Here is a 288358-nt window from a genome sequence, read left to right as displayed (position 1 = left end):
CGTCTATGACCAATTGATTTTTGACAAGATGTTAAAATAATTCATTGGGGGAAAGAATGGTCTTTTCAGTGAATGGTGAAACAGCTGGATAGCCACGTGCAAAAGAATGAACTTGCTGAGATACCATACAAAAAATTAATTCAAAAATGGAATATAGACCCAAATGTAAAAGATAACACTATACAATTTTTTAGAAGAAAACTAAGCGGGGGCACCTGAGTAGTACAGTCAGTTAAGTGTCCAACTCTTAGTTTTGGCTCAGGTCATGATCTCAGTGTCCTGGAATGGAGTCCTATGTCAGGCTCCATGCTCAGCATGGAGTCTGCTTGAGATTCTCTCTCCCTCTGCCCCTCTCGCTCTTACTCTCTCTCTCAAATAATAAATAAATCTTTTTTTTTTTTTAAAGAAGAAAAGTTAAGGATAAATCTTCATGGATTCAGATTAGGCAAAGCCTTCTGAGATGTAACACCAACCACCTGCAACAAAAGAAAAAAAAACAGTTTCCATTGGGCTAAATTGGATTTCATCCAGATTAATAGATTTTGTGCTGAAAATGATATCATCAAGAAAGTGAAAAGACAACCCACAGAATGAGGGAAAAATACTTGCAAATCATATATTTGATAAGGAACTTGTATCAAGAATGGATAAAGAACTCTTATAATTCAAATATTAGAAGGCAAATGACCCTATTGAAAACATGGACAAAGGACTCAGATAGGCACGTCTCTAAAGAAGATGTACAAATGGTGAGCACATGAAAAGGTGCTAAACATCGTTAGCCTTTGGGGGAGGATCTGATGAAAGTGGAGGCAAATCCACATAGGAGAGTTTACAGTGAATGAGGCAAAGTTTTGAGAGAAAGAAGGATTTTATTTTATTTTATTTATTTATTTTATTTTATTTTTTTAATGACAGGACCCTGGGATCATGACCTGAGCTGAAGGCAGCGGCTTAACCCACTGAGCCACCCAGGCGCCCCGAAAGAAGGATTTTAAACCAAGGACATGAATGGAGGATTTGCTTTGGGGAAGCAGGCAGGATATTTCTTTAAGACAATAGGAAAAGGAAATCCAGTATGCAAACATGTTTGTAGGTGATACAAGAAAACCTGATGGATTCCTTTTCCCATGGTTCCTACCTTCACAATAAGTCATGAAGCAAGGTGATCCAAAAGAAGTAAAAAATTGAATATTTCATTTACCTCTGAATAATGAAGATTTTTTAATGAGATCAAAGTTTTAGTGGAGTATATAGAATTCGTTTTTTTCACCTTCTAATTAAAAAGTTATATAGCCCCTTTATAGAAAATCTGAAGGCAATTAAAGAAGAAAAAAATACTTGTGGTCTTATGACCTTAATATAACCACCATTAGCATTTTGATTAATTTTCTTCTGGTCATTGTAATGCATTAAAAAGAAATCTCAAGTGCTTGAAGTATAAAGTAATTAGTATCTTGAAGTTTTGGTTTTAGGTTTTTCTTCTCTCATGAGTTCCCCACCCATTCCTTCTGCCCTGCCACCCCATATGGCATCTAGCCTTAATATAGCAGCCCTTTGGGGGAGCTGCATAAACTTGATAAATAAACTTATTATAATTAAACAGTAGGTTCCCACCAACTGAACTTCATTACAATTTTCCAGCATTATAGTAACTCGAGAAAAAATATTTTTATACCTAGAATGGATTATTTCTTGAGAATAAATTAACAAATAGAATTGTTTGGTTAGTAACTATAAATAATTTTATACCTTATGATAAACAATGTTGATTTAAATACATACGTGAGAAACCGTTTCAGCTCAGCAATAATTAAAATGAAAACAAGGTATCATTTTTGGCCTACCATCAGTTTGGCCTACCACATTGGCTCCCAAAACTAATAAATGAAAACATTTACATTAGTAAGTTGTTACAAAGTTTTTCATAAAGTAATTTGACAGAGAATATCAATGATCATAAACATTTTTACACCCTGATTGTAACATGTTTTAAGGACATTGCCAAATTAGAGCATCTTCTGCAGAGGTATTCAAGATTTCTTTTTTTTTTTTGCTTAAAGATTTTATTTATTTATTTGACAGACAGATCACAGGTAGGCAGAGAGAGAGGAAGGGAAGCAGGCTCCCTGCTGAGCAGAGAGCCCCATGTGGGGCTCGATCCCAGGACCCTGGGATCACGACCCGAGCCGAAGGCAGAGGCTTTAACCCACTGAGCCACCCAGACGCCCCGGTATTCAAGATTTCTAATTTTAGAAAGAGGTGGTCTGCTCAAAATTTCGAAAGTCAAAAAAAAAAATAAATAAGTAGCCTTCAGTTGGTTATGACCATCATATAAATTTAGCAAACAGGATATTACATTACAAATTCTATTTTAATTACACATCAGAAACAATTAAAATGAGCAAGAAACATTCTCATCAAATATACAACTTGAACAAATAGATGAAATTTCTGCAACTTCAACTTTTGTAACAAATGGAGATTTTAACTATTGATTAAAAAAATGAAAATATAGGTAGATTCCATTTGTACTCTTGCCCTAGTCTCTGCAGATGTCAGGGATGGGCCTGTGAGTGCAGAGAAGGTGTGTTGAAAGGAAGACATTAACCAGCAGGTCAGCATTTCAGTGGTGGAGGGTCTGGTTTTTTTAATTTACTAAGCTCTACTTTTGCATTTTTCATTTCTAAATCAAATATAACAATATTCAATGAGCACAAACTTTAAATATATTTACAAAAATATAAATTAATAAAAATTTTAAAATAAAACATATTTTTTGTATTTTATACAAATTTATTTATTTTATGTATAAAAATAACGGTTTGTCTTAATGTGTCAGCTTAGCTAGGTTATACTACTCAGTTATTCAATCTCACTAATCTAGGTGGGACTCTGGATGTATTTTGCAAATGTAAGTAACCCTTATCATCAGTTGACTTTGAATAGAGATTACCATTGAAAGCTTTCAGAGCAAAAACTAGGGTTTCCCCAACAAGAAAAATTTCTGCCTCAAGAACACATCAATTCCTGCCCATGAACTTCCAGCCTTGCTGGTCTGTCCAGTAGATTTCACTTACCAGCCTCAACAATCACCCAATCCATTTCATTGAAGTTAAGTCTCTCTCTCTCTCTCTCTTTCTCCCTAATCCTAACTAATACATTATGTTTGAAAAGTAAGATATTGGGGCGCCCGGGTGGCTCAGTGGATTAAGCCACTGCCTTCGGCTCAGGTCATGATCTCAAGGTCCTGGGATCGAGTCCCACATCGGGCTCTCTGCTCAGCAGGGAGCCTGCTTCCTCCTCTCTCTCTGCCTGCCTCTCTGCCTACTTGTGATCTCTTTGTCAAATAAATAAATAAAATCTTAAAAAAAAAAAAGTAAGATATTTTTCCTTCTAAAATATTCAAGATTGTTTATTAAAATTAAAATGTCCAATATACATCATAACTCATTAACATAAAAATTAAAACTCAAAGTATTTAAATAAATTGTACTTCAGTTTTTGAAAGTTTATTTAAATTCCAGCACTCGATGTCCATTCAATTGCCTTGTAAAGAATTGTTATGCTTCATTCCAATCTATTGTGTTGGTTAGGGTCAGTTAGGAAAAGAGAAACCACACCAATTGAATTTAACAGCAAATATTTAAGGAATTGGTCAAACCGGTATCAGAGAACTAAAACACTGAAAGAGGTCAGAGAGGTAACATTGAAGATAGTATTGGTAGAAGACACCATCCCCAGGGCGGGGAGAAGGAAGAAGAATCTAAAAGTTTAGAGGAGGGCAGTACAGAACTGGGGTGGAAACTTCTGGACAGGGAGAGCTTCCTGGCTAGTGGATGTTGTATTCTGGTTCTGGGGCCACCACAAAAAGCTGGACACAAACCAGGTATCACTGCTGAGCTGACAGGGACACCCAGCAAACAGGAAGGAAGAGCAAATCCCCCATCTCCAGCCTTACAGCTGCACCCCTCTCCCCATAGTGTTCCCTATTGGCAGAAAATAGAAATGTAGTTTGCAGGAATTTAGTAACTGCCTCAGAGCAAAATACAGAAGGTGGTTTAGTATCTGAGAGACAATACAAATTTAAGAGTACAACAATTTGTGTGATGTTATAAATGTTCCTTTGCTACCATATGCAACTGTTGTGAATACAACATCAATTTGTCACTTCCTCCGGAGCCACGAATTGGAACACAAAAACAAGCAAAAATGCTTGGCACTACTGGGAAATACTTCACTGTGAAAGAATCTGTTGCCTTCCTGCTTTCTGAGAAGAATTTGACAAGTTAACAAATTTGTCTTTTTCTAACCTAAGCACTTCTGCTTTTCAAATCTGCCCTCAACTCCAATAGGGTGTTGGCCTCCAGTATTGGCGGCAGAACAACCCACAAATTTTCATGGCGTTTTGACACAGTTGCCTTTTGTTTTGAGGATATAGGGCAAGCCATGTGAAGAAGGATTCCCCTGGGGTCCGAACAGGAGCAGATGTTTAGGGTTACAGGTTGTACTATGCCGGGGCTGATGGTAGGATCCCAAGTGGCAGACACGCTCTCTAATATTAGGGTGTGTGTGTGTGCGTGTGTGCGTGTGTGCGTGTGCGTGTGTGTGTGTCATGCAGGGTTTGTGTTGTGCAGGGCAAGTCGAAAGCCTCAAGTCCAAGGCAGAAGTTCTTCTTTTCTGGATTTAAGAATAGTACTCCTCAAGGAAATGCTGGCAGTGTGGGGGAACTAATGCCTCACAGGGAGAAATTTTGACCAATGAAAGATGGGAACCTATGGATAAATCCTTCCCTTTCCTCCCCCTGCCTTTCCCAAGATGATGCTGAGATGACATTTATGTGGTTTCTCAGGGGCACAATCTCATGGTTTTGAGTGATCAGTTATTGGTGGCCAGCTTGCTAGATCTTCTTCATTTTGGTTCTTTCTCTTTCTCTGCCTCGCTGTCTTTGAGGCTCACTCCTGCTCCCTGGGACTGAATTCCCTGGTAAAATGCCCACAAATAAATCTGTGGCCTCAGGCTCTTTTTTCTGGGAACCTTGACTAGGACACTGTTAGCCCTCTGTGCATGTAAGCCATAATTGGAGAATATTTGGGTTCTGGTAAAGAAGAGTGAGACGAGTTCTGTCAAGGAGAGCTGGGTCTAGGGTGAGGCATTCACTTCCAGGGGACACCCAGGTGGGCTGGCCTCAACAAGAAGTGTCTCATCTTTGTGTCCCAGGAGATTCTCTTCCTCATATCCACCTGGCCTTGCTGGTGGAGGTTAGAGCAGAGACATCTGTCACTCCTGCATTAGGAGTCCCAGTCAGTTGGATGTAGCTAAAGAAACAGCAGAAGCTTTCCTAGCAGCTGGCCAGTGTCCAGAAACTCCAAAATATAGAGGTTTGAGCAAATTGTGGTGGAGTATGTGGAACTTGCACTGTTACTGACGTTTTTCTCAATTCTTTTGTATAAGTAGATGAACAAGTTCACCATTGTTTTCTAGCCAAAATGATTTTCCTATGATTAGATTTCAAATGCAGAGAACCAAGTTAATTATTCTCCATGTGCGGCTCACTGTCACTGTTGGTTCTGGGACTCTTTTAGGCATTGATGCTTAACTTTCTTTTAAATGGCATTTTATTTTATTATTATGTTCCTTTTCAAGTTTTCATGTAAATTCTACTCAGTTAACATATAGTGTAATATTGGTTCCAGGAGTAGAATTTAGTGAGTTATCACTTCCATACAACACCCAGGGCTTATCACAAGTGCCCTCCTTAATGCCCATCCCCCATCTAGCCCATCCCCAGCCCACCTTCCCTCCAACAACCCTCAGTTTGTTCTCTATAGTCAAGAGTCCTCTTAAATGTCATTTTAAGGGGCTCCTGAGCCCTTCAGCTCAGGGCATGATCCCAGGATCCTAGAATTGAGCCCCGTGTTGGGCTCGATGCTCAGCAGGAGGCCTGCTTCTCCCTCTTATACTCCCCTTGCTCGTGTTCCCTCCCTCAATGTCTCTCTCTCTATCAAATAAATAAATAAATAAGATCTTTTTAAAAATGTCATTTTCAAAACACTTTTTCATTTACCAGTTAATTTCTTTTAGGGGCACCTGGGTGGCTCAGTGAGTTAGGCATTGGATTTATGATTTCAGCTCAGGTTGTGAGACTGAGCCCCACATGGGGCTCTGTGCTTAGTGGGAATCTGCTGGAGATTCTCTCCCCTCTGCCCCTCCCCCAGCTCACTCTTTCTCTAAAAACAAAAAGTAATTTTGTTTAATTATAGAAAATTTAGGAATTTTAGTAAAATAGAAAAATATCCAGGATGCTGGTTGGCTCAGTTGGTTAAGCATCTGCCTTCAGCTCAGGTCATGATCCCAGGGTCTTGGGATAGAATCCCACACCAATCTCCTTACTCAGTGAGGAGCCTGCTTCTCCCTCTGCCTGCTGCTCCCCCTGCTTGTGCTCTCTCGCTCTCTCTCTGACAAGTAAATAAATAAAATCTTTAAAAAAAAAAAAGGAAAAATATCCATAACTGTACACCTAAGTGGTACCATTGTTAACATTTTGATAAATGTTCTAGACCTTTCTCTATGCATTTTACGTTTTAGGATACATTGTGAGTATACTTTTAAATTTTCTATCATGCTTTTTTACTCAAGGTTATACCATGATCAGTTTGCAGTGCCATTAAAAACTTTTTTTAAGGGACGCCTGGGTGGCTCAGTTGGTTGGGCGGCTGCCTTAGGCTCAGGTCATGATCCCGGTGTACTGGGATCGAGTCCCACATCGGGCTCCTTGCTCGGCGGGGAACCTGCTTCTGCCTGCCTCTCTGTCTGCCTGTGCTCGCTCGCTCTCTCTCCCTCTGTCCCTGACAAATGAATAAATAAAATCTTTAAAAAAAAAAACTTTTTGTAAAATGGTAATCTGGGAATAATAAATAATAAACTATATCGGCATCCAATGCTATGTTCATTTTAATATTATGATATATCGATACCATAATTTATTTCAGTAATTCCCTAGTGGTGAACACTTATTTTCTTTCTTTTTTTTTTTTTTTAAAGATTTTATTTATTTATTTGACAAAGAGAGATCACAAGCAGGCAGAGAGGCAGGCAGAGAGAGAGGAGGAAGCAGGCTCCCCGCTGAGCAGAGAGCCCGATGCGGGGCTCGATCCCAGGACCCTGAGATCATGACCCGAGCCGAAGGTAGCAGCTTAACCCACTGAGCCACCCAGGCGCCCCGAACACTTATTTTCTACTATGAAAAAGCCCTTGGGACACTTGGGTGGCTCAGTCAGTTAAGCATCTGCCTTCAGTTCAGGTCATGGCTTCAGGGTCCTGGGATGGAGCCCCTATCAGGCTCCCTGCTCAGCAGGGAGTTTTCTCCTCTTCCCTCATGCTCTCTCTCTCTTCTCTCAAATAAATAAAATATTTTTTTAAAAAAGCCCTCAGTAACATCTTATAGTTGTATTTTTGCAAATTTGTGCTACTATTTCCTTTGATTACGTTTTTAGAATTATTATTATTATTATTATTATTTTAGAAGATTTTGTTTTTAAGAAATCTCTATACCCAACACAGGGCTCAAACTCATAACTCTGAGATCAAGAGTCACATACTCTATGGACTGAGCCAGCCAGGTGCCCCTGGAATTACTGGGGTCAGAAGCCATGTATATTTTTAAGGATATTAACATGTTGCTAAACTGCCCTCTGGAAAGTGGACACCGCGTTGCAGATTCTGTTCTTTATTGTCTCCATTATGGATTTCAGTTCTGCCATTTCAGAGTTGTTTCACCCCTCCTTTTCCTTTTCATTCCATTGTTTCTCCATCTTAATCCATCCTATGCTTTTCTGAATCTGTTTCAAAGAGGTCAGTTACTTTGCATTCTTTTAAGGAGGTAAAACTTCCCAAACTGTTTTGTTTTCTTCTCTGATTCCTGTGGATTATCTTCATCTGAAATGATACCCCTTCTTTTGTTTGGATATTTTTCCATGGGCTTAATTTTATTATTTGTTGATTATTCTCAATATCCTCTGGGGAATAAGATTCACCCAGAGATCTCACTTGGTGTGTCTTTTGCCCTCATGCTCCTCTCTCTTCACCTAGGGCATGGTAAGGTACGTGAGTCAGACCTACAGCGAATGGCTGGTTGGATGCATGCTGCTCTGGCCAGTTCAAGGAGTCTTCCACCAAATGTGTCTGCTAGAAGGTGGCAGGATCTTCCATTTGTTGGCCATCACACCCTCTGAACAGATGTGGTTCCTCAAAGATTATCATCTCAAGCATGCAGTTCTCAAAGGCTCCTGCTCTCTCTCTGCCCTCACCTTAGAACTCTCCTTGAGAGGCAGTCACATCACAGCTTAGCTGAGCTTTATGTCAAATGGATGTCTAATTAGATCATATAAAGACATTTGCATTTTATTGCCTGGGTGGCTCAGTCAGCTAAGTGTTGGACTCTTGGTTCCAGCTAGGGTCATGATCTTAGGGTCCTGAGATCCAGCCCCACGTTGGGCTCTGTGCTGGGCATGGAACCTGTTTGGGATTCTCCCTCCCCCCTCCCTGTGCCCCCGCTCACCCTCTCCCCCCACCCACATGCACACACACTCTCAAAAATGAAGTGAAATAAAATGAAATGAAATAAAATAAAGACATCTGGATTAAAAAGTGATGGAAACGATGCCCCTCTGTCTCTCTAGGGCTCAGTGTCTGTTGGGACTTGACAACCCATTTGTGCTTGCTCTCTAGCATCACTCCCCATTCTAAGCACTTGGCCAGCATTTTGTACTGTCCTCCAAAAAAACTTTACAAGGCAGCTAGGAGTCAGATTTTCCTGTCCCTGAACTTCATGGGGAAACAGAGGCATGGAGGGACATGGCGATTCATCTGCCTAGTTGATGAGCATCTATGGTTCCCTTACTTCTCCTCCAGTGCTTTCCGCCATAGCGTTATGCTGCCAGTTTGCCCATCCCTTGAGGTTAGTTGGGCTGCTGTGGAAGGTCAGTTTAGATGAGTCAAATATTCAAATATTTGAATTGCCTTGCTGCTGCTTAGAAAGTGCCTGGAATGTAGGCTTCCCTGCTGAGCATTTGAGGTGTGGTGCAGAATAAAACTGTGTACACCTAGCCCATCCCCCGAAGCTCTGAGTCATGTGTTTACCATTCAGGCTCCATCAGTCTTAATCCACTCCATCCTCAGTGACAGCTTAGTCAGTATGAAGTGCTTCTAATAATAGCAGTGGAGGAACATACACAATACCTGTAATCTTGAAGGTGCTTTAGAAAACTATGCGCTGCCGTTTCTGTGTCTGGTCATAATGTTAGCATTACATCTGGAACCTTCTTCGCATGGTGACATAGACAGACATATTTAGTAACTGGGAAGTCATGGGGTTATACTTGAGAGGTCTAGCCGAGAGTTTAATCAGCCCCAGCTAACCACCTTGGACACCTCACCTGTCACGAACTTGCACTTCTAGGAGAATGGAAACCAGCATTTACTAAGCATGTTTTAAGAATCTTTTGGTTTCCATGGAATTTAGAACTATAATGGTCCAGCAGGTGTAGAGGGGAGCCAGCTGTGAAAGGGTTAATAGGTCAGGTGACCTAAGGGCTAATATTAGAAACTCTGAAGGTGATCATCTGTTGGACTTACAGAAATAGAAGCTGGTAGGAAAAAGAAAGAAGGAAAGAATGAGAGGCAGCGAGACAGAGAGAAAAATATCTCCTTGACATGTTTCAGGAAAGGGGCCATTTAAAGTATTGATTGAAGAGATCCTGAGGCTGGTGGGTTCCCAGGAGGTGAGGAGAGTAAATAAGACAATTTGCTGGCAAAAGAAAATGCAGCTACACTGTTGTGGGATACAGAAGGACTGGGAAGCTAGCTTTAGCCCTTTGCCTCATTCTGCTATTGAGATGTGGTCCTTTGCCCAGAGCTACCTTTCAAGTATGAAAGGCTGAGACAGACACAGTGGGGTTTGGAGAAGGAGGATGATGACAGGGAGAGAGGAAGAAAGAATCTGAGATGGGCTAATTTCTTCAAGTTCCTGAAACAGAAGTACACATAAACATATACATTTAAACATCTGTGACCCTTCCAGGAGAAAATTCCAATTCCATGATTTCACTCCATGAATAAATCCACTTTGTCATTTATTTTGATGAATAAAATGTTATTCATGGACTCAAGTCTATTTAGAAACCTTTTACTATTTTACAATCTCATGGATTTGAAGACAACATAAAATCTGTTCTCTGTAGAAGCTTCTCATTTTGATCTCCACATTATGACAGTTCAGTTGCTAGTCAATCATGCAAAGAGGGAAAATCTTTTGAGAATGTGCCTAAACCATCGTAACGTTTAGTGTACTGGTCATACTTCTGCAGGGGAATATACTCAGCATCAAAAGAATTGCAGAGGGTAGGGCACTTTTGGGTTTTACTTCCATTTTCCTCAGCCATAATTTTTGAGGAGTGCCATGCTAAGTCATAAAATCAGAATTACACACTAAATTGTACTCACAGACTTGGATATGATTACAGAGGTTTCTGGAGTGACTAAATATTTTCATTAAGTGGCTAAATTGTGTATTTCTTTTTTTTCCTTCACATTTATATTATAAAAATTTGCAAACATCAGAAAAGGTGAAGGACTCCTCCAATAAACACTCATATATCTGCTTTTTAGATTCAGTAATAGTTAATATTTTGCTTTATTTGCTTTTTCTTTCTCTGGACATTATATATATTTATAACCTTTGAAATTAAGTAGTAGTTATCATGATATTTTGCTCCTAAATACTTCACCAAGCTTGACACTTTGTCATGCCATTAGAGAATGAGACTTTTTGAAGGTAAAGCCAAGTTTTGTTTAGAAAAGGTGGGCAAGAGGAATTGTCAGCATAACTTCTGGTAACGGAGGCTTCTAGCACTTAGCTAATTCTCACATTGATTTTTCTCATACATGGTGCCATTTTATGAACCATGCATAATAAATTCCATCTTGGTAGTTCTGGTTTCGATAATTTCAAGAGACAAAGCAAATCCACTTTAATTCTGTACCTTTATGTCCATTTTCTTCATTGTTTCCTTCAAAAACATATCTCGGTTACAATGTTCTCTTGCACACACTAGAAGACAGAACTTGCTTTTTTCCTCCCAATATAGGACGCACTAGAATTATTTTGTAATATGTATTTGGGTGTGCTAAGGAGAAAGTTAGAGAGCTCTTTAACAGAGTTAAGATCTCCTTTAAGACTTTTCCTTATTTTGCCTGGGACTCGAATCACCTTGCAAGGTAGAGGATGTTAAACATCACGTTAATACTTGCTGGTGATTATGAGACATTAATGTATACGCTACTTCACAATAATGGTTACCTTCTGCAGAAAAATAATTATATTCCTTTAATGTACTCATAATATCTCTGCAATTTTTTTAAAAATTATTCATTTATTTATTTCACAGAGAGAGAGATTACAAGCAGGCAGAGAGGCAGGCAGAGAGAGAGGGGGAGGCAGGCCCCCTGCTGAGCAGAGAGCCCGATGTGGGACTCGATCCCAGGACCCTGAGATCATGACCTGAGCTGAAGGCAGAGGCTTAACCCACTGAGCCACCCAGGCGCCCCAACCCTGCAATTTTTTTTTTTTTTTAATTTATTTGACAGAGAGAGATCACAGTAGACAGAGAGGCAGGCAGAGAGAGAGAGAGAGGGAAGCAGGCTCCCCGTTGAGCAGAGAGCCCGATGCGGGACTCGATCCTTGGACCCCGAGATCATGACCTGAGCCGAAGGCAGCGGCTTAACCCACTGAGCCACCCAGGCGCCCCATCATCCCTGCAATTTTTAACTGCTGTTTTGTTCCCAGCCCATCTTGTACACAAGTGCAAATCTTCATACCAGTTAATCAGTGGCTAGATTATAGATTATAGAAATTATTCATTAGAAAGCTATAGATGTCCTGCATTTGTTTCAGGACAAACCAGAGAATTTAATTCAAAGTTCTAAAAAAAAATATTTATAAAAAATTTTTGACAGATGGGACACCTGGATGGCTCAGTCGTGGGCGTCTGCCTTTGGCTCAGGTCATAATCCTGGGGTCCTTGGATCAAGCCCCACATCAGGCTCCCTGCTTGGTGGGAGGCCTGCTTTCCCTCTCCTGGTTCCCCTGCTCGTGTTCCTACTATCGCTGTGTCTCTCTTTGTCAAATAAATAAATAAAATCTTTAAAAAAAATAAAAAAAATTTAGACAGATAGATGGGATATGAATGAAATGAACTGGCTATAAACGACACTCTTGAATATGTCAAAGTACTCTCTGGCACTTTTCCTTCTTTTTATCAGCCTCGTCTCCTTCACAACAGGTCAATGTGTGGCACCCATGACAAAGCCTCAACAATATTGGTCTAAAATTGGACAAAAGCTATTGTAATTGGATAATAATGATCTATAAAACAGTGAGAGCTCGTTGTTTTAGGTAAAAAATAGTTAAACTATGTGTCAAGTCCCCGGGAACCTGTGTGTCCTGCGGCAATTCACGTAGGCAGACGTTCTAGTCCAGTGGTTCTCAAAGCTTAGGGTGCCCAAGGATGACAGTGTGCCTGCAAACATGTTTATTTCTTGATCCTGATCTTAGAGGCTCTGATTTGGCAGATCAGGTGTGGAGCCCAGGAACCTACATTCTGTTCAGTTCCCCTTGTGATTCTGATGCAGGCCGTGATGGAACATGCTTTGACTTATATTGTTACTGGCACCTAAGATGCCAAGAGGATGGGTCACAGCTAAGCCCGATCCATTGTATGTAAGCTGACTTAATACTTGTCTTCGCTGGTTGACCAGGGCTAATGGTCCTCATTGCATCCCAGATCAGTCACTGTTCAGAAGGAACAAAGGACTGGTATGCTGTAAATAACAGTCATTGTGTGGGCTGACTCTGAAAAGGAGACTTTGTTCCCCTGTCAGCTCTGAAACAAACTTACATGAGAGGACACCTGGGCAGTAGTGTTTAAACAAAACTCTGTGTGTGTGTGTGTGTGTGTGTGTGTATGCACACGTGCATGGGCATAGCTATTAGACCCAAGGTTAGTATTTCAAGGGACTACCCCACACTTCTGATAAAGTTCAGCTACAACGTGACATATGCACTCACAAAAATCATCATGCTATGCACAACAGTGCAAGAAAAACCAGGGTTTATGGGAAAAGATGGGATCAGAAAGACAATACTCCAAAACTTTAACAGTGACACATTAAAGAAAAAGGTATAGGAACCTAATAAAAATTCTAGCACAGTTTTATACGTGTTAAATGGTCAAGAAATTCATAAGTAGCCTCATAACTTGAGAAATTCATAAGCAAACAGAAAAAAGGGTATAGAACTGGAGAAAAAGAAGGTTCCCACTGTGCCAGAAATCAAGACAAAGAAAAGGAATATTGCAGAGCTGAAGATCAAGCACCTGAGAAATTTGCCCAAAAGATGCCTCAAAATGCAAGAGGAAGCTTATCTGTGAAAAAGCTAAGCACCATAATAGGGAAAATTGGAGCATGCACAGAAGAAAGATTTGAATTGTGAGGATGGCAAGAAAAGTGAGCAGCATCTTTTTTTTTTTTTTTTTAAAGATTCTATTTATGGGGTGGCTGGGTGGCTCATTTGGTTAAGTGTCTGCCTTCAGCTCTAGTTATGATCTCGGGGTCCTGGGGTCAAACCCCAGTGTTCAGCAGGGAGCCTGTTTCTCCCTCTGCCACTCCCCCTGTTTGCACTTTCTCTCAAGGAGAAAGAGAGAGAGAGTGAGCAGGGGGCAGGCAGAGGGAGAGGGAGAAGCAGACTCCCCACTGAGCAGGGAGCCAAGATTATGACCTGAGCCGAGGGCAGATGCTTAACCGACTGAGCCACCCAGGTGCCCTGTAAAGTGAGCAACTTCTGTGTAACTGTGGGACCCGAATGGGCATCTGTTTTCAGGATCAGAGGTATCAATGGTGTGAGCCCAAAGATCCAAAAGGTCTTCACCTGCGTCAGCTCTTCAGGGGCACCTCTGTGAAGCTCAGTAATGCTTCTGTTAACATGTTTAGGATGGTGGAGCCTTAATCTGCATGGGGTACCCAAGCCTGAAATCAGTAAATGAATTCCCTCCCAGTGTGGTCACAGCAAAATCAATGAAACAGTCAATTGTCCTGACAGATAACACTCTGATTGCTCCAGCTCTTGGTAAATAGGGCACCAGCTGCATGGAGGATCTTATTCATGACATCTGTACTGCTGGACAATGCTTAGAGAGAGAAGGAACTTTCTGTGGCTCTTCTAATTATCTTCTCCATGAGGTAGAATGAAGAGAAAGATTACAGATTTTGTAGAAGGTGGAGATGCTGCCAACAGGGAAGACCAGATCAATTGTCTTGTTAGAAGGTTGAGCTAAGGTGTCTGCCATGACTATAATCTGGTCAGTTAATAAACAGTGACCGATTCCACGTAAAAAAAAAAAAAAAAGGAAACTCACAAGTAACCCAATAAACATGGCCTTAAAAATACTTCAAATTTGAGGACATAGGTATTGAAAGGGTTGCAGCTTGTGATTCACTGTTAGTGGTGGGAAGGTAGATTATCTAAGCTCAGAGGAAAGAGTGTAAGAGCAGATGTGGATGGGCACGACGTAACACCTGCATGAACTGAGATACGTGGTAGGTACTTGGGGTGGTGTGTGTGCGTGCAAGTGCATTTTGGGTATCCCAGGCCACTTAGTTCAGCTGAGTGTAGTGTTCTGCTTTCATCCAGTTTCTCACTCATAAGAGCTCACCTCACACAACAAAGATAAATGTGCCTGGTACTCATATTGTTTCCTAATATATCAGTCACAACTGGGCCAAATTTGTATTTTTAATATAAGCATTACTGCAGAATGGACACTGCCTGTAAGGAGTTCACCTCAGAAGTAATAGTTTCAAGTTGCCTGACTCTGAGAGTAGCTAGGAGGACATTACTGGCCTATAAGGAATGGTGTCTGTCTAAGAAGGGTTAGGGACTGAAAATATGAGGGTAGAGGTTGTGCTGTTCCCTTCTACCTTCTCGGCTGTCCACATGACCATGAAAGATTCTCAGAGGTATTATCTCAGAGTCTCATAGCTGTTACGTTTCCCCATATTTTCTTAGACTAACCTGGATTAACAAATACCCAAGGGTTTAGGATATCTAGGTATAGAAAACAAAACAAAACAAAACAAAAAACACCATCATTAGGGTAGGCTTCAGAGGGCTCATATTTTATGCTTAGCTCTGCAAGCTATGTGACTTAACGCAAGGCCCTTTATTTCTCTTGGATTCATTTCCTCATCTGAAAAGTACAAAAACTTAACTGCATTTTCTTTCTCTAAGATCCTTCCTGGCTCCAATATCTTTTGACTTTGAGGCCTTCTATGTTGATTAAATGTAGAGAAAATGAACACTTTTTGACCTCTTCAAAACTTTCCACATTGCTCAGCAATATTTTTTTCCTCATCACACATTGTCTTCCTTGGTCATTTCCCAAAGTGAAAATTCCGAATTGTTATGCCTCTCAATCTCTGCCTCCACTAACAGATGGAATTCACTGAGGCAGATCAAGTCTGAGCTTACAAAACTCCTTTATTTATTTTGTTAGCAGCTTTATTGAAGTGAAATTGACATACAATAAGCTGTATATATTTAAAGTAGACAATTTGATAAGTTTTGACATATGCATACACCCATGAAACCATCCCACCAAGATAAGGAATATATCCAACACCCCCTGCTGTTTGCTCATGCCCCTTTATAATTAATTCCTTCCTCTCCTATTCCACCTTGTTCTTTCTTTCCATGCCCAGGCAACCACCAGTCTGCTTTCTGTCATTGTAGACTAGTTTGTAATTTCTAGTATGGTGTGTAAATGAAATCATACAATATGTACTATTGTTTTGTCTGCCTTCTTTCACTCGGTGTAATTATTTTGAGAGCTATCCATGTTCCTTTTGTTAATAAAAAGGAATAATAAAAGAAGGGAGGTAACAATCTATCACATGGATACACCACATTTGTTTATACGTTTACTTGTTGAGTTGTTTCCAGGGTTTTAGCCATTACAGAGAAAATTGCTATAAATATTTTTTATAGGTCTTTCTATGGTCATATGCTTTCATTTCTCTTGTGTAAATACTTAGAAGTTGAAAGGCTGGATCATATATGGTAAATGGATATTTCCCTTCTTTGGAAACTACCCAACTGTTTTCTGAAGCAGTTGTACTGTTTACGTTCCCATCAGCATTGTATGAATAATCCAAACTTTCCGTACCCTTGCCAGAAGTTAGTACGGTCAGCATTTTAAATTTTTGTCATCTAATAGGTATGTAGTGATCTCTCATTGTGGTTTCAATTAGAATTTCCCCAGTGACTAACAATGTTGAGCATCTTTTCATACATTTATTTTCCATCTGTATATCTCCTTTGGGGAATGTGCGTTCAAACATTTTGCCCAATTTAAAAAACTGTTTTTTCCTCTATTTATTGAGTTTGCTTAAAATTGTGATAAAATACATTTAATACAAATTTTACCATCTTAACCGCTTTTTTTGTTTAAAATTCAATGGCATTAAGTACCGTTGTATTACTCTCACCACTGTCCTTTTCCAGAACCCTTTCATCTTGATAAACTGGAACTCTGTATCTTTTAAACAATAACTGTTAATTTTCTCTCACCTCCAGCTATGGCAACTACCATTCTATATTCTGTCCCTATGAATTTGACTACACTCAGGTATCTCATTATCAGTGGAATCACATGGTATTAGTTTGTTTGTGACTGGCTTATTTCATTTAGCATCATTTACTCAAGATTCCACCAACCCGTAGTTTATGTCAGGATTTCTTTCCTTTTTAAGGCCATATATTTCATTGTGTGCACATAACACTTTTTTTTTAATCCATTCTTCCATAAATGGGTTGCTTTCACCTTTTAGTTTATTGTGAATAATGCTGTAATGAACAGGAGTGCATAAATATCCGAGTCCCTGCTTTCATTTTATTTATCTTTAGGACAGAAAGAGAGAGAGAGCATGAGCACAAGCAGGGGGAGGGATAGAGGGAGAAGCAGACTCCCCAATGAGCAGGGAGCCCAACGTGGAACTTGATCCCAGGACGCCGGGATCATAACCTGAGCTGAAGGCAGACATTTAACCAACTGAGCCACCCAGGTGTCCTTGAGTCCCTGATTTTACTTTATTTTATTTTATTTTTTTAAAGATTTTATTTATTTATTTGACAGAGATCACAAGTAGGCAGAGAGGCAGGCAGAGAGAGAGAGAGAGGAGGAAGCAGGCTCCCCGCTGAGCAGAGAGCCCAATGCAGGACTTGATCCCAGGACCCTGGGATCATAACCTGAGCCGAAGGCAGCGGCTTTAACCCACTGAGCCACCCAGGCGCCCCGAGTCCCTGATTTTAATCTCATTACTGGGTTCTGAGAGTTCTTTATAGTAATCAATATAAGACATTTATCAGGAATAGGATTCACAAACATTTTCTCCCAGTCTGTGGCTTTTCTTTCTTCTTCTTCTTTTTTTTTTTTTTTTAAGATTTTATTTTTAACTAATCTCCACAACCAATGTGGGAGTTGAACTCACAACCCTGAGATCAAGAGTTGTACGTTCCTTCAAATGAGCCAGCCAGGGGCCCCATCTGTGGCTTTCTATCTTCGTTTTCTGAAAAATGTCTTTTGGAGATCAGAAATTTTAAATTTTGGTTTAATACAATTTATCTATATTTTTCTTCTTGGCTTTATATCTAAGAAACTTTGCTTAACCTGAAGTCACAACAATTTGGGAATTTCTCCTATTAGCATATAAATTTTATAGTTTTAGGTTTTACAATTCTATCTATAATCCCTTTTGAGTTAATTTATTAATGACCCAAGATATTGATCAGAATTCATTTTGCTGTATATGAATATCCACTTGCACCAGCACTACTTGTGAAAAAAAGCTCTTTTCTCCACTATATTGGTTTTGCACCAAAAATTAAAAATCAACTGTTCATATATTTGTAGTTCCTTTCTGGACTTTGTAGTATGACTCCTCGATCTATTAGTCTCTTTCAATGCCACACTATCTTGATTATTGTAGTTTTACAAAAAGTCTTGACATGAGGTAGTGTAAGTCTTGCAATTTTGCTTTTCTTTTTTTCAAAGACATCTTGGCAACTTAAGTCTTTGCACTGCCATGTGAATTTTACTTTTTCTTTAAATTTTTTTGCCATATGAATTTTAGAGTTGACTTATCTATTTCTACAAAAAGTCCTGCTGGGTGTTTTATTGGGATTGTGTTGAAGCTGTAGATGAAGTTTGAGAGAACTGACCTCTTTACAACACTGAGTGTTCCATGAACACTTCATCTCTTCCATTTATTACAGTCTTCCTTGTTTTTTCTCAGCAATATTTTGTAGTTTTCAGTATATCTTGCATATCTTTTGTCAGATTTAATCCTATTTCATATATATATTTTAAAGATTTATTTATTTATTTTAGAGAAGGAGAGAGGGAGAAAGAGTGGGGGGAGGGGCAGAGGAAAAGGGAGAGAATCCCAAGCTGACTCTGAACTGAGCACGGAGCTTGAGGCAGGAATTGATTTCACAACCCTGAGATCACGACCTGAATCAAAAGCAAGAGTTGGACACTTAACTGACTGAGCCACCAAGGTGTCCCAGTATTTCAGATTTTTTGGATGCTATTTTAAATATCATTTTTTTTTAAAGACTTTATTTATTTATTTGACAGACAGAGATCACAAGTAGGCAGAGAGGCAGGCAGAGAGAGAGGAGGAAGCAGGCTCCCCGCCGAGCCGAGAGCCCGATGCGGGGCTCGATCCCAGGACCCTGGGATCATGACCTGAGCCAAAGGCAGAGGCTTTAACCCGTTGAGCCTCCCAGGTGCCCCTTAAATGTCATTTTAATTTCAATTGTTCATTCCTAGTGTATAGAAATACAATTGTTTTTTATGTATTTATCTTGAATCCTGCAACATTGCTAAACTCCTTTATTAATTCTAGTAGCTTTTAAGCATATTCCATCTCCTTTTCTGTATAGATAATCATGTCTTCTCTAAATAAAGACAGTTTTATTTCTTTCTTCCTAACCTGGCTTCTATCTATTATTTTAGCCTTATTGCACTGGTTAGGCCCTCCAATATAGTGTTGAATAGAAATGGAAAAGTGCCTGTTCTTATCTTATTCCTGAATTTATGGAGGATGAATATTTAATTTCCTCCATTAATATGATGATGTTAGCCATGGGTTTTTGTTTTTTTTGTTTGTTTGGGGTTTTTTTTTGTAGCTACACTAAGAAAGTTCCCTTCTATTCCCAGTTTTCTCAGTTTTTTGTTTGTTTGTTAATTTATTAGGGAACAATTTTTTTCTGGATGTATTTACATGTTTACACAGGGTTGTTGTTTTAATTTTTTAGCTAAAAAATAGTATGGTGAATGATGTTGATTGATATTGAATAGTAAACTAATGTATTCTCTGTATTCTTTAAGTCCCATTTTATGCAGAATACATGAGGATAAACACCATTAAATCATAATGTTTTATCATTTTTATGTATTGTTAGATACAGTTGATACTTACCATATTATCTGGAATATTTGCATGGGTGTTCATGATGGATATTGGTCTGTGGTTTTCTTTTCTGTCTGGTTTTGGTATTAGGGTTATGCTGGCCTCATAGAATGAATTGGGAAGTGTTCCATCTGCTTCAATTTACCAGAAGAGTTTGTACATAATTGGTATTATTTCTTCCTTAAATATTTGGAGGAATTTGGTAAAGCCACTGGTTCTGGAGTTTTCTTTGGAGAAGGGAGGTTAACTATAAATTCAATTTCTTTATTAGAGAGAACACTGTTCAAGCTATCTATTTCTTCTTGAATAAGTTTCATAATTTGCAGTATCTGTCCCCTTTCTCATCTAACTTCTTGAAATTATTAGCACAAATTATTCATAATACTTTCTTATTACTATGTTAACATTAGTTGTATTTGTAAGGATATCACTTCTCTCATTCCTGATATCGGTAATTTGTGTCTTCTTTTTTCTTTTTCTAATCAGTCTGGCTAGAGGTTTATCAGGTTTTCATGTTTTTAAAGAACCAGCCTTTAGTTTCACTATTTTTTGCTATTGTTTTTCTATTTTCTATTTCATTGCTTTCTGCCTTGATTTTTATCTTTGTTTTCTTCTGCCACTTTGAATTTGCTTCTTTTTTCCTAGTTTCATAAAGTGAAAGTTAGGCATTTATTCCTCTAAATTTCCTTCTAAGTTGTATTTTAAGGGCTGCGTGAGTCCTGTTGACTTTGTAACAAATTTCCCCAAATTTAATGACTTAAAACAATACAAAATTGTCCTTTTACAATTTTAAAGGTTAAAAGTTCAAACTCAAATTTATTGAGCTTAAAGTCCAAGTGTTAACAGGGCTGGTTCCTTCTGGAATCTTTGAGGAGAGACTATATTTCTTTGCCCTTTTCAGGTTTGTTTGTTTGTTTGTTTGTTTGTTTGTTTTAAGTAATCTTTACACCCAATGTGGGACTCAAACTCATAACTCCAAGGTCAAGAATCACATGCTCCATCCACTGAGCCAGCCAGGCACCTCTTTTCCAGCTTGTCCTCTCCTCAGATTCTGACCCCTCCTTGGTTCTCATATAAAGATTACTGTGATTGCGTTGGCCTACTCTGATAATGGAGGATAATCTCCCTGTCTCCGAGTTCTTAATTTATCACATCTGCAAAATCTCATTTGTGGTATAAGGTAACATTCACAGGTTCTAGAGACAGAGATGTAGACATTTGGAGAGCCATTTTTTAGTCTACTACTCAGGCATCCCGTACAGTTTGATATGTCATGTTTTCATTTGTACTCAGTTCAAAATATTTTAATTATTTTTCTTTGTCCCCTTTGTTGTTTAAAAGTGTTAGTTTCCAGTTATAGTTAAATGAATTGGAAACAATAGAAGTTTGAACTGAGCCGGTCCACTTTAACAAAGATTTTTAAAAAATAAATACAGAATAGTACTGTAAGTGTATTTTCTTTCTTGCAATTTCCTTAATAGCATTTTCTTTTTTCTTGCTTATTTTATTATGAGAATACGGTACATAATGCGTATAACATACAAAACATGTGTTAATTGGCTGTTTATGCTATCGGTAAGGTTTCCAGTCAACAATAGGTTTTGGGGGAGTCAAAAGTTATATGTGGATTTTTGACTGTGTGGTGGGTCCAAGGACCCACCCTACCATGTTATCCAACATCCCCACCATGTTATCCAAGGGCCAGTTATATATGGAGATTTCCCAAAGATCTTTCTATTATTGATTTTTAATTAAAATTTAAAAATTTTAGAGTTCAGAAAATATACTTTTATTACTTAAATCATTTAAAATTTATCAAGACTTGTTTTATGATTCAAAATATGATGTATTTTGGTATATTTTGTGTATGCATTTGAAAAAAGTACATTTTCTGCTATTTTGGTTGGAGTGTTCTATATACATTAGATCGTGTTGGTTGACAACATAACAACAACACTACAAGCCTTCTCTGTAGACTTACTGGCTTTTTCTTTATGTGTTCTATTAATTATTGAGAGACAGTTATTGAAATCTCTGACTATAATTATGGATTCATCTACTATTCCTTGCAATTCCATCAGTTTTTGCTTTATGTTTATTTTGAAGTTCTGTTACTGCATAAATGTTGAAGACTGTTGTGTCTTTTGGTAGGCTGATGATTGTTAATTGTTACAATTTTTCTTCCTCTACTGTGGCTTCCATAACAAAATGACATAGACTGGGTGGCTTAAATGACAGAAATTTATTTTTCACAGTTCTGAAAAGTGAGACATCCAAGACCAAGGACCCAGTCTATTCAGTCTCTGGTGAGGGTCCTCTTCCTGACTTGCAGATGTTGCCTTCTTGCTTTTTTGGGTGCAGTCACACACACACACACACACACACAGGGAGAGAGAAAGATAGTGACAGATATTATTTCCTCTTCCTCTCCTTATAAGGTCACAGTTCTATTGAACTAGAGTTTCACCCATATGACCTCATTTAACCTTAATTAGCTCTTAAGAACCTATCTCCAGATATAGTCACTCTGGATTAGCACTTTAACAAAGGAATTTGGGGGGGGGACAAAATTCAGTCCATAACACAACTGATGAGCCAAAATTGATACATTATCATCTCTGTCTTTTAATTAAGGTGTTTAACCCATTTACAATTATGATTATTGATATAGTTAGATTTAAATTTATCATCTTGCTACTTGTTTTGTATTTGTCTTGATGTCTTTTGTTTCCTCTTTACTCTTTTATCTGAATAATGTTGTGGGTTTTTTTGAGCCTAAAAGAATTTACTGGGTTTTGTCCTATTTTCAGTGACCAGCCTTGGGTCTGGAATATGACTCTCTAGCTCTAATCCATTCCTCATCTCAGTTACCCACTTTTCTCCCCCCAGCTCACACAGGTGATGGTTCAATATGTCCTGGCTTTAAAAGTGACAGAAATCTGACAAGGATAATGCAAGCATTTTGGAATGTCAATTTAAGGTTTTTCTTCATTTTGTTTTGTTTTAGAACATGGTTCTTTCTACTTATCAACCTTAATTTCCCATAGCCGCCTTCAGATACTCTCCCTATTTTATCTTCAACCTTACATGTAATGGTGCTCATATCCTAATTAGTTTATCTTCAGGCTTAGCTCCTCCTACCATACATTTGATCATGTCTCTTCCTTTAAATACAATTCTTGTCCTCTGTTCTTTGTATAATGAAATCTTACTGACCTTTAAAAACTCAGTTCATGTTTTGTTAGTTCCTTGTAAAGCCTGACCTGGACCCCGGCTCCACTCAAGAGGGAAAAGATACCCCCCACTGGGTGCTCAGAGTGCTTTATAGGTGTGTCTGTTACAACACCTTCCATGTTATATATAGTCAGGTCTCTATGTGAATGTTTTTCCTACCAGGTGCCAAAATCTTGAGGCTCTGGAGCCTATATATTATTTTAAAGTATCTTTCAGCTTCTTCCTTTAAAAAAAAAAAAAAATATATATATATATATATATATATATATTTTATTTTATTTTATTTTATTTTATTTTTTATAAACATATAATATATTTTTATCCCTAGGGGTACAGGTCTGTGAATCGCCAGGTTTACACACTTCACAGCACTCACCATAGCACATACCCTCCCCAGTGTCCATAACCCCACCCCCCCAACCCCCTTCCCCCTATCAACCCTCAGTTTGTTTTGTGAGATTAAGAGTCACTTGTGGTTTGTCTCCCTCCCAATCTCATCTTGTTTCATTCTTTTTTTTTTTTAAAGATATACATGTTTATTTTAGAGAGAGAGAGAGAGAGAGCTCATGCGCATGTGGGGAGAGGGGCAGAGGGAGAGAGAATATCAAGCAGACTTCCTGCTGAGCACAGAACCCCACGTGGGGCTTGATCCCATGATCCCAAGATCACTACCAGAGTGGAAACCCAGAGTCTGTCACTCAACCAACTGAGCCACCCACGTGCCCCTCTTTCAGACTGTTCTTATATACATCAGGGTTCTTGGTTGTAACCAACAGAAATGGATTCAGGTTTTGCTTGTTGGTTTGTTTGTTTTTACTTCCCCTCCCTCACCCTCAGCTTTATTGTGGTATAACTGACAAGCAAAATTTTAATGTATTTAAAGTGTACAATGTGATTCCTTTTAAAAAGATTTTATTTATTTATTTATTTGTCAGAGAGAGAGAGAGAACACAAACAGGGGGAGTGGCAGGCAGAGGGAGAAGCAGGCTCCTGGATGAGTAAGGAGCTGGATTTGGAACTTGATCCCAGGACGCTGGGATCATGACCTGACCAGAAGGCAGGCGCTTAACCAACCAAGCCACCCAGGCATCTGTGCAACATGGTGTTTGATATATGTGATCCTCACAATCAAATTATGTAACATATCCATCCCATCACATAATAGCTTTTTGGAGTGTAATGAGAATATTTAAGGTCTCTCTGGTTCTATACCTCATACTTAGATTTCGGAAGTGGTCCCACTATTATTGATAGTGATCAGAGTGGCTCTCTCTGCTTAAATTATATAATTTGGTTTATGATGAACACTTACTTTCCTTTTCCTTTCGAGAGTCTGGGATCTGTGTATTAGATAGGCAGAGGATACCTTCCTGACCAAGTGCCTAATTAATATCCTAGACTCCTAGTCTCTAATGAGCTTCCCTGGTACACAACATTTCACATGTTGTAACAAATCCTTTCTGGGGGAAGTAAGTGTGTTCTATGTGACTTTACTGGGAGCAGACTCTTGGGGAATTGTAACTAGTTTCCTGTGAATTTTCCCCATGTTATGCTTTGCCAGTTATGCTTTGTATCCTTTCAGGGTAATAAATCCTAGCCATGAACGTGAGTATATGCTAAGTCCTCTGTATCCTCCTAGGAAATCATTGAACCTGGGCACGGTGTTGGGGATTCTCAACATGGAAGAAATCTCTTCAAGATAGCTTTATGATGCCTCTTCTAGAGCCCTAAAAGTTTCATTGGTTCTGGAAAAGTTTCCAGATTAATCTTTTGGCTTGGTGTTCACACTTCCACAGGGTAGTCAGAATTTGTAGCCTCCCTCACTCATGACACATATTTGGGGTCCTGGTTTCTGATAGATGCCACTTTCTGTTAGTGGATTAATAGCTTCATTGACCCTTTCCTGGACAGCAGGCAATGTCCTTGCATTTCTTCATCACCAGCAGAGCAGCCTTGTGAGCCTGGTTTTTGTGAGAAGCCCAAATCCTCACTTCTCATCTCAGTGAAACCACGAATATTACCGTCCTTGAACTTTGAGGCTAGTATTGACTTATCAATATTTTCACAAGAGGTTTGGCTCTAATTCCTGTTTTGTGTCCCTACACCTGGGAATTTCCTTCACTTTCTTTCAAGTTTAGTTATGTATTAAAATTTCTTGTTAGACTTTTTTTTTTTTTTACCAGCACTATTGTTGTTTGAGGGTGATCTTTTTATTTCAGCTCAATTCAACCTATTGCCTAGAAATTGGAGCTACATCCTTTTCACATTGAGTTTTCTTTAGCATGCAACCCAGAAAAGTATGCAGAAGAGGTGAACAAATGTTGCATGTCTGAATAAATGGGTTGTAAAGAACTCTGGTGATCCCCTCATCCCAAGTTTTGCTTCTCCACAGACTGATGTCCACAATCATAACATCTTTGGTCATACCAGGTCTCCTTGTTCATGATCTAACAGGAAATGAGAAACTAATATAAAAATCAAGAACTTTCCCAGTTTGTGGGCATTGTCTTAGCTGGTCAAGATTAGAGATACTGATGAGTAAATATGCCTGAGCAGTACCAGTTCTTCCAACCCCCAAGAGACAGCAGACACAGAATCTGGCTGTGAGCATTTCACATGAAGTATCATCTCACAGAAGCTATCGTGACACACCCAAGAGAGGGCTCTTGGAGGGGTGAGCCATGGATTACTCTTACTTAATGTGGGCCTCTCACACTACATTGTGTGGAGAATGCAGATTCTGTTTTAGAATGATAGGAATCTGAAGAATCGTGTCTGGGATCACCCACGGTGATAATTTTTCTGATTAGCTCTGTCCAGACTAGGATACTATGCAGAAAATAAATGTTGGTTTTTCTAAATTTTGGATGCATAAAAGTGACACAAGTGCAATGATTGCCAGAACTCTGGAGAAGGGAGAGCTGAAATACATAAAACTGACATAATGAGTAAAAGGAAGAGCGAAGCAAGCTGGGGACTAACAGTAGAGGTATATATTGAAAGTCTGGAGGCCAATAGGTGAGTTGGGGTTGGGACTCCTGTTATACAATCTCAGACTACACTGTGTGCATCTCCTTTGTAGTGACTGTTTCTACCACAGCAGGGTAATCATCTGTACAACGATTTGTTACTTATTTCCTTTACTGAACAATGAATTCTATGAGGAGAACAACTATGTCTTACTTACCCCAAGACCTACAGTGCCTGACATGTAGTAACTACTTGTTGAATAAATGAATTAGTCATGCAATCATCCTATGTGGAGTGTTCTTTCACAATCCTTTCCTGAATCTGGATTGAATTCTGGATGGAATCTCCAAATACACTGATCACCTCACAATTCCACTAATAAAGGGCTTCCCCACACTTACTTCACCTCTGTGTTTATGTAGTTCTGATCTGCTGCCAAGTCAAAGTAAAGGAGTTAAGTTCTCTGTTTTATTTTTCTATTTTCATTTTGGTTTGACTTGATCTTATAACTTCCAAACAAAAGGGGCAGGAAACATTCAAGATACAGAGAAAAATGAAAGCAAACACTACTTTATTTATAATTTGACAACACTGGCTGTCTAACATAAGGTGACCACAGAAAATTCCAAAACTTAATCCTTCTTCCTTTTTTTTTTTTTTACTTTTTTAAAATTTAAATTCAATTAATTAACATATAATGTATTATTTGTTTCAGGGGTACAGGTCTGTGATTCAACAGTCTTACATAACACCCAGAGCTCACTGCAATGCATACCTTCCCCAATGTCCATCACTCAGCCACCCTATCCCCCCACCCCTTCTCTCCAGCAACCCTCAGTTTCTTTCCTAAGATTAAGAATCTTATGGTTTGTCTCCTGATCTGGTTTCATCTTGTTTCACTTTTTCTCCTCTCTTCCCTATGATCCTTTGCCTTGTTTCTTAAATTCTGCATGTCAGTGAGATCATATGATAATTGTCTTTCTCTGACTGAGTTATTTCACTAAGCATAACACTCTAGTTCCATCCATGTCACTGCAAATGGAAGATTTTATTTTTGATGGCTGAATAGTATTCCATTGTATGTATACCACATCATCTTTATCCATTCATCTGTCGATGGACATCTGGGCTCTTCCCATAGTTTTGCTATTGTGGACATTGCTGCTATAAACATTGGGCTACAGGTGCCCCTTTGGATCACTACATTTGTCTCCTTGGGGTAAACCCCTAGTTGTGAAATTGCTGGGTCGTAGGGTAGCTCTATTTTCAACTTCTTGAGGAACTTCCATTTCATTTGCTAGAGTGGCTACACAAGCTCATATTCCCTACTTTTTGACCACATAACATTGTGCCAATCAATCACTCCAGGCCTTCAGACTTTGACCTGAGAGGTAAAGGAACAACCCTTTCTTTGTGTTCAACCTGTTAAAAAATAGATACTTGGTTTTTGGAATTTTCTCTCTAAAATTTACTGCTGTGTATTTACAATACAGTATTTATCTCCTGGCTACCATCAACAGTATTGACCCTTATGTAATATTTGTTATAAGTTAATAGACATTCTTAATTTTAGCTTTTGAGGGCAGGGTGTTATCTATGTAAAACATAGTTTCATTGGTATTCAATTCATTGTTAAGGTAAGCAACATTTGTAGTTGAGGAGACTTAGTGTGGTCATCCATTCCTTTTAAAGATTCATGATCTATAAACCTGAAAAAGAGACTACTGTTTGGGATAACAGAATTTGTGGCAAGCTCTGCCCCTAGTTGGAAGCATTGTTCAGGGTTAATGTACTTTATAGATCTGGCTGGAAAAATTTCTTAGGTGGGTTTTGTTTATATATTTATTGAATATCTACTATGAATCAGGTACTATTCTCTACACAATAGATGATGCAAAGATTGTTATCTATTACTATAAATACCATATATGACAAAAATCTATATCAGAGTCCTAATATCGTGTGTCAAAAGAGAAATGTGTCAGAGAAAGCTGAGAAGTAATTAAGGAAAACTTGTGGTAGAGGTGACCTGAATAATGAAGAGTATTTCAGCAGATAAAGATGGGAGCAGAGCCAAGAGGCATATAAGCAGAGCCATGAAAAGATCAAGGCAGTTCAATGGGACTGCTGTGTTGGATACATAGAAGAGAAAGGAAGACATGTCTGGAAAAAATGGGATAGGGCCAGAGAACCTGCGGTACTGAATGCTAGTCTAAGGAAACTGAACTTAATTTTCCATAGGTAATAAATAGCCATTGAGTAATTTTGAGCAGGAAACAAACAGGAAAATTTTGAGCAAAGCATAACACAATTAATATTCCATATTTAAGTAATTGCTACCCAAATCAGGGGATCTTTAAAATCACCTTGGGGATTATATTATATTTTATTTATTTATTTTTTTTTTTAAAGATTTTATTTATTTATTTGACAGACGGAGGTCACAAGTAGGCAGAGAGGCAGGCAGAGAGAGAGGAGGAAGCAGGCTCCCCGCTGAGCAGAGAGCCCGATGTGGGGCTCGATCCCAGGACCCTGGGATCATGACCTGAGCCGAAGGCAGAGGCTTTAACCCACTGAGCCACCCAGGCGCCCCGGGGATTATATTTTAAAATACAGGTTTATAGGCTACACTTCTGGAGGTCCTGAATCATTAGGACCTTTCATTCTGATTCAGCCTGTTCTCAGGAGAGACAGCTTCTCTAGTGATGTGGACAGCAGTGACAACCCTCAGGGTTCAGTGGTAGCTGAGCCACTGGCAGAGTTCAGTTTATAGCAGTGGTAGCTGCAGGAGCAATGGCACCCAACCAGGTTGGCATGACCTTGGCAGTGGGCCTAGCTGCTTGGCCCACCATGGTTCACGTTCCTTTTCTGAGCTAGATTCTTCAAGTTTCCTGGTGATAAATTCCTATTATGCTTAATTACCCCAAATCTTCATCATGTAAAACCAAATCCTCTGGCCAGTACAAAAACCAAGGTTTTTTGGAATGTTCAGTCCCTGTACATACTTCATCACCTGCCTCTAACAGAGAGAAGAAGACATAGAGTTTATCTCATTGTCCCCTGGAAGAGAGACTAATGGCCTGATAGAAGAGTCTACACTTGGCCTTGAAATGTGTTGGAAAAGGTCTTTAAGTGCTAGGATGTAAAAGTATCTCCACTCCCCTTTCCCAAAGCCATTGCATTGCTCCCCTTTTTGTTTTTATTTATTTATTTATTTATTTATTTATTTATTTAAAGATTTTATTTATTTATTTGACAGAGATCACAAGTAGACGGAGAGGAAGGCAGAGAGAGAGAGAGGGAAGCAGGCTTCTCGCCGAGCAGAGAGCCCGATGTGGAACTCGATCCCAGGACCCTGAGATCATGACCCGAGCCGAAGGCAGCGGCTTAACCCACTGAGCCACCCAGGCGCCCTGTTTGTTTGTTTTTAAAAGATTTTACTTATTCATTTGAGAGAGAGAGAGAATGAGAGAGAGAGAGGAGAGAGGTCAGCGGAGGAAGCAGTCTCCCTGCTGAGCAGGGAGCCTGATGTGGAACTTGATCCCAGGACTCCAGGATCATGACCCGAGTCGAAGGTAGTTGCTTAACCAACTGAGCCACCCAGGTGCTTTGCTCCCCTGTCTTGACATAGATTTATTTAGTGTGAATTACTTGCCTAGTCAATCAAAATTCCTCTCGACTCTCTAATGCTTTGGTATTTTAAAGTCTTGACTCTTTAGCCCCCAACTTTCTCTCTGAATCTGATTCCTCAGATTTCAGAAAACTTGCAGCTGTGATCCTGCCAAGACATTTGGGAAGCAAGCAGTTGTCTAGTGCAGGTTTTAATTCTTTCTCTTTGATACCAGAGGTAACTTATGAGTCTTTTTAAAATCCCTGTTTGCCTTAAATAGATTTTTAGGAGGAAATGCTCTCCCTTCGCTTCGCTGTGAACCTTTACTCCAAGACAGGAATGTGTGATTACATGGAGTCCAGAGTTTTTGTTTTGACAGGGCACTTTCTTCTCATTCTTTACCATTTGCAGGAGACAGAACTGTAACAGTAAGAGTTTTATTTTAAAATCAGAACATCTGGGGCGCCTGGGTGGCTCAGTGGGTTAAAGCCGCTGCCTTCGGCTCAGGTCATGATCCCAGGTCCTGGGTTCGAGCCGCACATCGGGCTCTCTGCTCAGCAGGGAGCCTGCTTCCTCCTCTCTCTCTGCCTACTTGTGATTTCTCTCTGTCAAATAAATAAATAAAATCTTTAAAAAAAAATAAAATAAAATCAGAACATCTGTACTTTTCAAAAGACCTTCATTTTGACCCTAAGATTCTTAACACCGTGTTTTCCCTCCATATGAAACTGCATGGGTCACCGGGTACAGGCTGGAGAAGTGAGCAGAGATGAAGGTGTTAGGCACACAGGAAGCGGGAGGATATGTGTTCCAATAGGCAGGGTGTCCTATGAAATAGCAGGAGCCAGGCTTCATGGGAAGATGTTTGCCTAGAAAAGCTCAAGGACTTTTCTGTCCTACCACTGACACCGCATGGTCACTTAGAGGTGACCTTGGAATATTAATTTAGATTGATAGGGAAAGATACCAAATGTCACCTAAAGAAGTATTTTAGTGTGTATCAGAATTAGCTCATTGCTAGAAATATAGATTTCTAGGCACCACATGAGACCTGCAGAGGAGGAGTATTTAATATCTAGATAAATGTGTGAACACATATGTGTATATGTATGTGGGGTGAAGGTAGGGAGCTTGGTTATACTTTTAGCTCAGTAAAATGATTTTAATAAAGGCATAACAGGTAAATTCAAAGTAACTAACGGTCAATACTGGTAAATTTTTCCAGTATTGAACAATTGGTGAATTTTAACTAGTACTTTTCCATTATTAAATTAAACTTTTTATTTTGAGATTAGAGATCTACATACAGTTGTAAGAAATAACGCAGAAATCCCATAATCCTTTAACCCAATATTCCCTACTGGTAATATCTTATAAAACTATTACCACCAGGATATGGACATTGATACAGTCAAGATACAGGAAAAAAACATTTCCATCACCACAAAGATCTCTCATGTTGCTCTTGAGTAGCCAAACTGACCTCTTACCCTCTATCCTGTTCCTCGACTCCTGCCTACCACTATTCTTTGTTTCTCGAATTTGTCTTTCAAAAATGTTAGATAAATGGAAGCCATATTCTGGAACCTTTTGGATTGTTGTTTCCACTCAGCATAATTTCCTGGAAACTTATCCAAGTCGTATGCATCACTAGTTTGCTTCCTTTTGTTGTAGAGTGGTATTATATGATATGGAGGTACCACAGTTTGTTTAACGATTTACTCTTTGAAGGACATCTGAACTATTTCCAGTTTGGGGCTATTATGGATAAAACTACTGTAAACATTTGTGTACACATTTTATGTGAACATCATTTTTTCATTTCTCTGGTGTACATACCCAGGACTGCAACTGCTGGGTAGCAGGGTGGTTGCATCTTTTGTTTTTATTTTATTTCATTTTTTAAGATTGTTTGTTCTAGAGAAAGAGGGGCAGAGAAAGAGAGCTCACAAGTGCATGCATAAATGGAGGTAGGGGTGGTTGGAGGAGGAGGGAGGAGCAGAGGGAGAAGAACAAGCATACTCCATGCTGATGGTGGAGCGGAGGGGGGATTGAAATACCCCTGCCCCCTGAGATCAGGATCCAAGCTAAACCAACAGCTGGTCACCCAACTGACTGAGTGAGCCACTTTAAAAACGTTTCATTTTTAAAGAAACTGCCAGACTCTTTTCCAGAATGGTTATACCATTTTACATTTTCCACCAGTATTGTATGACCGATTGGGTTTCTCCATATCCTTGACAACATTTGGTATTGTCAATGTTTTGGATTTTAGCTGTGTGTTGTGATATTTCATTGTGGTTTTAATTTGCATTTCTCTAATGGTTAATGATGTTGAACATCTTTTCTTGTGCTTATTTTCCATCTGTGTATTTTTCTCAGGGAAATGTCTCTTTATGTCTTTTGCTCATTTTTTTTTTTAAACATTTTATTTATTTATTTGAGAGAAGAGAGAGACAGTGAGAGAGAGCATGAGCGAGGAGAAGGTCAGAGGGAGAAGCAGACTCCCCGTGGAGCTGGGAGCCCGATGCGGGACTCGATCCCGGGACTCCAGGATCATGACCTGAGCTGAAGGCAGTCGCCCAACCAACTGAGCCACCCAGGCGCCCCTTTTGCTCATTTTTTAATTGGATTGTTTGTTTTCACTGTTGAGTTTTGAGAGCTCCTTATATATCCTAGATATTATTCATTTGTAAAGCTTGCAAATATTTTATCCTACTCCACAGAACCTGGGGACTGTGGAAATAAGTCAGTCTACTGCTTTTCTAATTACATTAAGATCAAAAACTTGATCTGTGTAAAAGAGCCCATTTCTGTGACCTGTATCTGACCGCTTCAGTTCTGGTGGCTAGAGAGACCTGAGTGCCCCTAGAGGCCAGGCCTGGTAGTGCCAGCAGCTCTCAGGGCTGCCAAAGGTTTAAGTTCAGGTGACCCTAAGGAAGTTATGTTGGTGAGAAATTGCAGTGTTTGAATCAGGGACAGCTGCAATGGCTGGCTCATTCCTGCTTGGATATGTGTTTTTCAAGGACAGAGCAGAAGAATATTGGAAACCAGAATAGTCAACAGATTAGCTTGGCAGGTGATAATAGGATTAAGACAACTCTTACCACAGCTCCACACAGAGGAACCCAGATACAAAGTTAAAAAAACGTAAAATGAGAAAGAAGAAAGGCTGTTAAAGTAGGGCTCTGGTCATCCGGAAGCAGTAGAGAAAGCTCTTCAGAATCACTGCTTAAGAATTTAGAACATCGGGGCGCCTGGGTGTCTCAGTGGGTTAAGCCTCTGCCTTCAGCTCAGGTCATGATCTTAGGGTCCTGGGATCGAGCCCCACATCGGGCTCTCTGCTCAGCAGGGAGCCTGCTTCCCCCTCTCTCTACCGGCCTCTCTGCCCACTTGTGATCTCCCTCTCTGTCAAATAAGTAAATAAAATCTTATTTAAAAATAAGGAATTTAGAACAATCATATCAGCCATCATCTCTGACTTACAAGATAATAAGTACTGTATAAGTGCTTTTTTTGGTGCCAGGATTTGTGTCATGTATTATAAATACATTATTGCTAATCTTTGTGTAACAGTAAAATATCGTGAGCATATTGAACCAATGTATTTTTGTCCCAGGTAACGTATGCGGCTAACTCACTTTATGGACCCCATTTCCAGTCAGATGCTCAGTCAGTGGAGCATCTGATTCTTGATCTTAGCTCAGGTCTTGATTTCAGGGTTGTGGGTTCAAGCCCTACATGCTGGGCATGGAGCCTTCTTAAAAAAAAAAAGTAAATTTTTTTTTTAAAAGAGAGAGAAATAGTTTTTTTCTCTTTTCTCCTCAGGGCTGACATTTGGGATAGGGTTACAAACATCCAGTGAGTGTTAAAAATATCCAGTGATCCAAAGAATATCAGGCTTAGTGAGCTCCTTCCCCAGGCACTTTCTTGGGCTGGGATTCTTTCCTCACACCTGGGAAAGATTGTGGGATGAGAAGGGGTGATTGAAAGAAGCTGTGGCTCACTGGAAACAGAACCAGGGAGTAAGGTCACCCTCACTCTCCTATCTCCCTTCTCAGTGGCCAAATAACAACAAATAACACCTGGAAGCCAGTAAGCAAGGAAGCCATAAAAACAATCCATAGAAGTTAGCCTCTGGACAAAGAGCAGAGTGGAGGAGAGTATAAATAGGAGGGACAAATGGAAGACAGGTGGCACACCTGCTTACCTTTATCATCTCTCTCCATAGCCCTCCTATTTCCAACACACACACACACACACACACACACACACACACACACACACACACTACAACCCAGCAACTCTAACACTTTTCCACCTTGGATCATTGTCAACTGTGCTGTGGAGCTTTGCACACCCAGTACCTGTCTAAACATCCTTTCCTTCACCTACCATTATCCTTCCAGTATCAGTTCAGACATCATTTCCTCTAGGAAGTCCTTCTTGGTCCCCAAGGCTAGGCTGGATACCCCTCCTCTGGGTTCCACAATAATCATGGTTAACATATTTAAATTTATATAGTGGCAGACACTGTTCTAAGTAAGCCTTAACATGTGTTAACACATTTATTATTTGCAAACTTATCAGAAATGTACTATCATTAAACCCAAGTTACAGACTAGAAAACAGAGGAACACCACAGGTCACTGATCAAGGTCATATAAGTAATGAGTGGTGGGGCCTACATTTGAGTTCAGGTGGACAGGAGCTGGAGCCCATGCTCTTAACCACTGTGCTAAACTGCTTTCAGTTCCAAACTGTATTTATCCCTAGGCCATTCACAATGCCTGGTACATAGAAGGTACTCAGTAAATACTAGAGGATTTAGTTAGTTAGTTAGCTAATTAGTTATGTAGGATAGAAGTCCTAAGTCATTTTTTAATTTTTAAAGAATGTCTGGGTGAGAAGGATTTGTTACCTAGCTTTTGCTTTGTCCCTAGCAAAAGTTTACACAAGATTGTATTTTAATGCCCAAGATCTGGCTAAGAACTTCTGATACACCAGAATTTATTATCTTGTTTGCTCTTGGGGAGCTTTGTGTCTATATGATGGAGGATCTTACAGTATGATTTCTGCAAAAACCATTAATGGTATCCACTTCAGCAATTATATTTATCATTTCCCACCTGGGGATTCAAGCCCTAGCCTTCGCTCACATGGATGTGCAGTAACTTATGGATCTGCTGCTGTGTCTGACGCCACAGTTTCTGCAAAAACCATTAGTGGTGTCTGCCTCAGCAATGAGGTACAGGAATTGGCTCATGGAAGAAATCAAAGAAAAGAGGAAGGTAGCTATGTGGATGAGTTGTGGGAAGATGGTCTAATATGCAGGAAGGAAACAGCTCTAAGGGGGAAACAATGAAGATGGCATATCAGATTCAATTCGATGAAGTGTTAAGCAGACATCTGGCAAAAGTGAAGAGAATCAAAAAAAACCTGGAATTTTAGGCACTGTGTTTTAGATAATGATCCACTCGATATTTACAGCAATCCAGAGGGTGTTTTTTTTTTTTTTTTTTTCAGTTTACAAATGAGAAAACTGGAGGTTAAGTACTTGCCCAAGATTATCCAGAAATAGGCCTTGGTAAAATTCAAAGCCTGTACACTGTTCATAGGCTGTGAGGTACTTAGCTGAGAGCTCCAATGTGCTAAGTTCTGGGAATATTCCAGTGAAGAAGGCACATTCATACCTTGAAGGAGCACATTAATCTTTGTGAAACATGCAATGGTAGGATGTGATGGAATTGGTGGAAGTGGAGACATTGACCTTAAGGAAGGTGTACAAAGGAAGTAAATTCAAATGGTGTCTTGAGAGACTGGGGACTAACAAGGAAAGGAAGTAGGCAGTATATTCCAGGAAGAACTCAGAGCTGATACAAATGCCTAGAGATCTCCTAGAATTGCAAGTAGCTCAGCAGGAGGTCGGATGCTGACAACACTTAAGACAGGGGCTGATGAACAAGGGCCCAAATGTGTATGGCCTTTGTGTAATATCTAATGGATTCTGTACTTTATTTTGTGAGCTATGAGGAGACGATAGAGTGACATTGTACATGTTATGGAAGGATGTGTGTGTTATGGAAGGATCCATATGTGTGTTATGGAAGGATCACTCAGCTGTAATGTAAAGAATGAATTGGAGGGAACAAGAATGGGGGCAAGAATGATGGCTTGAAATAACAGAGTGACACTAGGGAAGAGAGAGATAGTCAAGAAGTATCAAGAGGACAGAATCAACAGGACTTGGTGCCTAAGAGGTGGTGAGGAGTAAGGGAAAAAGGAGTCAATCATGATGTGATGGCTTTTGGTTTGGGCCACTGAAAGGTGGAAGTAATTGGCATTCACTGACATAGGGAATGTAAGAAAAGAAACAGGCTTGGGGCAGATTATATTGACTTTAATTTGGGAGATCCAAATAGGAAGACCCAGTAGGCTGTTGATTATATGAATCTGGACCTCAAGGTGAAAACCTAAACTAAATAGAGCAATTCAAGCCATCAACTTGAAGATCTTTGTTTCCAGATTTGGCTAAGAATCAGAATTGCCTATGGAGCTTTTTGCAAAGAACATGTTTGACTTCGTCTAAGACTAACTTAATCAAAATTCTCAGAAGGCAAGATCTAGATACATTTGTGTTTAAAGAGCTCCATCAGGATTCTGGCAGGTGGCCTGCCAAGGTTGAAATTTACTGACATGGATAATGGCCATGCAAGTGCACTGCTCAGACCTCCCTCAAGAGATTGTGCTTTGAGAAGCCTACTTGACTGATAGCCCCAGTTGACTCCCCCCATTTAAATCTTATCTTGGGTTCATACCAAGGCCACACTCCCCAGCTAGCTACAGGACTACTTAATAGGCAACTTTGGTTCCAGGATTCCCCTGAATGAAGCTATCTTAGAACTCCATGGCAGTCTGAGACTCTTCCAACTCATCTTTCCTTCACCCACTTCTGTTGCAGGTGTCAAAATGACATCATGATCTAACTGCTTTTCCTAACCTACTACTGCTGTCTCCCCTTTATCCTTCACAGATGTTTCCCTCAATAAGTCTCTTACACATCTAATCACATCTTGATGGATGCTTCTTGGAAAACTCAAACTGACAGTGTTTGGATAATAACTGTAGGCTTAGAAATAGCAGAGGTCATCCAGAAGAGAAGAGAAGAGGACCCAAAGAGAGCTCTGAGGATCACCTATATTCACAGGCTGGGCAGAGGAAAAGATGCCTAGAGAAAGAGACTGATAACAAGTGGCCAAAGAAGCAGAATGGAAACCAAGAGACCATGGCCTCACAGAAAAGCAAGAAAGAGATCTTCAAAAGGATGACATGGTTAATATAGTCAAATGCTACAGAGCTCTAATACAGACTTGCAAGTGTCCACTGGATTTGCCAATATGGATTGGACATCTCAGTGAAAAGTCCAGTGAAAAGCCAAGATTGCAGCAGCTCAGGAGTAAATGACAGGTGAGGAAGAGGAGATATTGAGCAGACACCTTTTTAAAGAAACTTGTCTGTGGAAGGGAGAGCCTGGGTGGATGTAGAGTTGAAAATGGGTTTATTTTTTTAAGATGGAAAATACTAGGGCCCATTTAAATACTTTCAGGAAAGACGTAGTGTGAGGCCAAGAATGAAGATACAATATTGAGAGGTGCTAGAACCAAATGAGGTAGAGAAAATAGATTTAGATAAAAAGGCAGGCCATCTTTTCTAGTTTGGCAATGGGAAAAAGAAGATGGAGGTACAGACAAAAGTAAATTTGTGCATTGAGTAGAACAAAGGTGCTAGAACCAAATGAGGTAGAGAAAATAGATTTAGATAAAAAGGCAGGCCATCTTTTCTAGTTTGGCAATGGGAAAAAGAAGAAGGAGGTACAGACAAAAGTAAATTTGTGCATTGAGTAGAACAAAGGTGCTAGAACCAAATGAGGTAGAGAAAATAGATTTAGATAAAAAGGCAGGCCATCTTTTCTAGTTTGGCAATGGGAAAAAGAAGAAGGAGGTACAGACAAAAGTAAATTTGTGCATTGAGTAGAACAAAGTTGAGGGAGTGCCTAAGTGATGAATTCTACTTTTGTTGAGAAGAAGTCTCCTACAGAGAGTAAGAAGTAATGGGATATAGGCTGAGAAAAGGAGGGAGAAGTTTCAAATGATTTCTGTAGAGAGTAGGAGTAAAGAGCTACTCAGATAATAGAAGGATTACCATACAGCCCCTAAGGACCTGTTTGGAGAACATGTATTCATTGTGGCCTAACTAGATGAATTTGTATAGTTGGGGTCTTCTTTCGTTCTTTCTTTCTTTCTTCTTTCTTTTTTTTCCCATCATGCCCAACAGACAAGGTATGGGGCACAAAAGCAGGTGGTTGCATTCTCTAGACATGGAGATTTGCTGGGCATATGTGATGGAAGGATCAAAGAGAAAGGCAGTAGAGGAAACTGGATGGAGAACGGTAGAAGTGATGGGTTATGGGGTCTAGATTAGATACAAAAGGGAATACAGAGAGGATGAAGAAAGAAGAGTCAAGAACATACAGTGGGAATTCAAAATGAGAAAGCAAAGACAAAATAGTATGGGGAAAAGTCTAGGAGAGAAGGGATGACAAAACATTTGATATGGAAGTGAACCATGTTGTACTAAAAGTAGGGTATCTGGAAGACTTGGTCCCCACAGTGACTTTATGAATAGGAGGGACTTGGTTTTCTGTACCAAGTCAGGCATGACCCAGGTTGATTAGAGGGAACTCTAGTTTAGAGGACTCCATGAGCAGTAACAGTACCATAGTTACATTTTAAGACAATACAAATCATGAGAACAAGCAATGAATAACAGCTTTTAAGGGGGGGGGCATAAGGAAAGAATCTGTTAATCACATATCCTGATTTCAGGAAACGTTATAGTATAAAACATGCATGCCTTAGAGTTAAAAAAATATGAAAGCTGGTTCTGTATAACTTTGTCACGTTTCTGGTTGGTGGAGGTAGGAGACACAGGTTTCAAAAGAACATACTTTGCTTCTTATATTAAAAAATGAGGAAGTTGTTGAAAAATGGCCATTCAAAGAAAATAAGAGGAAAAGAGGTGAAAGTGAAGTCTGCATATTAGCCAGAATCTCCTGTCACTGAACATTCTAGTTTGGGCTGCTCTTTGTATTTACAGTACTGTTTTTAAACAAAAATTTGGTATCTCCTTCTAAGGGATTCTAAAACATGGATGGTTTTCAGTCCTTTGAAATGGGTATCCCAACTTAAGCCAAAATCTTGGTAGTCTCTCAAATTCTCTATCCAAGTTGACTGCTCTACATCACATTTCTTCTTTAATGCTTGTTTTTCTCTTCGCCCAGCCAGTTGGGGACCAGGACAAAGTTTTTTGTAAATAAGGTTTAATTTAGTATTTCTCTGAACCTTTCTTCTTTAAATCTTAAAGTAAGAAATTAACCTAAGAAATTTCCTGTTTTTCTCTGCTTTGATATTTACATATCAAAATGAGCATAATGCTAGAGTGACTTGTATGCTCTAAGAGGCAAAACCAAACCCCTACTTGGTGTAATTTACTCAAATGCCAGATTCTCCTGAGGAAACTGGGCTCTCTTTATAACTTGATTCAAATAACTACTCTGATTCTCAATAGCTTTTATGAAATTACCATGTAGAGCCTAAATTGGTGCAGCTGAATTAAATAAATATCAGAGCTTAAATTCTTAATCGCAAACCTTCAATTTAACCAACCGTTTATTATAATCAAAAAGCAATCAATATGTTGATTGTGGTGACATGCAAAATGGAGATAGAATTATTAGTAATTACCCTATATTTGTAGTTCAGTGTGATGGAGAAATCACTGGAAAGAAATTTTAAAGCACGCTACAGTTAAAGGACTGGTTGCTATGTTTTGGAGCAGCATGCTATACTGATTGTAGTCTTTAAATAAATTGAATAACATAGGTTGCTGTCAAACATGTGAATTATTCATGAAACAGAGTTTGGGAACACTAAAACAGATACTGTTTATGAATATTCAAATGTGTTAATGTATGAACGACTGACCCAGCATTCACCAATTCTTGCATAAAGATAAGGTCTCAAAAACAAAGTAGAAATCTGTTAGGCAAACTCACTGTCTTGGGTCACTCCCTTGAAACATAATCAGCCAGTGGGAGAGATGGGTAATGAAGCCTGAACCCCAAGTCAGAGAGGCATTGGGTCAAGGAGGGAGGCATTGGGGCCTTCCTTGATTGGGAACGCTTGGTGACATTAAATGTTTTGCATGTTCCAGGGACCTTGAGGTTTCTGTGATCACATTTCTGGTGTGACTCTTGGATTCCTTCCTATCCATTTTTGGACCTATGTAGCAACACATCTTTTTTTTTTTTTTTTTTAAGATTAGTTTTTCTTTCTTTTTTTTTTTTTTTTAAGATTTTATTTATTTATTTGTCAGAGAGAGGGAGAGCGAGAAAGCGAGCACAGGCAGGCAGAGGCAGAGGGAGAAGCAGGCTCCCTGCTGAGCAAGGAGCGCGATGTAGGACTCGATGCCAGGACACTGGGATCATGACCCGAGCCAAAGGCAGCTGCTTAACCAACTGAGCCACCCAGGCGTCCCTGTAGCAACACATCTTTGGTTTACTTTTTCAATCCTATTTATGAAAGGATGCAAGAAAGTTATAGAGCATTCCATCTCTGAAAATTCCTAAATGACGATTTCCTTCTTTCTGAGTAAGTCTCCACAGTGTCCCATAAGTTATATGTTTTAATATTTATGAAATCTCATTAGGAACAAAATCCTCATTTCCTACAAACTCTGGATATCACTGAATCTTGGGAAGATATATTTTAGTAAATGATAAAATAGAGAATTTGTCTGAGGTTATCAGACTACGCAGAGTCTCATAGGGAGGCAGTGGTTTGTGACCAATTAGGGTAACCAGCTGAAACAGTTTGCCTGGGACTTAGGGGATTCCCAAGAGGTGCGACCTTCGATCTTTTTTTTTTTTTTAAAGATTTTATTTATTTATTTATTTGACAGACAGAAATCACAAGTAGTCAGAGAGGCAGACAGGGGGAGGGGTGGGGAAGGGGAAGCAGGCTCCCTGCTGAGCAGAGAGCCCGATGTGGGGCTCCATCCCAGGACCCTGGGATCACAACAAGAGCCAAAGGCAGAGGCTTAACCCACTGAGCCACCCAAGCGCCCCTGGGACTTCCAGTCTTAAAACAGGGTGCATTCTCAGGCAAACCCGGATGAGCTGGTCACTCTACCAACTATACCAGTTTGACTGGAGGAACCTCCTGGGAAGTGGGACTTCCAGTGTTAATACCAGGAAAGCTTTTGGACTATTGGCCACCCTACAAAAACCACAAAGTGAAATGGACAGATTTGGAAGGATCTACTCATGTTGATCAAGTTTAATTTACAAAATTAAAAGCTAACCTTTTAATTTACAAAATAGTAGAAATTTTACTGTGAGTGGAATTTGATGCAAAGCATTGAGAATACCCTGTCCCATCATCAACATGGCTGAATTTTTAAATAGAACATTTCAAGTGTATGAATCAGTGCCAAGGGAGGGAAATTCTGGAATATGAATTTTGGAACATTACTGCATATCAGAAGCACCGTAGGAGATTTGTAAGAATATAGATCCTAAAACCCTACTCCTAGAGGTATTCTTTTGGTAAGGGTTGGGATAGTGTTTGGGAACTAGAGTTTTACAGGCTCACAGATAATACCAGCCATGTTTAGGAACAAGTGATTGGGGAAATACTTCATTCAGGTCAAGGTGGGACTTGATGAATTATTCCTGCCTTGCACCTCTCGAATAACCATGGTTTTCATGTCCCATGTGATGCAGCGAGGGGCTGGATCTCATCCCCTGTGATGCAGTGAGCTCACGGACTCTCAGCTTCTGATGTCAGAAACCATTGGTCACCTCTGACTCTGAGGCTTAGAAACTGAAAACTTAAAGCAGGTCATTTGCACTCCCTGACCATCTGTTTCCTCATGTCGGAAGGCTACAACAACAGAAGCTATTTCATAGAGTTGTTATGGAATTAAATGATACAATATGCCTGAAATATTTAGAAATATGAGAGCCACGGGGTTCAATGACTCTGATCTAACATCTCTTCCTGAATAGTGATGCAGAAACTGCCAAACTTTTCCTGTTTTCTAGCTCTCTCTTTTACTGAATTCTCTGAAGATCATTTCGTATGAACACACTCTTTCTTCAGATAGAGTGCTTCATCTTGTTAGGTTTTAGGTTAAAATGTTGGACTATATTACTGTTTGATGGTGTCACAATTTCAGGTGTGTTGGTTCAATCGTGTTTCTGAAGGGTGGACGAAAGTCAACCCCACTCGTTCTGGGTGTTATCAGATCGTCAGTCACCTGTATCTAGCCAATCAATTAGATCTCTGTCAGGGATCACACAAAACATTCCATTCTGGCATCGTGATCATGAGTTGGCAGTTGAAAAAAATAAGTCCTGGAATAAAGGGCATAGGTGGGAATGCCCGCCTATCTATCTATCTATCTATCTATCTATCTATCTATCTATCTATTTATCTATCATTTATTTATTTGACAGAGAGAGATCACAAGTAGGCAGAGAGGCAGGCAGAGAGAGAGGGAGGAAGCAGGCTCCCTGCTGAGCAGAGAGCCTGATGGGGGCTCGATTCCCAACCCCGAGATCATGACCTGAGCTGAAGGCAGAGGCTTTAACCCACTGAGCCACCCAGGTGCCCTGGAATGCCCTCCTTTTTAACATCCATTTCATTCACTTCTGTTCATTGCTCAAATAGGTGGGAATTTGATATATTTCATGAATTTGGGTTGGTGTCCGTAGGTTAATTTTCATTTCTTCATTTTCTACTTCTTGGAAGGATGCCTCACTCTCATCTCCATATACCGAGTAGGGTTACCATTTAGAAGTTGTGCTCATCTTGGTGATGGTAGTGTGGCTGCAACTGAAGGGTTGATTATCACATTATTTCCTTTTTTCTTCCAGTTACATAACTAGATTTTTCTCAGTCTTCCTCCCTGTTAGACATGGTAATATGACTGAGTTCTGGGCAATGGAATTATGTGTTATATCTGGGACTGGCTAGGAAAACCTCCTGTGCAACCCTACAAATTCTCTCTTCCCTCCCCTGTTGACTTAATGTAAAGGAATCGGTGAAGCCAACAGATTGAAAGAGACTCAGTTCCTGGATCACTGCTCAGAGAAGAATTGCTTAAAGGAGCTATCTAGGGACAGCTGTATTGAACCATTACATTTATAAAAACTAACCTCTCTTTGCATTTAGTCACTGAGTTGTGGGACTATCTGTTTCATCCTGCTAGGCCATCCTGACTTTTCACGTAGGAAGGAGGACTTGTGGGTGTCTAAAGCAAACATCTGGCAAATAGCACTTTTGGCCTCTGACATTGTTACTCTTTTCTATAAAATGGGTTTTTAAAAATAAATTTATGTAAGTCTTTGCATATTCTAGAAAACTTAGAAAGAAGGAAGAAAATTAACATAACCCATAATTATACCATATATTCTTCTGGACTATTTTCTCTGTATATAACTTTTTTTTTCTCAAAATAAGTTCATCCTTAGTATTTTAGTATTTTACAACTATTTCCATAATTCAATGTTTAATGTAAACATTGTTACATTTCAATTATTTTTTATTACAGATTTTTTTTTTTATTTGAGACAGAGAGAGAGAGAGCATGGAGGGGAGGCGCAGAGGGAGAGGGAGATGCAGACTCTCCGCTGAACAGAGAGCTGGACAAGGGGCTGGATCTCAGGACCCTAAGATCATGACTTGAGCTGAAGGTAGACATGTAACTGACTGAGTCACTGAGGTGCTCCTCAATCATCATTTTTTAGGCAGTATCATGGTCTAGTTAGTGACCTAATTTTGAGCATTAAAATTCGCCTCAAGTTTTTCCTTATAAGACAAATCCTGCCATGAATATCTTTGTATATTAATCTTTGCTTTTATCTTTATTTTCTTAACATAAATTCATTGAAGTGGAATTGCTAATTTTAAATTTCTTTCTTACAGCTAGTGCAAGGTTGCCTGATTTCATTGGCCTTGACCAAACCACAGCCATATTTTAATGTCATAGATTGTGTGACTAAGGGAGGGTGTGCCAGCTTTAACTATTATATCATGGGCTATAGAAGAAAATGTCTCATTACTTAGAATTACAATCTCTTGGGGCGCCTAGGTGGCTCAGTCAGTTAAAGCCTCTGCCTTCAGCTCGGGTCATGATCCCAGGGTCCTGGAATTGAGCCCCACACCAGGCTCTCTGGTCAGTGGGGAGCCTGCTTCCTCCTCTCTCTCTCTCTGCCTGCCTCTCTGCCTACTTATGATCCCTGTCTGTCAAGTTAATAAATAAAAAAAATCTTTAAAAAAAAAAGAATTACAATCTCTCACCACAAAATATTTTTAGAGAGAGTTTACTACAGTGGAAATTCCTTGGAAAATGAGATGTGAGCCTAGGACAAGCTTCTAGCCATTCTTCCACATATTCCTATGTCAAGGTCTGTGTGGAAGGATGCAGTTAAATACATATTAACCTAAGTCACATGGACCCATGTTAACCTAAGTGTTGCATTTAACATTCTGTGGAAATCATTCTGGTCAAGAAACTTTTTATTTTCAAGTTTGCTTAAGTACTTAAATGATTTTTTAAAAACTTCATTAAAATTTGATTATTTTAACTATTAACACCAGTGTCAGATGAAAATATGAGGGATGAGGGATGATTTTATCTTAAGATAAATTCATAGAATTTGTATATATTGCAAGTCTTGCCTTCTGAAGGTTTTTAAAATCTTAAAAACTGGTGGATTTCAAAATCAGTTCTCTCAGGGAAAACAAGGCAGTAGAATGCATTTTTTAATTTCAGAAAGGATCCGTGGTAGCTTCTCTGCTCTCAATGATACTGTGCAATGGGGCAAGGCCACACACGGTTACAAAGACTATTATCTTGTATCTGCAGATGACTTTGTGTGGCATTGTCAAATGATCCTCTTTGGAGGCTAAGTGACCTCGCTCTTAATGCCCTTTAACAGCTGGCTTCAAAGATGAAGAACAGTGCAAGTGGTTGAAGGCACAGATAACACAGGTTGTCGGTGCATTGTTGGCATATGTGAGAGATATTTTTGGAAATATACAGGTTAAGAGCATGCTGCCCTAAACATTTTTAATCAGGATCATGCACATATTTTTAAAATATTTTGTATGGCAATGCTTGATTTTGGCTTAAACCATTTGGACTGCATGAATAAAATCCAAAGACAGATGATGGAACTTGTTTTTGCAGTCCAGTTTCATTAAGTGCTCCTACTATCAAAGGACTGGGCCATTTGTTTGACACAGTTCTACTCCCTTTACATCACTGTTTCCTTCTGGTTCCTCAATCACCAAAGCACAGTCCAAGAAGATGATTGTGCCTCATCATTACCTTCTCTAGGTGGTGTCTTAGTGGACCCATGGAAAGTGTCGCTCTTGGTGGTGTTTTTGTTTAAAATAACATTCCGCTCTCTGACAACCTAAAGCCAAGTAGACTTATGTACAGATCCTTGGACTGTGAAGTATTGAAAAGAATTTAACTTGCAAGCAGAAGCTGTGGTTTTTATTTTGGCCTTTGCACAATGAAAGAAAATGTGGTTGTTTCAGTGTTGAGTGATTTCTTGGCTCATCACAGTAGACATAAGTAGCTTTTCCTCTGAAATCGATAGCCATGTTCTTAACACTTTGCTGTTCCTTCAGGAAAAGACATTTCAATGGTGCTGAGGATTTTCATAATAGAGATCATATGTCTTGAAATGGAATCTCATCTAAATCACTCCCAATTAATGAACATCTCTTTAAGACTCTTCTTTGAAGCACTGAATTGGCCCGTGACATTGGTTCCTTTTCTCTTGCTAAAGGAGATACTTCCCTGATAAACCATGCCCATCTGCCACACTTTGTAGGCTTAGAGTTGTAGGATAAGGCTTGGTTGGCAGAGGGCTTTTAAGACTGTGGAGGGGAAGAACCTAAAGATAGGACAGCTCCATGGCCCCTACAACCCACATTTGAGGTGTGATCCTAGTATGCTTTTTTTCCCTGTCAATCAGACCATCTGACTAGTTCTCTCAAACTAGTGCTTTGCCTTTTGCAGAAAACAGTTATGTTTGTCTTTTATACTAACTACTTGGAATACTCTTGTAATTTTTGCAGCCATGCTAAGTACTTAAATGTGTGATATTGGGCAAGTCAGTTCACCACTCTGGACCTTATTTCTGTCATTAAATAAGATATCTGGCTAAACTCTAAGGTCTCTCCAAACTCCAGATTCTGTGGTTATAAAAATAACTAAATTGATTTATCTATCCATTTATTCAGGAACTACATATTGAGCTGAGACTGAGTGGTAAGCATTCTATTGGACACAAACAACTTCAGATCTAGTTCCTTGCCCTCTATCTAGTAGCTGTTGTCTCAGGCAGGGAGTAACAGAGTCAGGGCTAGGACTCCTGGGGTGTGTGCAGTTTGACAAAGCTCCCCAGATGATGCTGGTACTCACCCCCTCTATCAGTTTAGAACTCCATATTCACTCTAAAAAGCCACAATAAGTCATTAGGACACATTATTCCTCTATGGATTTGCTAGGTAAAATCCAGCTGGAGGTCACCCCACTCTGTATAGCCTCAATTTCACCATCCATCATGTAGCACATGTGTAGAATATCAGTGTAGCCAATGGTAGGTAGCTGGTCTTTCAGAAGCACAGGATTTCTTTTGCATGAAAGCATTGTTTATATGCTGTGTGAGTGATTCTGTTTCTCTCGTATTGTCAGGGAGTTAATATTAGGGACTGTCAGAGGAAGGACTGGGTGAGCACTGAGTCCTTTGACTTGGGCCCCTCTGTTCCACACCCTATGGTTGGATGGGGGAAGGAGAGAGTTGAACATGACAGCTGCCAACTATGAGAGTGCACCTGCCACACATGTCTGTCACCATCCTAGGGGGTAAGGGTTTCCGAGGAACTTTGGGGCTTGTCAATCTCCTGTAATTTGTCACCAATTCCCCTGTCAGGGCCTGAGTAGCCCCTTCGTGTACTGATTACACCCATTAACTCTTGGATCTTTTCCCTCTGCATACACACACACACACACACACACACACACACACCTGTATAATGATGGTTGCTCATTGCCATTTTCCTATCATCATCATTAATTCATTCATCAGTTCATTGATTCTTTGATTCATTCACTGATTTATTCATTTTCCCATTCATTTATTTGTTTCTCTTTAGACGAGCATTGAAAAGATTTATGCATAGGGTGACTCAATCCTACCACAAAATGCTTTGGAGCACACCTGAATTCTCTTTATACTACTTCCTTTTTAGTGTTCTTCCATCTCAAACCTCACTTAGAGCTGGTCCTTTTCTCTTCCTCCTTCTGTTCATCTCACCCTCTCTCTATTTAGACATCTCTGATGGGCTTTGTTCAAGGAGATTGCTCACACATTTAGGAGGTCAGAGCTGGGTGTGTAGAAAGAGCTCCATGCATTGGTGCAGGTGCAAGGTGGCACAAGGGAATGGAAGAAATTGAATAATAATCAACTGCAAAAAATACTATAAATATTTAAAAATCTCAACTGAGAGAATTTCCCAAGTTTTCCTTTCTCTCTTTAATAATAGCTCTGTGGTATGACCTGTGAATCTGTTGCAGGGCAGCCTGTGGGAATGGAAGGTTCTGGAACACAGAGACTCCAGTGTACTTGCTACTGTGCTCACAGTGGGGCAACAGAAACCATTAGAGATCCCACAGCCTCCTGACAGTTGGTAACCCCCTGTCTCCTTTTGTCCAGTCTGAAGCCCGGTTTCTTCATTTCCCTCTCCCCACTGTGTAGTCTTTCTATTCCAGGTGAGCTATGACTGACCTACCTAGGGATCCTTCAGCAGCACCTACTTGGTTTCTGAATTCTCCATCTACTTTCAAAGGCTCCATTTCTTGGATGTGGGCTTCTGGATTTGAGCCCATTGTCAATAACCTGGTTGATGTCCCATCTCTTAGAACAGGAGCCTTCCTTGGCCATGCCAGTCCAGCTCCCAGGGATCAGAATCAAAGATATCCCCCAGGCTGACAGACTGTTGGCTTGCGGTCCTGAACTTTTAAGGGCGATCCTCTTTGAATGCTCCATTCCTGTGCTTCACACACCTGCTGGGCTCCTCTTCCCTCTCCACTGCCTGCTCAGGCTGTCTGCAGTTGTGCTTGCCTGCCCTCACGTAAACCGGAATTCACTGCAGTTGCAGCTGCTTCATTTCCTCTCCCTCCCTTGTGTTTGACCCAGGGAGACCAACCGAGATGCATGCAAGGCCTGCTGCCTCTCCCCTTCCACCCATCCGTGAGTATTGCCAAGCCTGGTTGAATCCCACGGAGTGACACAGGCGACAGTCATGCGTGAACTCAAGTTTATGGCATTTGCTGTTGTGTAGATTGGTGCCATAAAAAGAAGAGCCAAAACTTGATGAACAGAGAAATTTTAGGACCACGTACAAAACTTCTCTCTGTGACATGTCTCCAAGCAAAGAAAAGACAACTTGGTGTGTACTTTGATGATTTCCCAGTTTTATATTCTGGAATGTGAGCATAAAAATGTCTTTAGGATGTGTGCTGTGTAGCTCCCTTTCATGCCAACCCTCTTTATAGTGTGATTGTTTTGTATGACTTTATCAAAATCATTTTCATGTGTCTTCAAAGAACCTGCTCAGTAGCAGGGTGTCCTAGTGGAAACAGTATTGACCTGTACTCTGGTCCAGTCTCTCTGGAACATACTAGCTATTTGTGTTTTGTTCCATTTTGTTTTTATTGAAGTGTAATTGAAAGACAATATCCTATTAGTTTCAGATATACAGCATGGTGATTCTATGTTTTTACACATTATGAAATGATCCCCACAAGTCTAGTTACTGTCACAAGTTATGACAGTATTATTGACCATATTCCCTATGCTGTACATAACATCCCCATGACTTAATTATTTCACAGCTGGAAGTTTGTACCTCTTCATCCCCTTTACCTATTTCACCCACTCCCTCTGGTAACCAACAGTTTTTTTCCTGTATCTATGAGTCTGTTTCTGTTTTGTTTTGTTTCTTCATTTGTTTTGTTTTTAGATTCCACATATGAGTGAAATCATATGGTGTTTGTCTTTCTCTGACTGACTTATTTCCCTTAGCATAAAACTCTCTAGGTCTACCCATGTTGTTGCAAATGGCAGGATTTCATTTTTTTTAATGGCTAGATATATATATGGTGTTTATGGTATATATATATACCACATCTTCTTTATTTATTCGTCTGTTGGTGGACACTTAAGTTGCATAAGTGGTCTGGATTAATTTTCTGGAAGTCTTGGAGCCCGACTATGAGGGTGTGCCCACACTCATCTCAAAAGGCTTTCACCCCTGTTTGCATGAATGTCACAATACATATTTACTGAATATTTACTCTAGACCATGAGGTGTGTTAGGTGCTAGAGATACAATAGTGAATGAACACCTGTATGGTTCCTGTTCTTGTGAAGGGTTTTTTACCTGGGCATTTTTAACATTTTGTTTTGAGACTGTCCTGAACACTGTAGCATGTTTATCAGCATATCTGGCTTTTCCCCAGTAAATCCTAGTACCACCTTTCCAGCCAAGACATCCAAAAAGGCCTCCAGCCATTGCCAAATGTTTTTTTAGGGGAAAGGGGAGGAGGAGGTGCAGATTATCTGGGGCTAAGAACCACTGGTCTAGTATTATTAATGATTAACAATTACTGAGCTCTTACTAGGTACTGTGTTCAGCATACAGCACAACTAGCCAAAAGTAGACAGCAGTGGAAACTTGTCAGCAGACCCTACTTAAACATCTATCACAACAATATTTACTAAATGTGAGAACGTATGTATAGAAAACAGTAAAACTCCATATGCAAGCGTATACATACAAACCAAAAGGTGTTCATCATGCCCATCAGAAAGTTTGCTTGGGTAGGTTATGGGGGTAAAAAGGAGTAAACATAAAGGAACATAGAAAAAAAGGCCTTATATGGAATCAGTGAAGATAAGTGTCTCAAACTGGGTATGTGTAACTCAGATTCCAGACTCTGAAGACCTAAGTAAACAGATTAACGTAGTGTCCACCACCTGCCTCCTAAAAAATCCCTGAACACAGAAGCAGCCTCTTCGGAGTTCTTGAATAGCAAGTGTAGAAGCAGTCTTCTGTTTTAAAAACAGTAGATGCCCAGCCCACCCCTGGTCCTTTAAATTCAGCTCAACCTATCATTACCCTTGTGTTGTGGCAAATACAGACCACCAGCAACAATTCCCAGCACCAGCCTAGGAGAGCTGACTTAGGGTCCCCGGCCTGCCTACTCTCTCTTTCAACCCTCCCTCTGGCTAGCTCCTGGGCTTTCCATTCCTGCCCTGGTCCCATGGTTCTTTTTTTTTTCCCCTTAAATAACTTTATTGAAATGTAATTTACCTGCCATACAATTCACCCATTCAAAATGCACAATTCAATGGCTTTTAGTATATTCACAGAATTGGGCAGCTATCGCTGCGGTCAATTTTAGAATATTTTTATCACCCCTAAAAGAAACACAGCAAGTCCCAGGGCCACCTCTTCCCTGCTCTAGGCAACCACTATTCAACTTTCTGAATGGATAGATTTGCCCGTTCTGGAGATTTCTGGAATTATACAATATGTGCTCTTCTGTGACTGGCTTCTTTCACATAGCATAATGTTTTCAAGATTCATCCACATTGTAGCATGTTTCAGTGTTTCTTTTTATTGCAGAATTATATCCTGTCATATGAATATACCACATTTGATTTGTTTTTTCCTTCAGTTGATGAACACTTGGGTTGTTTCCAGTTTTGGGCACTTATATGTAATGCTGCTATGACATTTGTGTATAAGTTATTGTGTGGACATACGTGTTCATTTCTCTTGGGTGTCCATCTAGGAGTGGAATTGCTGGATCATATGGTAACTCTCTAGTCAGCCTGCCAGCAACTGCCAGACTGATTTTCAAAGCAGCTGCAACATTTTCCATTCTCACCAGCAGTGTATGAGGACCCCAGTTTTCCACATCTCTGTCAACACTATCATCTCTGTCTTTTCTTAAAAGTTATTTATTTATTTATTGATGAGACAGAGAGAGAGAGAGACAGAGATAGTGTCAGAGATAGCAGGAGAGAGCCCAAGCAGGCAGGAGAGGGAGAAGCAGGCTCACCACTGAGCAGGGAGCCTGACAAGCAGGGAGCCTGACAAGCAGGGAGCCTGACTTGGGGCTCTATCCCAGGACCCTGGGATCATGACCTTAGCAGAAGGCAGACACTTAACCAACTGAGCCACCAAGGCGCTCTCATCTCTGTCTTTTTGATTAGGGTCCCCTCATTCTCACTTTTGGTTCCTGGCTCCTGTTTGGCTCACTGACCTGAGGTGTCCTGCATTTCCTTGATCTCAGGGATTTTTTTGGTTTCTTGTAAAAGATGTTCTCCAATACACTGGCAGAATTAGCCCTTGACTTCCCCCACTAAGGAAAAAGGCTTGCAGATATTGGGGTTCTTATATGCTACCCCCCAAATAAAAAAATATAGAAAGAGGAAGGTTGAATGTGACTGACAGTAATGCTTTTCTTTCTTTCATACTCCAGTTGTTGGACTGACCAGCTAAGGGGCTAAGAAGGGTCTGACCTGGGGACATCAGTCATTTTGGAATTCCAACCTGAGTGTGCCAAGGATGATGGTATGGCCAGTGCAATTATCAGTTTAGAGGTAATCTCTCATTTCCTTTGTTCTTTTTATTTTCTGCAAAGGGAAAGATAAGGGAGAGGAGTCTCTGCACTACATATGGTAATAATAGAAAACTGTTTTATTGACAGTAACTTACAATTGATAATGTTAATCATTTCTCTTATCAGTGACTTCTCTTTTATGACTGGTTTATTTGGAAACAACTGTTGCCATTTGTACCATTTCTATGTGTTCCAGGCTGAAGAGTCCTAGTTCAGGGTAAGACAGATTTCAGCATTATCACAGTTAAAGGAGAAGATGCTGTCAGCACAAAGACGAAATCCATTAGAAAAGTCATGGATTGTGTTTCTGTTTAACCCCCTTTACTTAGGCCGGATAGCTTAAGTAGTGTTTTCTGACTTGGAAAATTGACTTGGGTTTGGATTTCTCAAGTGTACTTGAATTTTACCCTAGGAAACCAGGCTCAGTGAATGCACTTAATTTCATCAACAATTCTATACCCAGCAGAAGCCTTTACTTAACAACCATTTAGATTCACGAATAGAGTAAATCCATTAACTGGGCCAGGGTTTTCTCCGTCACTGTGGTTATTAACCAAATTGCTAGGTTAGTTGTAACACGGATAACCATGTTTAAAGATAACCCAGACCTACTCTTGGCATTTTTATTTTATTTTATTTTATTTATTTATTTATTTTAAACATTTTATTTATTTATTTGACAGAGAGAGATCCCAAGTAGGCAGAGAGGCAGGCAGAGAGAGAGGAGGAAGCAGGCTCTCCACGGAGCAGAGAGCCCGATGTGGGGCTCGATCCCAGGACCCTGGGATCATGACCTGAGCTGAAGGCAGAGGCTTTAACCCACTGAGCCACCCAGGCGCCCCGGCATTTTTATTTTAATGGTCATGATTAGGTAATCAATTCTCAACCTATATAGTTTTATAGAACTCAAGTATAAACTTCTATTTTATTTGTTTAAGGGAGAGAGAGAATGTACTATGGGGAAGGGCAGAGGCAGAGGGAGAGAGAGAATCTCAAGTAGGCTCCACACTGAGTGTAGAGCCCATTGTGGGGCTGGATCTCATGACTCAGAGATCATGACCTAAGCTGACATCAAGAGTCAGATTCTTTTTTTTTAAGATTTTATTTATTTATTTGACAGAGATCACAAGTAGGCAGAGAGGCAGGCAGAGAGAGGGGGCGGGAAGCAGGCTCCCTGCTTGAGCAGAGACCCCAATGTGGGGCTTGATCCCAGGACCCTGGGATCATGACCCAAGCTGAAGGCAGAGGCTTTAACCCACTGAGCCACCCAGGCGCCCCACAAGAGTCAGATTCTTAACAGCCAGAATCACTCAGGCGCCTCTCAAGGATAAACTTTTAAACATCAACTCTCTTGAGATATAATGTATTTACATCTAAGTTCACCCATTTTAACAGTACTGATCAATGAGTTACACATTTTGGTAACCACTCCTATGCTCAAGATATAGAGCATCTCCATCAGCCTTTCCTCCTGTCCTTTCCTGTAGATTCCTACCCACTCTCTGGCCCCAGGGAAACACTAACATACTTTCTGTCACTAGATTAGTTCTGCCATTTTGTGAATTTTACATAAATAGAACCAGAGTGTTTTTGAGATTCATTCATGCTGCTGCGTGTATCAGTTGCTCATGGCTTTTTGCTGCTTGATATTTTTCAGTGTATGGATGCACCGAAATGATAAATTAAAGTTTATCCTAGAAATGAAAGGTTGAAAAGACATTGGAAATCACCATATTACTGGAATAAAGTTGAAAAAGAATATGATTGTCTCAATATATGCAGAAAAAGTACTTGACAAAATTTGATACCGGTTCACAACGAATACTCCCCTCAGACTCATTATGGAAGGAAAATATCCTAACTTGATAAAGGACATAAACAGGATACCAGATACTTAACAGCTGTATCAGTTACCTATTGTTGTGTAAAAAATTACCTCCAAACTTAGCAGCTTAAGCAATAAACACTTATCATCTTACTATTTCTGAGGGTTAGGGAGTGGAGAGGTTAGTAGAATGGTTCTGAGATTCTTTCATGAGGTTCCGTTCAAGATATCAGCTCGTCATTTGAAGTCAATTAAAGCTTTGATTAGGGCCAAAAGATTTTCTTCCAATATAGCTCATATACAAAGCTATTGGGACAAAGCTTCGCGTCCTTACTCTTTATTTGATGGAAGCCTTAGTCCTCACCATATGGAACTCTTCTTGTGTTTTCCCATGGTTTGGCAAATAGCTTCCCCCAGAGTAAATGATCCAAGAAAAATAGAAAGCAAGAAGGAAGCCACAATGCCATTAATTATGATCTGATCTTCTGAAAGTCACAGTCCTTTCCACCAGCATCTCCATTAGAAGCAAGTCACTAACTACTGTTTGCATTCAGGGAGAGAGGAAAAGACTGCACTCTCTGAGGAGAGGAGTGTAAGAGAAATTGTGACTATATTTCAAAACCACCACAAAGGTAAAAAGATGAAATGCTTTTCTCCAGGGATATCAGGAACAAGGAAGAATAAATACTCTCAACATTTTTATTCAGCACTGTCTTGGAGGTCCTAGTCATCGCAATACTGCAAGTAAAAGAACAAGGCATATGGATCAGAAAGGCAGAAGTAAAACTGTCTTTATTTGCAGGTGACATATTTGTGAACATAGAAAATTCAAAGGAATCTACACAAAAGCTACTAAAATATAAATAAATTTTGCAAAGCTTTATGATAACAAGGTCAATATACAAAATTTAATTAAATGTTTATATACTAGCAATAATCAATGGTAAAATGAAAATTTGAAGTGTCATTTAAAATAGTATCAAAAATACATAAAATATTTAAGCATAAGTTTAGTAAAAGGTATGTAAGACATGTACATTGAAATCTATAAGACATTGCTAGGAGAAAGTAAATAAGACCTAAGTAAATAGAGTGATATGTCATGTTCATTGGATGGGAAGACTCACTGTTGCTCAGATGTCATTTCTCTCCAAATTGATCTATAGATTCAGAACAATCTCAAGCAAAATATTAGCAGGCATTTTGTAGAAATGGATGAACTGATTCTGAAATTCTTAGGGAAATAAGGAATATTGAATAGGCAAAATAACTTTGAAAAAGGACAAAGATGAGGAGTTTAAATTGTCTGATTTCAAGATTTATTATAAATATTATAAGTCATCGAGAACTATCTTATGACACACATATAGAATAATGAAACAAAGCATGGAACATAGTAATAGGCATTATATACATAATTTTTCATATATATATGAATAAAAAATAGATTTTGTGACATATATGTATATGAACCATCAAAAATCTATATCTCTGTCCATATTCAGGTGATTTTTTTTTTTACAAATGTGCCAAATCATTTCATTGGGGGAAAGCTTTTCAATAAATAGTGTTGGGACAACTGGTATCTCTATTAAAAAAAAGGGACCTTGACCCTTAGATCACACCATATATAAAAATTAACTCAAAATGGGTCATAGATCTAAATGTTAAAGCTGACGCTATAACATATTTTGAAAAAAAAAAAAGATACAGAGAAAATCTTGGAAAACTTGGAAAAGACAAAAAATTACAAGGCTACAATAAATACCAATCATAAGAGAAAAAAGTGGATACATTGGACTTCATCAAAATTAAAATCTTCTGTTCTTCAAGTATAAATGCAACCAGGAGAATAGCAGGGTAGAGAAGGCGGTGTGTATGTACACTGGATCCTCCGTTGGTGAAGAACAGTGACCAGGTAGTCAGTAAATGACAGTGACCAGGAATGAAGACAGTATAATGAATATTAGGATTCTCAGAGTTTGGAGCATCCTGGCTTTCTATCAGAGCATCAAGGACATGGACCTCACTTCCTGATCCTAGGTTTGTGCAGTCTGAAGGGTGGTGTCCTGGGTGGGCAGGGCAGGGAGAATCAAGTAGGGGAGCAGATCTCAGTGAAGGCAGGGGGACCAGGAAAATGCCCAGGGAACTGGTTCAGGATGTAAGGGGTGTGAGGTTACAGAGTAAGACTTCCGGGGGCTTGCTGCAAGATTTTGGGAGGACTAAGGAGGGGATGTGTGGGATAAGCTCTGGGTGTTATAGGCAACTAATGGGTAATAAAAATTAATTAATTAATTAATTAATTATTTAAAAAGGATTTTGGGAGGAAAGTGAGACATGTTAGGAAGGAGAGGTCCTGAGGATAGAGGACAAGAGAGATGTTTTAGAACATGGCTTTAGGCAAATTTAGTCCTCTCAGTTTCCTACAGCTGTGGTCTTCAAATTTTTTGCTTGAATAGTCTTCCAAAAGAATTTTGAAAACACTCTTTACTCTTGTTGTTGTTGTTGTTGTTTTTATTAAAATATAACCTTTTTAAAGATTTTATTTATTTATTTGACAGAGAGAGACACAGTGAGAGAGGGAACAAAAGCAGGGGGAGAGGGAGAAGCAAGCTTCCTGCTGAGGAGGGAGCCTAATTCGGGGCTCGATCCCAGCACCCTGGGATCACAACTTGAGCTGAAGGCAGACGCTTAACACCTGAGCCACCCAGGGTGCCCCTAAAATGTAACTTTTCTAAGATGCACAAATTTTTTAAGTGTACTGGCTCAGTGAACTTTTCCATATTTATACACACTCTCATTATCACCACAAAGATGGAGATGTAGAACATTTCCAGTACCTAGCAGGCTCCCTCCTGCTCCCTTCTTAGAAATAACCTGCCCTCTCCCTCCTGTAGGTAGCCACTATTCTGACTTATATCACCATTCTCTCACATTTTTAAGTTAATTTGAAAATTTGTCTATTATAAATCTAAAGAATTGTAAAGGATGTCATTTTTGGCATTTTTTATAGTAGCGTACCTTGGCCCACAGACTTAACCAGTTTCACTTATGGAAATGTCTGCTGTACAATCTAAATGGCAAAGCCAGTCTTCATTGTCAAACCAATTAGCCAGATTGAATTTGCAGTCAGAAGTTGGACTTCATTCATCAATTCATATAAACGTATTCCTATGTCTCCCTGTGATGGATTTATCTTACTTTTGGATTCTATTTCTATATAGATGGGGGCATAAAATTCAGAGGCGTACCAGACGGTTATTACCTGCATGAAACAAAACACTGATGCTTTCATATTCTTATGAAGCTCTTTTTGCCTCCAGGGACTGCCTCACTGCTTCTCCACACAGAGAGAGCCACACATTTTCCAATTATCCTTTTCTTAGGTACCTCCTAAGTTTTTAGACCTGGTGGTGATGCATATTTGGGATTTGGGGAGAAGGATCACCAAGAACAGCAGGCTGGAAAGGAGACCTGGCTGGCTGTTGCAGACCAAAGTTAGGAAAGAGTACAGATGGAAATTAACCAGTAACCAGTCCACTAGTCCCCTGCCAACAGTCCTTGCCCACTCACCGCAGGGAAGACCATACGCACTGTTTGGGCGCAGTTTCTCCCTAGAACCACTCTTGACATGTTGGGTCATTTCACTCTGTTATGGCAGGCTGTCCTGTGCATTGTACGATATTTACCAAATCCTAGTAGCATACCCCTCCCATGCTCTGTGACAACCAAAAAGGTCTTCAGATGTTGGCACACATACCCCTGGGGAACAAAATACCTGTGGTTGAGAACCACTGCCTTAAGGTTCTCCCATCTGAGGACTGCTATCCTGGAAGATGGTAGCTTCACACAACTCATCTGTAACCTGGACACCAGAGTCGTAGTGGGGACCCAGTTTTCCTTCTCTTTTTAGTTTGCAGAAGGGGAACTTCAATCTTGTTTCCACTAGGCTAGATGGCAGCAGAAGGAGGAAGCCCAGGAGTATGGGCCAAGTGGACCTTCTTATAAGGATGAGGAGAGGGAGTGGGCAGTGGTTTTTGCCCTTGCTTCTAGCCATCAGCGCTGAGGAGAGAGTGGGGCATCTTCTGTAAATGCAGTTTGATGACAGCATTAGAGATGCTCCTCAGGGACCCCAAGAAATAATTGAACAAGACTTTGGAGGGCTAGGGATCTTTTAATAACAGAAAAGGGGAAATGTTAGAAAACGTCTTTTTTACTTTTACAACCTATCAATCAACATAGTGCTTCCTTCACTGAGAGTATCTTCCTATGAAAAAATGTCAACTGAATTTAGTGCTTGATGACTGTAGTGTATAGTGACATCGTTTATTTACATTCTGGCTCCAGTTCTTTAACTTGTCGTGGCAGCAGTCCACACTTTGCATAGCTAGGTTATAAACCAAGGGTCTTTAGAGGGTCATGAAATCAATTCAAGACTTGCAAACTTTGTTTAAAAAAAACTAATGAAATGGAAAAATATCAGTGTATATTCTATTTAGAATAAGTATAATTTTATGAATCTTTTGTTTCGGTTGTATACTTGTATATAAATGTACACATGTGTACCGAGTCACAATGTCAAATAATATATTTCTAAGTGTGGGGATTGGTCAGTAAAGTTGAAAAAAGTACTGGTCTAGAAAAATATGAAAGTGCAACTATGCTGATTCAAGGCTGGATTGTGGTCTAATATGATCTTCAGAGCTTTTTCAGCAACCCATCAGCAGTAGATACTGCCTATGCTTGATCCATATTCCTCAGTCTCTTCCTGAAGTCACTTTCAGACAGCACCTTACACACCTGGTTCCTGCGTTTCTCTGCCTAAGAATGTTATCTTGTTGAGACAATGGGCTGGGCCCTTGCAAAGGTCAGGGACGCAATGCCAGGAATTAGCTTCAAATGGGGATGGGAGTTGGTGGATATAATTCCAGCTTCCTCATCCCTCAGTGGGACAATTCTAAAATATTATACACTCTTTCTAAGAGGGTTACAACACAGACTGAAAAGAGGAAACTGAGGTTCAGATAAATTAAATGACTTACCCAAGGTCACATGCCAGTGACTTTTAGACTCAGGTCTGTTTTATTCTGATGTCCACTATGCTATATCTGTGTTGTACTTTTTCTCCCAAGGTACACTTCCCTGCTCCATAAAGTTATTGGCCTCTGACAATTTCTCCAAGTTAACCTACTTTGTTTTCTGGGCCAGTCCTGAACCTGTGTCATTAATTCCCTTGAACTCCTCCATATGGCAGGGGCAGCAATTCCTATAAGCTCCATTTCCCAGGCTCTTAGGTCAGCTGGCTTCTTCTTGGCTTCAGGTAATGGGAGGACTAGCAGAAAATCACAGAGAAGAAGAGAGATACCAGGATACTCGTCCCTCTTTCTCTGTCTCAGGTTGCATCTCCAGCACAGCTCAAGTTAGGCAAGCACACCATAGTTCCAGCTTCCCCCACTTACTGGCCCCTGGTCTGTGGTGACATTGATTATTCTTTGTCTTTCTAGCTTAGGAATGGTGCACTTTCTGCTTTTGCAAATCTCCAGATAACTTGACAGCCCTCTGTTTGGAATCTCAGCTCTTTCAGGACCTCCATAACCAATTCATGGTTTAATTTCCTCTATTTTATTTTTATTTATTTATTTGGATTTCCTCTCTTCAAACCTTAGAATGGTTTCTGTTTTACTATTTGGAACTGATGTATATACTAATCTTATATTTCATTAAGAGTGATGGTAAGACTTCTGAACTCAACATATATAATGCAGGACCATGTTATTGATTAGCTGATACTGCATTCAGGATCAGGCCCAAGATTCCTTGTCAATGTTTGTCTCTAATTACCACGATTTTTTCTTTTTTTGGGGGGGGTCTCATTTTCCATTTGTCAAGTGTGCCAGTGTTCTAGCCCAGGTTCCCTAGAAAACAGAGCCTAAGGCAAGGATTAAGTGATGATGTATTTGGGAGTAATTGGGCAATGCAAAGCCATGGCAACAAGAGTGAGGAAAAAGGGAAGTCAGATAGGGAAGGACAGGAAGCAATGCAAGGTGGTGCATAATTATGTTGGTCATTGTTTCAAGACAAAGTAATGGGAGGCCCAGCAGGTTGGCTGAGCAGGTGCATCTACTCAGCTACGCTGGACATCTCAGGACAGGATTCTAGGAGAACTAGTACCCCAGAGTCATGCATCCAAAGGAAGGAAGAGAGGAAATCTAACTGCCTGACACTCTTCAGTCTCCTGTATCTGCATTCATCAAAATTTGCTTCATATAGCATCAAAACTTTCATGTTTCTGCCTTACACCATCCAGCCCCTCCAGTAGTTTACTCGAGAAGCTAGATTTCATGCTCTACAGCTGGTGTATTGTCTGAGTACAGAAGGGGCAGGAGAAGCCAGATACCAGCATGCAGTTCCCTACACAGAGTTGGTCATCCATGGCAGAAGCTGTGAGTCTGAGAGGCAGATTGGGTGGAAAGAATCAGAGCGGGGCACATGTTATGGCTTGAATAGTGTCGACTCTCCAAACTCATATGTTGAATTTCTAATTCTGCAGTTTCTCTCATGTGACTGTATTTAGAGATCAGGACTTTTAAAAAAGATGTGATTAAGTTAAAATGAGGCCATTAGGGTAGGCCCTAATCCCATCTGATTGATGTCCTTATAAAAGGACTTTGAGATATACAAAGAGACATCAAGGATAGTGCACACAGAGGGAAGGTCATGTGAGGACAGGACAAGAAAGTAGCCATCTAGAAGCTAAGGGAAAAGGCTTCAGGAGAAACTAGACCTGCCAACATCTTGGTCTTGAACTTCCACTCTTCAGAACTGTGAGAAAATAAATTTCTGCTGTTGAAGTCACCCATTCTTTGTTACGGCAGCCCTAGAAGACTAATACAGCACATAATGCTTCTGATACAAACAGTTCCAGAAAGTCCTTCTTTCTACATCTAAAAGTTCTGCCAAAGAATGAGCTTGTTCTTGGGGCACCTGGGTGGCTGAGTTAATTAAGGGTCCGAGTCTTGATTTTGGCTCAGGTCGTGATCTCAGGGTCATGATATCGAGCCCCATAAGAGGCTGTGTGCTCAATGAGGAGTTGCTTGGCAATCTCTCTCTCCCTCTGCCCCCCTTCCCCCCCGGGCTTCTGCACTCTCTTTCTTTAAAATCAATCAATCAATCAATCGTAAAAAAAATTAAAGAATAGACTTGTCCTTGCACAACTCTGACATGGTCATTTTGGCTTGAAATCCACTCAGTGGTGGGGAGGATTCATTTGTGTGTAAAGAAAAGGGTTAGGGTATAAGTATTTCAAAAGCTGAAATACAAGTTGGTGAGTGAGGAGAGCTGTTTTGCATTGTAGTTTTATTGTGAGTCCCCTTACAGATTCCAGCACAGTGAGTTCAGTATGGCCCAGATGGAAGGCCAGGTAGAGCCGAGGTGGCTTGTATGAATGAGGAAAAACTTGCAGTTATGGGTGAGTGGAGTTTGCAGAGGGAACACAGAGGGTGGAAGCCAAAGAAGCATGTTCCAGTGAGTCATCAAGTAAGGGGACCTTGAGGAATGTGACTCTGTGCTGCGACATCAAGGGGAGTTAGGTGTCTGAGGTGGGGGAGGGAGATAGACCACAACAAGTCAGAACAGGTGAGCAATAGGGCTGCCTGAACGCACAGTGAAGTCAGAGGGCCCGAGTCCAGAGCGGGACTTCCTGGTACATTATGGGCATGACGTGGGTGGGTCCAATCCAATAAAAGGCCAGGCACAGATGTGATTTGTAAATGGATTAACAAGTGAATGACTGCTGCCCCTGAAACACCCTTCCAAATGATGCATTAGGATACATTGCCTATTATCATCATATTGTATACCTTAGGTCATTTGGAAGTGGCTATAGCGGAACTAGATCCTGATTCATTCATTCAGCACATATTTACCATGTCTGTGTGCACTATGTGCCAAGCAGTGTGCTAGGCCAAGTGTATGCAAAGAGGGACTCAGCTGGACACGGTCTGTGCTCTCTTGGCTTACTATCTCTTAAACACCATATAACTCAGATTATTTTACCTAACTGAATGATCATTACAATAAGTTGATATGATACGCATTTTTTCTTTTATCCAGTTTAAAGGGTTAATCCCAAAGGGGTCCCTTAGATTAGCATGTTTTTTGCTCCAAAAAGAGTTTGCTTAGTCTCATTCATAATTACCAAGATTTCAACCAAATGCTTTTTTTTTTTTTTTAAGTAGTTCTTGGTTTCTTCAATAACATCTTGTTATGAGGAAAAGAGCTCAGGCAGATTTGTGCCCAAATTTAACTCTATCATTTGCAAACTGGGTAAGTTTTAATTTCTGTTAGTTTCTATATCTATGATATAGAGAAAATACCCACCTCCAAGGTGGTTGAGAGGATTATATGAAATAATATGTACTTAAGGTACTCAATAAATGCTTATAATGTGGAATCATACTGCATTTACATTCAGATGTGGAAACTAAATGAAGAAAAAGGAAGATAAAAAGCTATTTATTTATTTTTCTTTTTTTTAAAGATTTTATTTATTTATTTGACAGAGAGAGATCACAAGTAGACAGAGAGACGGAGGGAAGCAGGCTCCCTGCTGAGCAGAGAGCCCGATGTGGGACTCGATCCCAGGACCCTGAGATCATGACCCGAGCCGAAGGCAGCGGCTTAAACCACTGAGCCACCCAGGCACCCTAAAAAGCTATTTAAATGGCATACTTTTTGATATTTCTGAAACACTTCATATTTATTTTTTAAAGATTTTCTTTATTCTGAATTAATCTCTACACCCAACATGGAGCTCAGACTCACAACCCAAGATCAAGAGTTGTGTGCTCGGGGCGCCTGAGTGGCTCAGTGGGTTAAAGCCTCTGCCTTCGGCTCAGGTCATGATCCCAGGGTCCTGGAATCGAGGCCGGCATTGGGCTCTCTGCTCTGCAGTGAGCCTGCTTCCTCCTCTCTCTCCCTGCCTGCCTCTCTGACTACTTGTGATCTCTGTCTGTCAAATTAAAAAAAAAAAAAAAAAAAAAAAGAGTTGTGTGCTCCACTGACTGAGCCAGCTAGACATCCAGTTAATAATGACTTTACTTTTTTTTTAAATTTATTTACTTTTTTTTTTCTTAAGAGAGAGTGAGCACAGGGAGAGGGGCAGAGGAAGAGGGAGAGAATCTTAAGCAGACTCCCTGCTGAGCTTGGAGCCTGACAACTTGGGGATTGTTCTTACAGCCCTGTGATCATGATCTGAGCTGAAACCAAGAGTTGGATGCTTAACTGACCAAACCACCCAGGTGCCCCTATAATAATTAAAAAAAAAATTGAACTGAGAAAAGAAGGGTTAGAAAACTACCACATTGAGGGGCACCTGGGTGGCTCAGTGGATTGGGCCTTCGGCTCAGTGGATTGGGCCTTCGGCTCAGGTCGTGATCTCAGGGTCCTGGGATCGAGCCCCGTATTGGGCTCTCTGCCTGCTTCCCCCTCTCTCTCTGCCTGCCTGCTTGTGATCTCTCGCTCACTATCAAATGAATAAAATTTAAAAAAAGAAAATCTAAGAAGAAAAAAAAGAAAAATAAAACTACCACATTGAAAGTAGGCATAAAGCCTTTCAAAAAGTCCAATGGAGTCAATTTTCTTTCAGTACTAGATATCTCTTTAGATGAACAGCAAGTGAAGGAGTTGGCTTGTATTTTTGAGCCATGCTGAAGCCCTGCCCCCAAGATTGTACCTTTAAAAACCAGAATTGCACTCAGTACAGCAAGATGCTCACATTGTGAGAAGCCAAGCAAGAGTATAGAAGATGCAAGTCTTCCATCTCAAGCTAACCCCAGAATATAGTCATTGAGAGGATGAAGAGCAAAGTCACAAAGTCATTGTGCATTTTTCCTTAAGATAATTTATAAGTCTAGTTCTGCTAATACCCTGGGAGATGATAATGATCCTCCATCTAGAGAAGACCCTGTTTATCCATGCCCTGTGCATTCCATTGCAGTTAGAGTTACTAAGATATAAGAAGAAATCTTCACAGTGTACTTTTAGAAATACACATTAAAATGAAGGATATATGGGCGCCTGGGTGGCTCAGTGGGTTAAGCTGCTGCCTTCAGCTCAGGTCATGATCTCGGAGTCCTGGGATCGAGTCCCGCATCGGGCTCTCTGCTCAGCAGGGAGCCTGCTTCCTCCTGTCTCTCTGCCTGCCTCTCTGCCTGCTTGTGATCTCTCTCTGTCAAATAAATAAATAAAATCTTTAAAAAAAAATGAAGGATATATAATAAGCTAATAGAACTTACTGAATGTGTGTTTAATCTTCCTGTCTCATATTTTTTAGGTTAAGCATGGTATGAAGAATGGAGTATTTTGGTCCTTGTTGGGATTTTTTGGTATCAGACGTATGTTGTGGAGTGTAGATAGTGAGAGGCAGAATAATTTTCATTTAATGACTTTCTTTCTTTTCTCTCCTGACCATTGTCAAAAAATGCATTGCTCTTGAAGGAGGGTTCTGGGAAGAACAAAATAAAGAAGCCAACATTGATAGGCAATAGTAATCACTATTTAAACAAGTATTTTCAACTAGTTTCAATACATATTGTAGGCCATATCTCCAAGAGGAAACTGAATTTTTTTCAGATTTCTACAATTCCAAGAACTAGATAAAACTCACAGATAAAAATCCTTATGTTACTTCATCTTATGATATTTTCCCACTTCCTATTATAAAATAAAAGAAAAGCTAACTTCTAGACTGGTTATTTTTAGCAGCACATATCTTTCTCTATCATCAAATATTATGTTTGAATACAAATGAAATTAGTGGAATATTTCTGATTTTTTACTCATAATTCTTTTATTTCCAAAGCAAATACCAAAGTTCAATACATATATGTACACATTTGCCAAAGGATTACTATGCCTTTTGCCACATCCTTTGCAATATAAATAACTTATCAATTTTAGCTACACATTACATTGAATGAAAACAAATGAAGTAATGAGGAACTGCATATTGATTACTCTTGTTTTTATAACTTATGATACAATGAATAAATTCTATTAGATGTTACATCATTTTAATCTTGAATTGCCTGCTTTTAGTAACCTATTTATAGTAACATGTTTTGTGATTTATTTCCCAGTGGTTTTTAATATGCCTCAAAATAAGATTTAACACACTCATTAGAACTGGAAAATGAAGTCAGACTTTTTCTGAAAGCAAATTTGACCTGGCAGTTTGGTTTGACAAAAGGGACAGTCTTTGCTAGTTGGGTTGTCTGGCAAATATTTTCCACAAACTGAATGGGCTGAATATACAGGCTCATGGTTTTGACAAAAATATATTTAAAACGCGTGACAAGATAAAAAGGATTTTATTTAAAAATACTGTACTGGGACGCCTGGGTGGCTCAGTCGGTTAAGCGGCTGCCTTCAGCTCAGGTCATGATCCCAGCGTCCTGGGATGGAGTCCCACATCGGGCTCCTTGCTCGGCAGGGAGCCTGCTTCTCCCTCCCTCTGCTGCCACTCTGCCTGCCTGTGCTCTCTCTCCCTCTCTCTCTCTGACCAAAAAAAAAAATCTTAAAAATACTGTACTGACAAGAAAGTATGAAAATTAAGAATATTTGCATTTTCCCTCCCTTTTCTGAGTATGTTGGCTTAAACACGTGCCTCTAAGAGAAAAAAAAAAAAGTAACCAGTACAATTAATCAGTTGATAAGTCTTGGCAAAGTCTGTTTTGGTATTCATCAAGATTGAAGTGAATTATAGTGAAGGACCATAAGGACTGGGTAACAAATCCTTTTGCAATCAGGTAGCTTTTAAGCCTTTGCTTTCAACAAAATTGAAGACAATCAAAATAACAGTGTAAGATTAGCAATAATGTTTGATGGAGATCACATATGATATATTACTAATGGTTCAAAGAGTTCAGTGATGGCTTAACAACAAAACCCTTATTGTATGAATATAGTTTCTCAGAGTTTACTTCTATACACATAAAGAATAAGAATGGAACCGATGTTAAACTCATTCTCATTCTAGTATTCTGTAAAATTTGTCCACAGTACATGATCTAAATTTTTTAAGATCCCATTTACCTTAATAAGAGATTGATTTCAGTGCAATTTTGATTTCTGATCAATAAGCTTTAATCAAAATTTGTGATACATGTATATTGTTTTGATCAATTGTGAATTAATAATAGTACTAAGAATAATTGGACTGATAACTTAGTCTAGAGGGAAATTATTATTATTATTATTTTTATTTATTTTTATTTTTTTTAAAGATTTTATTTATTTATTTGACAGAGAGAAATCACAAGTAAGCAGAGAGGCAGGCAGAGAGAGAGGAGGAAGCAGGCTCCCTGCTGAGCAGAAAGCCCGATGTGGGGCTCGAACCCAGGACCTGGGATCATGACCTGAGCCGAAGGCAGCGGCTTAACCCACTGAGCCACCCAGGCGCCCTATTATTTTTTTTTTTTTAAAGATTTTTATTTATTTATTTGACAGAGAGAGATCATAAGTAGGCAGAGAGGCAGGCAGAGAGAGAGGGGGAAGCAGGCTCCCCGCGGAGCGGAGAGCCCGATGTGGGGCTTGATCTCAGGACCCCGAGATCATGACCTGAGCAGAAGGCAGAGGCTTTAACCCACTGAGCCACCCAGGTGCCCTAGAGGGAAATTATTAACTTTGAGTGTCAATTTATAGAGATATTTTTGTTGCAGAAAAAGATAGTGGGGCATCACCAAAAGACTTTTAGGCTTAAGCATATTACACTGGGATAAAATTCTTCAGATGAAATAGTATGGGAATATGAGATCAGAGAGAAAAAGGAATTAAAAATTTTCCAACTGTTAAAGAAGAAATATATTCTCTATTTTTTTTTAAGCTTATTTATTTATTTATTTGACAGACAGATCACAAGTAGGCAGAGAGGCAGGCAGAGAGAGAGAGAGGAGGAAGCAGGCTCCCCGCCAAGCAGAGAGCCCTATACGGGCTTGATCCCAGGACGAGATCCCAGGATGCTGGGATCATGACCTGAGCCGAAGGCAGAGGCTTTAACCCACTGAGCCACCCAGGTGCCCCTATATTCTCTATTATAGAAGAGAATGATGGACATATCAAATTGCTATGGTATTTAGATTCCATTGCATACATTTTGCTTTTTTTTTAAAATTTTTTATTTATTTATGGGGAGGGGGGGTGGCAGAGGGAGAAGGAGAGAAAATCCCAAGCAGACTCCACTCCAGGCTTGATTCCATGACCCTGAGATCATGATCTGAGCTGAAACCAGGAGTCAGATGCTCAATCGACTACACCTCCCAGGTGCCATCCACCACTGCATACATTTTAAAGTGTTAAATAAAGGCTTTATTTTTAAATGACCACCATTACAATACATTGGGAAGTATATCCTTTGCAACTCTTTAAACTTATAATGGAAAAATTAGGCGGCAAGTTGGATATGTGCAAAGGGTTATAAATATTTACAATGCTTTTGAGAATATCCCTTAAATTTAAAGTCACTGAGTTGAAGATCTAATTCGGATCACCTTACAAAGGTGTGTTAGCCTGATGCATCGATCATATTTTAAGGACAGCCTTGACTCATGTGTCAGATAGATTCTCATGTCTGTGGACCAGGTTCTCTTCTTCTTTGTAATGAACTAAGGATTCACTCTCTTTTCATCTCTGTGAGTACTCTTTTCTTTTTCTTTCTTTCTTTCTTTCTTTTTTTTTTTTTTTCTGAAGAGAATCTCCCTTTCATTAACAATTTTGGCTTAGTCAAAACATATTATAGGTGCCCCCGACTGGCTCAGTCATTAGGCATCTGCCTTCAGCTCAGGTCATGATCCTGGGATCCTGGGATTGAGCCCCGAATTGGGCTCCCTACTCAGTGGGACCCTGCTTCTGCCTCTCTTACTCCCCCTCTCTCACTGTGTCTCTCTCTGTCAAGTAAGTAAATAAAATCTTCATTAAAAAAGTATTATAATGAATTAGGCTGCTCAGAGACTAGTCATTCATTCTAACAGAAAAAAAAATTTGACTATCTCACAGAAGTGGATATATTTAGAAAAAATGCAAGTAGTTTGATCCAATAGAGCTGAAATGTTAGCATTACAGTCTTATCTGAAATCATTTTGAGAGGTAATATTAATTGGATACTCTAGGTTAGGGTCTGCAAATTGGAAGCTCATGATTTACTTAATGTGACTTACTTGGCCTAGACTATGTTTAAAAATTTAATTAATTGACAAGTTTTTAAAGAGACTTCATAAAGATGCAACTTTCTAGTTGTTTTTGGAAAATTGAAATGTCTGGAAGCAGTGGGCCCACATCCTTACAATGCAAGAGCCAGTCTGAGATTAAGTTTATGGCTGCTCCATTTAGGCAGGATTATTATCTATTGGTTTGCTATTGCCCCCATTTTTACCTTCATATTAGCCTATTTCACCCATTCATTATGCCTGCCTAACTACCATAGACATTAACATTCGATAGTCTATTATTTTCCCTTGGGTTAGATGGAATCTGTGGAAAGCTAAATATTTGCGTTGCATTACCATGGCCCTAATAAAACTGCTTTCAGTAGGTCCTATGGCCATATAGTACTCTCATCTTTCATGGATGGTCGCTAAAAGAAACAGTGTTGTAAAACGTGCTAATGCTTTTGAGGATCTGGTAGATCCTCTACGTTACTATGTAGCTCAGGCAAGATATTTCTTTTAAAGTGTGCTGAAAAGCTTTGTTGCCCTTGAAGAATTTGTATATTTCTTTTCAAATAAGATGAGAATCAAACAACTAATTGCATTTATTTATTTATTTATTTATATATTTGCTTTTTCTTCAGAAAGCTGCAAGCCATATTTATGATTTAACTCTCGTAATGTATTACATCTCATTACCTGAATAGTCTTGTTGTAACGTTTTCTTTGGTGTTAACCTCCTGGTCCTCATTTCTCATATTTACATTTTCTTATTTTATTTTACCTATTTTTTAAAAGATTTTATTTTATTTATTAGACAGAGAGAGACACAGTGAGAGAGGGAACACAAGCAGGAAGAGTGGGAGAGGGAAAAGCAGGCTTCCTACTGAGCAGAGAGCCTGATGCAGGGCTCGATCCTAGGACTCTGGGATCATGACCTGAGCCAAAGGCAGACGCTTAATAACTGAGTCACCTAGGTGCCCTATTTTACCTATTTTTTGTAAAATGTCTCGAAGTATACATTTATAAACTTTTCTTGATTATTTCATTTCTTTTTAAAAAAATTTTTTTTTTGAGAGTTTGTGTGCACACATTGGGGGAGAAGCAGAGGGAGAGGAGAATCTCAGGCAGACTCCTCGCTGAGCAAGCAAGGAGCCCCACAACAGGTGGGGTTGGAGGGAAGTAGAGGTGCGATCTCATAACCCTGAGATCATCACCCGAGTTGAAACCAGGGCTGGATGCTCAACCCACTGAGCCACCCGGGCTCGTTTATTTCATTTCTAAAGATGGCTGGAGAATCTATTATATTTTGGTTCTCCTTGAAGGGTTACCATGGTTTCAGTTTTGAGTTTTCCTTCCTCTTGTTTCCATCCACCACATTCAAGAATACAGTTAGTTACGTTATAACCCTTTGAGAGACCAGGAATCTTATGGTGACCCTATAGTGCTCAGTGTCCAGCATAGGACTTGTTCTCTACATAATGCCATATGTTGTGTAGTGACAGAATAACAAAAACAATGGTAAAAAGCAATTTTTTATTCCACTCCCTGGAATGAGGAGACTTTTTGTCTGTACCAACTCCTGGAAGTCTTGTCATCAAAAAGAATAAGAGATCCATTTACATAGGTAGACTTTACACACTCTATCATAAAAGGAATGTGTATGTAAGACTGGGCAGTAAACTTTTCCTCTACTGATTAGAAGGTGAGAAAATAGCTCTGCTTCCTTAAACTGAAAATTTATTTAGCTTCACTATTTTTCTTTGAATCCTTATTTAGTACCCTGGACACAGATTACATAAACTATGAGAATATAAGCAGTCAAAATTACAAATGCCTACATGGAATCTTCACAGTTTATTTAAAAAAAAATCTGCAGAAACTCTACTAAGTTCATGCAAATGCATGAGTCTCTCTACTTCTTGGACATGGCAAAATGGAATCTAAGACTACATTTATAGTTTGGATTAGCCAAGTTTTGCTACGAAGAAAATATTTTTCCTAGTATTAAGTACAAGGCAGGCTGTTGGAGACAATTTCTTCATGATTCAGATCCCTGACTTGGTCTGTGGTGGCTCATGCTGTGGTCAAGCAGATCAGGGAACTGTTTAATGGCTCTGTCCACTGGACATGCTCACTGCATTTCTAAAGTTAATCACTTGCACTTAATTTCAAGCCTTTTTTTTTTTTAACTTTGAAAACTCTAAACGCCTCATTGAGGACAGTACATATAACATGTGCCAAGCTCTGGTTTCAAAGTTCAGCTTTGGCTGGACAAAAGGTCGAAAGATATCTTTCACAGCAGGGAAAGTGTAATTTTCCATGTCTTTACGATGTTTTGAAATGGTTGAAGTGATTTTCCCTAAAATTTCCATAAATAAATAAAGTTTACCAGTGGAGTAACTTTAATTTTTAAGATGCCTTGGCGGAAATGTTGAAAGTAATTCTTTCCCCTGCTATTCATAATCCAGTCTTCAGTCTCAGCCTCCATATGTGCTCTTGGAGGGGAGAATCAAAGGTGACCCCAGCATAAAAGCAGACCTGTTATGTGTGGACTAAAAGTATGGGAGATTCTCAACTTGTGAGCAAAACCCTCAACTCTGTCATTTAACATGCCATGTTTTAGCAACAATTGGAAGAACTCTGATGTCTGAGATCACTGTCCTCAGCAAGTCTCTGTAGGGTCCTGCCATACTTTTCTGAGTATTTGCATCTGCCTTATCCATGGAGCTTACAAGAGACTTTTCTCTTCCATGTTTTTTAAAGAAGGTTTTATTTATTTGACAGAGAGAGAGAGAGAAAGAGAGAGAGAGAGAGATCACAAGCAGGCTCCCTGCTGAGCAGAGAGCCCGATGTGGGGCTCAATCCCAGGACCCTGAGATCATGACCTGGGCCAAAGGCAGAGGCTTAACCCTCTGAGCCATCCAGGCGCCCCTCTTCCACATTTTTTAAACTTTATTTTCCATATATGTTGTTATTTCTGGCTTCCTGCCTCAAGACAATCCTGTACCACGTGGACTTGCCATAATGACTTGAACTTGCAGGATTTACTTCTGTGGGCTACCCATGACTTGTTAGTGAATATTTCTGTGTACTTGCTTAAAGTAGTTCAGTGTGGATATGGATCTGTCAGGAGTTAGACTTACTTCTCCCCATGAAGAGCGAATGGCCAGAAGGCACATGTTAAGGGTAGGTATATCTGTTAAGCCTTGTCCTCCCTTCTCCACCCATCCACTTGTCTACAGGACTAGTTTTCTTTTTGACCATAAGCAAAAGTTTGGCCTTTTGGGGTGGAAGTAGAGTTTCTGAGACTCGGTTCAGGGCCTCTGATATACTATTTTGCTCTTCCACAGGTCTATCAAGTGTGTACCCCTGGGTCATCCCCTGGACTATTTCGTAATTAACAACTCTTAGGATTGTTCTAATTTGGGGGGTACATGCACGGTTTATATTTTATGAATGTCTCCTCTGAATTGTGCAAGTCTCTTCAAATTCTTTGCCTTGATGATCTTTTGTCCATTCTTCTGTATGTCACTATCTCTGAAAGCCTGTATGGCAAATGACCACTTCCACCAGCCACTCCAAGAGCCAGGATATGCCGGTCTGCACCTTCCATTCCTCAGGTCTCTTCAGGGAAACCGCAAAGTGCGTGGTCCCTGTCCTCTCATTCTGGACTGACCCTGCCGTCCATCAGTCACTTCTCCCATATTCCGGGGATTTCTCTTGTCCGTCAGTCTACTGCATCGATCATCTCCTTTCTTTTTCACTTGGGGACGTCTGTCGAGTTGTCCCTCCACGTCTCCTGCCCGCCTCCTCCACGTCCTACCGGATTAGAGTGTCCGTCCATCGATTCTCCGCTGCCCCGGCCGGCTCTTCGGCCTCGACTGCCTGGACGTGGGTCCGTCCCATGCCCGAGTTTCCATTCGTCCCCCACTTGCCTCCAATTCGGCAGGAACTTTACTCCAGCCGAAAGGCGAAGGGCGGGTGAGCGCCGGTGCGCATCAGACGGTCCGCAGGGGGCGCGGGGTGCGGCGTGGGGCTCCGGGCGGGGTGGGCGTGCGAGCGGGCCGGGGGCGTCGCGGGCCGCCCTGCCCTATAAGGGGCCGAGCCGCCTCCGCCGCCGGGCGGGTGCCGGGAGGACCGCGGCGGCGGCGGCGGCGGCGGCGGCTGCGATTGGCTCAGGCGCCCCATCCGGGGACTGGGCTCGGCGCTGCTCGTTCGCCCTAAAGGTACCAATATGGCGGAGGTGAGCAGAGAAACCGGGCAGGAGCGGCTGGGCTACAGCGGGCGCCCAGCGGCCCCCCGCGCCTCCGGAGCCGGCTTGGGAGACCCGGGGCCCTTCCCGCGGCTCCACGGGGGGCGGCGCGGCGGGACGGGGGCTGCGGGGCGGTAACGGGCCATGGCGGGGCCGGCCGGGGGGCGGGAGCGGGCGCGGGAGCGGTCTGCCTCCGGGACTAGGCCGCGGCGGCTCCGGCCCCGAGCCGGCTGCGCGACGGGGCCGGACCGGAGGTGGTGACCGGCGGCAGCGAGCCCCGGCCTGGGGACGGCGCCGTGCCGTGCTCCGGGGTAGCTGACGCGGGCCGCCGGAGCCTCCGCGCCGCTTTCTAGGGCCAGGGTGGGTGGAAACCGGCCGAGCTCCCCCCCACTCCGCGGCCGGATTGCAAAGCGGGGAGCGGGCTGCGCCACTGTCCTGCGGGAGGAGTGCTCTGTGCCCCCGGCCCACTGGGTCCGGGCTGCCGCACCAAGGAGCCTCTCGCTCCACTTTGCTCCGGGCACCGAGGCAAGCGGGATGTACGGTCGCCAGGCTTCGCGGTAGGCGAGCGGGACTCCTCGCCCCGCAGCCCTGGAGGTGCGGGAACCCCTGGATGTAAAGGGGGCAATCCAAGATTCTCGACGTTTTATCTAGGGGCTCTCGGTATCCCCACTTTCTTCTGGCTTGAAGGAGGGAGGCAGGGCTAGCAAAGCTGCTCCGGCCGTGTCCCCCGGGACTGGTGATCTGGGGGGAGGGGGTGGCGCAGCAGGAGCCCCTTCGGCTGGAGCTTGCTGGGGCGAGGGGCTCGCTGGCGGGCCTAAGGAGAGACTGAACTCCCTGGAAGGAACTAGCATCTCTGGGACTGAGGGGCCGCGTCTCCAGTTTCGGGAGAGAGAATGGGGGGGTTTGCGCTTTGGTTTGGGGGCGGGTGTCCAGTTTCGAGCTGGCCTACGCACAGGTCCGAGGACAGCCTCGGAATCCCAGCTCTCGGGCCTCAGGGGTAGACTAGGTGATCGGAGGACGATTCCCTTCCAGGAAAGGGTCTTGCTTTGGAAGGTGGTGTTTGGGTCCGTGGAGAGCCGAGTGGGATCTGGGGGACTCCGAGCCGGGGAGTGGGGACCGATGCCGTGAGTCGACTGCTCTGGGTTTTGCTTCTCCGTTTTGTAACTTGCTGAGCTCCAAGGAGCGGCTTGGAGTTGCCTCTTAGACTCTGGGCTTCGTCCCGGGTCTGCGAGTTTGCACACTGGGGACTCGGGGAGGAAGGCGAGGCAGCCAAGAGGGGCCCGAAAGGGGCTGGGAGCGATTGGAGCGAAGCTACGTCTTGTACTTTTGGCAGCTGCGGAGGAGCTCTGGGCTCCGCCTCCTCCGCGCCCTGTTGCCGGCGCTGCCTCTTCCCCCCTCCGCTGCGCGATCTAACCGCACGTTTTCTTCTCTCTCCTAGGCTTCTTTTGGAAGTTCGAGCCCAGGTTTGTCCTATTTTCTTACCTCTTGATGGGTCCCAAAGGGTAATGGGGGGGGTGGCTCAGAGATATATTACTAAAGGTTTTTGCACAAAAAAATTGTCCTGCGGGTTTTTTCATTTTTTTTTTTTTAAGAGTTTCAGCGTACATTTTGGTAATTAAGTTGTTTGAGGACAGAGCAGTTACACTTTTCTCTTTTTTTCTTGCATGTTTAAAAAAATAACTTGTGGGGCGCCTGGGTGGCTCATTGGGTTAAGCCGCTGCCTTCGGCTCAGGTCATGATCTCAGGGTCCTGGGATCGAGTCCCACGTCGGGCTCTCTGCTCAGCAGGGAGCCTGCTTCCCTCTCTCTCTCTGCCTGCCTCTCTACTTGTGATCTCTGTCTGTCAAATTAAAAAAAAAAAAAAAACAACTTGTTACAAAGCTGCTAACAGACAAGTGTTCTTTTTAGTAATATATCTTTAGTTATCACCGGTTTTTTTCTCCAAGCCTGAAACAGTTAATCCCGAATTAACTTTGCACTAACTTTTCCAGATTAGTTTAGGTTTTAATTTTTTTCCAGAAATCAGCTCTTTAATTTGTTGAAACTTTGGGATTGCTTACATCGCTTATTAACTAACCATGACTCCCCATCTCGCCTTATTTTGTCTCCTAAATTTTTCATAATTGAGAGATGACTATAGATTTATTGAAATTGGAACTTGAGAGTTAGATAAAGCTACCCACCTTAAAAGAAACATAGAATTACAAGTTTGTCACGTGAAAGTGGTAATACAGAATTTTTGAGGTGAGACAACCTTAGATGGTCTAGTAGTGTTTAACCTTTTAGAAATGGGAAACATTGTCCGGTTCTCATGAAAGCAAGGGACTGTCTCCTGAGCTCTCCATGTAGCATTATTGCATACAGTTTGGGGTTTCTGGCTCCCTTGAATACCATAATGGAGAGGACAGTTTTGTTTCAGTTTCTCACCCCCTTTGCAGCCCTTTTTTGGCTGTCTCTTCCCTCTAATAGTCTCCAGGAAAAGTACCTCTGAACTACTCCAAGTCCCTTACTTTACACTTGAGAAGACTTCTAAATAACTACTGAGAGTCACCTAGTTAATAGGGCCTGGAAAGTTAATAGGCCTAGTTAATAGCCCTGGAAATAGGGCTCCCAAATCTTCCCTTGCAGCATGTTGCCTTAGTGAACAGCCCATTTCCTTGCGTATTACTTTGTGTATTTAGTTGACTTTTAAGGTCTCACTTGATTATCCTTTAAGGTATTAGAAAATAATTAGTCACAGAGTAGAAGAAATTTGTGGTTATTTTTTTAAATAGCTGTCTACATCTTTACATTTAAAAGATTGTTTTAAAAAGTTTTTCTAATTTTTAGACAAACATTTCTTTGCCATAACTGATTTCAGGAACAGAGTATTTATATACATGATGCCAAACATCTGGATGATAATGGAATTTTTCCATTTTGCATCACTGTCTGCTTTTAAGAAGTTGCAATCCAAATAAAGAGCAAGAAGACATTGTGGCTTTGGTGTTTAAACAAACTTTTATAACCTGTTTTTAATCACTTAGCCAATTTTCACGAAGATTTTAGAACTTAGAAGAGGCTCTTGAGGTCATCTAAGCCAACGCTATGCATTTCACAAATGAAAAACTGGACTTGGGCCCAGAAAGTTTAAATGACTTGCCTCAGGTCTCAGCAGGCCAGGGACAAAGCCAGGAGTAGATACTTAGGCCCTTTGATTTCTGGCCCTTAACTGAATACCTTCCACTTTAAGAGGGAATAGCACAGTGACCAGTGGTACGGGGATTACAAAAGAGGACAGGGCTCTGCCTTAAAGAGGTAGAAGAGATACCATCTGTTTCATCTCTGACACTTTGTGTACCACAAGGGGTTTCCAGAAATTCCTCAAAATAGGAAATAATAGTGGTGGATGATCTGCTTTTGAGCTCTTCAGTAACTATTCATTTTTCTCCTTAAAATTAAGTTAAACCGTCTGTATTTCAACAGGTTTGAAAATGAACTGATAATATCTTTCAGCATTAAAAAAATAACATCATAGTGTAAGCTTCCTAAATAATTGAGTTCCACAGAAATTGTGTTATTTTTAGGACTAATGATTAGAGTTCTCCAAACTTAGAAACAAAATCATGGAATTACGTCTGTATTTTTTCTCGCAGTGAAAAATCTTTGCAGTACGTCAGTATTTTGGTATGATCTCATACTGTCCTTAAATGTTTGAAATTCAAAATATTAAATAGCTTTATTAAAAACAGACCAAACTTTTTATGTTAGATGTATTTCCTTCCACTTTCCCCTTTCTCTACCCCAAGATTCTGGTACTTCTTTGCTTCCCTGCTCCTATGTTAACTGGTCTAATTGAATTAGATACTAGAGAAAACTCCGTTTTTTATAGATTCAGTTTCATTCTCTTGGGATTGTGAATTTTACTCATTTCTCAACTTCATTTTCAGAGTATCCTGTAGACTTCACATTTGCCTTAGAAAAGCATTGCAATTTCATAAACCAGTATGAATTGGCCAGAACAAATTGCATCTTTCAAAAACCTATAGATATGATTTTTCTATACTTCCTTCACATAATCTTAAAACTAATTAGGTTATCAGTCGTCCAAAGAAAAGCATGCTCTTATAATTTAATGCCTATGTGGAGAGTTTGAAATACAGTTCTGGACATGAAAAGTGACATACTACTTTTAGAGACTGATTAGCTGTATAGTTGCTTCACAAAAACTTGAATTTTTTCCTATGAACCCGATTTCTATTGTGTTTTGTACCTTTGAGGGTTTTAAGTAGGGTAACATATATATTCTCTTTGCCTGAAGTGTTGAGCTTTGGTGTGTAACAGTTTCTTGTGAAATCGTCCATTAACAAATCTTCTGTCATTTTTCTGTTGCTTTTAGACAAATGCATTAAACTGACAAGTTTGACTTTTAGAACATTTTTTTTAGGACTCCTCTGTTTAAATCATTTTGCTGCCAATATAGGTTCTGTTCTCATGGACTGGACTTCTTATTAAAGTGTTTTTAAATTACTCTGCCTTGTTCTTTGCTGATTTAGATACCTTTTCAGAACTATATGGTCTTTATAACCTGTTAAGCATATAGTAAATGCATTTAATAAAGCTCATATATAAACATTAAAAGGAACTGGCAGAACACAAATTATTTTTTCTTGTAAGTAGCGTTGTGAATATGTAAAGTGATTTAGTTTGTTTCATTCCAGTTGGGTCTTTGTCTTCTGAGGATCATGATTTTGACCCTACTGCTGAGATGTTGGTCCATGACTATGATGATGAAAGAACTCTTGAAGAAGAGGAAATGATGGATGAGGGTAAAAACTTCAGTTCTGAAATTGAAGACTTGGAAAAGGTAAAGGATTTTACTTTCATATTTTAATAACAAACTTAAAGATTTTGATATTGTATTATATATTATTTTACCATCTACCTGAAATAAAAGCAGGATCAGCATCTTTGTTTTTGACCTATCTTTTATGGAATGTCACTGATTTTCTCATTATTTTGAAGGAAAGCCTAATAAGTAAATTTTCACTTAATCTTTCAAAATTATTTTATAGCTCTTAATCTAATTTTTAAGTATTTGAGGCACAGTGAAGTAGGTACGTGTGGTCATCTTACAGATGAGAATCTTACATAATGAGATACAGAGAACTGTGGGCCCTAGACTTGTTGCTGAATTGTACTCCAGCCCAGTGCATTAAACCACATTATTCTGCTGAGGGTAACACTTGAGTTTAATTAAACACCTCAGTAGATACAGGGAGAAGTCTCTTTCTTTAAATAAGTTGTAATCTGGTAGAATACTAAAAGAATGTTGAAAGAGAAAAAGTTTTACTCTGTTTTTTTTTTTTTTTTTTTTTTTTTTTAACGATTTTTTGAGAGAGAGACCGCGAGAGAGGGAACACAAGCAGGGGGAATGGGAGGGAGAGGCAGTCTTCCCATTGAGAGGAGTGCCTGATGTGGGGCTTGGTCACAGGACCCTGTGGGATCATGACCTGAGCTGAGGGCTGATGCTTAATGACTGGTTAAAAAATAGAGTAGGGGTACCTGAGCCACTCAGGTGCCCCTACTCTGTTTTTAACTGTAAAATAATAATGTTCTATTTTCCACCCCTCAGTCATCTTTTAAAAAGTTGGCAATAATAAATGTAGTTTGTAACTTCTTTTTTTTTTTTTTTTTTTTTTTAAAGATCTTATTTATTTATTTGACAGACAGAGATCACAAGTAGGCAGAGAGGCAGGCAGAGAGAGAGGAAGGGAAGCAGGCTCCCCGCTGAACAGATAGCCCGATGCGGGGCTCGATCCCAGGACTCCGGGATCATGACCTGAGCTGAAGGCAGAGGCTTTAACCCACTGAGCCACCCAGGCGCCCCAGTTTGTAACTTCTTAAACCTAAAATCAATAGAGATGGAAGTGAACTGGATTTTATTTATTTATTTTTTTTTTAAAGATTTTATTTATTAATTTGACAGAGATCAGAAGTAGGCAGAGAGGCAGGCAGAGAGAGAGAGAGAGGAGGAAGCAGGCTCCTCAGTAGCAGAGAGCCCAATGTGGGGCTCGATTCCAGGACCTGGGATCATGACCTGAGCCGAAGGCAGAGGCTTTAACCCACTGAGCCACCCAGGTGCCCCCGAACTGGATTTTAAACACATACCTATACCAGGACTATAGAGAGAGGTCTCCATAGGGGTCATTTGAAAAAATGTAGGATTATAGTTATCTATAAATTAATCTTATTTGCACATTTCTGATCAGCTCAGAATAACAAAAGCTTTCAGGAATAATATTAAATAATAATAATCCTTTGGGGTTTTTTTTTTTTAAGATTTTATTTATTTATTTGACAGATCACAAGTAGTCAGAGAGGCAGGCAGAAAAAGGGGGGGGGGAGGAGGCTCCCTGCCGAGCAGAGAGCCTGATTCGGGACCAGATCCCAGGACCCTGAGATCATGACCTGAGCCGCAAGCAGAGGCTTAACCCACTGAGCCACCCAGGCGCCCAATCCTTTGATTTTTTATACCTCTTTTTCTTCAAGAAGACAAGACACATTCTTTTTTTTTTTTCCTGTTTTTTATATCTTATTTATTCTATCAATATCAAAAGAGGTGGTTTAATATCACCAATTTTTTTTTAATTTTTTAAAAAAATTTTTAATTTTTTTATAAACATATAATGTATTATTAGCCCCAGGGGTACAGGGACAAGACACATTCTTATATAATCTCTTCTGCTGTCTTTGTAAGGCAGAGATGAATTCTTATTGCATATCTTCCTTCATGTTCATATACAGGGAAATAGAGGCAGTCTTGAGGATCTAGATCCCAGACTTGCTCTGGTAGACCTGAAAATTTCTAAACGTGTTCATTCACTTGACAAATTAACCCAAGAAAATTGCTCTTAGATTTAATCATTAAAAAAAAAAATTTACAGCTAAATAGATTTGAGAATATAGAGATAAAATGGTGGGAAATAATTAAGAAAAGCTTAGGGTATTGCTGCTCCTTTCAGGGGTGATGATAAAAATGTTGTCTTTTGATAAGAAAAGATGTCCAAGAGTCTTGAGCTCTGCCTTGGCTTTATTCAGGCAATTCCTTCCCAGCTCTAATGATGGGTAGCCTAGAATAACTGAGAATTATAATTCAGCTAACATTATCTCTCTGTCGGGGCGCCTGGGTGGCTCAGTGGGTTAAAGCCTCTGCCTTCGGCTCAGGTCATGGTCCCAGGGTCCTGGGATCGAGCCCTGTATTGGGCTCTCTGCTCAGCAGGGAGCCTGCTCCCCCCCGCCCCCCGCCCCTGCCTGCCTCTCTGCCTGCTTGTGATCTCTCTCTCTCTCTGTCAAGTAAATAAATAAAATCTTAAAAAAAAACCAAAACATTATCTCTCTGTCAAATAAATAAAAATATTAAAGAAATAAACACTGGTAATTAATTTTTTGCTTTGTAGTGGTATCACTGAAATTGATAATTCAGAAAAATTAGGTCTTTATTTCAACTTTTCTGTACTTGGACAGTTTTGCTTCTTGGCATTTTATGACATTCTGGGAAATTGCAGAAAACTATAGGTGATTTTTTTTTTAGATTTTATTTGTTTATTTGACAGAGAGAAAGAGAGGTCACAAGTAGGCAGAGAGGCAGGCAGAGAGGGGGAAGAAGGCTCCCCGCTGAGCAGAGAGCCCAATGTGGGGCTCGATTCCAGGACCCTGGGATCATGACCTGAGCCAAAGGCAGAGGCTTAACCCACTGAGCCACCCAAGTGCCCCACTACAGGTGATCTTTAAACAGATTCTAGTGAAGACCTAAGAACTGTGTCTCCACTTAGAAGCCTAATCATTCTCTCATGGAACAATGGACAAAAGGAGCTGTTGCTAAGAGTGACTGCCCACTTCCTCTGAACTATAACTCTTATCTGTGGTAAAGCATAACTATGTAGATGTGGTCTCTATTCTTTGTTGATGTTTAATGAAATGAGAAATTGAATAAACAGCAGATAGAATCTCAAATATAAAGAGTAAAGATCATTTATAGAAGAAATTTAAAATTATTTCTATATCATTTAAAGTACTCTTGTTAATCTTTTATTATTGGAATACTGATTTAGGTATTCTTACCTGTTCACAGTCTTAGGGGCTTGATATTAATGTTTGTTTTTAGAAATTACAAGAAGTTTTTATATTCATTGTAAGCTTGATAGTTTGTAGACTATAAATATGGCTGTATTTTAGTGCTTACAGATTTTTGGTACAGTATGTATTAAAAATAAGAGATAAAAGCAGTTTTTGTATAGTAGAACTTTGGTATAGAGAATACATTTTGTGACTAGATATATGTTATGAAACATATAAAATAAGGTTTACATTGTGTCTTACTATAGTTTATTCATGTTACTGTTTTGTGAGGTTTTAATTTAATAGTCTCCACCTATAACTTTTAGAGAATTTCTTTACAATAATTTGTAGATTTCTCACTTGATATTCATTATGAAACGAGAAAGTAAAATTCACCTTTTCTTCCACTTACACTTTGGTATAGATCCTTCCTGTTTTGTGGGTTTTTTTTTTAATTAAGTTTTTAAAACTATAGGTATACTGTTTTTGCATTGCACATTTTAAGATATTAGACTGGCGTTATATGAAAATTATTCTACACTTCACTTAGACAATTTCTTTTGATCAATCCAGGAACACCATCAGGTGTATCAGGTAAGTATTAGCATTATTTCCTTGGTTAAGAGTCCTTGTTGATTGTGAAATCTACCACAGATGTAGAAATAATATAGATGGGGGCAGGGAGGGACAGTACTATGGGAGATGTGTACATTGGTAGTGGGATGCATCCTGATTTCTGGTATGTGAGGTTATGCATCATAGGATCAAGGAAATTATGACACTTTTTTGTTTACAGATGAAGAAATGTAGATGAGAGGAGTTAGGTGATTTGCCTACAGTAACGGTTAGCAGTTAGTCCTCTGCCTCTGGATTTTTGTTCTTCCTGATACAAAACCTTTGAGTTAGAAAATAGTTCATTTAGGGGCGCCTGGGTGGCTCAGTGGGTTAAGCCGCTGCCTTCGGCTCAGGTCATGATCTCGGGGTCCTGGGATCGAGTCCCGCATCGGGCTCTTTGCTCAGCAGGGAGCCTGCTTCGCTTCCCTTCCTCTCTCTCTGCCTGCCTCTCTGCCTACTTGTGATCTCTCTCTGTCAAATAAATAAATAAAATCTTTAAAAAAAAAAAAAAAAAGAAAGAAAATAGTTCATTTATAAGAATGACGAGACTCAAATACGTCCCTTAAAGTTTAGGGTCAATGAAATGCCTGAGAAAAAGGAGAAAAATCTTCTACCTGGGATGAGGTGCTGGATCAAACTTCTAAGCTGTTAGATGTAGCCACACAGATCTCAGAGATGGAGATTTACTCATTCCATTTTTAAAAAAACTTTTGTGCTTCAGAGGGTTAAGTCCTTTATTAATAGGTCTAATAGAAATCTCATTTGTGAAGTGTTTCAGAGATTGGATTCACCTTCCCTAGTTTTGCTACACAAGTTTTAGTACAAGTAATTTCTATATTTTAGCATCTGCTCCTTTTAGGTAACTAGTGTCATTCCTTGAATGTGTTGGTGAAGTTCCACTAAGATAGTCACCCTCTTCTTCAATGGATGATCATACTTTTGTCTTTCTAGAAAAAGTAGGGTTTTCATGAGTCACTACCTGGAATCTCCTGTGTACCCCACACATACAAATTTAACTTTTAAACTCATTCTTTCTTCTCCCCCTACTGTCCCAAGAGTATATGCCACATCCTAGGCTAACTCGTAATTCCATCCCTCCCGCCCTGAGCCTGCTCTTCCCACTTATTCTTTTATTTCAGTATAGAAAATCCTACTCATATGTTTCCTAAATTTGGGAGAAATTTTTTTTAACCCTGTGTTGCCTTTAGTGATTCTTGTTTTATAGTGTGTATGCTTTCTTCCTTCCATTCAGTCCATTCAGAGTACCTGCTCCCCTCCATCAATTCAGCTTTGTTTCTCCCAACAGGCTGTAGGGTCACCAATAATTCCTGCTTGACAGGTACAGAGAATTCCTGTCTCTTTATTTCACTTGATTTTTCTTTGATATTTGGCCTAAGTGACTGTCTCTGGTCTCTCCATACTTGCTTCTTCCTTAGCTTATGTAATTCTGCTTTCTCTTAGTTCTCCTCTCTGGTATCTCCCTCTTTTGTATTTATGGGCCATTCTTTCTTTGCCCGCATTTTAATTGATGGCATTTCCCAGAGTTCTAGCTTTTGTCTTCTCACTCTATATGCCTTTTCTGGGTGGCCTCATTCAAGCCCATTGCTTCACCTTTGCCTTGAATTATCATTTACCACACCACTGTCCACCTTCAAGTTTGTCTGATGTTTCTGTCTCATAACAATGCTATAGGTATTTAGCCTTCACAGGTCAGAAACCGGCAATCCATTTAGACTCCTCTGTCACTTTGATTCATTTTATCAAGTAGGTCAAGAAATCTTTTCTCTTAATTTCACTCAGATAATTCCCTTCCTTAGTTGAAGCTCTCATTCTTCTACTCCCCACTAGAGTGTTATTTTCAAAATGTATATTGTACTTAAAATTTTCCAGACATAGCCCATCATCTTGTAGGGTGATGTATCTGGAAGTTCTTCTAATATTCCCTTCTCTTTTCTGTCTGTCCTCTCACCTTTGGCTTTAGGTATCATCTACATGCTAACAAATGCCAGATTTATATCTCTAGCCCCGCCTGATCCTGTGAACACTAGGCTGCTGGCCAACTTGACTCTTCTACTTAGATGTTTCATAGTCCTCTCCAACTTAACTTTTGTCTTCTGCAGAACTCTTATTTCCTTCAGAAACCCTTCCTTCAGTCCTTTGTTTTTTTTTTGTTTTTTTTGTTTTTTTTTAAGGTTCTATTACTTGACAGAGAGAGCACAAGCAGGGGGAGCAGCAGGCAGAGGGAGAAGGAGAAGGGCTCCCCTCTGAGCAGGAAGCCCAATGCGGGACTCAATCCCAGGACTCTGGGATCATGATCTGAGCTGAAGGCACAGTTTAACCTACTGGGCCACCCAGGCACCCCTTCTTCAGTCCTTTTTATCTCAATAAAAGTTACCACTTTTACTCAAATAGAGTTGCTTAAATAGAAATCTGGAGAGACATTGTTTTCACTCCCACATCCAGGAACTCATTTAATTCCACCTTAGAATATATATCATCTATTTACTTTTCTCCATGTTTATGTCACTACCTTAATCCAGCATGGAACCCTTAGGTGGTCTCCTTGCTTTTATCTTTCCATCTCCTCAACCTTTTCTTTACGTAACTGCCCAACATTTAAGAAAAAATAAAGTCATGGCACTCCCCCTTCATCCCCCCCCTTTTTTTTTTTAGTTTTCATTCACTTCCCATTGCCCTGGGAATAAAGGGCACTCTCTATCTTCCCTTTGACCCTGTAAAAGTACAGTCTACATTATTCGTATTTCAGGACCCTGTTTATTTCCTTTGGATTCATCATAATTGACAGTTTTGTATTTGGGTATTGTCATTATCCCCCTCCACCCTCTTCCCCTACCACCGTGGTCCCCCAGACTGTGCATTGTAGAAGGGCAAGACCTCTTTTTCATACCAGCACTTGGCACAGTGGCTTACTGGCACCCAGTAACTGCTCAGTCAGTGTTTCTTATGACACACCAGAAGGCCCTAGTACATAGCTCTCATCTGTCAAATGTTGCTTAGCTCGGTCTTTGCAGCCTATGTGGCACCTCCCTAATCTCATGCATGCCATTATTCCTAGAGTTTAGTTCTTCCCTTCTCTTATCTATCAATGTATACTACCATTTCTGGAATTGATTATTGTAGTCACCACATTGTATTGTAATTGTTAACTTACCGGTTTCTTCCATCAAGACTGAACTCATTGAGAGCAGGGATTTTCTATAAATTTCTATATCTACAGCTAGCAACCTCTGCATAGTACCTAGAACCCAGTAAATGCTGTATTGATGGAAAAGTGGACTATTAGTGTATGATGCATGAAAATTGGCATAGAAACTACGAGGTTTTGAAGAAGTACTACAGACAGGTGGTTTACAAAAGCTGGAACGCAATCTCCTCTTAGAACTGATATGAGCCAAAGGGAATGGGCTGCATGGAATCTGCAAGGAGCAGGGTTAGAGAGACTGAATCTGGTTCTGGGCACATTTGAGGGGTTCTGTTCTTTGATTTGAGAGAAGAATAATTGATGAGGTTTCCCCATGGCATGGATGACCTTCCACCTCCATTTCTGCTGACTCCATGCTACTAAAACAGCTTTTTCAATCCCAAGCTGAAAGGATTTCACGAGTGACATGATTGGTATGTCACTGGAAAGGCATAGGTCTCCTACTGCAAATTTACAAAGTCAAATTCTGTTATAAACCTTATTCTAAGTTCATTTAGCATGAATCTGTTTGAATCAGGCACAGTGAAAAATACAAGTTCTAGACCTGTAAAAGTGAAAGTCAGATTCTTGGGCACCTCCCGAGCCTGGCAGGCAGTATGTTTCTAGAAATCACAAGTGGCTCATTTCAACTCACTTTGTGATCAGCTGAGGACATGTTTTACATACCCAGCTTTAGCATTTTCATGCTTTTGCTTCATGACTTTGGCATTTTGCCTTAAAGGGAAAACTAAACCTATAGGCAAGCTTAATGAATTTCTTAATAGATGAGCATAAACATCTCTTAAACTGTTGAGCAGATTAATCTATAGATATATTTTTTTGTATTTATGTATTTGAATAATTATAAATAGTTGTATACACTTTAGTATTTGAATTAAGATATTTTTGAAAAGGTGATACACCACTATTTTCAGATGGATTACTTGGGGGGAAAAGTGTACCAAAATGTGGCATAGCATAGGTATTCATAACACAGGAAGCATTGCAGCCAAAGTATGTACTTTTATCAAAGCATTGCTGCAAGTAAGTGAACTGGCACTGGGATTTGAACCCAGAACTAAGCCTCCGTTTTGTCACCTCTAACATGGTGGTAATGATACTAACTTCATTAGGTGTTTATAAGAGAGAAACTTGAAACAGTTGTACAGAGTACAGATAAAGTGTTAGTAATATAAAAGGATAATTTTGAATAGTAATATATAAGTATTATTAGTATTAGTGATTGCTTAGCAGTGGTTGCCCTTCAGCTATCATCTAATTAACATGAAGAATAAACCAAGTGGTCAATTGTTAAGTCCAAGGAAACAAGCTGAATATTATATGAAGTTATTGATTGATTAATTGTGACTTCTTTCAAGGTAAATCTTTATACTAATGTGAATGCTTTAAAAAAAAGATCACTAAAGCAAATATTTGAGGAATTTTTTAAAGAGTAAAGTGCTGCTGGAAATAAAAATGAAGAAACTAATCATTGGGTTTTTTGTTAATATATTAATAATACTCTAAGTGTTTGAGCCTGTTTTCTAGCAATAGTACAAAAAGAACAACTAAAATTTGGCTTTGATATGATACTGCTGTTTTTTTGAAAATGTGTTTTATGAACATTAATGGCATCATAGTTTATCTGTGCTTCTGTATTGTGACATCTACTGAGCTTATGTTTGTGTCCTGGCTTGAATAGGAAGGAAACATGCCTCTAGAAGATTTACTGGCATTCTATGGCTACGAACCTACAATTCCAGCAGTGGCAAATTCCAGTGCAAATAGCTCCCCAAGTGAACTTGCTGATGAACTACCAGACATGACACTAGACAAAGTGAGTACAGGCATTTAGTGAGTTGGGGGAAATTGGAGGGGGAGACAAACTATGAGAGACTGTGGACTCTGAGAAACAAACTGAGGGTCTTAGGGATGGTGGGGGGTGGGTGAGCCTGGTGGTGGGTATTATGGAGGGCACGTATTGCATAGAGCACTGGGTGTGGTGCATAAACAATGAAGTTTTGGAACACTGAAAAAAAAAAGATAAAATTTAAAAAAAAGAAGAAAAATTCCAGATCCATTACCATTGGGTGTTTTTATTAGTTTCCTTTTAATTGAAAGCATTTTATATTTCTGAAATGTAAATTTCTTATTGACCCATTGCTCTTTATCATTATGGTGACCAATTTAAATATTGTTTGGCTTTGATTACACTGCTTTAAAAGTGTTAGTGGCTTCTTAATACTTTGTATGTTTGAGTGTTCTCCCATAAAGTTTACCTTTGTTGACGTATTATATCTATGTTGACGTATTATATCTAAACTTAGATTTTGCCCTGTTTTTGATCTTCTGAACTCTTGAATCCATTGATTAATAAATCCCCCAGAAGCCTTCAAACCAAGCTGGCTTAGATGTGGCATGGTTGGAGAGAAGTTCTGTTTTCTTGGGCTCTGTGAGTGGCAGCAGCCACAGCAGCCAAGGTCTTGTTGATATATCTGTAACATTGTTGGTTTCAGGGAAGGCATAGTCCCTCCTGAGGAAAGTTCATACAGCCACGGTCTCTGTTAACTTTCTATGGTCTCTGGAAAGCTTTCCTTGCCTTTCAGATCTCAGACAGGGAGAGGAATCCACATCTTGGAACCTCTTCCTGTGAGTTTTGTTGTTCCCCTTTTTCAGTCAAATGTGGTATTAATGTACCACACCTTAATGACTGTAGTCACCCAGGAAATATTGAGTGCCTACTATGTACCAGAACACAGATGACTATATCCTTAGATAAAAGTTAATTCAAATCTGTTTCTTTTAAAATTATATCACTAGTCAGAGTTTTTCATTGGTTAGATTTTTTTTTAATTATTAGAGAATAAGAGTTTGGAGAATTTTTTGGTTTTATTTATTTATATTGGTAGAAAGTGAGTTTAATTTTTACTCACATAGAAATAAGATGATTTTTGGGGTGCCTGGGTGGCTCAGTCATTAAGTGTCTGCCTTTGGCTCAGGTCATGATCCTGGGGTCCTGGGATCGAGCCCTGCACCAGGCTTCCTGCTTTGCAGGAAGCCTGCTTCTCCCTCCCCACTCCCCCTACTTGTGTTCCCTCTCTCGTTGTGTCTCTATCAAATAAATAAATAACATCTTAAGAAAAAAAAGATTATTTTTGTTGTAAATTCACTAAAAATTAGCCTGCAGGTTCGGATAAGCTTTCTGCTCCTCCGTGAGTTAGGCAGATTGTTTAAGTCTATAATGATATAGTTAATAAATTTTTTTTTTTAAAGATTTTATTTATTTGACAGAGAGAGATCACAAGTAGACGGAGAGGCAGGCAGAGAGAGAGAGAGAGAGGGAAGCAGGCTCCCTGCTGAGCAGAGAGCCCGATGCGGGACTCGATCCCAGGACCCTGAGATCATGACCTGAGCCAAAGGCAGCGGCTTAACCCACTGAGCCACCCAGGCGCCCCTAGTTAATAAATATTATATGTAGTTAAATACCAAGTGTTATTAAGTATTTATATACATGAAGTAAATTATAGGAGCATTTCAGATTTACTTTTCTCAAAACTAAGGGGCTTTCAACAAGTTTTTAATTGTATCATAATACATAATATATTTATAAATAATACGAAGTTGATGAAGTATAATTTCTTTTTTTAGATGAAAAAAATTTTTTTATGAGATGTAGTAATTTCTAACTCCAGCACTGCATTCTTATTCTTATAGGAGGAAATAGCAAAAGACCTATTGTCAGGTGATGATGAGGAAACTCAGTCTTCTGCAGATGACCTGACACCATCTGTGACTTCCCATGAAACTTCTGATTTCTTCCCTAGGCCTTTACGATGTAAGAAACTCAGTTGTAATAGTTGATTAATAGTAACACCGATGCTCTGGCTCAAGTATGTTTTATGGCATTCACTAGTTTGTCAGACATAAAACAAAACAACAAAAGAGTTCGTCAAAATATTCTTAAGTGTTTTACTTAATGGAAATATAATTCTATTACAATCTAAATACAAGTGTAACTTTTTATTGGGGTAGAGTTGAGCTAACATGTTTTAAAACCTAAAACATTTGGTTAGTTTTGCAAAGCTGTCTATTTTCTTTCCCAAGATTCATCTGTTGCTATGGTAACCGATCTTAGTTCTTCAACCATGAAATTTTATGGACATTTTTTGGACTTGTTTTAAAAGGCCCTTTACTCTCCTGGCTTTGAAAACCATCAGATGCTCAATAAGTATTTTTTATCTTTTTAGTGATTTATTTAATTCTTTTTTCTTCTTTTTAGTTCTTGGTCTTACCCCTTAATGTATATCAGTAATATTTAAAACATCTTTGAAGTGAAAAAATTTCTTACCTACAGTCTTGCTTATTTTTTTTTAAGGTATTTTGATCATAGAAGAACTATTCACTTAACAAATAAATGCAAATACATGTACAGGTGTATGTGTACAAAAGCAGTTTTGATGGACTTAATATGCACCTCTTTGTCTGTGTCCCATTCTGGGTTAGCATAAAAGAATTCTAGTGCTTTCTTTTTTTTTTAAAGGTGAACATAGTGGTTTTTCTTTGCCTTTGGAAACTATTTGACAGTAGACCAAAAAAATCTTAAGGATACTATACACTTTCTTAGTATTTTCAGTGTCTTGTTTTGACTAGTGTTAAAATGTAAATAGTACAATAAGTTGGGTATATTTGTGCTGATCTCATTCATTCAACAGATTTTTTATAAAATACCATGTGCCAGGGACATGTGCTGCAAAAACAGGCAGTAAAATCCTTTTTAAAATTTAATTTTTTTTTTTTTCTTTTTAGCAAATACTACATGTGATGGAGATAAGGAATCAGAAGTTGAAGATGTTGAAACAGACAGTGGTAACTCACCTGAAGATTTGAGGAAAGTAAGTTGAGTTACCATCATAATAACTTAGTGGATAGTTTGGATTAAAGTAGCTTTTAAAAACATTTCTGAAGTAACTTAAGATAATTTTGCTGTTGCGAGATGAAAGTTCTTTCAACTTGTAGTAACTCATTAATGAGTTGGAACTGGTTTTTCAGTGTATTTTTATAAGTTGTTTTTACTTCTGAATTTTCTTATAGGAAATAATGATTGGTTTACAGTATCAGGCAGAGATTCCCCCTTATCTTGGAGAGTATGATGGTGATGAGAAAGGTAAGATTTTTGGTTTTGATTTTGATACTATTTGGTAGGCCAAGCTATCCCTAAATATGTTTGTTTATTTGATTATATATCAACCTAGGGAGTATACATCAATTTTTTGGGAAGATTTTATTTATTTATTAGAGAAAGAGAAAATGTGCAAGCAGGGGGAACTGCAGAGGGAGAGGGAGAAGCAGACTCCCCACCTAGACAGGAGGCCATTGTGGGGCTCAATCCCAGGATCATGACCAGAGCCAAAGGCAGATGCTTAACCAACTGAGCAACCGAGGTGCCCTCAGCCTTGGCAATGTAAAGATAGATTTGGAATCAGTGAAAGTTTAGGCCTGACTCAGGAATAATATATCAAAATTAACAGACTCAGAGAACCATTTCTGTCTCTATACAGTGCTTCTTAGCCCTGTGGGTATGCTAAGGCACCAGGTAAAGTCATGGAATGCCTCTGCAGGTGCATCTGTTTGACTTACATCCCACTCTAGTAGAGGTGGGTAGAATCTTATAACCTGAGATAATGAGCACATTAGATATAAAATGGTCTTGCAAAGAAAACTCTTGATGGATAAAGACTCTAGAAGAAATTCTCCTGTACGAGCCCTGAAAGAGAAGGTGATAGAACACAATTCCTGTTTCTTTTTTTGTACACCCCTACTTAAGTGTAATTGGTTTTTCTTCACATTTTTGGTAGATCCCAGTTATAGTTGGTTCTGAAAATATGGCGGAAAATAAAAATACAGGTACATTTCCCTAGCTGAACTTGGGAAGCCTGGAGATTTGACCGTGCACATTTGACTTTCCTTAAGGAGTCAGTTTGTCCCTGTGACATCATGGGGCCAGAGCAGCACAGCGACATAACTCTTCCTGAGTTTTTCTTTTTCCTTTTGCTCTGTTAGGTCATCTTCCGTTTAAAGGAAGGGAAGACGGGCTCCCCTAAGTTTGTTAGCATTGGCAGCTTCAGCAACAACGTTTTTCTAAATTGCTCTCAAAATGCTGTTGTCTCAGGGAAGCAAAAACAGTAGTTGATCTTGAGATGGCCCACCCTCTCCATTCCCCCACCCAAATGACACACACCCTTGAAGTCAAGAACATGCTCAGCCACTGTCAGTTCTTAGATTAAATGTAACATCTCAGTTGTACACATTCAGAAGGGAAGGTATACCTTCTCTATCCTTGGAGGGAATAAACCCAAACTGCTTTACCTATTTCAGTTTCGACAGAGGAAAGGAATGTACATCAAAAGTCAGTCTTACTGTTTCATAGGCATATTTTGTTTTTAACTTTCCTGCTCACCGGGAACGATAATGCCTGCCTCACATAGTTCTGAATATAAAGCACTTATCCTGGTCCATGGTACATAGTGAGCTCTCAGTAAATAATTTTATTAGCTATATTTAGTACTTACCATACACTTGAAAAGTGCATTGCACTTGAAGCAATGGGATAAATATTTGTGCCATCTGTGTTACTTTATTGTGTGAAGTAGAAGCTTTAAGTATGGTAACAGTATGTGCATTAATAGAATATACACCTTGTTTTAGTGACATTCTGGTTATTAATAGATCAATCTCTTTAAGAGATTTTGGAAAGTTTAGTTCTCTTAGTTGTAATCATTCTTTTCCATTTTTGATTGATGTGTATTCTCCTTTAAGTAAAATTCACTCTTTGGGAGGAAATTAGTAAAGTAAAAAGCTACCTTTCTTAGGTATTTCATTTTTGGCAGATATTTTGGTTTTTATTTATTTTTGTTTGTTTTATTTGTTTGCAGTTTTTAACCTGTATTCACATCATAGAGGCATAGAGTTCAAGAAAAACTAGTGAGGCTATTACAGAATTTATACAGGTTATTTTTCCCCCCTCATTAGGAGAATATAAAACACCCTTCTGAGTTTTACATTAGATTTCACTAGGCATAGAATGCCTTCTGATTGGGTAGTGAATCCTATCAGCGAGAAAGCTACTTGCTCTAGGCATTGAAACACTCAGCCCTCAATAAAGTTAAAAAAAAATTTTTTATACCTTTTTTATACCTTTACCAAAGTTATATTTTATACCTTTAAAGAGTCACCTTGTGAGACAATCAAATTGCTGCTGTCCTCAAAGTTAGTTGTGTGTAGTGTGTAACCTATCAAAGAAGAGGAAGGACAATTAGTACACATCTAGGAGTATGTTCACCATTTTTAATGTGTTAATGGAATGTTCTTTGTTAGTGTATGAAAATGAAGACCAGTTACTTTGGCGTCCTGGTGTGGTTTTGGAGAGCAAAGTTAAGGAATACCTTGTTGAGACCTCATTAAGAACTGGAAATGAAAAAATAATGGATAGGATATCTGCAGGAACGCACACAAGGGACAATGAACAGGTATACTTCCACTTCTGTTGAAACAGCAGCTAATTAATCTCTTCTTGATTTTCTTTTCTTTTTCTTTCTTTCTTTTTTTTTTTTTTAAAGAAGGGGGACAGGGGTGGAGGTCAGAGAATTTTAAGCAGGCTTCTCTCCCAGCCTGGAGCGGATGTGGGGCTCAATCTTACAAGCCTAAGATCATGACCTGAGCTGAAATCAGGAGTCAGATGCTTGACCGACTACTCCACCTTCTTGACTTTCTTATATATGATTCAAGTATTTCTTACATGTGAACTGGATATCTCTTTTTGCTATAGATTTTTAAAACTTGGAAAACGCTGGTTAAGAAAAAGTCCCACGACCTAGTGATAACCGCTCCGTACTGTTTCACATTTTCTCTTCTGGTCCTTTCTTCTGTGTATATGTGCATATCTTAATTTGAATCACTTACTTTACTTGCCATTGAGAATTCTTTATTATCTCTTCCTGATGACTGTATATTCTTCCATCCTATAGCTATAATATAACTTATTTAAACATTCTCTATGATTGGACCTTAGATTTTATAATAAAGGTATTTTTTGGATTATTCTTGAATTCTGTTCAGGAAATGTTGAAAAGTATTACCTATTAAGATTGTATAAATATGCTTTAGGAGCATTTGTTAGGCCCTGTGTACCTATAGTTGCAGGATACTCTTGATTGTATGTGGGATGGGACTGGGAGTATTGCCTAGTAAGGGTCTTTTTTTTTTTTTTTTTTTTTAATGCCCCTGGTATTGCCGTCTGACATCATTTTGCCCCTCTTGTATACATTTCACTCTGTATCTTTAGCCTCAATAATCCTAACTGAAATGAATATCCAGAGATAGTTGGACTCAGACTTGAATTTCCAAGTAACATACAGAAGTTGTTGTAGCTAAATTTCAGAGTAGCTTTGCAGCTGTCAAAAAGAAACCCCCCTGGGTTTTTGTATTGATAGTCTATTAAACTATAATTTAATTTTGGAAGAATTAATACCTTTAAAACACTAAACCTTCCAGTTCAAGAACATGGTCTGACTCTCCATTAATTTTACCTTTTTTTAATCACTCAAATGTTTGTGTTTGGGTATCCTATAGATCTAATTAACTTAATTTGACAATATCTTAAATATTTATGTGCATTTAATACTTTTGTTAATAGGAACGCTATTATAATTATATATTGTAAATACAGAGAAATAATCAGTTTTTTCAGAATGTATTTTTTCTCAAGTAAAACTAATTTTCAGTTTTTATCAGGCTTTCTAGTCTTTTTTTTTTTTTTTTTTTAAAGATTTTATTTATTTATTTGACAGAGAGAAATCACAAGTAAGCAGAGAGGCAGGCAGAGAGAGAGGAGGAAGCAGGCTCCCTGCTGAGCAGAAAGCCCGATGTGGGGCTCGAACCCAGGACCTGGGATCATGACCTGAGCCGAAGGCAGCGTCTTAACCCACTGAGCCACCCAGGCGCCCCCAGGCTTTCTAGTCTTAAAGTCATAATTGAATTATATATTGGTTCCTTCCTTAACCATTTATTATATCTCTTTTTCCTGTTAACTGTCTTAGCCATAACTGCTAACTGCATTAGCCATAACGCTCCTCTTAGAGACTTTTGGTAGTGATAGTGATTTGAGGCCTTCTTTTGATGGAAATTCATATATCTAAGGTTTTTACATTAAGAATAATAACCAGTGCTTGGTTTGATAGAGGCTGTCTTTATTATACTAAGGTAGTAACCATCTACTTATAATGGTTTTTGTCTTTTATAAAATTTGAAATGGATACTGATTTATCAGATGCTTTTTTAGCAGCTGGATTGTTTTTTAATGATTATTTTCTGATTATTAACCTATTGATGTATTAATAGATTTACTAATATTGAGCCCTCTTTGCCTTTCTTGGAAATTATTTGGGAAGGTGGATTATTATTCAACTTTCATTTAAGTTCTCTCTGATGCTATTTTGTATATTTGTAATTCCAAACAGATTTAATGAGAAGAAATTCTAATTTTAAGAAAAATGACACCCTTCATAGTAGACCATGAGACCATTATAAACCCCAGTCACTCAAGTACCCATCCTTCTCTTCTCTTCTAGGTCTGCTGCTCTTCCCTCTTATTAATGCTCTAAAAGGCAGGGAGTAGGTGATGTCAAGAAATAAGACCATAATTCTAATTTTTCCGAACTAGAAAAGAATCATCTAACATAGGGAAATTGCCCAGCTCAGATGGCCTGGCAATTAAAAAAAATAAATAATAAATGATACTGGCAGGTGACTTCTGAGGAGTAGAGTGAAAATGAACGAACTCCTGGGATACGAGAGTCCATTACCAGGATAGTTAAGTAGACTAAATGTTTGGGCAAACATACCCCTAAATGTCTTACATTTAGATAGCATTTCAGGCAGTATTTGTTAGGACTCTTACTAGTCTCCCCCTGACCCCTTTTTTTGTGTCTATTTGTTTTAATGCTCTTAAGTGTGAATTTCTGGTAGTTTTTATTGGATAGGTTTTTTTTTTTTCTTTCTCTTGTAGGCATTATATGAACTTCTCAAGTGTAACCATAATATAAAGGAAGCAATTGAAAGGTACTGCTGCAATGGAAAGGCATCTCAAGGTAAGGAACGCTTGGGATCAAGAGAGGGAAGTGATAGGGGATGCTCATTTGGGGATTAGAATAAGCGAAGTATTGTAAAGGATGGAGCAGTCCTATAACACTTTTGTAAGATCTCTGTTCTCCTTCATAGCCAATAATTTTTTCCTTTTCTTGCCCTCTATTTTTAGACGTACGAGAGATTGTTCAAATACAAATTAGTTACCCCCCTGTCACCTCCACTTTCTTGAAGAAATAGTTACAGAACAAAGCAGACCCCAGAGATGACAGTATATCCAAAGTAATTAAAAAGAATGATTTTATGATTTCATTGAAAAGAAAAGTTGTTTTTTCTTTTTTTTTAAACCAAACAGGAAATGAAAAGGAGATTAAAGATAAAAAAATGTATTATAATATATTCCATAGAATTTATTACAAAGAAGGTATTTTTAGTAATCACGTAATAAAATTTTTACAGTACTTAGGCTTTGTTTTGTGTGTGTCAGGGAAAATGGTTACCTTTAATTTCAGTAGTTTTGTCACATTATAAATAATTGCATGCACCGTAGCTTTCATTAAGTAGATATAGAGTGAAATAATACTAAGTAATATATAAATGATTAGGAAGAACAGAAAAGCTGAAAACAGTACATTTAAACTTGTAGGTTGAGATAGTCTAGAAATGTTTTCTTGTAGAAGTTGCTTTTTTGAGAAAATTATTTTTAAGCTTTCCTAATCTCAAAAACTAAATACTGGTTTTTTTCTTTAGTTCAAACTATGTTTATCTTTATGGTGGACTACTCTTAGGAAGGACCTGGTCCCCAGTGTCTTCAAGTGAAGAACTTCAAGTTTCCTCTGCCCCAAACAGATTTGAGGTCACTCATATTAGCATCTTCTGAGCAGTTGTATGGGATTTAGTCTTTTGAGAGTATGGGCTGTTTCATATTCCCATTGGGTTTCCAGAGTGTAGCACTCTGCAAACTGACTTTAAATAAATATGTATTGGTTACTTATGGCCTTTAATTAAAAGCACTATCGTTTTGATATAATAGCCAAAATAAGGCGCTTTTTTTCCCCATAAAGGAGATAACTTTTTTTAATTTGAAAAAATACATGCTCATTGTTTAAAAAAATTAAAGAAAAAGCATAAATGATAGAAAAACATTATATTCTTTTTTTTTTTTTTTTTAAGATTTTATTTATTTATTTGACAGAGAGAAATCACAAGTAGGCAGAGAGGCAGGCAGAGAGAGAGGAGGAAGCAGGCTCCCCGCTGAGCAGAAAGCCCGACGTGGGGCTCGAACCCAGGACCTGGGATCATGACCTGAGCCGAAGGCAGCGGCTTAACCCACTGAGCCACCCAGGCGCCCCGAAAAACATTATATTCTTATCTTCCCATGTAGAGAAAAAGAACCCATTGTTTATATTTTGGCATTGTTGATTTTTAAATAAGATTTGTATTGTGCATACTTTTGGTAATCCTAACTGATATCTTCTGCATACAGAACTGTGTGTATGTGTACATGTGAGAGAGAGAGAGGGATAGTTAGTTAATGGCCTTTTATAGGGGAAACATACCCAAAGTGTAAACTAGCAATTCATGTAAAAGAGCTCTGAAGCCAATAAAGTTTCTCTCTAAATCCCTTTAGAAGGAATGACCGCATGGACGGAAGAAGAATGCCGGAGCTTTGAACATGCACTCATGCTTTTTGGAAAAGATTTTCATCTTATACAGAAGAATAAGGTAAGTTAGGCAAATTAGTATAGATCGGTTAGTATAGACAATGAATAAAAGCATGTAAGTTTTAAGTCACTTGGGTAGGAAAAAAAATGGAAGAGTTTGTTAATGCTTTCCTGCCGTTAGCATTTCTTATGTTGCTCTACACATGACTGGGATTGGCTTTCATGCAGGGTGGCTTATAGAGGGCTCACCTATCTTTTGACATACATAGTTGTTACACTCTACTCAAGGAGAATGGATTGACTATATTTTCTACATAGTCTTACTCTTCTTCTGTTTGCCTTGACTTTGATTTCTTTCTAAGCTCTTCAGAAGTTTGTGGCCTCAAAAATGTTTCTCTTTAGCAGCCAGAATTGTAGTTGCTGAAAGAAGAAACATTGGTTAACGAAAACCAACTATAAATATTTTAATAACATCAAATGCTGGCAAGGATGTGGAGCAACAGGAATTCTCATTCATTGCTGATGGGAATGCAAAATAGTATGGCCCCTTTCAAAAAGACAGTTTGGGGACGCCTGGGTGGCTCAGTTGGTTGGACGACTGTCTTCAGCTCAGGTCATGATCCCGGGGTTCCGGGATCGAGTCCCGCATCGGGCTCCCAGCTCCATGGGGAGTCTGCTTCTCCCTCTGACCTTCTCCTCGCTCATGCTCTCTCTCACTGTCTCTCTCTCAAATAAATAAATAAAATCTTTAAAAAAAAACCAAAAAAACAGTTTGGCGGTTTCTTACAAAGCTAACCATACTCTTACCATATGATCCAGCAGTTACACTCATTAGTATTTACACAGAAGAGTTGAAAACTTATATCCACACAAAATGTTAATAGCACATTTAATCATAATGGTCAGAACTTGGAGACAAGTAAGATGTCCTTTGAGGTGGATGGATAAATACATTGTGACACATCCAGACAATGGCATATTATTCAATTCTAAAAGGAATGAGCTATCAAGACACCAAAAAAACCTTGGGGGAACCTTTAAATGCATATTATTAAGTCAAAGAAGCCAATCTGTAAAGGCTCTATTACAGTATGATTTCAACTATATGACATTCTGGAAAAGGCAAAACTGGGGAGACAGTAAATCAGTGGTTACAAGATTTATCATAGAGGGAGTGATGAATAGACACAGTACAGAGGATTTTTAGGGTAGTGGAACTATTTTGTATGATACTCTAATGGTGGATATATGTCACCATATATTTGTCAGTAACTATATAATGTTTAGTACCTGAGTGAACCCTAATGTAAATGATGGACTTCGGGTAATAAAGATGTGCTGGTGTAGAGTCATTAATTGTAACATGTACCACTGTGGTGGGAAATTGATAGTGGAGGAAGCTCTGTGTGTTTGGGAGTAGAAGATGGTTATGGTAACTCTGTACTTTCTGCTCATGTCAGCTGTGAACCTAAAACTGCTCTAAAAAATAAAGTCATTTTTTAATTTTTTTTTTTTTTTTAAAGATTTTATTTATTTATTTGACAGAGAGAGATCACAAGTAGGCAGAGGCAAGCAGAGAGAGAGGAAGGGAAGCAGGCTTCCCGCCGAGCAGCGAGCCCGATGCGGGACTCGATCCCAGGATTCTGGGATCATGACCCGAGCCGAAGGCAGCGGCTTAACCCACTGAGCCACCCAGGCGCCCCTAAAGTCATTTTTTTAAAAAGTGTGTGTGCATGTGTATATCCCAGTAGTCTGGAATAATTAAGTTTCATTAAAGTATGGTTTATTTGTTATTATCGCTCTACATCCTAAAGGAACATAAGATTTGAAGTGGGTGGGTAGGTCAATATTTTATTCCTTTTTTCTTTTCATTATAATAGACTTTATTTTTTAGAGCAGTTTTTGGTTTGTAGAAAAATTGATCAGAAAGTATACAGGATTCCCATATGTCCCTTTATCCCCACAAACACAGCTTCCACTATTATTAATATCTTACATTAGTGTGATACATTTGTTACAATTAATGAACCAATATTGGTATATTATTATTAACTGAAGTCCATGGTTTATATACTGGTTTACTTTTTGTGTTATATGGTTCTGATAGGTATGTAATGACTTGTTCCATTACATATATATTGATATCCACCATTATGTATCATACAGAATGGTTTCACTGTCCTAAAATCCCTTGTACTACAACCAATTCCAATCTATTCCTCTCTTCCTTCCTCCACTCCTACCCCAGCATCTGGCTTTTTACTCTCTCTATACTATACCATTTCAGAGTGTCATATGGTTGGAATCATATAGTATGTAGCCTTTTCAGATTGGCTTCTTTGACTTAGTAATATGCATTTAAGGGTTTCTTCATGTCTTGTCATGACTTGATAGTGCATTTCTTCTTATCACATTTCTTTTTATTCCATTGTATGGATATACCAGTTTATCCATTCACCTTGAGGCGCATCATGGTCCCATTCAAGTTTTGATAGTTATATGCTGCTATAAACATCTGGTGTGAAGGTTTTTGCATGTTACTTAAGTTTTCAGCTGCTTTAGCTAAATGCTAGTGAGTGGGATTGCTGGATTCCATGGTAAGATTATGTTTGGTTAGAAACATAGAAAATCTTTAAAATGTCTGCTAAAGTGGCTTTACCATTTTGTATTCCCACCAGCACTGAGAGTTCCTCTTGCTCCACATCCTTCCAGCATTTGATGTTGTCAGGGTTTTAGATATTGGCCATTATAATGGGTGTGTAATGTGTCTTGTTTTCATTTGCATTTCTTTGATGACATAAGATGTGGAGTATCTTCTCATTTGCTTATTTGCCATCTGTGTCTCTTCTTTGTGAGGTGTCTATTAAGTCCTTTAGCCCATTTTTTAATTGAGTGGTTTGTTGCCTTATTGTAAAGTTTTAAGTGCTCTTTTTGGATATTTTGGATAATAGTCCTTTTTTTTTTTTTTTTTTAAGATTTTATTTATTTATTTGACACACAGAGGATCACAAGTAGGCAGAGAGGCAGGCAGAGAGAGGGGGAAGCAGGCTTCTGCCAAGCAGAGAGCCCGATGTGGGGCTCGATCCCAGGACCCTGAGATCATGACCTGAGCCGACGGCAGAGGCTTTAACCCACTGAGCCACCCAGGTGCCCCTGGATAATAGTCCTTTATCATATATGTGTTTTGCAATTATTTTTTCCCTGTATATGGCTGTCTTCTTCATTCTCCTAACAGTGTCTTTTGCAAATAGAAGGTTTTAATTTTAGTGAATTTCAACTAATCAGATTTTCTTTTACAGATCATGCTTTTAGTATTACATCTAAAAACTCATTGTTATCCCGAAGGTCATCTAGCTTTTATGTTATCTTCTAGGAGCTTTATAGTTTAGTGTTTCACATTTATGTCTGTATTCCATTTTTAGTTTATTTTTGTGAAAATTGTTAAGATCTGTGTCTAGTTTCTTTCTTATCTTTTCTTTCTTTCTTTCTTTCATGTTGTTTTGTTTTGTTTTTACATGTGGATGTCCAGTTGTTCTAACACCGTTTGCTTAGAAGACTATCCTTCATTGCATTGCCTTACTCTTTGTTAAAGTTAGTTGACTGTATTTCTTTGGGTCTATTTCTGGGCTCTCCATTCTCTTGTGTTAATTTGTATCCACCCCCCCCCCCCCCCCGGTAGCACACTGTCTTGATTACTGTAACTTTATAGTAGTAAGTCTTGAAGTTGGGTAGTGTCATTCCCCAACTTTGTTTTTCTCTTTCAATATTGTGTTGGCCACTCTCGTTTGTTTTTTTTTGTTGTTTTGGTTTTTGTTTTTGCCTTTCCACATAAACTTTAGAGTTAGTTTGTCAGTATTTACTCCGTAACTTACTGGGGTTTGGTTGGGATTGTCCAGAATCTATAGGTCAAGTTGGGAAGAACTGACATCTTAACAATCATGAGTCTTCCTACCCATGGATGTGGAATATCTTTCCATTTAATTAGATCTCTGATTTCTTTAATCATGGTTTTATAGTTTTACTCACATAATATCTTGCATGCAGTTTGTTAGATGTATACCTAAGCTATTTCATTTTTGGGGTGCTAATGTAAATGCTATTGTATTTTTAAATTTCACATATTGGTTGTTTATTGTTGGTATATTGGCAAGCAGTTGATTTTTGGATCTTAACCTTGTATTCTGCATCCTAGCTACAATCATTTATTAGTTCCATGAGTGTTTTGCTGATTCTTTGGAATTTTCTATGTGAACAGTTATGTCATCTGTGAACAGAGACAGTTTTATTTCTTCCTTCTCAGCTCATATACCTTTTATTTTTTTCTTGTCTTACTGCATTTGCTAGACCTTCTAGTAAGATGTTGAATAGTTGAGAGCCTTTTTGTATGTATGAAAACCTAATGTTTTCTTTAAGATGAGATGAAGTACTTAATTTACTGAGTAGATAAAACGTTTTTCAAGGGGGTGCCTAGGTGGCTCAGTGGGTTAAGTAGCTGCCTTTGGCTCAGGTCATGATCCCAGGGTCCTGGAATTGAGCCCTGCCTCGGCCTCTCTGCTCAGCAGGGAGCCTGCTTCCTCCTCTCTCACTGCCTGTCTCTCTGCCTACTTGTGATCTCTGTCAAATAAATAAATAAAATCTTAAAATTTTTTTTCAAGAAGTCTTGGTTGTTTAAGTCAAAATAAAACACAAGTTTTTCAATGACTAGTGAAATCTGTCCATTCATTCCATAAATAATTAAGTTCTGCCATTTACCAGGCATTTTAATTGCTAGAGATACATCAGTGAGTAAGACAGGAAAGGTCTCTGTCCCCAGAAAGCCTATGTTCACCACAGAAACTTAAAGTGAATGATGTTTATTGAAATATGTACTTTATTTCTTCGCTTAAAAAGCTTGTTCCTTATGTTATAAACTTATTATATCATGCTCACTAATCAGGATAGAGACTCTGAAACTTCTTCATTTGATGCTGATTAGGTAATAGAGAAAGTGCTTATTAGATAAGGATACAGAATTTTGTCTGTATGCCTGAACTCATACCTGTAGCTGTATATAGTTTGACCAGCCCCAGTCTGGATGTGGGGCCAAGTTGGCAAGGCTCAGTTTTTTTTTTATTGTTGTTGTTGTTTTTACCAAACTCTGTTGGAGCTATGAACCAAACCCATGTTGAAGGAAAACACCCTGCCGTTAGCTAGCAGATCATCTTAAATCGCAGATGCAGTTGAGTGCTACTCCCTTTCCTAAGGGTTCTGTGTCTCTTTTGCATTATGGAACCCTTTGATATATGATGATGCTGCAGCTCTTCTACCTAGAAAAGTACAGCTGCATATTATTTTGGAATTTAATGGATGCCAGTGAATATCACTCATGGCCCCTCAGGGTTAGGAAGGACTGTTGGCTTCAGTCAGAATCATAGTGAGAGTTCAGTGCGGAAAAAGTAAAGGTTGCCATTGTTTTAAGATTTTAAGGAAACATGTAAGATCATTCCTGGATACACATTTATTTTATAAATGAATACATTCTGATTTAAATAACAAACTTTGAGCTTTTGAAGGTATCCTTATTATTAAATAGTTTAAATGTAACAACATTTTACTAGTAAAATGTTCAGAATTTATAATAGGGAGGATAGAAAATAAGACCCATAGATTGAAGTTATAGTGTTGTAAAAAAAATAAACACAAAAAATCCACAGCATGGTGGGGCGTCTGGGTGACTCGGGTCATGATCCCAGGGTCCTGGAATCAAGCCCAAGTTGGGCTCTCTGCTCAATGGCTCTCTGCTCTCTTCTTCTCCAGCTACCTCTGTTCTCCCCCTGCTTGTGCAGCTGCGTGCTCTCTTTGTCTGTCAAATAAATAAATAAACTCTTTAAATAAAAAAGATGTTACTGAAAAATGGGTTGGGTCTATTGGTTTCTATTTAAAAATTTTAACTTTTTTTTGTTAGGTGAGAACTAGAACAGTTGCTGAATGTGTAGCATTCTACTATATGTGGAAGAAATCTGAACGTTATGATTACTTCGCTCAACAGACAAGATTTGGAAAGAAGCGATATAACCATCACCCTGGAGTTACGTAAGTACTATGCGGTTGATTTTAGAGACTTCTGTTTTTAACTGTGATAGGCAGTCTTGAAGTTACTGGGTTATGTTTTTCAGGGACTATATGGATCGTTTGGTAGATGAAACAGAAGCTCTAGGTTCGACAGTAAATTCTTCAGCCTTAACTTCTAATCGACCTGAGCCGCCTCCTGATCAACAACTGAACATTCTCAACTCTTTCACTGCCAGTGACTTGACAGGTAAAATGGCATCTTTTTGTGTTCGTTAGCTTAGCGCAAAATTGGGTCATCCTCGTTTCAGGACATGGGACCACTTACTTAAACCATTTTCCATTTTTTTTTAAGCCCTGACCAACAGTGTGGCAACGGTCTGCAACCCCACGGATGTGAATTGTTTGGATGATAGCTTTCCTCCACTGGGCAACACACCCCGTGGACAAGTCAATCATGTGCCTGTCGTAACGGAGGAGTTACTCACCCTGCCGAGCAATGGGGAAAGTGATTGTTTTAATTTATTTGAGACTGGATTTTATCACTCGGAGCTAAACCCCATGAACATGTGCAGTGAAGAGTCAGAAAGACCAGCAAAGAGATTGAAAATGGGCATTGCTGTTCCTGAATCCTTTATGAATGAGGTTTCTGTAAATAATTTGGGTGTGGACTTTGAAAATCACACACATCACATCACCAGTGCCAAAATGGCCGTCTCCGTGGCTGACTTTGGCAGTCTGTCTGCCAGTGAGACCAATGGTTTCATCAGTGCCCATGCTCTGCATCAGCATGCCGCCCTTCACTCTGAGTGACAGGAGTGAAGGGCCCAGAAACAGTGGGTGTGCAGTACCAGTAAACTTGAGGAAAGGATCAGGTTTGCTTAGTCTTTCACTGGAAGTTTGAACCTTTTTCAGTATGACATCAGTGATGTCAGTATGTATAGAACTATATCTTGATTTATCAAGAGTATTTTCATTTTTCAATCCATAAATGTGGAAATGAACTATGATCAGCAGAGTTGGGAACTAAGATTGAACTCTGTGGTGCAGCTTTAAGCTCTGCTTATCTCTTCCTCATCCCCCAGTACCTCTTCTCCACTCCCTTCTTTTTCTATTCTTTTCAGTTCCCCAGTGCCCTCACTCCCAGTTTTAAAACCTGTAGACAGAGGCCACCAGCTCAAAACCAGCACAGATGTTCTGAACTGAATGGAGTGGCTTCTTTTCGTGTAAATTCCTTTTGCCATAATGGATGCAGTGGAATAACAATGTTTACAGGTACCGATCCCAATCCCTGCTCAATGTAGCATTTTTTGGTTTTATTTTCTTAATTAAATAAAAGCAGGGGTAGGTTTCTTTAAACTGCACAAACATGCAAGGATTTTTTTAAAATGGAAATTTCTCTCATGTTATTCAACTAGAGCACTTCAGTTTACAAAACAGCAAGTCCATCTTTATGGAAGCCAGCACGAGGAACTGCGTGCAAATAATGAAGACGCTTGCTTGGATCCTGTTTCAAAATTCTAGACCAGGGCTACCTTACACAGAATCAGTCATTTTACTGTGGGAAGAGTTCTGTGTACCTTCATTTATTGGCTAAAAATTTGGCATTTAAAGATGTGGTATTCAGATGGGGTTTTGTCCACCATTGTCAAGATTATAATTGTAAAAATCTTACTGGTCATTGATAATTAGTTTATCCTGAGGCAACTGAATTGCAGGACACAGTCTACAAAGTCTAGGATGTTGCCACTCAATGGTTTACGTTTTGGGACACTTCTTAAGTTGTTTGTAGCACTGCAGTTCAAAGTGTTAATATTTTGGAGGGACTTCTAGATTTTACACTTAATGCAGTAGAACCTTGAAGTATATTTAAACTTTTTTGTTTAGCTTGAACAGTTGGTGAGAAAAATGTGAGTTTCTATCTGCAATAGCATGGTACTTTACCACTTTAAGTTTCAAAAGTGATAGACGTTCAGATGCATCTCAGACTGTTTTATTTTTATTGCAGACATTGTGAATGAGAAGCCATTGTCCTAAACTTTGGCCATTTTCGCTCTATAGATATGCATCTCTAAGTTAAAAGGTGAATTCAAACAATGTGTATGTAATACAGTATTAGGGTGTAATAAGCTTTGCTTTTATAGTTCAGTTTAAGACAGAATTTTGCTTTTTTTTTTTTTTTTTTTTTTGCGCACCGTCTTAATTTCCAAATTCTACTAGTTGTCTTGCTTTGCAAAAACCTGAAATGTTTGGCTGCATTGCTCATATTTGTAAGAGTAAGTCGCTTCAAGGTTGTGCTGAGGAGTAGATAGGTTGTAGTGACCTTAGTAGTGATGGAAAGGGAGGGTATTTATTATACAAACTGTGAACTGCAATGACATCCTTAGTTTTGGATGATGTGTATTCTTATTTTTCTTTGCAGCATTTTAATGAAGATTGCTTTGAAGTGTTTACGCAGTAGCATATTTACTATAAAATTTAGTTTAGCACAGTGGACAAAAGTAGTTAAATTAATAACTTAAAATCAGTCTCTAATTTATACATCTAAAGTCTAGCATTCCTGTATGCACACAGTAAATAATGGGTAGCCTGGGCTCTGTGTTGCTTTCAGATATTTTTATCCAAGTTATCAGCTTCTTATTGCTGTGGTGTTGTGCTAAACTTTGAACCTTATTTCTTCTGTTGAAAATCAGTATACCTTTTATAATTTAGTAAGATACTGGCCATAATCTTCCATTGTTTTAACTTTGATTTTTACTCTGGGTTTACAGTGGCTGGTTTGTATAAAGTAATTTACACAAAGATGACTGAATGCTAATAATACCAGTTGCACTTAAATGAACATGCCCATTCTCAGTAGCTGATGCAGTAACATATTCAGTTTATCTATGCATTGCTGGGATCTTGATATAAGATGGAAACAGTGTTTCTTATCTAAAGTTTTGATTATCAGCAAGTTGAATGGACACTTTAGTTATTTAAATAAAGATTTTTGACCAAAATCCAGTAAATGATATGAGAGAAAAATAAATTCCAGCTAGTTTAATAGATTTTTAAATGTCAATCTGATTTTAGCCTCTTAGAGAGTGCTAACTAGCTGGTAACGTTTACTTTTAATTCCTTGTTAAAATGAGGCAATAATTTGCAAGATTTTTGTATATATATATGTAAATTCTTCATATCTTTTTAGATCTAATTCAATATTTTCTGACTGCTTCCGCCATGTATAATACCATTTTTGTGCATGCTTGATGTGACATTCATAAATTGTACCACTATGACTTTATCCATGTAAAATAGCTATTTATTGAATTTTCTTTTGAACGCTGGGTTTACTGGTTTTTTTCCCCCTCCAGTTAAGCATTTTAACAGAGAATTTGTTACTGTTTATTAGAAGAATTGCGTTTGAGAGCATGAAAATTACTGATTTGCGATTTTATGAAGAAACAATAATGCCTTTATTATCAAGTGTTAAGCACAATTCTTATAACAAACTGTGATAAATTCTTTTTTTCATTTTGCCACATTATTTTCTTACGAACAAACCAAAAATCCATGGTGAGCTGTTGCATTGTTGGCTGATGTATCTTTTATGTACAGGGAATTTGAAGAGGACCTGGATTCATTTAGAAGTGTAACTGGTGCTGTGATTATAGCAATACTTTACTTTTGTTAGTCGTACTTCATCTTTTCCATGCTAGCTTTTTAAGTGTTTAGTTTTCCTCTTGTCATGGTCAACTGCTGAATTTACTTGAAGGATGTAGAATACTGTTTAAACAATACTAAAGTGTGTACAATTAGGTCAAAGAATTGTGCAATTGTTTCCTTTTTAATTTTTAAAATTGAGGGTCATAAATATTTGAGAACTTCAGATCTAATAGAGCATAGTGATACTATTTAATTTAACCAAAGTCTCTAGTGAATATTTCAACTTTGAATGTAAACTAATGAATAAACCTGACCACCAAGGAGATTGTTTGCCCAGAGTTTCAAAGCACATTGTCTACAAATGGAAATTGAAATAATTTATAAAAATATTGACATTACTATGTTTTTTAAAAAGTTCTTAATTTTTTCACTAAAAGGAGGAAACTATTAGTTTTATTGTTAGGTAGATATTAAAATTCCTCTTAGATGACCAGTGATTCCAATTGTCCCAGTTTGAAATAAGTACCCTGTGAGTATGAGATTAATTAGTGACAATCACAACAAGTTTTAGTAACAGATGTTCAAGAGGAAGTTGCTATTGTTGCGTTGATTTTAATATTTGTACATAAACACTGATTTTTTTGAGCATTATTTTGTATTTGTTGTACTTTAATACCTGGTGTACAGTTCCAGAAATAAAAATCTGGAAATCTTTTTTTTTTCTTGGTTCGTGTGAGTATTTGCTGCAATTAGATACTTATTTAATAAATCTTAAGCTATAACACATGGGTGGAAACTTAACCACTTTTCAGCTGGGATTTTGCTGTTGTAAATAAGTATGTGACAAAGTTAGTAGATAAAATAAGTTTTCTTTAAATCCTCTATAACAGATTTTCATTTATACTAAACCAGCCATCCTAAAGTGAGGCTTATTACACTTTTAGTTTAATTCAGGAGATATTTACTGAATGTCTGTTGTGTTTCAAACACTCTTCTAGGTAACTTTGTCTTTTAGGAAGACATGGTATCTGAAATTTGATCGGATGTTATTACTTGACAATATATTTATGGTAAACTCGTCTTTATAGTTTAGTAGATTCTAGAAATATTTTTTTTAAAGATTTTAAAAAATTTATTTGACAGACAGAGATCACAAGTATTCAGAGAGGCAGGCAGAGAGAGAGGGGAAAGCAGGCTCCCTGTTGAGCAGAGAGCCCGATGTGGGACTCGATCCCAGGATCTCGGGATCATGACCCAAGCCGAAGGCAGAGGCCTTAACCCACTGAGCCACCCAGGCGCCCCTAGAAATATTTTAAACCTTCATCTTTTCAAGCCGATGATCTCGTCTTAGTCTAATTTCACAAGTTTGTCCCCATATTTCATTTGCTCTGAGTGGAGCTTTATGTAGTCCATTTTTTTTTTTTTAAGATTTATTAGAAGGGCGCCTGGGTGGCTCAGTGGGTTAAAGCCTCTGCCTTCGGCTTGGGTCATGGTCCTGGAGTCCTGGGATGGAGCCCCGCGTCGGGCTATCTGCTCAGCAGGGAGCCTGCTTCCCTTCCTCTCTCTCTGCCTGCCTCTCTGCCTACTTGTGATCTCTCTCTCTGCAAATAAATAAATAAATAAGTAAATCTAAAAAAAAAAAGATTAGAGAGTTGAGGGGGTCAGAAGAAAAGGGAGAGAGAATCTAGTCCATTCTTAATATGCAGTGATCAGATTGCACACAAGGTTCAAATTTTGTACAAAGACACGAAGAGGATAAAATGAAAGCACATACTCTGACTCTTTTTGCTTTACTTGTCTAAAACCGTATTCCTCCAAGCACAGACACCACAGAAACTTAAATGTGCAGGCCTCTGGGGGGAACACATACACAGAAGTGCCTTCAGGTGGGGCCGAACACCAGTGTTCCGAATCCTGCCCAGAGCAGCTGCATATCATGTGAGAGCTACAGAGTACTTCAGGCTTTTAGGGGAGGGAGGAGAGTCTTGGAGCAGAATTTCTCGTGACTTGTAGACCTTATCCTTGTTGGCCATGATTTCCATCAATGATAGGCTTTGAGCTTGCTGCTTCTCTGCCTTTTCAAAGAATCTGTAAGTTGGATATTTCATTATATACACTTGGTCTTCATCCCTAGGACAGGACTATTTACCATTTCCCATCTAGTAAGTGTTTTCTAACCCCTTTTCTCTCTTTCTGTGTCTATGGTGATTCTCTGACAAAGCTGGGCACAGGGGCACTGAATTTGTGATTCTAGACCAGGAGTGCTCATGTGTTCCTAGGTTTAATTTTTTAATTTTTTTTTTAAATTTTATTTATTTGACAGAGAGAGAGAGATCACAAGTAGGCAGAGAGGCAGGCAGAGAGAGGAGGAAGCAGGCTCACTGCTGAGCAGAGAGCCCGATGTGGGGCTCGATTCCAGGACCCTGAGATCATGACCTGAGCCGAAGGCAGAGGCTTAATCCACTGAGCCACCCAGGTGCCCCTGTTCCTAGGTTTAATACACTAGTTGACATGCACTTTAGAGAGAGACACAGCTGTTGGGTAACTCGGTTTTGATGAGGCAGTTATACAGAGGTAAAGCCTCTATTTCCATGAACTTGTTTCATGGAACTCATGAAATGTTAGAACTCATAAAAGCATTTCAGAATTATGTCAGAAATGAAACCAGCCATTTATAAGTCTAAACAATTATTTCAGTAAGAAAAATAGATGTTTCTGTTTTAAAATGCCTATGTTACATTAAAAAATTTTTTTTCATTCCTCCAGTGCAGGCCAAATTATTATATGAGGCAAGCTTTATACTCTACCATGAGCACTTTATGAGCAGAAACCATATTTTATTCTTTGACTACCCCAGAGCCCTTCATGTAGTAGACATTTCCTAAAAGCTTGATGACATCGTCTACCCTTCAGCTAATGGTGACTTTGCCCCTAGCTTTAAAAGAAAAAAACTTAAGACAAAAGCTAAAAGAACAGGATAAAGACAAACCCAGATTGAGCAATTGACATTTTATCATATTTGATCTTTTTCTATATAACATACCTTTCTTTTCCTCCTGAAGTAGTTTTAAATTTACATTGCAAGAGTTCACTCCTAAATACTTTAGCCCACCAGATACATCCACAGGAGTTAGTATTTCTTTCTTTTTCTTAAGATTTTATTTATTTATTTGACAGAGAGTACAAGTAGACAGTGTGGCAGGCAGAAGGAGAGGGCAAAGCAAGCTCCCCATGGAGCAGGGAGCCCAATGTGGGGTTTGATCCCAGGACCCTGGGGTCATGACCTGAGCCAAAGGCAGCTGCTCAACTGACTGAGCCACCCAGGAGCCCCAAGAGTTAGTATTTCTGTATTTTACTTAAAGGTCTGTGTAACAGGATCTTCTTTGGTCAAGTGGTCAAGTAGATTGGCTTTTTTTTTTTTAAGTAAAATTAGTCTCCCTGTTTTCCCAGCATCTTGGTGACACAAATAAAGGACAAATGAGGCTGAGAAAAGGAATCGGATGCTGTCACAAATACACATTTACTATCTACACAAGATAAATCTAATAGAGAAAAAGAAGGAAAGCGTAATGGGAATTTTCAGGGCTGGCAGCTGGGGACTGTAAATTTCAGTAGGCTGGTTGGGCAAGGTGACTCTCTGAGGGAAGACCTTTGCAGGCACAGAAAACTAGAAGTGTGAAGTGCAAGTGTGCCCAGCAGGTTTCAGGAGTGGTGAGGAGACAGATGCGCCTAGGGTAGAAGGAGCAGGAGATGAGGTAAGAGGTATTGAGTGGCTATGTCATATATGTGAAGCACTTGGGCATTTCTTCACTATATGAGGAGTAATCAAAGAGTTCTGAGCAGAGGCTGGTCAAGGTGGGAGTTATATTTACAAGAACGTTTCTTGGTGATCCATTCTGTAAAGGCAGCAGGAGTGGAAACAGGGAAGGCAATTAGGAGACTATTGAAATTACAATAAATGAAGTGAGAAAAGCTGTTGATGTAGCAGTTTAGGTGGTTAGAATATGGTTATACAGGTTCCATGTTAGAAATCAAGGAGTCCAATAAAAAATATCCTCTTCATCCAAGTTTGGAACTGAGAGTTAGATGAAGTCAGGTCAATGCAGATCAAAGTAAGTATCACGAGTGAAACTCACTGGAGAAGGTGGCTTCAGAGCTGTGGGCAGGTCAGCTCACTAATACTCTACCTCTGGAGAGACTCACTGGCTGGGCAGAGAGCCCAAAGAGAAGGAACTAGAGGGTCTGGGCCGTGGGTGCCTATTCTCCAAAGAGAAACTCATAAAATCACTCTTCCTACAACGGAGAGAGAGGCCGGAGCATCACTGTCAGCATTCCCCACTGAAATAAGAGAATGGGAATAGGTGTCCCTCCCACCACCACTATCTTTTAACTGCATTTCTATGCTAAAACCATCTCTCTCACTCTTTTAAACTTTGTATATGTGTGTGAACATGAAAATAAGAGTAAATTCCAGTTCCAATTCCCCCTTACCTAGCTAAAACAATCCTTAAATCACACACACACATACACACACACACAAAATTCATGACAACACAACATACATTTTTTGTGTTTATTACACAAAATATTTACATAAATATTTTATGTAAATTTATTGTATTTATCATTATTTTTATTTATTTAATTTATATTTTTATGTTTATTACATAAAAATAAGTTTTTACACAAGTTTGTACATATCAACAGTGTAAGAAATGAAAATTCCAGCTTGGCTGGAATTTTATAAAGCACCACAGAGATATACAAAATAAAAGAAAATTTGAATTTTAAGTTCAGACAGTAGGTTTTAACTTAATAAGCTACTGTATATTTAAGGGAAAGCTAATTAAAATTGGAATTGTATTCCAAATTTGAAATTGCAATGAAGCACATAGCTTTTATCATAAAAACAAAAATACCTACCCCCTCCAATTAGGCCTCAAAATATTTGTTCTATAGGTTAAGTCAGAGATATGATGAACAAAAAACATTTAGAGTGAACTCAATAGCTGGGTAGAAAACCTAATTTCTAGCTCATAGTTAGCTGACAATTGTATAGTAGTTTGAAAAAAGCTCTTCTCCTTGTTTGATGTCCCTTAGTGCTACAAGAATGACACATCGAAGTGGGCTGAAAACAAAAAGAAAAATACACAAAAGTCGTAAGTATTAACAGATCCAAGCTCATATTTTTAATATAACCATTATAGATCTTATAATTTTACTCAAATTTCTTACTATTGTCTTAGTTACTTGACTTCCATGAGGAAATAGCTCTTATCCCTGATGGCGTTATCTTATTTACTTATTTAAAAACTTATTTATTATTTTCCCTGATGGAGTTAAAGAACCTATGTCTATTCCTTAGCATTAAAAAGACCACAAAGGGACACCTGGGTGGCTCAGTTGGTTGAGCAGCTGCCTTCGGCTCAGGTCATGATTCCAGCGTCCTGGGATCGAGTCCCGCATCGGGCTCCTTGCTCAGCAGGAGCCTGCTTCTCCCTCTGCCTCTGCCTGCCATTCTGTCTGCCTGTGCTTGCTCTCTCTCCCTCTCTCTCTGACAAATAAATAAAATCTTTAAAAAAATAAAAAATAAAATAAAAAGACCACAAATATGTTGTTTTTATGTTCAGGCTCCCCAAACTGGTTATCACAAAAAGCATTTTAAAATGACATTTATTATAGTTTAACATTTTAAAATTAATTTTTTTTAAAAGATTTTTTTTATTTATTTATCTGAAAGAGAGAGAGATCACCAGTAGGCAGAGAGGCAGGCAGAGAGAGAGGAGGATGCAGGCTCCCCGCCGAGCAGAGAGCCCGATGCGGGCCTCGATCCCAGGACCCTGGGATCATGACCCGAGCTGAAGGCAGAGGCTTTAACCCACTGAGCCACCCAGGCGCCCTTAAAATTAATTTTTATCTTTGTATTCTGCAAAGCTGGAAACATTACTTAAAATTAATTCGAATTTTGAGGCACCTGGGTGGCTCAGGTGGTTAAATGTCTGACTCTTGATTTCTACTCAGGTGTTAATCTCAGGATTGTCAGTTGGAGCCCTGTGTTGGGCTCTGTGCTGAGCATGGAGTCTGCTTAGGATTCTCTCTCTCCCTCTCTCCCTCCTCTTTCTCCCTCTCAAAAAAAAAAAAAAAAAAATTAGAATTAAAAAAAATACTTTTATGGATACCACAAGACCTTCAATGTTCCTACTCAGTTAACGTTTCCTGTACTTGTTGAACAGTAATGACATTGTATTCCACCGTATATGGCTAAAACACTCAAACTGTTAGCTATACAAACATACACGAATAGAGACAGAGAAGTTATTGAGTTTTAAGTAAAGAAAATAGTCTAAGTTTTAAATCTCATTCATCTTAAAAGGACAATTTAATGGGGTCCATACAAGAGTTTGCTAGTAGCCTCCAGCTCACTGTCATAATATAATGATTATATCTTCCTATAGCATCGCTGATAAAAAACTCTACAGAATTACTTATATGTAGAAATTGTTACTTGAATTCTTTCAGCAGACTTTTCACTTCATGAATAGAAAATAAACCTTATATTACAAATATGTATCTTCTGAATATTTATCTTTTTTTCATTGTTAAGTTTCCAAACCTAATAGTGAAATGGGCAAAAGAATTAATAGTGTAATTTGGCTTTTTTCTTTAACTGGGTACTCTCAAGTGAGATGAAGAACATGATCCTTAAAATGATTAAAGTAAAAAATGTATTTGAAGAATTTGTAAGAAGAAAAATAACAGAATCACTTGAAAAATTTTTTAAGGTTGATACTTTTAAAGTACCATACAGAATAAAAATGGGTATAATATGAAGCAGAATGAGCTAGGTAAATGGAAAATTTTAAATTTCAAATAAGTATACATTAACACATTCAGGTATGATGAAAAATCAAAATTTAAGTCATAATTTTTCACTAAAAAATTTTCCCCTAATTCTACATAGCTTTTTCTTAGAAAAAAAAAATTTTTTTTTGCAGTTTATTTATTCATTTATTTGGGGGGGGGTTACATGTGAGCTGGGGGAAGAGCAGAGGGGGAGGGAGAAAGACAAGGAGCCTCCTCACTGAGCAGCCGAGTGTGGAGCCCCATGCAGGGCTTCATCCCAGGACCCTGATGAGATCATGACCTGAGTCAAAACCAAGAGTCAGTAACCAACTGAGCCACCCAGGCGCCATAGAAAACATATGTTTTTTAAGTATAGCATAAGACAGGAGAGAGGAAAAAAAAACTAACCTTTGTTTGTCACAGCTATAGGCAATGTTTGGAAGATACTGCTTCAGCTCTATAGGGAAGACTGCAGGCACATCAAATTCTTGATAGCAGACATTAGCTGCTCTGTCTAGGAATAAGTATATAATTTTTATCAACAGCCATTTTATAAGGTTGTGAAAAACAGTACTGAATTATGACACTTGATGTGTGGTTTTCCAAATTATAAGAACATGCTCAAATAAGTAATCACTATTATGTTCCAGGTATTACTAGATTATATATATATAAATATATATATACATGTACATATATATACATATTTATTATTTACTTTTTGAAGAACTTATTTTATTTTAGAGAGAGAGAGCACACGTGTGAATGGGGGGAGGGAGAGAGGGAGAGAATCTCAAGCAGACTGCCTGCCTAGCTCAGAGACCAACTGGGGGCTTGACTTGGGGCTTGGCATCACAACCCTGAGATCATGATCTGAGCTGAAATCAGGAGTCACACATTCAAGGGACTGAGCCACCCAGGCACCCCTATTACTTACAGAGGCTCAGAAAGGTTAAAGTTTAAGTAGAAGAGTCAGGTTTCAAGTTCACATCTCCATAACACCAAAACCTATGCTAAATACAGCCAGATCAAACTTAAACTTTAGGGGAAGTCAAGCCCTATGGGAAGGTAAATGACTCATGTACATAGCAACAGAAAGGGATACCAGTCTAGTTCAACCTACTAGGCTCTACTGAGGCACTGAAAGAATGATCTCTAAGTGAACTATTAAAAAAAATGCTACAATAATGATGATCAAAAGAGCAGTTACCAATTCCTATATTTATTGCAAAACCAGAAAAAAAAATAAATTATTCAATTAATGTATATCATTACTTCCCAGATTCTTTATATCTGCCCCCAGAATGTTATAGTTTACTGATGGGCTTTGAATAGCTGAGATGTTAAATATAACTGCCTCTGGCACTCAGTCATAGGGTAAAGGAGGAAAATTACCACTGCTGTATTTATATCTTGTCTCACAGACCCACGATGCCAACTTACCATTTGAACAATTGTTGACATACTGTCCTACAGCCAGTGGATTACAAATTTCTGATGTTAGCCATGTACTATCACTCATTTTGAAAGGACCAAGTTGATCTCTCCCATTACAAGATCTGAAACAGGTGAAAAAATTAGCTAAGGGATTGTTCTTTTATATCTTACAATAAAATCCAAAAGTATAAAAGTAACCCTAAAACTGAACAAGTCCAGGTTCTCTTAAAAAAGTTTTTTTTCCTTTTTTTTTTCCTCAAAAAAGTTTTATCTAGTCAATAGGGCAACTGAGTGGCTACGTAGCAGCTGCTTAAACAGATTTTTATTTAAAGTAAAAAGGCTAGTGGTCATAATCATTTTGTGGTGGTCCTATATTAAGTTTGAACATGGGTACCGACTTACCTATATACAACTTTTGATATTCCTTTGTCATTTCCATCAATGAGTACCCCATCCAGGCATCTAAAAATAAATGGATTTCCAATGGACTGGAAAAAGATTGGCTCATACTTCTGATATACTGTACCTATTATACAATAAGATAAAGACATAACAACATGTAAATATCATAAATATCTGGAAACATAAGCAAAACATGAAAGAAATTGTTTTAATTTATCTACCTTTTTACTAATATTTTATCTCTAGTCTAGATGATCACATTCTCTTTGGCTACTTTCCTCCTTGGAAGAGTGCTCAATAGTAAGTGGAGCAGAGGACCAATTTGTTCACACAGCCAAATAAAATGTGACTATTCTGGTTGACTAAAATGTGAACACCACATCTGAGGTTCAGTTTTACAAAGTCGTGGGTTTGTTTTGTTTTGTTTTGGCTTTTTAAAGTAGGCTGTGATTTGACATCTATTAAAAAGTCTTTTAAGAAGTGTACTTTGTTAAAAACTGATTTAATAATGCAGAAAAAATGGGAATGAATGAGTCTGACATTCAGGTTGTTTCTCCTTTCATTGGCAATGGAGGAAAGGACAAAATATTTACTGGGCCTGTCCTATGTTCCAGGCATGCTATTTTATTAAATTTGTTTTAGTATTCATTTGTTGCTGACGTGTTCTATTTAGTCTTTACAGAGTTAGATTAGTTGTGTAGGAGGAAACCAACTTTCTTGTTTAAGGATATAAAATCAGAAAATAGTAGAATGACTTTTTAAAAACATAGGTTTACTTAAGCATTCACACATATTTTGTACCACACCAAATTATATCATCTTAATTCAACAAATAACATACTCTCCTGAGCATTCTAGTCAATGGTCTTTTTGCAAAGCAGCTGCTTTACTTTCAAAGTGTAGAAATGGCAGGAAGGTCTTTATTCAATGATTCATGGGTTTAAAATCTATCTTTCCTGTTTTAACCCATACTATTTTTACCTTTAGTTACCAATTATTTAAGCCAACCGACTTATTCTCTAGTGCTTTCTAAGTAATTCATCTTATCAAAGTAGGCTATACTGTATCCCACATTTAAATATTCCACATTTAAACATTAACTACAAAAATTTCCTTAAAAGAAAAGAAATACTCAAAGATGTTTTTTAACGCATAAAAGAATTTATGGTTAATTTCTAAATCAGAATTTAAGAATCTGTGGAAATTTGAGTTTTCAATTCAACCCCTTAACTCGAAGGATTACAGGACTATATATTTACTTGAACTTATATTAATGGGTAAATAGGAAACTCTTGGCAAAGCACTAATTGTGTGATTACCAGGATACATAGATACAACCGCGCCTTTTGGTACCAATCCTCTGGTAACGAAGACACCTTTTCCAGCAGATATCAGTGAGCTAGTTGCTCGGGCAACACTGAAACCCAATGTCTTATAAAGAATTTCTTCTGGTTTAAAGGTATTTTGCTGTTGATGTCTGTATTCAAGCAGTTTCACCCTTGGATGTTGAACTGACAGTAGATTGTGGTATTTTGATTTAACAGTTTCTGGAAGCATAGTCAAGATATCTGATTGCTTATTGAAATCATTTATGAATAGAGCCTGGAAAACTTTCAGTAATGTTCCTAGGACATCTTCATCTGAGATAACTTTGTCTTTGGATTCCTCTGGAACATATCGGAGGGTCCTGAAAATGGGAAAAATTTCTGTTCACTACCCTTCAACTGTCAAAAGCCACACTTCATGCCTTCTGAGTCACTGGCCTTAATGACGATTATTCTCATGTGTCTGAACAGCATAAAACTGAGACATTCAGGGAAGAGTTGTTTAGGGGTAGTTTTAGTGACCTAGCTCCGGACAATACCTACCCATTAAAAATTTGTGAAGGCTCTAACTGTACCAAATGCTGTTGGGTCCTTACATTCATGATCTCTTTTTTGCAGATGGGGAAATTGAGGCTTGGAGATGTTGGGGAATCTGCCCAACATCCTAAAGCTGTTAAGCGGGAGAGCCAGAAGCTGAAACAGAGCTAGTTCTTTTTTCCACCACACACATAGCCATTATGTGAACATCACATAAGAATCCACATATTGCAATGGCTCTTTTTGTAGGTGTGTAATTTTTTTTTTTTAAGATTTTATTTATTTATTTGACAGACAGAGATCACAAGTAGGCAGAGAGGCAGGCAGAGAGAGAGGGGAGGAAGCAGACTCCCTGCTGAGCAGAGAGCCCGGTGCGGGGCTTGATCCCAGGATCCTGGGATCATGACCTGAGCCGCAGGCAGAGGCTTTAACCCACTGAGCCACCCAGGCGCCCCCGTAGGCATGTAATTTTAAAGACAAGTTTAACATTATACACTGTCACATTCTTTCCTGGGAGTACTGACTTCTTCAATGGCTGCATCATTTTTATTTGCATAATGGTATTATTTTTACTTCTTAACAAAAAGCAATTTCCGCTTCATAGTTCTATAGTAAGGATGGCCCTGAATTCACGTATTCACCGACAGAAACTTTGGAAAGGCTCTTTGGTTATTAACCGGCTTTCAGTGGAGCTAGTGTGCCCCATTTAAGTGAGCATTACTGAACTGCTTCCAGATCACTAGCACGCCACTTATTAGAGCCCGCAATGACACTCACTCCACATCCACCCTCTCAGATCCCTGTCTCAGGCATGAACTAATTTAAACCCAAGACTCCAATGTGCTTTTAGTGGCATTTTGCTCGTTTTTACGCGTCAGTCCAAGCTGCTATCCTCACAGCCAAGCTGGGCTGTTTTCACCAGGTAAACTATGGAGCTGTGAAAACAAACCTCGATTTGGCTTTTTTAAGGATTTTCAAGCTCCTAACTATGCCTTGGCGGAGAGAAGACCACGCACCCTCCTGCTGTAAGAGCTTCGTTCTTTTTCAAAAGTCTCTCTTTTATGCCGGGACAGAAGCCCGGGAGAACACTCGCCTCCGCACGTGGGCAACGCCCGCCTTGCAGACCTGGCAGCGCGGGGCACCATGGGAGATTAGGCCATAGGCCCCACCCACCACAGGCGCCCCACCCACCACAGGCTCCCCGCCCCCGCCAATATCCCAGCTCCCCTCCGAACTCCACCGGCCTCGGCCTCGCTTTCTTCGGGCCCCGCCCTCTTCGGGTTCCAGCAGCTTCGGGCCCCCGGGCCGGCTTAAGCTCCGCCCGCCCGAGACTCCGTCCGCCGGAGGCTCCGCCCATGTAGGACTCACGGGCTTCGAGTCCAGCGGCCCGGGTGGCGTCGCGGAGCTAAACGAAGGCGCACCTGGTCTGCCGGTCTCGCCCTCTCACCTCGGATTGTGGTTTAGGTTCAGCGCGATCCAAGGAACGAAGCGGTACTTGTAACGGCGCCATCGCTGCCACAGGCCCCGCAGAAGGCGACCCGGCATGGCTGTCCCGCGGCGCTGTGACGAGAGCAGCGCGGAGAGGTGGGTCGCGGTCTCGGGCCCGCCCCGGCCCGGGGAGGAGCGGGGGCCACGCCGTCCCGCCCCTTCTGCGTCTCCGCCTTCAGTTCCGAGCTCTGTGGCCCTGGTACTCCTTTGGATCCTGTTGCTGGTGTCGTCTGTGCCTCTCCTTTATTGTCCCCAGCTGGCTGAATCAGAGGTGCGTAGAGCTGAGCCAAGCCCTCTCTCCCCCTTTACTTTCTCCATTCGCTCGTGTATTTACACACACCCACACACCACTTAGGACAAGGTTAGCCCACGCTTAGTTCCAGTGGAGGCAAACTTCAAGAATCTCTCAACTATCTTCAGATCTCCAAGTATTTATTGAACATTAAATGTGTTGGTGCCATTTCCTCAGGCCGGAAACTGCTCTTCTCTTCTTTGGAGGAGAATGAGAGCGAAATCCTAAGTAAAAGTCTAAATAGGACGCATGAGACCTAGTGAAAATTCAGGTAAAGGCAGGTGGAGAGAAAGAATATCTGCCAAAGTCTCCATTTCACTCTGATACAAAATGTTGGCAAACTCTAGAGGCTCAGGTGTTGTGTTTGGTAAATCGGCATCCTGCAGATTTACCTGATTTGCTAAATGGGGTCAATTCAGTTCCAGGTTGTATTAATAAATGGCCTTCAAAGAAAGTGATTTTATGGTCTCTAAACTTAAAAGGAACCAAAAAGAACTAGTAGCATATTTACTTATAATAATATACTTTTCAAAAAAATTTTTTGTATATATTTGTATATATTTCCAGTGTTTTTAAAATTTTTATCATGTAGTGTAATCATCTTTGTTGTCCATCCAGTTAAGGGGACCATTTTGCATAGACTCTATTTATTATTGATTTATTGATGTATAATGATTTATAACATTAGTTTCACATGTGCAACATAATGATTCCATGTTTGTATATCTTGCAGAATGACCACCACAATAAGTCTATTTAACATTGGTCATCATACATAGTTATAATTTTTTTTCTTGTGATGAGGACTTTTAAGATCTACTCTCTTAGCAACTGTCAAATATACAGTATTGTTACCTATAGTCACCACACTGTACATTATATCCCCAGATCTTACTTCTCTTGTAATGACCCCCTACCCTCCAACCCCTGGAAACCTCTGGCACCCATCAGTCTGTTGTCTCTGAGCTTGTTTTATTTTTTAGATTTCACATATAAACGAAATCATATGTTATTGGCCTTTCTCTGTCTTCTTTCCCTTAGCATGATACCCTCAGGTTCATCTTTGTTGTCCCAAATGGCAAGGTTATCTTTTTAAGGGCTGAGTAATGTTCCATTGTATGTGTCTCTGTGTGTGTGTGTGTGTGCATATACACATATACACACATATACATACCTTGATTTCTTTATACATACCATTGATGGACACAAGTGGTTTCCATGTCATGGCTGTTGTAAATAATGCTATAGTGAACATAGGGGTGCATATATCATTTCTAGTTAAGTGTTTTCATTTTCTTTCTTTCTTTTTTTTAGATTTTATTTGTTTATTTATTTATTTGACAGAGAGAGAGATCACAAGCAGGCAGAGAGGCAGGCAGAGAGAGGAGGAAGCAGGCTCACTGCAGAGCAGAGAGCCCGACATGGGGCTCGATCCCAGAACCCCGAGATCATGACCTGAGCCGAAGGCAGAGGCTTTAACCCACTGAGCCACCCAGGCGCCCAAGTGTTTTCATTTTCTTTGGGTAAATACCCAGCCGTAGAATTGCTGGATCTTATGGTAGGTCTATTTTTAATTTTTTAGAAAAGACTTTCTTTATTTGTCAGAGAAGGAGAGAGCAAGATAGTGCACAAGCAGGGGGAGTGACAGGCTGAGGGAGAAGCAGACTTCCTGCTGAGCAAGGAGCCCACTGGGAAACTCCATCCCAGCACCCTGGGATCTCGACCTGAGCCAAAGACATGCTTAACTGACTGAGCCACCTAGGCATCTCTATTTTTAATTTTTTGAGGAACTTTCATACTGTTTTGCATAATAGCTGCACTGATTTGTATTCCTACCAACAGTGCATGAGATTTTCCTTTTCTCTACATCTGAGCCAACACTTGTTATTTCTTGCCTTATTCAGAATAGCCATTCTAACAAGTGTGAGGTAGTATTTCATTGTAGCTTTGGTTTTAATTTCCCTGAAGATTAGTAGTGTTGAGCATCTTTTGTGTGCCTGTTGGCCATATGTATATCTTCTTCAGGAAAAAAAAATCTGCTTGGGTCTTCTGCCACTTTTTAAAATTGGATTTTTTTTTCTGTTGTAGGATTTCTTTATATATTTTGGATATTAACCCTTTATCAGATGTATGATTTGCAGATGTCTTCTCCCATTCCATAGGTTGCTTTTTCATTTTGTTGATGGTTTCATTTGCTGTGCAGAGGCTTTTTACTTTGATGTAGTCCCACTTATTCATTTTTTACTTCTGTTGTCTTTGCTTTTGGTGTTAGATTAAAAAAAAAAAAAACAACAACAACCAAAAAACAGTTATTGTTAAGACTGATGTCCAGGAGCTTACTGCTTATATTTTCCTCACTGTGTAAGAGTTTTATGGTGTCAGTCCTTAAATTCAAGTCTTCAATCCATTTTGAGTTCATTTTTGTGTATGGTGTAAGATAGTAGTGCAGTTTCATTCTTTTGCATGAGGCTGCCCACTTTTCTACCACCATTTGTTGAAGAGACTATCTTTTCCCCATTGTATATTCTTGGCTCCTTTGTCATAAATTATTTGACCATGTAAATATAGGTTTATTTCTGGACTCTGTATTCTCTTACATTTATCTGTCTGTTTTTATGCTAACACTGTATTATTTGGTTACTATAGCCTTGTATTAGACTTTGAAATCAAGAAGCATGATCCCTCTACATTTGCTCATCTTTGTGAGATTGCTTTGACTGTTTGGGGTCTTTTGTGATTCTATATGAATTTTAGGATTACTTGTTCTAGTTCTGTGAAAAATGCCACTGAAATTTCAAAGGAATTGCATTGAATTTGTGGATTGCTTTGAGTAGATGGACATTTTAACAGTATTCTTCCAGTCCATGAACATGGAATATATTTCCATCTATTTGTGTCTATTTCATTTTCTTTCATTAATGCCTTATAGTTTTCAGGGTACAGATCCTTCACCTCCTGGGTTAAATTTATTTCTATGTATTTTATTTTCCCCCTCCTCCCCTTCCCCAGGGAGGTAGGGGGCTGGGTAGAGGGAAGGAGAGAGAGAGAGAGCTTTTTGTGTGGGGGGGGGGGCGGGGAGAGGGAGAGAGAATCTTAAGCAGGCTCCATGACCACCAGCATGGAGCCCAGTGTGGGGCTCCATCTCATGACCCAAAGATTATGACCTGAGCCAAAATCAAGAGTCTTACACTTAACCAACTGAGCTACCCAGGTGCCCCTGTATTTTTTTTTTTTTTGATGCAATTGTGAAGGATATTGTTTTAATTTCTCTCTCTGATAGCTCATTAGGGTATAGACACAACAGATTTTGTACACTGATTTCATAACCCTGTAACATTACTGAATTTATTAGTCCTAACAGTTTTTTGGTAGAGTCTTTAGGGTTTTCTAGATGTATTATCTGTATATAATATCATGTAATGTGCAAATAGTGACAGTTTTACTTCTTTTTCAATTTGGATGTCTTTATTTGTTTCTTTTCTAATTGCTTTGGCTAGGACTTCCAGTACTATATTGAATTTAAATTTAAGGTATTAAAGTTACTTTTTAGTTACCTAAGCTATTTATAAAAACAACATTCTCCTGGTAACAAATAGAAACATGGTAGATAAAGCTAGAATCTCCTTTAATCAGACCCTGTGACTTGTACTTAAGCCAGTCCTGGTCCTCACCTGGTCTCCTCAGAAGTTATCAGGCTGATGTGTTTTCTGTAAGTCTTATTTCTGTGTATTTGTATACCTGTGTATATTCCTACAGAAAATCATAGAAATATGTGGAGTGTTTTTAAACTACTGTAAATACCTGTAACTTCTTTAATTCGAAAATATATTTTGGAGTCTCCCCATATTAGTCTGTATAATTTTACTTTATTATTCTGTTTATTTCTAAGGTTTGCCATCAAGTTTAATATTTACTATAATTTTCTTTAGGTATTCTTTTGAGTTTAAAAAGCTCTCTAGTTTTGGTTGGTCAAGAATTTTTGTCCTAATTTTAAATGGTGAATATCACATGCTTTTCTTTGCCATTTTTCTCTGTTCTTCTATTAATGTAATGAATTACAAGGACACATTGTCAAATCTTGCACCATCCTTAAAGTCTTTATGAGTAATACTTTGGTTATACCCTATAGGTTTTTATATGCTTTTGTTGTCTTACATTTATTTTGAAGTGTGTTTTAACTTTTTAGCCTCATGGTTTATTTGTAGTTTTGTTTTAGGGTTTTGGTGTTAGGCTTATGTTGACTTCATAAAATGTGTTGAGAAGGGGCACCTGGGTGGCTCAGTGGGTTAAGCCTCTGCCTTCGGCTCAGGTCATGATCTCAGGGTCCTGGGATCGAGTCCCGCATCGGGCTCTCTGCTCGGCGGAGAACCTGCTTCCTCCTCTATCTCTCTCTCTTCCTGCCTCTCTGCCTGCTTGTGATCTCTCTCTCTCTGTGAAATAAATAAATAAAATCTTTAAAAAAAAATGTGTTGAGAAGTGTTCTCTTCTCTACTTTCTAAAACACCAAAAAATTTGTATATGAGTACTGTTATTCCTTCTTTGAATGTTGATAGAATTCACCAGTGAAACCACTCGGCTTGTCATATTCTTTGTTAATGAATTCATTTTTTAAATTGAAGTAGAGTTGTCATACAGTATTATTCTTGGGTGTACATAGTGATTCAATATTTATATACATTAGGAAATGATCACCATTATAAGTCTAGCTACCATCTGTCCCCATATGGAGTTGTTACATTATTATATTTCCTGTGGTGTACACTGCATTTCCATCTTATTTGTTTTATAACTGGGAATTTTGTACCTTTTATTCTCCTTTCCTTATTTTGCCCATCTCTCCTTGGGCACCATAAGATTATTTCTGTATCTATGAGTCTGTTTCTGTTTTCTTGCTTTATTTTTAGGCTCCCCATATAAGTGAAATCATTTGATGGTTGTCTTTCTCTGACTTAGCACAGTACCCTCTGGGTCCATCCATGTTGTTTGAAATGGCAAGATTTCATTTTTTATGGCAGAATAGTATTCCATTGTATGTTTTTATACCATATATTCTTTTTTTTTTAACTTTTTTTTTTTTTAAAGATTTTATTTATTTATTTGACAGAGAGATCACAAGTAGACGGAGAGGCAGGCAGAGAGAGAGAGAGAGAGGGAAGCAGGCTCCCTGCTGAGCAAAGAGCCCGATGCGGGATTCGATCCCAGGACCCTGAGATCATGACCTGAGCCGAAGGCAGCGGCTTAACCCACTGAGCCACCCAGGCGCCCGATATACCATATATTCTTTTCTTTAAATTTAATTTTATTTTTTCAGTGTTCTAAGATTCATTGATTATACACCACATACTCTCTTTTTTTCTTTTTTAAACACATAATGTATTATTTGCTTCAGGGATGCAGGTCTGTGAATCCTCAGTCTTACACAGTTCACATCTCTCACCATAGCACATACCCTCCCCAGTGTCCATTACCCAACCACCCTATCCCTCCCTCCCACCCTCCAGCAACACTCAGTTTGTTTCCTGAGATTAAGAGTCCTCTATGTTTTTTCTCCCTCCCCAGTCCCATCTTGTTTCATTTTTTCCTTCCTTACCCACCCACCCTACTTCTCAAATTCCTCATGTCAGAGATCTCATATGATAATTGTCTTTCTCTGATCGACTTATTTTGCTCAGCATAATACCCTCTAGTTCCATCCACATCATTGCAAATGGCAGGATTTCATTTTTTTTTTTAATAAGTTCTTTCTTTCTTTCTTTGACACAGAGAGAGATCACAAGTAGGCAGAGAGGCAGGCAGAGAGAGAGGAGGAAGCAGGCTCCCTGCTGAGCAGAGAGCCGGATGTGGGGCTTGATCCCAGGACCCTGGGACCATGACCTGAGCCGAAGGCAGAGGCTTTAACCCACTGAGCCACCCAGGTGCCCCCAGGATTTCATTTTTTGATGGCTGCATAGTAATCCATTGTATATCTATACCACATCTTCTTTATCCATTCATCTGTTGATGGACACTTAAGTTGTTTCTATCTCTCTGCTGTTGTAAGTAAAGTTGCAGTGAACAAGGGGATTCATATATCTTTTCTAGTTATTGCTTTTGTTTTCTTCCAGTAAATATCCAGCTGTGGAATTGCTGGATTGTATGGTATTTCTATTTTTAATTTTGGGGGGAACCTCCAGACTATCCATTGCAGTTGCACCATTTTGCATTCCCACCAGCAGTGCCCAAGTTTCCCCTTTTTCCTACATCTTTGCTGACCTTGTTATTTCTTATCTTTGATACCATTCTGACAGGTATGAGGTGATATGTCATCATAGTTTTGATTTGAATTTCACTGAAGATTAGCAATCTTGAACATCTTTTCCTATGTCTGTTCTCCATCTGTATGTGTTCTTTGGAGTAATGTCTGTTTAGGTTCTTTACCCATTTTTAATTGGATTTTTTTTTTTTTGATAGTGTGTTGTATGAGTTCTTTATGTAGTTTGGATATTAACCCCTTATCTGTTTTATCAGTTGCAGATATCTTCTCTTATTTAGTAGATAGGGTGCATTTCATTTTGTTGATGGCCTCCTTCCAGTTTTGAAGGAGTGGCTTTATGCAGAAGTATCCTGTCAGGTCCAGTTGTGCAACCCCACCCCCCACCCCTCATTACTTGAGCCAGGTGCCCTAGTGGTCTCCCCTCTTTGGCCTGCAGGTACCTTCCAACTGTAGCTGGGTTGCACTTGGTGGTGGATTCACTGGTGTGAGGGGCTGTTCCCCAGGGCAGCTTTCCGTGCGGCTTAGCCACGTTGGCTGTGGATGTGCTGGTGAATGGGGCTCGTCCCCAGCCTGTCTGGCTGAGAGTCCAGGCCATAACTACTGTGAGTGTGCTCATGTGCAGGGTTGGCCCCTCATGCAGTTGGCTGTGAAGTTCTGGAGCAACAGCTGTGGGCATGTGTGTGGATGACTGTGAGGCCCAGCTGTGACTGTTGCAGGTGCTCTAGTGTTTGTCTCTTTCCCCTGGGATGGAGGTTGCTTGGTAGGGATAGGGTAATGGGGAGGCTGGGACTCTGGTGCAGCTGCCTCCACCTGCAGGTGTGGCCAGGTGGGCAGTTGCTCTGCAGGGGGCAGGCTGGGGCAGGTAAGTTGGGCTGGTGAAGTCTGCAGAGGAAGGCTGCGGCCCACTGATTGGTGCTAGCACAGTAAGTCGAGGGTTGGAAATGGCTGCTGCTAGGCTGGACCAGCTAGTCCGTGAACGCTGTACTCTTTGGAGAATGTTCTAACAGATCCCTGTGCCTCTGGCACAGGTCCTAAAATTGGTGAATGGATCTTTCCAAATAACCAGGTGCTTTTCCAACTGCTGCCTCTTCTCTCGAACTTGGAGTGAGTGAAATTATTCACCTGCCCTTTAAGTTTCCTACTGCCTTCTGGATCTCCCAAACATAAGCACCACTGGTTTGCAAAAACATTTGTTATGAGCCTCATTTTCCCCATTCATGTTTGCATGTTCCTTGACTGGGGATCTAGATGTGGGGCTTGGATCCTTTGTTCCTACTCAAGGGCCTGTATGTTTGTGGTATCTCTCCTGCAGGCGATCACTGTGCAGGGGTGGTGGATCCTGGCTAGATCACATCTCTGCTTCTCCCACCCATCTTGATGTGGCTTTTTCTTTCTATCTGTAGTTATGTACGATCTGTCCTGGTAGTCTTCAGTTTGCCTTCAGAGATAGTTGTTTTGTATGTAGTTATAGATGTTGGTATGTCCTCGGGAGGAAGTGAGCTCAGGATCTTCCTACTCTGCCGTCTCCATCCCCCCTCCTAAATTCCATTTCTTTGAAAGATACAGTGCTATTGAAAATTTCTGTTTCATCTTCTTTCAAGTTTGGTAAGGTATTTTTCATGGAATTTGTTCATTTAGTCTAGCAAATTGGTTGGCATAAAGTTTTCAAAAATATAATCTTATTGTCCCTTTAATGTCTGTATGAGCTATAGTGAGAACCCCATTTTCATTTCTGATTTTGGTGGTTTGTGTTTCCTTTCTCATTATAACTGGGAGTTTCTTGTTGTTGTTTTCAAAGAAAGAGCTTTTGGCTTTATTAATTTTCTGTTTGCCTAAAATTAAATTTTGTTAATTTCTGTTCTGTATTATTTTATACATTCTACTTTCTTTGGTTTTACTCTTTTTTGACCTTCGTAAGTAGATCCTTACTGATTTTAGATATTTCTTTTTTTCTTTTTTCGTTTCATGTTTTTATTTTAATTCTGGTTAGTTAACACATAGTGGAATATTAGTTTCAGAAGTAGAATTTAATGATTCATCACTTACATAAAACATCCAGTGCTCATCACAACAAGTGCTCTCCTTAATAACCATCACTCATTTTGCCCATCCCCCTGCCTGTTTTCCCTCCAATGACCCTCAGTTTGTTTTCTGTAGGTAAGAGTCTGTTTTTTTTGTTTGTTTGTTTGTTTTTGTTTTAAGATTTTATTTATTTATTTACTTTAGAGATAGAGAAAAAGAGAGTGGAGAGCATGGGGTCAGGGAGAGAGGTGGGAAATAACCTTAAGCAGACTCTGTGCTGAGCACTGAGCCCAACGTGGGGCTCAATCTCATGATGTTAACTGAAACCAAGAATCCAACACTTAACTGAACAAGTCATGCCCTAAGAGTCTGTTTTATGGTTTGCCTCTCTCTCTTTTTTTCTCCCTATGTTCATCTGTTTTGTTTCTACATATGGGTGAAATCATATGACATTTGTCTTTCTCTGACTGGTTTGTTTCACTTAGCATAATACACTCTAACTCCATCCACATCATTGCAAATGGCAGGATTTCATTCTTTTTTGTGGCTCAGTAATATTCCAGTGTGTGTGTGTGTGTGTGTGTGTGTGTGTGTACACACATATACCACAGCTTCTTTATCCATCTCTCTGTCAATGGCCATTTGGGCTTTTCCCACAATTTGGCTATTGTTGATAATGCTGCTATGAACATTGGGATACATGTGTCCCTTCACATCAGTATTTTTGTATCTTTTGGGTAAATATCTGGTAGTTCAATTGCTGGATTGTAGGGTAGGTCTATTTTTAACTTAAAAAAATTAACATATAATGTATTACTTGTTTCAGGGGTATAGGCCCGTGATTCATCAGTTTTACACAGTTCACAGCGCTCACCATAGCATATACCCTCCCCAGCCATCACCCAGCCACCCATCCTTCTCAATCCCCTCCACTCCAGCAACTCTCAGTTTGTTTCCTGAGATTAAGAGTCTCTTATGGTTTGTCTCCCTCTCTGGTTTTGTCTTGTTTCATTTTCCCCCCACTTCCCTTATGATCCTCTGTCTTGTTTCTCAAATTCCTTCTATTGCTGAGATCATATGATAATTGTCTTTCTCTGATTGACTTATTTTGCTTAGCATAATACCCTCTAGTTCCATCCACATCATGGCAAATGGCAAGATTTCATTTTTGATGACTGCATAATATTCCTCTGTGTGTGTGTGTGTGTGTGTGTGTGTGTGTGTGTGTACACGCGCCCATGTGTGCACATGTCACATCTTCTTTATCCACTCTTTACAACAGATGTCCATCTGTTGATGGACATCTGGACTCTTTCCATAGTTTGGCTATTGTGGACACTGCTGCTGTAAACATTTGGGTGCACATGCCCCTTTGGATCACTACATTTGTATCTTTAGGGTAAATGCCCAGTAGTGTGATTGCTGGTCATATGGTAGCTCTTTTGAACTTTTTGAAGAACCTCCATACTGTTTTCCAGAGTGGCTGCAATTTTGGTAAGTTCTTTATGGTTTTGAATACTAACCCTTTTTTTTTTAAACTTTTTTTTAAGTTTCATTGATAGTTTCCTTCACTTTGCAGAAGCTTTTTATCTTGATGAAGTCCCAATAATTCATTTTTGCTTTTGTTTCCCTTGCCTCTGGAGACCTAGCTAGTACGAAGTTGCTGTGGCCGAGGTCATAGTGGTTGCTGCCTTTGTTCTCCTCCAGGATTTTGATGGTTTCCTGTCTCACATTTAGATCTTGAATCCATTAAGAATTTATTTTTGTGTATGGTGTAATATAGTGTAATCCAGTTTCATTCTTCTGCATGTGGCTGTCCAGTTTTCCCAACACCATTTGTTGAAGAGACTTTTTCCCATTGGATATTCTTTCCTGCTTTGTTAAAGATCACTTGACCATAAACTTGAGGGTCCATTTCTGGGTTCTGTTTCTGTTCCGTTGATCTATATGTCTCTTTTTGTGCCAGTACCGTATCATCTTGATGGTTACAGCTTTGTGATAGAGCTTGAAGCCTGGGATTGTGATGCCACCAGCTTCGGTTTTCTTTTTCAACATTCCTTTGGCTCTTTGGGGTCTTTTTGGTTCCATATAAATTTTAAGATGATTTGTTCTAGCTCTGTGAAAAAAGTTAATGGTATTTTGATAGGGATCACACTGAATGTATAGATTGCTTTGGGTAGCATAGACATTTTCACAATATTTGTTCTAATACATGAGCATGGAATATTTTTCTATTTCTTTGTGTCTTCCACAATTTCTTTCATGAGTATTCTATAGTTTTCTGAGTACCGATCCTTTGCCTCTTTGGTTGGATTTATTCCTAGGTATCTTATGGTTTTGGGTGTGATTGTAAATGGGATTGACTCCTTAATTTCTCTTTCTGCTCTTTTGTTGGTGTATAGAGGTGCAACTGATTTCTGTACATTGATTTTATATCCTGCCACTTTGCTGAGTTCCTTTGTGAGTTCTTGTAATTTTGGGGTGGACTCTTTTGGGTTTTCCACATAGAATATCATGTCATCTGCAAAGAATGAAAGTTTGACTTCTTCTTTGCTGATTCTGATGCCTTTTATTTCTTTGTATTGTCTGATTTCTTAGACTACGACTTCTAGTACTATGTTGAACTACCGTGCTGATAGTGGACATCCCTGCCATATTCCAGACCCTAGGGGAAAAGCTCTCAGTTTTTCCCCATTGAGAATGATATTTGCTGTGGGTTTTTTATAGATGGCTTTTATGATATTGAGTTATGTACCCTGTATCCCTACACTGTGAAGAGTTTTAATCAAGAAAGGATACAGTACTTTGTCCAGTGCTTTTTCTGCATCCACTGAGAGGATCATATGATTCTTGTCCTTTCTTTTATTCATGTATCATATTGATGGAATTGTGGATGTTGAACCACCCTTGCAGCCCAGGAATAAATCCCACTTGGTTGTGGTGAATAATCTTTTTAATGTACTGATGGATCCTATTGACTAGTATCTTAGTGAGAATTTTGGCCTCCGTGTTCATCAGGGATATTCGTCTATAATTCTTTTTGGTGGGGTCTTTGTCTGGTTTTGGTATCAAGGTAACGCTGGCCTTATAGAACGAGTTGGGAAGTTTTCCTTCCATTTCTGTTTTTTGAAACAGCTTCAGAAGAATAGGTATTAATTCTTTAAATGTTTGGTAGAGTTTCCCTGGGAAGCCACCTGGCCCTGAGCTCTTGTTCGCTGGGAGGTTTTTGATTACTGATTCAATTTCCTGGCTGGTTATGAGTCTATTCAGGTTTTCTATTTCTTCCTGTTTCAGTTTTGGTAGTTTATACGTCTCTAGGAATACACCCATTTCTTCCAGATTGCCCAATTTGTAGGCATATAGTTACTCATAATATGTTCTTATAATTATTTGTATTTCTTTGGTGTTGGTTGTGACTGCTCCTCTTTCATTCATGATTTTATTTATTTGAGTCCTTTCTCTTTACTCTCTGGTAAGTCTGGGTAGGGCTTTATCGATCTTATTAATTCTTTCAAAGAACTAGCTCCTAGTCTCATTGATCTGTTCTACTCTTCTTTTGGTTTCCATTTCATTGATTTCTGCTCTGATATTTATGATTTCTCTTCTCCTGCTGGGTTTAGGCTTTGTTTTCTGGTTTTTGTCCATCTCCTTTAGGTATAAGAATAGGGTGTATATTTGAGACCTTTCTTGATTATTGAGAAAGGCTTGTTTTGTTATATTCTTCTCTCTTAGAACCTCATTTGGTACATCTCAAAGGTTTTGAACAGTTGTGTTTTGATTTTCATTTGTTGCCATGAAATTTTTAAATTCTTTTTTTTTTTAATTTTCTGGTTGACCCTTTCATTCTTTAGTAGGATGCTCTTTAGCCTCCATGTATTTGAGTTTTTTCCAACTTCCCTCTTGGTTGAGTTCTAGTTTCAAAGCATTGTGATCTGAAAATATGCAGGGAATGATCCCAATCTTTGGTACTGTTTGAGACCTGTTTTGTGACCCAGGATGTGATCTATTCTGGAGAATGTTCCATGTGCACTAGAGAAGAATGTATATTCTGTTGCTTGGATGGAATGCTCTGAATGTATCTGTGAAGTCTGTCTGGTCCACTGTATCATTCAGAGCCCTTGTTTCCTTGTTGACCATTTACTTAGATGATCTGTCCTTTGCAGTGAGTAGGGTATTAAAGTCCCCTACTAGTATTTCATTATTATCAATGTGTTTCTTTAGTTTGGCAATTAATTGGTTTATATAATTGGCTGCTTCCATGTTAGGGGCATAAGTATTTACAATTGTTAGATCTTCTTATTGAATAGACCCTTTAATTTTGATATAGTGTCTTTCCTCATCTCTTATTATAATCTTTGGATTAAAATCTAATTTGTCTGATATAATGATTGCTACCCTAGCTTTCTCTTGATGTCAGTTATCATGATAAAGGGTTTTCCACCCTGTCACTTTCATCTGGAAGTGTCTTTGAGCCTAAAATGAGTCTCTGGTAGACAGCATATCAATGGGTCTTGCTTTTTTATCCAAACTGGTACCCTGTATCTTTTTTTTTTTTTAAGATTTATTTATTTATTTATTTGACAGAGATCACAAGTAGGCAGAGAGGCAGGCAGAGAGAGAGGGGAAAGCAGGTTTCCTGCTGAGCAGGGAGCCCGATGCCGGGCTTGATCCCAGAACCCTGGGATCATGACCTGAGCAGAAGGCAGAGCCACCCAGGTGCCCCACCCTGTGTCTTTTGATTAGGGTACCTAACCCATTTTCATTCAGAGTAACTATTGAAAGATAGGAATTTAGTGCCATCTTATTTCCTGTAAAGTCACTGTTTTTTTTTTTTTTTCAGTTAGATTCAACCAAATTTTTAATACATTTTTGTTGCATTATATATAATACTAATTATATTAGTAATAGAAAAAATACATTTGAAAAGTAGAACACTTAGAAAATAGAGAATAGTGGAAAAAGAAAATTAAATCACCAGTAATACTATTGGCTAAGAGAGAATTTAATTTCTCTGTTAGGGCTTTTGTTCATTTAAGATTTGAACACGCTTGCATGCAAAACTTTTTGTGCCTGACAATTTTTTGGAAGCAGCAGTGAAATCTTTTTTACCTTCTAACATGATTATTTAGATTTTTAAATTCCTTTTAAAATTTTTTGATAATTTATGTTTTTAAAAAGGGTAATCTGTTTTATTCAGGTTTTATATTTTTTGTAGCATTAAGAAAATTTAAATCTTCACTCCTGTGGTTATCATACTTTCTCCCCCCTTTTTTAAAAATCTTTTTAAAATTTATTTTTATTTATTTATTTTTAAATTTTTTTTTTCAGCGTAACAGTATTCATTGTTTTTGCACCACACCCCCAGTGCTCCATGCAATCCGTGCCCTCTCCAATACCCACCACCTGGTTCCCCCAACCTCCTACCTCCCGCCCCTTCAAAACCCTCAGATTGTTTTTCAGAGTCCATAGTGTCTCATGGTTCACCTCACCTTCCAGTTTCCCTCAACTCCCTTCTCCTCTCCATCTCCCCTTGTCCTCATTGCTATTTGTTATGCTCCACAAATAAGTGAAACCATATGATAATTGACTCTCTGCTTGACTTATTTCACTCAGCATAATCTCTTCCAGTCCCGTCCATGTTGCTACAAAAGTTGGGTATTCATTCTTTCTGATGGAGGCATAATACTCCATAGTGTATATGGACGACATCTTCCTTATCCATTCGTCCGTTGAAGGGCATCTTGGTTCTTTCCACAATTTGGTGACCGTGGCCATTGCTGCTATAAACATTGGGGTACAGATGGCCCTTCTTTTCACTACATCTGTATCTTTGGGGTAAATACCCAGTAGTGCAATTGCAGGGTCATAAGGAAGCTCTATTTTTAATTTCTTGAGGAATCTCCACATTGTTCTCCAAAGTGGCTGCACCAACTTGCATTCCCACCAATAGTGTAAGAGCATTCCCTTTTCTCCACATCCCCTCCAACACATGTTGTTTCCTTTCTTGCTAATTTTGGCCATTCTAACTGGTGTAAGGTGGTATCTTAATGTGATTTTATTTATTTATTTATTTATTTTTTAAAAGATTTTATTTATTTGTCAGAGAGAGAGGGAGAGAGAGCAAGCACAGGCAGACAGAAAGGCAGGCAGAGGGAGAAGCAGGCTCCCCGCCAAGCAAGGAGCCCGATGTGGGACTCGATCCCAGGATGCTAGGATCATGACCTGAGCTGAAGGCAGCTGCTTAACCAACTGAGCCACCCAGGCGTCCCTCAATGTGATTTTAATTTGAATCTCCCTGATGGCTAGTGATGATGAACATTTTTTCATGTGTCTGATAGCCATTTATATGTCTTCATTGGAGAAGTGTCTGTTCATATCTTCTGCCCATTTTTTTTATATGATTGTCTGTTTTGTGTGTGTTGAGTTTGAGGAGTTCTTTATAGATCCTGGATATCAACCTTCTGTCTGTACTGTCATTTGCAAATATCTTCTCCCATTCCGTGGGTTGCCTCTTTGTTTTGTTGACTGTTTCCTTTGCTGTGCAGAAGCTTTTGACCTTGATGAAGTCCCAAAAGTTCATCTTCGCTTTTGTTTCCTTTGCCTTTGGAGACATATCTTGAAAGAAGTTGCTGTGGCTGATATCGAAGAGGTTACTGCCTATGTTCTCCTCTAGGATTCTGATGGATTCCTGTCTCACGTTGAGGTCTTTTATCCATTTTGAGTTTATCTTTGTGTACGGTGTAAGAGAATGGTCGAGTTTCATTCTTCTGCATTTAGATGTCCAGTTTTCCCAGCACCATTTATTGAAGAGACTGTCTTTTTTCCACTGTATATATTTTTTCTGTTTTGTCGAAGATTAATTGACCATAGAGTTGAGGGTCCATATCTGGGCTCTCTGCTCTGTTCCACTGGTCTATGTGTCTGTTTTTATGCCAGTACCATGCTGTCTTGGTGATCACAGCTTTGTAATAAAGCTTGAAATCAGGTAACGTGATGCCCCCAGTTTTATTTTTGTTTTTCAACATTTCCTTAGCGATTTGGGGTCTCTCCTGATTCCACACAAATTTTAGGATTATTTGCTCTAGCTCTTTGAAAAATACCGGTGGAGTTTTGATCGGAATGGTATTAAAAGTATAGATTGCTCTAGGCAGTATAGACATTTTAACAATGTTTATTCTTCCGTTCCAAGAGCATGGAATGGTCTTCCATATTTTTGTGTCTTCTTCAATTTCTTTCATGAGTGTTCTGTAGTTCCTTGAGTACAGTTCCTTTACGTCTTTGGTTAGGTTTATTCCCAGGTATCTTATGGTTCTTGGTGCTATAGTAAATGGAATCGATTCTCTAATTTCCCTTTCTGTCTTTTCATTGTTAGTGTATAAGAAAGCCACTGATTTCTGTACATTGACTTTGTATCCTGCCACGTTGCTGAATTGCTGTATGAGTTCTAGTAGTTTGGGGGTGGAGTCTTTTGGGTTTTCCATATAAAGAATCATGTCATCTGCAAAGAGAGAGAGTTTGACTTCTTCGAAGAGAGAGAGTTTGACTTCTTCGTTGCCAATTTGGATACCTTTTATTTCTCTTTGTTGTCTGATTGCTGTTGCTAGGACTTCTAATACTATGTTTCACTTTATGGTATCATTTATGTTTTGAATTCTCCCCTCGTGGTCCAGTAGTTGTTTATCTTTCTTTTTCTCAGCTTTATTCTCCATCATTTGGTCTTCTGTGTCACTAATTCTTTTTTCTGCCTCATTTATCTCAGCAGTTAGAGCCTTCCTTTTTTTTATTGCATCTCATTAATAGCCCTTTTGATTTTGATTTGATTAGATTTTAGTTCTTTTATTTCTCCAGAAAGGGATTCTTTGGTTTCTTCTATGCTTTTTTCAAACCCAGCTACTATCTTTATAATCATTATTCTGAACTCGAGTTCTGACATTTTACTTCTATCCATACCGATTAGGTCCTTGGCAGTCAGTACTGCCTCTTGTTCTCCTTTTTGAAGTGAGTTTTTCCATCTTATCTTTCTTTTAGAAAGTGGTTGCTTTTCTATTTCTAGAGTTGCAACAGTTCTTTTCTTAGATCTCTGGTTGAGTTCACAGGTGTTCAGAATGATTTGGTAGCTGTCTAGCTGAATTCCTGGGACCAGACGAAACTGTGGTCTACTACTCCTCTACCATCTTGGCTTTTCCTTCTCTATGTTGATTTTGTGTCTGCAGCTTTACTGAATTTGTGTATCAGTGCTGGCAATTTTTTGATAGAGTCTTCTAGGTTTTCTTCATAGAATATCATGTTCCTTGGCAATTTGGATGCCTTGTATTTCTTCTTCCTGTCTGATTGCTGAGGCTAGGACTTCCGGTACAATGTTAAATAACAGTGGTGAGAGTGAACATCTATCTTGTTCCTGACTGTAGAGAAAAAGCTCTCAATTTCTCCCCATTGAGAATGATATTAGCTCTAGGTTTTTCATATATGGCTTTTATGATGTTGAGATATGTTCCCTATATCCCTACTTTTTTGATGGTTTTTATCAAGAATGGATGCTGTACTTTGTCAAATGCTTTTTTAACATCTATTGGAAGGATCATATAGTTCTTATCCTTTCTTTTATTTATGTGGTGTATCATGTGATTGATTTGTGAATATTGAACCCCCCTTGCAGCCAAGGAATAAGTCCCACTTAACTGTGGTGATTGATTCTTTTCATGTATCATTCAGATTTGATTTGCTAGTATTTGTTGAGAATTTTTACATTGATTTTCATCAGGGATATTGCTCTGTAATTCAGTTTTTTAGTGGGGTCTTTGTGGCTTTGGAATCAAGGTAATGCTGGCCTTGTAGAATGAGTTTGGAAGTTTTACTTCCATTTTAATTTTTCAGAACATTTTGGAAGAAGTGGTATTAACTATTCTTTAAATGTTTGGTAGAATTCCCCTGGGAAGCCATCTACTCCTGGAGTTTTGTTTGTTGGGAGACTTTTAAAAAAGAATTTATTTATTTATTTGAGAGAGAGAGAGAGAAAGTGAGAAAGAGCATGAGAGGGGAGAAGGTCAGAGGGAGAAGCAGACTCCCTGCCAGAGCTGGGAGCCTGATGTGGGACTCGATCCCGGGACTCTGGGATCATGACCTGAGGCAAAGGCAGTTTCTTAACTAACTGAGCCACCCAGGCATCCCTGTTGGGAGACTTTTGATTACTGATTCAGTTCCCCTGCTGGCTATTGGTCTGTTCAAGTTTTCTGTTTCTTCCAGTTTTAGTTTTGACAGTTAATATGTTTCTAGGAATATATGCATTTCTTCCAGATTGCCTAATTTGTTGGCATATACTATTTCATAGTATTCTCTTAAAATGGTATTTCTGGGGCACCTGGGTGGCTCAGTGGGTTAAAGCCTCTGCCTTCAGCTCAGGTCATGGTCCCAGGGTCCTGGGATCGAGCCCCACATGGGGCTCTCTGCTTGGCAGGGAGCCTGCTTCCTCCTCTCTCTCTGCCTGCCTCTCTGCCTACTTGTGATCTCTTGTCTGTCAGGTAAATAAATAAAATCTTAAAAAAAAATTCATTTAAAATGGTATTTCTGTGTTGGCTGTTTTCTCTTCCCATTCATTCATGATTTTAACTATTTGGGACCTTTCTATTTTCTTTTTGGTAAATCTGGCTAGGGGGTTATCAGTTGTATTGATTTTTTTTTTTTTTTTTTTTTTTTTTTTAGTTGTATTGATTCTTTCAAAGAATCAGCTCTTGGTTTCATTGATCTGTTTTACTGATTTTTGTTTGTTTCTATATCTTTTTTTTTTAATGCTCTAATCTTTGTTATTTCCCCTTTCTCCTGGCTTTAGGTTTGATTTGTTCTTTTTCTAGCTCCTGTGGGTATAAGTTTAGGTTGTGTATTTGAGATTTTTCTTGCTTCTTTAGGTAGGCCTATATTGGTATATACTTCCCTCTTATGACTGCTTTTGCTGCATACCAAAGGTTTTGGACTCTTCTGTTCTTATTACTATTTGTTCCCATCTATTTTTAAAATTTCTTCTTTAATTTTCTGGTTGACCCCTTCATTCTTAAAGAAGGTAGGATATTCTTTATCCTCCATGTATTTGTGGTCTTTCCACATGTATTCTTGTTAATTGACTTCAAGTTTCATAACATTGTGGTCAGAGAATACGTACTGTGTAACCTTAGTCTTTCTGTACTTAGTCTTTCTGTACTTCTGTACTTGTTGAGGTCTGATTTGTGACCAGTATGTAATATTCTGGAAAATGCCCCTGTGCACTTGAGAAGAATGTGTATTCTCCTGCTTTAGGATGAGATGTTCTGAATATGTCTGTTAAGTCCGTCTAGTCCAACATGTCATTCAAAGCCATTATTTCCTTGTTAATTTTCTGCTTAGATGATCTATCCATTGCTGTAAATGGGGTGTTAAAGTCCCCTAATATAATCGTATTATTATCAATTAGTTCCTTTGTTTGTTATTAACTGTTTTATGTATTTGGGTGCTACCAAGTTGGGTGCATAAATATTTACAATTGTTAGAGCTTGTTGAATAGATCCCTTTATTATGATATAGTGCTGTTCTTCATCTCTTGTTACAGCCTTTGGTTAAAAGCCTAGTTTGTCTAACATAAGGATGGCTACTCTGGCTTTCTTCTTCTTTTTCTTTTTTTTTTAATTTTTTTAAAGATTTTATTTATTTATTTGACAGAGATCACAAATGGGCAAAGAGGCAGGCAGAGAGAGAGGGGGAAGCAGGCTCCCTGCCAAGCAGAGAGCCTGATGTGGGGCTTGATTCTAAGACCCTGAGATCATGACCTGAGCCGAAGGCAGAGGCTTAACCCACTGAGCCACCCTGGCGCCCTGGTTTTCTTTTGATGTCTGTTAGCATGATAAATGCTTCTCCGTCCGTCCCCTCACTATCAATCTGCAGGTGTCTTTAGGTCTAAAATGAGTCTCCTGTAGGCATCATATGGATGGGTCTTGTTTTTTATCCATTTACATGTAGAATGATTATTGATAGGTATGAGTTTAGTATCATTGTATTACTTGTTAAGTAGTTGTTTCTGAAGATTTTCTCTGTTCCTTTCTAGTTTTTGTTACTTTTGGTCTTTCTTTCCCATTCAGAGTCCCCTTTAATATTTCTTGCGGGGCTGGCTTAGTGGTCAGCAATTCCTTTAGTTTTGTTTGTTTGGGAAACTCTTTCTTTCCTATTCTGAATGACAGCCAGGCTGGATAGAATATTCTTGGTTGCATATTTTTTTCCAGGCAGTACATTGAATATATCCTGCCATTCTCTTCTGGCATGCTAGGTTTCTGTGGAGAGATCTGCTGCTAACCTTTATTTGTCTTCCTTTGTAAGGTAGGGATTTCTTTTCTCTTGCTCCTGTTACGATTTTTTCCTTATCTGTGTATTTTGCACATTTTACTACTATATGTCTTGGTGTTGGCCTGCTTTTGTTGATATTGATAGTTCTTTGTGCCTCCTGGATATGGATATGTGTTTCCTTTCCTGGGTTAGGGAAGTTTTCAACAATAATTTTCTCAGGTGAACCTTTTGCCCCTTATCTCCTCTTTTCTTCTTCTGGGACTTCTATGATATGAATGTTATTACACTTTATGCAGTTGCTGATATCCTTAAGTCTACATTTGTGATCCAATATTTTTCTTTCCCTCTTCTTTTTGTCTTATTTTCAGTAATTTTGTCCTCTACATCACTTATTCATTCCTTTCCTTCTTCCATTCTTTTTTTTTTCTTTTTTTAAGATTTTATTTATTTATTTTGACAGACAGATCACAAGTAGGCAGAGAGAGGGGAAAGCAGGCTCCCTGCTTAGCACAGAGCCTGATGTGGGGCTCGATCCCAGGACCCCGGGACCATGACCCAAGCCGAAGGCAGAGGCTTTAACCCACTGAGCCACTCAGGCGCCCCTCCTTCCATTCTTGTAGTCAGTATGCTTGCTTTTGCATCTCAGTTATAGTGTTTTTTATTTTGGCCTGACTAGTTTTTAGGTCTTTTATTTCTGGGGTGAGAGACTCCCTAGTGTCTTCTATGCTTCTCTCAAGTCCAGCTAGTATCTTTATGATTGTCATTTTAATTTCTGGATCATGCATACTATTTATATCTGTTTCAATTAGATCCTTGGCCGTGACTTTTTCTTTCTTTGGGACAAATTCCTCCATTTTGTCATTTTTATATAGGTCTTTGTTTTCTTCTCTGTGTTAGGAAAGCCTGTTATGTTTCCTACTCTTGAGAGTAATGGCTTTATTAAGAAAGGGTCATAAACTGTTCAGGACCTGGTGACTCCGGAAGTGTTTCTGGTATATGTGTGTGAAGTCCGGTGCTATGTTTTGGATGCTCTTTCCCTCCAGTCAGTCCTCTGCAGAGTTTGTTCTTTGCCTGCAGTGGGGAGTGTTTGCACCTTGGCCAGAGTGGTTAGTTTTAACTAGATGTGCTCTGGGCTGCTTGTTAAAAGAGACCTGATGCTATTTCCATTAGAGCTGAAGCTTGGCAGCACGCTATGGCCAGTAGACTTCGTGCATGTGGGGCGTTTGTGTTGGTCTTCTGGAGGAGGGGCCTGCTGCTCTGGTTCTCATGTATACTTGTCCTAGTAAAGAAGCACATGCAGAGTGTAGGAGGCAAGACTTGGTGTAAGCAGCTAATACCTCCACTTTTGGTGCTGTGCTGCTTCCTGATGTTAGTTTATACTGGGAGACCAGGGAGGGAAATGACACCACCCCTCTCCTTTGTCCTTGAAGGGGGAATTTGTCCCCACCAGTTTCCCAGAAGCCCTCACAGAAGAATGAACAATCTCTCTGCTTGTGTCCCAGGCTTCTCTCAGATCCATGCCTTCACCCTATCTGCCTGCCCTGCAGCACAGTGCAACTATGTTCTATCCCGGGGAGGCCGGCTGAGTTTTAAAACTACCAACCTTAGGGACTTAGTATGTGTTGCCACCTGCACTGGTTCTCTGGGGGAGGTGTTCACTGTTCTGGGGCTGGTACAGGTTTGTGCAAGAAGGGAAGTTGCACCAAAGCGCAGGTCCTTGGAGTATGGAGTAAAATGAAGCAAAGAGTCAGTGTCCAGGTTAGCCACCCAGGTTAGCAGGTGTCTCTGCACCTGTGCTGAGAGTCAGGGAGGGTAATGGTGTCTGCGGGCTCTTTTGTCCTTGGTGAGGCATGCCACCTCTTCCAGATGGGCTCCAAGAAGGGGGAACCATCTCCCCCAGTGTGTTCCAGGGGATCCTCAGATCTTTCTGCCTGCTACTGGGTTCTCTGCCCTCCTTCACAAGAGCACTGTACGGCCCACTGGGTTCCATACCAGCTAAGGCGTGGACCTTTAAAACTCCAGTCTTTGAGCTCCGCTGGTTGTCAGAACTCACCATAATCAGCTTTTCTCATTTTCCCCGTGAATGGCTTTGGGGAAATTTTTCCTATGTGATTCTCTGTGCACTCCTCTCTTTCTCTCTCTTGCCTCTCTCAGTGATTAACACTACCTCTCCTCTGCAACATGCACAATCCTTTCCTCCCCAAAATCTCATCTCTGCACCTCCTACCTTCCACAGTAGCCTATTCTCTTTGCCTAGTTGTATAGTTTGTTCTGTTACTCCTCAGATTGATTTCTTGGGTTTTCAGAATGATTCAGTAGTTATCTAGCCATGTTCGAGTGATGAGGCAAGCCTAGGACTTGTTTTCAAAATTGATATTATTGTAGCCAAAACTGGAATTAAGTGTACATATAAACTATTGCAAGTGTGTACACACACACACACACACACACACACATTTTAAGTTTATTTGGGGAGATAGTGTAAAACAAAATTAAAGTTGCATACATTAGAAACATAACATCCTTAATATGGTATAAATGTGACACATTTTCTTGTTTTCCTGTGTTCTGCTAAATCACCATAACCTAAACTGCTTTATAAAACTGATATGTTAAAATTTATCTTTATCTTATTTATTTGACAGAGAGAGACACAGCAAGAGAGGGAACACAAGCAGGGGGAGTGGGAGAGGGAGAAGCCGGCTTCCTGGAGAGCAGGGAGCCCGATGTGGGGCTCAATCCCAGGACCCTGGGATCATGACCTGGGACCATGACCTGGAACAAAGGCAGATGCTCAGCAACTGAGCCACCCAGGCACCCCTAGCTTTACTGTTTTTGCTTATGCTCAGATTCCAAACAAAACTTTTCATAAGGTTCTTCTGTCTCTGGGTCCATCTTATCATCAGTATCATCCAAGTATGGGTCCTTTCTATATTTTAGGTATATGGTGTAAGGTATATTTTATATCCTTTTATTTTGTGAGTTCCTTGATTGATACTTTATAGAAACACTGATTTTTACTGCTTCTGTGTTTCCTATGTTCATACTGTAATTTTTGATCTTTCCTTTCCCCTCAAAGAGTCCCTGTTAGTATTTCTTGCAGGGTTGGTTTAGTGGTCATGAACTCCTTTATTTTTTATTTGTCTGGGAAACTTTATCTCTCCTTCTATTTTGAATGATAGGTTTGCTGGATAGATTATTCTGAGGTGCAGGTTTTTATGATTCAGCACTTTGTGTCCCACGCTTTTTTTAAGAAAAAGATTTATTTATTCATTAGAGAGAGAAAGAAAGCGTATGTATGCATGCACACACGGGAAAGGGCAGAGGGAGAGAGAGAGGCAGAAAAGCAGACTCCATGCTGACAGTGGAGCCTGATGCGGGGCTTGATTCTAGGACCCTGACATCATGACCTGAGCCGAAAATCAAGAGTCAGATGCTTAACTGACTGAGCCACCCACATGCCCCCATGTCTTGTGGCTTTTAATATTTATTCATTATCACTGTATTTTGCCATTTTCATTACAGTATCTTTTGGCGTGGCTCTGCTTTTGTTGTTTTTGTTGGCAGTTCTCTGTGGCTCCTGTGTCTGGATATCTGTTTGCTTTCCCAGGTTAGGTAAGTTTTCGGCTATTATTTTTTAGAATAAATTCTCTGCTCCATTTTCTCGTTCCTCTTCTAGGACTCCTATAATAGGAATGTACTATGTTTGATGGAGTCACTGAGTTCCCTAAGTCTCTTCTCATTTTGCATAATTCTTTTGTCTCTCTCTTTTGTTTAGCTTGATTACTTTTATTACTCTTCCAGGTCACCAGTTCATTCTTCTGCTTCTTCCAGCCTACTGTTTATTCTGTGAAGCTGTTTCTCATTTTGTTTATTGAGCCTTTTATCTCTTCTCTGTTATTCTTTATCTTTGTGTTAATAGTCTCACTAATGTCCTCTACTCTTCTCAAGCCCAGGGAGTATCCTTACAATCATTGCTTTAAATTCTCCATCAGGCATTGTTACTGATCTCTTTCACTTAGATCCCTAGTGTGGCCTTGTTCTGTTCTTTCATTTGGGACAAATTACTCCGTCTTCATTTTGTCTTAAGTCCCTGTGCCTGTTTCCTTTTCTTAGGAAAGTCAGCTCTGTCTCCTGTTCTTGAGAGTAGTGGCTTTATGAAGAAGAGGTCCCTGCAGTGTAATGTCACCTATTCCCTAGGGCCTGATACTACTGAGAGTATATCCATTGTGCTGCATAGACCCTGCTTTTGTGTCCTGGTTGCTTTATCCTTCCGGTCAGTCGTCTGCAGAGGCTCTTTGCCTCTTGTGGGCAGTCTTTGGTTCCTGGCCTGAATGTGTTGAGCTTCAAGTAGGTGTCCTCTGATCTGCTTGTGAAATGAGACCTGTTGGTGCTGTACCACTGCCACCAGAACTAAGGGTCCCCAGAACTCCCACATTAGGAGATGAGGTGTGATCATGGGTTTGGGCCAGTCTTGTGGGGGAAGGGCCCGCCATGCTGGGACTGAGGCAGGTGTAACTCAGAGGGGCAGCTCCAACAGATCGTGGGGGTGTGGAGCTTGGTGTAAGTTAGGTAGCAAGTGTCTCTGCTGGTTCCTGCAGGTGGCCCTGTGATTATGCTGAAGGGCAGGGTGGGAAATGGTGCCTGGAGTTCCTTTCTTCCAGGAGGAATTTCATCATGAATGCTGACTCTCTGTAATATGCTCTGAGAAGAGCAATTAACCTCACCATGTGTGCCCCAGGTGCTCTTCAGATCATTGTTTCCATGCTGTAAGTCTGCAAGGTGTTTGACCTGCCTTTTCTCTTTGTGCAGCTCCATTGTCCTCCTGAACTCTTCTAGAGTCAAGCATGCTGACCTTTAGAACTCCAGTCTTTAAGCCCATCTAGTTGAAGAACTCAAGAAATTCGGGCCCTCCTGCTTTCTAAGCCAATTGCTATGGGGATTTATTTTCTTCTTGTCCTCCTGTGTGTTAGCTTGTCTCTGGTCCTTCTCTGTGACCATGGCTCCCTCCCCACTGCAGTGGCCACAGTCTCTTTCTCTCCTAACCTCTGTCTGCATTTCTGCCTTCTTCAGTGTGGCCTCTGCATTTACTTGTAGAGTTTGTTTTGCCAGTTTAAAGGTCAATTCTAGTGGATTTAGGATGACTTGATAGTTACCTAGTTGTATTCATGGAGCGAGGTGAACCTAAGGTTCCGCATCTTCTGCTGTCTCAAGAATCCAGTTCTTGGGGCGCCTGGGTGGCTCAGTCAGTTAAGCATCTGCCTTTGGTTCAGGTCATTATCCTGGGGTCTTGGGTTCAAGCCCCACATAGGGTTCCTTGCCCAGCAGGGAGTCTCCTTCTCCCTCTTCCTCTGCTTGTGCGCTCACTTTCATGCACATATTCTTTCTCTCTCTTGCTCTTTCTCTGTCAAAATAAGTAAAATCTTAAAAAAAAAATCTAGTTCTGGAAATAAAATAGTTGTGCAAAAATTTAAAAATGCCATTCTTCTCACTACTTGGGAGGGAGTGTGAATTAGCTGCTTTTCTTAAAGGTATGTTATCTATATTAAGATGTAATAGATTTTGAGTTTTGATTTTTAATGAATTAATAGGTAAATATTTTAAAGCATCATTTTTCATACAATATAGGAATATCAGCAGATATATCCCATATAAACAAAAGCTCCTTGGGGACTCTTGATAATCTTCAAAAGTGTAATAGAGTCTGAAGACAAAATGTTTTAGAATCAAGTGTTAGAACCACATACTGTGGTGCAAGATTTTGAGGAGGGAAGTATGTGATAAGTCATTGCATTAGATATTGAGTTAATACCAATTCTTTGAATTACAGTAGTATATCGCATATTGACAAAATTAGTCACAAAGTATTTGGAAGTTATTTTGTGCTGTAGGACCTAAAATACTGCATGAAAAGAAGGAGAAAAAAAAAAGCTATTAGTGTTTAAAGTAGCAAAAGCCACTACTTCTTCCGGACACTTCACTGCCATCTAGTGGAAAGTAATAAATACATAAATCTATTAGTACAGTAGTGTGAACGATGCCCCATAGAATTCTGTAGTATACTGTTGGTTGTGCAGCTTTGATATCAACTGGAAGATTCCATGCAACTGGTTCTCAGCTGCCTCTCAGACCAAATTATGAGACAAAGAATTTTGAGAACTACGGGTATTAACAAAGATACAGAGATGGGATTGAACACAGTGGGTTCACAGAGCAAAAATATGATGATCCAAGTAAACCAAAAATTTGCATTAGAAGTAGTAGGAAATAAAGTTTTCAGTCCGAGTAAAATCACACCATTGGAAATGTTGAGATCTGACGTAGTACATGGTAGGGAGTCTTTGAAGGTTCCAGAGCACTAGCATATGGAAATAGTTTAGGAAGCTCAGGGGAATAGTGGTTGCCAAGACGGATGTGGGGGTGTGTGAGAGGGTAGATGAATGGTGGATGGATGGGTGGGAGTGTGGATGGCTAGCTAGGAGGAAGGTGGTTTTCAGAACAGGAAGACCAGAAAAGAAGTTATCAAGTGTCTTGATACAGCCACTCCTTGGTTGTAACTGGCTGTCAGAGGGGAGAATAGGAATGTCCCATCAGATAATAAACATTGAGTCTAGATTTTAGATTGGAAAAATTGAAGTCTCAGAGACTGCCTTTTGAGTTTTCCAATTTTCTAAGAGAAACACTAACACAATTGCTTTATTCATGAGAGAGAGGTGAAGTCTGATTTTCAAATAATTGGCAAAGTTTAACACACCAAGATCATACTTTAAAGAAAAGTTTTACTCTGCTGCCCTCTTCTGAATATTATGTAATTGCCAAAATATTTCTTAAAATGGTGGTCAATTAGTGAGGGTAGAATTGCCACTGAAATGCAGGAACTTAGCTGCAAAAGAAGGAAATCAAGGTAAACTGTAAAAAAAAGAAATGATGGCAAACCAAAAACTTTATAAACTTAAAAATATTTTTACCAACTTTTAAAAAAAAGATTTTATTTATTTGACACAGAGGGAGAGATCACAAGTAGGCAGAGAGGCAGGCAGGGAGAGAGGGGGAAGCCGGCTCCCCACGGAGCAGAGAGTCCGACGCGGGGCTCTATCCCAGGACCCTGAGATTTTTTCTTTCCATTTAAACAGTTTTACAAGAATAACGTTTTTCTATGTAATCCCAAAATTATATGCAATATCATGAGTATATAGTCTACATTTAAATTTCTCTTATCTCAAAAACGGCTTGTTTTTTTAAATTGGATCAGAGTTCATGCATTGCATTTTGTCTATTTTATCTGCTGTAATTTAGTCTCCCCCTGCTTTTGTTTTTCATGACAAAACATTATTTATTTGTTTGTTTGTTTGTTTAGTTATTTAGTTGGTAGGCTCCACACCCAGTGTGGAGTTCATCATGGGGCCTGAATTCACGGCCCTGAGATCAAGACCTGAGCTGATGTCAAGAGTTGGTTGGACACTTAACCATTTGAGCCACCCAGGTGCCCCAAGACATAAAACATTTATGAGGAGATCAGACCTGGTGTCTTATGTTCACCATTTTTCTGATTGTTCGTCATAATTCAACGAGGACGCTTTTGGCAAAAGGTAGACTTCTAATTTTGATGATATAGATGCTTCTGATGTATATTATATATAATTTGTACTTACTGCATTGCATCAGGAGTCCCATCATTTCAGTGTGGCCTGGTAACGCACTGCTACATGCAAGCACTTTGGCAAAGGGCCAGCAGCCCTCCGCTGGAAGATCATGCTTTCCCATTGTATTTTTAAGTCTCTCTAGAGTGATGCTCTGTGGCTATGAGACGATCCCTTTCCCCAACCTTTCACTCAGTTGTTTCAGCATCAATGAGGATTTTTGCCTGAGTTGGTTACTACACCAGAATTCATGAAATGATGTGTTTCTCATTTGATCCCCCTTTCTGTATTTATTGGTTTATTAGTTGGTATTCTTTTGTAAAGAACAGTTTTCTTTTTCTCATTCTCTGCCCTCTCATAATCACTGTTAGCTCTAGGGCCTTTTTTTATTTGACATATTAACATGATTATCCCATTGGATGATCAAATTGCCCCAAATTTGTTCTGTAGGAGCCCTGTTAAGCTGTATCCTTTTGACTTGCCGCATTAAAATTTGTGTTCTAGGCTCACTTTCTATATTGTTCCAGATCTGGAACTAGTTATTTATATTAGGAGCCCTGTTTCTTTTCATTTAAGGTGTCAGCCTTAGACGCCAAGTTTGAGGAGCTAGGTGTGCTCATTGTTACTAGAAACTATATTTTAAAAACCACGAGTTGATGGTCAATTGAAATTTAATAACATCTGATTTTCCCCTACCTTTTCCCATTCATATTTCTATCTTTCTTCTCTCACAATGAAAACGCTGTTTCTCAGTGGCATCAATATATTTACTTATGCACTCTGACCTACAGTATGCAAAAATGCTTTGAGAATTACAACACTGCTACCAAAACCAAATATTTATTTGCTTTCTTTTGTTCTTGAATATATCCCACTAGGAAGATACAGTTAGAAAATTGTTCTCATCAGTCACTTAAGCTATAAATATTTTAATTTAGAAATCAACTGTATTTTTTAAGTCAATAATTTCTCCTTGCCATTTAGTTCAACAAACCAAGGTTGAGTCTGTTTCAGCCCCTGCACTAGTTAGTGAGGGCACAGAAATAAATAAGATACTCTTCCTACAGCTGCAAAACATATAGTCTCTTTCAGAAGAAAGGTAATTAAAGGATTATAGCCCAGTGGGAGAAGGATGAAAAAGTGTAGTTATGGTTGCCAAAGCATTACAGGGAGAATCATCTGACCCACCATGGGTAAGAGTAACTTCCTAGAGGAACTAAGAATAAGTCTTAAATAATAAGTTGAAGTGAATCAGGTGAAAAGAGGGACAGCATGTCCTAGTAGAGGAATGTGATGATAAAGAGACCATTCCCCATGCTGGGAAATAGCAGTGGCTGAGAGGGTATCTTGGTCTTAAGATGGTGATAGTCCAGGAGATGAGAGAGTTGAGCAGAAGTCAGACCATGAAAAGAACGTTTGAAGCCATCTACACTACTTCCCTTCACTTCTACATAAGTAGCAGTGTGTCAGTTTTACAGCATAATGATTTATGTATACACTGTAAAATGACCAGCACAATAAGTTTAGTTGACATCTGTCACCACACAGTTACAGTTTTTTTCTTGTGATGAGAACTTTAAGATCTACTCTCTTAGCAACTTTCAAATACACAATATAGTGTTGTTAGCTGTAGTCACCATGTTGTACTCAATACCGTATAGCCCCAGGACTTATAGCTGGAAGTTTGTACCTTTCAACCACCTTTATCCATTTTTTGCCCAACAACAGCCCCCAACCCCTGGCAACCACCAATCTGTTCTCTATCTATGAGGTTTTTGTGTGTTTGTTTGTTTTAAAGATGCTACATATTAGTGGATCATACCGTCTTTGTTTTTCTCTTATTCACTTAACATATAATGTCCTTGAAGTTCATTGATGTTGTTGCAAATGATAGGATTTCTTTTTCACAGCTGAATAATACACAAGCACACACACACACACACACACACACACACATACCACATCTTTAACCATTCATCCAGTTGATGGACACTTGGGTGGTTTTATGTATTGGCTGTTGAAAATAATGCTACGGTGAACATGGGAATGCAGATACCTTTTTGAGATAGTAATTTCGTTTCCTTTGGATGAATACCCAGCAGTGGAATTACTGGATCATGTGGAAGTTCTGTTTTTAATTTTTTGAGGGAACTTCATACTCTTCCACAGAGGCTACACGAATTTGCATTCCCCAAGGTGATATCTCCTTGTGGTTTCAGTCTGCAGTTCCCTGACGATTATTCATGCTGGTCATCTGTTCCTGCATCTCTTGACCATTTGTATGTCTTCTTTGGAACAAACTATTCAGATCCTCTATGCATCTTTTAATTAGATTGGCTTTTGCTATTGAGTTGTGAATTCTTAATGTATTTTGAATATTAACCCCTTATGAGATACATGATTTACAAAGATTTTCTCCCATTTAGTAGGTTACCTTTTCATTTTGTCGTTTCTTTTGCTGAATAGAAGGTTTTTGTTTTTTTTTTTTTAAAGATTTAATTTTTTTTTTTATTTGACAGAGATCACAAGTAGGCAGAGGCAGGCAGAGAGAGAGAGGAAGGGAAGCACACTTCTTGCTGATCAGAGAGCCTGATGTGGGGCTCAATTCCAGGACCCTGGGATAACGACCTGAGCCGAAGGCAGAGGCTTTAACCCACTGAGCCACCCAGGCGCCCCTGCGGTATAGAAGTTTTTAGTTTCATGTTTCTCTCACTAACTTTTGCTTTTATTGCTTCTACTTTGGTGTCCTATTCAAAAATTGTTGCCAAGACCATCATCAAGAGTTTTTATCCCTGTGTGTGTGTTTTTTTTTTTTTTCTAGGAGTTTTACATTTTCAAGTTTTACAAGTCTTTAAACCATTTTGAGGTGATTTTTATGAGTGATGTAAGATCAGTGTTCATTTTCATTATCTGGAAAATTGTTACCCAGGTTTTTCTAGCACCATTTCGAAAGTACTTTTTTTTTTCTTACTGAATATCTTGACTCCCTTGTCAAATATTAGTCGACTCTATATGTGAGGGTACTAATGCCTAGGCTCTTAATTTAGTTCCATTGGTTATTGTACCTATTTTTGTGCCAGTACCATACCATTTTGGTTACTGTAGCCTGATATTCTTTCTATAGTTTGAAATCAGGAAATGGGATGTCTCCAGCTTTGTCTTCTTTCTCTGGATTGCTTTGGCTATTAGGTGTCTTTAGCGGTTCCATAGAAATTTTGGAATTGCTTTATCTATTTCTTTAAAAATTGCCACTGGAATCTTGATAGGGATTGTGTTAACTCTACAGGCGGCTTTGGGTAGTATGGACATTTTAACAATACTACTTAAGTTTCTTTGATCATAGTTTTTTAGTTTTCAGTGTCTAGATCTTACACCTTCATGGTTACAATTATTCCTGTCTTTTATTGGTCTTGATGCACTTGTAAAGGAGAATGTTTTCTTCCCTTTTCAGATATTTGATTGTTAGTGTATAGAAACTACTGACTTGTGTATGTTAATTTTATATCCTGCAAGTGGAAAAAAAATTTAAATGAAGTTATTTGACATGTAATATTGTTTTAGTTTAAGGTGTACAACATAGTCATTCAATAGTTACATATATTTTGAAACACCATGATAAGTATAGTTACCATTACTTATCAGTTATTTTTATATTATTGACTGTATTCAGTTAACTTGTATGATTGACTGTATGCTGTACTTTTGATCCCCATTACTTTTTTATTTCATAACTGGAAGTTGGTACCTCTTAATCCCCTTTACCTTTTTTGCTCATCACCTCCCCCTACCCCCACAATCTCACTCCCCTTTGGCAACCACCAGTTCGTTCTTTGTATTTATGGGTCCATTTGTTCATCGTTTTGTTTTTTTGGATTCCACATATAAGTGGAATCATATGGTCTTTGTCTTTCTCTGACTTATTTCACTTAGCGTAATATACCTAAGTCCATCCATGTTATCACACATGGTTAAGATTTCATTCTTTATTTTTATGGCCAAGTAATATTCGTGTGTGTGTATACACATCTTCTGTATCCATCTATTGGACACTTAGGTTGTTTCTGTATTTTGGCTTTTGAAAATAATGGTATAGTGGACATAAGGGATATATACTTTTCATTTAGTGTTTTTATTTTCTTTGGGCAAATGCCAAGAAGTGGGATTACTGGATGTATGGTAATTCTATTAATATTTTGAGGAAGCTCCATACTGTTTTCCATAATGGCTTCACCATTTTGTATTCCCAAGAGAGAAAGGAATCTTTTTTCCACATCTTTGCCAACATTTGTTATTTCTTGTCTTTTTTATACTAACCATTCTTATCAATATGGGGTGATAGTCATTGAGGTTTTGATTTGCATTTCCCCGGTGATTAATGATTTTGAGCATCTTTTCGTGTGTGTCAGCTATCTGTATATGTTATTTAGAAAAATAACTAATCAGGTACTCTGCCCATTTTTTAATCATATTGTTTGTTTTTCAGTTTTTAGTTCCATGAATTCTTTATATATTTGGATATTAACCCCTCATCATATATATCATTTGCAAATATCTTCTCTTCTTTAGTAGGTTGCCTTTTTGTTTTGTTGGTGGCAGCCTTTAGTGCAAAAGTTTTTTAGTCTGATGTAATCCCAATAGTTTATTTTATTTATTTATTTTTTTTAATAAATTTTTTTTATTTATTTATTTGACAGACAGAGATCACAAGCAGGCAGAGAGGCAGGCAGAGAGAGAGGAGGAAGCAGGTTCCCTGCTGAGCAGAGAGCCCGACGTGGGACTCGATCCCAGGACCCTGAGATCATGACCTGAGCCGAAAGCAGCGGCCCAACCCACTGAGCCACCCAGGCGCCCCCCCAATAGTTTATTTTTACTCTTGTCCTTGTCAGAGGAGAGAAAACCAAAAAATACTGCTAAGACTGATGTCTAAGAGTTTACGGCCTATAAAAAAAGTTACTGTTTTAAGATTTTTTATGGTTTTAGCTCCTGTGTTTAGGTCTTTAATCCACTTTCAGTTTATTTTTGTATATCGTATAAGAAATTGATTGTTTTATTCTACTTGTAGCTGTCCAGTTTTTCTAACACCGTTTGTGGGGGAGACTGTCTTTTCCCCATTGTGTATTCTTGTCATAGATTAATTGACCATATAAGTATGGCTCTACTTCTGGGCTCTACTCTCTGTTCTCCTCAGTTGATCTTTGTTTTGTTTTTTTTTGTGCCAGTATCATACTGTTTTGATTACTATAGCTTTGTAGTATAGTTTAAAATCTGGGATTGTGATAATTCCAGCTTTGTTATTCTTTCTTGGGATTGTTCTGGCTACTCAGGGTCTTTTGTGGTTTCAGACAAATGTTAGGATTCTTTGTTCTTGTTTTGTGAAAAATGCTATTGGTATTTTTTTTTTCTTAAAGATGCATTTATTTGAGAGTGAGAGTGCACACATGTAGGGGGAGGGGCAGAGGGAGAGAATCTCAAGCAGACTCCCCTCTAAGTGGGCAGCCCAGTGCAGGGCTCTGTCTCACAACCCATGAGACTACGACCTGAGTCAGAAGCTTAACCAACTGAGCCACCCAGGGGCCCCTGTTGGTATTTGATAGAGACTGCACTGAATCTATAGACTGCTTTGGATAGTATGGACATCTTAACAATATCAGCTCTTCCAGAGGAGGAGCATGGTATATTGGTATATATTTTCATTTATTTGTGTCATCTTCAGCTTCTTTCATCAATGTTTTATGGTTTTCAGAGTACAGGTCTTTCACCTCCTTGGTTAAATTTACTCTTAGGTCTTTTATTCTTTTTGATGCAATTGTAAATGGGATTGTTTTCCTAATTTCTCTTTCTGCTAGTTATCATCACTGTATAGAAATGCAACATATTGGGTACCTGGGTGGCTCAGTGGGTTAAAGCCTCTGCCTTCAGCCCAGGTCATGATCACAGGATCATGGGATCGAGCCCCGCATTGGGCTCTCTGCTCAGCAGGGAGACTGCTTCCTCCTCTCTCTGTGCTTGCCTCTCTGTCTACTTGTGATCTCTGTCTGTCAAATAAATAAATAAAATCTTAAAAAAAAAGAAATGCAACATATTTTTCTACATCAATTTTGTATCTTTCAACTTTACTGAATTCATTTATTCTAACAGTGTTTTGGTGGAGTTTAGGATTTTATGTATGTAAGACTGTATCATCTGCAGACAAAAAGAGTTTTACTTCTTCCTCTCTGATTTGGATGCTTTTGTTTTTTTTTTTCTTATTGTTCTGGCCAGGAAATTCTAGTAGTATGTTGAGTAAGACTGATGAGAGTACACACTCCTGATTGTTCCTATCTTTCAACTTTTCTACACAACTGAGTTATGTAAAGCCCTCATCCTGGCAGCGTATTTACATAAAGGTTGAGAAATCTCCCTAAGCACACTGACCTTAAGGGAAAATAACAATTACGTGTATGAAAACTTAGTTGGGTCTGATGTTAGTTGTGTACTTGTCATGTATGGCCTTTATTATGTTGAAGTATGTTCCTTCTATACCCCAGTTGTTGAGCGTTTTTTTTTTTTTTTTTTTTAAATCATAAAATGACATTGCCTTTTTGTCAAAAGCTTTCTGCATCTGTGGCATATCACATTCTTTGATTGTATATGTGGAACCATGCTTGTATCCCAGGAGTACATTCCTCTTGTTCATGGTGTAGGAACCTTTTGATGTGCTGCTGAATTCAGTTTGATAATGTTTTGTTGTGATTTTTCGCAACTATATTTATCAGAGATTTTGGCCTATAGTTTTCTTTGCTGGTTGAGTGCTTATGCGGCTTTGATATCAGGCTAAGATTGGCCTCATGAATAGAGTTTAGGAGTGTTCCCTCTTCAGTTCTTTGGCAAAGCTTGAGAAGGATATTAATTCTTTCAATGTTTGATAGAATTCACCTGTGAAACAGTTTTGTCCTGGGCTTTTTGTTTTTCTGGAGGGAGGTAATTTTTTGATTACTGATTCAGTCTCCTAACTTGTTAACTGTTTGTTCACATTTTCTGTTTGTTCATGATTCAGTTTTGGTAGGGACCTATTACGCTGCCATGATGTCACTCTCCCTTCACAAATTTTTTTTTTTTCTTTTAAGTAGGCTCCAAGCTCAGCTTGAAGCCCAATGTGGGACTTGAACACCTTACCCAGAGATTAAGACCTGAGCTGAGATCAAGAGTCAGATGTTTAACCGGCTGAGCCACCCAGGCAACCCCCCTTCATAATTTCTTAACTGGACACTGCAGCTGTCTTCTGACTTTGTCTCAGCTTCTTGTACTACTGTGTTTCTTTCTTCAAGATGCTACTAGAGTGATCTTTACAAAATACAATCATGCCACTTCCTGCCAAGGATTTCTCAATGTCTACCATCCCGTGTTATTTCTCCTCCTTTCCTTTTTACCCTAGTTACACCCTTATTCTCTTAGTATCTCTCTTTTTTCTTTTTTAGGATTTTATTTATTTATTTATTTGAGAGCAAGCAAGCGAGCAGACACAAGCAAGGGGAGCGGCAGGCAGAGGGAGAGGGAGAAGCAGACATCCACTGAGCAGGGAGCTCAATGCCAGACTGGATCCCAGGACCCTGGGATCATGACCTGAGCTGAAGGCAGACGCTTAACTGACTGAGCCACCCAGGCACCCCTCAGTATGCCTTTATACGTGGTGAGAAATCTTTAGCAAATTGACTTTAAAGGAAAATAGCATTTAATTATCTCTAAACTCGAATAGGAATTTCAGCATTGTTGGAAAGGTACTTTGGGGTGTGATGTCTTTGCCTCTTATATCATCATGTTAGCTTAGTTTTAGCCCTGTGTGGGTGGCAAAGGTATGAGGGCCATGAGGCATGGGTTAGAGTGATTCCAGGTTGACTATAAAGTGGTGACGCTGCTTCAGTCATGGATGGAGTTCTCTAGTCACATAATACAGAATATCTGTTGTCAAATAAAATTCACAAAGTTAACAATATCACTGTGATGGCATATTTGAATGTTACATATGCATAATATGCTACCTGATAATTAGGATTTAATGGTAAACATTTCACATTAGTGCATATAGTTAGCCATTAATTTTCTCCTCAGAGGTTTATTCTCTAGCATCTGTAATCAGCATCTCCACTTTCCCCTCTTCTCACAGCTCTTAAAAGACAAAAGTCCTGGATCCACTTTTCCAAAACTGAGATTCTCCTCCAGTAGTCTACCTTCTTTTGTTTTAAAAGACTGGACCAAATCAGAGATCAAAAAGTGGCTAGCCACAGGTTAAAACTAGCATATGAGTTTTGTTTAGCCTATAGTTCCTAATCCAAATTTTGAATTAGTTTCCCATATTTAAACAACAGGAAGTAACAGATAAAATCCAGATTTCCAGCTTCTTTTAAAAATTTAGAGGCTTTTATTTTTTTCCCATTCCAGTATGGCAAGCACAGACCCCTTCTTGAACATGAATTTGGCATGAACTCTTAGGTTGGCCATAGACCCTGCTAAGGACACTTCAAGCCACATACGTATTTGGATCTGTAACCTTTGGATCACTCATCTATTCATACAAACATACAGTGTGCATCCAATGTGCGTGACAGTGTTCTACACTGTCACTTTCATTCTATAGAGGCAGAAGTGAAGGTTCAGAAGGTCAAATGGCAAGTGGCAGAGCCAGATTTGACCTAGTGTATGTATGTATTCATGGTTTCCAGGTCCCTCCTTATGACCCTACTACTGTTCCCTAGAAACCTAAAAATTGTCATGGTGTAGAAAGGTGACAGATTGCAAAAGTTTCTGTTTAGTCACTGTTTTCCCCAGTGGCATCAGTATTTCATGCATTTTATAACAAGTGAATTACTATATTAATTCACATGTGCATTTATTGGCATTTCTGGGTAAGCATGATACCCCAATGTTTTTCTAGATTATATCTATCCTATATATACAGCCCTTTTACACAATTATTATTGCCATTTAAATAGATGGCAAAGAATCAAAGAACCATAGCATTTATTTTAATTCCTCTAAGGCAAAAATCTGTTCTCAAAGGTAATATTTTCTGGAAATGACGTGAGTGTACTGTTTAACAGTAATATCTAAAGCCTATTTAAAAGATGCACATTTAGGGGGGCACCTGGTGACTCAGTTGGTTAAGTGTCTGACTCTTGACTTCAGCTCAGGTTGTGATCTCAGGGTTGTGAGATTGAGCCCCATGTTGGGGCCCACACTGGGCATGGAGCCTGTTTAAGAATCTCTCTCTCCTGCCTGCGCCTCATCTCTGCCCCCCTCGCTTCCTCTCTTTAAAAAAAAAAAAAAAATGCATATTTTCATATTATACAGAGTCTTTACAACAAATGTAGATACAGAAAATGCCGTCTGAACCACCACTTAATCCGTGACATCACCTATTTTGCAGGCTTAATTCATCTTGTTTCTGATTAAGTTTGATCCTGTGAGAGATGACTACTGGCAGAAAAATGAAGAATGAAAGTAGAAATGAGCACATAACCACAAGGTACAATCTAAGACTAAAACTGTGGGGCAGGCCAAGGGAGTTCTGGTGTAGCTTGATTGCAGAATGATTGCAATTGGCTGGTTTCTGCTTTTGTGAAATGGAGAGTAATCACTGTTCCAGGGTATGCCTGACAAATACTTTTGGTGAGTGAATCTTCATTCCCATACAATATAAAAAGAATTAACTAAGTTTAATCTGTGCTACCTAGGAACAGTAATAGTATTTATATGAAAGTATATAACATGTCAAGCCACATAAGGTAGAGTGTTAAAAGAGTTATAACTTTCACTTAAGATTAAAAAAAAAACTTTTTTGGAAGAGCTTTCCTTCTTGGCAAAAAGTCCTTAGATGTTGATAGTTGGGGACGCTGTGAGTCATTGGGGCCAGGAAGCAATATGGGGAATCTCTGAATCTTCTGCTAAATTTTGCTGTGAACCTGAAAGTACTCTAAAAAAATAAAGTATATTGTATATATAATATATATGCTATTATATGTAGAGTATGTATCATACAACTTTTATATATACATGTAAGATGGCTTTAAAAATATATATATATAGAACATATATATATGAAAGCCTACAGATAAGTAGGAACAAAGGCAGTCCAGCAGGGGTTGGGCCCCATGGAGGAAGGCAGCCTGTCAGGGATTAGGAAGATTGGTTACACACGGGGTTGGGGTTGGTGGGGGGGGGGGGGACTTGAACAAATAAGTCAATATATTGAGGTACATGTGAGTCAGGTTTTTCACTGTCCAGGAAAGGATTAAAAATATGGAAAGAGGGGAGGCTTGAATAAATTTCGTGTGGTAGACTGGAATTAGATTGGTATGAACTCATGGTGTGTGTGTGTATGTATATTTCTTGTATGTGCACAAGAAAAACTCTGGGAGCAGGTGACACAAAAGTGACACCCAAGAGCAAAGAGTATTTTTAGCACCCTGCTTTTTTTTTTTTTTTAATATTTATTTATTTACTTGACCTAGAGATCACAAGTAGGCAGAGGCAGGCAGAGAGAGAGGAGGAAGCAGGCTCCCCGCCGAGCAGAGAGCATGATGTGGGGCTCGATCCCAGGACCCCGAGATCATGACCCGAGCCGAAGGCAGAGGCTTCAACCCACTGAGCAACCCAGGGGCCCCTTAGCACCCTGTTTTTAAATACTAGTCTCTATCAAAGTAATCTTTGGAAAATGGCTAATCCCAGGGCTGAAACAGAGAACACATAAGATGAGTCTCTAAATATGCAAGTGTTCGAAGAAGGTGGCTTGCCAGTAGACAGAGAAGCTGGCTTTCAGAGTCACCTAGTGGCTGAGGATGACTATTTGAGCTAATACATGATGACAGTTAATTGATTTTCTCTCACTGTATAGGAATCCAAAAAACTATTCTTATAAATGAGTAATAAATAGGAGAAGAGAAAGCTCTTCTTATAGCAAAATGTCTATTAACAAAATACAGAAAGAATGCAAGAACTAGAAAAATCACCATTTGGTATCTATCGGAGTAATAATTCAGAATTCAAGAAGGTTAAGAGCAGAGAGTGAAAGTTGAATGAAGAACAAATTATGTAATCTCAAAGTATCACCTCTACAAAATACTTAATATCCATACTAAGCTGGATATTAACTACAAAGGGAAACGGTAACTTTACAGTGGTGAAGCCTACTCAGATGATCACTGTTAATATCACCAGCATTGGGACAAATTGGCTTTGAAGCGCCTCCTGATAAGACACACCAGGAAGAGCTGGCACTGGGCTCCCTCAGCAGGGAGTCTGCTGCTTCCTCTTCCTGTGGCTCCCCCTCCCCTCCACTCTTGCTCACTCTCTCTCAAATAAATAAAATCTTAAAGGAAAAAAAAAAAAAAGACACACCAAGAAGAGCATAGCATCACCTCTCTGATACTGCTGTCACAAATGCATATGCTGAATTCAGTCATGAGGAAGCACCAGACGAACTCCAATGGAGGACTTCTATAAAACAAAAACCTGTAATCTTAAAAAATATTAAGGTCATGAACATAAAGAAAAAACTAAGGAATGGTTCTGGATTTAATGAAACTGAAGAAACTTGATGACTACAAGGATTACATATTCTTGGTCTGGATCCTTCATCTATAAAGGACATAACTGGGCAGCTGGCAAAATAAATAAAATTATCAACCTTTGTTCAAAAACTTTTATTTACTATAAAGACAAACACCAAAATAGGTACAAATACTATAAAATTGGTTCAATGGGGTAAAAATTTTAATTAAAATATCTCGATATATTTAAAATAACAAAGGATACATTTAAGCCAAATTTTCTTAACCCAGAGATTTTTTTTGTAACATTTGCTTACACAGTAAGGTGCTAATAGAAGTTAGCCCTTAAGCCCTGGAAGTCTTAGGAATCATAGTCACACAGCAAATATAATTTCATTGTGAAAGTGAACTTTGGTAGAAGAAGAACTATAGGACACCTGAGGTAGTAGAACCTGGAATAAACAGCAGTAGACATTATTTACAACTTTTGAGTACCAAATAACATTAAGAACACAAAAATAATTACACAATACAATTTTCAGTCCAGCTTTGATCCAAAGAAAATAAGATTATATCACATTTGCATTGAAAACAAAAAACAAAACACCACAATTACCAGCAAGCTGAGGGAACTGCAAACAAACTCAAACAATGGATTTGCATCTAAAGGCAGTTTGAGTTTGAAATGTGGTGGGCATGGTGATCTACAAAGTAATACTGATTAGCTGAGGTTCCTCAGTTTATACAGTTTACATTTCTGTCAGACACAGTATTAATCTGACCAGTGATGATCTTCCAGTACATAAAATGGCAAGAGTGCATCCGTTAAAGCTTGCACATGAGAAACTCGGAAACAATCTTATTAGGGTTGTGAAAATTCTAAGTAGTCACACACACAGAAAAGATAGAAAATAAAAAAAGAAAGTCAAGTACAACACATTTAGAGCTACCAAACTTCACATTTCGGTACTATTTTTAACTCTTCAAATATTGCCAATCTTCCAAAAACAAAGGAATGTAAAATTTCACTAAGAGACACATTCACGTAAAAAAAAAAAAAGTTAAAAAAAAAAAAAAACCAAACCAAAAAACACCAAAAAAAACCTGCCTTTTAAAAATTATATGCAATATATCTCTGTAAACTTATCTTGTAACTTATTTTACTTCCAATTTGTGATGTACATTTAAAATGTACTCTGTATAGCTTATTTAGTTTATCCTGAGTCTTTGAGAATAACCAATTCTGTTTCACTCTGCAATAATTCAACTGGCTTCTGAAGAGTTAAAACTTCTCATCTCAAAAAGTTGTATTAAATATTTAAAGAGTCGCAAAAAAAGGATAAAAGAGCTGCCATTTTCCTTCAGGATTCCATGCATCTGAATTCAACTCTGATGAAAACCATTAGATAATTGAGCAAAATCCAAGAATTAGGGTGTAAGTCAAATTCAGTTTCACTTTTCTTTCTGAACATGTTTTCAGAGTTCCAAGAAAATTTATTTTGTAAAAACACTATTACTCATTGGCAGTTATTAGTTAATTTCTTTAATTATCAGCCAGGCCTACTATAAAGAGATAATGCATGGTAGAAGGAAAATAGCAGTTTAATATTATTAGTGGTGATGGATGATGAATGATGGATTGTTACATACAAAGTAAGACTTCAAAGGTGTGATGTTTCCTATAAAAGAAACCAATACATTAAAAAAATCAAATTTCAAGGTCATCTTGATCTTGGTTTTGAGCTGCATCACAGAGAATAGTTGATTTTCACTTAATTTATATTTAACCTGCATGAAAAAAGCAGTGACTGACTCAGTGAAGGTAGTATTTTATTATATTCCAATTTTAAAAACAAACAAAATTAAATCTGTATTAAAAAAACCCTCTTGCAATAGCAAGATACTTAATAAACTCTAGTTCACACCTAGTTCTATTTTTTTTTTTCTGGTTTGAAAAAAATCACCTTTCCCTGAATATTAAACAAAAGTGAAGGTGAAATGAAAATACAGAACCATGATTTCCAAAAACGAAATGAATGGGCCAACAGTAAAATGCACAGTGAACCACAACTGCCCAGGCATTTAAAAAATAAAGGTCAACTGTGGTTCATAAAGAAGTTATCAACTTTTAAAAATATATTTACTGCTACTTATAGCATATTCTGACCTAAAAGAGGCATATACTGATTGGGAGCCAGTGACAAAAAAAAAAAAAAAAAAAACTGAACGGAATTGCAGAACCCCCTGCTTGTGATCACGATATGAAATGGAAGAATAATTTAAACATTAAAATAGATCCTGAGCCCCTCAGCTGCTAATATTGCTGAAAAAGTGCTCCAAAAAAACCCCAAAATACGCTTCTGTTAGTCATGCAAACTTCACTGCTTTCCTGTTTACCTATGGCCAGTTCTTTGAAAGGCACGGTTTACAGTTTCTGCACAAATTGTGGGCTTTTGCATACTAAGCTTAGGTACAGATCATGATTTGTCAATCACATACTTAGGTAAGGGTTCCCCACTGGTCCTGTTCATAGCTGTTCAGTGGCATGAAGGCCAGCAGATTATCAGCGTGGTTCCCCACAAAAGTTTTGCCTTGTTGAGCATCCTGTCTCCATCAGAGTCTATAATTGGCTACCAAGTAGTACGGAAGACTGGATGCTTCAGTAGCTCTCTTGACGGAGGTCTGTCCTGAGGTTGAAGTTCTAAACACCGAAGAGCCACATCTCGTAAACCAGGAGACAAATGTGAAGGGATCGATGGAGCAGTAGTTGCACTTGCAATCTGTAAGAAAAACCACCAGTGTGTTGACACCTTGCATGTCGGAACTCTGTAGTACACATGGATCTTGTATACAGTACGGAAGCTGAAGTATGTGGACTTTCTTCTGACAGAGTTTATGGGAAAACTCACCAGCCGGATGGGGGGCTTCCTCTAAGAACCTTCAAATTTTAGGATTTTTAGAATTTGACCAAATACATCCTGAGCAGATGGATCTATGCATTTCCCTTATTGTCTCAAATGAACACGGCTGAGAGAATCAAAATGGTTAGACAGGTAGGAAAAGTATTTATACTATATGCTCTCCTACATTTTCTATTATGCAGCACAGAGAGCTATTCAAAGTGAGAAAGACCACACCTGCCCATTTTGTACATCAGACACACAGCTGCACCAAAGGAGGAAGGTCTCTAAGTATGGGAAGGACCAGAGGCAGTTATGGCAGCTGGGAGGTGCTGGGGTGCCAATGCAGTAGACTTCGCTTTACTCAGGCCCAGAGATAATCCTATGAAGTAGGTGCTGTCATTACACTCATTTTACAACCAAAAAAAAACAGAGGGTAGATTGAGTTAGTCATTCCCCTAGTGACAGGGCTATTAAAGGCTAGACCGTGGTCTGAAACCATGTCTGTAACACTCCAGAGCCCAAGCTGCTTTTTTTTAACGTAAATTCAATTAACACAGAACGTATTATTTGTTACAGGGGTACATGTCTGTGATTCATCAGTCTTATATAGTACCCAGTGTTCATGACAATGTATACATACCCTTCCCAATGTCCATCACCCAGTTACCCCATCCCATGTCAGAGCCCAAGCTTTTAACTAGCACATGTCGGAGCCCAAGCTTTTAACTAGTACATGTCTGGATCAAAAGCTAAAAATCTCAACTATGATACTCTTCTTTGCTGGAAATGGATAGAATGGATTTGAGCGTTGTCAGAAAGATAGAACAGATAGGATTTGGTACCTGATTCAGGTGTAATTTTTTTAAATACACCAAAGAGTAAATCTGATTTTAAAAATTGGCAGATTGTGTACATAAAAAGCTCTATGTTCTTACCTTTGAAAGTTGGATACATCCATTTATGTATTTCACCTAGGAAAAATGATTTATCATTTGCTAACTCATTGTTCCAAGTGACTTTATAGAGCCTTACTATTGTGAAAAATGAGGACTGACTATATTTGCTGCCCATATTCACCACACCATATAACTTCTTGGAGATGTACACATGCATATTTATTTCAAAGAGGATATGCTTTCACCTGAGATTGAGAGTTAAGGAGAATCCATGAAAATCTGCCTCCTGCCAATTTTAGCAGAAAGAAGTAATTTTTATATCACAGTTACCTTAAATATCAAAGCAAGATGATTGGAGTGTTTTTCTGCATTCCAAGGTGGTTTAGCACAAGCCATTTCTATAATGGCACAGCCAACACTCCATACGTCACAGCTCCTACCATACTGCTGACCTCTTAGTACCTAAAATGGAGAGTTAATTTGGAAATATGACTCATTAAAAAAAGAGAAAGATGTTCTGTAGTTATAGATCCTAGTTTTTTTTATTTCAGATCAAAACAATGGTAACTCCATGGACTACCCTGATGTCTCATTTATTTCATCAATAAACTTATTAATCTTCTATGTGGCACAAAAGTATTTTGGAGAATTCTGAGATAATGGAAGAAAGAGACATATCACAGAATTTCTAAGCACCCCCAGTGCACTTAAATAAACCAAGCGGCCAGAGGACAAGTAAGTGATCACTACATGTAAACACGAAGAGTTCGGAACACAACAGATGAAGCCTGATTCAGAACAGCAGTGCTTAGTTACATTTCTTCCACTGCTACTAAGACAGGCTTCTCTGTGCTCACCTCCCTTTGGAACAGGGAGAGACCAACTGTTGAGATTCCTAATTATGTGTGCTTTGGGTGTACTACAAAACAGTAGTACAAATCACCCCAAAATTCTTCGTTAGAAATAGTCTTATAAACAAACTATTAAAACCTGCCTTTTAAAATTTTGTCAAGACAAAGATGGAAAGGCAGGGATTAAGGGTTCTGAAATCAAGGATATAATTAAAACCTTATTTTTAGAGCCATGCGCTTCTAATTTGTAAGCATATACTGAATAACACTGCAAACTAATTTGCTCTAATTCTGTCATCTAGAACTCCAGGTATTTTCTTTCATCACACTCAAAGCTGCTTCTCACCTCAGGTGCCATAAATGCAATTGTCCCCAATAACTGTCCCTGAAACTCTCCTGCACCAGTTCCTTTTGATGCCAACCTGGCTGCAGCTCCGAAATCTGCAATTCTCAGTCTCTGACCTGTGCTGTCAATTAGCAAATTGGCACCTGTCAAAACAAAAGAACAGATTAGAAACTCAATAAGATACTAACAAAATAGGACCGTAACAAAAGAAGTGGACATGGAAGGGTTCAGAAAAATCTCCCCTCTGAATTCATTTCATTCTTGCTAAAGGCACAGAGGTAACAACAGTGCAAAATAAATAAAATCCAAATCCTCAGAGGGAAGATCAAAGTAACGAGGCAGAAGGAAATAAAGGCAGACATTTAATAAAATGTTACTAAGTGCTGAAACCTTTAATATAATGATTCCCATCAAAAATCTTCCCTCGAAGTTAAAATTTTAGTGTAGTTTCCATTTCAAGACAAAGTCCTACTGAAACACACTCACTAGACCAAAAATATATACAGGAATATATATACAGGATATATATATACACACAGGAATTTCACAATTCTAACTTATAAAAAATTGTTATAAAATTACTTGAATATGTTATGTCAAATACTAGCCACAGACATTCATGTCAGAAAGCCAATGTTGTTCTTAATAAGATGAACTGCAAAAGATCTGAAAGGATTTTTCTCAAAAAAAGTACATGACATCCCAATTATTCTAAATAAAGCCAGGAATAGGAACTTTTGGGGAGGCGGGAGGTCATGAGACCAAGATAGGAAATCAGAGACCCGATTTTTATACCTGACTTGCCATCAATTAGCAGTAGGACTGGAAAAATCAGTCCCTCCAAGGAAGGCAGATTACATGACTCCACGGGTTCCTTTCACTTCTATTAATTCTAGTGATTTGAGTTACTCAGGAGAAACAACCCCAAGTTTCTAATTTGAACCCCATAGTTTCAAGTTAGAAACTATCAACAAAGGTCCAAGTTATAAAACTACATTTGTTTTCTATTTATTGGTAGTAATTAAAAGAATACCTACCTTTGACATCTCTATGAATGATCTGGTTTTCATGGAGATATGAAAGGCCACGAAGTAACTGTTCAGTATAGTTAATAACTACTGATTCCTTGAAGGCTCCGTATTTACTGAGCAAATGAGCCACAGATCCCCCTATAAGACAAACATAATAATTATCATAAACTCAAGCCAAAATTAAAACAGTTTTATTACACTTTGGTTACATATGCTTGTGCCAGAGCTCATGTTCAATTTGAAATATTAAATTTATACCCTGCACCAGAAGTGAAACGGATTTTAAAACTAATATATTCCAGGGATCTCAAAACCTATCAATTAGACATTTTCATCCAACTTTCATGACCTAGTTTTTTGGAAGGTCAAGATTTCAGAAAGCTTTGAAACTTAACAATTTTGGATGGAACTATTTCTGCAATGTACCATTCACCTCTCTTTTTGACCAAGATATACAAAATACCTTTCTTAGTAAGTCTTAAGTAAAGAGTGCTAACATTGTATTTTGCAGAAGGTAGAGAGAAGCCAGACCAGAGAGGAGCCAGAAGAGCCAACAAGAAGCTTCATACTCTACTATTTACTAGCTCTGACCTGGGAAAGGTCACAAGCTCAATAAACCTCACACTGAGAAGTACTTATAATAGTCAACCTAAAAACAACAATCTACACAGCTACAACCAACATCAGAGAACATACCAAAGAACAGATATGTAAACAGAAATACACTCCTTCAGATGCAAAAAAATCTAAGACGTTAAACCAAGCATTTGTTCATTCATTATATCCCAAGTTACTTGTTCTACTGTATGTACGGTATGATACCACATAAAATTCAGTTTTTATTTGTTCAAGTAGATGACAAGGTTCAACTTTATGCTTAAGTGCTAGTTTGCCTACCATAATTTTTCCAAGTTATATCTTAATTTCATTTTTATATTGTCACATTAAAACATCTCAAATCTGTCCAACTGATGATGGCTATCTGGAAAAATATGGCTCTTACACATAAGCAGGTCTTAAAAAAATTATTACTGTAAAACAGTGCTACACAATCATTTAAAAAGGAACACTGATGATGGACATCTAGGTTCTTTCCATAGTTTGGCTATTGTAGACATTGCTGCTATAAACATTCGGGTGCACGTGCCCCTTCAGATCACTACGTTTGTATCTTTAGGGTAAATACCCAGACGAATGGATAAAGAAGATGTGGTATATATACACAATGGAATACTATGCAGCCATCAAAAGAAATGAAATCTTGCCATTTGCGACGACGTGGATGGAACTAGAGGGTATCATGCTTAGCGAAATAAGTCAATCGGAGAAAGACAACTATCATATGATCTCCCTGATATGAGGGAGAGGAGATGCAACATGGGGGGTTGAGGGGGTAGGAGAAGAGTAAATGAAACAAGATGGGATTGGGAGGGAGACAAACCATAAGTGACTCTTAATCTCACAAAACAAACTGAGGGTTGATGGGGGGAGGGGGTTGGGAGAGGGGGGTGGGGTTATGGATATTGGGGAGGGTATGTGCTATGGTGAGTGCTGTGAAGTGTGTAAACCTGGCGATTCGCAGACCTGTACCCCTGGGGATAAAAATATATGTTTATAAAAAATAAAGATTAGAACTATTCTAAGAAAAAAAAAAAAAAAAAGAAATAGAGGAAATGAAAGGACAAGATCAAACCCCAGAAAAAAAAAAAAACACTGAAAAAGTCTGAAAGGTAGAGACAATGAGTATCTTATTTATATTCAAATGTAAGACAAAATGGGCAACCCAATCCTCTTGGCTCCCCTCCCTCTTTGAGAGCTTTGTACTATTACTCAGTACACTTTGTTTTGCTGCCCACCAATCAATCAGTGTAAGACAAAACAAAGTATTTCCGGTTCATATTATGTTAGGGGTGATTTGCTTTTAGAAAAGCAACTACTTACTAAAAATAAGCGTTTATTAAGCTGTTTTTCTCAAATTTAGTATTTGCCAGAAAGTTAAATTCATGTACTATTACTGGCAATTTAAAACAGGAACTTACCTGCCATCCATTCGATGAAGAGATTATAATTGCTTTTCTCACACGTGGCTCCCAACATTCTAATGATGTTGGGATGATTCAAATGGCTCATCATTCTGATCTCTTCTCTTAATGCTTCCACTACTTCCTCTTGCTCAGAAGATGTATTTCTGACATATGTCACCTGTTTCAATAACCATGTTTATAAAGTTTTGAATTCTGACGAATTTCTATTTACAAACTTTATTAACAATCTGATCTAAAGTGGACAATTTCAAATCAGTTATAGATTAACAGGAGTTAGCATTTATGCTTATGGATACAATGTAGATATCCATAAAAAAAATCAAATTAGAAAGAAAAGAGTCTAGCTTAAGAAGCAATGAAATATCAGAAAAAGGGAAAAAACTGGGATGTAGCCAGTCCTCCCAAACTGTCCAAAGATGGAATAAGAAAAGCCTATTCATAGAATAACCAACATGATTTAAAAATGAAAGCTTTAATTTTCTTATTTTGATCAGGATGTTCATAAAAAGTAAACTAGAGATCCCAAGATGCTGCTGCACAGGTTACATGGATAAAAGGAGTATGAAATCATAACTCTTGTTTATAAAAAGCACAACCAGGGGCCCTGGGTGGCTCAGTAGGTTAAGCCTCCACCTTCAGCTCAGATCATGATCCCAGGGTCCTGGGATTGAGCCCTGCATTGGGCTCTCTGCTCAGCAGGGAGCCTGCTTCCCCCTCCCCCTCTGCCTGCTCCTCTGCCTAATTGTGATCTCTTGTCTGTCAAATAAATAATCTTAAAAAAAAAAAAAAAAAAGGCACAACCAAAAACAACCTCTATGAGGCCCATTGTGGTGCTGCATTTTAAATAATCATGCTTTAAGACTATACTTTCAGGAGCACCTGGGTGGCTCAGTTGGTTGAGCATTTGCCTTCGGCTTGGGTCATGATTTCAGGGTCCTGGGATCGGTCCCCTATCGGGCTCCTTGCTCATCAGGGGAGGAGGCTGCTTCTCCTTCTCCCTCTGCCTCTGTCCCTCCCCCAACTCATGCCTCCCCTGCTCCCAAATAAATATATGAAATTTTAAAAAGAAAGAAGACTATCGGGACATTTCTGCAGCTCATTAAAATAAATCATGCTTCAGCTTTCCATTAGAATTCATGATGCTTTTGGTGCTTTGGCAGTATTTACTTTGAAATTTAGGTTTCTGAAAAAGAACTAAAGCATATACACACAGGAACATATCCTTTATTTTTCTTATTTGCTCATGCTTCATTTTTATAATTTAAGTCATTTATGTGCTCACTAGATATTTACCTGTTTAACAGCCATTAATGTTCCAGTTCCCACATCTTGAGCCTGGTAACAGGAAGAAAATGCTCCAAGGCCTATCTGCTGACCTTTCAGCCATTCAGTGTCTTCTCTGTAAGGTTGTTTTGCTTTGGTATGTCCTGGTAGAGTTTCTGGTGTCTACATATTAAATGAAAGCAATCTTTTTACTGTTAGGTTAAAAGAGCAAGAGTTTGTGAAATTAGCCCGGCAAAATACTATTCTTGCTTGGTCTGGCTTCTCAGATCACCTATAAAGTAGACCTCTGTAGGGACAGTGTTGGGTGACCAATGTCAAATGCAGAAGGGATCACCATTACAGAAATGCCTTTGAAATAGGCAAGTAGTGTTTGTGGTCAAGCAACAACAAAAAAACTGTTGTATAACTTTATGTGAAAAACTGCTTCTCACAATTAACTCATATGAAAAGCATCATTTCTGAGTTAGGTTTCTTTTAGCTTGGTGCAAGGAAACTCTCTAATCACTTCAAGACTATACTTACATCCTGTTGAATAATGATGATATCTTCTCCATTTTCAACTTGTAGTTGAGGAACTATGGGGAGGGCATCCTGAGACGCTGACATTGCCATGGCAATTGCTAAAGCTTCTTCTTCTTCAGCTTCCATCTTTTCTTTGCATTTCTGATTATGATTCATATCATCTTTGTAGGTATCATCATTTTCATCCTTTTCAGGGGAGAGCACAGCAACTTCTGACTTAAAAGTTACTGTTGTATCACTTGAAGGCATAGATGCTTCAAGAAGGTCCTCAATACTGGAGTTGAGCTCTGTATTGACATCTAATCTGCATTTCTCTTCTACTGGGGTGAACACTGTCTCATCACTGGGTATGACAGCATTACTGCTACTGCTGCTGCCAAAGCTGTCATCACATTTGGCAGTACTGTTCAAATCAAGTGTCATGCTATTCTTTGAGGCCTCTCCCTGTTTACTTGTATTACCTGGGGAAGGTCGAGATGGCTTTGGCCTGTGTATATTACTAGAGGGCAGGGGTCTGGACTGAGTAAAGATGGGGGAAGATTTATCTGAGTCTCTGTTTTCCGAACAGTTTCTCTGGAACTGTAGAGAAAATTTGCGCTGTGTTTGAGGAGATGCGGAAGGTATTTTGCAGGGAATGAATCCCTGAGGTCTATGCTTAGAGACCTCCATTCCAGTGCCAGTTGGTGCAGAGGGGGCAGATGAAGGAGGAGTTGACAAGGGTGGAAACATTAATGGGGAATGATGAGATAAAGGAGAGGTGTTCAAACACTGACTGTGGGGTCTGCCTTTTGTTTGAACCATTGGCTTTGGTTGCTCCATTGTTGTTGAACTGAGAAGTCCTACTGAAATGCTGCCCAGTCTGTCAGTAATGTCCTCTGAAGTGGCACTCAGTTTTGTAGCACATAGTCCTTTTCCAGTTTTCTCTAAATGGTCTGTGCGCTCAAGGGAGCTGTTCTCTGTGGTTTCTGGGTAACTGGTTGGGACAGCCGCCTGTAAAAAGCTGTCATGTCGACCCTCCAAAGTGTCTCCTATGCCTAGCTGGATGGCCTCAGCAATTTCCACCTCATCTGCAATAGCCATCAAACGACGACGCATCCTGGTAAAATGAGTGGAACTGGAAACATTCAGCATTTCTAATAGTTTTGAAAATACGTGGGGGACTGCAGTAACCATTCTTGCGGAACTCAGATATATCCTTCGGGAGAGTTTACCAACCATTGAGTGGGAATTATCAATGGACTGCAAAGCAAAGGTTAAGAGGGACAGCAGCTTTTTATACCTGAAAGAAAAAAAAAATTCAATTACTAGACAAGTCAAAATTACTGCAAACTATATGCAAATAAGAAAGGTACTAATTTAAAGCTTATACACTGAAAAAAAGTAATTTCAGAACAAAGAATCTATTAAAATTTAATTAAATAGCCTAGACTTGAGGATTTTTTAATCAATCAAAGATTAAGGTATTAGTAACCTATATATACGTTCTGTAGCTTCTGAGTCTTTAATGAATCTAAAATGTATCCTTAGGGGGGTGGGGATGAGTAGAAAGAAGAACAAAGTAATATATTTGTAGAAGAAAAATTACCTGACATCAACAGGCTCAGCTTGTGAAACATCAGTACTGACAATATGAGGGTAAAATTCAGCAGGAAATTCCAAGAGCAGTCTGTCTATAAGACAAAGGCGGCCCAGAAGTTCTTGCCAGTTGTTTGATTCAGTTTGGTTTCCAAGAATACAACTTAAGACATAATCAACACCACCAATACCAATGGATCCTGTGAAAAGGAAAGCAAAAATAATTGAAAAGCAGTGATATTAAAATCTAAAACAAAACATGGTCAAAATAGCACAATGTCAAGAACAATAATTCTATTCATTTTAAGAATTTCTTAGGGGTTCCCTGGGTAACTCAGTTGCTTAAATGGCTGACTCTTGAGTTTGATTCAGGTTATCATCTCAGGGTCCTAGGATTGAGCCCCAAGTCTGGCTCTGCACTCAGCAAGGAGTCTGCTCACTCTCCCTCTGCCCCTCCCTCTGTGCTCTCTCGAATAAATAAATCGTTTAAAAAAGAAAGAATTTCTTAGATTAATTCCTATTTCTAACGTTAGCTGACTCAATCAATTTATACACTCCAAAACCCTGTATACAACTGCCCTATCAGAGATTACATGATTAGACAGTCGGCGAAGGAAAATGGTAAGATCTGCTATATTATTATTAAGTAAAAAGTTATTACCAGCTTTAAGTATTTCTCTGCCAACTGCCAACTCTCCTGCTTGGCCTTTGCATAATTCCAACAGTGTTGATATAGACAGCTGACTTGTACGACTACAAATGAAAGAGGCAACATCAGACTTGGATCTTAGATAAAATGCACATTAAAAGGACAAAAGTAATGTAATGCTATATGAAAAGGTGGGGAAAAAAGCTTCCACGTGTGTTTGCTTTTCCACCACTAAAATCACAATAATATTCCTACAAATAATAATATTCATTACTTAAGTTTAATTTCATTACCTCATTTGTGTTAAGCACAGAACTTTTACTAGTGGCTCTTGAAGACCAAGTACTGATTTAAATAGCAAACCAGATAAAAAGCGTATTTTGGTTATTTCATTAAAATAAAAAATACTTGTTTTGATTTCTGAATTTTCAGTAAGAATCTCTTGCATTAAAAACAAAACCTTCCCATCCAAAACTTTATTTCTCTTACATAGCCTGAGTGAGTTCCAAATACCTTAAAATCTTTTTACTGTATTTTTTTTTTATAATGTTCTGTCACTGAAGAGACCAAGTAAACAACCTAATTTTAGTATTTGGGAAAGCACACAACACAACAAATGCCACAAAAGCAATGAAGTTCTCAGAAAAATACATACTCTGATTCTGAAAAACAGTAATTTTTCTATGCATTTTGCAAATTATTTATTAATCTGCCTAATGTTGTTCATGTATTATAGTATTCTAAGCAACAAGACAATCTCTAATACTTTCAGTTCATAGGCTTGTGTGGAGAAAACAATGGAGGCAAAGCACAGACTTCATGAAATGAGAAGTCAAATCTAAGCACCTAGTTTTTGAGACCAGCTATAAACCTAAAACTACATCATGTGACTTAGGAAAGAAGACAAAAGTTGGGCTGAGCGAGCTTCAAATGGGTCATGGCAGAGGCACATGGGAGATCCAGTGCTTCCTCCCACGAGATGGGCAGGACTGTAAAGAGGTGAGAATGCCCAACGACCTTCAGCGCTAGCTATGCTCATTAATGGAGCAGAGGGCGAACCACTGGTCTCATAAAAGCACAGTGAGAGCTTAGTTTTTACCATGATCATGACTCATTTCTCTACCTAACTATCCTTACCTCTCCAATTAGCATTATTCTTGTTGCTCGCCAGTTTTTAAGGATATTGCAGAACCAAATGGAATTTGTTGCTGTGTGGTTTTTTTTTTTTTTTTAGCATAAACTGTCATAGAGTAAAATTCCAAAACAGCAAATATGGAACTGTTTGGTTTTTTAAGCAGATGCAATGATTTTATTGGTTCCTATCCTGTGTAACTCACTCTCTAAAGTAAGATTATGTATATAACACCTACTGTTCTTTCAACTGGACTTGAGATTAAGAATATTACTTTAAGATAAAAGAAAATCAATTACAACACAGTAAAATGGTTATCAATGCAGTTTGTTAGCCTGGTTTTTACTTGTCACTAGTCCTTCTCCCTAGTGTTCAACAGCTTTAAGTGTTAAATTTTAACTTCAAATCTCATATTATAAAACAATATTCAAAGCCTCATTTAATAAACATGTATCAAATACTCACCAGGTGTGAGGCTTGTTGCTAGGCTTTTAATATAAGAGGGTTTGAAGCAGTTCATCAATAGGGCCTTACCTATTGGCATCTGCACACTTGACTAGGATGGTGTCTACAACTGGCCGGAGAAGTCTCTGCAGTTTGATTCTTTCTGCCAAACTATGGCAAGGAGTATATACTAGCATGGCTCTCAACGTTTTCTGGGAAGAAAAAACTGAAGGTCAGTTTAACTGCATTTGAAAAGCATCAGAGACCCTCGCATAATCTGAGACCATTTAATAAAATAAATTATGATAGGAAAGGATTGTAATCCATAAATAATCCATGATATATTTATATATAAATAATCCATGATATATATATACATACACACACACACACACACACACACACACACATATATATACACATATATGAATAAACAGTGGGGTATAAGGAAACTCTTGAACTATTTCTGCAATTTTTGAAGAATGAATTTTAAAGTAAGTTTAAAAAGAGCTTCTCATGGCCAAAGCTCAAATAATATAAGCAACAAATTAAATGATGATAGTACTGGATTATAATCCACAGATAAAATAAATACCCATCAGTTTATATTGGTATAAATTTAAAAACTGAATAAATACATAAATGGGGGGAGAAGAGACAGTTTGTTCCTCTTGATAGAAGAATTCTAATTAATTAATATAGAAGGAATAAGGGAAATAGAAAATCACCGTTAGAACACTGCTATAGGCAAGATCCACTGACAAATGCTAAAACCAGTGGGCAAAATTCTTAAGAGAAATAGAGGATATTTGCAGCCTCAAAGTATCTCCCCTAAGACATTTATTAATAGTAATTTTATAGCAAGAAACCCAATAAACATCTCCTTAACCAAATGATGAAAGACAGCATCACCAATAATAAGACAGATCAACATTATATATCCTTTGATACAGTGCACTAAGAATGGCACATCACCTCTCATATTCTTTTTTTTTTTTTTTTTTTTTAAGATTTTATTTATTTGACAGAGAACACAAGCAGGGTGAGCGGCAGGCAGAGGGAGAAGGAGAGAGGCAGGTTCCCCGCTGAGCAGAAAGCCCAATGTGGGGCTCCATCCCAGCACCCTGGGGATCTTGACCTGAGCCAAAGGCAGATGCTTAACCGACAGAGCCAACCAGGCACCCCAACCTCTCATATTCTTATGAAAATGCATAAACTCTATCAAATCATGAGAAAATACCAGATAAACCCCAAATGAGGGACATTCTTCAAAATAAGTGGCCAGCACACTTCAAAAATGTCAAGATGTATCCAAGACAAGGAAAGACTACGGAAATGTCACAGATGGGAAGAGATTAAGGGAGTACAGTTAACTAAATGCAATGTGAGTTTCTGGACTAGATCCTGGAACAAAAAAGACAGTAATGGAAAAACTGGTAAAAACTGAGTAAAGTCTGTGGCTTGGCTATAAAGGAGACTGTTGCAACAACAGGATATCTGAATATGGACTTCATAAGTACATAATAATATTGTTATTAATGCTAAATTTCCCGAGTCTGCTGATTGCATTGTGCTTATACAGAAGAATGTATTTTTTTCTTAAAAGCTACCAGCTAAAATATCTGAGCTAAAATATCATGTCGTGATGCCCACAAATAACTCTCAAATGGTTCAGCTAAGAATTGTATATGGCAAGGGAAGGGAGGGGAAAACAGGAAGGACAAAGGGAAGGGAGAAGGAGAATGGAGAGCTTTAAGGGATGGAGCCATTTCTGCTTCCACTGTGCATGGCACACTAAGTAATTATAGAGGAATCAAGAGTATAGTCTGATTCTCAGAGTCCTTTCCCTCCACAGTTCACAAACTAGATGGGAAACCATCTGAACTGGAAGAACAACCAGACAGTAAGGTAGTACTTTGAACAGTCAAGTATGCCTGAAGGTTTGTGTTGGAAAACAGTAAGAAAAGGAGGTAAAAAGTTGGGCCAAGAACATTGGTCTTTATAGTTGCTGGTCCCTGGATATTCTACATGAAAAAACCAGACCATGGTAAGATAGTTTGGGAAATAATGCATTCTACTTCTTGCTCTTATAAATTCCTAATGTACATTATTTTACTGAAGGTTCCTAGAAGCCTTGCAGTGTACAGACCCGCCTAACTTGTGTAATTCACTGCTCATCAATTTTAACTGAACAGAGAACTCTTCCTTCAGGGGAAGTTTTCATAATCCTGCTAAATTGCCATGGAATACGCTTTTGGAAATGCTGCTAATCCTCTAAGGGTTTCTAACCCAGAGAATAACCAAAGTGGTCTTTAAGGAACACTGATGGCTACTATATAGTCAGTGTTCTTACAATGTGCCACACTTTATGGCTAGAGGTTTTACACAATCTCATTTCAAACCTAACAGGTAATATTTTCATTATTTTATGTGAGAAAGTTGAAATTTAATGAATCCTAAAGTCACATTGCCAGCAAACGGAAGAACCAGAATTTCAATTAAGGTCTCTATAATCTTGATCTTATGTTCAGACTGCCTAGGCTAGTCCCAGTTTAACTAGCAGATTATTCAAGTACCCCAGTTAGGATGGTAAGTTATGAAATCACTCAGTTCTAACTCCAAATTCATGTTCATAACCATCAGGCTATATCACTACCTCTCAAAAAGAAGATTCACTGGGCATAGTTCTTACAGGATGGATTACAAGAAGACTGAGAGTGGAAGCAGAGAGATTAATGAGTTTTTAAAAACCTGAGCTTGGAGCCTAGTTAAAAGAAGAAGGAACTAGGTAAGAATTATTCTAAAGCAGTCGTCATGAAATGGGGCAATTTTGACCCTCAGGGACACTCAGCAATGCCTGGAGACATTCTTGGCTGTCATGAAGGAGATGGGAGGGAGAAGAGAGGTTTGCTACTGATATGTAGTGGGTAGAAGCCAGGGATGGTGCTAAACATCATACAGTGCACTAGACAGCACCCTTGCCCCCAACAAATAATTATCCGGCTCAATGTCAAGAGTGCTGAGGTTGAGAAATCCTGTTCTAAAGATATATATACTCAAAATGGAGAAAGTCAAGTTAGCCTCCAAAATTACAAATTAAACAACCTCCTCATTCCATCCCACTCATGAAAGACAACTTTTAACAGCTTCAACTAGAAAAACAACTCAGTTATCTATGTCATGGAACCCTCCTCTGTGAAAAGGATCCTGAATTTCCATACAACAATGTTTATTAATCAGTTCTCGTTAATGTCTAATGTCAAATTTAAAAAAAAAAAAAATCAAAGGAACTATGATCACTTGCTATCCCATAAAGCATTTTTTTTTTAGATTTTTAGATTTTTTTTTTTTTTTTTTTTTTTTTTTTTTTTTTGGGCAGACAGAGATCACAAGTAGGCAGAGAGGCAGGCAGAGAGAGAGAAGGAAGCAGGCTCCCTGCCAAGCAGAGAGCCCGATGCGGGGCTCGATCCCAGGACCCCGGGATCATGACCTGAGCTGAAGGCAGAGGCTTAACCCACTGAGCCACCCAGGCGCCCCAAGCATTTTTTTTTTTTTAAGATTTTATTTATTTGAGAAAGAGAGAGTGTATGAGCAGGGGGAAGGGGGCAGAAGGAGAAGCAGACTCCCAGCTGAATAGGGAGCCCGATGTGGGACTTGATCCCAGGACTCTTAGATCATGACCTGAGCCAAAGGCAGAGGCTCAATTGACTGAGCCACCCAGGCCTCCCCTCCCATAAAGCATTTTTAATTTGATCATGTGTAAGGTATTAGGAAGATTTAAAGATAGGAACAGCAAGACATGGCTATTTTAGGGGATAAAAGTAACCAGCATATAAGAAAACCTGAGTAGGTTAAAACAAGTAAAATCCAGGGGCGCCTGGGTGGCTCAGTGGGTTAAAGCCTCTGTCTTTGGCTCGGGTCATGGTCTCGGGGTCCTGGGATCGAGCCCCGCATCGAGCTCTCTGCTCGGCAGGGAGCCTGCTTCCTCCTCTCTCTGCCTGCCTCTCTGTCTACTTGTGATCTGTCAAATAAATAAATAAGAAGTTTAAAAAAACAAACAAAAAAAAAACCGAGTAAAATCCAAATGAAGAGATTAAATAGAAAACTAATTTCTTGGGATTATGGAATAAAAATTTGGATTTTCCAAAATTAAATCAGATAAAGTAGTTTCACTGGATCTTTTTTTTTTTTTTAAGATTTTATTTATTTACTTGACAGATAGAGATCACAAGTAGGCAGAGGCAGGCAGAGAGAGAGAGAGGAGAAAGCAGGCTCCCCGCGGAGCAGAGAGCCTGATGTGGGGCTCGATCCCAGGACCCTGGGATCATGACCTGAGCCGAAAGCAGAGGCTTTAACCCACTGAGCCACCCAGGTGCCCCAGTTTCACTGGATCTTAAGAGTGGTATCTATAAGTTCTAAACAAAACAAAAACCCACCCATAATGCTTTGGTTATGTAATAAAGCTACTTACTAAAGCAGCAACGTACACTTTGTAGACAGGGTCGGCACAGACCATTGACAAAACGTTGCAGCATGCCTCTACCACATCTCCTGAGATACTGGTCTGGGAAGACCCGCTGGCTCCAGCACTTGGGCTGCTTCTACCGTTGCTCCCAGAATTTCCAGTGCTCTCCCCATTTGCTAATAGCAGAGCCCCACTAACATCGTGGGAAAGACGCCTGAGAGCCATCTCTCTTACATTCCAGTTTCTAGAAAATAAGCAGCCAACGAGTTCCATTCCAAATACCTGTAGTCAAACAATTCAATGTGAAGAAAAACTGGTAAGTCTCAAGTATTTGAAAATAAGCATGATTTTTGATTACTAAAGGAAAATTGTGGACATTTCTTAAATCTTCACCAATCTACAGTTTCAAATTATGTCCAACCACTTAAAAATCAGAAGGAGGAATTTTATATTCAAGTTTAACTGGTAATTACCCAAACTCCTTAACATTCATTGGTGTAAACAAAATTAAGAGTGAACTTCATTAAGTAATTAGATGGATATGTATATATTTTTGTACTATTATACTTAGGACAAAAAAAAAAATCTGTTTAGAACCCCAACTTTGTATTAAAGTTAGTTACAGAGAAAAAAAACTGAAGCAAGATAAAGCCAAATCAAAAAAGGCAGTGGAGTGTCCAAAGAGAGATACAGAGTATTTCTCCTACAGATGACAGTGGTTAAGTCAAAAACTTTAAATGTGATTTTTGTCTTGCAGAAAAAGGTTAAGGAAAAAACCCTCAACAAAATAGATGGAACTACAACTAAGGAGTGGAAAAATCTCAAGAAAAAAACTTGTGTTCAAATCAGCAAATCACCATGCCTGCAAAGAAAGGGTACATGGTCTTGACATTATGGGCCAATTAGTTAAAAGTACACTTAAGACCCAAGATAACTTATCTTATGAAAAATTTCTGAATTTTAGAGATGAAAATTTCTGAATTTTTAGGGCAAATAAGTGATTTATTTAAATGTGTTCCATTACAAGGTGACAGTAAAGGAGAATAAATCACCTAGAATAGTTAACTTATGCCTGGCATGCAGTGTTAAATAGCATACCATGACCTAAGTCTTAATTCTGTCTTATGTCATATTCTTAATAAAAAACTAGTAGATAGCATAGTCCAGCCTAAAGCTTAAACAAAACTGACTACACCACTCCCCTGAAAGAATGGCATCCATAAACAGTGAATCCTGGAACACTGAAAAAATAAAATTAAATTAAAAAACAAAGCAAAACACAGATACTGCAAAATAAACAAACAAAAACGACAACAAAAAAACCACGAAAGAATGGCATCCCTAGCTCCTGAGTACCAACTTTGAGAATTCTCTTGAGGACTCATGAAGGGGCAGGGTAAGGGTCTATGTTCAATACCATTAATGAACGGATAAATAAGGATATGTTTTTTAAGTTTCCAAATTTTATTAGATTCATGATTACTTACATACTAAGAAAAGAATTCAAAAGCTGCAGGACTACAATGGTCATTAAAAAGTAAAAGGAAATCCTAATGACATGGAAACTGAATGAGTTGGTGTGTCTGTTTACAAATTTAATAGTATCAAAAAGAATTTAACAGTTTATTGAAAACATTTTACTTCACTACTGTCTACTGGAGACATTGTTTAGTTTGAGATTCTACATTTATAAAAAATAATAGACTAAGCAGACAACAAAGAAAATCACTAGAATCCAACCAACCAACTAACAGAAATTCCAATTTACTGAGTAAGAAAAAAGATTTCATCAGAAGAGAAAGTAAAAATGGAAACTGCCCTTTCAAATAAAAATGGCTAATATAAGGCAAAAGCTGTATGTTTTTTTTCTTATTCATCCTCTCAGCAATTATTAAGCACGTACTATATGCCATGAGGATACAAAAAAGAGAAACTGAGTTTAAATGGTCATAAAAAGAAAAATTACAGAAAATTCTTCATAGAAATGGGATTAAACATTTGAACAAGTTAGCACTGAAGGAGTCCAGCCTCTATCATCCATGTCTGATGGTTCTGAGATTTTTCTACAGATGGGAGGTGAGACTCCAATAATGTTTGAAGTTTAAACTCTTTAATAAGCAGATGAGTGTTAATACCAGAGGTAAAATTTTTCAGTCAAATTATCAGTCATGATGGAGGCAAGCAAAAATACTTTCTTAAATTAGAACAACTGGGAGATAGCTACATTAATTGGTCAAAAAAGGTTTATTTGAGAAATGAAGAATAAAAACTATTTACCTGAATCCATGGCTCAGCTAAATCTTTGTAAGCAGGGGGAATCTGCTGAGTTCCATAATGCGTAAGGTTAAAATTACTCTCCTGACTCCTCCGTTGGGATCCAGCCAAAGGTTGCTGATGTATGGTTTGCTGCTGTGCAGCTCGCAGGGAAGAAGGGGAATCCACAGGGCTTGACAGCTCATGGCTAAATGAAAAATTAACAAAAGTTTGTTAAAAAATTTAGTAACACTTCCAGAACATTTTAATTTTTTTATTAAACATGTCTACATCATTAATTCAAAAACTGTTACCTGTAGAAATCATGAGATCTCCACTTAGACCTACAAAGGGGACATATTAAAGGTTCTCTATTTCTTCTACATTCTTCTGCCCCTGAAAAATTAGAGGAAAAAAACTTCAAAAAATATAAATACTTAACATTAAATAGTTGTATGTACTAATTGCTGCTAATGGTTAGTACAGGTTTATAGGAAGGAACCTCAAAAAATACTTTGATGTATTTACCTGAAGCAGGCAAACACAAGAGGTAAAATTATTCTGATGCACGTACCTTTCACATATGCTTTTTTTTTTTAGTTACAACATGTATGTTGCTAACTGTTTTTTAGAACATTCTGCCCACTTGATTACCTCGTAAAGTCATTCCAAAACTTGCTTTCATGTTACCCTGTCATGCCTGCCCAGGTCTTCCACCTCCTCACCTCCACATACACTTTCCAGATAAGAATTATGTTTTCAATCCTGTGCATGCCTTCCATTACTACATGTATCACCCTATATTACATTTCTTTGCTCACAAAGCTCATGTCCTAAGAGATCCTCAACTCCATTTCATTGAAAACTTTACATAAGGACCTAGATATACCTCTTTTCTTCTCTCCCCAGTCTCCCCAAAAGTCATGTTAAAATCCTAAAGAATATAGTTAACTCCTAAAGTAACTGTGCTGAGTAGGCACAGGGAGAAAAAGAGCCACATACAGATCGACATGCAGTGATGATGCAGCTTGTTCCTGCAGCCATCTTCACACACGGTAAGACTCTCTTCATCAAGCATGCCCAACAAGCAAATAGGACACATCTGTTCCTCCTCATCTTTTATACTGTGAGGAAGGAGAAAGGAAAGCATTAAATGCCAAAGAATATAATGCAGAATTAACACCACAGCTAAAAACAATTTTGGATTCTTTACGATATGAAAAAAACTCATTAGAAATTCTTGTTAGGAACATCTATAGAACTATTTGAGAAATATTTATTTCTTCTATTACTATAGAGTAATTTTAAGTAAGAGTCACACCACTAATATTTATAGATTATGGGTATGCGTTAACCTTCCCTTGCTATGAATACAATTCAAAATATGAAGTAAAATCTTAGAGACCTATGTAGCCCCAAAATTCTGCAGTTGTACCTTTTGAACAACTACTATAAGGTTTGACTATATGGAAATGTGATATGCCAACAGATTCAAGATTTCAATTATTGAAAAGGACCTTAGAGCTCATCTATCCATGTAAGTCTGAAGGCCCATCACAGGTGCTTTTTGTGGGTCTATAAACTGGTCCAACTTTCCTAGAAACTAAGCTAAAACATACGTCACATTGTTAATAAGCAAAACCCTTCGATTAGACTTCCAGGAATGTATCATAAGGAAATAGAATAATGAATATCTGTATCTATATCTGTAGATCTTCACTGCAGTATTATTTAGCATAAAGGAAAAAATCAACCAAATGAACATCAAAAGGTTAACAAAAATAGTACACCACACACTGTGAAGCTTTTAAAAAGGATCGAAGACATTCATAAATAATGACAAAAACATCCACAATATACTATATGGTGGGGGAAAAAAGCATGACAGAATTCTAATTTGTATAGAACAATTTCAATAGATGGCAAAATTGCAACTTTATTGTGTATATTTGAAGTATACCGTATATATTCGAACACTCTTACTACACAAAGTGCTTTTAAAAATCAGTAAGAAAAATACTAGTAATTCAATAGTAAAATGGGCAAAGATAAAAAAGCAATTGAAATGAAAAACACCACTAGCCAATTAAGTATGAAAATTGAATTACAAATGCATATTAATGAAACTGTATCCTTTTTTTTAATAATCTGGTTGACACAAATTCTATAAGTTGGTAACATCTGGCCTTCATTTTGGCATAGGAAAACAAGTTCTCATATATACTACTGGTGGGAGTAAAAACTGAAATTTTTGAAAGGGAATGTGCTAATATTTCTTAAACTACTTAATGTACATATGCATGACCTAAAAAAACTATTTTCTAGGATGCTGTCCTACAGAGTTATTTGGAATATATAGAAAAACAAATGTATTGCATTTAATAGGAAAAAAGTTGGGTGTACTAAATGTCCATTAATTACGGCAACGGCAAAATAAATTGTGTCCTATTTACATTATCTTCTACAGCCATAAAAAGAAAGTAGTGTGTATTTTTGTACTGACTCAGGAAAATCATCCTGGTGTCTAAAATTAAAAAAAAAAGTTTCAGATCAAAATTTAAAGCATGAAATTTATATTTGTTTAAAAAACAAAGATGAGAGAAGTACTAAGGAGTGTGTGTATGTATATAAAAAAATAATGCAGGGGAGAGTTTTATTTCAGTTTTTAAAAGTTGTATTAAACTGTTAACATTAGTTATTTTGTATGTAGCTCAGACTGGAGAGAGGGGTTTTGTTTTGTATTTTATAAATTTTTGTTGAACCTTCATGAGGTCACGAGTGGCTTTTAAAAATCAATAATATTATTTCCATTACAGTACACAGACTAGGTTCTGAGATGTTAAATAAGCTGCCAAAGACCATTAAAATCAGTTTGTGCTATGCTTTAATTTGAGGAGAATAGTTCATATTCTGCCTACTCCAACAAATTCGAGTCTCTACTAAGCTTAGGCTTTTCTCTGGGCCTGATACTACATTTCTACAACCTTAAGCTATAGTTCCTGAAAAACAGTCTGGATGACAGACAGCAAAGTAACAGTTTGCTTAAAAAACTTTCGTAAAAGCTGAACAAACAGGTGCAACAAAGTCATGATGCATGATTCCTGAGGTGAAGGCACACATACTAGTCTCTTTTCCTCCTGATCATTTGCCCCTTCTCTTTATCTCTTTTCATAATTATGGAGCTATGTGGAATGGGGAAGTGCTGTCAATGTATGTGGTATGTGGTAATATATGTATGTATGTGGTAATGATAAAAATGAACAGATACATGGCAGAAATTACTTGTACAACAATCTATAATAAACACATGAATGGCAGAGATAATCCCAGGTCAAGTAACTTTCAAATTACACCAAAAATAGTTTATTCAAATGACTTAGAAGAAGAAAATAAAATTCCACAATTTAGTCCAATTGCAAGTATAACTTATCACTCAAATACTTTTTTTTTCAAAGTTTTTTTTTTTTAAAGACTTTATTTATTTATTTATTTGACAGAGAAAGAGACAGCAAGAGAGGGAACACAAGCAGGAGTGGGAGAGGGAGAAGCAGGCCTCCTACTGAGCAGGGAGACCGATGCGATGTGGGGCTGGATTCCAGATCCCTGGGAGAGGGAGAAGCAGGCTTCCCGTGGAGCAGGGAGCCAGATATGGGGCTCAATCCCAGGACCCTGGGATTGTGACCTGAGCTAAAGGCAGACACTTAACAACTAAGCCACTCAGGCACCCCTCAAATGCTTTTCTGACTTCAGCATCCTTTTATTGCTGGGTATGAATTGTTTCTCTATTTTCACCTTTTAAGAAACCAGCAGAAATATTTTTGTGCCCACTTCTACATTATACATTTTCTTTTTACCATAGTTTTCTCAGAAGTAAAGTCACTTGAATAGAGAGCAGGTATTAGCATACTACAAGGGGATCACATTAGCCTGTACCAACTTTGTAAATAAAGTTTTACCAGAACACAGCCATACCCATTTATTCATTTATCCTGTATGGCTATTTCAGCTACAAGGTGATGAACCTTAAAGCCCGAAGTATTTATTTATTTATTTATTTATTTTTTTTTTTAAAGATTTTATTTATTTATTTGACAGAGAGAAATCACAAGTAAGCAGAGAGGCAGGCAGAGAGAGAGGAGGAAGCAGGCTCCCTGCGGAGCAGAGAGCCCGATGTGGGGCTCGAACCCAGGACCTGGGATCATGACCTGAGCCGAAGGCAGCGGCTTAACCCACTGAGCCACCCAGGCGCCCCAAAGCCCGAAGTATTTAAAGTCACCCATAATAATGCCACCTGTTAATAACCATTAAAATTCTTACTCATTATGTATACACCCACAATACCTTTAATGTATAAAAATTAGATTCAGGCATAACATTCAGTATTATATAACCTGAATTTGGTTTCATGCCATTCAGTATTCTTCAGACCACATAATTTAAAAAAAAAATTTTTTTTTAAAAATACTTAGAGAGAGAAGAGAGAGAGCGAGCAAGCAAGCAGGAGGTGCAGCAGACAGAGGGAGAAAAAGGCTCCCAACAGACAGAAGTCCGATGTGGGACTCGATCCCAGGACCCCGGGATCATGATCTCCTGAGTGGAAGGCAGACGTTTAACCGACTGAGCCACCCAGGTGTCCCCATAATTTTTTTAAAAGATTTATTTATTTATTTGAGAGAGAGCACAAGACAGCAAGCGACAACAGGGGAAAGGGGCAAAAAACTGGAAAGAATCTGAAGCAGACTCCCTGATAAACTCAGAGCCGGAGACCAGGCTCAGTCTCACAATCCTGAGATCATGATCTGTGCTGAAATCAAGAGTTGGATGCCTAGCCAGCAGAGCCACCCAGGCACCCCAGAAGCATAATTTTAATAGCTGCTGCATGAACTATTCCTAATATGGGTATACTTTAACCATTCCCTGGCTGGATATTTAAGCTGCTCTCAAGTTTTTCCATGATACTGTGACAGGGTTATATATATAAATCTTGTGCATTTCTCAGATTAAAATTTTTTGTCAAAAAAGTACATTTACTACATCAACAAATATAAACGTTTTTTAAAAAAACACATTTTTTCCCAGAGGGCTACAGAACTTGACATACGGTGAAGCAAATCCTTATACAAGAACTGAACTGTCTGAAAAATTATCTAAATAAATCTATATAAATATCTAAATATCGGGACGCCTGGGTGGCTCAGTTGGTTGGACGACTGCCTTCGGCTCAGGTCATGATCCCGGAGTCCCGGGATCGAGTCCCCCATCGGGCTCCCGGCTCCATGGGGAGTCTGCTTCTCCCTCTGACCTTCTCCTCGCTCATGCTCTCTCTCACTGTCTCTCTCTCAAATAAATAAATAAAATCTTAAAAAAAAAAAATCTAAATATCTATACAAATACATAAATAAATCTTTTTTTAAATAACCATTTCCTTAGTATGTTTGTTAGCTTCTTGAAATTTTTTTGTGAATGTTCTCTTCACGCCCTTTGCCCATTTATGTACTAAGACCTTAGGTTCACTTTGTCCTAATTCTGGCTTTTGTTGTTTCTTATGTAATTTAAAATTAATACAATGCAATCAGGTCTCCAGACAGATTTCCTGTTTTTTTTTTTATTCTAGTCTTTACATATAAAAATTTGTGGTTACATGAAACATTAACCTACCTACCTATACAGTATAATGTCAGTATATCAAGATGACAGCTTCAGTGGTTCCCCCCATATATATATTAATCCAAGTGAATAAATAAAACCTCCATATTATGGCCAGTCCATATTTGGAATTTACCTTCATTTATTTTAGAGAGAAACTTTCTATTTTAACTTTGGCTACCTGGTTTTAAACATTTTTTTTTTTTCTTTTCCAAAGCAAAAAGCTATAGCAATGTGAATCAAAAGGAGGAGGGTTCCAGAATAAGTTTGGGTCATGAAGCTCAAGAAATAAAGCTCACTTTTTCATCTATTTACAAGAGATAAGGAGTAAGAGAAAGAGCCCTGAACTAGAAGTCAAGATACTGAGGTTCTGGTTCTTCCTTTGCTCGGCTGAGCTGCATGACCTCTTTTGGTTTCAGTTATCACTAAACCACGTAAACTAGAAATCTCTAATTCCCCCCAAAACTTGTAAAACTCTGCAATTCTAAAATCAATTCATTTAATAAAAAATAAGAAAATTTAAACATTTACTTTTCCCATACATCTATCCATTCTTTTCTTTACAAATCCCTGACCTCATTACTTTCCATTCTTCATCAATTTTGAAGTAGTAATAATACTTAAAAAAATTGCTGATATGAAGATGGGACTTAATCACTAAGACTACTGCTTCTCAAACAGGTGCCTCGGGAACATATAGGCGATGCCCTTTTAAGAGAAGCAGCATTCCTTTTATGGAGTAATTTTATTTTATTTATTTATTTATTTATTTATTTTTTTAAGATTTTATTTATTTATTTGACAGACAGAGATCACAAGTAGGCAGAGAGGCAGGCAGAGAGAGGAGGAAGCAGGCTCCCCGTGGAGCAGAGAGCCCGATGCGGGGCTCGATCCCAGGACTCTGGGATCATGACCTGAGCCGAAGGCAGAGGCTTTAACCCACTGAGCCACCCAGGTGCCCCTATGGAGTAATTTTAAAAACTCATTTTTACCAGTGAAGGAACCAATGAAGGAACCCAATAAAGAACTTAGAAAAGAAAGAAAATTCAGATGAGAATTGAAAATTTTTTCACACCTGTCATTTTGGGCTTATTTCAGATTCTCAGCATTACGTGTTCATTCTTATTAGCAGCTAGGCAATGGAAGAGTTTGAGAAGCACTGTAGATTTTAAATACCTGTGATTAACAGCTACTGTATCACTTAATTACAAATGATTAATCTGTTTAGAAGAGCATCCTTGTGTTCTCACACATAAAACAGCCTGTAATGAGGATTCTGTGAAAGTATCTATGAAAGAAGTAGTGATGTCATACAATTTAAGGTACTACATGGGAAACTGATTTTGGAAAACCACTTTGGCTTGTATATAATTTGTTTATAGAAGAACTAAAGACATATTTTTTACACAGTAGCTCAACTTTACTGACTGCCAAAGAGTGGTAAAACCATGTAATGAGGTTTGTATAAGAACAGAATGAGAAACCATATTAGGTGCTTGGCAAAAAGTAATGATTGATAAACAGTAGCCACTTATATTTTATACTTGCCACCTGATTTTTCTTATGAAGTGCCTATTATATTCTGATTTTTATGGTGCCATTTTTCAACAGCGTAGTTTTTCAGGATGAAAAGTCCATATATATATATATGTATGTATATATGTATGTATACACACAAATACTCAGATGACCTTTAAATATTGTTTACCCTTGATTTTAACTTCAAAGCCAAGATTCAGTAATTATTTTAGAGCAACTTAACAAGTAAATACAAAAAATTACCCCTATAATTAAAAAGTAACACTGGATTAATGCTTTTAATTCCTTAAATTGTACTAACCTGTTTTCTGAACTAGATGTAGAAGTACTAGATGATGACAATGTATGAGAATTTGACATGCGTGAAACAAACTTCTGGATGGTGTTACGAGATGGAGCTTTGATCCTTGAGCTACGCCTACTGTGATATTTCTGGAACAAACTTTCAACCTAACATTGAAAAAAGACAGTAACAATGATATTCGCACTATAACATACATATAAAAAGTTCTAGAGGTTCCATTGTCTTTTATTTCATAAATTTTTCACAAAGCCAATCTTAAGAACTTCAAAAATAAGAACATATATAGCTTACTAAAGACAATATTTATTATAACATGTCAGTGTTTACTTTCTTTTCAATCTGGAAGAAAAAACTAGTCAATGAATTATAAGAGATAAGTCTCAAATAATTCTTAAATGTCTTCACACCTTCAAAACGTCTCTTTAAATTTATAGCTCATGGGAAATTGTCAGGAATAGGCCATAAAAAATTGTTAGCAGTTTTACTCTAAAGCATTTATTAAAAATTACCTCAAAATTCTTTAAAGTTTTTCTCCATAACATTGGGTCTGAAGGTTCTAGTTGAAACACCCGGAGCATAACAAACAACAGATGAATACAAAAAGTTCCACGGCCACAGCTGCAGTTCTAAAGAGTTACAAGAGAATTTATCGGTAATAAATTTGTGGTTCCATTAGAATTCCTAAGATGATCACTTTTTTTTAATTTCCAAGTTCAACAATGTTTCTGTTAATTTGCTTCATTATTCTTACATAGTAAAGTATATAAGAATATGTAAGAAAAGTCTACACTATGACTTAATCTCTTATTTTTGGTGAATTTATTAGATCAGATTTGTGGTCTAAAGTATATTAAGTCATACTAGAGACCTTCACAAATACATCAAATAAAAATGTTTATTAGCCCAAAATATATTTTAAATTCACTTTAGTTAACTAAAGAGAATTAACTCATCTAAATTTAAACTGTTATAGTACATACATTTGAGTTAATACCAGATACTAATAAAATATAAAATGGTGAAAAATCCTACCTGAGGCCCGATAAACACCCGGTATTTGTTGTCTGGGCTGTCTCCTCCAATCAGGAAAGAGTTGGGTCCTATTTGTTGCAGTAAGTACAGCCTGGCCCGCATAACTTTGTTTACACGGCGGTTTGTCTCCTCAGGGCTATATGGTGAGAAGCCATCTGGTGAAGGGGCTCTTCGAGGTGGTGTGATTCGCCCACTCTGAAACTTCACAACGTTGTTTTTGTGTTAGTTATATTACTTACTTCTTGATAAGAATCAATGACCTCCAAAAGGGTCATACCAGATATGGCCACGTGGCATTTTATATTCTGAAAAAATGCTCCAAAATATAACGGGACAAAATGTGTTTTGCAAATGCTTATCTGACCTATGCATCACCAGTAAACTTGTAAAATCTCAGTCATCCTTATAACTAATGACAAATATTTGGCCAAGTGAGACAACTATGTGGTAATTTTACAAAATGTAAATATTTGAGTTCTTTGAAAAGTATCAGGTAAACCAAGATTAAAAGCATAAAAATTCATCCATAAGCAAGCAAAATGAATTGTTTCTAGTGATAAAAATTAAACATCCAATTTCCTGGCTTCCACTTAACATGTTGCTAAATGTTCTTTGCAACTGGTAATTTATAACTACCATGGAATTCCTCCCATATATTCTGTAGAGAACTAGTAAGTGACTTTCCCCAGATTAAGACATTTCACTGAAGGCAGACAAAATCTCCTGTGGTGAAGGTGATATATATCACTCATTCCACTCCACTGATTCCCCTAGAACTTGGACTTTCTACATCAATGCCCAGGGGGAATTCTAGTCCTTTTTGATGCCTCGTTTAATTGCTAAAGATAATAAATGTTAGTGAGAACATGAGGGATTAGAACCCTCATACAGTGCTGGTGGGAAAATAAAATGGTACAGCTGCTTTGGAAAACATAAGCCAGCAATTCCACCTTCAGGTATAAACCCAAGAGAGGTGAAAAGATACAAAGAGATCTGTATACAAGTGTTCCAAACAGCATTATTCATAATAACCAAAGAGTGGAAACAACCCAGAAGTCCAGCAACTAACAAATGGATAATGTGTTTATCCATACAAAAGACTATTATTCTATAGTTAAAAATGAAATACCTTCAAACAGAATTACAGAGAATTGGGTCAATTGGAAATTAAGTTTTGAATGTTAAACAAACAAACAAAAAACCCCCATGAATATGGTATAGCTAATATTTTTATGTTAAAATATGTATGTATGTGGCAAAAATCAACCCACACATTGATAAACAAACATATTTTGTGGGGGGGAAAACAAAAACCAAAAAAAAACCCAAAATGGGGTACTGGTACAAGTTATACTATGGATGAACCTCAAAAACATGATGATAGGTGACAGAAACCAATAAAAAAAAAAACCACATATACTGAATGATTCCATTTACTGTTTATGAAATAACTAGAACAGGCGAATTATATATAGACTAAGAAAGCAGATTAATAGTTGCCAAGGGCTGGGCAGAGACTGCTAATTGGTCTGCAGTTTCTTTTTGGGGTGATGGAAATGTTTTAAAGTTGACTATAGTGATGGCTACAACTCTGAATAGACCAAAACCCAATGAATAGTACAATTTAAACAGGTGAATTGTACAGTATAGGAATTATATCTCAATCCAGCCATTACTTTTTTAGTAGGCAGTTATTAAAAAGTAAAAGAAAAAACAAGTACACATGTATATGCTATATGACCTAAGTATTCAGACTATGGATATGCTCACAGATGTGTAAAATGCTATATGCATAAAAAGTATGTTTGCAGGACTGTTTTTTTTTTTTGTAATGAAAACAAGGAATATACATGTCCATTAATTAGTATGCAGTTATTAAATAAAGTATGATCTATCCAGATAGTGAAATGCTAAACTTGGTGTTAAAAAGAACAAGAGGTAATTTTGACTAACATAATATCCTAAAGTGGGGGAGTGAAGAAGAAATGCAATTCTGTATATACTTGTGGTAGACTTTTATACTTTGATGTCCCCTATAAACCATACCTCCCTGTATTTACACCCTTGTGTAGTCCCCCACCACACTGATTCTGGATATGCAACTAGCATGTAACTACCTTTGGGCAATAAGGCATTAGGAAACAAGGCAGTTTGATAAAAGCTTCCACACTGGACTTGCCCTCTTGATACACTTTTTTTTTGTCTCATAGTTCCAGAGGCTAGAAGTCCAAGAACAGGTGTGTCAGCAGGGTTTCCTCTGAGGACAGAGAATCTGTTCCATGCTCTCTCCTAGTTTGCAAAACTTGGTGTTGCAACCTAACTTCCATGCTATGAGGAAGAGATGCCAACAGCCTCCAACTGTTCTGGTATCCCAGCTGAAGCACCAGACATACGAGTGAGGAAGCATCTTGGATATTCCAGCTTCAGCAGATACCATGAGGAACAGACATAAGTCATTCTTGCTGAGCCCTGCCTAATTTACATGAGCAAAAACAAGACTGTTCTTGTTTTAAGTTTAAAAATAATGGCTTGGGGGTGCTTGGGTGGTTCAGTGGGTTAAAGCCTCTGCCTTCAGCTCAGGTCATGATCTCAGGGTCCTAGGATCGAGCCCCGCATCGGGCTCTCTGCTCAGCAGGGAGCCTGCTTTCTCCTCTCTCTCTGCCTGCCTCTCTGCCTACTTGTGATCTCTGTCAAGTAAATAAATAAAATCTTTTAAAAAATAAATAAATAAATAAAAATAATGGCTCATTTAAAGATGTGTCAACATAGAGCCAATAAATACTGTTAGGTAGTTTGGACTTTAATGTAAAAAAAATTTACTTAAAATTTACTTTTGGAAGGATTTATATGCTGATCAGAGGAAAACCAGATTCCCCCCCGTGGTCATGATCTTAGTCATTCTACCACCCACTCATTTGCTCTTTGCTCTTCAAGTTCAGAAAGTAAATTTTAACTTGCATTTCTGCCACTAGAAGTCTTCCTCTCTCTCTCAGAAAGTTAGCACCTACATTTTGCAAATCTCTCTAATGTCTGATTTAATATAGAAGACAGCTGGATTCTCATCCATACTTCTGCATTGAGTCTGCTGTGATAATGACGTTTTAGTTAAAGTACATGAAGAAAATGTGGCTTCACTAATATATGCAGCTGGAAAAGGTATTTTAAAAGACTCTTCCAATAATTATGAACACTCTTCTTTGATACTAGTCCCAAGACTGTGATATGAAATCTGAAACCACATCAACAAACTTTTCCTACTGTTACACATGAAAATCCAGATGGTCTTTCACAATTTGAATGGATCATTTACCTAAGGATGATTTTGTTTCATCATGCATTGGTCATTAAGAAAATACTGGTTTACCAAGTTACGCAGATTTCCTAAATGTTTACGCATTTCGCTGTGCAATACATTAAAAAAAAAAGGTCACATTTGGAAACATCACCAATCTTGTTAGAAAATTCAAGTACTGGGAAACTGTCAAGTTTATAGTGGTGGATATAGTTTCCCAAAATTCTAAACTCCTGGTGAAAAAACACTTCAATTTTCTTTCTTGAAGTTCCTTCCTTCACTTAACTTAAGGAAAATGTCCGCCAAAAATACCCCGATTCCTGTTGTCATAGCCCTAATTTAGGTGAATGCATCAGCTTTACCCACCACTGTAAATGTTTATGCAGCTAAAGAGGCAAGTGAGATCTTAGTTTTATTAAAAAATTTGTTTTGATCTAATGGATCCACAGAAAAGGTCTCAGGACCTGCGCTCTTCCCCCAACCAAGAGTCTGTGGACTACACTTGGAGAAATGTTGCTGTAACAGATGGCTAGCCAATCTTTTCTGTGTTATAAATGTATCAAAAAAATTACAGAAACTTAATATACTTGTTGAAACATTAACTTACAGGCACTGGGGAAACTCTTTTTCTCCGAACTCCTGGAGATTCCGACTTCACTGAGCGACCAGATGGGGAGCTGCCAGGAGAAGGACTACGTCGGCCTTTGGGAGCGGGTGACGTGGTGCTCGCCTGGCCCTCTCCTTGTGACTCAGTTGCCAAGTTATGAATTTCAGAACCATCTCCTTTAATAGGGATTGGTTTTACCACCTAAATTAAAATTCCAATATTCTGATTACTTAACAATATAAAACACTAAGTAAATTTAAACACAACAGACCAAAAAATGAACTCAAGTTTTCATTACACAATGTTATACAAATATAACAATTTATCAACTTTTATTTAGTATTACTTCAAACAATAAATGTTAAGACTATTTTTACCCACAGATTTCATTCATTTAGGCTTTATCACTAGTTAAAATGTTACACATAATTTTAGAATTTAGTATTATCTGTTATTATGTCCCCTAAATCACTTAACACTCAAAATCAATAATCATAGGTTAGTAAACAAACGTGAAAAATAAGCACTTTTACCTTCTACAGTTAATTTATTCAACTAGATTCAAGGAGATGTTTTCTTTTTCATTTCTATTGAGAAAATGCAGGATCTTGAAAACAATAATGGGCATAATTTAAATGCCCAAATAGTTTGATTAATATAAAACCATTTTGCCTTTTTTAATACAGTGTTTTATTACAGTAGTTTAGACATGTATTTCAAAATCATCAAAGGAAACTACACATTTAAAAAGCAATGTCTCAAGTAGAAAGGCTTGCAAGACCTGTTGTTTCTCAACAGACCTAATCTAGCTCTGACCAGAAGGCCAAACCCTGTAACCTTAGCCAATCTTCCCTGCCTTTCTCCCACTACTGTTTTATTCTACTAGCCTGCTGATGTGCCTACCAAACATGACTAACCTGTCATCTTCCTGGGCTTTCACTCCCACTCTCCCTGCTAATCACGTCTCCAGCCTGTAGCACACCAGGCAGCATACCTTCACCTGGTAAAAACTCCCATCTTTTTTTTTTTTTAAGGATTTTATTTTATTTAATAGACAGAGGAGACACAGCCAGAGACGGAACACAAGCAGGGAGAGTGGGAGAGGTAGAAGCAGACTCCCCTCTGAGCAGGGAGCCCAATGTGGGACTCGATCCCGGGACCCTGGGATCATGACCCAAGCCGAAGGCAGATGTGTAACAACTGAGCCACCCGGGCATCCCAAAACTCCCATCTTTTAAGGGTCGGTTAAAATCCTACCTTTTACAGATGTGCACTTAACTTTGTCAGCCTGACATTTTTCTTCTAAGTTGTTACTGTTCTCTGCCCACTCTACACATTTGGCATACAGTCACATACTGTTCTGTGATATTTCATGCCTTTATTTTTAAGTTCCATTTTCATAATTGGAGATATTTATACCTCACATTTTAAGAAGGACCTGATTTAAACTACATAAACATAGTAAAAACAAACAAAAGCAGAGTCTCCAAGTAGACTATAAACTTTTTTTTTTTTTTAAGATTTTTATTTATTTATTTGACAGAGAGAGAGAGATCACAAGTAGGCAGAGAGGCAGGCAGAGAGAGAGGGGGAAGCAGGCTCCCTGCTGAGCATAGAGCCCGATGTGGGGCTCGATGCAGGGCTCGATCCCAGGACCCTGAGATCATGACCTGAGCCAAAGGCAGAGGCTTAACCCACTGAGCCACCCACGCGCCCCGGCTATAAACTTCTTAAGGGTAACATGAAATCTGTAAACTGTGAGATGTAGGGTAGCATAACTGAATTTAAGGACTGTAAGTCATATGTCTTATTCCATACATCTCTTCCCTCTTTACCTCTGTCCTATACACAGATAACATACTCAAGAATTTGATGGAAAGGGGACAGTGAGAAAAAACAGCCTTAGATAACTGATTGTCCTTAGTTTATATGTCATAAAGGATTGGCTTTTTTGGCTTCTTTTCAAAAAAGTTGTTTCTGCTTTATGGTATTCTCAAAAGATCTGGACTCTCCATCAACACAAGGAGCTCCAGAAAGCACATTCAAACTTCAGATGGATTTAAACTACTCAAAGATTCTTTATATTAATTGGGTAGAAATTTACCCCTTCTATAAGATGTTTTCAATAGAACTTTCTCTTTTCTAAGATGAATCCCCAATTTCTTCATCTGCATCCTCTGACAATGATTACTGCAACAGTGAGGGGTTCTCACCATACTACTTCATATGAAAAACAAATCAAAGGAATGTGGAAGCTTAGCTGGAAAGGAAAGGACTCATGGGTAGTATGGTAGCTTAGCATAAAAGCTGATATATAAAGGAACAATTAAATATATTCTATATTAGCTCCATGGGTTAGCACCCTTGGGTAGAGTGTGCAAGACAGAACACAGCTCAGTGATGAGGGAAGTCTATATGGCTACTGAGCATTAGAAACATGGCTAATGTGGCTGAGGAACAAAATTTTTACTTATTTATATTTAACTAATTTATATTTATTTATTTTATCTTATTTTTTTAAAGATTTTATTTATTTATTTGACAGACAAGCAGGCAGAGAGGGAGGCAGAGAGAGAGAGAGAGAGAGGAGAAAGCGGGCTCCCCGCTAAGCAGAGAGCCTGATGCGGGGCTCAATCCCAGGACCCTGGGATCACGACCTGAGCTGAAGGCAGAGGCTTTAGCCCACTGAGCCACCCAGGCACCCCTAACTAATTTATATTTAAATTTAAACTAAATAGGCAAGTGGGGGACACCGGGGTGGCTCAGCTGGTTAAGCATCCAACTCTTGATTTCAGCTCAGGTATGATCTCAGAGTTGTGAGATCGAGCCCCATGTTGGGCTCTGCACTGGGCATAAAGCCTGTGTAAGATTCTCTCTCCCTCTCCCTCTGCTCCTCCCACCTCCTCTCTAATCCTCTCTTAAAAAAAAAAAAAAAAAAAAAAAGGGCAAGTGGGATGAATGTACGGCTAGATGATCATACAGCTGGAAGGTTTCAATTGTCAAATAAGTAGCTTGCCCAGTAACTTTTATGATTATACCCACCATCCCTTTGCCCTCCCCCCCCAAATCTAATAAATCTTTGTCTTTACTTACAAAGAACAAACAAAAAGCAAATAAAAACCTGCTGATACAAACTGATACTGGAAAACTTAAAAATCAAGATCTACTTCTTTTATAAGAAAAATGAACACATTTCAAAGTATTTGTATACTTTAAAAGAAAATAACCATGGCAAAGGATAGAGAATGCCTTTTTTCCCTAATCCTAGCTAGCTAAGTTTTCTTTCCCCAAACCCTGGGCATCTTTTAAATTTACCTCAAACCCCATGAATCTATTCAGACTTTTTGCTTTCCTGAATGATTTCTGGAACTCAGATCTTTGGATCCTACCTCGGAGAAAGAATATCAAAATAAAATGTGAAAAAAAAAAAAAGAAAAAGAAAAGCTTTTCTTTTTCGAAGTGCAATAGAAGTCTCTACTAAAAGGTTTTAGATACTGACAGTAGGGGGCAGTGTTGCTTTAAGCATTACCTCCCCAACCCAACCAGCTTAGTTTCTTTAACAGTTTAAGGTGCTTAGTGAGCATAGTTCTAGGTATATTTTGTTCCAAGTGGCTAGAATATCAAGCAAATGAAACGACTGTATTTAAAAATCAAGAAGAAAAAAAAGCTTACAAGAGGATCTATTTATGCTTCATTTCCCACTTCCTGCTGCTATGCTTTCTTCCTTACATCAGGTAACTCACAGCCACTTACCACAGGGCCTCTCCTGTTTCTCCTTTCCAGCCACTCATGCTTCCAGGCTGGCATACAGGTTGCCTTCAGTTTCTCCCTGATCATTCGTTCTTCTGGGCGATCGTCCATCTTGTGCAAGCCCTTGAGAGTTTCTTTACTCTCCATCTCACGACTGAAATGGAGGGAGAAACAAGAATGAGATTAATATATAAAAAATAATTTCCAAGAACAAATAGAATTTTATACCTTCATTGGACATGTAGCTAAAAAGGTAACTGCTAACCCACCCCCCCCAATGATTTAAGCCAAGTATGAAAGTATCACTGTGAATCATATATACTCTTGTTCAATGTCACATGATAATGTGAGTTTAATAATGCCTTTTAAAAAAGGAAGGTTCTATTTAGAAGGTACTGACTTAACTAACAATATTAATGCAGTCCTTGTTCCCAGGTAGTTAACAAAATGGGTCCCAAGACATTAAGTGTGGCATTAACGAACACATTCATGAACACTGCATTGTTTCCAATTGCACCACTCTCACATCCTAAAGTATTTAACAGAGATTTAGAAGAGTATTTTACTACTCTAGGATTTCCAGTAATTTAAGGATTTCCAATAATTTATTCTAGCATTTTCCAATAATTTAAGTCTTTATAGACTGAATCTGGTGGATATGCTCATTTTATGAAAAACAATAAATATTTAATAAGCTAACTATAACCTAACCCATCTTCTGTGATCCCACAATATTTGTTCAAAGCCTAAATGATTAAATTTGTATTCTCCCAACAATAATTCCATATCAAAGCATTGGGGATACTCTGTAAATAAAAAGTAAAAATTGGTACAAACATCTGACCTTTACTCGATAATGTAGTGTGGAGTTATCAGAACAAAATAATCTGGAAGCTAATAACTTTTGAGAACTAATTCTACAAAGCCTAAATGGTAAAGCACCTGCTAATTTCTTTCTTTCTTTTTTTTTTTTTTTAAGATTTTATTTATTCCTTAGAGAAAGAGAATGAGCACAAGCAGGGGGAGCACAGCACAGGGAGAGGGAGAAGCAGTCTCTCTGCCTGGCAGAGAGCCCAATGTGGGGCTCGAGCATGACCTGAGCTGAAGGCTTAACCAACTGAGACACCCAGGCACCCCATCATCTGCTAACTTCAAATACACTTATATCCACATGAGGATATATATATCAAATGCAAAACACATATGCACATATGCATGGATTTTAAAACCTGATTCATAAGGAAAGAAAGTATTTGTGCTCTGGAAGAAGTAACAACTTAAAAAATACTAAGCTAATTTCAGTAACTATTTTGGATATTCTATAAAGTTACAGAACAGTTGTGTGTTTTTTTTTTACAGATTGGAAAAGGAAATACTCAAGGAAATACCACAGACGATAACTGCAAGCTTACTAAAACGTCAAATGCAAACTCCTCTAGGAATTTTCCAGCTAATTACAACCATGGAGCATCAGTATCTCCAGAGAACCAGCAAAAAAACCTTACTAAAAATTAAATATGCACTAGAAAGGAAATGGTTAATTGGTTTTCCTGAAGCATCAATTCTGTGAGGGCAGTGGAAATCAACAAGTTAAATACTCCTGCATAGAGAGACTGGTCTAGTTTTAGGAATGTAGAGGGCACAAAACATTTGAAACTTGCAAGTGGGCATTAAGAGCATATAGTAGAATATTTCCACCACAAAGGTCTAAGAAAACTCCTGAATAGAAAGTGCCTATACATAAAGAAAAAAGGTAAATAAAGAATGGACAGAAGGAGATTCTTTTATCTGCTTAGAAGTGCCTGGCTCTTTTTCCTGCTCTGAATGTATAAAATGTAACTTTTTGGGTGTCTGAGAGAGGAGAGGAGTGGGAAAAGAAGAGAGGGCAGGAAGGGAAGGGGAAAGGAAGAAGGAAAGAAGAGAATGGGAGAGAAGGAGTTGGGCGAGGGAGGACAAAGGAAGGACAAGAAGGCAGGGAGAGTAGAGAAATGTTTTCCCAAAATTTCATCCTGTTCAGTTACTACTTACTCAGGGAAGCTCGGATTTACAGGGAACCCAATTTATGGGCTGACTGCATACCAAAAATTCACTTACAACTCTCTGGTTTGAAAAGCAAACACTTTCCCCTTCAGTAACTATGTTGCAAGGCGTGGCTAGGTTCCCAGGCTAGTTCTCAAAAATAAGACACACTGCAGAAGCACAGTGCATTTTCACCCCAGAAGCTCCTGCACTCATGGACAAAGGAGCTTATCTTCCCTTTGGTCCTAAATGTCTCTCCTCCCCCAAATTTGTTTTATGAGTATCTCTTCTCCATTCTGTATTTTCAGTGTCTCTCTCCCTGGCACGCACCCAAACATGAAGAAGACTCTCCCTGTCTAAACAAATCTTATTGAATGATGTGGCCTCCTTAAAGCTGGCATGATTTGCCTCTTTTCTTTACGCTTGTTTGAAAATACTGTAATCACTTAAACCAATTTCTTAATAAATAATAGGGGATATGCATACTAGTGCCTCAATTTGTACATTCATACAGGACACAACAAATGCTGTGAAATGGAATTGCTGGGTCAAATAGTACACAAACTAAGATTTTTGGTGATACCGGCATATTATCTTCAAGAAAATTTATCTTCTACTCCAAACCCCCAGGTCAAATTGCCAACTTAGCTGTTCTGTACTAACAACAGACTCCTAAGGAGGCTTCTTCACTTTGAATCTTACTCCAATCCAGGCTTTACGGAGCAGCCAGGGTTACTTCCTCTATTAAAACCCTCCAGGCATCCCTCTGGGTTGGACTAAAATTCAAAATGTTTAACAGGTCCTATGTGGCCATGCATCATTTGGTCTTACCTCAACTGAAGTAACCTAGACCTCCACCTGGCTCCTTGTGTTTCTTTCACTGCCTGAAAAACTCCAACATCTCTCCTGCTCAAGACTTTTGCACAGACTGCTTCTTGTCTACTTTTCACTTTGTTCATTTCTACTGACTTTTTAACTTTTCTTCTATACCTCAGAGATGGTCTCAATCTCAGTTAGGAATCTGTAGTTCCATTCCTTCACACCGTTGTACTTTTCCTTTAAAGTGCTCACTGCAATTTGCAAACATTTCCCCACCATAAACTATAAATTCCATGAAGGCAGGGACCAGTGTTTTATCCGTCATTCTACATCCAACAACTAACAATGTCTGGCTTATGATAGGTTTCAAAGCATATATTAAATGAATGCTCATTTATTAACATCTTTGGCAGCCCTAAGGACCTTCCTAGTTTTAAAATTGGGGGGGGGGGGGTGCTGGGTGGCTAAGTTGGTTAAGTGACTGCCTTCAGCTCAGGTCATGATCACTGAGTCCTGGGATCAAGTCCCACATCAGGCTCCCAGCTCCACAGGGAGTCTGCTTCTCCCTCTGACCTTCTCCCCTCTCATGCTCTCTCTCTCTCTCTCAAATAAATAAAATCTTAAAATTATTTTTTTTAAATTTTATTTATTTGACAGAGAGAAAGAGCACAAGCAGGCAGAGTAAGGGAGAGGGAGAGGGAGAAGCAGGCTTCCCGCTGAGCAAGGAGCGTGATGTGGGACTTAATCCTAGGACCCTGGGATCATGACCTGAGCTGAAGGCAGTCACTTAACCAACGGAGCCACCCAGTACCTCCCTAGTTTTAAAATTTATTGACTACTCCTGTTAATCTTTCTATAGTTTTGTATTTAATACTACATTTGTAATTTAGATTTTATTCATTGGAGCAATTTTTGTTGCTCCTAAATTAATCTGCAAATATAAACCAAAAATTTATTTCTAATGTTTTAATAATCATATATTATTCAAAAATGTATATTTTTTTTTGCATTTTAGTATCTGTGAAATCTGAATACTTCTTACAATCACATGTTGTAATTTATGGTAGGGTTTATATAAGATAATGGTTCAATTTATACTCAATGGGATCTTAGATTCAATGAAATATACAGTGAATCCTGTCTACTTGCTAGGAAAAAAGTCATGTGTGTATGTATATAGCAGTCATGTAACTTCTTATTCAATTAATATTATAGCCGTAACGGGAAACATTTTTTTTGTTTAAACACAAACTAAACAGATAGTTACTAATCACTAGGAGATTAGAGGGGCTCTAATTCAATTTAGTTAAACAACGTGAGTGTTTTAGAGAGTTATTTTTGCATTAGTACCTACAACCAATACCTGTTATTTTACGTAAAGTAACAGCTTGTACATTTCTGACCCTTTGACAAAACAAACATACATATTTTGGGAAACTACTTTGAAGACTTTAAAAATAAATGAAATTTTCGGGGCGCCTGGGTGGCTCAGTGGGTTGGGCCGCTGCCTTCGGCTCGGGTCATGATCTCAGAGTCCTGGGATCGAGCCCCGCATCGGGCTCTCTGCTCAGCAGGGAGCCTGCTTCCTCCTCTCTCTCTGCCTGCCTCTCTGCCTGCTTGTGATCTCTCTGTCAAATAAATAAATAAAATCTTAAAAAAAAATAAATAAATGAAATTTTAGCTAGACAAATATGAGAAACTTAAAGATTGTTACAAATTAAGCTTTATCCTCCTTTCCTATTTAGGAAACATGCTTCTTGCTTTTTTTTGGGATCTAAACATCATCAGAATGAATCTTTGATCAACCTAGAGCTTCAAAGAACCTTCTTCCTCTGACGTTAGGCTTCTTGTTCTGATCCTTTTCTAGACTTACAGAATTTACCTGCTAACAAATGAGATGGTTCAATGGTCCCTTCTTAATGAAGCCACTTGGTCCTCTGCCTGACCACCTGTGGTAGCAAGTACTGTTAACTGGACTGTCACTCTTACAGCTCTCCTCTCCCTGAACTTCTACAAGGTGATTTTTTTCCCCAGTTCTGCTTCTAGCTCTCTGACTGACCTCACTGGTATCATATACCAGACCCTCTTCCTGGAGCCCCTTAAATACGAGCCACCACTTCTCAAAGCTCTTAAATAAGAGCCACCACTTCTCAAAGCTCTTAAATAAATACTCTTCTTAAAACATACCAAGGTATTTCATATCTCTCTGGTACTGCAGATGATTTTTTTTCTTGACAAAATGACCCTATCATCTTACATGTCTTCAGTAATTTCAATAATTTCCTACTATCATTCTATAGCAGTTGCCACTCCCTCCCCACTGAGTTAATATTAATTATAATACATTATAAAATTCAATATTAGTTTAAGTATCTGCTTCCCTCACCACATTGGAAGCTTTCCTGGGACAGGTTACAATATCTTACTTATTTTTCTATCATCAGTAGCAAATGTCCTTGACAGGCCACAAAACACACCTGAACCCAAGCCAGAGGGTCTATCCAGCAACAGACACCTCCCATTTCAACAGTGGTGCCTGATGCTTAGGAATACCGTGCTTATACATCTGAACCCATCCTGCACTCCACAGTTGGCCGGCGCAAGAATGTGCCCTGGTCCAAAGACCCTCTATACTGGATGGTACTGTACATTTTAACCAGATCTGCCCACTATGGGTATGTGACTGTAAGATACACAGATTGTGTCACTGCAGGAAGAATGGCACTGAAATAGAGAAAAAGAGCAAAGTACTTTGTTCAGTAGGAACAATAAGACAAAACTAAAGAAGAAAGAGAAATTAGAAGATGTGGTTGGCAATAGAAGGGAAAAAGCAATTCAAATAAACTTAAGAGGTGTACCTGGGTCCCATGATATGCTGTTACATGATCAGAGCTACTTTTAAACTTCCCTGGGTGGGGGCACCTGGGTGGCTCAGTGGGTTAAGGCCTCTGCCTTAGGCTCAGGTCATGATCCCAGGGTCCTGGGATCGAGCCCCACATCGGACTCTGCTCAGCGGGCAGAGTGCTTCCTCCTCTTTCTCTGCCTGCCTCTCTGCCTACTTGTGATTTCTGTCTGTCAAATAAATTAAAAAAAAAAAAACAAAACAAAACCTTTGAGGCTCATTTATTAACAAAACAAAACAAAACAAAAAACAAACTTCCCTGGGTGGTGAGTAACCAATTCTCCAGAGGTCACATGTATGTACTGCAATGGAGGAAACTTCATGGCTCCATTTTACATTGCACTGAAATAAACCCTATTATGTCTCTCTTCCCACCATCCCCAAAGAGCTTGACTACAGCACTAACACAGCACATTGCTCTGGCACACAGAAGACACTAGAAAAACACTCAGAAATAGAATTCTACCAAGTTAATTATGATTTTTAAAAGGTATTTCTTAAATGGTTCATCTTTAGCATGGAAGTATGTATGTTAGTCAACAACTAGTGATATGGAGAAATAACTGCCAGACTTATGTCATAATAGAAAAAATTAATGTTACATGCCAGGCAAGGTGCTTGGTACCTTGTGCTTTATAGGTATTTACATGTACTTCACCCTCCCAATAACCCTATGAGGTAGTTACCATCTGAGGCTTGGAGGCGCTCACTTACATGCCTGGGGTCACACAGTGTATAAGGAGCAGGAGCAGGATTCAAACCCTGGTCAACCTGACTCTTGACTGCTATGGCAGGTCACCGTCAACTCTGATTTTGTTTTTACAATGACTCAACATCAGATATCTGTGCTGTTTATCTACCTGATGAGAATACAAAGTTTATACAAGTATTTACAATGGTGACTATTTTAAGAATTAAAGAAGCACGTTCTCTTCATTAATAGAACACTTCACTGTAATAAGAGTATGTAATGATACATGAAACCTTCCTGGAAAGTAATGGGAGTTTAACTTTAGTAGATATATAAACACTTCCAGAACAGTTCACATTATGGATAATTTTATTTTGAAAGAAACTTAATTCTTTCACTGTCCAAGAACTCTCAAGGAACTCTGGAAAATACACTGGACTGTCTAGAGTACATACAATTCAGAAACACCCAAATGAGGTCCACTTGGCCACGGGAAGAGGAGAACAAGCGAGGAACTATCTTCCAAGACAAAAACTAGTCTGTTGTGGGACCCTTAAAATTTGAGTTTCCAGGTAAAAGTCAAGAGAAGGAATGACTTAGTTAAGAATGGGGAGAGTGTGTGGTGAACCATAAGGCTAACAACAGAGGCTAACAATCGCTTACCATGGACAGGGCACTGTGCTAACAACTCCACATGGGTCACCTCAGTCAATTCTCATGACTTGGACTTTTACCGTCCCATTGGCAGATAAGAAAAAAACAAGGAGGTTAACTTGTTTCTAAGGTGATAAGGTCTGTCGTGAAAAATACAGGATATAAACCCAGATAAGAATGATTCCACAGTCTTTTTTTTTTTTTTTTTAAAGATTTTATTTATTTGACAGAGAGAGAGATCACAAGTAGGCAGAGGAAGAGAGGGAAGCAGGCTCCCGGCCGAGCAGAGAGCCTGATGCTGATGCGGGGCTCGATCCCAGGACCCTGAGATCATGACCTGAGCCGAAGGCAAAGGCTTAACCCACTGAGCCACCCAGGCGCCCCCGATTCCACAGTCTTTTATATCCTGCAGGTCAAAAGGAAAATGAGTATTTACAAATGCTGACCAAGATCTGAGTCCAAAATATCCATAAAAATTCTATTTTCCCATAAGATAATTTCTCGAGTATAGGCTTTTCTGGGCAGCAAGAATGAAATAAAATCAATGGTCAGTCCAACCCTTGCACTTTTGTAATACAACAATTATGACATATCTAATTTTACATATGAAATAATAGTATATAAAATGGCTCATGTGTATATGATAATTAGTCCCCAAAAGACTTTATTACAACTTGTGCTCGGTACTATTTGACTCTGAGAACTAATGATGGCACAATTCCTATTTATTTACAATGAGAAAGAGGAATTGCTTTTTCCCCCCCATAAAGAGTAACCATCTTCTCTTTAGCACAACAAAGGACTACTGATTTCTTAATATGGCCATGGATAATCAGTTTTATAATATGTGGAATCTCTATCAGAAGTTTTTATGGGGAGGGAGCTATTTCTAGTATTGTACAGATCTTCCTATTTAGTCCTTTGAGGGATATAGGCTCAGACTCTCACCCTCAAAAAGCCCACGTATTGGTTAACAACATCAAAGGTAAAATAGTATGGAGGCCAAATAACAAAGACAATAATATAACTTATTGTCAACAATTATTATTACAAGTAGTTTAATACCACCTTAGTGATTTTGATTGATTCTATTTATAAATTATTCCAAATTATCTGTATGTACTAAAATTCCAGTTATCTGATCTCATGTTAAAATGGCACCTCATCTGAGCTTTAGATTAAATTATTCAGTAAAAATTACAAAATTCTGAAAAGTTGAACATGGGATAGAAACGTGAAGAGTATATATGAAATTAGACAAAATGAAACCAATAGAATATATTAATGGGTAATCATACTGCAAGTGCTTGTTTACTAGCTGACTTAGGCCAACATAGACAAGGAAAGTGCAAGTGCTTTGAAGGGGCCTTTCCCCTGGCATGTCATGTAGCTACCAATAGAGCACTCAGAGCAACAGATCCCATGGGCTCCATAAATAATTGCTGATTCAGAGTCAGAAGTAGCTGGTTATCATTTCTAATAAATATCTGGGAAATAACACTGTGCAGATGTAGTATCTAGGAGACACACACAGCCTATTTAGCCCATAACTTCTATCACAAATTAGTGTTTCTGGGACATAAAAACAATTTCAAAGAGAACACAAAGAATATTCAAAAGGTCTTCTGACTTCTAAATTAGTAATTTGTAAAATATTAGCTTAACAATCATTATGCAAATGACTTTACAAAAAGCAGAGAGCTACTAAACAGTATCAAAGCATCAAAGCATTAAAAAAAATGATTTATATATTTTGGGATGGGGGGGCAGAAGGAGAGAGAGTCTTAAGCAGACTCTGTGCTGAGTGCAGAACCTGACATAGGGTTTGATCTCACAACCCTGAGATCACGACCTGAGCCAAAACCAAGAGTTGGACACTTAACTGACTGTGCCACCGAGGCGCCCAGTATCAAAGCATTCGTAAAGATAGCAAAAGCACATGAAATTTCTTTTGGCAGTCAATTACCTATTATCTAATCTATGGAGTAAACTACATGCCTCAAAGGCTCCTTTTAGAGAATTCAAGTGAATCAAAAAGTGTATTTTGGGACACCTGGTTGGCCTAGTCAGTGGAACATGGGACTCTTGATCTTGGGGTTGTAATTTCGAGCCCTATGATGGGTATAGAGATTACTTAAAAATAAAAGATTTTTATTTACTTAACAGAAAGAGACACAGCAGAGAGGGAACACAAGCAGGGAATGTGGGAGAGGGAGAAGCAGGCTTCCCGTGGAGCAGGGAGCCAGATATGGGGCTCAATCCCAGGACCCTGGGATTGTGACCTGAGCTAAAGGCAGACACTTAATAACTAAGCCACCCAGGCACCCCTAAAAATAAAATTTAAAAAAAAAGTGTATTTTAACTACATAGCTCTATGTTATATGTTCTTATGTGATAAATATGTATGGCTATATTTAAAGAAATTGATATTCTACAGAATACTGAATAAATTCTAATGGATTGATAAGTCAGTTATCACTGGTAATTATAACTGTTTTAAAGTCAGACATCATTAAAAAGGTTTTGAAATGTACATAACATATTGTAATTACCAACTAGGGCAATATCATGATGAATGGGGGATAAATTGTTAAGTGAAGAAAGAAAAGATTTTAGGTTTTCTTTTATGAACTTTTTAATTTAATTCTACTCAAAACTGTTTTATGATTAAAAGGCACCTTTCTTGATCACAGATACCCATAACAATCTTCAAATAAGAGTTTGATAAAAAATTGCTTTGCAGGAAAAGTAAATCTTGTGTAATTAACACACAAGCCTTTTGGATGGACTTCAGTAGCTTCCAAAGTGACTGACATGCTGAAGGTAAACACCAAGGTTAGACTTTCAGGTAGATAGGTTTATACACGAGTAAACATCATCAAACTGAAGGGGTGTGTTTCCTGTGCCTAAGAACTATGTAAACCAAGAACAAGATACAGTGAAAAATAGTGTTCAAAATCACTCTTAAAGGGGCACCTGAGTGGCTCAGGTCATGAGCCCAAGGTCCTGGGATAGGCCCTGCACTGGGCTCCCTGCTGGGCGGGAAGCCTGCTTTTTCTCTCCCATTCCCCCTGCTTGTGTTCCTACTCTCCCTCTCTCTGTCAGATAAATAAATAAAATCTTAAAAAAAAAAAATCACTCTTAACACTTGCCTAGTCCCAGGGAGAATATAAAGCAGCAATGCAAAAACTTGGCTAAGAAGTTTCCTTGGTACATCCGTGTATCTCAGAAATGTAATGGCATATTAAAAACTACCAAACATTCAAGTTAATGAATTTACCACAAACAGATCAGTCTAATATGCAGTACTGATGACATCACAGGGTATGGGACTGTGATACTCTATCCAAATCTGGAAAAAAAATTGCTGTTCCTTCTAAATGTGCTGAGAGATTAATGTGAAAATCAACAAATTTACATTAAGTGAAAATAATTATATATACTTTATCAAGCCAGAGGATATTTAAGAATAATCACATGTATTGACAAGTGTGTAACTGGTCAAGAAAATATCTACAAAAGAAGTTAAAACCTGCCAGGAGGCAAAACGAATTTTAAGAAAATAAAATTTAAATTTTATTTAGAAAATAAATTTTTACATTTATTAAAAATAAATATATTTTATATTATAAATTTATAATATAAAATATATAAATATAAATTTTATATTATAAAATTATATTATTTATACAAAAGTTTTATATTATAAAATAATAAATAAAATAATAAAGAACTTAAAGAAAATCTAAAGGAAATAAGGCGGCAAGCCAAGTTAGTAATCAAATTAAGTTAGGGAAAAAATCCTACAAAATTGGGGCGCCTGGGTGGCTCAGTGGGTTAAGCCGCTGCCTTCGGCTCAGGTCATGATCTCAGGGTCCTGGGATCGAGCCCCGCATCGGGCTCTCTGCTCAGCAGGGAGCCTGCTTCCTCCTCTCTCTCTGCCTGCCTCTCTGCCTGCTTATGATCTGTCTGTCAAATAGATAAATAAATAAAATCTTTAAAAAAAAAAAATCCTACAAAATTAGCAATTTGACATCAGAAAATATGTTCATAAAAAAGCACCCAAAGAGAAAAAGCAGAGACAGTGAAGGCAGACATCTTTTCAAGATAACACCCCTTATATACCGGCATAAAAGAACAAATCACACTTCAGTTAAACACATGCTTTCAGTTCTATAATGACTTGACTTCAGCAAAATTCACTGACTCATCACAAATTATGAACTAAATGAAATGGTAGTATTTATGGTAGACAAGTGAAAACTGTAAAAATGGTCAGAACTGAACAGAAATGACTTTTGTGGTTTTCTAAGATTGATCAACTCACAAAATATATGAAAATCTTACTGACAGAACACCAACAAATGCTCTTCTAACAATGGTGGAGAAAACAAATGGACCAAAAAGTTAACTAGCTGCCAGTGGAATGTTTACTATGTATTTTTTGAATATACTTTTTTTGCTCATCAAAGTAATGGCCTTTGTAACAATATTCCTAAATACTACTATCCTGCCACCCATTTTCCAGAGAAAGACTCAGTATTCTCATCTTTGCACCCACAAACTTGGGACAGCTACCAAGTTTAGTGTAAACTATTTTCTCAGAGCCAGTGTTTACAAAGGGAGTTTAAGATCAATATGGTCCCATTTCTTATTTGTTCCTTTCCAACAAAAACCCATGAAAGCTTCAAATACTTTTAATCTTGAAGCTTTGTATTCTTTTGATATTCACTGCTAAAAATTCCACTGTTTATTCCTTCCTTTGTGTGTCCTTGATACCTGACGAAGAACTTTTAGAAACCTTTGAAAAAAATGGGATGTATGAGCATCCTCTTCCTTAATTGTTGAACATAGATCAGTAAGCAAGGAAAAGGATGCTAATATTTTATAGTATTTGGCTAAATGTGTATTTCCTTTCAAGAATTCCCCTTTTGTGCTACATAACAAATCTAGGGTTGGGAATGTCTAAATGACAAATGATGCATAAGTATAGTGAGCTTTTATAATACATTAGAGAAGCAGATTGGAACTCCCTATACCACCACTGTGAGACAGTTTTCAGCAAAGCACTGTGTGTCCTGTCCTCCATCTACTACATAGTTCATGGTACAAAGCAGGTAAGGCGACAGGGGGTTGTTGGAAGGGATGGCTATTCCTTCACCATTTTGCTTTTCATGGAGAAGATTCCAAATCAATGTTATATGGAAGTTCGGCTGTATGCTTTTCTTTGGAACCTTCTCCAGTGGGTATGCAACTGCATTTTTACTATGTCAGTTGTTTTTCAAAAACCATGGCAGCTTAGTTTGAGTATTCTTTTAAGAGATCAAATGAATAAGGCTAATAATTAGGAAACTGGTCTGTTATTGCACATATTCCCCTCTTTTAAGAAAAGTAGGTTTACAGTTAAAATTAGAATATTTTGAGTGAATACCATCGATGTTAATAAAAACCCTTGGGCTGTTTTTAGTGTTCCCAGATTAATGGAGAAGAGAGTATAGCACTGGATTACAGCACAAAGCCCTCTTACAGCTTTTGCTAGGAGAATGATTTCTTTCAAATGCCGCAGAACAGCTGATACTATTTCTATAGTACTTCCTTCTAGTTGGTGGAAAGGCATGTTAACTGGGATGCTCAGAATGAGGAAGAATGACTTCCTGACAAATGCTGCTTTTCTTCTTTATGCTTTTAATACTAGAAAACCACTCTGTTCAATGAATGTTGGCACATCTACTACATGGAAGCTCTGGGCTAGGCAAGAGACATAGAAATACAAAGTGGGAAAAACAGAAGATAAGTAAGATAGAATCTCTATCCCTCCAGGTGCTTAGTCTAGCACAACAGAGAAAATATGATGCCATCTCTGCTATAATGAAGTATTTTAATATATCATAAATAGTTGCAAGGATGGAGTGGATATCCATCCTTAATTTTATCTAGGGGAGTCCTGGGGAGATCCACAGAGGAGGTCATACCTAAATAATCTTAAAGGAAAGAACAGGATTGGCAGGCATGGTGCTGATGAAGGCTGAAAGATTTTCTAGACAAAAGATATAACTTTGGTGAAAACAATGTTCTATAAAATACTAAACAGTGTATGATTCTGCTGTTAGAAAACATGAAATAAAATGAAATTAAACAGGTTATTTAAAAACCTATGTGCTGGGGCACCTGGGTGGCTCAGTGGGTTAAAGCCTCTGCTTTCGGCTCAGGTCATGATCCCAGGGTCCTGGATCAAGCCCCACATCGGGCTCTCTGCTCCAAGGAGAGCCTGCTTCCTCCTCTTTCATCCTGCCTGCCTCTCTTGCCTACTTGTAATCTCTATCTGTCAAATAAATAAATAAAATCTTAAAAAAAAAAAAAAGAAATAAAAACCTATCTGCACTTAATTTTCCAAGGCAGGGGGAAGAAGGTACACAGCATTCCTCATGCTGTTGGCACAGAAGTCCCTTTGAGCAGAACGCCTTTGACAGAGTAGTGGTTTTGGGGATATACTATGAGAAATCCGTACTAAATCATCTCTATAGTCCATTCTGGCTCCAATTAGTATGTCTAAGAAGAATTCAGGGAAGAAACTAATACTGGCTATCTTACTGTCTTAATATAAGACTTCTCAAGCTATCACAAAATTCAGCATGTTTTTAATGCAACTAAGGCTCTGAAAATTCAAAATATGGGGGAAAAGATTACTTGACAGCCGGTTTCAGAAATGCGTAAATGCGTAAAATGCGTAAAATCACCTGATACAAACCCATCTTAAGAGATGGGGATGTCAGACATTCACACTTTGCCTAGTCTATTAGCAGAGGCCACAGTTTGTCACTAAGATTTGCCCCTTTCTACTCACTCTCTGCCAAGGACTTAGGTCTTGGGTGAAGATGAGACGTCAGCCAAAGGAAAAACAAAAAACAAAAAACTAAAACCAAAAAACCCTGACAAGCCATTTTCTCTCATCTCCACATGACTCGAGTAAAGCCCCAGAATATGAAATAAAATAGGGACCTGGGGCACAGTCTTTACTTCACTGCAAACTCCCAGAGCTCTGGCACAGTGGGAGCACTCTTGTGTCTTTGGCACTGATAGCCGTGTTCCCGGCAGTGACTGGTGGGAAGGCGGTCAGAGCAGAAAGAGCATCAGTACCCGGCAGGAGCAGTGAGACCAATGTGGCCGGAGGAAGCAAAGGCAACAGACAGGGAGGCGGCACTGTCCAGAGATAGCTACAGGGCAACAGACCAAATGCATTCACGAGCCATGTCAGACCCACACTGGGGAGTTTAAGAAATACTGCGGGGGGTGGCTTGCTGGGGTGTCTTAAGTACTGATGGGGGCAATAGCCACTCAAACCAGTAAAATCTGGGTTGTACACATAATAAAACCTAAAAGACTTCTTATTCACCAGAGATGACATAATTTGAAGGATATATTTCTAGGATAGGGTAGAAACCTAAGTCATACCACACACCTAATCAAAAAGTATGGCACAGTGATAAGAGGAATGAACTCTGGAGCTAGACTGCCTGCGTTCAAATCCAAGGTCTGACACTATTAGCTATGGCTTTGACCCAAGGTATTTACCTTCTCTGTACCTCAACTTCCTCAGTGTAAAATGGGGATAAAAATACCTACCACATAGTGTCATTAGTAGGGTTAAATAAGCTAATGTATATGTAGAATGCCTAAAAGGAAGTTAACCTCCCTAATTTCCTCCTATTAATTATATGATCACTTTCCTATGTGCCTTTCACTGTTTTAAGCCCTTTGCATATAGTTTTCATCTAACAGAATTTTAAAGTGAATGAACATGAATGAAGCACTTACATGAAAGTGCCAATTACATGAAAGGCACCCAAATAAACTTATCTACTAAAATTACTACTATTATTGTTCATAATAATGATGTTGATTAAAGCTGCACTTTAGGGAGCACCCCCTCTGTACTAGGTACTATGCTAGATGTTGTCCATAGAGTGGCTCTAATTCTCATCACGGCTTCAAGGTGAAATACACCATCCTCATGGTAGAAGCAAAGAAACTCTTACAGAAAGATCAAGTAACTTGACTAAGAATTCATAGTAATTGGATTTCTGAATTCTAAAACTGGGTTTATCTGGCCTCGAAGTCCCATCCTCCTCCTTGCACACTATGTTGATTCGTATTTTCTTTTAATGATATGTTAGTTGAAAAACAGATGAAAATAGCAAAATACAACTATGTTTTTCTAGTTTCAGGAGGTAACTGCTGTACAAGTCTACCAGGTGGTATGTTTTCTGTGGGGTGCCAAGAGGGAGGCAGGGGGACAAACAACTATTTGTTTAATATTTGTTCCTGTAAAGTACGTACATTCATGTACCCAACTGGAACAAAAATGATAAAATATTAACATTTACTAAATACAGGTGACGTTTTATGGCTGTTCATTATACTATTCTCTAATATTTTCCCTCTGTATTTTTCTATATGGCCAAAATCTTTAAAAATAAGCACATGGTACAGAACTACTACTCTCTACATTGTGGGAGGCTTCAAGAACCAAAGAATAAAAGGACTGGGGAGTTTGGAGATTCAGTCAAGTCCTAACTGCCATTAACCAGGTACGTGATCGTCGGTAATTCACAACCTTTCTGGAATTCCAAAATTTACCAAATCAGATCAGACTACAAGGCAAAACTTCAGGGTCATCCAATGTGAACATTATGACTCATTTATTAATTCCACTATTTACATGCTATAGTCCTAAAAGGGAAATATAGTATCAAAAAATATAAACCTCAACATGACTCCTAAACTCCCTTATTTGTTAAATTTGAAGGGTACCTCCTAATAGTTTATTTGTGCAAATTATTCTTTGCCACTCCTACGATTTAGTAGCTCCCAGTATTTTAAACTGTGAGAATCCTTTCTTAACATCACCGGCACCATCATCAGCAAGGTACACATGTGGACCTGCAGACCCTGTGAAAACTTAGGCTAGAAAATACTAAACAGACTCTGTATACTTGATGGTCACTATCATAAAAGCAATAAACCTAAATATGAAAAGGGATGATATTATATTAAAAGACTCTCAAAGCTCTCTCAGGTGCACCTGTGTGACTCAGTGGGTTAAGCCTCTGTCTTCGGCTCTGGTCATGATCTCAGCGTCCTGGGATTGAGCCCCGCATCGGGCTCTCTGCTCAGCAGGGAGCCTGCTTCCCCCTCTCTCTATCTCCCTACTTCCCCCTCTATCTGCCTGCTTCTCTGCTGACTTGTGATCTCTGTCTGTCAAATAAGTAAATAAAAAAAAAAATCTTAAAAAAAAAAGTTCTGGGGCGCCTGGGTGGCTCAGTGGGTTAAAGCCTCTGCCTTCGGCTCAGGTCATGATCTCAGGGTCCTGGGATCAGGGTCCTGGGATCGAGCCCCGCATCCGGCTCTCTGCTCCGCAGGGAGTCTGCTTCCTCCCCTCTCTCTCTGCCTCTCTCTCTGCCTACTTGTGATCTCTCTCTCTCTCTGTCAAATAAATAAAATCTTTAAAAAAAAAAAAAAAAGCTCTCAGAAATGTCAAACTGTCAGGACAAACATTCAGAAAGGAAACCACAAAACATGGACTTTTAGGTTGTTTTACATTAAAAACTCTAGTTTTTTTTTTAAATGAATTAACGACAAATTTCTCTTTCTTAAAAGATAAAACCATTTTTGCATATTTAAGTGCTGTAAGTCAAGAAGATGTGAAGTAGTAGCTAGAAATGATAAATGAAGCATGGATACTTTCTGGCCAAGTCTCAGCTGCACTTGTGACAATGGCCAATCTGTATTCTAATTCCCATGGTTCCAGGGCTCTCTGCAGCCACACAGCACCTTTTTGTCATTATCTGGTGTCGTAATTTCAGAAATGCTTGATCTGTGTCATAAAAGTGATGGTTTGCTTTTCTAAAATGAAGAAAATCTGGGATATGTTAATATTTAATGTGTCATTTTGAATTACTAACCTGAAAACCCAAACACTGCTAAAATATTTTCATTTTGTATTATTAAAAATTATGTTTTTTGAGGGGTGTCTGGCAGCTCAGCCTGCTGAGCTCCCAACTCCTGATTTCAGCTCAGAGTATGATTTCAGGGTGGTGGGTTCCAGCCACATGTCATCGAGCTCTGTGCTCAGCAGGGAATCTGCTTTAAGAATCCCTTTCCCTCTCTTTCCTCTGTCCATTCCCCCACCAGCTTGTGAGCTCCCTCTCTCAAATTAAAAAAATATATATATTTTCAGAGAATGCGTGTCATTCATTCAGCCAATTATCATTCCTTACTTATGTAATAAGAGTAGACATCACTACAACTTACTTTTTTTTTTTTTAAGATCTACTCTCTTAGATACAATTTATTCTTTAAACTGAAAGTGTGACTAACCTTTGGTTAATTACATCTGGTATTTAGGACACAAGCTTGACAGTTTGGATTAGACAACATAAATATTTTATTTATTTATTTTTAAAAAGCTTTTATTTATTTATTTGACAGAGAAACACAGTGAGAGATGGAACACACGCAGCAGGAGTGTGAGAAGAGAGAAACAGGCTTCCCCCTGAGTAGGGAGCCCAAGGATCCTGGGATCACGGCCCCAGAGGAAGGCAGATGCTTAACGACTGAGCCACCCAGGTGCCTCGATATAAACATCTTATATGGAACAAATTCTAATGCCCTACACTGTATGTTTTTCTATTTTTCAGTTCAGGATTTTAATACAAAACATCATTCCTCAGTGGCCTGTACTATTAATCTATCTACAACAGCAGGTGTAAATCAATCTGTCATGCAGTCTAGCTCCTCTTGAAAAAAATCACTCTCTACTTACATAGTCCAATAAATAAGCAGAAAAAGCTGCAAATGTTTGATGCCTAGCAATAAATTAAGCCAAAACACCACAAATGTGCCAGTAAACTATAAATAATGTTCATGTAAAATTCTCAAATAAAATCTTTTAATTCTGTTACTGGTGTGTTTGCTAGTGTTCATGTTCTCAATCCTTCACTGATGAGATAACATCTTGTTCATAACTACCAAAAGTACCAAATGGATTACTGTGAAAGAGATATTAGGGTTTCCAACTTGACTTCAGGTATCTCCCCTACAGCCAAGTTGTGATCAAATAATCTCCGTATTATTATTATTCTTTAGGTGACTGAGGTCTTCCCATCAGACGCTGAGACCAATGTCATATGTTCCTTACTCCTCTTCAGTTATTCCTTGGAATAATTACTTCCCACCCATTTGCCCACTTATTCCCATTCAATGAGTGTACACATACCCATCTTTTTTTTTTTTAATTAACATACAATGTATTATTTGCCCCAGGGGTACAGGTCTGTGAATCGTCAGGCTTACACACTTCACAGCACTCACCATAGAACATACCCTCCCCAATACACATACCCATTTTAAAACAAAAACCTTTGGGCCAGTCAGTACATTCACGGGAAGGTTTTGAAACTTGCAAAGTGCTGAATCATGTTTATGTTATGTTTTCTACAACTGGTTTTGGAGGCACAAACTTCCTCTACGCATACTAGCCACCTTATTTATTTAATCCATTGGATGATGAGATCAGGAGTGAACCTAACTTCTTCGTTCACTGGCTTGGCATAAGCTACCTGTTTGTAGTTAAAAAAAAAAAACAACAACTAAGAATTACAAAGTGAAACAGAACATTCTAGAATGGAATGACAGGGAAGGAAAAAATCCTCATTCAGTAGGTGGCACTCTTTCCTTTGAAATGTAATTTAGGTGACTATTAATATCAAAGATGTCATCCACCCCCCCTACTTTTTTTTTTCATTATGTTATGTTAGTCACCATACAGTATCATTAGCTTTTGATGTAGTGTTCTATGATTCATTGTTTGTGTATAACACTCAGTGCTCCATGCCATATGTTCCCTCCTTAATACCCATCACCGGGCTAACCTAACCCCTCAACGCCCTCCCCTCTGAAACCCTGTTTGTTTTCTGTAGTCTATAGTCTCTCATTTGTCTCCCCCTCTGATTTTCCCCACTTCATTTTCCCTTCTTTCTCCTAATGTCCTCCATGCTATTCCTTATGTTCCATATATAAGTGAAACCATATGGTAATTGTCTTTCTCTGCTTGACTTATTTCAATTAGCATAATCCCCTCAAGTTCCATCCATGTCAATGCTAATGGTGGGTATTTATCCTTTCTGAGGGCTGAGTAATATTCCATTGTATATATGGACCACATCTTCTTTATCCACTTGTCTGTTGAAGGGCATCTCGGCTCCTTCCACAGTTTGGCTATTGTGGACATTGCTGCTATAAACACTGAGGTGTATATGCCCCTTCTTTTCACTACATCTGTATCTTTGGGGTAAATACACAGCAGTGCAATTTCTGGGTCATAGGATAGCTCTATTTTTAACTTTTTGAGAAAGGGGAACCCTCTCACACTGTTGGTGGGAATGCAAGTTAGTACGGCCACTTCGGAAAAAGAGGTATCACTTTAAAGAAAAGACACATTAATTCTGATATCGTGTTCCAAATATAGGCTGAATTATTACTTTCTGTCTACCTAAATAATGTCTTCCTCATTTCAACAGAATTCTGGAAGTGTTCATAAATATGCCATTTTTTTTTCACTGTAGCAAAAGCTACAATTTAGAAGAGCCAAATAATTGCATTTATTTTAAAATGGCAGGTTCTGACTTACTTAGCCTAGTATATGCTTCAAAAGACAGTCATTATAACCATTTCTAATTTTAATGAATTCAGTTATAAAAAGAATAATCTGAATGGAAATGGGGCAAAAGACTGTACTTATATAAATTACTATTTTCTTTATTGCTATTTAAGAATGTGGCAGCATCTCTTTTTCATAAGCATGCATATGAATATTCTCTTTACTTGGAATAACTTTGACTCAATTTATTACCACTCTGGCTGATACCCAACCTTAAAACTTTTAAGTTGAAAAATGGGAACAAAGTTAACAATAAAATGTAATTTATCTACTATACAGAAGAATAAAAAAATAAAAATAAAATTTGTCTAGTTTTCTTTAGGAATATCTCTTAGTCTCAATGCCCTGTAGTTGCCATCTTATCACTCAAGTTCTAGGATTATCTTTACCTTAGAGAAACTGTCCCAGATACTGCTGTTAGCCTTCCCCACTAGTCACAGCCCCTCTAACTCAGTCTGAGGTTGGGGTGAGGGATGGATCCCTCCATCCCCACTGAGTAAATAGTACTATTATAATAGTCTCTTACATATCTGTCTCCAACACTTGACTGTGAGGGCAAGAAATGATCCCCGAGGGCAGAAATGGGTCTCAACATGTTCCCCGCCCTAGCAGAAAGCTTGGCATATGGGAGGTACTTAATAATTAAGTCCTCAATAAAGAACAGGATGATCATTCCCCTCATGCTGTATTTTTCTTAAGGGTAAGGCCCATGTCTTACTCATCTTCCATTCTAATATTATGGACCTTCTAATGCTTGGCACCTGTACATAGCAGGCTAGGAAGAAGCAATGCCTTTTCAATATAAGCCTCTAGACCAGAAAGATCTCTAGGATGTAAATAAGCTTCAATGAAACCTTTGTTTAAACCAAGTATCCACCATTAGTTCTAGGGACTGCAGAAAGAGGGAAAAGCAGGGATCACTCCTTGTGAAGTGAAAGATTTCATCCCCTGTAAAAGAAGTCAAGAACCATGAGCCTAGACATCTGTCTTTCAGTGAAAAAACTTTCCAATAACTTTGGAGCTTACCCATGACTCTAATTTTGCTAACGCCTGTTGATTTTCCTATGGTTAATAAGAATAAAAAGTCTTGAAGAAAATCCCAACAGGTTTTGTGTCTGGGAGGGGAGAGGCAGAAGCCATGAGACTATTACTATGAAGCAAACTCAGAGGGAACTAGCTAAGGGAGCCAGTGTAATGGGGAGTGTCCAGGGAAGGGGCAGTGTTGGAACCCCAAATCCAGACTCCTCAAACCAGGGTTCTCCTAATTTAGGGAGATACAGGTGGCAGGATGCATCTGAAGCCACAGCATAAGCATGAAAAACAGAACATCTATTTCTAGAATGCCAATTTTATTCTAAGATTTGGGGGAGGGGGACAGTGAAAGTTTTGTGTTAATAATACAAAGATGACTAAAACAAAATTCTAAAGAATTAATTAATGTAAACCCGAGGCTATAGACTTGAGAATCAATTTTGTTCATTATTCCAAGTAAGCGTTCTCAGGATGGCAGACTACACGGGACACTCCTGGGTTCTTTCTAACAGAACTGAATGGATGGCAAAAGTGTTCACCAATAAGCTAAAGCAGCTGTTCTCAACCACGTTCCAATCACAATATGATGTTTACATAAACAAGATACAACAAAACTTAAAAAATTGTTTAGAGAGTGTAATTTATCGATGGCACAGCAACTAGCCATATGTAAGCAGTAAGTCACCCTCTACCTAAGGCAGAGATAAGATAAACTGCATACCTGGGGCGCCTGGGTGGCTCAGTGGGTTAAGCCTCTGCCTTCAGCTCAGGTCAAGATCTCAGAGTTCTGGGATCGAGACCTGCATCGGGCTCTCTGCTTGGCAGGGACCCTGCTTCCTCTTCTCTCTCTGCTTGCCTCTCTGCCTGCTTGTGATTGATCTCTCTCTGTCAAATAAATAAAATCTTTAAAAAAAAGAAAAAGATAAAACTGCATACCTGCCAAGTATAAGCCATCTCTCTACCACTTTCCATCCAAGAAAGCCTACCAATTATGCAATGTACGTAATATTTTCAGGGATATTTCTAAATATGTTCTGAAGTATTTTTCTAAAAATATGTAAAAACTTTGATACTTTATTATTACCAAGAAAGTACTCTTGGATCCCCTCCCCAGCTGCATCGCTACACCACACCTTCAAAATCAAAATCTGACTGGCCAGTCAGGTATGCATGCTGACCAAGTTAAAAATGGGACAATGACACTATTTCTATGAGGTAACTACACGTGACAATTAGGAAGGGGTAGAGAAATGTAAGGAACCCCAAGAGGGCCGGGAAAGAAAGCAATCTTCTGAACACTTGGGGCACGGAAAGTCACTTAAAAAAAGTGTTCCTTGTCATCTGTAGGCAAGTCCATAAAACATGAACAAACTGTGTACGTAGAAACCATGAAATGGGTTCCAAGCACACTTAAAACAAAACACTTATGTTTTGTGAGAACATAATCTCTATAAGAGCAGGGATTTTTTGTCTGTTCCATTGCTGGTGTATTCCTAGCACTTGGCACACAGCCAGATGTGTTGCTACGTTATGAACTATAATAACTTAAACACAGAGAAAATGCCCATCTACATATTTCATAACCATGGCAAACTTTTAATCACAGACTGGCTTCCTATTCACCATTCAGTGAAGTGCCCTCCAAGCCTCCTCCTCAAGAAATGTCAGTGTTTCAGAAAAAGCAAGCTCGCTACTTGAACAACAAAACCTCCTCTCTCTGCTCCATCTCTTCAAGCCTATAAGCATTCTTCCTTCTCCTAGCCTTCTAAACAAACTAACCAAATCAACCCTGAAACGCTTCTTTGCCTTTGCTAACCCGTAGGCTTTCTCCCTCTCCATGAGCTTCTCAAGAGGAGCCTGTGCTTCCTCACTGCTCTGTCACTCCCTAATGAAGCACAGCGGCGCTGATGCCCACCGCTCCACTAAAACTGCGGGTCAGGAGACACACACCACCAGCAGCACTGCTGCTGCTGACTGTTTTCTCCTTGGACAAAGTCCTCTCTCCTGCCTTTTGGGTGTCATCTGTCTTGTGACATCTCAGGCTCCTTTGCAGGTTCTCCTCTGCTCTCCTGCCAGGAAATCCTGGCACTCCTGAGAAGAAGGTATCTGAGCTAGGATTTCCCTACTATTTCAGAAGTCCACATATGAGCCAGGGCCTATCTGTAATGGAATTAAAATTGCCCCCAACAACTCCCCATTCATTCCTCAATCCTCAGCAACTATGGAAGATTCTGAGCAACCCAGGGTTCAGCTGAGCAAAGGTATCCTTTTTTTTTTTTTTTTAAAGATTTTATTTATTTGACAGAGAAAGACACAAAGAAAGAGGGAACGCAACGAGAGAGGGATCACAAGCAGGGGAGTGGGAGAAGGAGTCTTCCCGCTGAGCAGGGAGCCCAATGTGGGGCTCGATCCAGGACCCTGGGATCATGACCTAGGCCAAAGGCAGACGTTTAACAACTGAGCCACCCAGGCGCCCCTGAGCAAAAGTATCCTTACAAACACTTATGAGAAGCCATGAAACTTCAATTACAAAGTTGAAATTATTATAACTGTAATAGATATGATTAAGCATATCTTACTTTCCACAAGTTATTTTCTTAAAAGATGTATATAAATAAAACATACCTAATAAAATAACTTTTAGGAATTTGATGAATCATTCTTGCCTTTTTTCTTGGGGAGTGTGTGTATGTGTGTGCCAACTTACACTTTTTTAAGAGGTCTTTCTTAAGGCATAGCAGTATTTCTTCATCTTTTTTCTTCACTGCCTACATCATTTGTACACTAAAAGGATAATCAACAGGCAGCATTTATGAAGCTGTCCTCGTATCCAGCATAAGCATGAATACTGTCAAATCCAGGTAGAATGGACAACTACTCCTTTTTTCTCCAAGAGTTTTTCCTGAAACTAGCTACCAGGAGTCAATAGCTAGGGATCACAAGAAATGAATCATCTTCTTACCTCCTCAACTGAGTTCCTAGCACAGTATGCAAGTATGCCAGTAAATATGGACTGAGTTGAAATGATAATGTAAGTTTCTATAAGGAGCACATATGTAAGATTTATAGGTCAGCAAACATGTTACCATTATTTTTAAGAAAACAAAATAAGAGAATAACGTACATTCCTTGCCCTGAAGATTTCATTTTTACCTAAGTGGCGTTTCTATAGTTAAACTCAAAGATAATCTCCTTTGTTTGTGGGGGAGGCATAGGGTCAGGAAGATTACTGAATTCTCTCAAAGCCACTAAGCTCTTTTAATTATCAAAGAAGATGCCTGCTGAACACAAACTAAAGATCCCACACTTAGTAGGCAGGCATTTGTTAACTTATATTACAGATAAGAACAAACATCAATAAGAGAATAAATGGACTAGAATTCATTTAGGCATACCTGTATACTGGATGGTAGCCTTAGAAATTGACATCCTAACTAAACAGGAATAGTCAACAATTAAAATACACCTACTAAAAGAATGCTAAAGTCTGAATTGAACTTTAAAACCACTGGACATGAAAACTAGTTATTTTTTTCAGGACTCACTTATAAAGAGCTCTAATAACTACATTTAGGTATAAAGAAGTAAATTCCAAAATGTCTGAAACACCCAAGGCACCTTAGAGTATGCACTAGGACACTCAAGTGTAAGTTGAGGAGGGAGTATGTGCATGTATAGCAGAGAGTCAGACTTTTCACTGTGCCTCTTCCTGATTCACTTGCTTGGGGAGGCTAACTATTCTGAGGTATTCCCACCATCTGTAAAATGGGAATGATGGCTGTGTCCCAGGGTGGGGGGGAGATAAAGTCTGTATGTGCACTCTCTGAAGGGTGAAGATTCCACAGTATTAACGATGACCACTTTCAATGCACATGTGCCCCAAGCACATCTCCCATTCTGTGGACAAAGTTCTGTGTATTAATGAGTTCAACTACATTTGCAGCCTGGCACCTACTCTCTTCTCTAGCAGAGTAAACAATGAAGTCTAAATTTATTTGTGTTCACAGCTGGCTTTATTTTATAAGAACTTCACGTGACAATGAAAAATGTTAACATGGTTTACTGATGCTTCCTGTGTATTTTGGAAGACGTAAACATAATTTAAAAGTCACCACCAGATAGGATTTGTACTTCAATAAAAGCCAAGACAAGGAAATAAATAACGGATAATAACCCATGTGCTACTGTAACTCAAACCTATCCTGATTTAGTATGTATTTTTATATATATCATATATATATACATACACGCACACACACATACACACACACACATATATATACATATCGTGTGTATGTGTATGTGTGTGTGTGTATAAAAGATTATTTAAAGCTTAAGGGCATAGTCAAATTATGAGGGTTCACAGCCAGGCTTCACTGCCTAGCTAGCTGCCAAGTTACCTCATCTCTCAGAGTGTCTGCTTTCTCACTTGTAAAATGGGAATAAAACTGCACTTTACAAGGATAGTGCAAGGCTTAAGTGAGAGAAACTATATAATGCACCCAGTGGACAGGCATGGAGGAAGCAAATTATTATTGCTCTTTCCAGTGAGACCAGCACACAGGAGTACGGGACTGAACTATAATGAGCTGAGGGAACTCAGCACTGGCCAGCCACTGCAGCCTGGCACTCCAGGGCTCTGCTCACTCTGGCACTCCAGGGCTCTGTTGATGTAATGCCACTGTGATATTTAGAGAGGCAGGTGCTTGCACTCTGGAATTCTAGAGTGCTGGGACCATAAATCCTAGTGCATTATTTCTACCCTTTGAGAGCACTTTCATATACAATATCTCATGTGATCTTCTCAATTCTGGAGGGAATTGGAGAAGATCACGTAGGGAAGGTATTACTTCCAATTCACAGATGAGGACAAAGTCAAAGAGGTTGGAGTACTTGAGTCAATCTCCTGCAAAGTTGAGAAGACAGTACGGGGAACAGGCCAGATGGTGTGAGTCAATGCTAATACTTAGTCTACCACAATCAGCTCCTGGAGAGAGGTCAAATACCTTTCAGTTAAAGACATGTGAAAATTCCCTATACAATACCTGAAAGGGGAAAGAAGGAATCAGACATGTCCATAAGAAACTTGAATCTGAACTGCAATTTAATTAGGCTTTTAATTTTAACTGAAACAGGGAAGAAAGCCCAAGTTTTGTATCAGAATAACTTTGGTTTTCAAAGTATTTTCCACATTTTCTCACCTTTAAGTTGGGCTATTTGATTCCTGAGAGGTCAAAGAAGAAGTGTCATGGAATTCATTTGTTCCAAATTTTTTTCATTAGTCCTACATAAGCAATTGTTCAGTATCTTGAAAAAGACGAGAATATTCAAAGTTGTTTTTAATGTTTAAAGTTCTAAGAGAAAGAGTTAATGACTCCAAATATCATTTAATAAATGCAGAAGTGAATATGCTACCAATTTTTTGAAAGGGTAGTCCAAAGCCCCACTGACAGTCCAATTAAACTTGAATTACAAAATGAACAATTAGGAAAACATTAAGTTACAAATCAGGAGTTAACAAAAAATTAAGGTCTGAGTCTTCTGTGGTCCATCTCCCTCTGTCAGAATCTAACTACCTTGTAATAAATAAGCCTGATTCAAGTTTTGTAGTTCACTGGTTGTAAAGATTGACTCTAGCTGATGTGGCTACCAGTGCCTCCAGTAATGGTCCCTTCTTTTCCCCATCCACCCATTCCTGATCTAGTCTCCTAAAAAAGTTCCACTGGTGACTTCTATGCTCCAGCAAGGCAGAACAATAGGTCAGGTCAATATCCTGAGCGAGTATTATCCAAAAGCAACTCTGTGTTATCTGTAGTATCTTGAACTAGGGCAAGGAGTTCACCCCAGCCTCAGCTGCAGCAGAGCAGAGAACCCCTCTTTGCCCAGGATCCAGGGTGAGACCCAGTGATGTTTCCTTCCCAGACTTATAGGAGAGACCCCAAAATAACTACTGGGCTGCTGGGCAGAAAATGAAAGCCACAAGAGCTAAGAGTGCTGACTTCACAATTTCCTCCATGACACATAATCCTGGAGGAGAGGTGGTGATGGCTGTCAGGTCTTCACAGTGTCCAAACACCAGATTCTTTAACATCAGTCTAAAAACCCAGGATTTTATCCCATTTTCACAGGTAAAAGTGCTGTAGAAGAAAGAGCTAGAATGGTGAAATTATAAAATTTCCAAGGATATCTTCATGGTTAATGGAAAGAAGACAGAATATTGTATTTTAAAAGATTTGTTTCAGGTGGCTGACAAGGCATATGGAAAAAACTGAACATTTAAAATACATCCCTTAAGCAGAAACTTTTTATAAAACATAAGTGCTATTACCAATGTTTTTAATGCAGGTAATCTCCCTTAGTGCACTTAAAAAAAAAAAATCAATCCTAGATTAGGTATTTTTTTAAAAAAATCAATTAATTGATAGCATGCACTTTCCTAGGTCTTTGAGCTAAATTCTGTGACAGAGTTAAAAACAATCTGACTTCAGCCAATATAAAATGTAGCTCCTGTGCTCAAAGTAACATATTAGGGCAGAAGTAACTCGACAGCATGAGGACAGAAAATCAGCCTAGGAGTAAAAGTATGGGATAAGCAACTCAAAGCACAGAGCAGATTGACTGCAAAGGCAAACCCTATCAATGCTCAATAAATGATTTTTAAGATTTATTTTTTAATAAACAACTGAGAAATACATGAAAATGTATGAATGCAATGGCATTATAGGAAACTCGCTATAGCAAAGAACTCAGTTCTTTACTGAAGACCTTGTAATATCAAGTCTCAGAACAACTTGTCAGCATGAGTGAAAAGGCAAGACCTACACATGTGCTGGAGGCTGAGGGAGGGGTGAGGGATGTATATGTGTTACAGGCAGGGACTATGAAACACAGACAGAACTAAAAAAAAATAATTTCATCTTGGTTCAGTGTATGGTCAACCGTATTATCTACTCAGATAAGAAATTTCTACTAATTTATTTTTAGTAATTAAAACCTGCAACATTCACTATTTTAGGGAACCTTCACTAAGAATAAAGCATTATATTATACAATGTAATTCTGAGCACATTTCTTTACCAACTGCTGTATTTAGAGATAAGCTGACTTCAGACACTAATGGTTTTCTACCGTTCTACAAAATTTGGCCCAGGAAGTAAGCAGAGAAGAGAAAGGAAGAAGTTCTTGAGCATAAACCTTTTCTCTCTGGTGCCAAAACTGCCTTTATGGATCTAAGCCCCAAGAGGGAAGGCTTTGTTCTCATGCATCTTTGGCACTATTTAAAACTCCTAGCAAATCCTCCTGCAGTGGAGGGAATGTTCCACCATGCACTTATAAAACTGAAGGATGAGTTCAGTTTGCATTGTGCAAATGACAGTCTCACCTGCCTTATCAGTGGTAACAAAAACTATTGCGAGTTATCATAATCAGTCACAATAAGCTAGAAGAATGGTGCTAATGCAATAGAGACTCAAAAGAACCTGCTCTATTTCTCATCACAGCTCTGTCTGTGAATAAATCAGGTGCGTGTAGCATGTAATAAGTGCTCCCAGACGTGTGAATAACTGATCCCAACATTCAGAACTAAGTGTATGGGCTGTGATGGAAACAGGAAGGGTCAAGTATTCCTCACGACCAGGAATCTAAGACAAACAATATTACTGTTGGATGTGCTCAGCAATGAATTAGAAGCAGCTTTAGTTCTGTGTATGAAGAACAGCAATGGGCCAGAGTTTTCTGTGGATATGCTTAAGTTGGCACAATCACAATGATTAAGTCAGTTAAAAAATCCTATTCTACATCTACTTGAGAGTCAAATTTTTCTATAACCTGAGCCCCAAATTATTAGATTAAAAAAATTCACAGTGAAATTCATACTTACTAGGAACTGCCAACTCTTTTCAAAGTATGTGAAAATAACCCCGCCCAATACAATTAAATTTGAATTTTCACAATCAGGAAACAATACAACTAAGCATTCACCAAACAGCACATTTTAAAGTTTTTTTTTTTAAAGATTTTATTTATTTATTTGACAGAGAGATCACAAGCAGGCAGAGAGGCAGGCAGAGAGAGAGGAGGAAGCAGGCTCCCCGCGGAGCAGAGAGCCCGACGTGGGGTTTGATCCCAGGATTCTGAGATCATGACCTGAGCCGAAGGCAGCGGCCTAACCCACTGAGCCACCCAGGCGCCCCACATTTTAAAGTTTTAAGTAAAAAGGAAAGTATGTATGCATATGGCCATTTATGGGAAGAACTTTATAAACACAGGAAAAAGTCCAAGGAGAGCTTTGCTTATTAGAGGTTACCCCAGGGATATCCATCCTTATACAACTAAAGCTGAAGTAAAGAAAGACAATTTTTAACAGTATAGTTGCTTATTTTTTTTAAGATTTTATTTATTTGTCAGTGAGAGAAAGCACAAGCAGGGGGAGCAGCAGAAGGAGAGGGAAAAGCAGTTTCCCCGCCGAGCAGGGTTCTGATGTGGGGCTCAATTCCATGATCCCAGGATCACGACTTGAGCCAAAGGCAGCCAGTTAACAAACTGAGCCACCCAGATGCCTCCCAAAATTAGATTTCAAGTTATTTTCAAAATTCCGCTCTAACAGAATCTATTAAACACAAACGTGCTAACTACTCACAGTCCTAATTTCTCTCCACTTTGCAAAATACTATTCTCCCAGTATAGTTATAGGCTTTAAAAAAGTAAGTATTTTCTCTTCATTTAATGTCACTTAACAAACATTTCTTGTTTCTGAGCTTTCATCAATTCTCCTTTGTATTTCTCTTTAGAGCTGATATCCAGGTTTAAAATTCCAAGAGTCTGTAAGTTCAAAAAACTAAATGTTTCAATAATTATTACTAAAGATATACATAAGAGGTAATTTTCAAATTAGATTAGTGGAAAGTTGCTAGAACTTTAAGGGAACCAAGAGATGATGTAAGTCCTCTTCTTTTCACAGGTGAGAAAACCAAACCCAGGAGACCAGCCTTATGTCCTCACAAAGTGATGAGATCCCTGATCTATGTAGTACCAATGATATGCTTTATCCCTCAACACATAGTTTTGAAAGTTGTGTTTTCTATTATTTTAGCAAATAATTTCAAAATAATGAAGAAAATAAACTGCTCTCAAGATGATGTATAATCTATACACACTACTTTTGCTAAAGTAATGGCAACTGGTAAGGTAACCTTGAGTCTCTTAATTTCATCCTCATCTGTACAAAGTATTAATTAGTGAGTCTTCACAGTTACTTGCAGTGAAATTATTGTTAATTTCAGTTAATATTTACTGAGTAGTCTTCTGGGTCAAAAATCATGCTTCATTATCTCATCTAATCACTCCACTCACACCATTTTTGAGGTAGACATTTGAAGTTCAGAGTAAGTGACTTGCCCGAGTCCAGCAGTAGTAAGTGGCTAACAGGCCTGACTCTCAGGATGCAGGTTCCCAATCACTACACTGAGCCATCTCCAAAATATAAACACGCAGTTCCAAAACCACATTTCTGATGTGGATGGAATTTGTTTTACAGGAGAACACTTCCCAATTTGTGAACCTCTGAAACTGTGGGAGCTGTTGGCAGTGCAAAGAGCCACAGCTCCCAGACCTGAGGCTGCAGACTATCTCGCACCAGCTCTGATGTAACTCCTTTGGGCCTCCTAACCCAATTCCCAGCAACCTGTGATTAAAAGTCAAACTACAAAAGCTTTTTATTTTGTCCTAAAAACAAAGATCTAAGGACCCGCCAGTGGGAGCGATATGGAAGCAGAGAGCATGACTCTCTGGACAGAGACAGAAATCTTGTTCCCAGCTTCATTCCTGAGCCCCATCTACACCCTGCTCTCTACCCAGACAGAGCTATCTGAATTATACTTGCAGTTCTCCCTATTAGCAGAGAGGGCCTGCCCTCCCAACCCCTGTCACCCCAGCCATGAAACCTTCCTGCAAGCCCCTTTCACCTGCTTAATAACTCCGCATTCTTTGGGACTTGCCTCGGACTTCCCATTCCCCAGAATACCCTCCCTATACTGCCTCACTCCCAGCTGACTAAGGCCTACACACTCCTTGTCACCAGTACACTGTGACCTTGTTAAAGTCCTTCATACCTAGGCTTCATCCCTGCTGGGTTCCTAGCACCTTGGTGCCTGGCTCACAACAGTCACTCAAAGTGCTCCTGAAGGCACAGGCATTGGTGCCATCAGGGGGGTAAGAGCACTGGCAATGGGCATTCGCCCTGGCATGTTTACTACTCTGCCCTTTGGGTTCTCTCCAGAGAGTTCAGACCAGACAAAAAGAGATTTCAAGTGATCCCACAACTGACATGCCTATCTTCTATAGCCCATCAGCTTCCTGGAACCTTGCCTGAGGAGGCCCGGAACCGATATAAACCTTGTGATGATGTGCCCACGACACAGTCAAACCCTGTGCTTGCAGCATTTGAGCATGTTTGTTCTCTGACTGGAGATGGTCTTGGATTATTTTCAAAGACAGCAATACGTTGTGTGGCACCAAAATATTTTCCTGATATTGCACCTTTGAAATTTTAGTACAAATAGAAAAATCTGACTCATTTTATAATAATATATACTTTACAAACAACTCTGTAAACACTACTGTTCAGTGAGACATGACCATGTATATGCAGTGACAGAGGCAAAACCGAAGAGGTTTAAAAGTGGCAAATCTAATTCAGATACTGAAGAACTCAAAACCAAAGAGTTCAGCAGTAATGAGTTCCCAATACAGTAATGACTTCTGCAAATAGGCACATTTATATTTAGTAAAATGCCAATAATTCTTTATTGCAAAGAGAATGAAAACATATTTAAAAACGTCTCACAATGGAAATAAAATGAGTATTCCAGATAGGGGAAATGGCACACTGAGAAAAAAGAGGGTCAAGCTGGGAAAACAGTAATATGAGCATGGATGAACAAGGATGAACACGGATGTCTGGAGGAGGATGCCCTGAAAGGGGAGTGAAGAGGGGAGCAGAGCTGGTCACCAGAGGCTTCTGAGCTACAATAAGGAGTCTGGACTTCATTCAGAGGATGAGGGAAAGTTTCGTGGACAGAAGTGTCACGGTCCGACCTGCACTGTAGAAGCCCCACTCTAACCGCAGTGTAGGGAAAAGACAGGAAGACATGTCTAAAAGCAGTACGATGGTACAAAGGTATGAAGAAAGCTTTCCAAGAACTAGGATGAGGTGACAGAGGCGTGACCCTGCGTTAGCAGCTACGGTGTAGATTCCAAAGCCAGCAGAGAACTGGGAACACTAGAATTGGAGACTGCCTGGATGCTGAGGCTGAGAAAGCCAGTAGAGTAACAGCACAGTAATTAGGGGGATGGTGGCAGGAATTAACAGGCATCCCAAACAACCTGGAGGTCTGAGGGAGAGAATGGGAAGGCTGGGGAGGACAGAGGATCAGTTTGGACAGGTGGCAACTGCAGTGCCTGCCAGAGCCGTACCTTCGAGAGAAACTAACCTGGAGGCAGTTGGATGCAGGATTTTGTCACTGAGGCTAAGACATTCCAAGAACCAAAATATTAATGAGTCAGCAAACGTATAGTTAACAGTCTCGTGATATATTCTTTCTCTTTAGTCAATGACTTTCTTTTAATTTTTGTATAAAACTTGAAATGTGGCTATTCAGGAGTTTAGGCTCCTGGTGTTAAGAAAAGGATCTGGAATAAAGAAATGTATTTGTGGGGGGTGCCTGGGTAGCTCAGTTGTTAAGCATCTGCCTTCGGCTCAGGTCATGATCCCAGGGTCCTGGGATCAAACCCCGCATCAGGCTCTCTGCTCGGCGGGAAGCCTGCTTCTCCCTTTCCGACTCCCTCTGCTGTGTTCCCTCTCTTGCTGTGTCTCCCTCTGTCGAATAAATAAATAAATAAAATCTTTATTAAAAAAAAAAAAAAAGAAAGAAATGCATTTGGGAACTTCCAAATGCTTGAAAATTTAGTGTATGATAAAGGGGATATTTTTTGGTCAATTAACAGTGCTAGAACACCTAGTCATTTGGAAAAAATAAAGTTAGAGTCCTCTGTACCCCTTAAACTTCAGATGGATCAGAGGTTAAAGTATTTCTTTTAAATACATAAAATTAGGGGTGCCTGAGTGGCTCAGTTGATTAAGTGTCCAACTCTTGGTTTGGGATCAGGTTGTGATCTCAGGGTCGTGAGATCGAGCCCTGCATCAGGCTCCACGCTCAGTGTGGAGTCTGCTTAAGATTCTCTCTCCCTCTCCCTCCACCCACTGCATGTGCTCTCTCTCTCACTCAAATAATACATATAAATATATTTTTAAATACATAAAAATATTAGAAAATATTGGTGAATTGTGATAATTCTGCAATGGAGAATAATCATAGCTATTACTTACACAGGGTTTCCCATTCACCAAGCACTGTTTGAAGAACTATACAAAGATGAAGTCTATGCACCAACTATGAAGCAGTATCTTCATATCACAGTTAAGAAAACTGAAGTGAACTGCCTGGTTACCCTACCTGATAGTGGGGAAACTCTGATTAGAAATCACGTGTCTGTACTCTTAGATACTATGCGGCACTGCATCTCTAGGCCATTCTATAAGACCTAAACAGAAATAATGAAAAGAACGAACTGAAATTTGAAAAAAATAATTAAAGTTTCTCTATGGAAAAATACTGTAACTGAAATTCATAACTCACAACAGAAGTGGAGGAAAACAAATGCAATATATCTCAGAGCTAATATTCTAATATACCAAGGATGATTACAAACCAGTAAGAAAAAAACAAACAATTCTTACCCATGTGTGAAAGGAAATATACCAAAAAATATGAAACTGATGATAAACAGGACAAGTTGTACAATGATGCTAAAAAGCTAACAAACATAAATTAGAATAAGAAACCATCTTTCATCCACCAAACTGGCAAAAAATGAAAGACTGATGATATGCAATGTTGGCCAAAATGTGGGGCCATGGGCACTCTCACATACTATGAGGTAAATATAAACTGGTACAGTGTTTGACAGGGTACTTCAGCTACACAATCAAATTTTAAATAAGCATGTCCTTTGACTCAGCAATTCCACTTCTGAATATTTGTTTTACAGAACTATAAGCACAAATTTATGAAAATGTATATACAATGGTAGTCACTGAAGCTTAATTTACAAATCCAAAAACAAACTATATAAATGTCTAAAAACAGGAAACTGGCTAATGTGATATACATAAGATGGAGTATTATTCAGTCATTAAAAGGCTCTGTGTTTATCATGATAACAAAATATTGTCAAGAAAAAAGCAAAGGATAGTCTACAATGTACAGTCCTTTTTGTTAAATGATAAAGATACAATTTTTAAAAAATAAATTGTTCTGTTGCTTTCAAAAGGATTGGATAAGAATTTTATTAATGAAGTTTAATACTATAAATTCTGAATCCCAGAAACATTAGGACCTCATACAACAGCCTGGAGATGTCAGTGTACCAGAGTAATTGAAACCTATTTTCAAAATTCAAACACTAAAACTTTTTCAGGAATCTTAATATCTACATTAATCTGTCACATCTTTTATAAAATCTAAGTTTCAATAAATACACAAGAAGAATTTAAGAATACTAACAGAAATCCAAAAAATAAGAGATGTAGCCAATTTATTATCTTGAAGGAGAAAAAAGAAATGTGAAATGTCTGCTCCAAAACACATCATCTTAGCGCATACAGACATGAAGAATGTTTTTGCAAGTAATTAAACCAAAAACCTTGCAGTCATCAAGTAAATTGATCAATGTTATACAGTTGGAGCTTACTGCCTGACTCTTCACAGCCTCACTCGGAAAAAGGTCAGTGTATACCAGGGGTGGTGATTAATAAGTATCCTAAGGAAACTACAGGGTATAAAATGGCTCAGGCCAAGAAATAAAGCAAAAAAGATTTTCCCATACAGACAATCCACATGGCATTTCTAATGAGTACCCTCCAATTTTACGCAATTCTAAAGAACACTTCATTTATTCAGTATCATCAAGGCCATAAGACTATCTCTTCTAGGTAACTTAGAAGCTTACCACTTTAAGGATCAAAATACTTTCTACAACTATCTTGAATGGAAATCTTGCTTAAAATATAATAAGCCTTCTAGCTCAGTTCAGTGAGGAGACAGAAACAAAACCTTGTAATAATGAGCCACACTCGCCATTATAAAAACAATCCTGATCACACTCATTCTATCTACATAAGGAAATTGGTACTCAAAAAGTAATGTGGAAAGTTCTGCCATTTAATAAATTTATAATCTGAGAAGCTATCCAGATATGTGGAAATGAATGTTCTCACACCAGGTGTCCCCTGACACCAAGGCTATGGTGTCTTCTTCTCCCTCCCTCTCTCCTCTTATGGTAAGTTTCTCTCTATAACTGCGGCTATCAGGGAACCTGTCTCTTCCTCATACTGCTAGTCTAATTGGCTGCTTTTGATTGCAGTGTGTTGGGGATACCAAATGGATAAGACTACAAGAATAATATCTTAAATAAGTGTCAGTGAATTCTGAGCCAATGCCCTTGAACTTTTGTTAAGCATAAAATCAAAGAACTTCAAAGGACAGATTTTGTTACAGGCCCTCTGGCAGCTGAGAGCCTTTTTTCCTTAGTTCTTAGTGCTAAACCATGTTCTAGATAAGGCAGGCTGTAGGATTTAGTTACCACCAGTAAACTTTAAAGTGTTTTCTGTTACGTGGGCTCTTGGCTCCTAAGATTTCATACAGTATTTGCTTAGCAAATCTTTTCTTCAACACAAACGTGAACTTCTATTTACTCTAAGATGAATTAATAACAAATTAATAAATTTTGCATGACAGTAGGGTTATTGGGAAAAGAAGTCCGTAAGTAGTATTTTAAGTTTACATTATAAGTACTTGAAAGAGGAATAATTACATTAATGCATCATAACACCTTTTTGAGTATATTTATACTTAAGATGTAAATACACTCAAAAAATAAATACTCAAGAGACAAGAACTCTAAAATGGCATCTTAAGTTTACATAACATTCTGAGAATTTGAAAAAATGAGTCATTACATTAATGCATAACACCTTTATGTGTATATTTATATATATATGAATATGAACATGATTACTGATATCATATATATATTATATATATATATCATATATATAAATATATATACACACCCATTTTCATCTCCCTAGTAAGTGCAAAAGAATTACATACAGATAGTAAACTCTTCCAACACAGTACAGCAGTCTCTCCTTATCCACTAGGGACACGCTGCAAGACCCCAGGTGATGCCTGAAACCACAGACAGTTCTGAACCCTATATATACAATGTTTTTTCCTATACATACATACCTACGATAAAGTTTAATTAATAAATTAGGCACAATAAAAGAGTAACGATAACTGATAAAATAGAACAATTATTACAATATATTTTTAAGAAGTTATATGAACGTGGTCTCTCTCAAAATCTTACTGTACTGGTCTCTCAAAATCTTACTGTACTGTACTCACCCTTCTTATGATGATGTAACATGATAAAGTGACTACACCATGACATGAAGTGAATGATGTAGGCATTGTGATGAAGCATTAAGCTACTAGTGAGTTTCTGATGACAGTGTCAAGAGGAGGATCATCTGCTTTCAGACTGTGACTGACTGCAGGTAACCAAAGCCTCAGAAAGTGAAACCATGTAAAGGGGAGGCAGGGACTACTAAATAGCTATTTCCTCCATGCCACATTAAGCTGTCCTACCTCACTCACAGCACCTGGCATGTCTTATAGTCCGGATACCTCCCAAAGAATCTATCACAAACTGAGAATTAGGACATACCCATCATCTAGGCTTTTGCTGTTTAATCCTGTCTCAGCTAGGTCCTAGGCAAGTCTAACCAAAGGTGAAGAACAAACGATCTATGAGGTTGAGCTTGTCATGTCATTATTATCCTCACTCATTTATTCCACAAATATTTACCAACAGGCTACTCTGGGCCAGGCATTTTGCTAGGTGCTGGGTTGCTATCCAGCCACAGGCACTGCCCACTCAGGTCTTAAAGTCTTCTGGAGAAGATAGTCATTTATCAGATGAGATAATAAATGTAAAATCACAACACTGAGAGTAAGGACACTGTACTATGAAGCCAGTCTGGGAGATGAGGGAAGAAAAGCTTCCCTGAGGAACTAACAGTGAGCTAAGATTTGAACAATGAAGTGCTGACTTGGGACTGGGGAAAGTGTTCCCGGCAGAGGGAGCAGGCAGTGCATGCCAAGGCCCAATGGCAGGAGGTAGTATGCTGAGTTTGAGGAAATGAAAGAAGGTAGTCTTGCAGAGAACAAGGGCAAGTGTGATCTGAGATGGGCCTAAAGAGGCACACAGGGGCCAGACAGGTCAGGGACTGGGTAGGGCATGTTAAGGATTCTCTAGTCTTTAACCAAAAGGCAAGCTTTGGAAAGTTTTTAGATTTAATCTTATTTGCATTTCTAGAGGAACACTGTTATAATCAGGTTAACACTTTGAAATGATCACTCTGGCCATATAATATGGAGGACAGACAGGAAGGGAGAAAGCAGGATACAGGGAACAAGTCAGGAGGCTACTACATTAGTCCAAGAAAGAGATCATGCAAGCCTGGCCTAGGGATGTGGCAACATGTCAAATCCCTAGCCTCTGATGGTGGACTAAATAACAAGGAGTGCTCAAGGGTAACTCCTAGGTTCTGGTTTTGCCATTTCATGAGCAAAAAATACAACAGTAGGACAAAGTACAGGGAAAACCCTGAATTTGATTTTAGATATCTGAGTATGGCTATGTCACACAGACAGGTGTAGGTCTGGAGTTTAGGAGAGGTCATGGCTAGGAAAACAAATTCTGTAATCACTTGTGAATGGTCAATAACTATCTAAAGGCATTAATGGTGGGAATGGAGAAGACAAAATGACAAAAGCCCTGGGATCACCCTAAGGATCTCTTAATATTTACGTTCAAGTGGGTGATGATGGGCCACTAAAGAAAAACTGCCAAGGTCAAAAAGAAAATCAGGAGGAGTGCCTGGGTCACTCAATCAGTTAAGTGTCTGCCTTCAGCTCAGGTCATGATCCCAGAGTACTGAGATCAAATCCTGCATTGGGCTCCCTGCTCAGAGGGAAGCCTGCTTCTCCCTCTCCTCCCTGCTTCTGCTCTATCTCACTATCTCTGTCTGTCTCTCAAAAAATAAATAAAATCTTAAAAAAAAAAAAAGAAAGAAAATCAGAAGGGTTACCCATTAGTTCAAATAACTAGTCATTTCAAATATCAGAAACTCAGTTTAAGCATGGCTCTAATTACTATGAAACTATACTTAGCTAGTAAACTAAGTATTTTAAGTTTTATGTTATATAAAAGCAGTCAATATTATCAACCACTGATTGCTAAATACCAACTACTGCAACTATGTATCAACATAAGAAACAGATCTGCCTTCAAAACTTGCCTTAAACTAGACCATGGTTAAAATCACATCAGAGTAAATTATTGTGATCTTCAGATATAGTAATTTAAAAATTACCACTTCAGGAAAATTAATTCATCCTAACATTTATGGGCACCTAATATCCATGGGTGTCAGACACTAGTCTAGGTACTAGGCAGTGGTATAAATAGTAAAACAGAGTTTCTCATTTGCTAACAACTGATATTTAGTATTAGAATGCTGTAGAACAGTTTAAGATTTGATAATATATCAGTTAAATGACTATTTAGGCAATAACAAAAGGTAATGATCATGTCTATTTGTTAAGAGTAAAGTCTCCGGGATGCCTGGGTGGCTCAGCTGGTTGGACGACTGCCTTCGGCTCAGGTCATGGTCCTGGAGTCCCGGGATCGAGTCCCGCATCGGGCTCCAGGCTCCGCGGGGAGTCTGCTTCTCTCTCTGACCTTCTACTCGCTCATGCTCTCTCTCACTGTCTCTCTCTCAAATAAATAAATAAAATCTTAAAAAAAAAAAAAGAGTAAAATCTCCACCCAATATCAACTATCTCCTTATTCCATATCCACTCACCAGCACTATACTTTCATGTGATAACTAAGTTAATGCACGAACTACAGCACTGTGTAAGCTTCCTCATCTTCAAGAGGTCTGATGCCTCTTTAATAATTCCTGGGTGTCAGACTGTACTCAGAAATATATGCTTGGTGGGTATTAATAACTTAACAGTTATTGGCACTCTATGACAACTCAATCTATTAAACCAAACTAACCAGACTGGTATTCCAAAGGACTCAATCATTAACAATACAGAACTCCCTTCCATACCTAAACATACCTAAACCAACTGTGACATGCCATAGAGTAAATGAAGATAAGTATTATTTTTATTATCTTACACTCAAGAGCTATGTGACATTTCCTAACGTTTTCTTTCCTTTTTTTTTTTTTTTTAAAGATTTTATTTATTTATTTGTTGGAGAGGGAGAGTCAAGCAGAGGGAGCAGCAGCCACCTAGGCATCCCCTAACATTGTTTTCTTAACTAGCAGAGTTGCTGTTACTAATAACAAAGACTAAATTTTAAAACCACCATTGGTATATGTTGAGTTTCTTGCTCTCCATACCCCCTTTTAATGTTCTCTTTCAAGAAAGGAAAAAAAAAATCACATCTGAACTTGCAGTTCTGTACATATTCCTCTTAAGAGTGTGGACAGATACTGTTTGAAATTAATCTATATCTAGATTGCTTTTTCCATTACTCTGGAAATGGAAAAACTACAGCCTATACCTGTCCTAAGAAAGGCAAAAGAGACCAAAGGAAAGGAGCCAAAACTCTGAGAACAAATATACAAGCACAAAGAACAAAGCCACCACCCTTAACTACTAACCTGGAAGGCCAGTTAATTCCTCAGTAAGTTAGGGAGATACCACTGTAGTCCTGTAGTGAATACAGGACTGTGCATGAGACTCAAAGCACTAGTTTTTAAACTGGGAATCTCTCTGTATTTCCATCTCTCTTAAAGGACTTAATATAGTACTGTTAAACATGTTCATACTAGACCCCTACCAAAAGAAACAGCAGCCATGCATCAATGATCTTTTTCTCTACCACTCAGACCATCATCATATAGAGATTTGTAAACCTTGGATGAATGAAATAAAAAACAAAGGAGCAAGGTACCACTATACTGGAACAGCTTCTTTCCATGTGTGATGATTAAGATTCATGAGTAATGTTAATTTTACCTTATTTCCCTCCACTTATAATAAAGTACAAATAAAAAAAAAATCTAACACTCAGCCTGAATCAATTTTTCTCCTTGCCTAACACAATAAGGTGATTTAAGTACAGTCTACTTGTATCACACATACAAGGCCAGGTTATAGAAAGCTATGCAGTATATACATATAAAGGAACAAATATATTGGCAATGGCACTGGGTAGAGACCTATCTATTATGTTTATTATGAGTCCTGCAGAGCAAATTCTTCCTAAAAAATTATCAATTAATTTAATTATTAATTTGGAAAAATAAAACCAGCACAGATGGTAGAAAGAAATGAACTATGGAGTCAGACAAACATAGCTCTGTCTTCTAGTTATGTGATCACAGGGCTTTAGCATCACCAATGAGTTTCCCTCTCTTGAAAACAGAAATTATGGGGCACCTGGGTGGCTCAGTGGGTTAAAGCTTCTGCCTTCGGCTCAGGTCGTGATCCCAGGGTCCTGGGATCGAGCCCCGCGTCGAACTCTCTGCTCCGCAAGGAGCCTGCTTCCTCCCCTCTCTCTCTCTGCCTGCCTCTCTGCCTACTTGTGATCTCTCTCTCTCTCAAATAAATAAAATCTTTTAAAAAAAGAAGAAAAGAAAACAGAAATTATAATATTGGCCTTGGAGGGCTGTAGTGGTAATGAAATGAGATACTACATATAACTGGCCTAACCTGCAGAAGGCAAGAAAGGTGACTACATAAAAGGAATCCAAACATATCTGTACACTCAATGAACATATTTTAGCCAGGGCTAAAATCCTCTTATAATCTTGCTATAAGAAGAGCACCTGACTAATCCCATTGTTTTGCAACATTTACTTTAACTCTGTTCCTGATTACTTCTTTCATGTTTAAATATGTTCTTAAAATGGGGCGCCTGGGTGGCTCAGTGGGTTAAGCCTCTGCCTTCAGCTCAGGTCATGATCTCTGGGTCCTGGGATCGAGTCCTGCATCAGGCTCTCTGCTCAGCAGGCAGCCTGCTTCCCCCCTTTCTCTCTGCCTGCCTCTCTGCCTGCTTGTGATCTCTCTCTCTCTCTGTCAAATAAATAAATAAAATCTTTAAAAAAAGTTCTTAAATTCTTTGTTAATGACAACTTGGGTCTGTTCCTAAAACTGCACATTTCTTCATGTTAATCTTCTATCCATTTACATTTTTAAGTAGCTCTAACTTTTGACTTGGAATATAAAAAGAGGCAAGGACTGAGGAAAACCAACACGTCTAAGGAATATACTTGGTATATCTGATATAAGCAGTATTCTTCAGGTCAGAGGTGCGATATATGCAATATAGTGTAGTTCTTCAGCAGCCTCTGGAGACCATTACTTTTCCATGCCATGTTTTCTACTGCCTCCTTTACAGAGAGTTAACTCTCAACCCAAGAAAATGGGTAACAAATGCAAAAACTGTGCTTTCTCAGAGTACTTCTGAATGCTCCATATTTTCCCTCAGGGGAATCCATTCACCATTAACTGCTTTGCCACCCCATTATTTCTTCTTCTGGAATGCTTATAGACAGTGTCAAAGACTGATGAGCAGAAAGCCTAGGCAAGCTGTAGCTGGTTATTTTGCTCTCTTGAAAACAAAGAACACTCCTTTCTCTACATGTTTTGAAATCTTCAAGTCAGTAAGTCAATGACCATTTTTAAGACATGCAACATATGTTCGAGGTGCTACAGAAGACGGGAAAGAGTATCAATGAACAGGGCTACTTCCTGGTTTTTGTATCTAACAAAATGGAGTTATTATAGTGTATTGGAAATCATACATTAAGGAATGTTGGTTAACCAGTCACCCTTGCCAAAATCAGATATGAAAAGAAAACAAAAGTTGGCAACAACGATAGCTCTGATATTTTTCTTTCAGAATTACATTTAATAAGGTTAAATATAATAAAGAGTGCATTAATGTTCCTACTTGATTTAAAATAGAATCTGTAGAAAATTCATAACTATAAAACTTACAAATTCATGTAACCTAACTTATGTAACTACTTCTATTGTTTCATAAAATCACCAACTTAATTTTTTACAACTTATTTTTAGGTAATATGTTCCTATATCTTCTCTAGTAAAAAGTCACTAAACTGTATTTTTAACCTAGCAGCTTCTAAAAGGAAGTGAAAGCTGAAGGCTATATGAGGATATAAAAGCAGCCTATGAAATGGTTTTAGTTTTAAACAAAAACTAACATTAACAAGTACAGCATATCTTGTTCTTTCATGGGGCCAGCAAATTGATAGTTAGGGATTTTTTAAGTTACAAAAATAGGATAGAGTAATTATATCTACCAAACACAACAGCCTTTTCAATGGAAAGCAACACTGTAATTTTTCTTCAGAAATAATAGGTAGGGAAAAAAGTTCCTAATTCTATAATATAAGTTAAAATTCCAAACCCTTGGGCGCCACTTACAGGCACAAAACTTTCATTGATTTCAATTATTACACTAAAGGAGAGGGACAGACAAAATCTTATTTAATGAGTATGACTTACACAATTTATATTTCACAAATATGTTTTCCATATTTTCAGTTTCTACATCTAAAGAACAAAAAAACTGAAGGAAATTCTGAAATTAAAAATCACAGAATTCTCTTTTAAAAAATCCAAAAGGTCTTTAGACAGAAGGGAACTCCAGACCCATACTACTGGAACACAAAAATACTTCAAAATCTCGATGCCATATTTTCCTCAAAAAAGTATAAATAAAACTACTGTCAAAAAAGTAAAATATAAAGTTCACTGAGCTCTTTTTAGTCATTGTTTATACCAATAGATGCAAATGAATTTCAACTCCACAGACAAGGAAGTGGAAGGAAAATCACTGTATTTTCAAATTGAGGAAATCAACATTTTACTATAAATGAAGTCTGTAGGTATTACATTTGGGGTGAACAAACAGCATTCTGGCTAGTGAAATTCATTTTTAAAAAATGATTATGCTGATTAGCTCATTATTTCATACACTGCAATACAATCCACTCCTTCAACAAAGAAGGCAAAAACACCTACCTTACAACATGCAAAAATTAAACATGGATTATTCAGTTCCTGAATTCTGCCTCCATCTTAGTCCTCTTATTTTGTGTGGAAGCAACTCTAAACAACTTCTATAATTATTTTTACAGTGGTCGCTCCTCTACTATATTCATAGCTCATTAAAAGGACTAGAATGCTGACACTAAGTTATTTACTGTATTCAAAAAGCTGCTCTCATAAGAACAGACAAAATTAACTTCTAATATTAAAGTTTAATATTTTTATATGGAGCTCATTTGTAGTACCAACTGTCTTCAAAGAATTAGTCTAGTGAGATTTTAAATCCAATCTTCACAGAAGCAGGAAGGTGTACAGAAACCTAGCTCTTGTTACACAAAGTTGTATTTACAAGTGCACACAAAATTATCACAGCCACAAATCTCCTTTCCTCTCAAGACTGCCATGGCAGTGTTGACCAAAATTTTTAGGTTTTTTTTTTGGGGGGGGTGCAACTTCCTGGTAATAAATGAACAGTGGTTTTAATAAATAAAAATTTAAGCTCAAAAAAGTGCCAAAGCACTTTAGATAATTAACCCAAACCAAGGATTCCTACTGTCAAAGTCGTCTCACAAGGGGAACAAATATAAGACACAGTCTTTAAAATACCCGGAATAAAGGTCAGGAAACTCTACAGGGCAACGGTTAACTATCAGAAAAACATTTCCAGCAACTCAAAATACTCATCAAGACTATGCTATGCAAACACTAGTCAGATTTCCTAAAAAGAAGGATTACGACTGTCACACTTAAAAGAATTTCCTTTAATGTAAAGATTTCCAGTTGCCAAAAAAGGGTCAGGCCGAGAACGGCTGGTCTGTTACCTTACACGTACCGTAATGCATAGGCACGTAGGACCTCTGAGCCGAAGCCCACTGCACTGTGGTCCCTGGAATCTCGCAGCCGGCGGGTAGCCCGCTCGCTCAGCTAGCTGCACGGAGCAGGAAGCACCGCACCCCAGCCACGGTCCCCAGCCACGCCGGAGAGGCTGCGGGGAGCAGTCCCCACTGCTTTGAAACTGAATGGCTGACACATCCGGTCCTGGCTCTTACACCACTCCGCCAAAAGCAAACTTCAAAGGCCAAATTCAAACTCCAAACAGAAGTCACTCAAGTCTTAGTGGCGCTGTGCGCATTCCCAAGAACATGTGGAGCCCCTTGAGGGACGCAGTGAGAGAACCCAAGTCCTAAAATACTTCAAATCCCCGAGTTTGCAGCCTACCCGCCCACACCGCTTTGACAGGCGTTACGGAGCCTTCCACCCCGAGAGCCCTGCGGTCGTGCTGCCTTCGGCCGATTCCCGGCCCGAGTACCTGACAAGGGGCTCTGCCTGTCAAGGTCCGGTATACCTCGCGCCCCAGCACCCCCACCCAGCCTAGGGCTGGGCTCCGCACCCACTCCGCCCCCTTTTTGACCACCGCCTGCCTGCAGGCTCGGGCCTCACCCCCAGCAATCCCGGGACTCTTCTCCGGGCGCCGCCGCTGGGCTCTTGCCCGCCCCCCGGCCCAGTCCGGAGGGCAGCGCCAGGGTCCCGAGCCGGGTCACTTCGGAGAGTCCCGATTCCGGGAGCCCTACAAAGCCAGCCCAGGGCCCCACACCTTATCTCCACCGGTCCCTGCGGCGCGGCTCGCACGCCTGTCACATGTCTGCAAACAATAACAAACTCTCCGGCACGTCCCCGCCCCGGGTCCCCGTTCCGTCCCCCAAGCCAGGTCCGGGCCGCCGCTCGACGCCGGAGGGGTCAAAGGGGGTGCCCGAGGGCTCGAATCCCGGCGAGCGGCGCGCAGCCTCGCTGCGCGGAGCCCCGGGACGCAGTGCGCGGTGCCCGGGATTCATTCATTGCCCTCGCCCGCCCGCCACCCAAGTCCTCGTCGCGTTCCCGGCCGCGCTACTCACCCGGCGGGGGCCGCTGCAGGAGGCGGCTCGGCGGCGGGCGTCCGCTTCTCCCCGGGCTCGGCCCCGGCGGGGCTCGGGGCGCCGCTGTCCTGGGCGGCCGCGGGCTCCAGAGGGTGGGCGCCGCCACGGTTCGCGACTCCGTGAGGCTGCGGCACCGCCACAGGCTGGAAACCGCTCCCGCCCGCCGCCGGGTCCGAGGGCTCTGGCGACGGGGAAGTGGAAGAGGACGACGGCGAGGCGGCGAGGAAGAGCGGCGGCTCCGGTAGCTGGTCCAGCTCCACACTCCGCACTTTGCGCAGCTGCCGCCGCCGCCAGTCAGCCCGCTCGCGGCCCCCACTGCCCGCCTCCCGCAGCAGTCCCGCGGCTGCCGCGGGCGCGCTGCTCGCCTTGAGAGCCCCTCCGCCGCCGCCCGCCTCGGGGCTAGCCGCCCCGGCGCCCGGGAATCCCGACGACGAGGCGCGATTCCCCGCCGCCGCCGCCATTTTCTCTCGCGGGCTACATTCGCTCGGCCCCTGCGAGGGAGGGAAGGGGCGGGGAGAGTGCAGGGGGAGGGCAAACCGGCGGGCGCTGCGCCGCTAGCGTAGGGCCGCCTGCGCCAACTGCGTGAGCACGGCCCGCCGGAGGCTTGGCCTGGACCGTCGGGCAGGCGCACCGGGTTCCGCTGGGCCGGGTTGGTGGGGAGATGGTGGGGCGGGGTGGGGAGCAGGTGGAAGGAGTAGGCTGTGCGCCCCGCGTCGCGCACGGGCCGTCGAAATGGGCTGGGACGTAACCGCCGCAAAGGCGCCCTGGGCTTTGCGTGCTGCACTTGCTGGGCGCCAGGTAGTCCCGGGTTACACCGGCGAGAGGAGGAGTCTCGGCGACAACAGCGTGCAGCTTCCTCTGCGCTGCAATCTCGGCCCGGCTCGTCGGGAGGTCGCCTAACGAGAGTTGCAGTTCGAATTTAGGTGTGTAGTGCGTTGAAGGGGATGCAAGCGAGAGGGTTTGCTGTCTGTCATTCTTACTGCCCTTTGCAGTGGGCGTCGGGGAACCCGGGCAAGGGCTAACCCTCCTCCCCCACTCCCCGCGGGAGGCGCAGGTGGCGCCCAGGGTTGTCGCCTGATGCAAAGCGAAAGAAACCCAATATTTAGCACACGTGCAGCCGCGGAGCACCCCCCCCCCCAAGTTAAAAAAAAAAAACAAAAACCCTTTTTCTCCTCTTGTCCTCCTCTCCCCCAACGCGAGCTACAAATACAACCTCAGAGTTTCCTGGGATATCTTGTTCACAACCTGAAGTCACCGATTTGGGATATCCCTCTCACCTCCTTCTCCGCCCCCGCTAGATAGAGACTTGGAGGGGCGGAAGTCCTTGTACATCTTTATTTTTGACTCCGCTGTTTTTGGGAAGGGCAGCAGTATACAGGACCACAAAGAGCTTGTTAGGGGAAGGAACCTAGGGCTCTGCCAGAAAGTACTCGATAATGTCATTCTCGGCCAGGTTTTGGCCCTCCCCGAATCCAATGCCTCTGGCGGCACGTCCCTCTTCCTGGCAGGGTCGGGCCACGGTCTGGGTTCCCTCCGCCCCCCCACCCCCACCCCCCGCCCTCCTCCGCTGTCCCCGAGTTGCCTAACCCGGCGTTCGGAACCGTTCTAGTCTTTGGGGCGGTCTCGGAGATAAGGGGCCTTGGGAGTGAAAGAGCATCATTTACATGTTAATGATTTTAGACCTTTCTTCTGACACGTAGAGCTTCTGCGTGGCGTTTATTTCTCCCCTCCCTTCTTTTCCTCGAGCTGATTTGTCCGTGAGGGGAAACCTCCCACAACCGGGGACCTGTATCCCTAGATTTATTTTTTGAAACGTTAATTAAGACAAGGGGGTGGGTGGGAGGGGGAGGCTTCTTCTTCAGGAACAGAAAGAGCGCGATCTTGTCAGTGTTCCTAGAATTACACGTTAAGTCAGTACTGTCTACAAAATAATTCATTTGACTTCTTGGAACTAGAAAATCTTCCCGACTATAAGTGTTAACCGAAAAAGGTGGTGATATTCGAGGGATTTTTAAAATGTTACTGATTTTATATTAGCTCAATGTTTTGAATACTGCTGCTTCTGTCATAAGATAGTTACATTCAACGGTACAAATTTTGAAGTTTAGATAAATCTGTTAAAATTTAAAGTCTACATTTAGGCTATAATTATACAGTATTTTAATGGTTGCCAAGTATATCATCTAAACTAAACACTAGTTATCTTCCGGGTCTTCCAGGGTGCCACACCCAACAAATCCTAAATTAAAAAGGGTCAACTTTCCTCTTTCCTATTTAGATCGAAACACGTACTCAGGTACCTGTAAAGGAGAAAAGCAAGTGGATGCCCTTAGCGTTTCAAGATTGTTCCAATTTTGAAATTTGGCCTTAATAGCAAAGTAGAACAGGATTCCAGCAAAACTCCTTATTTGTACCAAATACAACACTGTCAACTAGTCCCCAGTTCTCCACACCACTATGGAGAAACCCCAGTACTGGTCTTTTGCCTAGTTTTGATGCTTTAAGTCATTTTGCCCTTGATCTTTTATGTAAATATTCAGCTGTCATTATGCATCTGTACACTAACAAATTGAAATTTTTTTTTTGAGGGATAGAGAAATAAAGGACATGCTTGACTGCAAAGGATGTTCTTCCTCTGCCATATGTTATCCAAAGTCTCCTTTGAAGAGGAATTAACTGGTGGGATTGCTACTGTAGTTTCTCCATCTTAAGCATGGTTAGGACTTTAGCACTGGTTTTGGTGCTATTGGATCCTGCTTTATTTTACTGCTCAAATGCATATCTTGAAGTGCCTTACTTTGATTTCTTTAATGGCATAAAGTAGACTTGTGTCTCTTCAAAGATTGCTTGTACACTGAAAATTCCAGTTACTATTCCCAAGCTCTTTAGTTCTATCCTTTCTTAGATACAAGCATTGCAATGATTACATTTATGCCATGACAACTTTACTAACCTTTGTGCTAGTGCTTCACAGATCACTGCTTCTACACAGTGCTTCTGGGAATTGTCACATTTCAATTCCTACACACATTAATTTGGAGGATCTAGTTTAATACTGATGCATTTCTTGGTTGTGCATAAATATCGCTGACCTTAAAATGAACAGATTCAGTATGCACTACCAGAAATATTTCAGACTGCACATCATTCATCATGTATTTATTCAGCACCTAGCACCTACTATGCGCATGCAAGGGTTTTTCCTCTTCCCTGGGATACTGTTTGTTATTTTTCATATTTACAAAATTAAATGAAACATTCTTATCTGCAAATATTTTTATTAGGTATTTATCAGGCTGACTCTTTGAAGATTTCAGATTCGTGTGTGTGTGTGTGTGTGTGTATGTGTGTGTGTTTTCATGCTTGTCTGTAAGATTTTATGTCTTAGGTTGACAAAGAGTAGGAATGTAACCTGGAGAATGGAGCAAATGCTTGTGTTCTATTAGATAGATAGATAGATAGATAGATAGATAGATAGATATAATACTTGCAGGAGAGTTGGGCTAGAATTTGGTTTTTCCATACTTTCCAGACACCATATTTCCAGGTGCTTCTACATGTTCTAGGTCAGGAAATCTTGTCATTTGTGGGGTAATTGATCCCCCTACAAGGGCACTGTAGGTGACATTATAGTAGAAAGTTTTTTAAGCAGCCTTCACTTAGCTGACTCATCCAGCAACATTCCCAGTGTGGTGTACAACATGCAGAGGGATGCCAGAGGACAATGAATGCTCATGGTGCCTGTTAACTTCTCCCTCCAGGTGAATTGTGGGCCCCAAGAAAATCTGTCCTACTTGTTCCCAAACCTGATTATACCTATTATAACTGTCCTTACAAAATTTAAACACTATTAAATTAATAAAACAAGGGTGTGTGATTGCAAAAAGAATGTTGTTCCAAAGAAAACTTAAGTTTCAGTTTGGAAAATGAAAGAAGGTGAGACACTGAAAAAAGTCTCTATTGGGCACCTGGGTGGCTCAGTTGGTTAAGTGTCCAACTCTTGATTTTGGCTCAGGTCATGATCTCAGGGTCATGAAATCAAGCCCCTCGGGGGTCGGGATTCATACTCAGCAGGATGTCAGCTTGAGATTCTCTCTTTCCCTCACCCTCTTCCTTGCCCTTCTCAAATAATAGATAAATAAATCCTTAAACAAATCTCTATCAAATTAGTTGTGGATGGGATAACTGTAAAAGATTGGGAAAGCAAGTATCTATCAGTTCCCACTTTGCTTTAAAAAACTAAAAAAAAAAAAATGTAGACAGTGAGATATGTGACAATGATACATGAAACTCTAAATAGCAAACGCACACTCAACAGACCAAGGTCCTACAGCCAAATACTGGTTAAAAAAACCCAAACCATACAAAACAAAACCCTTTTATTTATGTTTTAGGCTAAAATTAAGATATTTAAGATACATATCTTATAAAGATATGTAAACATACACATATTTATGATTCCTTTTTATTAACCAGCCATCTAAATATTTGGATATATTTGCATGTACTTAAAATCAGAAACTAAATTTTGTAGTAAATAAAAAAACAGATGAATTGGGCTTTTCTACTTCAAAATAAAACTACAGCTTATGAAATTGATCTCTCTCACAGTTAGCAAAATTCTGCTACCTTTACAACTGCACTGATTCTTTGAATTCTTTGAGTCATGTTGATTAACATTTTCGAAGTATGTTGAGGTGTTCTTTCTCCATTTGACTTTTGTGGTTTATTTGTGACTATTATTTTTGTAAAAAGTATTTGAAGACTTCATACATTACCCTAAGGTCCTTCTATAATAATCAGTTACTTTCTTTGAATTGATGTCCCTTTTGGTTTTCTCTTCCTTTACGGTCTGCTGGTTCAACTCTGTTGAATCTTACACTGAACAGGCTTTACATGTGAGCTAAGTACCACTTCCAGTGGCTTAATTAGCTTCTGCATCTTTTGTAACATTTGCACCTTCACTTGCAATTGATTTGCATTGTTTTGGGGTGAAAACTGCTAATAAGTATACAAAATTGGCGTCTGCTAGAGCAGTGCTAATAAAATATAATGCAGGCCACAAAGGCAAGTCACATATGTAATTTAAAATTTTTAGTCTGCATTAAAAAAAAAGTGACATTAATTACTATATTGTGTTATTTTTATATAGTACATCCAAAATATTACGATTTCAATATGTAATCAATATATAAAATATTATTCATGATAACTTTTACCATTTGTGCTATATCTTTGAAATCTGGTGTGTATATTTTTTAAAGATTTTTATTTATTTAACAGAGATCACAAGTAGGCAGCGAGAGAGGGAGGGAGAAGCAGGCTTCCCGCTGAGCAGAGAGCTTGATGCGGGGCTCCATCCTAAGACCCTAAGATCATGACCTGAGCCGAAAGCAGAGGCTTTAACCCACTGAGCCACCCAGGCGCCCCTGGTGTGTATTTTATACTTCAGAACATCTTGAACATCATTTTAGACTCACCACATTTCAGATGCTCAAAAGACATATGTAGCTAGTAGCTGTGATTCAGGCAGCCCAGTCCTAGAGCCATTGAACCTAACATTTATGAGTTAGATGTACTCTTAACTGCCTGGTTAGGCCAGATTGGGGTATAATTAAAAATATCCCCCTTTATGTGTTCAGGAAATAAAAAATCACAACAGATAGAAATTGGTAACATATAATAAGTCAATTACTTTCTACCTCCAGTGGAGGTAGTCCAGTGTTTAACCTTACAAATAAATTTTAGGCAATATTATCAGTTATTTTTCTAAATTGCAATTCCAATTCTGTCTCTTCTTCTCAAACTTTTTAATGGTTCCACATTACATAGAGAATAGAATCTAAATTCTTTCTTTCATTCATTCAACAGATATTAAGTGCATTAACTCCTACGTGCTAGTCACCATGCAAGGCCCAAGAATCTCCTAGGATTGAAGTAGCAGACATGCTTTCTACCCTCCTGAACCTCTCAATCAATCGCCTCCTTCTAGTTTCCACCATTAACTGTTCTGCTCTACCATTCACCTTGTCCTGAGGCCTGGGCTCCAGTTACAAGTATCTATCTATTCCTTAGGTCACCCCATACAGTTGTAGCTGGAAACAGCTGACCAGCCAGTGACTGTTTCCTAGCCATCCCTGCAGTTAGATATGGCCATGTGACTGGGTCTCACCAATAGAATGTGAACCATGGCTTTAAAGAAATGGTACTGGCTGGATACAGATGACTACAATGCCCCATGGGATAGAAGAGTCACAGAATGAAAGGGTCCCTAAAGGCCTAGGTAGAGAACACCTCCTCTAGATAACCTGAATTCATTCCCTGGGATAAAATGCTATTGCCTTGTGCCATCACTTATTTATTCATGTATAATAACAATTTAATCTACCATAAATAACACAATATAATTTTCTTTGTTCACTAAAGCATTGTGATACTGCTTTTGATAGGAGAAGCACCGGTACACAGACATCAAGAAGACTTCAGTATCAGCCAGGTTGGTGTTTGAATCTCAGTTCTTCCATTATTAGCCACATGACCTTTGGCAAGTTGCACACACTTCAGTCATCAGAAACATGGGGATTTTCTGTTGAAACCTCCCCTTCTCCTCTCACTGTTACCATTACTTTGGTCTATACCATCCAGATTTCTATGCCAGCAACTACATCTCTCTGGCCTCTGAGGTCACTTTGCTGACTATATAGGCTGCTGGAAGGGGACCCCATACCCCTAACCTGAGCCAATGATGAGGAGTGCAGTGGTGTACTGCAGATGGTCCTGCACCAATTTATAAGAACCTGGAGTGCATGTGTCTTCCCAACTTCACTTTGGTAAGCTTAAAATTGGCCATGCTGAGTGTATTTGCACCATGGGAATTATTAGCAAATGCTACAAATTAGAACTCTACCATCTTCTACCAGAGCTGTTGGTTAAACACTGACCAACATGCCAGAATTTCTTACCCTTGGGGTGGGATAATTCAGGAGTGTGCTCCACAATGATTTCTAGATTTTTTCCCCCCAGCAGGACTGATCTCCAGTTACCTATAGTGATTGCCAGATTGGAAATACAATCTTTATTAGCTGTCTTTCCTGTCTCAGTTCTCCACTCCTCTGTACTCCCCTCTCAAACAACTGTTTGCATTAAAATCCTGTCTCAAGGTCTGGTTTTAGGGGAACTCAAGCCAGGAAAGGAGCTAGCAATAAATAAAGTTGAAATTATGTAAAGTGAATAGTGCTTAGCAGATGCTCCACAAATATTAGCAATTCCCTTTACTGAAATAATATATGGCTAAAACCTACTGAGCAGAATTCTTATCTGTTGATTAACCATAATAGGAATTGGAAGTATGCATTTAAAACTCAGTTGGGGGGCGCCTGGGTGGCTCAGTGGGTTAAAGCCTCTGCCTTCGGCTCGGGTCATGATCCCAGGGTCCTGGGATCGAGCCCCACATCGGGCTCTCTGATTGGCGGGGAGCCTGCTTCCCCCTTTCCCTCTGCCTGCCTCTCTCCTTCTGCCTGCCTCTCTGCCTACTTGTGATCTCTGTCAAATAAATAAATAAAATCTTAAAAAAAAAAAACAACCTCAGTTGGCCTAAATATATAAATCACATCCGGTGACTTTTTAAAATTAGTTAATTAATTAATTAATTTTTTGGTGGTCAGCAAAGCAAGTTTATTAAGCAATAGCAAAGTGATAGTAAATAGCTCCCAACGAGGGAGGGGACCCAAAGGGGTTGCCCTCCAATAACTTTTTTAAAGCTTTCATTATTTTAAATGGTTTTTTTTTAAATTTTAAATGGTTTTATCATACATAAAGAAACTATACATGTGAAAACTTAAGGTAAATGTCTGACATATCCAAAGAGACAAAGATAATTCAGGAATGTCATCTTTAGACTCCCTTTACATGCTGGTATCTATAGGCTTCTAATAAATTTAAAGTCTCTGATCCCTTTATTCACCGATTTTGATTTTTCACTAACAACTGTTTTGTCTTATTTTGTTTTTTATTTTAGATTCCTATCTTGACCTCATATTTTATGTGACCTTTTAACAGTGATGTGTACTAGGATCCCAGTATTCTAGTATTTATAATTGTAACTTTGGAGCCATTACAAAGCTCTTTCAAGAGGTCACCATTACAAAGCTATAACCACTCTAAGAATACAGCTATTCACTATTTTTCAAAAGTTCTCCTTACAACTCTTTGCTTCTGTGAAGGGCCTACATTAGTACCTGTTTTCACTAACCAGAAGAAATATGAATTCACACACCACACTCAGCATCTCCGTGCCAAGCCACCATAGCTTGGAACTGTGTCTGTGAGCAGCTGTGCCTTATCTTGATTTGTTTTGGCATCTGTTAGCAAGATATGTCATAAGGTATCAGAAAAGCCTGTGAGATTATTATTATTATTATTATTGCATCTGGGAATGCTCAAAAACTTTTCCATATAAATTAATAGTTGTTACGTCTTTGTTTTATGCTGTTCGGGCTTATAATGGGTTTCACAGGAAAGCTCTACTTTTGTATAGCAGGGGAAACCTATAGGCCTTTGTGATGTTCTATGGTGATATTATGAATAACATTTCTTATCTTATTATATTTCAATAACAAATGGGTCTTTTCAGACACAAGGACTGAGGATGTTTTGGAAAAGCCAAATGATCAGTTTCTGGAGAAAGGAAAGCATAATTTAGTAAGAAAAACACCAAACCCAGAGTCAGGGGTTCCAGATTATCACTCCCTCTGTCTGTGTCACATTGGGTGAGTCATTCACTCATTTCCCTTCCCTGGATTTTAGTGTCCACAATTTCAAAGTAAGGATCCTGAACAAGATGGTATATAACATCTATTTCAGCTCTACTATTTTATGAAAATCTAACATATTATCAGAGACTGACACATATGGACAAAGGCCCCAATATGGGGCAACTGGGTGGCTCAGTGGGTTAAGCCTCTGCTTTCAGCTCAGATCATGGTCTCAGGGTCCTGGGATTGAGCCCCACATCAGGCTCTCTGCTCGGCAGGGAGCCTGCTTCCTCCTCTCTCTCTGCCTGCCTCTCTGCCTACTTGCGATCTCTCTCAAATAAATAAATAAATAAAAATCTTTAAAAAAAAAAAGGCCCCAATATGTACCCATCATTTGCTAGTCCTGTCTTAATATGTCAAGGGCTATAAGACAGTATGAAAAGACTTATGTGCATGTTATATACTTGGTATTGTCTTTGTTGTGTCAATTACTATGTGAAAATCAGAAAGTACTGCCTTCATCTGGGGAAAAAAGGGGCAACGAAGAGTTTTTCTTTAGGGTTTTACTGTTAGAAGAAATGGCAGATTCTTGATTATGGTTTACTTACTGATGTTTTAAAGTGTTTTTTATATGTAACTTACTATTATTCAGACTTGCAAATTAAAGCAGTGAGATCTATTTTTTTCCCCTATAACATTGACAAGATTTAAAAGGGTGGACAATGCCTGGTGTGACTACGGATAAGAAGAAACAGTCACCATTGGTAGGATTTAATCTCTATCTATGTTGACTGAGGTCCCCCCGAAAGCAGAGCCTGAGACAGGGGAACAGGAGTCGGGTAGTGAAAAGGGAGGGTTAAAGACAGTCCAGGGGAGCCTTTTCTACCTGGTTACCATCCTTGTAGGCAGTCTGGACTAAATCCTTCAGGGATCTTCTGAAGAGCTATGTGGATTATGCCTCACAATTGCACATGGGGAGGAGGAGGGGAGCATTTACCCACCAGCTCCTGTCCTCATTGCATAAGAGTTGCACCAATAAGTGTTATGTTAGCCTGTCACATTTCAAGGTGTGCACATATGCAAAAGCTGATCAGTGTCCCCAGGCCTTGAGAGACCCTGGGGAGAAATGAGAGATAATGAGGTCAGGCTGGAATGAGGTGCTGTGCCACTACAGACAGCTGCACATAGCTATAGCAATGACGGAAATAAAAGGTGGTTGAGATGAGAGATGGGCACAGGAGGCATCCAGTATAGAACCATAGAGGACAATGTGAAATAGCTTTCAAATTTTTAAATAAAACTGTGTTTTGAAGCAGCATGGTTTTCTACACTGCAGAGAACCATTTCTATTTTATGGAAAACTGAGAATGTCCTTTAGAGTGTTGTTTACATTCATGACAGAGTGACAGTGCACCAGATGCTAATTAGTTGTGGTTGGATTTTCAAAAATTATGCTACCTAAGTGAATATTCACTCATGGGGAAGAGTGAAGTAACTTGTACCTATTTATTATATTGACAAAGATGTCTAACATGTACTGAAGTGCAAAAGCAAGTACCAGAATAGAATAAAATTCCATTTTTATAAAGCCTATAATTATTATGTATAATATATAATGTTAATGTAATATGACAAATTTTTATATATTTCAAATACATATAAGATAGTTAATAGCAACTCTTGGGAGTTGAAGGAAATTTCACTTTTTACTTCTATGTTGTTTGTCCATCTTAAAACAGACATGAATCTTTTCTCAATAATAAATTTAAATAATACATACAAATATGAAATAATAAATCTTTCAAAAAAGTTTGCCTTATTACCAGTGATTTTGTTTTGGCTAAGTTTTTGTTAGAGTCCTATAACTTGCCTAACTTTTTGAAAATCAGAGTGTTTCTACAACAAGACTTTAATTTATATACATTATGAAGTTTAAGTTTTGGGTAGAGGACTAGTCTGGGTGACATTAAATGCTAGAATGCCAGGTTCCCTTTGGGGAACATAAAACTTTACTGACTTATTTTCCCCAAACTCTAGTGGTGAAACTTTGAGTTGGTTATGAAGCCTTTGCTCTTCAGTCTGAAATTATAACCCTGAAGGCCAATCCTTGCAATATATTCAGTGTATGCTGTGGACACAGCCTATTTTTCAGCACAGTAAGTAATTTTTAAAAAGTGTTTTTGGTTAACTTAAAAAAAAAAACTAAAAAAGAAATACAATTCATGAGATGGGGGAAATAGTCTTCATTTTTGGATTTAGTTTAGTGCCTCTCTGCATTTCCTTTGCGGACACCTATTACTGACTTCCATCTCTAATTAAATTACAAAGAAAAATAATTTCTGAAATGAAAATGTCATTGAATCAACAGCTCTAAAACACAGGCTGTCTTTCTGGAGAAACCCCCCCCCCCCCTTCACACATTTTGTTGGCAATTCCAAGATATATCCGTTGTCTCAGATGATTCTTGGCAGAGAATCTGCCAGGCCAAGCTGCAGGAGAACATGGCAAGATGAAGAAGCTAAGCAGAAGCTTTTACTCTCCTCAGTTTATAGACTACAAAACAAATTGGGTCATATGCCCATCTGAGAGAGAGGCAAAGGTAAACTAAAATGGGTTTTCTTTGAGAAGCACTCCAAATGGTGGCAAAAATCACAGAACTATTTCTTTATTGCTGAAGAGATCAGTGTAAGGCGGGAGGCCATAACTGTTCTAGCTTATTATTATATAAATGAAAACTTTGGAATGCCAACTTATTTTAAGATAAGAAAACACTGGACTAGGCAGAGTAAGACCGTGGAAACAAACTTTTCGTCTTATTTTAAATCACTTTTCATATTGCAGAGGGTCTCAAAGTTATGTTTTAAAGATCCATCTCCTTCTTTAGAAATAAGGTATTGGTAAAATGAAGTGAACTAATTTGATAAGTTTTTAAAATTTTTCAAATATTAAAATGATCAAGGGTGGAAATTATATAGAAATATCAGTAGAAATCAAAAGCTTCTGAGATATAAGAACATTTCTAAGCTGATTTTTAAATTGCGAGATTTTCCTAAAAGCAATTCTTTATCTTCCTGAAACAGTTAACCCTATGTTGGAACTTAGATTGTATATTGAGGGTTGAGGAAACCCCAGACATTTGCATTTTTTTATTCTCCAACTGCTTTGCAGGCTTGTTGGCTAGAACCAGTCAGTGGGACCTCACTGCACTTTCAGGGCCAGCCCCAGCTCTGCCTATTCATGTGACAGTTACTGATCATCGGGTCTGGCAGAAGCAAAGGGGGAGCTCCCAAACAGTCTGGCCTGTCTCATACTGGACCTGTCAGCCTCCTCAGAAGCAGAGCATATGTTCAGAGTGGCCCCTTCTAACTCAGGTGATTTTTAGCTTCTTCACTTGTTATTTCCTCACTTTTTCTTGGATTCTATTTTCATTTTATTTGAAGGAAAATATCCCAGCAGCCATCATAACTTTTCATATTAATCTAATCAACAATAATGTCAGCTTAGGTAACTGCCAAGAGGCCATAATTGAGGAGAGGATGGCATAAAATCACCATCAGCTCAGTTCTCTGTGAAATGCTGCAGCTGTCCTTAACTGGGCAAGTTACTATTGGATTCACTGCCTCCTTTACCAACGTACACACTGTGAGCTTGCTAATACCTAAAAGTCAGTCTTAATCCTTTATATTGGCTTTGTAATATTTTATATTCCTATTATTTTTGCTTGCATCTCTGTACTTTGCCCAAAATGAGTTGGTTATTTTTTTTTTAAAGATTTTTATTTATTTATTTGACAGAGAGAAATCACAAGTAAGCAGAGAGGCAGGCAGAGAGAGAGGAGGAAGCAGGCTCCCTGCTGAGCAGAAAGCCCGATGTGGGGCTTGAACCCAGGACCTGGGATCATGACCTGAGCCGAAGGCAGCGGCCTAACCCACTGAGCCACCCAGGTGCCCCAAGTTGGTTATTTTTAAGAGAAAAGGAATACTACATAATCCAGAGAACAAAATAAATAGATTAAAATTATTGGTGGAAAGCCTAACATTAAGGACAAACTCATTCATGACAATGAAAATGTAGGATTCAATTCAACCAACATTTGCTCAGGGCCCCTGTCTATCAGGTGTTTTTGCACACTGTCATCCACTTAATTCTTCCACAGGTGTTTTTGGAGACAGACCTAGTTCCCCCTGTTTTACAGACTGGGAAATGGAATCATAGGGAGATTTCTTTTTTATCATGCTGCAAATCACTTAGCTGGAAAATTAGCACGATAGGATGCTAACTCTAAATTTGGTCTTCTAACCATAATACATCACTGCTTCCAGGAAGAATAAATGTACTCTTTGTGTAACAATCAGGCATCTCTAATCAGTCAACAAATGTTATCAAGTGCCTATCAGGCACCAGGCACTTGAAGGTTTTCTGTATAACCATAGTGAAATCAATCAAGGTCCTCAACCAGTCCTATTTTGAGCAGTAGCACAAAAGCAGGTCACTGGGGCTAAAAGTTTAGTGGGTGGTAAAAGTAACAAAATTTCTTTTAATGATGCTGAGTAACTCAAACAAGGACCATGACTGTCATTTCGGCTAATTAGCATTATGTTCTAACTCACTGAGTTATCGGCTCTCCAAAGTGGGCCTGGAATTCCATAACAGATTCTTAGGTATTTCAGTAGAATGATCCAACACTAGCTGTTCAGGATACGCAAATACTGATATAACACTCTCAGTTTTGTATTTTTTTAGTTTTGCAAATTGAGTACGTCACATTTACCCTCTTAGTAAGTCTGTTTCAAAGTTCAGCTCTTTCATCTTTTTCTAAAGATGCTCACATGGATAAGGAAGAAAAAATATCAACCAAAGATGCCGAAAAAACACTTTACTTTAATAAAGGCCTCATAACTGAAGGAATGCTAATCACATATTCTTCCTAAATTGAGTTTTGGGCTGATTTCAATATGGAAAGCTCCAGCGAGAAAGGATGAGTCCCAGAAATTTGCAAATACTTAAAAACAAGTAGGATTTTATTTATTCTTCATCTTTGATTCTAATCTTTTCTATTAGCATTCAGTAGGGCTAACACAAGTCCAGTGGAGATGGATACACAGAGATGGTTAAAAACAAAAACAAACAAGCAAAAACATTAGCTGGCCAGCAGTGAACAATAGCAGATAAAAATATCATTGTTCTTCGACTCTTAATTTTACAAAAGCCTTTGGGTGAAATGTTACCTCTATTTTCTGAAGTGCCTCCCTTTACCAAGTAATTAAAAAGTTAATTGAACTCAAAAGGGCAGAAGAGGCCCTCAGCGTTTTACACTTGAAGTATAATCAGCATCTAATTTGTTTAAATGCATGGCCAAATGATGAGACATTATACAATAGCGTATGGCGTATGTTTTTATCATTTTCCCCTCTAATATTTCTATGTCACTGAATTAGAAACAGTATCATAAAATAGTGGTTGTAGGCAGATGACCTGAAAGCCCAGTCAAAACAACCTAAGTCTGGTTTTTCTTAAAATGGTGATAAATTAATGCTGCTGCACTTGAAAATCTCAGAAGTATCTTATGTGCAATCCTGTCTTTTCCTTCCCAGCACAAGTGAAAAAGAAAAGGCATGTTTCCTAACCCATCTGTACATTTCTTATGGCCAGCATGATACCCTTTAGGAAATCTCTAGGGCTGCTGACAGGCCAGAAGAGGAAGTGAATGGCTTAAGATGGTGTTCGGTTTACTAGTGGGAAAAGGGAGAGAGCAATTCCTATGAGTAGCAGAAGGTTAAATCAGTGGTTTTGGTAGAGGAGAAGGAAGGACTCCATTAGTGAGGCATCTGTGACCAAGGCATCTCCCTCCTCCCTTTTAACTAGCTCCTCTGTGACCCGTGAGGCCAGGGCCGCCATACCTCCTGCAGTATCTCCTTCCTACAGTCCCACAACAGGGTTTGGGCTGAAGCTGCAATATCTCCCTACAGTCCCACAACAGGGTTTACAGTAGATAGAACATTCCCTTGCAGTGGGGAATTACATCCTGGAACACTGAGTTGGATCTGGGATGCTTTCCAAGGCACTGGCCCCTCTCTGGAGGGTGAATCCATTCCAGGGAGCCCTGCTTTCACAAAGAAGAGAGAACTAACACCGGGGCTCCCGCCAGCTTCTCCAGGAGCTAAGCTGGAATTATATCCATGATTTTCTCTAAAACAGTATTAGACATGTTAGTTTGGTGCTATAGGACTATTAATCTTATACTATATAGGAAGTTACAACAGATTTTCTGTTCCAAGATTTTATAAACTGCAGGTCAAAACCAATTAAATGATTAGGAAATCATGTTATTGGTTTGTAACCATTATAAAAAAAATCAAATAGGATAGAAAATATGAGAGTGCATTGTCTGAAGTGCAACATGGATCTTCTGTGTGTGTGTGTGTGTGTATGCATATTCATGTAGTTACACTGTAAAGCATATTCCTTACCATGTGTTACAGTACAGTAGGATTCAAGATCATTCAGAGTAGGACCTAACCTACATTTATACACTTCACTTCTACCTGTTGAATCAGGCCCATGTAGTAAAAGTCAATTCGGTGACAATAAGTGAATTTGCCTCAAGCCAGTTCATTGAAAATCCATTCCATGAATGATTTAATCACAAACTCATACTTCATTGCCTTACGGGGACTTCTCCTATATTCTAGTTTCCTTAAAGCTTTGCTATAGTCTTGTAGCTAGAGATTTGTTAGACTCGTCAAATTATCAGTTTTAGTTACCATTCTCACAATTTAGATGCCTCTGTCCATTTTGCCCCTGGCCACGTGGATGTCTTGTATGGTAACATAGCTGCGATGAATTTTCTGACAAACTTCTGCAAATCTGTCATTTGGCAAATAAATCATTTGGTATATTGACTTATAGCAAACTGACCTATGATTCACTTATATTGTTTCTCCTTAGGAAATTTTCTCCCACTCATTTCCATTCACCAGGACCTCTCTCTCTGGTTGCTTGAACAGTCTTTCTCTGAATCACACTGTGCATTATGATATGCTGTGCTATTCTCTAGTTATATTACATCCCAGTGTCATACCATATTGACATATATATTTGAATGTAAACTTGGAGCAAGACCACCTGGGTTTGAACCTGATTCTGCAACTTAGTAGCTGTGTAACTGAATAAATTACTTAATCTCCATGTGCACTAGTTCCCTCATCTAGAAAATGGGCATAATAGTGGTACCTATCTTATGGGGTCCGAGAGAGGGGTGAATGAGTTAAAACATATGAAGCACTTAAAATAGTGTCTGGACCACAGAAAGTACTACATAAGTGTTAGTTGTTCTACTTCTATATAAAATAAAATATAAAGTACTTATAAATAAAGTAATTTTAGAATCATAGATTTGGGTTTCTTTTTAGTTACCAGCTCCCAACATTTAAAAACCTGTCTTTTCTACCTTACATCATCAATTAACCATGGATTGTTCCCAGAGAATCTATAATATCCTTAGCTGTGTGGAACCAAGAAGGCATTTGAAAGTGATAAAAAGCAAAGAAGTTTATAGTGTTGTTAAAAAATGATATGAACATGAAGCTGTTCATGAGGATGACAGTCCTGTACAAACAGGCACCAGATTCTACAATTATGTAATTAGAAAACATCATAGTGTATAATGATGCACCAATCCTAAGAGTTGGACAATATGTGCCAAATAATATAGTTTATTTTCCTCTAGGTACACACTGTTCTCCCAATAAACTGAGATTTCAGCCATCTCAGTGTCTCTCCTCCACATGAAAGCACTAATTCCTAAGAATTTTGTGAAGAAGGGGCACCTTGGTGGCACAGTTGGTGGAGTGTCTGACTCTTGATTTCAGCTCAGGTCATGATCTCAGGGCTGTGAGATCAATGCCTCAGGTCGGGCTCTACACTCAGTGCAAAGTCTGCTTGAGATTTTCTCTCTCCTCTTCCTCTGCTCATCCCCTGCTTGTGCACTCTAAACAAATAAATAAAATCTTAAAAAAAAAAAAAGAATTTTCCTAAGATACTTCTTTCAGTTCTCTCCCACTTTCCCCCCATTTCCATCCTTTCTCTGAGTTCAGTTTTTCCTGGAATATTGTGGTGGTTTACTGATTTATTTTCCAAGCTCCCCTTCCCTCTTCCTCCTCTTTAAAAAAAAAAAAAAGTTTTATCAATAAAAATTATTAAGGGACTCAAATAGTTCCACGAGTTTTAAAAGCAGTGGTTCGTTGGCTCCCTTTCCACCTCTCAGGTCATGAGACCCTCTTCAGAGGCACCTGCATCAATGGTGTCAGGCAGTGGCTGGTCCTGATCTCAGGGTTGGTGGCACAGCCAGTGGGGTGGCACCAGGGGACTGATACTCCTCTCAAGAAAACAACTGTCAACAGAGGTAGCCTAATGCCTGGTGAGGGGAGGTCTGTTTGTTTTTAAATTAAAATTTATACTCTACTCTAGCAAGGGAGTGAAACCAAGTTTGTATTTGGTCATTACGAAAGTTGTGTTTGGAAACTTATGTGAAAAAAAGTAAGATAAATATCTCTCTATATGTACATTTATCACAATATCATTTGCATAAGTTAAAAATAAATGTACACCTGCACCATTATGACTCATGCTTGTCTCTGTGTGCATGTTTTGTATACACATGCTTTAAAAAAAAATATACCCCCAAAAGCCTATTATTAAGACATTTGCTCAATTTCAATTTGAGCAGTTCAACTGGAATTGTCAGAGATAGAGTATTTGTTAAAAAAATCTTGAGATTTTTTAAAAAAACAATGCAAAGAGATGAGACCTGGTCTGAGAAACTTTGAGGGAGAAGGAAGAATGGTCAACCTCACATATGGGCTTTGTTTGGAAACATTGCCTTAGTTAGTTTCAGCAAGAGGAGCCTTGCCCTTTAAACAACCCAGAGAAGAGATGGGGAGAACATCTCCACAAAGAGGAACAGGCAGTTTTACATGGAATTATCACTAGGACTTTGTTTCAAAATTGATTATAAAAATGATATGTGGATAAAAATGAAGTAAATTAAAAAATATATGCATCAAAATGATCTTGAAAAAGAATAAAATTGAAATATTCATACTTCCTGATTTCAAAATTTACTATAAAACAACAAGAATCAAGATATTATGGTACTGGCATATGGAACAGGCATACAGGTCAGTGGAATGAACTGACAGTCCAGAAATAATGCCTCATATTTATGGTAAATTGATTTTTGACACAAATATTAAGACAATTAGATGGAAGAAAGAATAGTGTTTTTGACAAATGGTTCTGGGATAACCAGATAGCCACATGCAAAAGAATAAAGTTGTATCCATACCTCACAGCATATATAAAAATTTACTCAAAAAGGATCAAAGTCCAAGTGTAAGGGGTAGAATTATAAAGCTCTTGGAAGATAGGAGTAAATCTTTGTGACCTTGTATTTCATAATCGTTTTCTTAAATATGACACAAAGCACAAGCAGCAAAAGAAATTAGACTTCATCAAAATGAGTAACTTTTTAGTTTCAAAGGATACTATAAAAAAATTGAAGGGACAACCCTGATAAGATATTTTCTTTCATCTAGCCATTTATTCAACAGATGCTTTCCAGATACCAGGCACTGTGATCAAAGCTGCGATTCAAATATACAAGTACTTTAGTCCTTGAGCTCAAAGAGTTTTCATTCTAGTGAAAGAGACAAACACTCAAAGCAACAGTTAAAATATGGTAAGATACGTGCCATTATGAAGGTATTATGGAAACTAATGAATTGGGGTCCTTTAGTTAGAGGTTAGTATGATAGTAATATGCCAGGCATTCAGAACTTCAGATTAGCTAAAGTCTAGCTCTAGATTGCCTAGATTTAAATCCCATCCCTTCTCCTTTGAATTGTGTGGCTACAGACAAGTTAGGTGACTTGTGTGTGCCATGATTTCATCATTTTGAAGTGGAGATAATAATTACACTTCTTGCATTAGGCTGATACCAAGATAAAACAACTTAATATATGTAAAACACTAGAATTAGTAATATTTAGCAATATTTACATATACTATATGTTAATTATAATTATCACCCCTTATTTTCAAAATAGACTTGACATTCCATTAGAGCAGTAGTTTCCAAAGATAATCCATTGAGAGCAGGAAGAAAATACTATAAATTCTTTCCTATTTATTTATCTTTAGATTATGTATTTATTTATTTATCAGAGAGCGAGCGAGCCAGAGAGCACAAGTGGAGTGAATGGCAGAGGGAGAGGGAAAGCAGACTCCCCACGGAGCAGGGAGCCAGATGCAGGGCTCCATCCCAGGACCCGGGGATTATGACCCGAGGCAAAGGCAGACACTTAACCAACTGAGCCACCCAGGTGGCCCATCTTTCTTATTTATTTTTATTATCCCTTTTCAATTCTATTTTGTGTGTCTTAGAATATGTATAATATATTAGTAGAGAAGTATACATATATAGTTTATTAATCAGTGAAAAAACACATATAGATTTTACGGTAAATGTTAATTTCTTTTAACTGGTACTCATTCAGAAGCTTAGAGATGATCACATTACTGAACTATATGACACTTCTGTCCACAGAAGGGACTTGGAATTTATAATTTACCAAGCACTTTTACATACATCACCTCAAGTGCCAAGAATATACTGAGCGTATTAGTAACTACATGCTTTTCATCACGTTCTGATTCTTGCTACATCCAAGTGGATGGAAGTGAATGATGCAGATACAGGCATACCAGAGTAAATGATTTCAGGTCAGTTCTTACACCCTTGAGGAGGCATCTGCTAGGCTTTGCAGAGGCTCAGAGAAATTGTCTCGTATTTTGCTAGCCTATGTGCTCATCGGACACACTCAGCTATTGCGTGGAAATACACGAGAAATAAAAAAATCCACTGGAGTATAAGTTGCACATATCATTGGTTAACATTTTTTCCAGTGTGAGGGTTAATGTATGATCTTTTTTTGGTGTTTACTTTCTTGAGATTTTAGAAGTTCTCTGAGGCAAGCATACAAAAACATTTACTATGTAAAGCAATCTGGTCTTCTTGTCTACATGACTCATTTTCAGAATTTTTTTTGTGTAAAAGAGACTGAAGACACCACCAAAACAACAGCTGCTTAGCTATAAATTAAAAAAACAAGCCTCTCTTGCAAAATTATTTTTGAAGGGTTTTATTTAAAGTAATTTACAAATTCATGAAGGATTTCGACTAATACATTCACACTTGATATGGCTTTTGAAGGCATTTAGGGAAGGTCTGGGAATTACACAGGAGTAACCCCTTTTTCTTCACTGAAAATTTGAAGAATAATTTATGTACACCAAAAAGGAAAGCCATATTTGTTAGAAATTCCATAAGCTCACTACTTATTTAATTGGGGTTCCATAAGACCCTGTTCATTAAAAAGGAAAGCTTCTTGAGTCAAAAGAGAGTTATCATCAACTTCTCACTTACTAGAAAGATAACACAGAGGAGATGGTGATAATTAGTGGGAAACTTTGGCACATACAAATTACTAGCTTTGGAAATTCTGTTCTCAGTTGAAAACACACACACACACAAAACTATTCCCTTTACCAAGGCTCATTTTCCTAAATTGAGTTATTTTCTCCTTTGGTTTTGTTTTGTATTTCTCGATTTTTTAAGAGACAAAAATCCAAAGCATTTGTCTTAACCTAGAGTCTACTCTGCATTTGAAGCTGACTCATGCCCGCCTTGGACAAGTCATTACCTCCTCCTTCCTCAGTTTCTCCATCTGCAAAACAAGGATAATAATGACTACCTCACAAACTTGCTGTGTGAGTTTATTAGCTAATAATGTTGATGAAGCATTTCTAAAGATGGAATGTACTGATTATTGTTACTTTTGATATACTTACTTAGATAATTTGGAATATGCACTCTGAATTTTTTAATGAGAGTAAATAACCCTCAAGTTTCTCTTCTTTTGATTGTATATGTGTGTCAAAGTGATTTGGTCTCTTTTTTTTTTTTTTTTAAGATTTTATTTATTTATTTGACAGGGACAGATCACAAGTAGGCAGAGAAGCAGGCAGAGAGAGAGAGAGAGGGAAGCAGGCTCCCCGCTGAGCAGAGCACCCGATTCGGGACTCGATCCCAGGACCCTGAGATCATGACCTGAGCCAAAGGAAGCGGCCTAACCCACTGAGCCACCCAGGTGCCCCGTGATTTGGTCTCTTAAGAAAAACAAATATTGGGGCACCTGGGTGGCTCAGTGGCCTCTGCCTTCAGCTCAGGTCATGATCCCAGGGTCCTGGGATCGAGCCCTGCATCGGGCTCTCTGCTCAGCGGGGAGCCTGCTTCCCCTCCTCTCTCTGCCTGCCTCTCTGCCTACTTGTGATCTCTCTCTGTCAAATAAATAAACTCTTAAAAAAAACCCAAAAAAACAAATATTGTGAACTTCTGGTTAATTTGTTAGTGAAGTATGACTTACCTTGAATGTTTAATTGACAGACTACTCCTGTGATATTCATAACAATCTGTAAGTGTTGGGAAACACAAAGAGGACTGTTTCTTAATTTTTGAAGATCCAAATGTCTCCTCTTCTTGAACAAAACAAAAGAATGTTGGGAGTATGAATTTCAAATGCTATTTTCTTTACGTGGGTACTTCCTTTGATAATTTCCAGATTTAGTAAATTTCATCCTTTTTACCTGATGAGCTTCTTTTTTTAAGGATTTGAGAGCTACAAAACACACAAGGCATAGCCTATTATCAATGAATCGATACAAGCTTAATGAATATCTTCTTTCTGTTAGTCCTGGTATAAATAATGTGGGCTAGCTGATCTCAAAGTGTAGTCTCAGGACCAATATCACCTGGGAACATGTTAGATAGGTAAATTTTGGATCTCATGGAAGACCTAACCAAAGACCTCTGAATCAGAAACTCTGGGGAGGGAGTTTAGCAATCTGTGTTTTTTAATAATTTTTTTTTTTTTTTTTAAGATTCTATTTGTCAGAGAGAGAGAGAGAGCACACACACTAGCAGGGAGAGCGGCAGGCAGAACGAGAAACAGGTTTCTGCTGAGGAAGGAGCCCTGTGTGGGGCTTGAACCCAGGACCTGGGGTTTATGACCTGAACCAAAGGCAGACATTTAACCAACTGAGCCACCCAGGCATCCCAGCAATCTGTGTTTCAACAAATCCTCTTGGTGTTTGCTGAAGTCCTAGAAGCATACTGCTCTGGAGGATATAAAGTTGGTTAAATTGTTTGTAATTTATAAACTGTCCCCATCTGTGTTTGCTGCCAGCATTTGGACTGATACAGACTGTCAGTGCACACCTTCCAAATAAGCGCTTCTGTTTACTATTATATACTTGCATTTTTGGGTTTAGTTTAAGAAACACTCTGTATAATTACTTCTTGTACCTCTACTCTCTATAAGCAGGAGTAGGTATTGATGTTGCCCTGGGAATAAAAGATTCTCTTACCCAAATTCAATTTTTCTAGGACTGATGATCAGTCCTACATTGTAGGGTTTAGACAAGGGCCCACATCTGTGCAGAAGGGTAGTTTAAGGCTGTGATAAAGGCAGCTCAGCGTTGGAAAGTAAGACTGATTGAAGTGGTGGCAATAGGAGGGTGTAGCCCTTGGTTTGTTTTTGTGCTTCTGTCTCTGTTTTTTTTTTCTTTTTACTATTTTTATTTTGTACTACAAACAACAACAACCAGTTACATACTGCTTTTCTTCACATTCATATGGATTTTAGGGAATTACTGCTTTTGCCCTTGAAGAAATAACTTGCAGACAAAAAAGTAATACCTGTAAATTCCAGAAGTCAACAAACAGCTTGAAGACAACCCCTATGGTCAGGGAAGAAAACACTTGTTCTAAGAGATGAGACAAGCACATAAAAGGACAACTAACCAGGGGAGATGACTGTTTCAGTGCCACCTGACTTAGACAGTAGGTACTTTTGTTTTCCCGCCCCCCACCCCAGTGCTACCACCTCAAAGGCCTGACTGGGTATAAGATCTGAAGAACTTTTTTCAAATGACAGAAAAGATGGTTTGAGGAGAGGTATGATAAGAAAGTCTTGAGTATGAATAAGAATTGTGCAAAGTCCAAAGTCAGGGAAGAACATAGGACACAGGACACCCAGAAAGATCAATATCTCACTACTTCAAGCAATTGCCTCCACTGGGCTCAAGGAGTCTCAAAAACATCTGAGATTAGAAATCAGCACACAGACTGTGTCCCTACATACGCTGTTGGGTTATTTTCCTGACTGGATGATGATAAGCTTATGCCCTGAAGCAATGGAGACAGAGTCTGAGATTGCCAAAGTTAAAGTAAGGAGGAAATTGTGTTTCCTTTAAAATGAATTGACTTCATAAATGCTTTTTTCATTTTTCTTTTTTTTAAAAGATATTATTTATTTATTTGACAGAGATCACAAGTAGGCAGAGAGGCAGGCAGAGAGGAAGGAAAGCAGGCTCCCTGCTGAGCAGAGAGCCCCACGTGGGGCTCGATTCCAGGACCCTGGGATCATGACCTGAGCTGAAGGCAGAGGTTTTAACCCACTGAGCCACCCAGGTGCCCGCTTTTTCCATTTTTCTACAGGTTATCTATTGCCTTAGCTTGAAATGAAAAGGTGAACTAGTCAGCATACAGAGAACTGCAGTCTTGAGAAGGCACCGGGTCTGGAAGTACAGTAGTCAACACATGCTGTGCTTTCAGAAAAGCTTTACCTTCCTTCAGTCCCAAAAACCCATCCCTAAGGTTGGTCTGAAGTTCGTTTGCAGATCTGGGGACTACTCACTATCACTCAGAGTGGGAGACAGTGAGGGTTCAATATTATATGAAATGTCTGAGTTTAAAAATAAAATCACAGTTGTTGGGGTTGAGCTAATTCCCCTAGCCCAGTTTTCGCAGGATGTGGCTGTGGTTGTGGGGTTTCTGCTGAGCTCTGAGACTGCTGAATGTGTAGGCACTGGAACCAGCACTGAGGCAGGGAATGTGCAGTAGTAACCCTGCATCTTAGGGCTCAATGTTTGCAAATGGGCCATGAATGAAGAGCTGGCTGCCTTTCCTTGGCAGGAGGGAGCCAGGGAGTGGGTGTGGAAGGTAGGATCTCAGACTCATACCACAAGAGCTGCTGGCCCATGAAGCCAAAGTTGGACAAGACCATGCTCCTCTTCTGCTTGATGTAATCGAAGGTATCCTTCAGGCAGAACTGCTTGGTCTTCATAAGGCAGGCCATGCAGATGGTGTGTGAATGGGAGAGCCCAGCCTCACAGTAAACCAAAACCTTGCTTCCCCTTTCCCTGACATCGTGAAGCTTATTGCTTCTTTAAAGTGGGAGCTAATGTCAGTCATGTGACTGTTCTACACGGGTTCCATCTGTACTGCCCGAGGGTCATGCAGGATTCCAAGGTCTGCTGTGAGGCATTCAGCAGGGCTGTGATGTGGCGGTTGGCCAAGAACTCGCTCTTAGATGCATGATAGGCTCTTCCAAGGTGGAAGACCGGGGCACTGGGCTGCCTGGGTCATAAGCTGGCCGTAGCTGATGGTGCGCATTGGTTTCCCACACTGGCTCAGGAGGGCTTTCTTGGTTTCAACTTTCTCTTGTGAAATGGGTTTTTCTATCCATGCAACACTAAGGATATTCTGAATAGAAAGCCTCTTACCTCCAGAGAAAGGATATCCACGGCCCGCTGGAAGGCAGGTGAGGAAAAAGGAAGGCGGGACGCCTACGTCGCTCTATTCCCAAATTCCCGGGCCCCACACACGGCTTTCGACCGCAGCAGTTGCGCGTGCGCACGCCGGCTCTCGGCCGCACGCAGCGTCATCGCCACCGTGCTGCCGTCTCTGACGCAGCACCACCCAACTGGGGCTGGTGTGGAGCGATGGGCTCTGGATTTTTGGTCCTGCGTTTTTGCTGGATAGAACCCTTGGATCATCTCAGCTGGATTCCGCCTTCCCATGTGAATGAGATCTTTTTTGCCAGATGACGTGGCTTTACCCTCAGGTCCACTAGTAAATAGCTGCTGCTTCGGTCCCTGTCAGGCAAGGAATGTTCCAGATGCTTTCTGGTAGCATACATGGAGCTGGTGGGGTTGTGGAATGTAAATGACCACCTCGTCTATCCTGATGCCCCTAAGTATGGGCTGTGGCTATGACGATGTCCACCCTCCTGCCCTTTGTTCCTACAGGGACCGCGTCTGCCTGCTCCTGGCTCCTCCAGGTAGGTCTGTCGTCTCTGAAGTCAGACTTTTCTCCTTGATGGTCTAGGATGGCAAACCCAAGATGTGTGTGTACCACCTGAACACATACCTGACAGGAAAGTGTACCTGCTTTGAAGATACTGGGGAGGCTTCCACTGGCTCCGTAGCCGCGCAAGTCTCAGGACTCCAGCTAGAGACTGGGATTAGTCCTTGTAGTGGTGAGAGCTCTTGGGAGGGAAGGTGAAATCTGGTTTCCGTTTCTCTAAGATGGATGGATTTATGGGAGTAGCCCCTCCTTGGACACTTGTCTTTGATACGGTGGAGGCCCCTCTAGTTCTGATCCCATCATCCCCCCTCACTGCAGGGAGCTGGGCCTGTTATGTTGGAATGTCTGAATATTGCTCTGCTCTAGATTGTGTGTTGACTGCCACCTTCAAGTCACTTAGGTGGGAAAAGAGGAGCTGGAATGAGTGGGTTTTTTTGGCTCTTGAGGTGAGGGTAAAACTTATATTGTTGTTAAACAGGTCTCTGATTGGGATACAACCTATTCCCCTGTTCCTGTCCTTCTTTGTATCATAGGTCTAGGGCTGGCGGAAAGCTGACCTGCACTTTACGATGTCAGTTCCTCACCATCTGGCATTCCTCTTTGGAGTACTCTCTCATGGGCTGGCTTGGATGCAGGACACGAAGGTGTTTGTTACTGGTCTGTGTCAATTGAGAACCTGGGACTCTCTGGGTATGGAGGATGTTGCTGGATGCTGACCCTTGGTTGAGCGTTGGGCCTTTGGTCTCATAGAAAGGTTGTTTCTCCTTGTCATTTAAGAAGCTTTCTAAGTAATGACTGCTTGACTTAATTATAGTGGGTTTTTAATTATCATTAATAACACTTTTTAACCATGGTGCCAGAGTTGTGTTCTCTTATGTTGGATATGTATCTCTTAGGCAACGCTAACATAAATAATATATTATTCCGCTTATATGAGGTACCTAGAATAGTCAAATTCATAGACAGAAAATATAATGGTGGTTGACAAGAACTGGGCATAGTTGGGAGAGACTGTTTAATTGGTATAGAGTTTCAGCTTAGGATGATGAAAAGTTCTGCAGGTGGAAGCTGATAATAGTACACAACAATGTGAACATATTTAATGCCACAGAGCTGTACACTTAAAAATAGTTAAGATGGTAAATTTTATTTTGTCTATTTACCACAATTAAAAATATTTATCTTAAAAAAAGCAAAACTGATACTGTTAGGATAATGGTTATTGTTAGCTGACAGGTGGGCTATAGGGGAGTATGAAGGGAGGTCACTAAGATGGGGAATGTTCTTAATCTGGGTGGTGGTCCCACAGGTATGTTCAGTTCCTGAAAATTCATCAAGCTGTTAACTGCTGTGCACTTGTGTCTGAACACTAAAGTGCAAAGTCACCGTGGATGAAAAATAAAGCAGTGTCAAGTTTTAAAGCACATCAGTTTGTGCTATATTACACTACTGACTGCCATGCGCAAGGCACTCTCCCACTCACTTAGCACTATTACTACACTCTGAGGGAGGTGCTGCTTTATGAAAGGAAATTGAGGAATGGTGATTCCCAAGGAAAGAGTAATCATTTACAAGTTTGTAGTATGAGATATCACCTATTTCAAATCTTCTGGGTATACATCTTTATGGGTGTATTCTCTTGTCTACTCAGTTTAAAGTTTTTCAATCTTCAAAATAGAACTTGTAATTCTTAAATAAGACCTGGTGTTAAATTACATGTGTCTCAACCAGAAGGAAAAAAAATATCCAGTTTAAACTAAGCAGAAACTTTCTCACCCCTGTCAATTTCAGGATAAGCAGGGATCATAGGATGGGTGCTAGCTCTGGATAATTCAAAAGCAATCATGATAGCCCTATTTTTTAATCTAAGTGATTTTTAAAAATTTATGATGTCTCTAAAATTTGTTAGAGGGTGGGGACCAAATTAGGAATTCATTTAGAAAAGTGTACATTTAAAAATGTACAAAGTGTACTATTTTGTATTAAATATCCTTTTCTTTCTTCATTTCTACTTATTTTACAGGAGGGAGAAACATTCTGATATGTCTTCCCCTCTAGATTCTACTTTCCTGTGTCTGTCTGCTATCCCCACCCTTCTGTTTCCATATTTGTCTAAGGCATGTTTGTCCTTCCCTGTTTAGATTTACTGAGCTTTGAAACAGTACCACAGCTACCTTCAGCCTCAGCCACATCTACTTATCTCCGGCTGGCTGATCAGAACTCACAGCAGCGGTGGGTGGGATCCTGCTGCAGTACAGAAGTATGTGCCCTGGTTGGCTGCTCTGGGCCTTGTTCTCTTTCGTAGCCCATCAGATTTTTGATACTGCATCTTGCCCCAGGGACTGGATCTGGTTAAAATAAACTGTTCAGAACACTTTCACAATTGTTATCTGGAAAGATTGGAAAGAAGGCAGAGAAGGACAGTCATTTTGGAAAAGATAAAGAAAAGCAGGACAGGAAATGGGGACGAGATAGGGGTAGAAGTTAGTTCTTATCACAGCCAAACTGGTGCATCTTGCTATATATCTTCCGAAATATCTCCTTTGACCAGCACTTTATAAGATGTCTGCTGGTAACTCCTACTTATTTCACAATCCTGAATTCAAGGGTGCCCATCAGAGAAGAATACAGTCTCTATTGAAAAGACTCCCACATGAAGCCCATTGTGCTATTCCCTAATTTTAGCTTGAATTCAGGCATGCTAACATATTTTAAATGGGGGATCTGTGTTCACCCTCACTTACTGCATACAAGCCATTCTCCCGCTATGTGGAAACCTCCCATTTCTTTTCCCCACTGTATCTTTGGTCAACAGTTATAAACTCTTTCTCAGACAGCTGGTTGTATATTAAAGTCTATTTATAACAGTCAACGGACAACTGCTTGTTTATGGGGAATCATGGCAATTTTTGCTTAGGAAGGACAATTGGGGCATTTCTTCTGTTGTGGAGCGGGTTCAGTCGCTGGAGTCCGCAAACATTGCCTCACTTGTCTTCTTACATTCTGTGGACTGAGGTTACCCTGGGTGCTAATGATGAATTCAAACCCGGCACAGACTGCTGGTTCTTCAGTCAAGGTTTTTGGGGGCTGGACAATAGAAAACATGAAACAATTATACTTTGTGAGGAGCAAGGAAGTATAAAAGTACCCATAGTTGTGAGGAACAACAAACTATACTCAAAATCTGAGTACAGTTCATGACAATGTAGATCCTTCCCCCAACCCATACCCCCCCCCTCCCATGACGCTACTTAAACTAAGACCATATAATAACTTGTTAGCGTTGGAAACAAAACAAAATGAAATAAAAACTGACTATTCTGGTACGTCTTGAGTTTTTTTTCCCCAGAACTTTTTTTCTTTTAACTAGAATATAATACAAAACTAAAATCTGGATGTGAATGGACAGTGAAATAAATATATGAATGGGAAAAATCTTGATTCCTAGAGGATGTCTTAAATCATGTTTTTTTAAACCAGCTCTAACTTTAATATGATGACTTTGCCCTCTTCCCTAATTTTTTTGATAACAGAATGGGTAATGGTATTTAATTTTAAAATAGCATATATTCAGTTTTTAACATAAGAAAACAGAAAAAAATTAAAATAGGCTATATCCTCATTATCCAGGTAACCCTTGTTTTATTAAAAAGAAACTGTCACTAGTGTATAGTTAGAAAGCTCAACTGGAGAGCTTTAAACTAAACTTGAAATGAAGACTAAACATAACTGTTCATCATTATCACCAGAAAAAAATTGTGTATGTGTACCTTCCGTACATATAGATATATCTGTATCCATGGAGAAGTTTTTTGTTTGTTTGTTTGTTTTGTTTTTTTATGATTTTATTTCTTTGGGAGAGAGAGAGTGTGTGCATGTGTGGGGACAGGTGAGGGGCGGGGGAGGAAGAGGGGCAGAAGGAGAAGGAGAAACAGACTCCCCCTGAGCAGAGAGCCCTCCATTACAGGACCCCGAGATCATGACTTAGACGAAGGCAGATGCTTAACTGACTGAGCCACACAAGAGCCCCTCCATGGAGAAGTTTTAAACAAGTATATTTAAATGCTAAAATGGACTTTGTCCACCTCCTTGTTAACTAATTCTGATTTCAATTTATTTTACATCATTATAAAACTGAGTATACTGTATTCATTTTATTGCCTTTTCTAAAAGATGATAATAATTGCAATGAACATGATTTTGAGTGACTTTATAGTTAATAAGTCATATAATTTATAAATTGGGTTTACAGAATTCTTAGAGTCACTTTGTTTTTCAAAGCAGTATGTTATCCTTAAGTAACTACTTATCCCAGTTTAGATAGTTTTGTTTAATTTAATAACTTTTTTAAAGGTTTTATTTATTTGTCAAAGAGAGAGAGAGTGAGAGAGAGAGACCACAAGTAGGGGGACAGGCAGAGGGAGAAGCAGGCTCCCTGCTGAGCAAGGAGCCTGATATAGAACTCCATCCCAGGATCCTGGGATCATGACCTGAGCTGAAGGCAGATGCTTAACAGACTGAGCCACCCAGGTGCTCAATTTAGTAACTTTTTGAACGACTGTTAAACCCTTGTTTTCCTGTGTCTGTGTGTGTGGGTGTGTTTGAAGACCAGTTTCAACAAGAAGCAACCTTGTGTTGCTGAAACAATTTGTTCTTAATTCTGTATCTTTTGCAACTCCTTTCCAGAAACACCATGGTAAACCCTTTTCTTCCCCCCCAATATTGCCTCTTGGAAATTTGGTCCCTGTGCATTTTCTCTCTGCAGCAAAAGGTAAATTAATAATGAGGTGCACATGAATCAGCCAGAGTCCTTTCAAGAGGAGACTGTACAGCAATATCATGGTTTCTTTTCCTACATTCTTTTTAACATCTCAAGATTCTTCTGGGATGCAAAACTGCAAAAGCTTTCTGTAGAGGTTGGAATCAGTTTCAGGTTGTTCAGACAAGGCCATCATTTTCTCTTGTCTTGTCTTTTCTTTCCCCCTCTTTTTTTTTTTTTTTTTTTTTTTAAACCACAGAAAGAGTGGTTCTCCAAACTCACTGGAAGAAAAGAATAGCACATGTTTTCACCAAAGCTTTCTAGGAAACTCTGGAAGGGCAAAGGAGGAGGTGGAACATTCAGGGAAGTGACTTAAGGTGACAGAGCAGAGAATGACTGAAAGAGACAGAAGAACAAACCTAGGGCAAGAGCTGTATGTAGGTGCTTCTGGATGGAGTATGAATCCTGGGATGCTGAGGGGATGGGGAAACCACTTGAGAATCCGTTCAGGCGCCATGGGTGTTCTTGGTGCCATTTATTTAGTGCAGTTCTTCTCCATGCTGGCTTAGTTGGGTTGAGCTGAACTTGGAGTCACCCAGACACAGTACATCAGAATCTCTGTAGGGGTTTTTGTTGTATTTACAGTCCTGTCTAGGGGTGCCTGGGTGGCTCAGTTGTGTAAACGTTTGACTCTTGATATCAGCTCAGGTCATGATTTCAGGGTCTTGAGATCAAGCCCCCTGTTGGGCTCTGGGCTGAGTGTGGAACCTGCTTGGGATTCTCTCTCTCCTTCTCCCTGTGCCCCTACTCTCTGCTCTCTTTCTCTCAAAAAAACAAAACAAAACAAAACAAACAAACAAAAATCCTGTCCATGTAATTTTAATGTGCAGCCATGAAATCAGCTTCTGATCAGGGAACTAACATCTAGTTTTGAGGGTTATTTTTTCCAGGTTTTTCTATTCCAGAAAAGATCTTATAAATTCCAGCATGGAATGATTTTTAGGTGTTAACCTTGGGTAACACTCCAACTAATGCCTACTTCGTGGAGTTGTTGGGAAGAGTATCCTTGCAGAGGTTTGGAATCAAATACTCTGGGTTCAGGTGTGTGTTCTTAGGTTGTTTAATTTCCTTAATACTCAGTTTCTCCATTTGTAAAATGGGGGCAAAAATACTTGTAAGGAACATTTAGTTCTTTATCTGCCCAGAGTATGCTACTTGACATATGGCAAGCATGCAAAAATTATAGCTGCTCTCTTCCTTCCCTTCTCCTCTTGTTACTATTAAGATATCTAATGCCTAACAAAATGTATAAAAACCTAAATGATAACCTTTCTTTCCATTTATTTTTAAAAAACATATTTACTTATTTTAGAGAGCACACGTGCACCTGTGCGTGCGCATGTGTTGCACACGTGTGGGGGCATGGGCAGAGAGAGAAGGAGAGAAAGACTCTCAAGCAGACTCCATGCTGAGCAAGGAGGCTGACATGGGGCTTGATCTCATGATCCTGAGATCATGACCTGAGCCAAAAGCAAGAGTTGGATGCTTAACCGACTGAGTCACCCAGGCGACCCTGTGGCACATTATTTTGTTATATGTGTACTTTATAATGTGTAATGTCTTCTGCCTTTTGATTTTTTTTTCTTTTTCTTAATGTTGGCAAAATAGTGGAAGGACTAAATGCTGTTTGCCTTGGTGAGGTTTAAGCCAGATCAAACGTATATCACCACCACGTAGATAATAACTGACTATGCTGAGCACCTCACATGGACTGCTCAATTCAATCTTTCCAGGAACCCTTTGAGGTCATTAATAGAATTGCCTGTGTTTTTCGATAGGGAAATGAAGGTTTGCCAAAGTCAAAGCATTTGCCCAAGGTCCAAGAGCCAGTCTGAGGTGGAGGAAGAAGAATTCTAACTTGGGCAGGCTGGCTGAGCATAGCTCTGCTTGTAACTTCTTTGCTAAATAGACCTTACTTGCTGTGGGTCAGTGTTAGTTTCAAGGTCTTCCAAGGCAGCTCTAAGGGAAAAGGGAGAACCAAGAAGCTGTTTTCTCTGGGCTGCTAAATAGCGGTTTTCCTCATATATAAATTACTACTTAATGGCACACTTTTTACACTGCTATTTTTGGGCATGGGTGTTATGTTCCTGTGGTTACATTATTTATGTATATCTGCACATATCTGAAAACCTATACGTAAGAAGGGTGATAATAAGGCATGAGAAGTCCTGAGAAAAATAATACTGATCTTATGTTTTAAGATTTATTTTCTTGTATAAAACAGGTACAAAAATCAGAATATAAGGCAGCATGTACAGTATTGTTGACTATTTTAAAATGCATTTATACATGGAAATGTACAGAGGAAAGTAAATCCTAAATGTTAATGCCAAAATGTTGACAGTGGTTATCTTCTACAAGGTGGGCTTGGGTTGATACTGCTTTATTTTTATGAAGTTTTGAATTTTTTTTCCTTAAAATAGGCACATGGTACTTTTATGATCTGAAAAATAAAAAACATGTCCATTCTAGAAAATTTGGAAAATCCAGGAAAGAAGAAAGGAAGGAAGAAAATAACAATTATCCCATATCCACCACTCAGTTAAAAATGCTAATGTTTTGGCCAGTTTACTTTCAGTCATCCTTCTCTATATGTCTATTATGTGATCATAGAGTTAGTATAGCTTGGGGAACTCAGTTTCTTTTCTTTCTTTAATCTTTTTTTTTGGATACATATGTTTTAAGCATTTTATGATATGAAAAACTTCTTAGGCATTGAATGGCTACATAATAAGTTATATATACAGTTTACTTGACTATTGTATTTTATTTTCTTTTTTTTATAGTGAGCATCAATGATATACTAAACATCTTTGTTCATGAATCTTGGTTGATATTTCAGAATCTTTTCTGGATTCTCAGAATTACTGGAAAAATTGAATGATCATAATTTAGTCATCTGTTGCTATGGAACAGACTGATCCAAAACTGAGAGACTTAAAACATTATTGATATTCATGATTCCATGGGTTGAATGAGCTGAACTTGGCAGTTCTAGTTTCTGATCTCATGCAGTCAGGTGGACACAGGGGCTAGCGTTATCTGAAGGCTTTAGTGGGCTGGACATTTAACAGGGCTTCTTCATGCATGTCTGGTATTTCTATGCTCTTCCACATGGTCTTTCCCCAGTGAAGTGGCTTAGATTTCTTCCATGGCGCTCAGGGTTCCACGAATGGGAAGGAAAGCTGTCAGCTATCAAGACTGGCTCTCCTTAGCAGCCCTAAATATACAGTGAGGGCACAGCTGGGATGGAGTACTAACTAGTATGAGGTTCTGTTGAATGACTTGTCATGCCTCAGGCAAACACGGAACTTTCTCATTATCTGTAGTTCATCTCGGGCTGTCCCTGGCCAGTGTAGACCTCCAGGGCCAAACCACAACCTGAACAGAGGTGCCAGGAAAGGGGGTCGCGGATGCTGGCAGAGTATTGTCCTGGGGCAGCCCTGGAGGGGCAAGGACAAGCTGTCACTGAGAAGAGATTTGAGATAGGGCTATGAAGGGAAGAAAGACAGAGGCATAGGACAAGTTGACTGAGACAGAGATACTCAACTCTGGCCTAAATATGCAGTATATCTATAGTGCTTATCTTACAGTGGTCCTAAGTCCACTATGACTCTTTCTGGAAATGGTTGTCATTTTGCTTGGTGTGAACCCTCCACCCAAGGATCAGAAATCTAGCTTTCTGCCCTGGTAGAAATGCACCCACAAGGTATTGGGAGGCTCTGAAATACTTGAGGAACAAGAAACTTGAGGACTTCTCCATCTGCTTCAAATGTTCCTCTGTCCTGCTTATACCACTCTAGAGCTCCCCTCTTCCCTTCACCCCACCCTCCACTGAAGCAATCCCACCATCCTTAGCTATCTCAAGTCTTCATGAAATCAGGGGACAGTAGTGATTAGGACCTTCTGGAGCTCACTGTTCAGATTCAAAGTCTGCCTCTACCATTTAATAGCTGTGAGTTTTGGTAACTTACATGGTTTTTCTGCGCCTTGGCTCTCTCATCTATAAAAAGGGGATTTAAAGGATAATCTTATCTATTTGGTTGTACTGAGGATTGAATGAGTTAATTCTATAGCTTCTTGGAACTATATGTGGCACACCATAAACACAATTCATTAGTTATTTTAACTTTGTATCAATTTTTCAAACTTAAGTTTTTTTGAGTTTTAAATACATTTTGTTTTAGAGCAGTTTTAGGTTTCCAATTGACCAGAAGGTACACAGATTTCCACATTATCCCCCATCCCCCCAAATAGACATGGTTTCCCTTACTATCAACATCCCTCAGCAGAGTAGCACATTTGTTACAATCGTTGAGTCTACAATTGACACATCTTTATCATCCAGAATTCATAGTTTACATTAGAGTTCATCCTTGGTATTGCACATTTTGAGAGTTTTCACAAATGTCTATTACAGAATCACGCAGCCTAGTTTTGCAGCCTTAAAATCCTTTGTGCTCCATTTGTATCTCTTTTAATAACAGCTTGCCTAAAATTGTAGATAATGGAAATTTCTTAGGTGTGCTTTAATTCCTCTTCTAAACCAGAGCTGAGTTAGTTTATGTGACTTGTACAATTAATTGCTCCACAGAGCCAGACACAGCACAGTGCAAAAAGTATGCTGAATAATTGGTAGTCCACATGCGCAGATGAATGAGCAAGATCTGTGGATGGATATAAAAGACTCAAACTGACATGACGTTTTCATTTTTTTATACTCGATATTTTCCACATTTTTCTCCTATGAACATATCCTTTTTATAATCAGTAAATAAACAGCACTGAAGGTGACTTTTGTGGGTTTTTTAAAAAGGCCTTAAACTTGTTCTTTGCTCCTCAGCTTGTTCCTCACTCACTAATTCTTAGCCCTGGCTCATCTTGTGGCAGTGAGCACCATGTTGTCTGTGGCAGGAGTTACTGGGTTTTTCCGTTAGTGTTCACTTATATAGTAGTTAAGGGCATAGACCAGAGCCAGATGCTTGGGTCTGAATCTCATTTCTTCCTATCCTAGCTGTGTGAACTTGTGTAAATAACTTATTTCTCTGTGCCTGCTTTGTCTCATCTGTAAAATGGGTAAAATGATGGTAACATACTTACTGGGATTTGTGAAGATTACCTGAGCTAGTGTGTGTAAAGAACTTAGTGACCAGCACCTAATACCTGCTTGTAAGTTGTACCTCTGCAGCTTGTTAGGGTATCCAGGATCAGCCCAGAGAAATCTCTGTTCCAGTTAAGTGACTGTGAGTTTCCGTTACCCACCCTATGCACTGCCACACCCAGACAATGGCCTGAAGAAATACGATTCTGATGAAAGAAACTGCATTTTCCATTTTTTATATACATTTAACTGTAAGCTTCTGTTACATTTTGAACTAAAGGTGTTTTGTAATATAATAAACACATCAAGAAAATAATTAGACTTAGAGATTAGATTGCAAGGCAGATTATAAAGGGGGAATCTGCTTGCTCCTTTGATCTCCCTTTCACCCTTTAGTAGCAACAGCAAGATGTAACAAGACCACAATGTGAGTTGAGCCGCTGTTGAAATTGTCTAGCCGGAGATGGTCCAGGCAGGTCTTATTACTCTGTATCCCAGCTCATCTTGGCATGGGTTATGAGAATTTGTATGGTTGGAGGTTATCACCATCCCAGCCAAAGTGCCAATTGCTAGATTCTTCATTGTTAGAGAAATGTTCGATGTTGTGGCTTCTGCCAACTGCAGTCAAACCTGAAGTCCAAATCCAGACCTTTTTGGTTATTATTATGCTTCTGTTAGCCTGGGGTTTCCCCAAAGTTCCTACAGTGATTTGATCAGTATAAAAAAAAAAATCTCCAAATAAAATGGTCCTATTTGCAAGTAATGGCCAATATGTTCCTTTACAAAAATGACCTCATTCAACAAATAGTTTTAAGTAGCTAGTGGTTCCAGGTACTGAGGTGGGCCAGTGAATAGGCCAGTGAAGATTTCTTTTTTCATGGAGCTTGCAATCTGGACAAGAGCCAAAGACTGATTTGTGAATCAATGATATTCGGTGCCTCAACACAGAGATAAAATAAAAGCTCCACATTGTACAGGTTTTTTGTTAAAGCCTCAGGATTGTTTCCTATGATTCCTGGTCAGATCTCAAATAGGAGGGTCTAATCAACTCTCTCTTTTCCCTCCCTTTCTCTTCACCAACCCCTCTTTCTGGATCCTTCTTTGCCACACTGACTTCCTGTTCAAAGTCTAGGGATGGCGCTTTTGATTGGTGGATGTATTAGTCTGGATTTTTCAGAGAAACAGAACCGGTAGGATATATATGATTTATTGTAGAGAATTAGATTATAAGGAATGAGGTTTATTATAAGGAATGTTTCATATAATTCTAGAGGCTGAGGAGTCTCGAGATCTGCTGTTGGGGGCACCTGGGTGGCTCAGTGGGTTAAGCCTCTGCCTTCGGCTCAGGTCATGATCTCAGGGTCCTGGGATCCAGGCCCGCATTGGGCTCTCTGCTCGGCAGGGAGCCTGCTTCCCCCCTCTCTGTCTGCCTGTCTCTATGCCTACTTGTGATCTCTCTCTGTCAAATAAATGAATAAAAAAATCTTAAAAAAAAAAACTTAAAAAAAAAAAAAAAAGATCTCCTGGTGGCAAGTCTAGAGACCCAAGAATGCTGGTGGTATAGTCTCATTCCAACTCAGAGTCCTAAGAACCAGGAAAGTCAATAGTATGAGTTCTACTCTGAGCCTGAAGGTAGAGAGAAGACAGAGGTCTCAGCTTCTGGGAGAAGCCAGATGTCTCAGCTTGAGGAAGGTCAGGGAGAAAGAACAAGTTTTTTCTCCTCTGCTTTTTTGTTTTATTCAAGCCTTCCGTGGATTGGACAAGACCCACCCATAATGGAGAGGGCAATCTGCTTTATTTAGTTAATGGATTGAAATGCTAATCTCATGCAGAAACACCCTCACAGGCACACTACATACACAGAATGTTTTTTTTTTTTTTTAAAGATTTTATTTATTTGACAGAGATATAGCACAAGTAAGCAGAGTGGCAGGCAGAGGGAGAGAGAGAGAGACAGAAACAGACTCTCTGCTGAGCAGGGAGCCTGATGTGGGACTCGATCCCAGGACCCTGGAATCATGACCCAAGCTGAAGGCAGCCGCTTAACCAACTGAGCCACCCAGGTACCCCATCCCAGAATATTATTTAACCAAATATCTGGCAGGCTGTGGCCCAGTAAGTTGACACATCAAATAAGTCATCACAGTGGAGCCATCATGTACCCAAATTCTAGCTGCAAGGGAGGCTGGGATAATGACTATCTGGTCTTTGAAGCTTATATAATGTGAGATAGGTTCTGTTTCTTAAGACAAGAGAGCCCTTAAACTTGTAAAGGAAGTTCACTACAAAGAATGGCAAATGTTTACTGAAGTTTAGAATCTAGCTTTCTTGATTCCAAGTCTCATGCTTTCTTTTTTTTTTTTTAACTACGTCTTGGTTGTTGCTTTTTCCCCTTTATTTTCAGAAAACAGGCTTTTGGGGTGAGAGAGCATGGAGAATTCCATTCTTGAGTGTGTACTTAATTCTTTCTACACTGGAGCAAAAGCCATGGATTGATTTTTTTTTTTTTTTTCCATGGGAATTCAAGCCCCACTCTCTTTGGCAGAAAGTCCTAACTATTTTTGGAAGTTGGAAAAAAATTCAGAGAATCTGGTTCACTTTTGGTCATGTACAGTAATGTTATTTTTATGTATCTAGGACAGTGGCATGGTCAGTGCTTATTTTTAATTGGCTTTCTGGGGACACAAGGGTGGGCTGTGAGGTCAGGAACAAGACAGGGAAATCACTCAAAATTGACTGGAATCCTGTCCCTTTGGTCTGTACTTTCTATCCCAAACCCTTTTCTCCCTGAGTACCTGAGATTGTTCCCTTCAGAGCCTACAAGGCCTCTCTCTTTGGTCTTCCTATTTCCTTTTGATTCCAGCTAGAATGTTCTCCAAGGGTTGGGAGAGAGTGCTCTAGTCCAAGAATCAGGACAGCAACATTTGAGCTGTTGCTCTTTCACTTAATCACTTCTAGTGTTGAGCAAGTTACTTACTCATTTGGAATCTCAGTTTATCTGTGAAACAAAGTTACTGGATTAGATGATGCCTAAACAGAGGACTTTTGTCTGAAATTCATAAGGTTTAAAAATCATAAGGTTTAAAAATAAGGGACGTATAATGTCAAAATAAAAATTCTGGATTTAAGATTATTTCATGGATTGGTTCAGCAGCTCAGTGTTATAACTAAGGACATAGACTCTTGTCTTATCATGCTGTCATCTTTAGTTTAATGTCTCTCGTGATGGTTGCAGATGGTTGCCATGGTTTTAGGCATCAAGAGTGTACTTCCTTGTAAGGTTTTGTGTGTGTTTATGTACGTGTGTGTGTGTGTTGTTGTTGTTGTTTTTAAATCAGGGAGGAAACCTTTCATAGAAGACCTCAGCCGACTTCTTAGGTTCCTTGCTTTAGTCACAAAAGAAGGTAGGAAATGACTATTAGACATTTGGAGCCTCCATAGTATGATGTCAGGGTTTACCAATGAGAATAAAGACCACAAAATCCTTTCAGTTTCCAACATTCTTTGATGTCTACTAGGATCAGGCTTTGGCCCTGCTACTTGAGTGTTAGGTCTTTTGTGACTTTGGAAGAACAGTGGCCTTCTCCTTTGAAAGGTACATGGAGTGAATCTTGGCAATACTCTTCAAAAAGTTTTTCATGGGGGAAATAATGACTTGCTTGTTTGGGGTGTAACTTCCTTTTTTATTTTTTATTTTATTTTTAAATTTATTTATTTATTTTTTAAGATTTTATGTATTTATTTGAGAGAGAGTATGAGAAGGGGGAGGGTCAGAGGGAGAAGCAGACTCCCTGCCAAGCAGGGAGCCTGATGCGGAACTCGATCCCAGGACTCCAGGATCATGACCTGAGCCGAAGGCAGTCGCTCAACCAACTGAGCCACCCAGGCACCCAATAACTTCCTTTTTTAAATACAGAAACAGATATATACTCAATGTATGCTTATCATGAAGTTTTTTTTTTTTTTTCATATTTCTTTCTGTAATGCATCCTCATTGCATGGCAAGGTTGTAAGCATTCCATTTGCCCTGATCATAGATTGGGTTCTCTGGAAACAGACCCTGAGAGAAGGACTAAAACCTATAGTTCTCTGTAGTAGAATTCTTCCACTGAAACTTTCCATCTATTCAGATGGCATCTTCTCCTATTACTGGTAGTTCCAGCACCACAGTGTCTACACACCATATGGCCTTAGTGGCAGGGCTACCTTTACCACAGCCTGAATCTGCTATAGATCCCTTTACCATCTAGGCCACCCAGAAATCTGGTAGCCTTTTGTATCAGTATGTGGGATGGAAAAGTATCCTTGCATGTGGGTATGTTGTCTCCAGAACCTCAAGAGGTTTACCAGGTTTGTGCTTCTTGCTGATGGTGTAGCATGGTCCTTTCTCCTATGAACTTGTCCACATCTTCAGTCTTTGGGTTTAGATCTGAAAACTGGCTCGGGTCCAGAAACTGGGCAAGAAGTGTGACATTTTATTGGGATGAGTGCCCTCCAGCTCCCAGTTATCTGTCCTTAATTTTCTCCTGGTACAAGTAGAATAGTATTTTTGTCTGCCATTTATTATTTTGCTTCTCTGGATACTGTGCTCTGAGTTAGGCACCCTAGACTGCCATCTCAGTTTTGCTGATTCTTGCAATGACTGTAAACTGCTGGGTTCTGGCAGTTCGGGCTGTATGATCTGGAGCCCTATTATTTTCTTTGCTGTCCGTCATCCCAATTCTATAATGGTATCTCCTACCCTGGTCAGCCCTGATCTATGAAGAGGAGCCAACACTGTTTTTTTGTTTGTTTATTTTTGCCCTTCTCCCTGGTGTATGCCTTATGGCTTTACAAATGGTGTGTCTTTTGGGCTTTTCTGTGGAACATAATATTCTGGTGGGTCATCTGGCCATAAACAGTATATCCATTCCAGTATGGTCACCTTCCTGAGCCTTTCTTTCTTTCTTGGTATCAATGGACTGATAAAGTGTGGGAACATTTCAACTGTATTAAATTGATTTTTTTCAGTGTCTTGTTTTCCTGTTTTGAGTCTTTGTACTTTTTAGCATTGTAGTTATGTGTTAAGGTTTTGATATTAAAGAGGCATGAGTTAATTATACCTCAGGCACTTAATATATTTTTGTAACTCCCACTTCCTGAGCTCAGTTTCTTTGTTAGTAATATGGGGATACTAATATCTACCTCAGTGATTGGGGAGATTGGGGAGAAAATAAGGTAATGTACAGTTCTTAGAACATTATCTTCAACATACAGTTTAATAATGACATACACGTTATAATTATCTTCCCACCTCTCTTTTAGGGTATAATAAAGTATGAACCAGACCTTATTCATTTTTTTATGTCACTTACCATGGCTAGCATAAGGTTATGAACCTTATACACACTGAGTATTTAAGATAATTTGAAGTAACTTCAGTAGTACTTTAGTTTCCATTAGTTGAAATGCCTTGTACAAATTCAAGACATAACAAGAATTACATACTAATTTTAGATCATGCTTTTGATTCCCTATAATAGAATAAACATTTTGGAAGTTATTTGACAGCATTGTTGGCTTTTTTATTGAGTCAGCTCTTCATTTGCTTGCTGAGTCCCCTTTGTGAACTTGGTGGAAAGCATGATGCAAGATAGTGAGCTGAGGTTGGGACAAACGGAGTGAAACCAATCGCAGCCACAGACACACAGCTGCAATTTGGCCTCATTAGCACAGTGCCCTAATTAAGTGCCAAGTAGTTATTATCAATAATTCAAGTATCCATAATGAGCTGATCGCCTGAGCAAGAGATGGAGGGTCCATTGGCAAAGGTAGAAATAAGCAATAGTAGAAACTGCCACCGTTCTAATAAAATGGTTCACCTAATATGAATGCTCTCTGTACTGCAGGAAGCTTCTTAATTTCATTTCTACCTATAATTGAATGAAGCCTTAATATCATTGGGGTTTGGGCTATGGTTCTGCCAGAGTATATTTAGTTCTGTAAATCAGGATCCAACAGAAGCTCTTCTTATAGAACAAAGACAAGGAAAACAAGGCATCTGGGGTCACAGATCAATTCAAAGTAGCACATTTTAAAAAATACTATTAAATTATGAGCACTTTCTATAATACAAATATAGACCCAACAATCAAATTGGAGGAAGATAAGAGTTCTGCTTCCAGTCATTAATTATAAGTGATATCAGCATATTGCTAGGTAGGATAAAATGGTCAAGTGAATCAGTATCCAAAATTTATTTTTAAAAAATGACCAAGTACATGTTTAAAATGTTTAAAAACCACCATGGAAAAACATTTATAGTAAACTTAATTTTCTTTCTTTCTTGTTGCTGGTATTTACTCAGTATTCATTGTCATTATCACTGTTCTCATTAACTTCCCGATATTAACAACAATATGGATAAAAAATGGCCTGTTTTTTTTTTTTTTTTTTGGTTGGGGGGTATGCTGCAAGGTTGGTGGAGGATAGAGAGGTGGAATATGAACCTGAATGCTGAAATCTCCCAGAACCACTGGCCTAGAAGAAAACACATCAGGTTGAGGGTATTCAAATCTCATATTTGTCCACTGATTTAACTAAGTTAGCTAAACCTTGGGTACCTCATTTTTCCATCTGTAAAGTGGAATTACTTGCAGATATTACTAATACCACAGGAATTGCTGATAAATAGATCAGTAGGGTATGTGGAGAAACTTTGTTACAGTGCCTCTTAAATATTTTCTATACATAACACAAAAGACCTTGTATATTCCTTACCCCAGGTGTTCCTTCTTACTATCCAAACTAGCACCAACAAAAATCTTACCAGAATCAACAGAATGAGCGTTTCTACGTCTGAGTAGGAAGAATGAGGGTTTTTCTTTTTTTAAAGATTTTATTTATTTATTTTATGGACAGAGATCACAAGTAGGCAGAGATGCAGGCAGAGAGAGAGAGGAGGGAGCAGGCTCCCCGCTGATCAGAGAGCCCGATCTGGGGCTTGATCCCAGGACCCTGGGATCATGACATGAGCCAAAGGCAGAGGCTTTAACCCACTGAGCCACCCAGGCGCCCCAAGAATGAGGGTTTTAAAAATACAACATAACAAAAGAAATTCACATCAAAAATGAGAAGTGCACAGTTAAAGTATAAACATGAATTCTTGGATCCATGCAATGAGATGTTTATTCAAAATCTGGGGGCCCAGTTTTTGAATGTGGGGAAGTCAGGAGCTACTAGCTCCTCTCTTGAAACTTCATTGTAAATATGGGATTGGAGCAAGGCTGTATGTGCTGAAAGAGATCTAAACATACATTAAAAAAGAATTCTTGCCAACTAAGCCACAGGACAGGTGGGGGACCCCCAGTGGTATGTGGCACAACAATGTCCTCATTGGAAATACCTAATTCATAGATGCTAGCAATATCTGCCCTAGTTCCCTTTTGCCTGAGGCTATCTCGAATGCCAGATACCAGGCCTCTCTTCCTGGGGCTATGTTCCTGGGGCTCCTGGCATTTCCACTGCCTACCAGATGTGGTTATTGGGTGATTGGGTGATGGGGCACTGGTTCCAAATCAACAAGATCAGGTATGTCATTGAGATTTCTGGGTTCTTCCCATCTCATCTTCCTAAACTTCTTCTGTAACTACCCCTCTCCACAGTCATGGTTGCTATCATCTACCATATGACATACAAAGAGAGTAGTACAATTTTTTAAATGAAAATGACATTTCAGCACATAACATTTGATCCTCGGTCAAGAGTCTCCATTCTGGTAGGCCTTTTGCTCAGCAGCCACACTCCAGAATTGTATAGGTATTGTCTCCTAAAGAACGCAGTTCACACATGATGAGTTTTTATGTGAGCTATAGTGTACTCCACTGGTTTTCAAAGTGTAACCCACTATTGGGGTCTCTGAGACTTCTTCAGGGGGTCAGCAAGTTCAAAACAATGTTTATAACATCAAGAGCTTACTTTTTATCTGAGTTGTCGATTGCACAGATGGCACAAAAACAATAGTTGGTAAAGCTTCTAGTCACTCAACAGAAATAAAGGCAGCAGCACCAAATTGGACTAGTTGTAATTATATTTATTTTTCATCACCACACTGTTGACACAATTTTTAAAATATTTTTATGATGAAATGGAAGTCTGCTTCATGAAGTACTTCTGTTGTAAATTGAAGTATGTCATGTTGAAAAAAGGAAATTATACAATTTTTTGAATTTGGAACACCATCTTTACTTGAAGGAATGGCAAACCATGATATTTAAATTTGGGTATTTGGCACACATTTTCTTTAAAATGAACAAAGGTAGACTGCCACTTTCAGAAGAACAACTGGCAGTATTTTTGCCGGTGTTAAAACCTGAGATTTCCAACAAAAAAGAAATCCTGAAAACTCATGTCTGTCACTGTGAGCTTGATAGCTGCCCAATGTTTAAAGATTTTTTAATGAGATCAGTGTTACATTTTTTAATGAGATCAGTGTTACATATTATATGCTAGTGTGATTATAATCAACAAATGACAACATCTGCTTTTGTGTGAAGAATTGTGTCAACATTTGGAAGATTTTGGTAACTCCAGTGAACTAACACTTTCCAAATGACAATACATAGTTTACGTTATAACATGGGTAAAAGACTCATTAAAATGCATAAGACTAATGGATTTTAGTATAACTGTATGAAAAAAAATTTTTAAGATTTATTTATTTGAGAGAGAGAGAGAGAAGGAAAGAGTGTGTTCTTAGTTGGGGGAAAGGATGGGGGAAAGGGAGAAAGAATCCCGAGCAGACTCTGTGCTGACCATGGAGCCCATTGCGGGGCTTGATTTCATGACCCAGAGATCACTATCTGAGCCAAAACCAATAGTAAGATGCTTAACGAATTATACTATCCAGACACCCCAACAGCATGAAACATTTGTTGATGGGGTTTTGTTTTAGATTCTACATTGCAACTAATTTTTAAAAATTATTTATTTTTTTAAGAAAGATTTTATTTCTTCATTTCTTAGCGAGAGCGAGAGAGCCGTGTGCACGCACACACACACACACACACACACACACACACACACACACACACACAAGATGGGGTGGGGGAGAGGCAAGCAGAGGGAAAGCAGGCTCCCCTCTGAGCAAGAAGCCTGATGTGGGACTCAATCCCAGAACCCTGGGATCATGACCTGAGCTGAAGGCAAATAAATGCTTAACGACTGAGCCACCCAGGTGCCCCAGAGTGTGTATCTTTTTCATATATTTTAACAAAACAACGTATCAGAACAGATTGAATATAAAAGAACTCAGTTGTCTATTAAGCCAGACATTAAAAAGATGGACAAACATTTAAACATTGCCACTCCTCTCACTAATTTTTGTTTGTTTTGAAAAATGTACTGTTAGTTAAAATATATTAACTTACAATGGGTTTTTTTAAATGAATAAATATTTTAGAATTTTCTCTCTCTCTCTTTTTTTTTTTAGTTTCCAATACAGTAAATATTGGTCTATGTAACCTATATAAAAACAAGTTATTTGAGGACCTCATTAGTTTTTTAGCAGTCTGAAAAGTTCCCAAGCCTAAAATATTTCACAAGCACTGGTCTGCTAAATAGAATAATTGGTTGAACTCTATAGGGCAGTTCTTAAGTTTGGAAATATGGCAAGTATCTATAATAGATAATTTTTGTATTATGATATATGATGTTATTTCTCTCTTTGTGTTGTTTCTCTTCAGCAGAACATAGTCCAGTGCTCTGGGCAAAACCGCAGGGAACATGTGCATTAACCAGGTATTTAGGTAAATCTCTGCACGTACATCTCAGATGAGTGGCCTCAAGTGATTTGTGACTCTGTTTTTAACTAAGTAAACCTATGCCTTTAGCATAACGGGAAAGAAGTAATCAAGGGAATTTAATCTGTGTGTGTGTGTGTGTATGTGTATGCATAAAGTATGTTTCATACTTACTGGCCATCCTGTAGTTCTGACCCCACTCATGATGCAATGTTTAGCTTTGCCATTTTCTCCCTATGTTTGTGAGGTGAAAGAAGAGTTAAGAGAAATATACTTTAGGTCCTTTATAATTAATCACTTTGATTAATGACCTAAGTGTTTTTCTTTTTGATTCTTTGCTAGTGTTTAATTTGCAATTGCTAATTTTAAAAGAACCATCACTCATTCTGTATCTTGAGGAAGCCTTGTGGTCTTTTGGTTTCCTCTCTCAATTAAATATATCTTTATTGCCTTCAGGTTCTGAGGAAAATGTTTTGTGCTCGTCTGGAAGGATAAGATGGCCATTTGGCCTCTGGGAAGCAAATTGCCCTTGAATTACATTTTATTGAGAAATGTCTTTTTGAAATAGTGAATTGTCAGTAAAAGTTGTGATTTAAGTCTACAAATGAGATTGAAATAGATTGGGCTTTCTGTTTTCAGACTTGATAGTGTCAATATCCTTTGGCCCTTTCTTCTTCTGACTCACCTAGAGTGTGAGCTTTCTGACGCAGGCACAGTAAGTAGATGATTCTTGAATCTATGTGACCTCCTTTGGGGCTATTAATATTTTGCATGTATACAGAGCTATTCTCAACTTGCTGATGAAATATCAACTTGCGGATGAACCTAAGAGCCTAGTTTTGTGGAGGGAAATAAGTCATTTGGGAAGAAATTCAAATTACTTTGGAAATGAAAATGTGGTGATATTTTCCCAAACCCAGCTTTTTATTTTCGGGCTTGCATTACAACTAGCCATCCTTCAGAAAGAAACCTCAGCAGACCCCTAGATTTTACTTCTGTTGCTCGCTACTCTAAGTGTGCAAACTGAACTGAGTGATTCAATAGAGGCATTAGTGAACTTCCACTTAGATATTGCAGCCTTTCTGCCAAATATAATGATTTTTTTTTTCTCGGCAGTATTAGCCATAGACCTATAGGCTTCTATTGATTACTCCAAATGATATTGAATAAAGACTTAGAGGAGGATACTTGATATCAAGAAAGGGAGTTCCTTCCAATTTTTACTGTAGTTCTATTAAGCAGTTTGGAGTGGACTTATCTGACAACATTCATTACGGGAAGTAGCGCCAACAATTAAAGTTTACAAGTGAGCATCATGGTTAGGAATAGTATTCCTGAGTCAGAAAGTGCCACTTACTTTGTGACTTTGGACCTGTTACTTAATTTTCTGAGTCTGTTTTCTTAACTGTGAGTTAGAGATTATAATATGTGTTTTACAGGGTTGTTAAAACGATTCAAGTAGGTAATCCATGTAAACAAATCAAGTAGAATAGGCCTTGGCACAAAGTTAGGGCACTGTAAAAGTGAGTGGGATCTCTCTCTTTATATATATATTATTATTGTAACTATTACTTTGTTAGCAGATTCCAAAGAACAATTAACCTAGTAAATGTGTCAAAATTTTCAGTGTGGACTAAAGACAATTCATGCCTCTGAAATGATAGGCTGATGAAAGATAGTGAATGCTGCAAATACTATAGCCTTATATTATTTAAAAACAAATTCAGTAGCTGGGCTCATTAGGCCTGAAGTCTGCTTATTCTTAATCAACTATACTTATTTAGAGAACCATACTATTTGATTTTAAGGAGGAATTTGATCATCTGTTGGTTAACTGGGGAATATAGAGGCTTTCTTTGTTTTTGGCACTGGGGTGGATCACATTTGTGGTAATTCTGGAAACACTATATCTCCTGAAGCTTTAATTCATTTAACTAGATTGGCACCTTGGGGTCCACCAGATGACCAGATTCTAAACCATTCTGGCAAGAAATTCTGTCCTAGAGTCTTTTTAAATTTTAGGCAATTAATTAGTCACTTTATAGTAGGTGAAATTATTAGCTCCCAACCTAGAATTATACTGGAATTTACAAAGTAAAAAGAGACTATTTAAGGACTGTATAATTAAGTGAAGTAACTTGCCATCAGTGGAAATTTGTGCTGTAGAAATTCCTATTTCACAAGTTGTTTGGGGAAGAGAGATTAATATATCCTAAACTATGCATTTATTATATATATCTGTAGCTGAGTCAGTTTCTAATTTAGGATTTTTGAAAGAGGTGTAGTCTTTCTGAAATATTTTCAGTGATGTTTAGGTTTTAATTGTTATTTTGCTTTATGGTAGTCTTTATCAAACAAATTATAAGATGATGAATTTTACATTTAAATGTACTTAAAGACTGGCTTTAGCCCTTTATCATCAAGAAGTACATAATTAAGAAAATTTCAGATGAAAGATAATATGTGACAAGTGCTGTCATTCATTAGATCCTTGTTATCAAAGTATGTCTATGGCCCGGCAGCCTGGGCATCACCTGGGAACCAGTAAGCAAGGGAAACTATCAGGCCTCTCTAGACCAGCTGAATCAGAATCTGCATTTCGATAGGATTTCTAGGTAATTTGTATGCACTTTATATTTGAGAAATGCTGTTCTGTAGCCCAGAAACTAATCAAATAATTTGAGGGGTGGTCTTCAGCCTTCAGTACCCTGTCCCAGAGTCTCATTGTTCTACTTTACAGTGAGGGTCAGAATAATTTTATTAAAATTTCTCTTCAAAACCTACAATAAGTTAACAAAAATTAAGCTGAGACATTTCGGGTACACATAAAGTACAGAAACTAATAGACTATTTGTAAACCTACCACTGGGTTTAAAGAAATAGTAAATTTGGCATTTTGCCATATTTGATTCACCTTTTTCTCCCTCCTGAAGGAAAATTTTTATTAAGATGAAAGATATATAACATAAAAATTAGCATTTTAACCTCTTTTTGAGTGTACAGTTCAGTGACATTAAGTACCTTCACATTATTGTACACCATCACCACTATGCATCTCCAGAACTTTTTCATCATTCCAAAATGAGATTGTCTATCCATTAAATAATAATTCCTAACTCCCCCTTCCCCTGGGCCTTGTTTGCCACTATTCTACTCTCTTTATGATTTGGCTCTTCTAGGTAGTTTATATAAGTAGAATAATACAATATTTATTGTTTTGTGTCTGGCTTATTTCATTTAGCATAATGTTTTCAAGAGTCATCCATATTGTAACATGCATCAGAATTTCATTCCTTTTTAAGGCTGAATATATTCTATTGCATTGCATTTTTGTTTATCCATTCGTTTGTCAACAGACATTGGGTTGTTTTGGTTTTTTAGCTACTGTGAATAATGCTATGAATGTTGGTCTACAAATATCTGTTTAAATCCCTCCTTTGACTTTTTTTGAGTATATGCATAGAAGTGGAATTGCTGGATCAGAATTTTTTTTGAAGAATTTTTTCGGGAACCACCATATTGTCTTCTACAGTGGCTGTACCATTTAATATTCCCAACAGCATTGCACAGGGGTTCCAGTTTCTCCACATACTTACCAACACATATTTTTGTTTGTTTGTTTTATATAATAATCATCCCAGTGGATGTGAGTGGTATCTTATTGTGGTTTTGATTTCCATTTCTTTAATGGTTAGTGATGTTAAACATTTTTTCATGTGATTGTTGCCTGTTTGTATATCTTCTTTGGAAAATTATGTATTCAAGTCCTTTGCCCATTTTTAAGTTGGGTTGGTTTTTTGTTGAGTTGTAGGAATTCTTTATATATTTTGGATATTGATCCCTTACCAGATATATGATTTATAAATATTTTCTCCCATTCTGTGGGTTTCCTTTTCATTCTGTCAGCAGTGTTTTTGATACATAAATTTTTAAATTTTAAAGTCTAATTTATTTTTTATAAATAAATTATTTATAATTTCTGTTGCCTCTGTGATTGGAGTCATATTCAAGGAATCATTACCAAATCCAATGCTATAAAGCTTTTCCTTCTATTTTCTTCTGAGAGTTTTATGGTTTTAGTTTTTATGTTTATGTCTTTGATTCATTTTGAACTAATTTTAACATATGGTATAAGGTATGAGTCCAATATCATTCTTTTGCCTGTGAATGTCCAGTTTTCCCTGCAGCATTTTCTGAAGACTGTCTTTTCCACTTTTGAATGGTGCTGACACTCTTTTCAAAAATCATTTGACCATATATGCAAAGGTTTGTTTCTGGGCTCCCAGTACTACTCTACTAGTCTATATGCTTGTTGTTATGTGAGTACCATACTATTTTGATTACTGTAAAAAAATGTAAATCTATCTAAAGGTTTAAAAGAATTACAGGTAGAGCAAAGCTCTCTTCTCCATCTTTTCTCTTTCCATCTGTAGAGATAACCATTTGTGAAGTTGATATGTGTAATTTCCATGAATGTTTTCATACATTTATTATATCTTTGTATGTACCCATTTATAGCTTCTTTTGTATGTTAAGTTTTTGCTTAAATACTGGTGCCATGGTTAGAATATATGTGTCCCTTCCCCCATTCGTATGTTGAAATTCTAACCCCCTATTGATAGTATTAGGAAGTGGGGCTCTTAGGGGGTAGTTAGGTCATGAGGGCTCTCGTGAATGAGATTAAAAGAGATTCCAGAGACTCTTGTCCCTTCTACCTGTGAGAACACAGCAAGAAATTTGCAGTCTGTACCAGAAAGAGTTCCTTTACCAGAACCTGATCATGCTGACATCATGATGTTGGATTTTCCAGCTTTTATAACTGTGAGAAATTTCTGTTGTTTGTAAGTTACCCAGTCTGTTATAGAAGTCCAAATAGACTTAGATAACTAGTATACTAAAGATAAACTTTTCCAGTTTGCTTTTCAAATTCAACAATATATTTTGAAATTTATCCATCTTGATGTGTACATACAATTCATTCCTTTTATTTGTTGTATATAATACTGCTTTATTTATATTAACTATAAATATCTAAATCATTTCTCCAATAAGGGGTGGTTAAATAGTTTCTTACCTTTTGAAAAATGTCAAACAGCATTGCCACATTTTTGTACATCTCCCATGTGCAAGAATTTTTATAGTAGAAAACGAGAAGTAGAATTTCTATTGTTAGAGAGTAGGTTGGGAAATGATAACTTTTTAACAATGTAACCTAAACTTTTAGGACTAAAGTGGATATAAGTTGTAAGGGACTATTTTTTTTGAACTATCACTAGTTAATTGGTTATATTTTATATGTCATTCCCAATAGATTTATTCTAAAGGATGCTGTATTAATTGTAAAAACGTGAGGATGGATGAGTTTAACCATCTGGTGTCATCACTTGGTCACGTGGTTGAATCTTTTTGGAAGCAATTCTTCTAACAGATCACTGCCAGCCTTAAAACCTCCCAAATTATTTTGTCACTTGTTAGCTTGAGACTCTGATACTCAGAAGCTAATCACATTGGTTTCAAGACACATGCAATTGTAAGTACAAATGTATCCTTAATTTTTAAATGTAGTTTTTTATTTAAAAAAATAGTTTTGCATTTTTAATCAGGAAACTGCATTAGAACTGAGAGAGATAGGGTGTTAAAGAAGTAGATAACTCGGAGGCTGTTAACTGAAATCAGTTAACATTCTGACTTCTCCAAAAATGCATATGGCAGAGGGAGTGCATGAAGAAGAAATCTTTAGCAAGTAAAATAGATATTTAAAAGTAAGTCATTGAGATTATTAGAATAAATCACTGCTGATCCCATCACCACTCAGGCTAACTAATGTCATCTTAGAAATAGGTAGACTTGTCCGTGATGCAGCAAGCTATCAGGAGATGTTTCCATTTGAACCAAAGAACCAGTATACTGGTAGGATCATTGCTTTGAGCCAGAAGGCCTGGGATTGAGTCTTGGTTCTGTCACTTACTATTGAGTTGGTCTCAGCTTGTCTGAATTCCCAATTTTCTCATCTATAAAAGTTGATGATGA

General features: G+C 38.8%; 3 protein-coding genes, 2 long non-coding RNA genes and 2 pseudogenes across 12 annotated transcripts; 4 read left to right on the top strand and 3 right to left on the bottom strand.

Annotated features, from left to right (window-relative positions):
- Window positions 1-8094: 8094 nt before the first annotated feature.
- LOC125101175 (60S ribosomal protein L7-like) lies at window positions 8095-14390 on the top strand (annotated as a pseudogene).
- A 36786-nt stretch (window positions 14391-51176) lies between these two features.
- On the top strand, window positions 51177-105649 carry MIER3 (MIER family member 3). 4 transcript variants are annotated; one of them, XM_047731762.1, is made up of 13 exons: window positions 51177-51218; window positions 72958-72982; window positions 76219-76364; window positions 85138-85272; window positions 87150-87270; window positions 88242-88327; window positions 88527-88599; window positions 90810-90961; window positions 93499-93580; window positions 95209-95300; window positions 101184-101311; window positions 101395-101537; window positions 101643-105649. In XM_047731762.1, exons 1-13 carry the CDS (start codon window positions 51192-51194, stop codon window positions 102098-102100), a joined length of 1668 nt encoding a protein of 555 aa, XP_047587718.1. In that variant the 5' UTR covers window positions 51177-51191; the 3' UTR covers window positions 102101-105649. The 4 variants fall into 4 exon arrangements, with proteins under 4 accessions (XP_047587718.1, XP_047587717.1, XP_047587719.1 ...); XM_047731761.1 differs by having other exon boundaries at window positions 95206-95300; XM_047731763.1 differs by lacking the exon at window positions 51177-51218 and adding an exon at window positions 71391-71510 and having other exon boundaries at window positions 95206-95300.
- A 3922-nt stretch (window positions 105650-109571) lies between these two features.
- SETD9 (SET domain containing 9) lies at window positions 109572-117058 on the bottom strand. 2 transcript variants are annotated; one of them, XM_047731689.1, is made up of 6 exons: window positions 116927-117058; window positions 114937-115304; window positions 113618-113741; window positions 113222-113337; window positions 112187-112292; window positions 109572-110063 (listed from the first exon to the last, which is right to left on the bottom strand). In XM_047731689.1, exons 1-6 carry the CDS (start codon window positions 117022-117024, stop codon window positions 109976-109978), a joined length of 900 nt encoding a protein of 299 aa, XP_047587645.1. In that variant the 5' UTR covers window positions 117025-117058; the 3' UTR covers window positions 109572-109975. The 2 variants fall into 2 exon arrangements, with proteins under 2 accessions (XP_047587645.1, XP_047587646.1); XM_047731690.1 differs by lacking the exon at window positions 112187-112292.
- An 8-nt stretch (window positions 117059-117066) lies between these two features.
- Window positions 117067-195066, top strand: LOC125101061 (uncharacterized). Of its 3 annotated transcripts, none has more exons than XR_007127750.1 (4): window positions 117067-117238; window positions 153882-153980; window positions 172325-172469; window positions 193929-195066. It is a non-coding gene; the product is annotated as an uncharacterized LOC125101061 (long non-coding RNA). The 3 variants fall into 3 exon arrangements; XR_007127747.1 differs by lacking the exon at window positions 193929-195066 and adding an exon at window positions 174904-176117; XR_007127748.1 differs by lacking the exon at window positions 172325-172469.
- On the bottom strand, window positions 156877-238094 carry MAP3K1 (mitogen-activated protein kinase kinase kinase 1). Of its 2 annotated transcripts, none has more exons than XM_047731687.1 (20): window positions 237589-238094; window positions 192573-192723; window positions 188820-189020; window positions 184921-185121; window positions 184398-184514; window positions 183886-184034; window positions 177402-177523; window positions 176714-176795; window positions 176424-176607; window positions 174153-174428; window positions 169772-169893; window positions 168118-168209; window positions 167467-167656; window positions 165882-167160; window positions 165369-165521; window positions 164070-164232; window positions 162037-162168; window positions 161000-161142; window positions 160133-160264; window positions 156877-158783 (listed from the first exon to the last, which is right to left on the bottom strand). In XM_047731687.1, exons 1-20 carry the CDS (start codon window positions 238068-238070, stop codon window positions 158634-158636), a joined length of 4521 nt encoding a protein of 1506 aa, XP_047587643.1. In that variant the 5' UTR covers window positions 238071-238094; the 3' UTR covers window positions 156877-158633. The 2 variants fall into 2 exon arrangements, with proteins under 2 accessions (XP_047587643.1, XP_047587644.1); XM_047731688.1 differs by lacking the exon at window positions 237589-238094 and adding an exon at window positions 236529-237007.
- A 10070-nt stretch (window positions 238095-248164) lies between these two features.
- On the top strand, window positions 248165-254272 carry LOC125101062 (uncharacterized). The gene is made up of 4 exons (XR_007127751.1): window positions 248165-248518; window positions 249531-249733; window positions 251184-251375; window positions 254092-254272. It is a non-coding gene; the product is annotated as an uncharacterized LOC125101062 (long non-coding RNA).
- Window positions 254273-261170: 6898 nt separating this feature from the next.
- LOC125101174 (dual specificity protein phosphatase 5-like) lies at window positions 261171-262462 on the bottom strand (annotated as a pseudogene).
- Window positions 262463-288358: the final 25896 nt, after the last annotated feature.

Source organism: Lutra lutra, chromosome 5 (genome assembly GCF_902655055.1).
Source record: "Lutra lutra chromosome 5, mLutLut1.2, whole genome shotgun sequence".
NCBI lineage: Eukaryota > Metazoa > Chordata > Mammalia > Carnivora > Mustelidae > Lutra > Lutra lutra.
Note: the sequence above shows the minus strand (reverse complement) of the source record. Positions and strands in the feature narration are given on the sequence as shown.

Bases quoted from the DNA above. Each gene is read 5' to 3' on its own strand.
- MIER3 (XM_047731761.1), top strand. From the start codon at position 51,192: ATGGCCAGTGCAATTATCAGTTTAGAG. The intron at 88,328-88,526 runs GTAAGTTGAGTT...ATTTTCTTATAG, and splicing joins CACCTGAAGATTTGAGGAAA to GAAATAATGATTGGTTTACA. The intron at 101,312-101,394 runs GTAAGTACTATG...TATGTTTTTCAG, and splicing joins AACCATCACCCTGGAGTTAC to GGACTATATGGATCGTTTGG.
- SETD9 (XM_047731689.1), bottom strand. From the start codon at position 117,024: ATGCCGGGTCGCCTTCTGCGGGGCCTGTGGCAGCGATGGCGCCGTTAC. The intron at 113,742-114,936 runs GTAATCACACAA...ATTGTATAATAG, and splicing joins GGTTGTATCTATGTATCCTG to GTACAGTATATCAGAAGTAT. The intron at 113,338-113,617 runs GTAAGTCGGTAC...CACCTGTTTCAG, and splicing joins ATATCAAAAGTTGTATATAG to ATCTTGTAATGGGAGAGATC.
- MAP3K1 (XM_047731687.1), bottom strand. From the start codon at position 238,070: ATGGCGGCGGCGGCGGGGAATCGCGCCTCGTCGTCGGGATTCCCGGGC. The intron at 192,724-237,588 runs GTGAGTAGCGCG...CCTCCATTTCAG, and splicing joins CCTGCAGCGGCCCCCGCCGG to TCGTGAGATGGAGAGTAAAG. The intron at 158,784-160,132 runs GTAACTGTGATA...TTTTTCTTACAG, and splicing joins ATCTTGCTTTGATATTTAAG to ATTGCAAGTGCAACTACTGC.